At 39.0% G+C, this 224,353-nt stretch overlaps 31 protein-coding genes, 1 non-coding gene and 2 pseudogenes across 49 annotated transcripts; 21 read left to right on the forward strand and 13 right to left on the reverse strand.

The window, feature by feature from the left end:
• The first annotated feature begins 3,241 nt into the window (after positions 1-3,241).
• Positions 3,242-7,608, forward strand: LOC116215726 (probable LRR receptor-like serine/threonine-protein kinase At1g74360). Its single transcript, XM_031551562.1, has 2 exons — positions 3,242-3,560; positions 4,134-7,608. The coding sequence occupies exons 1-2, from the start codon at positions 3,497-3,499 to the stop codon at positions 7,379-7,381; spliced, it is 3,312 nt and encodes a 1,103-aa protein (XP_031407422.1). The 5' UTR covers positions 3,242-3,496; the 3' UTR covers positions 7,382-7,608.
• A 2,611-nt stretch (positions 7,609-10,219) lies between these two features.
• On the forward strand, positions 10,220-11,263 carry LOC116213260 (dCTP pyrophosphatase 1-like). Its single transcript, XM_031548133.1, has 2 exons — positions 10,220-10,516; positions 10,846-11,263. The coding sequence occupies exons 1-2, from the start codon at positions 10,370-10,372 to the stop codon at positions 11,089-11,091; spliced, it is 393 nt and encodes a 130-aa protein (XP_031403993.1). The 5' UTR covers positions 10,220-10,369; the 3' UTR covers positions 11,092-11,263.
• A 1,314-nt stretch (positions 11,264-12,577) lies between these two features.
• Positions 12,578-15,828, forward strand: LOC116215399 (pentatricopeptide repeat-containing protein At4g21065-like). Its single transcript, XM_031551099.1, has 2 exons — positions 12,578-14,624; positions 14,933-15,828. Exon 1 carries the CDS (start codon positions 12,639-12,641, stop codon positions 14,445-14,447), a length of 1,809 nt encoding a protein of 602 aa, XP_031406959.1. The 5' UTR covers positions 12,578-12,638; the 3' UTR covers positions 14,448-14,624; positions 14,933-15,828.
• Positions 14,731-19,136, reverse strand: LOC116215400 (annotated as a pseudogene).
• A 7,161-nt stretch (positions 19,137-26,297) lies between these two features.
• LOC116212709 (flavin-containing monooxygenase FMO GS-OX-like 9) lies at positions 26,298-30,972 on the reverse strand. The gene is given in 8 exon segments (XM_031547356.1): positions 26,298-26,793; positions 27,272-27,451; positions 27,599-27,734; positions 28,384-28,466; positions 28,949-29,110; positions 29,827-29,897; positions 30,276-30,593; positions 30,596-30,972. Coding segments are annotated over 8 exon segments (1,437 nt in total). The 5' UTR covers positions 30,861-30,972; the 3' UTR covers positions 26,298-26,571.
• A 13,822-nt stretch (positions 30,973-44,794) lies between these two features.
• On the forward strand, positions 44,795-47,411 carry LOC116212938 (uncharacterized protein YMR317W-like). The gene is made up of 2 exons (XM_031547700.1): positions 44,795-44,989; positions 45,398-47,411. The coding sequence occupies exon 2, from the start codon at positions 45,421-45,423 to the stop codon at positions 47,170-47,172; it is 1,752 nt and encodes a 583-aa protein (XP_031403560.1). The 5' UTR covers positions 44,795-44,989; positions 45,398-45,420; the 3' UTR covers positions 47,173-47,411.
• Positions 47,412-47,511: 100 nt separating this feature from the next.
• Positions 47,512-49,146, reverse strand: LOC116212939 (remorin). Its single transcript, XM_031547701.1, has 6 exons — positions 48,878-49,146; positions 48,662-48,720; positions 48,302-48,553; positions 48,069-48,222; positions 47,883-47,964; positions 47,512-47,803 (listed from the first exon to the last, which is right to left on the reverse strand). Exons 1-6 carry the CDS (start codon positions 49,105-49,107, stop codon positions 47,615-47,617), a joined length of 966 nt encoding a protein of 321 aa, XP_031403561.1. The 5' UTR covers positions 49,108-49,146; the 3' UTR covers positions 47,512-47,614.
• An 856-nt stretch (positions 49,147-50,002) lies between these two features.
• Positions 50,003-59,792, forward strand: LOC116214236 (DNA annealing helicase and endonuclease ZRANB3). Its single transcript, XM_031549605.1, has 23 exons — positions 50,003-50,428; positions 50,541-50,900; positions 51,027-51,156; positions 51,484-51,659; positions 51,780-51,853; positions 52,054-52,089; positions 52,174-52,264; positions 52,419-52,478; positions 52,591-52,774; positions 52,957-53,153; positions 53,389-53,490; positions 54,797-54,907; positions 55,111-55,176; positions 55,271-55,369; positions 55,905-56,135; positions 56,770-56,871; positions 56,975-57,289; positions 57,902-58,089; positions 58,152-58,254; positions 58,430-58,575; positions 58,742-58,821; positions 59,012-59,187; positions 59,349-59,792. Exons 1-23 carry the CDS (start codon positions 50,045-50,047, stop codon positions 59,466-59,468), a joined length of 3,531 nt encoding a protein of 1,176 aa, XP_031405465.1. The 5' UTR covers positions 50,003-50,044; the 3' UTR covers positions 59,469-59,792.
• Positions 59,793-60,372: 580 nt separating this feature from the next.
• LOC116214235 (plectin-like) lies at positions 60,373-68,422 on the reverse strand. Of its 2 annotated transcripts, XM_031549603.1 has the most exons (8): positions 67,858-68,417; positions 65,971-67,293; positions 64,078-65,835; positions 62,575-63,684; positions 61,870-61,974; positions 61,689-61,778; positions 61,467-61,577; positions 60,373-61,379 (listed from the first exon to the last, which is right to left on the reverse strand). In XM_031549603.1, the coding sequence occupies exons 1-8, from the start codon at positions 67,915-67,917 to the stop codon at positions 60,855-60,857; spliced, it is 5,082 nt and encodes a 1,693-aa protein (XP_031405463.1). In that variant the 5' UTR covers positions 67,918-68,417; the 3' UTR covers positions 60,373-60,854. The 2 variants fall into 2 exon arrangements, with proteins under 2 accessions (XP_031405463.1, XP_031405464.1); XM_031549604.1 differs by lacking the exons at positions 60,373-61,379; positions 61,467-61,577; positions 61,689-61,778 and adding an exon at positions 62,139-62,217 and having other exon boundaries at positions 67,858-68,422.
• A 2,695-nt stretch (positions 68,423-71,117) lies between these two features.
• On the forward strand, positions 71,118-74,703 carry LOC116214890 (heparanase-like protein 1). 2 transcript variants are annotated; one of them, XM_031550378.1, is made up of 10 exons: positions 71,118-71,302; positions 71,832-72,094; positions 72,182-72,218; positions 72,295-72,478; positions 72,628-72,776; positions 72,859-73,092; positions 73,194-73,383; positions 73,504-73,629; positions 73,741-73,840; positions 74,069-74,703. In XM_031550378.1, exons 2-10 carry the CDS (start codon positions 71,879-71,881, stop codon positions 74,465-74,467), a joined length of 1,635 nt encoding a protein of 544 aa, XP_031406238.1. In that variant the 5' UTR covers positions 71,118-71,302; positions 71,832-71,878; the 3' UTR covers positions 74,468-74,703. The 2 variants fall into 2 exon arrangements, with proteins under 2 accessions (XP_031406238.1, XP_031406240.1); XM_031550380.1 differs by lacking the exon at positions 71,118-71,302 and adding an exon at positions 71,425-71,449.
• A 3,430-nt stretch (positions 74,704-78,133) lies between these two features.
• Positions 78,134-88,603, forward strand: LOC116212751 (LYR motif-containing protein 4). Of its 2 annotated transcripts, none has more exons than XM_031547432.1 (2): positions 78,134-78,617; positions 88,171-88,603. In XM_031547432.1, the coding sequence occupies exons 1-2, from the start codon at positions 78,423-78,425 to the stop codon at positions 88,264-88,266; spliced, it is 291 nt and encodes a 96-aa protein (XP_031403292.1). In that variant the 5' UTR covers positions 78,134-78,422; the 3' UTR covers positions 88,267-88,603. The 2 variants fall into 2 exon arrangements, with proteins under 2 accessions (XP_031403292.1, XP_031403290.1); XM_031547430.1 differs by lacking the exon at positions 88,171-88,603 and adding an exon at positions 79,286-79,706 and having other exon boundaries at positions 78,135-78,709.
• On the reverse strand, positions 79,732-82,853 carry LOC116212749 (SNAP25 homologous protein SNAP33-like). The gene is made up of 6 exons (XM_031547428.1): positions 82,699-82,853; positions 81,698-82,226; positions 80,846-80,939; positions 80,599-80,726; positions 80,344-80,441; positions 79,732-80,068 (listed from the first exon to the last, which is right to left on the reverse strand). The coding sequence occupies exons 2-6, from the start codon at positions 82,160-82,162 to the stop codon at positions 79,969-79,971; spliced, it is 885 nt and encodes a 294-aa protein (XP_031403288.1). The 5' UTR covers positions 82,163-82,226; positions 82,699-82,853; the 3' UTR covers positions 79,732-79,968.
• LOC116212750 lies at positions 85,826-87,329 on the forward strand. Its single transcript, XM_031547429.1, has 2 exons — positions 85,826-86,212; positions 86,663-87,329. Exon 2 carries the CDS (start codon positions 86,683-86,685, stop codon positions 87,079-87,081), a length of 399 nt encoding a protein of 132 aa, XP_031403289.1. The 5' UTR covers positions 85,826-86,212; positions 86,663-86,682; the 3' UTR covers positions 87,082-87,329.
• Positions 88,604-88,842: 239 nt separating the features above from the next.
• Positions 88,843-92,073, reverse strand: LOC116212747 (trichohyalin-like). 7 transcript variants are annotated; one of them, XM_031547422.1, is made up of 9 exons: positions 91,848-92,073; positions 91,578-91,680; positions 91,186-91,288; positions 90,981-91,083; positions 90,200-90,797; positions 89,928-90,054; positions 89,589-89,756; positions 89,389-89,499; positions 88,843-89,219 (listed from the first exon to the last, which is right to left on the reverse strand). In XM_031547422.1, the coding sequence occupies exons 1-8, from the start codon at positions 92,056-92,058 to the stop codon at positions 89,443-89,445; spliced, it is 1,470 nt and encodes a 489-aa protein (XP_031403282.1). In that variant the 5' UTR covers positions 92,059-92,073; the 3' UTR covers positions 88,843-89,219; positions 89,389-89,442. The 7 variants fall into 7 exon arrangements, with proteins under 7 accessions (XP_031403282.1, XP_031403281.1, XP_031403286.1 ...); XM_031547421.1 differs by having other exon boundaries at positions 88,843-89,222; positions 91,836-92,073; XM_031547426.1 differs by having other exon boundaries at positions 91,186-91,245; positions 91,848-91,988.
• A 1,117-nt stretch (positions 92,074-93,190) lies between these two features.
• On the reverse strand, positions 93,191-100,201 carry LOC116213740 (diacylglycerol kinase 1). Of its 3 annotated transcripts, none has more exons than XM_031548784.1 (10): positions 100,048-100,201; positions 99,654-99,845; positions 98,408-99,569; positions 97,497-97,863; positions 96,669-96,745; positions 95,977-96,096; positions 95,325-95,489; positions 94,520-94,657; positions 93,872-94,404; positions 93,191-93,796 (listed from the first exon to the last, which is right to left on the reverse strand). In XM_031548784.1, the coding sequence occupies exons 3-9, from the start codon at positions 99,566-99,568 to the stop codon at positions 94,255-94,257; spliced, it is 2,178 nt and encodes a 725-aa protein (XP_031404644.1). In that variant the 5' UTR covers position 99,569; positions 99,654-99,845; positions 100,048-100,201; the 3' UTR covers positions 93,191-93,796; positions 93,872-94,254. The 3 variants fall into 3 exon arrangements, with proteins under 3 accessions (XP_031404644.1, XP_031404646.1, XP_031404645.1); XM_031548786.1 differs by having other exon boundaries at positions 94,520-94,668; XM_031548785.1 differs by having other exon boundaries at positions 98,408-99,845.
• A 7,083-nt stretch (positions 100,202-107,284) lies between these two features.
• On the forward strand, positions 107,285-109,489 carry LOC116213741 (biotin carboxyl carrier protein of acetyl-CoA carboxylase 1, chloroplastic-like). Its single transcript, XM_031548787.1, has 7 exons — positions 107,285-107,615; positions 107,728-107,781; positions 107,896-108,029; positions 108,244-108,577; positions 108,721-108,792; positions 109,048-109,113; positions 109,208-109,489. The coding sequence occupies exons 1-7, from the start codon at positions 107,355-107,357 to the stop codon at positions 109,229-109,231; spliced, it is 945 nt and encodes a 314-aa protein (XP_031404647.1). The 5' UTR covers positions 107,285-107,354; the 3' UTR covers positions 109,232-109,489.
• Positions 109,490-109,931: 442 nt separating this feature from the next.
• On the reverse strand, positions 109,932-112,074 carry LOC116213606 (annotated as a pseudogene).
• Positions 112,075-116,912: 4,838 nt separating this feature from the next.
• Positions 116,913-119,731, forward strand: LOC116215135 (flavonoid 3'-monooxygenase). Its single transcript, XM_031550730.1, has 3 exons — positions 116,913-117,356; positions 117,666-118,112; positions 118,883-119,731. Exons 1-3 carry the CDS (start codon positions 116,913-116,915, stop codon positions 119,516-119,518), a joined length of 1,527 nt encoding a protein of 508 aa, XP_031406590.1. The 3' UTR covers positions 119,519-119,731.
• Positions 119,732-122,479: 2,748 nt separating this feature from the next.
• On the reverse strand, positions 122,480-142,825 carry LOC116213470 (DExH-box ATP-dependent RNA helicase DExH14). Of its 2 annotated transcripts, XM_031548429.1 has the most exons (49): positions 142,591-142,825; positions 141,988-142,049; positions 141,731-141,902; positions 140,907-141,363; positions 140,727-140,792; positions 139,677-139,781; positions 139,299-139,595; positions 138,724-138,840; positions 138,578-138,637; positions 137,960-138,031; positions 137,674-137,790; positions 137,432-137,593; positions 136,543-136,608; positions 136,294-136,446; positions 136,133-136,216; positions 135,357-135,431; positions 135,147-135,278; positions 134,989-135,054; positions 134,186-134,251; positions 133,950-134,072; positions 133,668-133,817; positions 133,180-133,392; positions 132,747-132,902; positions 132,436-132,660; positions 132,259-132,360; positions 132,094-132,174; positions 131,890-131,970; positions 131,577-131,780; positions 131,345-131,461; positions 131,128-131,250; positions 130,306-130,395; positions 130,104-130,229; positions 129,968-130,030; positions 128,189-128,277; positions 127,571-127,661; positions 127,236-127,385; positions 126,969-127,160; positions 126,797-126,862; positions 126,482-126,637; positions 126,256-126,399; positions 125,725-125,792; positions 125,467-125,632; positions 125,328-125,390; positions 124,864-124,959; positions 124,384-124,551; positions 124,083-124,253; positions 123,503-123,652; positions 123,272-123,403; positions 122,480-122,880 (listed from the first exon to the last, which is right to left on the reverse strand). In XM_031548429.1, exons 1-49 carry the CDS (start codon positions 142,698-142,700, stop codon positions 122,809-122,811), a joined length of 6,267 nt encoding a protein of 2,088 aa, XP_031404289.1. In that variant the 5' UTR covers positions 142,701-142,825; the 3' UTR covers positions 122,480-122,808. The 2 variants fall into 2 exon arrangements, with proteins under 2 accessions (XP_031404289.1, XP_031404290.1); XM_031548430.1 differs by lacking the exons at positions 140,727-140,792; positions 140,907-141,363; positions 141,731-141,902; positions 141,988-142,049; positions 142,591-142,825 and having other exon boundaries at positions 139,299-139,426.
• Positions 142,826-146,312: 3,487 nt separating this feature from the next.
• LOC116213719 (PLASMODESMATA CALLOSE-BINDING PROTEIN 2-like) lies at positions 146,313-150,715 on the forward strand. Its single transcript, XM_031548757.1, has 4 exons — positions 146,313-146,523; positions 147,117-147,359; positions 147,819-147,858; positions 150,182-150,715. The coding sequence occupies exons 1-4, from the start codon at positions 146,472-146,474 to the stop codon at positions 150,540-150,542; spliced, it is 696 nt and encodes a 231-aa protein (XP_031404617.1). The 5' UTR covers positions 146,313-146,471; the 3' UTR covers positions 150,543-150,715.
• Positions 150,716-152,657: 1,942 nt separating this feature from the next.
• LOC116213607 lies at positions 152,658-155,737 on the forward strand. Its single transcript, XM_031548623.1, has 3 exons — positions 152,658-153,009; positions 155,201-155,276; positions 155,595-155,737. Exons 1-3 carry the CDS (start codon positions 152,812-152,814, stop codon positions 155,735-155,737), a joined length of 417 nt encoding a protein of 138 aa, XP_031404483.1. The 5' UTR covers positions 152,658-152,811.
• Positions 155,734-158,603, forward strand: LOC116213609. The gene is made up of 6 exons (XM_031548624.1): positions 155,734-156,106; positions 156,267-156,475; positions 156,656-156,720; positions 156,912-157,133; positions 157,214-157,341; positions 157,459-158,603. The coding sequence occupies exons 1-6, from the start codon at positions 155,734-155,736 to the stop codon at positions 158,187-158,189; spliced, it is 1,728 nt and encodes a 575-aa protein (XP_031404484.1). The 3' UTR covers positions 158,190-158,603.
• Positions 158,604-158,770: 167 nt separating this feature from the next.
• Positions 158,771-162,407, forward strand: LOC116213723 (mitochondrial substrate carrier family protein E). 2 transcript variants are annotated; one of them, XM_031548762.1, is made up of 9 exons: positions 158,771-159,042; positions 159,272-159,421; positions 159,553-159,610; positions 159,711-159,860; positions 160,459-160,669; positions 161,025-161,070; positions 161,336-161,456; positions 161,550-161,622; positions 161,902-162,407. In XM_031548762.1, the coding sequence occupies exons 1-9, from the start codon at positions 158,995-158,997 to the stop codon at positions 162,134-162,136; spliced, it is 1,092 nt and encodes a 363-aa protein (XP_031404622.1). In that variant the 5' UTR covers positions 158,771-158,994; the 3' UTR covers positions 162,137-162,407. The 2 variants fall into 2 exon arrangements, with proteins under 2 accessions (XP_031404622.1, XP_031404623.1); XM_031548763.1 differs by having other exon boundaries at positions 159,306-159,421.
• Positions 162,408-163,350: 943 nt separating this feature from the next.
• Positions 163,351-166,036, forward strand: LOC116213721 (DNAJ protein JJJ1 homolog). The gene is made up of 3 exons (XM_031548761.1): positions 163,351-165,090; positions 165,536-165,594; positions 165,686-166,036. The coding sequence occupies exons 1-3, from the start codon at positions 163,396-163,398 to the stop codon at positions 165,744-165,746; spliced, it is 1,815 nt and encodes a 604-aa protein (XP_031404621.1). The 5' UTR covers positions 163,351-163,395; the 3' UTR covers positions 165,747-166,036.
• Positions 166,037-166,429: 393 nt separating this feature from the next.
• LOC116213724 (ATP synthase subunit gamma, mitochondrial) lies at positions 166,430-169,722 on the forward strand. The gene is made up of 9 exons (XM_031548764.1): positions 166,430-166,658; positions 167,387-167,430; positions 167,532-167,684; positions 168,072-168,185; positions 168,287-168,414; positions 168,559-168,681; positions 168,751-168,870; positions 168,951-169,072; positions 169,392-169,722. Exons 1-9 carry the CDS (start codon positions 166,564-166,566, stop codon positions 169,459-169,461), a joined length of 969 nt encoding a protein of 322 aa, XP_031404624.1. The 5' UTR covers positions 166,430-166,563; the 3' UTR covers positions 169,462-169,722.
• Positions 169,723-170,013: 291 nt separating this feature from the next.
• On the reverse strand, positions 170,014-175,764 carry LOC116213720 (respiratory burst oxidase homolog protein A-like). Of its 3 annotated transcripts, XM_031548760.1 has the most exons (15): positions 175,089-175,512; positions 174,590-174,779; positions 174,042-174,198; positions 173,895-173,943; positions 173,657-173,770; positions 173,045-173,470; positions 172,462-172,848; positions 172,274-172,369; positions 172,032-172,147; positions 171,764-171,866; positions 171,507-171,677; positions 171,269-171,403; positions 171,046-171,174; positions 170,878-170,956; positions 170,014-170,386 (listed from the first exon to the last, which is right to left on the reverse strand). In XM_031548760.1, the coding sequence occupies exons 3-15, from the start codon at positions 174,194-174,196 to the stop codon at positions 170,277-170,279; spliced, it is 2,070 nt and encodes a 689-aa protein (XP_031404620.1). In that variant the 5' UTR covers positions 174,197-174,198; positions 174,590-174,779; positions 175,089-175,512; the 3' UTR covers positions 170,014-170,276. The 3 variants fall into 3 exon arrangements, with proteins under 3 accessions (XP_031404620.1, XP_031404619.1, XP_031404618.1); XM_031548759.1 differs by lacking the exon at positions 174,590-174,779 and having other exon boundaries at positions 171,507-171,608; positions 175,089-175,764; XM_031548758.1 differs by lacking the exon at positions 174,590-174,779 and having other exon boundaries at positions 175,089-175,763.
• A 6,142-nt stretch (positions 175,765-181,906) lies between these two features.
• On the forward strand, positions 181,907-186,023 carry LOC116213774. Its single transcript, XM_031548830.1, has 3 exons — positions 181,907-183,874; positions 184,517-184,944; positions 185,329-186,023. Exons 1-3 carry the CDS (start codon positions 182,986-182,988, stop codon positions 185,962-185,964), a joined length of 1,953 nt encoding a protein of 650 aa, XP_031404690.1. The 5' UTR covers positions 181,907-182,985; the 3' UTR covers positions 185,965-186,023.
• Positions 186,024-186,883: 860 nt separating this feature from the next.
• Positions 186,884-188,700, forward strand: LOC116213776 (presenilin-like protein At2g29900). The gene is made up of 2 exons (XM_031548833.1): positions 186,884-187,034; positions 187,151-188,700. The coding sequence occupies exon 2, from the start codon at positions 187,281-187,283 to the stop codon at positions 188,532-188,534; it is 1,254 nt and encodes a 417-aa protein (XP_031404693.1). The 5' UTR covers positions 186,884-187,034; positions 187,151-187,280; the 3' UTR covers positions 188,535-188,700.
• A 609-nt stretch (positions 188,701-189,309) lies between these two features.
• Positions 189,310-192,558, reverse strand: LOC116213775 (exocyst complex component EXO70E2-like). The gene has a single exon (XM_031548832.1). It carries the CDS (start codon positions 191,492-191,494, stop codon positions 189,560-189,562), a length of 1,935 nt encoding a protein of 644 aa, XP_031404692.1. The 5' UTR covers positions 191,495-192,558; the 3' UTR covers positions 189,310-189,559.
• Positions 192,559-198,791: 6,233 nt separating this feature from the next.
• Positions 198,792-198,894, forward strand: LOC116215750. The gene has a single exon (XR_004158550.1). It is a non-coding gene; the product is annotated as a U6 spliceosomal RNA (small nuclear RNA).
• Positions 198,895-200,236: 1,342 nt separating this feature from the next.
• LOC116213777 lies at positions 200,237-202,270 on the forward strand. The gene is made up of 3 exons (XM_031548834.1): positions 200,237-200,468; positions 200,843-201,830; positions 201,972-202,270. The coding sequence occupies exons 1-3, from the start codon at positions 200,408-200,410 to the stop codon at positions 202,180-202,182; spliced, it is 1,260 nt and encodes a 419-aa protein (XP_031404694.1). The 5' UTR covers positions 200,237-200,407; the 3' UTR covers positions 202,183-202,270.
• Positions 202,271-202,940: 670 nt separating this feature from the next.
• On the forward strand, positions 202,941-206,692 carry LOC116213778 (replication protein A 70 kDa DNA-binding subunit B). The gene is made up of 12 exons (XM_031548835.1): positions 202,941-203,186; positions 203,747-203,893; positions 204,009-204,284; positions 204,368-204,545; positions 204,649-204,919; positions 205,013-205,115; positions 205,205-205,329; positions 205,418-205,496; positions 205,584-205,728; positions 205,808-205,968; positions 206,073-206,193; positions 206,283-206,692. The coding sequence occupies exons 1-12, from the start codon at positions 203,053-203,055 to the stop codon at positions 206,481-206,483; spliced, it is 1,941 nt and encodes a 646-aa protein (XP_031404695.1). The 5' UTR covers positions 202,941-203,052; the 3' UTR covers positions 206,484-206,692.
• Positions 206,693-207,684: 992 nt separating this feature from the next.
• LOC116213779 (glycerophosphodiester phosphodiesterase GDPD6-like) lies at positions 207,685-211,910 on the reverse strand. The gene is made up of 8 exons (XM_031548836.1): positions 211,689-211,910; positions 210,424-210,602; positions 209,932-210,115; positions 209,760-209,834; positions 209,391-209,500; positions 208,795-209,013; positions 208,418-208,573; positions 207,685-208,146 (listed from the first exon to the last, which is right to left on the reverse strand). Exons 1-8 carry the CDS (start codon positions 211,714-211,716, stop codon positions 207,895-207,897), a joined length of 1,203 nt encoding a protein of 400 aa, XP_031404696.1. The 5' UTR covers positions 211,717-211,910; the 3' UTR covers positions 207,685-207,894.
• Positions 211,911-218,312: 6,402 nt separating this feature from the next.
• On the reverse strand, positions 218,313-221,458 carry LOC116213374. Of its 3 annotated transcripts, none has more exons than XM_031548259.1 (4): positions 221,355-221,458; positions 221,150-221,182; positions 220,207-221,034; positions 218,313-219,069 (listed from the first exon to the last, which is right to left on the reverse strand). In XM_031548259.1, exons 3-4 carry the CDS (start codon positions 221,021-221,023, stop codon positions 218,624-218,626), a joined length of 1,263 nt encoding a protein of 420 aa, XP_031404119.1. In that variant the 5' UTR covers positions 221,024-221,034; positions 221,150-221,182; positions 221,355-221,458; the 3' UTR covers positions 218,313-218,623. The 3 variants fall into 3 exon arrangements, with proteins under 3 accessions (XP_031404119.1, XP_031404120.1, XP_031404121.1); XM_031548260.1 differs by having other exon boundaries at positions 221,150-221,209; XM_031548261.1 differs by lacking the exon at positions 221,150-221,182 and having other exon boundaries at positions 221,355-221,456.
• Between the last annotated feature and the right edge of the window lie 2,895 nt (positions 221,459-224,353).

Genomic DNA, 224,353 nt, shown 5'->3' on the forward strand with positions numbered 1-224,353 from the left:
TTGACATCCGCGCGTTGTACGGTAAATTTTTATATTGAATATTTAACATATATAATGTACAAATGGATATGGATGTAAAAACTATATGATAAAAATCTTATATTTTATCAAGTAGACAAAACAAATACTACAAACAATGAAAAAACTAAATATTATGATGGCAAACGAATATGTAATCAAACCATTTGATTATATGTGAAGATTATATGTATAGAGAGCCAATAATCCTATAGTATTAACCCGATAGTTGACATACATGGCTGGATGACTTGTCTCATGGGTTTGCAAGGAATTCATTGTATGATTGCAACGATTAGTCATACGAAATCTAAATACTCCATGTTATAGAAAAATATATTATAAATTTATAATTTGCATTAGTGTAATAGAAAATGGGGGATTTAGAGCATGGGAAAAATTATCGTGTATAAAAATATGATGCAAAAAGAAGAATTTTCGTTTCGTATTTATAGAGCATTTAGTACATTGAATTTGAGAAAATATCACTTATATCGAGGAATTCGTTGAAGACATCGAGAATTCTTTTAATTTTTCAAAAAAAGAATTATATATATATTATTACATACAAATAATATAGACGAATAATCAAAATACGTCGAATATGATTAAAAAATATATAGTAAAATTTATTGAACTGAAATTGAAAGGTCAATTCAATGTGGAATTTAGGGTTATCGAAAGAATTGATTTGAGAAAATAACGATATTTTACCAGGAGTCAAAAGTTTTCAAATGGAGCTCTCATATTCCGTTCTTCGATTTCTATATATTATATATTGATCGATTGATATGTTAATAGTTGATAATTTGAATCTTCTCTTTTGACTTTTGACTTGTAACTAAATTATTATATGAACTATGTGTCTTTTATTTATTTATTCAAATTTATGAAATTCCATCTACTCGTGACCCTTAATAATCTTTTATCAATACACCGAAAATTCCTTTTAATCCATTAAATATTTTAAATAATTAGATATTAACAATCAAAGTTAAAGTTTCCTCTTTAAATTTTACATATAGTACGACATGAGAATATTGGTTTTAGAGGTTTGTCGTAAAGATTCTGTCTTGTCTTCTTAAACAAATCTTAGGGTTGTTTGTTAAAATTTGCATTTTAGTAATTTTCCTTCAAATGAGAGAGAGAGAGAGAGAGAGAGAGAGAGAGAGAAACTAGAACAATCGCCTTTGTATTTTTATTATATAAATAAGGAGCGATTCAGCAATTATATCAGAAAGAAAACCTCAATCTTACATTTTTGTATTAAAATGCTTTGTTACTCCTCATATTGTGATGATAAAATCTATATATATATATATATATATATATATTAATAAAGTTTCCAAAATCGACATAGTTTAGCTCAAAATTGAATTGAGGTTGAAAGTGAACAACTTCAAACTAGAAAGTGCTAAATGTCTACAGATTGAAAGCACAAAACTGTATTGCACATGCCTCGACATATTGCTTCTTTTCCGGCGGTCTAATTTCCATTAAGTAAAATTATATTTCAGAAATGATCAAGCGTGCTCCTAGTTAGGACGGTATGCATGTCGTGATTATTGATTGTCAAATATTTTCTTTTAGGTAATATTCAAGTTAGCCATCTTCTAAGTTGTCATATACTTTTGCATCCTTAGATTGATTAGGGTAATGTATCTATATATATGCCTTTATTCAATAGCTACTCGTCGGGAGCAAATGGGTGGATTTGGAAAAGAGGGTCCAAATGGGGAATAACGGGAGCAAAAGATGATAAATTAATTATATTTGGGGGAAGAAAATGATGATAAATTTAAAATAACGGTGCAATACAAATGTGAAATTCCACGTCAGCCATTGACCAAAAAGCAGTGGCTTCTAACCTCTTCTTTGATTTCTTAATCCGCATTTTGACTAAAACCGCCAAAACCACCTTCTCCAGTCTCTTTGTCCTCGACATAGGGATGGCAATTTTGCCCCGATCCGTCCCAATCCGTTCGAAGCGGATATTACCCGCCCCCGAGGCTAGGGCAGGATAGGGATGAAGCCAACATTGGATACCCGTGCACATGGCACGGTACTGGATATCTGATTCACATTGACTTTAGGATAATTTATCATCACCAGATTAAATCAATGCGGTTTTATTAGATTATTGTGGCCCGATATTACTATCATATCACGATAAATAACATCGAGTGGCTCCCCACAACATCATATCAAATAAAAATATTATTGTTCAAACCATTAGCTCAATCCACGATTAACTTGAGTTTAGGCAGGGCAGCTAATCACTATGCCTAATCTTTCAAACTCGGTGCTATAAACCCACGGCTAATTTTTATTATTCAACAAAACTTAATGGGGTTTAAAACTCTTAAAATGAAAATTGTCCTCTTCAAAAGAAATTATCCGCTTTTATAGTTGTTGTTGCTTATAAAATTCACCAACCAAAAAAAGTGCCATTTTCGTCCACTTCCTTTGATGGTATTTAAAGTTTAAAATGTTACGACTCAACGACAACAAATCACAAAAGAGAAACATTAAGAAACAAATGCAGTTTTCATTTGAAATTAAGAAATTTCGTACTCAATTTTCACTAATTATTTGTCATTTTATATTTATATATTGAAAGCATGAGCTTTTCTTATAATAAAAAAATTAAAGAGAAATTGAAAAAATATTTAAAAAGAGAGAGAGAGAAATTAGAGGACGCAAATGTGTCCTTCTAGAACTGACAAAATAGAACGACATATATAAATGGGAAAAGCTGAAAAATTGACTCTTTGCATCGAATACACGGGGCAAACCGGTCAATGGAGGCGGCTCAACTGCCTCTTTTAATTGGGAAACATGCTATATTGCAGTTTTTCATAGTTGGTCAAGATTCCAAATTCGCTACTCAGATTTTTTGTAATTCTTTATCCTATTTCCTAATTCTTATCAAATCCATAAAATCTCGTCATAATAGAAAAAATACTACAAAATTTTATTTAATTGGCAAAAAGAAAATCAAAATTTTAAAAGGAAACGAGAAAATTCAACTTCCAATAAGAAATCATATGATTAAGTCATATGAAAATTACGATCTTTAGATAATATGAAATAAACAAGAGCGTGCGTGCGGAAAGAACAGCGACACCCATACGAGAAAACAAACTGCTCAAAGATTATGACTCGCCGGACATTGGTCCACCGTGACATCAATATTTATTATAATGACAACAATCTCACAACTCAAATTAAGAAAAAGGCTTTAGAATAAAACAAGCAGAGGCTTGCTCCAGCTTCTAGTTTGCCTTCCTTGGTCGTTGTTATCTGCAGGTGCCCAACATCATATTTGTGCTTTCGCTCTTCAATTTCTTATCACGTTCTACAATAAGTTATCGGCGAACTTCTTGCTTCCGACTGGTCGGAGCCTGGCAAAGCGAAGAAGAGCAGAGTTAAAGAAGAAGAAGAAGGAGAAGATTGAGAGGTGGAGGAGAGAATTATCATGTCAGATGAAGAAACCGATTCCTGGAAAATTCTGCTGACTGTTTTCATGCTGTTCCTCGGGGGTAAGAAGCAGAAGCTGATTTTTCAGTCTGATTTTCTTTATTTTTATGCCAAGTTTTTGCATTTTTCGAGGAAGTCGATGTTTCAGATTAGAAAAATGAGGAGACCCTTTTCCCGAGGATGATTCCGGTTAACATATCACATGGTTTTCTGAGCTCAAATTCTATCCCGATTGATGGATTCTCGGAAAATGTTTTCTGGGTGTTTCCTGGGTACTGTATTGGTTTTGAGCTCGAAATCCATTCCCGGCGATGAATTTGGCAAACGCGTTTTTCTGGTATTACCCGATTCTTGTATTCATTTTCCAAGAACGCTGCTGTTTCTTTTTTTGTCCCTCTCCCTCTATTTTGAAAACGAAAACCCGACTCCGAGGAAGAGAAAACGAGGGAGATTCTACCAAACTTAAAAGTATGGTATCTGAGGCTTCCATCACTGTCAGATGGCAGAATCCCTGTTTAGCACAGGGACAACGGATTTTTAGTTTCCAGAAAGTGACCATTTTCCGTAGCGCCGAGGATGATCTCAACTGACAAGCATTGGTGTCGGTTTTTTTTTTTTGGTTGTTACGGTGACAGTTATAGCAGTTCTTGGGGATTCCATAGACAGAGACAGAGAAGTTCTGCTGAATCTGAAGCAATTCTTGGAAGAATCCAATCGGGTGAACCGAGGCCACTACTCGGAATGGAATTCAAGCTCCAGCCCCTGCGTTTGGAAGGGAATCCGTTGCAGCACGCCAAACGGCAGCACATCGGCAAGAGTCAGCGGCGTTGACCTCTCCGGGAACACCATCTCAAGTGCTATCTTCCATAACTTCTCTGCCCTGACAGAGCTCTCCTACCTCGACCTCTCCCAGAACACCATCGGCGGCTCGATCCCCCAGGACCTGAGCCAGTGCCCAAAGCTCTCATACCTCAACCTGTCGCACAACCTCCTAGAAGGGGAGTTAAACCTTACAGGATTACGCAACCTCCGCACTCTCGACTTATCGATGAACCGTTTCGGTGGAGAAATCCGGTCGAGCTTCTCCACTATATGTGACAGTTTGGTAGTCTTGAATATCTCATCCAATAATTTGACGGGCAGCATCGGGGACTCCTTTGATCAATGCTACAGGTTGGAGCACCTCGACTTGAGCACGAATAAGTTCATTGGGAACATATGGGGCGGGTTCGGGCGGCTCCAGAAGTTTTCGGTCTCAGAGAATTATCTCAGCGGACAGCTCTCAGCCTCGAGCTTCCCGCAGAACTGCAGCCTCCGGATAATGGACTTTTCCCAGAACAACTTCTCAGGTCTGGTCCCCGAAGAAGTGTCGAACTGCCGGAATCTGGTGATCTTGAACCTGTGGGGGAATAATTTCACGGGGCAGATGCCAGGTGGAATTGGCTCGATCTCGGGCCTCAAAGGTCTTTTTTTAGGAAACAACAGCTTCTTGAGGGACATCCCTGAGTCACTATTAAACCTCAGTAACTTGGCATTCCTGGACCTAAGCAGAAACAAGTTCGGGGGCGAGATACAGGGCATCTTCGGGAGGTTTACAAGTGTCAAGTATCTAGTCTTACACGGGAATTCATACACGAGCGGGATCAAGTCGTCGGGAATCCTAGAGCTGCATAACCTCGTCAGATTGGACCTGAGCTTCAACAACTTCTCTGGCCCTTTGCCGTCTAAGTTGTCTCAGATGCAGAGCTTAAAATTTCTGATTCTCGCGTCCAATCAATTCAATGGAACCATTCCAGTCGAGTTCGGGAGCTTTCCCAGACTTCAAGCTCTTGACCTTTCCTACAACGAGCTTACTGGCACGATCCCGCCATCGCTTGGGAACTTGACCTCTCTCTTGTGGCTAATGCTTGCGAACAATCAGCTGACGGGCCAAATCCCACCTGAGATCGGTAACTGCTCAAGCCTGCTGTGGTTAAATCTTGCTAACAACCAGCTCACCGGAAATTATCCGCCTGAATTAGTCAATATTGGGCAGAACCCAAGAGCGACTTTCGAGTCGAATCTGCTGGATAACGATCATGTCATCGCTGGCTCAGGGGAGTGCCTTGCCATGAGGAGATGGATTCCTGCTGATTATCCTCCCTTCAGCTTTGTATACACATTACTCACCCGGAAAACTTGCCGAGGCATATGGGATCGGCTTCTAAAAGGGATCGGGCTATTTCCGTTATGTGGTGCAGAATCCTCCACGCAAACATATCAAATCTCAGGTTACGTACAGCTCAGTGGGAATTCGCTATCTGGTTTGGTTCCTTCAGAGATTGGGAAGATGAAAAATTTTAGCATGATTAATCTGGGAATGAATAATTTTAGCGGTGAGTTTCCTAGAGAGGTTCGGCAATTGCCCCTCGTGGTGCTAAACTTATCGAGTAACGGATTTTCTGGTGCAATTCCTAGTGAGCTCGGGGACAACAAGTGCCTTCAAAACCTCGACTTGTCTAATAATAATTTTTCGGGTATGTTTCCAACAAGCCTCAACAACTTGACCAACTTGAGCAAGTTCAATGTTTCGTACAATCCATTCATCTCAGGGGCGATTCCAGCGACGGGGCAATTGGCTACGTTCGAGAAGGAATCCTTCCTCGGGGATCCGCTATTGCATTTACCTTATTCCTCCACAGGCCAAGGTCACTCCCCGAATAGCACAAGACATCGAGGGTCCGGTACCCCAAAGAAGCCCTCGAAGCTCGTTGAGTCCATGGTGTTCCTAGCTCTTATCTCGGTCTTCCTCCTATTCGGAATCTTCTCGTTCATAGTATGTACCCTCATTGAGAGCCCGCTCGACTTGGCAGACAGAGATCTCTTGGAAAATGCTAAGTACGAGCAAGAGTTTGGATCGAGTTCGGGCTGCTCTTCCCCATGGCTGTCGGAGATGGTCCCAGTGATCCAATTAGTAAAGCGGGCCTTCACTTACGCTGACATTCTGAAGGCGACTGGGAACTTCTCAAACGATAAGGTCATCGGGAAAGGAGGGTTCGGAACGGTTTACCGGGGAGTGCTCCCTGATGGAAGAGAAGTGGCTGTCAAGAAGCTCCAGAGGGAAGGAATCGAAGGCGAGAAAGAATTCCAAGCTGAGATGGAGGTCTTGTGCGGTGATAGCTTCGACTGGCCACACCCGAACCTCGTGCCCCTATACGGTTGGTGCTTATACAGGTCGGAGAAAATATTGGTGTACAAATACATGGAAGGTGGCAGCCTAGAGGATCTCATATTGGATCGGTTGAGGCTGACGTGGCAGAGGCGGGTCCATATCGCAGTGGACGTGGCCCGGGCCCTGGTGTTCCTCCACCACGAGTGCTTTCCCGCAATCGTCCATCGGGACGTGAAGGCAAGCAATGTGCTGCTGGACGGTAGTGGGCGGGCCTGCATGACAGACTTTGGGCTGGCCCGCACAGTGGATGCCGGGGACAGCCACGTGAGCACGGTGGTGGCAGGGACTATTGGGTACGTGGCCCCGGAGTACGGGCAGACGTGGCGGGCCACCACGAAGGGGGACGTGTACAGCTTTGGGGTGCTGGCAATGGAGCTGGCCACGGGGCGGCGGGCCTTGGACGGAGGAGAGGAGTGCTTAGTAGAATGGGCCAGGAGGGTTTTCGGGCCACCCGGCTCAGACCGGGCTGTGCTGCCTGTGGCCGTCCTGGGGTCGGGCCTGGCAGAGGGAGCCGAGGAGATGTGCGAGCTGCTGAAGATCGGGATCCGGTGCACGGCCGAGTCGCCCCACCTGAGGCCGAACATGAAGGAGGTGTTTGGGATGCTATTCAGGGTTTCTAGCAACTGGAGGGATCAAATTCACAGCAACGGATCTTCTCCAGCATCAAAGTGATTAATTAATCACACACTTCAATTGAAGAGCCAAATGTGAATAGTGTTTTTTGCTATTTACAACACACAAGCACATTGATTAGAATCTCAGACTTGTCTTCTTTTTTTTTTTCTTCTTTTTTTTTTCCCCTTTTTTCCCCCGCCCCCTTACTTCAGAGTTCAGAGGTTTTTATTCTTCTTGTACACAGAAATCATTGTCAATAGATTTACCACAATTTTGATCGGAAATGTTCCTGCTAGAGTAGACAATAACGTGTCGGGATCGAGCTCGGCTCGACTCGCCTAATAATAACATGGATAGTACTAGGATGTCCTCAAAATCTGACTTTACCCACAAAGACATCCGGAAAGTGTTCATACCAAATTTCCGCAGGACTCGAGATGGACTGCATGAGAAACGAAGAAATTCAACTGAGTGAGTGGGGAATTCGGCCCATTGATGTTTAATTATGGACTCGGGCTGAACTATGTGCTAAAGAATTAATGGCAAATCACAATTAGTGGAAGGACTAGGAGTGGGGCTAAACGAGATTGATTTAACTGTAATGGCTAAGATCGTTAGTGGACGAGAAGAATTGCGAGTTGATGATTATCAAACAAATTGGTTGCAAGCATGCGAAATTCGTGGGGGAATTCGGTCAATTGTTGAATAATAATTATCTCAAAATTAATAATGGGACTCAAGCGTTGTGCGAAATTATTTATTAACTATCTTTAGTATATTCTATTATTTAAAATTAAATAGTAAAACCTTAATGTTATATTTTTTTCCCCTTCAAGACACTCTCGCCCTAAAAATCCCTCTCAAGCATCATCATGAGCGACTTCATCGTCACGGTGCCGTGAACCACCCCAAACCACCATATAAGCCATCGCGACGAGTTTTTACCCTCACCACCACCGAATCCGAGCTCCAGTCAGTACTCAAAACCAGATTAAGTAGTAGTACCATTTCCTCTCAAGATCCGCTCAATTTTTGAGACGATTCTGGCGATATCTCTTTACGGGCGGACGAAATCGTAGGATCAATGAGCGTGATAAGATCGTAAACTTTAAAACATAAAACTGCTTTTGTTATACGAGTTGAAAGGAAATGCTTCGTGGGTCCGCCCCCGGATTGTGTCGATTGGGAATTGGATTGAACAATCAACATATTAAGGCCCGCAGCCCACGAGGAGGAGTGGACCACTCGCGGGGGCGGCACCGCTTTTCGATTTATTAAAGACATCATTTAAGCACTTGCTTTAAGCACAAATCATCTCATTCAATTGGTGCATTCGTACGAATCTGGCATAAAACAAAATTCTTAGGAAATCCATTCAGATTGCGATGTCGTGCCCTGACACGAGTGTATCTCACAAGATTCTGTCGACGACATAAGATAGAAAAATCATTTCTTGACCAAACTTACGATTGAACCGAACCCTCATATCCGAGTGGCATTCGCCGTGATTCAACCAGTCACAGCGAAGCGATGCAATTGCGCTTTCAACATGATACTACATATGTGAGATTGAATTCCATTTTCCTTTCACAGGTTCTGTTGTGGTGCATGCGTATAGAGGAAATAGGGAGAATGTCCATTAATATAGCTCCCGGAAATGACCGGGTGATCTGAGGTGTAATCAATTGTATGGTTCAATTTAGCTTTTTCATTGTTGAATAATCAATGAATTATTTATTTACTCATCAGTAATTGTAATCAAATGGTTTAAAAAATGATTGCACAATGATAGGGATTTGCACCATAGAATTCCCGGAAATCGAGAAACAAATTTACGGGAAGCTTCTGGACATTAATGATGTCTGGAGATTGCTCGTGGAGTTTTTTTTTTTTTTTCCTTTGCATCACGATGCATGGATTATGGATCGACTTCTCGTCAGACCTATTGGGAAGGATGCCAGAGTGGGTTCCATGGTCTCTAAGCAAGGATATTGCGAATGGCCAAGAACAGCAGATCCGCATGCGTGAGGAGTTGAGGGAGCTAGTTCATATGCTGCAACCTCAGCAACGAGATCGATCGGTCTGGACAGTTTCCGAATGTGGACAGTTTTCTGTTGCTGCAACATGGGAGTAATTTCTGCCAAGGGAGAGTAAAATCCAATGGGGTAGGGCAATATGGTTTCCATGGAACATTCGCGGTACTTTCATTCATTTGTTGGATGGCGCTCAAGAACAAATTATTAATGAAAGTTAGGTTCACTACGATGTGGCGTTTATGGAAGAGTTTGCTTGGAAGGTTTGGGGTGTATAGAGAAGTGAAGGATTTGAACTCCGACCTGGCTTGGGTTTGTCTATTAAATGTTAGAAGGTTTGGACTCTACTATTCTTCACTTGGTCTGCACGTGTTATATATATCGGTGTGGCAGAAGCGCAACCTTCGAATTTTTGAGAAGAAGACTAGCCCGATCCCACTCTTATACGACAGATATATGATAGGTCTTGTAAAGTTAAAAGTGTGTGCAATTCCTAATCTTGAGGCTGGGCTAGATACTTCATTAGCTGGTAATTTTGACGCAAATAGTCCTTAAATTTTTGTACATTCAGGTTTTTTTTAATCAATGATATACTCAAGACACTTTATTTTTTTCTTAAAAAAAAAAAAGAAGGAACCTACCTAGACTACATATGTGCTCGCGTGTGTGAGTGTTTGTGGGCGGGGGGACCTGTCACAATCCTCAGGCGGAATCAAATGGCCATAAATCCAACAATTTGCTGCCTTTGCAAGTTGAAGCGAATCGTTATGGAGAGTGGGACAGAGTCACTGATATCAAATCATGTTGTATGGGAAAGGCGAGACACGTTCACATTCTCCCCGATCTCGATATTACCAGGGTTCGAATTGCAATAGTTGATTGCGGCGCATCATCAGCCGCGGTGACTTGCCCGACCCGACTTTGCTGGCCCATGCCTGCTTTATTGGGTCTTTAAATTTGGGCATTTCATAATCAAATTTGATGCTTAGCCACAAGCTAGGAAGAGGAGAGTATGGAGAGCTCTCGATATGTCGTTGAGGAGCTGCCAACAATGGCAAAGGATGTTTCCTTGTTGGAGCTGAGACAGAGGCTTGCTGAGTTCGCCCATGTCAGAGGCTGGGATCAGTTTCACAGCCCCAGAAATCTCCTCCTAGCCTTGGTATATATATGTATAAAATATATATATATATATATATATCTTCCCTTTCCTATGCTTTTCTCACGATACTGTGGTTCCATGTTCGGGTGACGAACACCGACAGCCCGTAAAGCCAAACTGACTGACTCGGACTACTTAGACTTGTTATTTGATCCCATGTCATGATCCTATGGATGTGTCGTGGTTAACGGGAGCAGTCATCACCTTTAATGCGTACAGTTTAAGCAATGGTTGAATCTTTTTCACGACTCGGTTGAGGCAGTCATGAAATTCGATACGTCAGGTGATGAGATGTTATGTAAGTTAGATTGATCCATGAACTGGTGCAGGTGGGAGAAGTAGGCGAGCTGTCGGAGATATTCCAGTGGAAGGGGGAAGTGGCAAGAGGGCTGCCCAACTGGACCCCGCGCGACAAGGAACACCTCGCTGAGGAACTCTCCGACGTCCTCCTCTACCTCATCCAGCTGGCGGATGTCTGTGGCCTCGACCTCGGCGAGGCAGCCCTCTCGAAAATCATCAAGAACGCCCGGAAATACCCTGTCATCGACCGAAACTACTCCTCCCCGGACCATTAGCCTGGAAATATAATTTGAGCAGGCTTGCTCTGCCATACATCATATCGAGCCAGTGTCGACCGTCCAATAAGAGAGGCTCGTGAGATCGTTGTGGTCTTCCTAATCTAATATGGAAATTTTTGTTTCTTTGTTCTCTCTTAGTGAGGAATTGATAGTGCAAATCTTGTCAATCGTCTTTGAGTCGTCGTACTTTGCGGTCTTCAACCGTAACCCACGTAACATACAATCACAAGTCTATCTATTCTTCCAAGCAGTAGCTCGGCACTTAAAAGGACTTCTCAAGAACTATTCGAGAATTGTTGCAAAAAACTTGATAAAAGCGATATCTCACTTGACGCTCTTAAGAATGACAACGACGGAAACAGAAACGGGGAAGCAATCCGGCTCACCGGTCATGATAAGCAGCTCAATTGATAGTCTATCCCAAAATAAAATGCCGATATGTCGATAAGTTTTCGTCAATGCTATTTTAATTAAGAAAAACCGTCACTTTTGGTTCTCAACCTTCCGTTGCATTTTCACTTTTATAGTAAACGCATTCTTCTTTTTTTTTAAATTAAACTTTGTCCTTAGCATTGCATGTTTTGTTCACTTCCATCCCACTGTCCAATTTTCCATCCAAAATTTTTCTATAAATAAAAAAGCAAAAAATTGGAAAAGAAAGGGAATGGGCAGTGCGGTCCCTCGATTCCGAGGGAGGGAGGCTCGTTGGCAGCAGCCCCTCCCCCGACGAGGTCGCCGGCAGCCTCTGAGATCGCCTGCGACGTCGTAGGGGCAGCTCTGGCTGCTGTCGAGCCCCCCGCCTTAGAATCGAGAGATCTCTTTTTCGGCTAAGACCCCTCCACTGCGAGGGAAGGGGGCTTGTCGGCAGCAGCCCCTCCCCCGACAAGCCCCCTCCCTTGGAATCAGGGAATCATTCTGCCGCCCTCCCCATCTCCCTTTCTTTGCCAACTATACCGTTCATTTTTTTTTTCAATTTCTAAAAATATTTTGGATGGAAAATTGGACGGCAGGACTAAAGCGGATAAATTGGGCAACCTTTAGGAAAAGAATGATCGAAAAAAAGAAGGTCTAGACGAATAATGAAAAAGTTACGCAAGGTTGATGACTAAAAATGATTTTTTTCCCTTTAATTAATTCTTCGATGGATGGGGAATAGTATATTAATGGATGGATCATTGGAACTAGGAAAGGAATTTTCTTTCGTTTTCGATGAAATCACAATGTACCCTTAACCTATTAATTGCAACTAATCCTCGCTCACAATGTATATTAATGGATGGATCATTGGCTTGGCCTTGGCTATGAGGGAAAATTATTTGAAACATGATGGAAAATGAAAAATACGTGCTTGGATAATATATTAGGCTGACTATCGAGCCCAATTATATGGGCCTCAATGAAGACTAAACCCAAGTATGCGGCTCGGCCCATATTCGCCCATTCGTCTTCTTCTCCGCTTCATTAGCGACTGAAGCAGGTCAAAGTCAATCCAACGACCGCCATTGCTGGACCTTCCGCAGCAGAGAGCTGCTGAAGAGAAGAGCATGAAATGGTCACTAAAATCAGTCTCGCGGACTTCGAAAAGCCTTCTCAGACTGGCTAATCCTGCACCGTCTACATGCTCTCTGTCTTCCTCGTCAGCTCTGCCGGAGACCTCCTCGGAGACATGGAGCCGCTGCACAGGCTCCGCCGGACCAGGCAATTACGCCAATGGGGACCGCATAACCAAGGATTATGTTACGAAACTCGTGGGGCGTTCCATCCCCGCGGATTGGTCGCGACCTCGTGCTCCTGTTTTCGCTCATTGTGTGGAGTTCATCGACGTCGAGCTCTGTAATTCTGTGATACGACACTATGCGGATCAAAAGAGACACTGGCATTCTCTTTTTGTGTTCACGCAGATGCATATGGTCGGTATACGCCCCAACTCATCAACCTTTCCGGCCGTTCTCAAGTCGATCTCGAGGGTATGCCTCCGAGAAATCTGTAATTCGATTCACGCGTTCGTCACTAAGATGGGATTCGAGAGGGATGTTTATGTGAGCAGTTCTCTGCTGAACGCGTACAGTGTCTGTTCCTCGGCCAAAGATGCGCGTAAGGTGTTTGATGCAATGCCTGAGAGAAACTCTGTTTCGTGGAATGCATTGATCACTAGCTGCACGCACAACAGGAAGTTCATAGAAGCTATCGATGTGTTTCGAGAAATGCAGGCATGTGGGGTCCCGCCCACTGCGGTCACTATGGTTGGCATCTTATCGGCATGTGCCCACTTAGGAGCTCTACGGCAGGGCAGGTGGATTCACGAGTACATCAATTGTAGTAGCTTGAACTTGAACGTGTTCCTTGGTACCGCACTTATCGACATGTATGCAAAGTGTGGGGTTGTGAAGGAGATGGAGGAGGTTTTCGATGCGATGAAGGTAAGGAACGTGTACACGTGGAACGTCTTGATTTCGGGATTTGGGATGAATGGGTGTGGAAATGCTGCTTTGAATGCTTTTGATAGGATGGTGAAGGAGAAGTTTAGGCCCGATGGCCTTACTTTCTTGGGAGTACTATGTGCTTGTTGTCATGAAGGTCTTGTTGATTCGGGTCGAAGGTACTTCTCCAGCATGACGGAAAAGTTTCGGATTCACCCGTGGATCGAGCATTATGGGTGCATGGTTGATTTACTTAGTCGTGCTGGTTTGTTGGTTGAAGCTCTGGATTTGATTGAGAATATGAAGCTGAGGCCAGATCCTATTATTTGGCGAGCATTGCTAGGTGGTTGCAGGATCCATGGAAATACTGAAATGGGGGAATATGCTATCAGGAAGCTTCTTGCGATCGAACCAGGAAATGCTGAAAACTATGTTCTGCTATCTAAATTGTTTGCACAAGACCGAAGGTGGGCTGATATGGAAGATCTGAGGTCGATGATGAACCGAAAAGCAATACGGAAAGTTCCGGGATGCAGTTTGATTGAAGTCAAGGGTAAAGTTCATGAGTTTATGGCAGCAGATAGTGTAATAGCAAATTGTCATGAGTTGTACAGCTTTTTGGCCGACATTAATGAGGAGCTGAAACGAGCTGGTTACGTTGCAAAGATTGAGTTGGTTTCTTACGACCTCGAGGAAGAAGAAAAGGAACATGCTCTTACCTTTCACAGTGAGAAACTTGCCCTTGCCTTCGGGCTCTTAAAATCTCCTTTGGGATCGACCATAAGGATAGTGAAGAATCTTAGGGTCTGCCAAGACTGTCACGGATTTTTTAAACTTGTTTCTTTGGTTTATAAGAGGGAAATCAGTCTTAGAGATAGGAACAGGTTCCACCATTTTGTTGAAGGTGCATGTTCTTGTAAAGATTACTGGTGAATAGGAGTTGCAGAGGCAGGCAAGCTGTCCTCGAGCCATGGCACATCCTCATCATGAGGATCGGAGGGGAAGCATGTGGTCAAGTAAATTGGACTGCTCGGGTAATTAAGAGTTCATGCAAAAGAAGATCCTCTTTGGGACTTGATTCTGGTTGTCTATCAGATGAGCCCCTTCAAGGTAATCACTTTGTCAGCAGATTCGATGAGTCGATGACATTGATATCCATACTTTACTTGTGGTAGAAGTTTCTGACCCTAAAACAACTATGTACAGTTACGAGGAATGAAATGCGGAACAGTCCATTCTTTTTCTTTTTCACTGGTCAAAACGATAACAAAGCATTTTCAGATCAAGTAAAAAGAGATTCTAAACACCAACCTCCTGACAACTGCTGCTTTCTCTTACCCTGTTTTATCCTTATTTGTCTGCAATTTCTTCTGAGAATGTCTGCAAGTAAAGATTATGTATTCACGATTTGTTGACAGGTAAATCCGTAAGCTTCGAGGGTGAACTCCAGAGGCCTGAGCTGAGTGAAGTGAGGGCTTTGGAAGGCCTCCTGGAGCAACTCCTCGTCGCATTCCAGGGACTCCCTATAGTTCTCCAGGTCGGCTTCTGCCTTCAGTATGCTTGACACGCACAGCGACTTCTTCCACTCTTCCAGCTGAGAGAACCCGACATAATCTCCGTACTTGTCACAATACAGCAGCAGACAAAACACCTGACCTTCTTACATTGAATTGAGGATAGAAGACTTATCTAATGCTACGTTTGGTCATCTGCAATCAAACTGATTATGAACGGAGTTGGCTGAGGAGGGTCTGGGTTTTTAGGTGTTGATGGGACATATTGTAAGCCCACAACGCAAATATGTCGTAACATTTAACTGAGACATTACTCCGGCATAGGTCTAATATTTCATGAAGGACAATTCAGTGAGTGATTCAAATCCCAATTGAAGAATGGTCGCACGACCAAATGCTGGAACAGATATATGTACGTATGAAGGAGAAAGTACCTCAAAACTAGAAATCAGATATTGGGTCTTGTGCTTAGGAATCCCGGCAACATCAATGGAGTCATAGAACTCCTTGATCGACTGCATCATCTCATCCCATGTCGGCAGCGTTCTCTTCCCAGCTAGCAGCTGTGCTATTCACTTCCCTTGCGACTCAAAGAACGTGAACCCTATCAGCTGCATCATCGATCGAGACTCGGGATTAATTGAAATCACTTATATTAGCAGGTTCATTATATATGTCTCATTGAGAAAAGCTCTGTTCTTACAGCCAACCACGACTACTATTAACATGGCCCCATCGGAGTCATTGTTTGTCACATGGGATTCTTTCCAGTTGAAATGAGAATCTAATTCATTAAACTTTTTCCCGGTGGCTTAATTCATTAAACTTTTTAGTAGTTTATTTTAAGAAAGTGATTTAATTTGAGAAAGAAAAAAGAGATAAATTAAGGAATTTACTATTTACCCTTTGGGCGATGCCGACAAAGGAGAGGGAAGGGGCGAGGGAAGGTGTGCTCGAAGAGAGGACCTACTCTGTCATCATCGACGATCACTATTCCTTTGGTGTCAAGGAATGGGAAGGAATATGAATACGTACACAACACTAGTCTAATAAGCAGTCGTGTTCAAAATAAGAGATGTAGTATAACGACATATGCTCTTATTTAAGAAATAAAAAGTTTTAGGTTTAATTTCTGTCAGTGAAATTACTGTGATCGTTTATTTATTTGTTACAAACAACAATATGTGTTGATTTTGTTAGGCCGAGACAGTTTGTGTTCATCCATGAAGCACTAATTATTTGCTCTCTTTTTTCTTTTTTCTTTTAAGAATACTCTCACCTGAAATCAGAAATTTTACGTTTAATTCTCGCTAATAGAATTTCTCGTACTCTTTATTTTTCTTATTTTGATTTTTACTTAGTCACGAGCCTCCTATAATTGGCAAAAAAAGAAGAAGAGAGAATTATTTCCTTAATTTACTCACGGGATGAAAGAAGAAATTGCAAAAATAGAGATTAATTAAATGTAAAATAAATTAAGAAAGGGAATGTATTGTATTGGGACATGCCTTCATTTAATAATAAGGTTCTTTTTTAGTTTAGAGTTAGATTAATATTTTCTTATACTGATTTTGGTGAGCATCCCTTCTAATAATAATAAATATATATATAAAAATAGATGAGGGTAAAGTAAATGAAAATGAAATTACCCGGTGCAGTACAAAATAGTGTCGGCAATGACCCAAGAGCCGTCCACAAATAATACTCCTCCATCCTCTCTACGCGACTCTATCTGCCAAAATAAATTATCCAAGGCATCTAACTCATTCATCCATTGTCACTTATTTCCGAAAAAAGTAACTGAAAAAATTATTATTATTTTTAATTTAAAGAAGACCTTAATCAATTGAGTGAACTAATTAAAGTGATTGATGTTTGGTCCAATGAAAAGTCTTGTTTCAGGTTATCATTATTCATTCATGATCATTTATGGGGAGCGTCTGCAATGCCGGGGGGGTTTGGCGTCCCCCAGAACTATCGGATGTGGCTGTATCGTGTTTAGCAAGGGGTCTACTCCCCCATCCCACGGCTATGGTAGATTTCTTTATGGCACCATAAGATTTTGCTCGTTTCTCGTCCTAAACAGTTTAATTCCCATTATTTTCGAATGATATGAGAAAAATCATGATAATATTACGATGTCAGGGTATGAATAATAATGCGAAATTCCTAGAGGGAGAATATGTAATCATATGAATATATATAAAAGGAAGAAATACACATATATGGAGACAATATTATATATGATATATATGTAAAATTCCTATCGAGTGTATAAATGATTGAACTCATTTCCAACCTAAAAACTTGAGTCAGTAAGTTGTAATACCCAACTTTTATATCATTGGAGTCTTTTAGTTTTTTCATGTGGGATATAAACTCTCAACACCCGCCCTCACATAGAAATGTACGGTCTTTTCTCACTTTCCATCATATGCCACATGCTCTTAAATACCCACTCTCAATAACTGACCACGAGCCCGGCCCCTTTTCCGTGCTTAGACAATGGGGTATTGACACGAGGCGCACTTTTTTGTTGCTCTCAAACTTTAGGCCTGGCGTGGTGTGAATCCACACAGATGCGCGGAAACGTAACTCGCACTAATACGATGCGAGATTGTATTATATTATATATATATTGACTCTCAAGTCTCTAACAAATATAAGTGTAGGAAGAAATATATATACTCGGGGACAGTGATGCAAGTCGTGGTGTTTAGAGATGACTTTGGACAATCCTTGAGAAATGTTATCCGTCGATTTGGCGCTTAGATACACTTCTTTTGCTACATTCATCAGCCCCATTGATATTTCTCGGCCGCTAACTGAGTTCCCAACCACCACCACAACCTGTCCTTGAATTATCTTTCACAAAATTAATTAAAATTTCTCATACAAATTAAATAAATAATTAGACATGCATATACGTTCTCCGTTTGTATTATATATATGGCATCTAAGAATAATTCAGCGGTGCAGTAGCACGTCTTGCTAAAATAAAAGGGACTAGTCGATTCTTTTCCCCGCCGGGAGAGTAACTTTTAAATTAACTATATATTTACCTCGTCTTGGAACGGGTCGGGGACTCGGTAAACATGGCTATGCATTTGCTTCCGTTTCCATGCATCCATTCCTTAATGTACGCGCAAATAAAACAATCAACAGTTAGCAGAGACATGAGTTTTAATTAATGATCAAACCATGTCTATCGACGGGTACTTTGTAAACGTAGTTTCACTTTTTAATATGATTGCTACAAGCCAGGGTGAGTGGAAAGTTCACCAAAGAAATTTGGTCTTGTTTTGACCAACGGTGTTAGAAAGTGGATGATATTCTCATAATTCCATTTTGGTCTCTCTTTTTTTTTTTTTTTTTTTTTCCAGTTTTTGTTAGATGTTCAGTAAATAGAATATTCGAAATAAGATCTTACAATCTGTTGTATGGGTGTTACCTTTGATGGTAGGCATCCTAGGGTGAGAGTAATGGCCGGTAGCCACCACCACGGCGTCGAAGACCTCCTCCACCACCTTCTCATCTTTCTTCCCCCGCATCCTCACGACCCACCTCAGGTCTTTCCCGACCTCACCGTAGTCCAACATCCCCACGACTCGACCCGGGTGTTGAACTGTATCATCGGCCTGATCCCGAACGAGTCGCAGAAATCCTTGAGGTACAGGTAGAGCTCCTGGTGGCCCAGATACCTCCTCGTGTCCTGGCCTTTCTTCACCAGGAACGGGAAGTCGCTGTACCCTATGATCTCCCTCGGGTTCACGAGCCTTAAGGAGGCGTAGATGCTGCTGTGGACCTTAAGGAAATGCGAGCAAGGGTTTGGTGAGTTCCTGCTCCCTAATGGATCCTCCCCTTCCACATTTGGCTCATAGAGAAATTGCCCGCCGATATCATGGTTCTGCTCCAGGATAACCACATCGTGACCTTCCTTCCTCAACTCCCGAGCCACGACTAGCCCTGACCGCCCTGCCCCAATTACACATACCTATTTTTTTGCACTATTCTGCTCGGAGACCATAGTCGAGGCCTGATTTATTGATAATAACGACGATAAGGAGTTGGCAAGAGCTCCGCTGGGCAATTTTTGCAAGAAATACAGAAGAAGGGGTTGGGAAAATATGATGACTGATCATACTTTTTTAGGCATGAGAAAATTTAGGGGGCATTGGGAGGTTTATATAGTTGAGTCCCAAGCTGCCAGTGCCAACCACATAGTTTATTAAGAAATTCTGTGATGTAATCATTAAAAGTGGTCGTATAATACAGTCAGTAATTTTACTGAAAGTTTAAGTAAAATTTTCTAAAAATTCATGTAATTTACTTAATTAAAATTTATTATATTTATTTAAATAAAAAAGGAGGAAATTGACCCTCGGGACGTGTTAATTGATGACTTGAACATAACTTGTCTGATTTCTTGAAGGTGCCACACACAATGACATGATTTGAGAGCCTTGCATGAGCTTACGCAAAGTATTAGGGTTTCGAGAAAGAGGAAGTAGCACAATGATTTACGTCTTTACTTAGTAATTAAAAAATTTTTTAGATTCGATTCTCAGTACCCCTTTATTTTTTAGTTAAATTTTAGTATTTCTTTATTAGTTATTATGATTTTTATTTTATTATATTAAGCACATTGATTTTTTTTTGGTAAAAAAAAGTGTTTCCGAGTTCCTGTAAAGGACTCTTGAATTACTTTTCGCTAGTTAATAGGACCTACGTTGTATGTGCTTTTAGCTACACCTATAATTTGGAGGATGTATTTTATACTATTATTTAAGTAAGAATTTAATTTTATAATTACCTGAAATAAATTAAAGGATAATATAATATAGTTTATTTGACATTATTCTTCTATATCTGTTTCAGAAAGAAATTAAGCACATGATATTTACCATTCGGTTGATGCCGGGGAAATGAAGTAAAATTAAGTTATTCGACAAAATTGGAGAGTTAATTAAGTGAACAATCTCCAATTTTGGAGCCTATATAGATCATTTATAGATTATATATAGTGTGTTTGGTTTTAGAGTTGAGTTAAGTTGAATTTTAATTTTAATTGGTTTGTAATGATTGTGATGTTGAATTATGAGAAAAAGTGTGAAAAAGTAATGAATAGTTGAAAAAAAGTAATAATTGTATTGATGAATTATAGAAAAAGTAATGAATAGTCGAGAGAATTTATTATTAAAAATTAAATTAATGGTTAAAAAATTAATGAAAAATGAAAAAGTAATAATTATGTTATTGACTTTTGTTGTATAGTGAGTAAAGTTAAAGTTAGAGTTAAAATCTTAAAATCGAATTTAGAAATCAAACGGGCATTAGTCACTACTTTAGTGACCGACTAATGCAAGGTTTTGCTTCTTTAATGTTTTTTTTTCGGTTACAAGGAAGGCTCATGAGCCTAGTGCATTGAAATAGAAATCCTAAATATTTAATAAAAGGGCACGGGTAGTCCCACTGGATATCGAACCTGAGACCTCTTGGTCAGCAGGCGAGATGTGCACCACTGTGCTATTCCTTCTCTTGGTTGCTTCTTTAATGTTACTGGCTCGCTATGTGCACAACTTGAAAATGCTGCACGATCAGTTCGATCATCATAATATACAGCGTGATAAGTATTGGCAGAGCATCGATATCGGGAGTTTCATCTAATGAATCCCATATATTGCTGCGAATCATGTTGGTGCAACAAACGTCAGCATATATTACATAAACACACACGTTATTATATAATTAATTGCAAGTCGCGTGAGAAATATATTATGTTTAAAACGGCCTTGTATATGTGCTGGATTCTTTTGCAGTTTTTCTTACACTATTAATAAAAAATAGGTTTTCTCATCGAAGATTAGGCTTTGCTCAACTGAATAGACGTTATCATATAAAAACACGTGATTTTTTTTAAATTTCGAGATTCATATCAGCAATGCATAAGCTTGCAGTTGAATAGACGTTGTCATATTAAAACATGTGATTTTTGAAAAATTTCGAGATTTATATCAATAATGTATATATAATATTTATAAATCATACAACTTGTTTCTGCCACATTATGATTCTATTATACAATTATTTTCGGGAAAGGCGTGTGGGTATGTCCGGAGTTTATTGGTGCGTTTGGATTCAGAGTTAAAGTAATTTTGATTTTGATTTTGATTTTGATTTTGATCGTGAAAAATGATAAATGAGATGAGAGAATAAATTTGACTTGGAAAACGTGTATTTTTGTTGTGTAGAGTGTTGAGTTAAAGTTAAAGTTAAAATTTTTTACTTGAAAAATGTGTGTTTTTATTGTATAGTGTGTTGAATTAAAGTTAAAGTTAAAGTTTTTTAACATACAATCCAAACAATTCTTAAGAAACTGTCATTTTCCTTTTTCTTTTTTTGTATAAATAATAGGCAATCGCGTGAGACTAAAAAAAATTTATATGACGGAAAAAATAATAAGTTGCAAATGCTTACGAAAATTATAAGTAATGAAATGTGAAGTCAACATAAGGGACCAAGGGGAGGCACATTTTATCTCATGTTTCAACCCAGCATACTATTCATAACAGTGGCTGTGTCCATACAGCCTCTGCGAGTTGCATGTGAACAGTTCATCAAGCCATTTCTCGAACGATAGCTTCTCCTTGAATTAGGAACGATAGCTTGCAAGAGATTGGCATAAAACATGATAACAGATAATCTTAAAGGGTGTATATATATATATATATATAAGAGGTATAGGGTCTTTCGTGAGGGATCTGGTCATAGCATAGTGAAAAGAGCTACACACCTGGTGGAATGGGAAGGAATGAAGACTAACATGATATGAGTATAAGAACCCGTACGATAATCGGCTAGACCCCTTTAAATATAGGCTCAATAAGCTTCTTTTTCCTATTCGAAAAATTAGTCTTTTCGATCAGTCTCACCAGCATACATACAAAAGGGTCGCTCGAGAAAAATGGCGATATGTCGAATTGTTACTATATACCACACAGAAGTGAAAGAACAAGAACCCGCCAAATGTTTATAATTTCACAAACAAAATCACATATGCACTCATATTATCCCAAACTCCGTGGCGCAGGGGGTACCGGCAAGGCTCCCACCATCCCTTCTAATCACCACTAGTCCTAATTTTTACTTTTTTGATTTTCGGAACTATTTGTAAATTCTGCAAAGTGAAAATATGATGGAACTATAGTGTTGATACTACTTAAACACCATATTTATTGTTTCATAAAAAATCCACACGCCAAAACAGAGCAAATGGATATTCAAGACTATAGTTGCATGTCTGAGCTACATTGGGTGAGTGTATTATGCCAGCTTCTTGGGGCTTAATGAAGATTATCACTTATCATCAAAGACGCTGGAGGCAAATGAGCCACGACCGGAGAAGCTTATGCCAAGGGACCTGGCGGTGCCTTGGCCTGAGCTCCTGCCAAAGCCTAGATGTGCTTAATCTCCATTCACCAGCCTTCCAAAGAAAAGTGCATGTCAACATGTGCCATCTGAACTGGATTGGCCCTCTAAATAACTGAAGTTCCATGTTTTTAAAAAATTAAGCATATATTATTTTGAGAACCGCGACGATTATCATACTCATGACTAAATCAATTTTGGAACTTAGCAAGCTGGTCAATTAAAGGCTCTTATAAATTCTAATGTGTGTAGTGATCTAAGTCCAATTGAAGAGTTCGGAAATTATCAGCAAATTCATAATCCATATGTGGCCTCGTAAATTATTGAGCTCATAAGACTTCAGTGAATAATGTTAATGCTCACTTAGGTAGGTGACATGCTAGAGGAAGAACCTATTGAGACTTTACAATGGTCTGATTAGATCTAATTATGATTATTTCATTACATTACTTTGACACGGCTGGTATTAGGGTGTGGTGTTTCTTTCCCCACCTTAGTACTTCTTCTAGTTCTTTCTACATAGACAGGTAAAGCCTATTGGGTTAAAGTTCTCTGTAAAACCAATCAAAGGCACACAGTGAAATAAGTTTCTATATAGTCAATGTGCATACAGTGTTAATAGAATCTTGTTGCCTGTCTTAATACATTGGTTACTTAATTCTTTGCAGACATCAACTAATCCAAGTATTGATGCCTAAATTCCAAATTTCAATTGAATGGCATTAATGACAAGAAAGCTGAAATAGAAGAAGAGATCAATGAGAAGCCAAATAGAATAAGAAGATACCTAGAGCATGTACAGCCTCAGTCTCTTCTTGAACTGATTCTCATTCTTTCTTTCTTTTGCTCAGTGAACTAATTAAGCGGATATGACTTCTGCAATGTGACGACTCAGAGAAAAAGATGAACATTTCGGAAATAGATTAAAATACTATATATATATATATATATATATATTACGACCAATACTGTCATTACTATTCTTTGTAATAATTTGACGTGAGATTAAAAAGTAAAATGATATTGAATAGTATGTCAAGAAATGGGTCATAAACTGAAAAAACATAAGTAAAAGAATATTAAGTTAAGAAAATTACATGCAACTAAAATATCGTTTTATATTTTATGGTACTTTATACTAGCACCCACGCAGGCGCTACGCGCATGCGCGATTGCTTACTGGTCTTGGATCAAACTCGACTACTGGTTTAAAGTCCAAATTGTTACTCTCGGCCATTTGTGCAAATTCCACTATGGAATTTACGATCCAGTTCGCTGAATTATTGCTCTCCACATATTAGTACCTAAAGCTCCATGACTAAACATGCTTAGAAAATTGCTAGACAGCAAGGCGCAGCCTGCAGCACCGATTTTATATATCCAGATTTTGGTGCGGGCAGGCTGCGTTGCTGCCTAGCGATTTGTTTAGCCTGTTTAGTCCTAGAGCTACATTTAGGAAATAATATGTTGAAAGCAGTAATTCAGCGAGTTAGATCGTAAATCCAATAGTCTAATTTGCGCTAATGACTGAGAGTAACGATTTAAACCTTATAACAATAGTCAAGTTTGTTCCAAGGCCGAAATTGGTGCAGGCAGGCCATGTTGCCGCTAGCAATTTGTTTAGCATGTGTCAGTCATAGAGGTTTAAGTAATAATATGTAGAGAGCAACACTTCAGCGGATTGGATCGTAAATCCCATAGTCGGATTTGCGCTAATGGCCGAGGGTAGTGATTTGTACTTTAAACCAATAGTCGAGTTTGATCCAAGGCCAGATAATGTCGTCTATCCCTCTAAACTAAAATAGAATCATTCACCGAAAAATGAAAAATAATCATCATTCCAGTTAAATTTGTAGTAAAATTATACTCACTCATTGAAAAAATTAAATTATAATCATTATTCTTATTAAAATTTTAGTGTATTTATTTTATAAAAAATTGAGTATTGCACATAGGTTATAAGCGATCTCTTGAAATATCCATTCTCACGTCATAATACGTGATCTTTCATTCTTGTCATCACATACCACGTATCCAGAGGCAAATTTACAATAGCTATGATGCGGTCAAGTGACCCCTCAGGTTTCCAAAAAAAATTAAAAAAAAGGTTGAAATTGCAATTTTTTTTTAAATATGGCTAAACTAGGGCTCAATTTTCCAAAATTTTTAAGATAAATATAGTATAAAATAGTTTTTTTTTTGGGGTAAGGATATATGTTTTTTCGGTAAGAAAGTGTAAAATAAATTTTGATCTCAGTTTTTTTCTCACTCTCTCTCAAATGCGGAAAAGAAAAAGATTTGGAGTCAATACAAAAACAACACTCTTTTCAAACTTGGACCTATTATTTAATAGAAAATTAAAAAGAATCATAAGCACTCGAAATTCTTCATAAGCCTCAAATTTCACAATTTTATTTCTTATTTTTCTCTTAAATCAAGTCTTATTTCCTCATTTATCGAATAAGTTTCGTGCCCTCCATCAAATTTCTTCTTCTCTTATAGTTAAGCATTAAAAATATCCCATCTATAATAAACTAATTTTAAGTTTTTCTCCACTTATTTGACATTATACGCCATTGTGGAGGATCGATCTTTTTGTTAAAAGAATTTAAAGTTTAAGATTTCAAATACGAAGGAAGATTTTTTTTTCCTTGTTGGGTATTTTATTTTGGTTGAAACAAATATCGGAGATATAAGCAGGTGATTGAATCCGTATTCACCTAAAAAATTTAAACTAATAGCTAGGCAGTAATAATCAATCATCTCATAAATCATGCTTTTCATATGAATTCTCATACATGGAATTTTCTTGTTCTCAATTGATAAGTTGCTCTCTTGTCCAAGTGCTATATATCTCGTAACTACTCGTGGTGGGGCAAAGCCGATTCCTAGGGTCGATTAACAGCTAGCGAGAATAATGCATATACCAATTACAATTATTAACCTTTCACGGAAAAAAAAGGGGTACAATTATGATATTAACCTACTTTAGATGACTCTTGAGTCTTGACCATCCGTTTTTATTTTATTTTATTTTATTCATGATTTACTGCGAGTCTGCGACCATATGATATTCATTTTGCCACTTCCATGACAAAGTGGGCCCCTCATTTCCTCACTTTTTCCAACACCGAATTATGAAACCAAAAAGTAGAACAGAAATAAAAATAGGAAGAGCGTGGAGCGCAATTATGACACAAATATTATAAGTTCAATTCTCGTCATGAAATTATTTATGTCATTTTATTAATTATTAAAATTTATATTATTTATATAAGTTATACTAAATGTGTCTTCGTAACCAAAAATAAAAATAAAATAAGGAGAGTAAGGATTGATTCTTACAATTATTCATCCTCTCTGTAATGACGACAACCAAGAGTGCGCCTGATTTGAAAAGAAATATAAGTGCCCACATGTACGTATCGTCAATGATAGATATTTACTTTCAACTTATGCATGGATAGCTTGCAAGACAAAATTCATTCATGATGTTCTTGCATGGTCCCTGTGTACTCTCTCTAAACATTAATGCAATTTGATCATTAAGGAGCTATATACTATACAAATCATGAAAATGTTTATCAAAAGTTTCATGATGAAAAGAAGCTGGTTAGCTAATCTATATATATATATAGAAGATCGCCGAGATCTGATCGATGATGATGAAACGAAAAGCAATTACGAAAATTCCGAGATTCATTCGGTCGAAGTTTGGCGACAAATGTTCACAAGTTTGTGGCAGCTAGCGGGTAGCGTAATAGCAATTTTTTGTCACGAATTTAATAGCTTTTTGCTATCATGAATGAGGAACTGAAACTGAGCACCTGGTTAGTTGCAGTTTGCAGAAGCAAGGCAAGCAGCCATCAAGCCGCCGCGAGGCGGCGTGCATTCTCATTATGTGGACCGGAGAGGACGATCAAATATACATATACATATACATATACGAGTGGAATCATATATGGGAGTAGTGTTCCTCTTTCTTTTTTTACTGATCGAAATAATAACAAAAAATTTTCAACTTATGTCGGGAAGAGATTCTAAACACTAATTGATCTCCATACAACGACTGCTTTGTTTTCCGTGTCTTAAGGATACAGATTCGTGATTTGTTATCAATAGTTGAATCCGTAAGCTTCGAGGGTGGGGTCCAGAGGCCCGAGCTGGGTGAAGTGAGGGCTTTGGAAAGCCTGCCGGAGCAACTCCTCGTCGCCATCCCGTGATTCCCGATACATCTCCAGGTCGGTTTCCGCCTTCACCAGGGCTGACACACACAGCGACTTCCTCCACTCTTCCAGGTGAGGGAACTCAACATAATCCCCGTACTTGTCACAGTACTGCAACGAAACACAAGACATCACGACCTTGAGATTAATTAGGTTTCTTTTCCACAAGGGGCGTCCTATGTGGATCTAATTTTATTTCATGTTGGACTATTAATACCAAGTGGGCGATATACATCCCGAATTATCTATTATATCTATCTGTCTGGAGCTCTCATCCTGATTGGTTGCGCAGCCAAATTCAGGAACGAACTGTGAATGTGAATTGTATAATACTGTCTTTGGTTTCAAAATAGAATTTTAAAATTAAATTTTGATTTTGAAAAAGAGTGGTATAAATATGACTCACCATTTGACTTTGTATGAGTTATTTTATTTTGTTGTGAAAAAAGAATTGTATAAATGGGACCCATCCTTTAACTTTGTATAAGTTATTTTGTTTTGTTGTGAGTAAAATTAAGTTAAAGTAGAATTTTAAAATTCTACTATGAAACCAAACAAGTCAATATATATTTAGGATTGAATTACGTACCTCAAAAGCAGAAAAAGCAAGATCGTGAGTGTTGTGCTTAGGGACGCCAGCAGCATCCTTGGAGTTGTAGAACTCCTTGATCGACTGCATCATCTCATTCCATGTCGGCAGCGTTTTCTTCCCGGCTAGCAGCTGAGCTATCCACTTCCCTTGCGACTCGAAGAATGGGAACCCTATCAGCTGCATCGTCGTTCGAGACTCGGGATTAATTATTTCCCATGAAGAAAAATAGATAGTTTAATTTAATTATTTCTGAAAAGAAAAGAAAAAAAGAAAAGATATATAGATTGGAGCTACGTAACTTTACATTGTAAGTGTTCTTAGTACCTTTCTAGGGATGCCAACGAAGGAGAGGGAAGGGGCGAGAGAAGGGGGGAAGGTGTGCTCGAAGAGGGGACCCACTCTGTCATCATCGATAACTACTATTCCTTTGGTGTCAAGGAATGGGAAGGAATACGAATACCTACACAGCACACACATCTCTAATCAGCAGCCATGCTCGGAATAAAATACGTAATACAGTTGCATACGCTTTCATTAAAATCCAAAATATTTTAGGCTCGATTCTCGAGTAGAACTACATGCGTACTTTTATATATCTGATGCAAATAACATGTGTTGATTCTGTTAGAGATGAACATTAGTGTACCAAACATATGGACCCGACATTCGCCAAGACAGTTCATGTTCATCCATGAAGTACTAATTATTTGCTTTTCTCCTTTCTTTTCCCTTTTTTCAAGAATACTCTCACCCGAAATCAGAAATTTTATGCTATGATTTTCACTAATAGAATTTCTCGCGCTCTTTGTCTCATTTTTGTTAAGTCACAAGCCTCCTCTATAATTTTCAAAAAAAAAAGAGAAAATTATTTTCCTTATTAATTTACTCATGGGATGCATGAAGAAATTACAAAAATGAAGATGAAAAATAAATGGCGAAAGAGAGTGTACTATAGTGGTACATGTCGTTACCTGATGAGCCTTCCTTCTATTTAGATTTAAATATATATATTTTTTTTATACTTGACTGATGAGCTTCTCTTCTAATAATATGAAGAAAACACAAAAATAAATGAGTGTAAAGTGTAAGGTAAATAAAAATGAAATTACCCGGTGCAGTACAAGATAGTGTCGGCAATGACCCAAGAACCGTCCACAAATAATACTTTTCCATCCTCTCTAAGCGACTCTATCTGCCCAAAACAATTATCGATTATTGAAGCATTTAATTTCCCTAAAAGTAAACCAAATTATCATTATTTGCATAGCATAAAGAAATAGTCTATTCATAGTCATTTAGAGTTAGACACGGATCTAACGATCTTAATCAGTTGATGGGATTGTCAAAAATAATCAATGCGCGCCGATGAAAATCCTCTCGTCTCTATGATTTTAGAGAAGCCTTCCATCCCCGAACCATCATATTGGACCCCTACGGTAGATTAATTTTGCGGTGGCGCCATAAGATTTTCCTCAAATATAACCTAATTGCCCGCTTGACAAATCCCACGAGTGGAATACTTAATATATTGCATGATCAATCAGGACATTCCAACTAGTCATCTCCAACAATCTAGCTAGTTACAAATTTAAAAGAAATAAACATAGAGGCAAATATAATATAAGTATAATATATATGTGTATGTATAGATTTATAAGTGTGTGGTGGACATACTTGGGGACGAAGGTGCAAATTGTGGTGTTTACAGATGATTTTGGACAATCCTTGAGAAATGTTATCTGTTGATTTGGCGCTGAGGTAGACTTCCTTTGCTACATTCACCAGCTCCATTGATATGTCTTGGCCGCTAAGTGAATTCCCAACCACCACGACAACCTGTCCTTGAATTAAAATTCACAAAAATTGTCTCGTACAAATCATATCATATATTAATTGCAGGTCCACGCTACATTTATATGTCATCACATTTCTCTTTTTTTTTAATAAAAAGGGCCTAATTAATTTCACACATCCAATGTCTAATAATAATTCAACAACCAACGTAAAATTGCAATAAAAAGGATTAGGGCCTCTTTACTTATGTAGAATTCTTTAATTTTTTAGAAAAATTTATTAAAATTAGGAAAACTACAAAAAAATGTGTTTACTTATATTGAATTAAAATAAAATTTCAAAGAAAATTTTCTTCTTCATTATTCTAAATTATATATAGATTAGAGAAGCTCTTTTTTTAGTTCTCCAATTTTTCATTTGCCCATCATTTCTTTTTATATATTCTAATTAAGAGCTACCTTTTCTATTGACTTTTCTATTTATAAATTTATTTTATACCATCTTTTTATGGTGATTATTCCAATTATTATAATATTAGAAGATTTTCTAATTTAACATTAGTAAACATATTATTATATTTTTTTTTATGAAGAAATGAATTTAGAAGATGAGAAAAAAAATATAGATGAACAGTGAAAATCAATTTCCTAAAAGCAAACAAGCCCTTAGATTCTTCATCCCGAATCCGGGAGATTTCTATCTACTGTTTAACCGGCGTCAATCGGGATTTTACTAGTATATATAAATTTCTTGCTTACCTCATCGCGGAATGGGTCGGGGACTCGGTAAACGTGGCTATGCATTTGCTTCCCTTTCCATGCATCCATTCCTTAACGTGCAAATAAAGGTGACAAACACGAATCAACAGTGAGCAGGCAAGAAGGCCGCAAGAAAAAGCAAAAGGGAATGATTGAATATCATAGGAGCTGGTCGTGTAATTAATTTTAATGAAATCATATCTATTGACTTGACAATAAGCGTGACAGAAACGATCATCAATGAGTGAAAGTTGGTCTTGTTTTTACCAATGGAGAAGTTAGAAAGTGAAGTTACATTCATTCATTAATTCCCTTTTGCTTTTTGATAGTCCTTGTTAGCTTTTCGGGAAAGATACAAAACAATCAATTGCAACTATGAGAAATGATATCATCTAGTTTCCCATTCGATAAGTTAATAGAATGTTCGAAATAAGATCGTGATCTGTTACCTTTGATTGAAGGCTTCCTAGGGTGAGAATAATGGCCGGTTGCCACCACGACCGCGTCGAACACCTCCTCTATTACCTTCTCACTTTTCTTCTCGCAGCTCCTCACGACCCACCTCAGGTCTTTCCCGACCCCGCCATAGTTCAACATCCCCACGTACTCAACCCTAGTATTGAACCGTATCATCGGCCTGATCTCGAACCAGTCACAGAAATCCTTAAGGTACCGGTAGAGCTCATGGTGGCCCGGGAATCTCCTCGCGTCCCTGCCTCTCTTCACCACGAATGGGAAGTCGCTGTACCCCATGATCTCCCTCGGGACGTGAGCCGAAGGGAGGCATAGATGCTACTATGGACCTTAAGGAAATGGGAGTCAGGGTTTGGTGAGTTCCAGCTCCCTAAGGGATCCTCCCCTTCCACATTTGGTTCATAGAGCCATTGCCCGCCGACATCGTGGTTCTGCTCCAAGACAACCACGCTATGCCCTTCTTTCCTCAGCTCCCGAGCCGCGACTAGCCCTGACGGTCCTGCCCCGATAACACACACATTTTTCGACTGGCCGACACTATTATTCTGCTCGGAGACCATAGTCAAAACCCCAGCCAATTTTATGATAAGGATGTTACGGAGGGCGGGGTTGGGAGAATTGATGAATTGATGAACTTTTTAAGGTCGGAAGGGGAGAGGATGGAAACATGGGAGGCATTGGAAGGTACTTTTATAGTTGAGTCCTAAGCTACAACCAACCCATAATTCATTGCCTATTAATCGATTATAATTTATTTAAACTTTATTTTGATTTATTTAATAAAAAGAAATTGACAGACGAAATGTGAGGATTGATGAGTTGAGCAGAACTTGTTTGCTTGAAGGTGACACACGTGATGATTCTAGAACCCATGCCATGCATGAGCTTGGGTTGGTAAATTATGTTAAGGCTTCCAGTTCCCCGCGGAAGGAAGTCAAATTATTTTTTACTAGGCACGCACCTCCGCGCACGAAAACCCATTAACTACTATGTAATTTATGGTCACAAAAAAAAAACGATGTAATTTACATATTTATTACTCAATTAGCCTTTTTTAACCATGCATTGCACATATTATTTTTTTTATAAATTTCATTGAATATTTCGCACTCCAAAATAAGATTACAAACACACGTGATCTTCGAAAATTTCTATGTATTTGTGTATGATAGATCTGGAAAATTTTCACAATCATGCGTTTATGTTGATATATGAAAGCATGTACGTTAGTCCCAATTCTGAGAATTATTAGAAATCACCCTTCTTCTTTATATATTATAATTTATTTATGTGACAATTACCCTTCTGCTTGATGTTTGGGATATAAAAGGAGACAAAATTAAGTTGTTCCACCAAATGATTGGAGACTCGGGTAAATAGGATCAGACATTATCGATAAAAACGCGTTTGTTTGATTTATAATTATTAATTATACATAGTTGATGACTTGATGGATCTCGAAAATTTTAAAATCACGTATTTTTGTATGAAAATGTCCTATCAGATAAGGAAAGCCAACTCATCTTCGATTGAGAAAACCAACTGTATTTTTCAGCACCGGCCAGGCCCCTCATTTTCTCCAACCTACAAGGTCGTTTTAATCAATAGTCAATTTCTTAGACTTGTAGTTTCGTTTCGTTTCCTTTTCTTTTCTTTTTTTTAATTTTGATCATATATTTAAAATATGAGGCATATTTAATTAACCAGACAATACAAGGACTTTTGACCTTTCAATCATATCTATCACCCCAACTCAGCTCCAATATTGAAGATGAACAGGCCAGCGGCGACCGGCGATTGACCTTGACTTGATGCAGTTAATTGTACAAATCAAAAGATCCATTATGAATTTGCAGGTGGGAATTAGAAATTAAGTGAGCATTTTTTTTATTACAAAGAAGGTCAAAGGCCAATACAATTAAAGAGAAATTCTATTGGTGTGTTTGGTTTTAGAATTAAGTAGAGTTGAGTTTTGATTTTAATTGGGTTGTAATAATTGTGTTGTTAAATTATGAGAAAAAGTGTTAAAAAAATAATGAATAGTTGAGAAAAAATAATGATTGTATTGTTAAATTATGGAAAAAGTAATGAATAGTTGAGAGAATTTAACATTAAAAATTGAATTGAATGGTTAAAAAATTGAAGAAAAATGAAAAAGTAATAATTGTGTTGTTGATTTTTGTTGTGTAGTGAGTAGAGTTAAAGTTAAAGTTCAAATTTTAAAAATGTGATTGTAAAACCAAACGGAGCGTAATATAACTAATAAAGAGACAATGATAGTCTCACCAAATATCGAACATGCGACCTTTAGATCAATAAGTAAGAGTGTGCACCACTGCACTATACCCTCTTTTGATAATTGAGTGGGTGTTTAGTATAAGATAATCCATGTAAATTATTGGGAATTCCATTTTAAATTCCCTCAGCCCCACAAATTACCATGTTTGACTACAATACATTAATGGTAATCTAAATGTCCAAGGTAATCCATTCATCTGGTAATATACTATACTTTCCCACCCCTTGAGTGTCTATCTAGATTACCAGCAATATTACTAGTAATATAAACATTATCAGTCCATAAAAAACATGGTAATGAACATTACTAATAATTTTAAAAGTGAAAATCTATCTTATTAGAAATTTAAATTACCGGTAATCTTAAATGATAATGCAGCAAAGGCCACCTAAGAGAAATAGTTGAGTCCAATCCACTTCCAATCAGCTCAGCATGAAATTTAAAGTTTTAGTAAAATCCACTAAGGAATAGTAGATAATGTAAGGAAGGTCTAACGTGCAGTAGTTACACTACACATGCAAATAAATTACTTAAAATTGTATTAAAATAGCTTAATTTTTAAGTAAATCACTCGTTTTCCAAGTAAAGTATACGCTATTTGAGAAATTATTTAGAGTGCGACACTTACAAATTCTTAGTAAAATTAGGTTAGGTTTCGAGCAACTTGCACGTGCTTCAAAGAGTTCTTATCTTTCACATTAATAAATCACATACTTTTGAGTGAATTTTACATAAATGTTTAGTAAAATACTTGAATGCATCGTACTAATAGAATTTTTCTATAATATAATCTTTTATCTATTGATCGATTGCGAAAGTGGACTAGGCGTTAATTATTCGATCTCATAGTCTAAGTATTAAATGCACTTTGAGATGGTTGATGTGCATATATACTGCCCCAATTGATGATGTGGAAGATTATTGCGGAAACATAAACGGAGACCACAGACTATATAATTTTGATCAAAGGAGACCAGGACTAACATAGACTTGGAAGACTAGTAATAGGTTGTCGTTTGGTTCTGAAAGTCGAACCCGGACGATGCATACTTTGGATTGATTATCCGATATGCACGGATCATCCTTTTGCATTTACCTCGCTAATTTATTAACGAAGTTTTTCAATCGTGAGTCGTGACAACCAAATTAATTAATAATAGAAAAAGATATTATAAGTAAAAGGAAGTGTCTCTTACAAATAAAAATAGTACGCGTAAAGAGTAGCCTCAAGATGGAAAGAGAAAACTTTTATGAAAATATAAAAATGGAAAAACATGAGGCAAGGAATCGATTTTTGCGTTTGTTTATTTTGATGAGGAATGGGACGGGGTACGAGCATGATAAAAAAGATAATGAGAGAAGGAATTTTTTTTTTTAGTTTTTATGAATTAAATACTTTATTTATTTTTAATAAAATATAGTAAATATATAGACAAAACAAGTAAATATAACATCTAATATAATAAATTAAATTATTAAAATAACATAAAAAAAAATTTGTTCAAGTATGAAAAAGTTCCCTAGCCTACTGTCTCCCCGAAAACGTTCAAAAGCATACAAGTTGATATATTTTTAATGGATTTTACATATATATATATTTGTAAGTTGGAGATTTGTGCATCGCACCAACATAAATTTTATTATGGGATTGATCAAATGTAAAACTCCGCATATCGGTCTATGCTCGATTCATCAATGCCATAATACTATAGGTAGCTTCAGAATCTCTGATGAGTTGATCATATGCAACGGTCGTTTCCAAGGTTGTGCATAAGTATAATGTTGATCTATATTCTATAAATTAAATTACAATCATCATTCGATCTTAAAAAGTAAAAGGTCAAAAATATTTCATCATAGTAATTAATTCTGAAAAACATTAAGAACGAAACGTTATTCTCTATTACTTCAGAATGATGGGTTTTCTTTTTTATTTTTCTTTTGTATGGGATCATTACCAGATATTAATGTACTCTAATAATATAATAAAATAATTGGAATCCTAATTACATGAGTGTGTTTGTTTTTTAAGTTGGATAGTGATTCAATTCAATTCTATTTTGTGCAATGATTACAAGTGTTGTGAAAAAAAATAGATATGTAAAAATGTATATATGTATGTATATATAGATGTGAAAATAGATGGATAATTTATTATTAAAAAATTGATTATAAAAAATATTAGAAAAAATATGAGGGAAAATTATTATTAAATGAAATAAAATAATAATGATTATATTGTTGAATTTGGAAAATAATAAAGTTGAGTTGGGTAAAGTGGTGATCCGACTTGAAAAACAAACAACTATAATTGATGGTCACCTCAACTCCAAGAAACAAATTTGATAAACAACTAGGGAAATAGTTCACTTAGAGGATACTTCATTTTAATTGTACTCCTGATCATCGAGATCCGTAGTCATCGTATTTTATGATTTAAAATTATTGCATATTTCCAACGAGACTAATATATATTGAAAATGAAATTTACCTTTTTACCAACGTGAATTGATTCAAATAGTTTAATGTTTGTTTTGCTTAAGCACGGTCTCGAGTTGTAGTCTTGTGAATAGAAAAAATTCACGCTGGAAAAACTTTATCTTATAATGGGCTAACCCAGCTCGATTGAATTAATCGGAGATCTATTGAATTTCAGGATATTAGGGTACATTAAAATTCACCGTCTTTTATGCTATTTATTCGAACATGCAATTAATGAGCTGTCACTTTTTTTTTGGCTCAACAATCAATGATTGTCTATTGATAACTAAAATGAGTACAAATAAAACATTCAAGAGAAGATTATAAGAACAAAAAAATACATCAGATCATCGAAATCACTGCAAAAAAAAAAAGGCAAAGTGACTAAGCACAAATATTGAGTACAAATACAGTTGCAGAGATTATTGAAGTTGTTGTATATATATTTCCAACCTTTTAGAACTAGACTCTATATGGTCCTAGACAAAGTCGGGGAGCGGAGCCAAGTTGCAAACATATAAAACTGCTACTATGTAGAAACAAAGGAACCGAGGTAAGATGGGTCTTGAACTGATATTCAACAGGAACCCTTCACAGATTAGAACTCTGGATCTAATTAATCAAACCAAATTTATAGACAAACTCAATCCCTAGATAGTCAAACCAAGCAATCATATTTTTTTTATTAGTTCGAACTAGCGATTTATCAACTAAGACAATCAAAACAAATTAATCGATATGCCTGATCGGTTCAAACCAGCGACTATGAATGGAGAGGTGATACTTGCAAAAAATTGACAAAAAAGGCAAGTCCCAAAAAAGGCAAAAATTCGACCAATAAGACAAGTAAGTTGCTACTTGTCTACCCAATTTCGGGTTCAAAATCTCTTGAAGCCATCGGAACGATTTTGGCGTGATTATTTGGTCCATGTCCCACCGGAGGTTCACGGAACTTTAGGGATTAGTAGGACGAAGTTTGAACACCCCGGATTAGCCAAAAAAATACATATATATGCATGCATGTATATATATATATATATATATCTGTGTGTGTCTGTCTATATATCGCGAACCATTAGTCTATTCTCTCTATGACTTGACCTCTCATTTTAATTTTATTTATGATTTATGATTGATACGATACTCGTTATTCATTTTGGCTTTTCTTCCATGATCGAGTGAGCCCCTCATTTCCCCACTTTTTCTAACAGAAACCAAAAGGAGAGTAAGAATTGAAAATTACATATATATTATCAAAGTAGATGTAACATACGTTTTCGTCCGATAATCAAGACATTTCAAATTCGATATTCATTATGAAATTACATGTGCCATTTGTTCACTATTAATTTTTATTTTATTGTATTAAACTTATATACCTCTATTGTAACCGAATTTTTTTTTACATAAATATGTATTTGTATATGCACGAAATGATTTCGTTTGTAACTCAAGGAAAAAAGTACTCTTTGAAATACTAAAATAATGGCAATTCCCAGCAATTTCATACACATACATCTACATATATAAGTGTGTTTGTGAATCTATATATATATAAAACTGCCCCCTTAAAAAAGAAATAGCAGTGCCCACATGTACGTATCATCGATTCGCTCTCCACTCATGCATGGATAACTTGCAAGACAAAATTCATTTATGATGTTCTTGCATGGTCTCCATCTCCAGATCACATTATTGCAATTTTTAAGGAAGTATTTTATAGTTTCCTTCCTTCCAGAGAATCAAATGATATCGAGATCGAATAATTAAAATATAATATTCTGATCGATCAATATGTATTATAAGGAGTTGAATTATTTTGTATGGTTAATTTTTTGGTGATTCTCGAGCAAAGCTCTCTACACTCGAATATCGGCTCAAAACCCCTCCTATTTTGTTGTCATGTATGGATCAAATTCAAAGTTCCCTCACAAGATGACTGAAAATTGCATGAATCAGCAGCTTGATAACGATCCTTTTTCCCAGCTTTTTACCAGGGCTCATGTAGATCTACGTGGATTGCGATTAGGTTTCAATATGTGTTGGTAGGTCAACCACAATTTTATTGGGCCTTGAATGTGGTTTCTCACATACATCTTATTTTATAGTTAATTTAGAAGACTCCTTCGATATTCCCTCATCTTGTAATCTTTGTTTTAAGCATTTTACCTTGTATTCACTTTAGAAAGAAAATTTAATTTGGATGGTGCACAATAACGACAATGCAATTATTTACACACCAGATTTGTCTATCTCAATTTAGATTGCACTAACAATATGTTAGTACGAGATTTAAAGACCTCCTTATTCAAGAGAGTCTAGGGGAGTGACGCATGCCCTCACTTGATAACTTAGCAGTTCTAGATTCAATATTTAGGTGAAACTATTCATGCCCATTAGCCTGACTTATAACTAAAAAAAAGAAGAAGAGAGAAACAACCTCATATGTAAATATTATATATATATATATATAATTAATGACATGGAAAAGTTTCTTTGTTTTGATATATAAGTAACATGGAGAAGTTTTGTGCATGCTTAATTGGTTATCTTCGGTTTTACTTTCGCCATGTATCAAACCCTACATAGACGAGATGATGCATGATAACATCTTGTCTTTTTCTTCTTTTTTTACCCCAAACCTAGTTTGATCATTAGGTAGCCATACTATGCGAATCATGAAAAAGAAAATCTTTATCAAAAGTTTCATGCTTTGGGGAGCATTCCCAAGTAAGTAATTGTTTGACTAAGGCTAGCTAGCTCTAAGGTTCTTAGAGTGGGTTCATATACATAATTGCTTTCCATATGTGTACATATATATATATATATATATAAGCATCTATTAGCAGAATCATTGTTAATATAAACTATTATGTTAATTAGTTATGTTAATTGATGCTTCAATCTATTAAAAAATTATAGTAAACTATTCTTTTTTTTTTAACCCGTGCATTGCACGGATAATTTTTCTACAGAGATTTGTTAAACCTTTTGCCTTTAGATGTAAGATTATAATTCTTTTTTCCCATGAAGAATTTTTATGTTTTTCAAAGTTAGTTATAGTTTCATTTTGAATAAAGTAGTTTTCATAAACTATGCAGATCCAAAGTACATGCAATTATATCGTCATTTTATACGGATAAATATTAATTTGTCATATATAATATAAATTTTATTTGCTATAATAAATTTTTAATATAAATTTAAAATCATAGGAGATTTGTATTGCAATGTCTAATAATATATTAAACTTAAGTTGTAACTCGTTTATAGATTGTACAGTTAATCTATCAATTGGAAATTAATTTTTTACAAATAAAATTTTCTAGAATGAGGGTAAAAATATTTAGATAAATTAATTCAAGTAATTTTTTTCTAATTTTTTTATTTTTAAATTTTTAATCTAAATTAGATATAGAAGTAAATATCATCCATATATTTATCTTCCTAGCCCCTACATCAATAAATATTTCCCCTTCTAACCTTATTTATTGCATACATATTGACATTTTTAGCCCTATATCAATAAATATTTACCTTTCTAATCCTATTTATCACATGGGATATAACTTTACATATATATAAATTGAGGAAGGAGTTTTTGTGTAGCAGCACAGGGCATCGGTTTGAAACTAAAAGATGTTAAATTTCAATCCTCATCAAAGGAATTTACATGTCCCTTTATGTCTTTTCCATTCTTGTAGCAGGCCGATTGGTCTCCTTTAGGGCGAGAGAGTCAATATGATATTTGCGTTGGTTTTTGCAACAAAACTAAGAGGGCGTTTGGTTTCAGAGTTAAATTATAATTTCGTTTGATTTTAAATTTTTAAAAATTAAAATATAACCCATAAATTTTTAATTTTTTAAAAAATGCCCCAAGCTCTCTCTCTCTCCACACTCAACTCTCTCTCTCCTGCTCTTCCCATGCCCTTCCTCCCTTGAACGGTGAAGCTGGACAAGGACCAGATCGCGGAGCTCCGCGAGATCTTTCGCTCCTTCGACAAGAACGGAGACGGCAGCCTCACCGAGCTCGAGCTCGGCTCGCTCCTCCGGTCGGTCGGGCTCAAGTCCAGCCCCGAGCAGCTCGAGGCACTCACCCAGAAACCCTAAAACCAACAACGGCTCGTGGAGTTCTTCAAGTTTGTGGCCCTCGTGGCATCCTCAGTCCTCCCCAGCCCCTACAAGTCTCCCTACTCGGAGGAGCAGCTGAGGCAGATCTTCAAGCCGTTCGATCGGGATCGGGAAGGGACGATGAACAGTGTGGCTTGAGGAGGAAGACGATGAATAGTGTTCTGGAGGAGAGAGAAAGGGTGGGGCAAAATTGAGAAATTTTAAAAAGTGAGGGTTGTTTTGAAATTTTAAAAAATTTAGAGTTGAGTTAAAATCAAGATTTTAAAATCATATCAACAATCCAAATAGAGCCTAAGCACTTTTTGTCTTTTATCATTCGGAAGGCTCGGTCCCACACTCTAACTTCAAAAATGGGAACAACCTTTGTACTCTGGCACTCCAATGAACAACAGTATTAGAGATTTAATAAGTTTAGGAGCCTCACAAGAATAGACTCTTCATATTCTTGTATTTAATTTTTAGACCCAAAAGTAATTAATTTTTTTTGGGTGAATTGCGAGGCTGAAGCCCGATTGCGTTAAAATAATTTAAGAAATATAAAGTCGGGGCATGGTGACCCATATAACATCACCAAACAATAGGAAACCGAGCTTAGATGAGCAGTGACTGAGAGAGTGAACACCTAAAGGTTGCGAAAGTGCATAATTAGCAAGATAGTCTGCACATGCGTTGCCCTCCCGATATGTGCGTCCAATGAGTACTATCCAGGGTCGATTAATAAAAGCTCTGACGTCTCGCCAAAAACCTTCATTCCAACCGCGCATCACTTCAGATTAAGAGAGCCGGTTAACAATTACCTCGGAGTCTACTTCGAGGATAATCCTTCTAGCTCCTGACTCCCAAGCCAACGCTAATCCCATCCTTACTCCCCACATCTCTGTTGTGATCACAGAAGCAACTCCAATATTCTGAGCAAAGCCTCCAATCCACCTCCCCTGGTCGTCTCTTAGAAATCCACCTGCACCTGCCATACCCAGGGAACCCTTTGCGGCTCCATCGATGTTGAGTTTCAGCCACCCTGAATCCGGCAGGATCCAACCAATATTCCTCACAGTTCTATTGCTAGATGAATAAGAATTGAGTGTTGTTCGAACAAATGTGAGCAAATTCAGATGCCTTCCTTCATATCAAACCTGCTCCATCAACTGGACGAAAAAACTGGGGGTTGAAGACCGATTTGTTGCGCCAACTCCAGATGAGCCAGCAACCAACACCAAATATGCATGCCCACAACCATTTGATTCGAACTTGCTGCCAGAAAGGTTCTTGAGCAACCAGTCCACCCTGTTGTCGGAAGATAAGGTGATCATGCCTCTTCCAACTAATAGCTGCTGCCACATTTGCTGAATCGAGGGGCAATCTCTCGATGCGTGAAGAATGGATTCATCATCAACCTTACAAATCGAGCAAAGTTCCAAGTTAGCCATGCCCCTTTGTACCCTCAATTCATTAGTGAACGCGCCCATGACCCACCAACCACACGAAAATTCCTCACTCGTTGAGGGCCTTTCCATCTCCATATAGATTTCCATAGCAGGTTGTCGGCTGCAATAATGTCCTTTGTGAATTGCTTGTAAGCTGACCCCATTGTGAAAAGCCCTCGTACAGATAAATTCCAAAAAGGTCGGTCCTCACCTCTATCCATACTTGGAGGAACCATTGAGGCAATCTTCAAAACAGATTGATGAGGAAGGAATTCCGAGAAGAGGTCCCATCTCCAGTTTCCTTCATTATTAACATAAGCATTCACCGGATTCTCCCGTAGCTCCATAGGAACAACTGCGTTAGCTGCAGAAGAGAGGACAATGATTCGGGACCCAGACATCAGTCCAAAAATGAACCATATCTCCCGAACCAATAGACCAACCAACTGCTTCACTCATCGTAAGCCAAATAGAGCAAATTGAGTTCCAAAGCCTTGATGCTTTTTCATTCACTGCAAAGTCTCGAACTATTGACAAGGGGTCATCATACTTATGACGAAGAACTGGAAACCAGAGTTTACCCCAGTCATTCATTAGACCCCAACATATTTTAGCCAAGAACGCATCATTGAACTCCTTTAGTCGTCGAATTCCTAAGCCACCACAAGATAGCGGCTGAGCTACGGTGTCCCAATTCACTAAATGGATCCTCCGTCTCTCCGCTGTATGACCCCATATGAAATTCCTGCAGAGTCGTTCCACTTCATCAGTGATCGCCTGTGGGATCCTCGTGGATTGCATCGTAAACACCAGTATGGATATGATGACAGACTTAACAAGTGTTACCCTTCCTGCCATAGATAAGGTGTTTGCCGACCATCCTGACAGCCTCGATTTGACACGTTCGAACACTCTATAATAAAGTGTATCGATTAACTCAAGCATGTAGAAGTGAAAAGTGAGTATCAACTTGTTAGTGATGTAGTGGTAGAGATATGATTATTTGTGTCATATATCTCATCTTCGAAACTGAATATTATAACTAGATAATTTATTGAACCTTAGACAACTTTCATATTAGGAATATATTGTACAATAGTAAGTAAATATTTATTCTCTCATTAAATTTAACATATTTTATATTATTTTTAGTATAGTTTTTAATTTATGTATTAACATCACATTTTTCCTATATAAGGATTACTTGAATTTTGTATACCTAAATTGATAAATGACTCTATATATAATTTTCTTAATCATTTTTATGGTAAAATTCCAGTATAACAATGTGTTATTTTATGAAAAAATTGTGTGATACTATCATAACTTTTTTCTTTTTTATTTTATTGTATATAATTAAAGTAGGATTTTGCAAACAAGAGCCCCTTATTGGGTATATGAGAGCCTTTCACATAGGCTTTTCGAACATTCTCGTTGACTGACTCTTCAAGTCTCCATTATTTAATATGAACATGAATACAATTAGTAATTGATTTTTGCATTTTCTTATAAAAATTCAAAAAAAAATTATAAAAGTAAATTTACATTGTTTTTAGCTCATAATCAATTTTTAATTCATATTTTGTATGATCCAAACACGCTCTAATAAGTCTGTAAAGATATTTTTATCATAATTGTGTTTCATATTGTTAAAAGTTTGAGAAAAAAAATAATTATAAAAAGTAAATTTATGTTGTTTTTAGGTCATGATCACATAGATGGTAAATCACCCGAACCATTTCTTAGTTCATGTTTTGTATGATTTGAACATATTTTAATAAGTTTGTAGAGATATTCTTATCGGATTGTTAATAATTCGAATAATCATTACTGCACTCGTAACGCAAGAGTTTCAAGAGTAGTTAATTAATATAACATGCACGGGGAGAAATGGGGTGTAGTGCAGTGGTTAACACCCTCACCTAGTAATCTAGAGATTTCAGATTCGATTCTCATCAGTGGGACTACATGTGCTCCTTTATTTAAATTTCTTTTCAATTTCCTTATACTAGGATATCAACCTCCTATTGTAACCACAAAAAAAAATGCACGGGCTTATGCATGCGTTATAAGATAGACATGTTGCTATGCACATATTGCATCGTGGATCATTAGTATTATATTTGAGTTTGGACGCACCATGCATCTAATTATAATGTATATGGATTATAGCTAGGTTTTCTTTCATAATTAATTCTAGAATTTCTTTTAAGATTACTTACGGCTTAAATTAGTCGGTCTTTTTTACGTGTTAAGGGACCCAAAAAGAGAGACAATGTCTTCAAGTGCGTCTTCTCGACCTCACACAGTCTCGAAAGTATTATTATTGGTAAATATTTTTAACTAAATTCCCATACTATATAAATTAATAAATATTTTTTCAACAAAATTTCCTAAAACTAAGAATAGATTAACTTGTTTATTATTACCGAGTTGAAGCAATCAACTCACAAGACAACATATAACAGATAAATTAACCAGACCCCCAAAATCTCATTCGGTAGATCTAGGCCATAAAAATATTATCAGTATCTTTTCGCGCTTGTGAATTAACTTTAACTTTTGAATTATTATTAATTTGCATATATCATGTCTGTATGTATAGTTAGACGTCAATGAGAAATCGTCCCTTATGTTTAACGATGTGGATCCATAGCCTTGTTAGGTGGATGTCGGAGCTTGTTATTGCTCTGTGCATCGTCACACCATCCCACAAGTACTATATGTTTGACATGAATTTATGTCATCGTACCATTATCAATTACAATCTTCTAGCAAAACCTCATATATTACGTACACCATATATATATATATATATATATATATTTGTGACACATTTATAGGGAACGCGTATATACTATATTTGCAAAGATTTGAAACTTTAGAATTAATGATACGTTTAATTGAATTGAAATCAAACAAAATCTTGTACTCATCTTGGTCATTGATTTCAATTCCAAAACAAACAAATATTGTATGTTTTTTATGAGTCAATCCTCGTATCTTTTGCCCTCCAAAATTCTCATGTCTTTTAGATTCCAAACAATATATATATAATTAAATCTGCTTCTTATTAAATGAATTGAATTCTTTTACATAACAGAATTTCAAACGTAGTGTAAAACCTGTCCAATGTTTTAATTCAAATTTTATCTTGATTAGCATTATCACTCGTTTGATCATTTCTTAAAAAAAAGAGAGAAAAATTGGCCTGTTTGGTTTCGCAATTCTATTTTAGAATCACAATTCTAATTTAATTCTACCCACTACAAAACAAAATAACTCATACAAAGTCAAAGAGTGGGTCCCATTTTTATCATTTTTTTCCCACAACAAAACAACATAACTCATACAAATTCAAAAGGTGGGCCCCATTTATACCACTCAAAATCAAAATCAAAATTTGATTTTAAAATCCTACTATGAAACCAAACACCACCTTAGGGTTTTAAATGTGGTGGACGCTTAGAGCTACCATCACTCTTAAACTATACTAAATTATCACCGAATTAACTTACTTATCCTTCTATTTTCACCCTATACGTCTCACCACGGTTCTCTTATAACCGAAAAGAAAAAAAAAAAAACTTAGGGAGGTTAGAAGGTCAAAGCAGCAAGGGTTGAGGTGACTGATTGAGATTCTCTCTTTGCTGGGGCGGCAAAGGCGTCTTCTCTAGAAACATTCCTATTGAGTAAAAGAGTTGTAAAAGAGGGAGTGCAACGTCCTTACCTGTTAACCCAAAACTTTGATTTCCTTTGTAACCAAGAAAAAAAAAATTCAATTTATTTAGTCAAAGGATCCCATGAAAGCTTATATACGCCCAGGCGCACAAGCTTCCGTAATTTCATGACTATATCCATCCTTTATTTGGGTTTGTAGACCCTGTATTACTTAATTTCCAAAATCTCAATCAGGTCTAATTAATTCATACTCAATAAATAGCGGAAAAAAAATCAAGTTCGATCCGAGTCAATCCATTAAGAGATAAATTTCTCATAATCGAGGGTTTTTTCTATTCACACCTATGTCATTCTTGGGAGGCGCATGCACCGGGTGCGTGCATGAACCCAAACACGGGGAGTCTCATGAAAGGAAGGAAATAAGATTTTCCCGGGTTGGTCATCTGTTTTCTTTTTCTGGGTTAATTAACAAACGCGGCTTCCCTCCGGTAGAAAATATTTCACGTCCGCCATAACTGAAATCCAACGGCATCCTCCAACCTCTGTTATCTCCCCTGCCATTGCCATGCATTCAACCCCATCATCGTATTCATCGTCGCCATTGTCATCTCTCTGTTTGTCCCGTCACCCATTTTCTGCACCCTGTTGAGGACATACTGCGGCCAGGGTAAAGGTACAGTCTTGATCAAGAACTCACTGATCTCTTTCCAGCTTGTTATGATTTCCATATCTTGGGTCGTTTCTTGATTCATGGATTATCGAAAGATCGATTATGTCGACAATACGGAGAAAAGGTTATACCATTCCATGGACATGAAATTCTCTGCCGGTGCTAGCAGTCCTGGCAAATTATGTCCCCTGCTTGTTTTTTCAGGATTCATGGGTCATAGAAAACACAAGCTAGTCGGGTTCCATCGATAATACCTACCATAGTCATAACCGTCCCTAGTTTAGGTTGCCACCATGCGTTGTTTGTTTGTATTTCTTGTTAGGCATTAAGAAAGACAGATCTCCCGTGTCGTTTAGTATTTATTCGCCCAATCCCAGCTCCGCAAGCTAAGACTGTTATATCCTGTTGCAGGTTCCCGAGCGATCCTCGCAGGAATGGTGGTGGACTCGACTGATGAGCAGCTGATCGATAAGGAGATCAACTCCAAATTTGGACATTCAGGAAGCACTTCAATGGGGAGAACACACAAATTAAAGAATAGAAAAATACAATCGGTTCCTTCCCGATACCTTGCAACCAAAGTTGGCTCATGCCACGATTTCTGCAAACATGGAAAGAAGCATCCTCCGGACGAAAATGTTGGGTGTCTGACCTCTAAAAGAATTTCATGTGTCCCTCATGGCTGCACTGATCTTGAAAAGGCTATTGACATGGAAGCGAGAGATAAGAAATCGACCCTTGATGTCTCGGAGAACCCGATCAATGGACGCAAGTCATGTCTGCCGCGGGAAAAGATTGTCTCGTTTCATGATCACTCTGCGGAAATGGAGGTTTCTTTAGACTCTGCCAGAGATCACAAGGCAAATCCTGTCGATGATGGAATGACCAACTTCTTTCAGCATCTTAAAGAAACAGAACTTTCCTCGGACCTTGCTAGTGATCACGACGAGGCAAAGGCTGCACTTGTGAACTCATTATCTATTCCAGCGCCAGGATCTCCAAGTGATGGGAGAGATTCTGAAACCAATGCACCAGTTCCAATCATGAGGATCGGAAGTTCACGCAGCAAAATAGGCCTGAGGACACCAAGAATGAAATCAACAAGAATCTCCATAGCTGATAAGCACAAAGTGCAGCTTCCCCCTAGTGCTTTGGTTCCTCCAAAAGCCCCGAGAACGAAAGCAACAAGAATCTCCATGGCTGATAAGGCCAAGAATCCACCGTCCAAGGCTCGTGCGGTTGCTCTGACTCATTCTGTTAATGGAGTTTCAAGCAAAGCCAAGATGAGCTTCAAACATGTTAAATCAGCGCCGAATGAGGACAAACATGATCTCGTTAAAGGAAAGCCAGGCCGCCGGAGCCCCGAAAGCACACCTGAAAATGCAGAAGACAATATCGTGCTGCCCGTTAAAGAAACCGTTTCCAGTTCGAGTACCTCTTCTTCGTCTGAGGTCAAAGGAGGGGGCAGTCCGAGAGGAAGCATCAGCTCTCCGCTGCCACCATTGCCAAGGCAGAAGAAGTCGAGAAGCTGTCAAAGTTTAATGTCCATGACCAAGAGTCCTCCTCCCTCTTCTGGGAATGGAAACAGGAAAACCAGAACTAGTAGTAAATCACCTTCAAACTCATCTTCTGCAGCATCTTCATCGAGGCCTTCAACAACTTCCTCGACTGGGGGCACAAAGGAGATAGCCTCTCAACGCGGGATCACTACAAAAGATAATCGAGGGGATAGTTCAAGAATGGTATCTAAGAGCAGGCCGAGACGGGGTGAAGTACTTCATTCTGAGGATAGAAACTGTTCATCTCGGAAGCTACAATTCAGAAGGGGAAGGATGGTTGACCCAAAACTTGAGACAATAACAGCTCCGAGGAGGCTCAAGTTTCGGCGTGCAAGAATAATTGGTGAGACCCAACATGGTACTAGTGACACTGCAAGAAAAGGTTCCAACAGAACGGAAGCTGATGCTTTCGAGGTGAAGAACAGTAAGTCTGAGAAAGTCCTGCTGAGGCACCAGAAATCTGAAAAGGCGAAGAATGTGCAGAGTTTATTCAATAATGTCATCAAAGAGACCGCTAGTAAACTCGTTCAGTCGAGGAAGAGTAAGGTCAAGGCTTTGGTTGGAGCTTTCGAAACGGTCATATCGCTGCAGGACTCTAAACCAAGAGCAACAATCACGACCTGCTGAAGGTCTGTTTTCGATTTCTTCCAAATATGTACATAATGATCTGAAAGTAGCTATCAGACACCTCAGTTCTTGCATGTCTAATCTTTCGTAAATTTTGACGTTGCTTGGACAATTTTCTACTATCAGTTATGTTTCTTCCGGGTCTCTTGAATGATTTGTTTCCTGTGCACTGGAAGATTTCCGGTTCCGTTTTGTTTTGAATAAGATAAGCGCACGTACTTCGTTCTGTTTCCATGAGTTCTCTCACAGTTACCAGACCTTCCCAAGTAAATAAATTAGCATGTCAACAAGTAACGGCTGGAGAAACCACAAGTTTGTGATAAATTTAACTCGGAATAATTCCTTAATGTTGAGATAAATGATATATACAATGACATTATGATACAATACTTTGATGTAATGTTAATTTCAGAGGCTGTCGAATGTACTCCTAATGAAACTTTTAGAAGCAGAAACATCCCACAGAGGCCTCTCCTGATCGGATCTTCTTTGCCTTCTCCCTCGCCTTGGACTCTTCGTTTCTTCTTCTCTCTTCTGCTTGAGCTCTGGCCTCACCTGCAATTCGCTCGATTCTCGCTATTTTGATCCGGTAATGCTCATTGTTTTTTGCCTTTCTCTGCTCCATCTCCGCCTGCAAGTTTTAATCACGCAATGAGTTATCGGCTTAGACAAAGTCGGGAAAGTAGAGGAACGTAAGGTTATCACAAGACCTTCTTCCTTTCCATGAAGAGTTTGGCTCTCGACTTCTTCTGATTCTCCCACTCGAGTATCGAAGACTTAGTCCTATCATGCCTGAAAGTTGAACACAGACTTATAAGAATGGAAAATGTATGATTTGATCCTTCCTCGTACAAGTTTAAAGCCTTTCGTAGGGTACTGATTATCGAACAGCAGACCTCTTTCTGATCTTTTCCATCTGAGCTCTCTCCCATGCATCTCCTTTATCTTCAGCTCTGTTAGCGTATCCCGTTCGCTTCTGAGTAGCAGCAGCGCGAGATCCAGTCCGGGGAGGGCGATGATATGCACTTTCCTGAGGCCTCCTCGCAGAAGCTTCACCAAACAGGTATAACAAACCCTCTCAGTTCTTCTGCAGAAGATTATGACATGGGATTTGAAAATTAGAGTTTACCTTCTGCTTCTTTATTAGAGGACCGCCTGCTCACTCCTGGTTTTACGTCAATAGTCTTGCTCTTTGTCTTGTCCCTCGATGCTTCAAAGTCCACCCTAACCTTCCTCTGATTCTCAGCCTCGACTTTGAGGGAATGGACTGCGAATGCAGAGGCTGCAACTGCCGCTGCATACTCGCTAGGGACAGAATAATCATAATCCCAACTCATTTGGCCCGAAAACTGCCTCTGGAACCAGTTCTTTGCTGTCTGACCTGCAAAAACCCGTAAAAACCAAATCTTCACCACCTTCTCCTCCCTCAGTCGATACATCGTTATTTACCAATGTCCATAAAAAAAAAAAAAAAAATTAAAAAGTGCACCTCCTGCGAAGGAATCCGGTTGATGCCGATCTTCGTGTCTTGAATCAGAAAATCTCACCCTAAAAATCAGTCAAATGATAATTCGCTCGAGAACGATAAGAAATACATAGACATAGGCCTGTTCAAGATTATGAGTGAACATATTTGTGAAACAGCATGAATCAAATCTTCACCGCTATTTTTCAAACTTTATACGGGGATTGTTTATAGAGGTACCTTCTCTGCTTGTTTATCAGATCCTCCATCTTCAAAAAGCTGCAGGAGCCCAATGATTCTCTATGTTCTGCTACAAATACGAGACCGCGACGGGCATCTCCTAACTTGTAAGGAAAAACTCCACTGGAAAGCCTCTGCACAGGAGATGTGAAAGGAAGCAAAGTCTCATGTGCTTTGTTAGCACAAAACAGAGGCAAAGAATCTTCCCATCTCAAAGGTTTCAACTGCATGTGTTGGTTTGTGCTTTAAAGACGAAACCTTTTGGTCCAAATTTTAAGGATTGCATGAGTATGCAAATTATTCCTTATTCCATTCTGAAGTATTGGAATTGGATTCTCACAGGCCGGCCTGCGGGTCCAGGTTACGGTACATTCTGCCGATACCGAGCTTCTATTTCAAGGTTCGATTGGACATTTCCGACTAATGTCCTTAAACACTCTGTCATTGAATAAACGTGTGGTCTTTGAGTAAAGCAACCCGACTCTGAATAAGAAATATCATTAATAAGAAGAGGTAGTGTCTACATAAGCATCGGGATTTAGATTCGGATATCCCTCGTAAATACAAAGAGAAGGAAAATTTGACATTGAACCAACATGACCCAAGTCATGAGCGAGGGCATTTTCAAATCTAGGAATCCAAGAGCATATCCAATCCGAAAAAATATTAATAGTAGATAAAATGTCTTTAACAATACTTCGAATTTCCCAATGGGTGGATTGGGGATGCAAAATGGCTTCTACTAAAAGCAAGACATCACTTCGTAGCCAAATCTTGGTCAATCCTCTTTCCGCAGTAATAGATAGGGCGAGAAAGCAACCCGACTCAGATTGTTCAAAAAACGAAAAAAAGAAAGGTCAATCCACAGTAGACCATACTGCCAGAGGACTCCTCGACTATTACACGAGTTTATGAATAAAGTGGCTCGTGATGCGGCGTCGTGGCAGCAAGGATGAGAATGAGACATAAATAGTTGATTGGGGTGCAAACTGATTAAAATAAAAAGGTTTAGGATGGAAACAGAAATTAGATTTCCCGCCCGGGAAACTCCCGCACGCGCGTAAGCCGGGGGATGGAAACAACCCCGCACGTGCGAAACCACTGAGGTCGCCTCGTCCCTCCTTAGTTCGAACACACTCTCTCACTCTCCCTTTCTCTCTCTCTGTCATGGAGGAAGAAGAAGCTTCGGACATCACAGAAAAGCAGAGGATCCGAGCGGAGACGAACCGCTTAGCCGCCCTAGCGAAGCGCAGAGCCGCCGCCGGGTCCACGGCGGATTCTCCTTTCCCGACGGACCCTTGGAAGCTCTTCAAATGCCGGAAACTCTCAGCCGGCGGCGCTGGTAAAGCTCCGCCGGCGGATGGTTTCCTGAATCGACCTGGATGTCTACCGGAGAGCTCGAAGCCGGAGTGTCAGTTGACAGATAGGTTCCGGATCAGGCTCGAGATATGCTCTCCCGATTCCTTCTCTGCAGCTCCGGAGCCAGTGAAGGGTTTTGCGTTCCCTGGAGAGGAGGAGTGCTTGTGGAGATTGGGCGATTACTTGGCCAATGTGAGTGATTCTGAGAGTCTGTGTTTAGCTTCCGAGGAAATGGAGATGAAATTTGGGAGAACTTAGGTCCAAATTTGCTGTAACGGAATGTGTGTTCTTTGCTTTTGGTTAGGTCATGCCGACACACTACACACAAAGCCTAGTCGGTGGAAAGGCTGGTGTGTACAAACTGAGGGACTACGATGCAGTCCTCAGATGCCTCAGGACTGTCAAGACCGTCGATTACGAGGAGATTCCTTGGGGGACGTATAATGTCATCGAGAAGCTATCGCATTCTTTTGTTGAGGGGCGGTGGATCCCGTGTAGGCCCGAGCATTTGCCCAGCGAGATGGTCAATGAGTTGATCGGAACGCTTCCGAAGAAGATTGTGGATGCTCTCATGCCCTTTCAGCTTGATGGTGTAAGGTTTGGTCTACAAAGAGGCGGTCGCTGTCTTATTGCCGATGAAATGGGTCTTGGGAAGACACTTCAGGTCCTTTAATTTTGCATTCAATCGAATCGCTAAGCTTCAAATGTTGCTGCCTTTGGTATGGTTCACTATGTCGAGGCTGAGTCTTTTTAGTTAATCGGTTGTGCTTCTGAATGTAACTTTCTGCAGGCTATTGCAATTGCGAGCTGTTTCATGAACGAGGGTTCTCTACTGGTAGTTTGCCCAGCTATCTTGCGATTTTCATGGGCAGAAGAATTGGAGCGTTGGTTTCCTTGTTTGCCTACAGATATCCATCTAGGTAACTATCTCAATTTGTTCAATTGACCGGTCTCAGGATTTTTCTGGGTTGGAGTCGTGTCGTATCTGGGTATGGATCAATTTTTGTGGCCTGAACTGGGATTAAGAATGGTTTGCTTTTTCTTACTTTGTAATGATAATTAATTAGTGGATCGAACAAATGCAACTTGTGGCCTAGTTTTTCTAATGGTATCAACAAATTTACGGTATCTCAGATTATAATACCCCCAATCCTATAGTGCACCATGCAGTATATAGCAGGGCCTCTCAGTAGAGTGGCATGTTGACTTCCTCTACCGTAAACTCTTATACATCTTTTCTCTTTCAGTTTTTTGTCATCGGGATAACCCTTTACACCTTAAGAAATGGCCCAAGATTGTGGTCATCTCTTATACAATGCTCCATCGCCTGCGAAATAGCATGCTTGAACATGATTGGGGTTGTCTCATTGTTGATGAATCTCATCATCTGCGATGTTCCAAGAAAGCATCTGAACCGGAAGAGGTACGGGATCTTGTTCAGAAAGATCATAATTAATGAAGAATTCCTTATGCTCTTTCTGTTTTTTTATTTTATTCTCTTCTGTTCTTGAAGTCTTTAACAGTCTTTAATGATCTCATACAGATAAGAGCGGTGCTTGATGTGGTGATGAAGGTCAAACGCATAGTTCTTCTATCAGGGACACCTTCTTTGTCAAGGTTGTAGCATGGGACATGGAAGGAATTCTTTCGTCTATTCCCCAGGGCAATGTAGTTTGACTATTTATATGTATATTACTTAATTGTTTGACTAAACTTGTGATTGTTTCCTACTCATAGTTATCATATTCCTTACACCCGGTCAGTTACTCTCTTTTTGCAGTCTGATACCTTATTTTTGTCTATTTAGGTGATTTTAGGCCGTTTGACATTTTTCATCAGATAAATATACTTTGGTAATTTTCGCATCCCATCCTCATTTCCATGTGCAATATTCTTTTTGCTTGGTTTAAAATTTGTAGTTCTTCAATTGTATGTAGGCCTGGTTTGCTGGGGAAGAACAAGTTTGATTTTGCAAAAACTTACTGCGACCTCCAATTCGGCCATGATAGTCAAGGAAAAGTTTTTAAGGTAATCGTATAACTAATGCTAAGAAGTGACACTGTTACAGGATGGATCTCAATTGTATTTAGTGGACATGCTAATCTGTCCATTACAAAAATGTTATTATTTTATAATGCTTGACCTTTGAAATAAATTCTTGGGTCATTTTTATTGTGTGCAGGACTTCTCAAAGGGTGTTCGTTTGGAAGAATTGAATGTTCTACTTAGGCAGACTGTCATGGTAACAATCCAGCAATTGATATCATTAGCATTATGTCAGCTTTTTCCTACATTATGGGCACTTTTTGTTCATATAAAAGGAGTTAAGATATTGAGAGTTTATTATCTTGCAGATAAGACGCCTGAAACAGCATGTGCTGTCAAATTTACCACCTAAACGCCGGCAAATAATTAGACTCTTGTTGAAGAAGTCAGATGTTGCCTCAGCTAAGGCTGCTCTTAGAGTATGCAGTGCCAATGAATCCATTGATGAAACAGCTACTGATATGTCCTTGGAGAAATTGGATCAATCTAATGGTAATTAATATTAGTATCATAGGACAGTTCTTTCATTCGACGGGGCAAATAGCTTCTCTTACTTCAGCTTTAGTGCACTGTCCCTGTATGTAACATTGTTATGCTTAGTTCAATTTATATATTAAATTCAAAATTATAAGTGACTACTACTTAGTTTCTCTCTTGTCTTGTTTGTCTTCCAGGTAATGATGGCCATGACAAATTACGAGATCTTTCTTATCAAGAAATTGGTATTGCAAAGCTATCGGGTTTCTATGAATGGCTATCCCTTCACCCTCTTGTAGCAATGTCAGATGACACTTTAGACTCGGATATGAACCTGAATTCTCACAAGATGATAATTTTTGCCCACCACCATAAAGTTCTTGACAGAATACAGGTAGGATCCATTCTTAACGTTTCTGTTTTTCATCAAATAGATTATCTATGTTGAAGCAATCTGTACAATGAGCATGATTCTCCAACTATTTAAGTTTTCCCTTTCTTTCCTAATGCATTGATGATATTCATTTTAACAGCATACAAAGTTACCTTTTGATTTATGTATAAACACTGGGTTCCTTCTTCTTTTTAAATATGTAAACTGATTGTAGATACCATTCTTTATGACACAGGAGTTCATATGTGAGAAAGGGATTCCTTTTGTCCGTATTGATGGAAATACTCTCCCCAAAGATAGGCAGTCTGCAGTTCTCTCCTTCCAATCATCGTCAGAGGTGATTATTTTCTGTCAATTTTTTTATTCTTTTAGTCTGTATGATGGTGCATTTTGTTCTTTTGAGACTCTTCAACTTAGTCTTGTTTTATTGTAAGTTTGTAGAACATCGGAGATAACCCATCTATTGCCCAATGTTTTTAAACCAGGCCCAGCCCGGCCGGTCGGACCGGTTGGCCCGCGACCCATTGCTTTGACCGGGCCGGGTTTAACAAGAGCCACTTTATCTCGAAACCCGGCCAAAATCGGTTGACCCATCAACCCAATTGACCCACCCGTTACAATCAAACTAATTATTTCGTGAAAAAATCTTGCCTTTCCCCAATTAAAATCTTAATGGTGTGTTTGGTTTTAGAGTTAAGTAGAGTTGAGTTTTAATTTTAATTGGGTTGTAATGATTGTGTTGTTGAATTATGAGAAAAAGTGTGAAAAAGTAATGAATAGTTGAGAGAGAGTAATGATTGTGTTGTTAAATTGTGGAAAAAGTAATGGATAGTTGAGAGAATTTAGTATTAAAAATTGAATTGAATGGTTAAAAAAATTGAAGAAAAAAGGAAAAAGTAATAATTGTATTGTTGATTTTTGTTGTGTAGTGAGTAGAGTTAAAGTTAGAGTTAAAATTTTAAAAACTTGATTGCAAAACCAAATAGGGTGTAAATATCTTCGGATGTCGGTTTTCAAATCTCAATTTTATTGTTATTGGAATCAAATCTTTACAGTTTTCAATTTACATCTATAACTAATAACATATAAATGGTAAAATTGTTCTTATTTGTATTTATAGGACACGAAGTAACGGAGCCCGGGATTGATGATGATTTTGTAATTGATTTGTCTTCCTTTGGCAGTGCGGAGATAAAGATTATGAGGCTCGAGACTGAAGATGCATTGATTACCAATGTTGTTAGTTTTGCTAAGAACATTGTTGACATTTTTCTTTTTTAAATCGTTGGCACTAATTTTAATAAATTGGTTGATACCTTTCAATTTTTTAATGGGTTGATAACTTATAATAACCAAATACTTTATATAGTTATATAGTCAGACATATTTATACTTTTATAGAATAATGTTAACACATTTCATTTGTTATATAATTTCTTATAATTTATTGAAATTTTAAAATACAAAAATAATTAAACGGGTGGTTGAACCAGTTGACCCATGACCCGGCAAAGAGGCCGGTTTGATGCCAGGGCCGGGTTCGAAAACATTGCTATTGCCTTGACTCATTCAATGATCTTACCCTTTACAATTGAATATTCAGTTGACTAGTATGCTAATGTATAGATGCTTGCTGAAATTAGGTTAAGATAGCAGTAATTGGAATAACTGCTGGAGGTGTTGGTCTTAACCTTTCATCAGCAAAAACAGTTGTGTTCTTGGAGCTTCCTCCTTCTTCATCTTGGATGCTTCAGGTGCTACTCCGAAACTCTTCTTTGAAAAGCAATGCCTTGAATTCTCTTTAAGTGTTTCTGGACACCAAATAAAATATTCCGATAGTTTTTTCCTGATCTTCGGGAGTGAGATGCTTTAAATTTTAGCGTAGTTGAAACTATTACCAGCCTCTCTTCTTAGCTCTTATTTCTGATGTATGAGACTGCATCCGTTGTGCTTCAAGGCTGAAGATAGAGCTCACAGGCAAGGACAAACTAATGCAGTCAACATATACTATTTTTGTGCAAAGGTACTCAGTTTTTGATTCTGCAAAGTTGTAGCATATATGGAAGTTACCTGGCCAAATTCTACTGATTAACCATTTCTTATTATTCTCCTTGTAGGATACTACGGATGATTTACATTGGCAACATTTAAATAGGAGTCTGTACCGGGTTTCATCTACTACCAATGGAAAACGTGACGCAATCCGAGAGATAGTGGTACATATATGCGTCTTCCTTTTTGTGCCATTTGTTCTTGAACTTTAGTCTGTTTGGGTTTTTCTCCTGATAAGTTGGTGTCACAGTGACCGAGGGAAGAGCCCACCAGGCTCTCCAGACCATCTTGTCAATGAGTTGATATATGGGATGTTCTTTGCGGCTCTTTTGACCACTTGCAAACACTAGTCAATTTAATTTAGAGAGACTATATGTGGTTCATCTAAGTGTCGAGGCATTGGAAGAGTAATACATTGGAAGCAGAAAAAGGGTGCTTCTCGAAAAAAATGAAGCGGAATATATTTCAAGTAGTTATATTTGTAGTTAATAAATATCCGATCTCAATATTGATAACTGTCTGGCCAAAAGAAAAAAATTATTAGCAACTCTTTGGGAAATATGGTGCGCTTGTCTAGGTTGGATTATGGGGTATTTATAATTAGATACCAGTTTAGTTTATATTTCTGCCATTTTAGTGATCAGATGTTATATTTTTTCTATGTAGTAAAAGTCTGAACATATTTATTTCTCATGGCAGGTCGAAGATGTTTCCTTTTTAGAAAGTTCTGACAAAATTGATGGAAATTACATTCAAATGTTGGAGAAAATAGCAATTCTTGAACCATCAGTTGAGCCAACAAAGTGTAGTGACACCAACTTAGGGGATAGTATTCAGCATTCTGAACTTCATAAAAGATCAACTCCACAAGGAAATGATTGCAATGAAGCAAGCTGCCATACAGAGCAAACAGAAAATTGTGAAATAAAGGTAACATTTAGCAGAAATATTCAATTCCTTCTAGAATGAAGCCAACTAATATTACTCTATGACGTGGTGTGAGTTATGTGCTTAGGTATTCATCAAATTTTTATTTGTAGAAGAATGTATTGTCGGGTAAAGGATCTAGGATTAAAAACAGGCTGTTTCTTAGAACATTCCCATATATGTGTGTGTGTGTGTGTGTATACGTTTACTCTCAGAAAATATAAATTCGAATTTAGCTGATATCAGATTACCAATGACACAATTTAGCATATTTATGTTTCTGGCAAATAGGATGGGGCAGCAGAGTTGGTTTTAGCTTTGACCTTTTTCCTGTTTCTTATATATATTTGTATAATAGTAGGAGTCAAATAAATTAACAGGAAGCGCTTAAACAAGCTATATGTGAGATGGTAGGCCTGCTGATCTAGTTAAAACTTAGGAGTGTTCCAACCTGATGGACTCCCAAAAAATTGGAGTACAAGTAGCTGTTGATGGTCTTGTCCCATAAGTTCCAGGATCAACTGGGTCTTACATGAGTGCCTTCCATTTTCATTGCACTGAGCTATGCAAACCTGATCAATTGCAAAAGTTTCCTATGGCTTTTGGAATATGACTTTTACATTTAAAAATTGTGCAGAGCAATAAAGCGTTAACAACCGACGTCAGTGATGGTGATCCTTGTGATCCAGTGAAAGCTAATGAAGATTATTTCAACTTAGTCAACTCACTGCGGTTTGAGGTAAATCTCTTCATCAGTACTCACTTTTTGGTTCTCCTTTGGAGTTGAAATGCCCTTACATGTGGTTTTGTACCTTGGAATTGGCTTGTATTTGCTTTTTTAGGTGAGTCAATATACGGGAAGGATCCATTTGTACTCTTGCATACAGGGAACTGATTCTAGACCAAGGCCCCTCTTTCAGAGTTTCCGACCCGAGGAACTCAATTTGCAAGAGTCTCCCCTTCCAACTGACCATGAAGACTCGGAAGACTTGATTACAAGGAAAAATGCAGCTTTCAGGCAGGTCCTTGTCTCGTTCCTCAGCCAGTGGCATAATCTAAGACCCATTCACCGTAAGAAGTTGTTGGGTAAACCCCTGCAACTTCCTCTAGCTATTGAGCTCTGCTACTTGAATGAAGGAGCCAACCACGATACAGAGGTATGCACTCTCCTAGTTTCTTAAGGTTTCACTGACTTATAGCAGTTATCAAACCTATACTACTATTTCAGGAGTAGACTCTGTGTGGTTCAATCGGTTGGACAGCAGACTTATAATAACCTCACGAAATGAGTTTTTTTCTCTCTCTCTCTCTTTGATGACAACTCTTGTGCTGGAGTCTACCTGAATTCCATTTTTAGATCAATGCCTTTTTTTTTTTTCAAATTTTAAATTGCAAGCAAAACTAGTCCAACTGTTAACCTTGAGGTTGGGCCTACTCTGGGGTTCATCAACCCTAAAGAGGTTGAGTGAGCCTACTGGTTGTACAGGTCTTAAAAACTACTTTTAATAGAGAGATGGATTGAAATATAAATTTGAAACAATTCACACTGTCCAAATGTAATCTAGTCATAGCCTCTCTATCATGTTTTCTGGATTGTTTATCCATGCCTTTTGTTTGTCATCTGTCTTCCTTTATGAAATCATTATCTATATTCGCAAAGAACAACCTGCTTATTTGCTTTATTAAATCCTTTTTCACCTTTTAATAGCATTAGCAAATCGGTAGTGCATGAAAGTTGCGTTAATAATAATTTCATAATATACTGACAGGGAGTTCTAAAAGGCAAAAGCAAGAGAAGAACTACACCTTTATTTGAAATTAGCCACCCATTGCCAGAAAATGCTGAATGGAAGAAGATTCACCTATTGAGCTCTAATGACAAGAAAGCAAAAGAATACATGCAGGGTTGGACCCTGACAGATGACCCGCTTTGTAAACTGTGTCAACAACCTTGCAGGTAAGCCCTTTCTGTGTTCTCTTTGCTGTATCAGCTCCACTCTAATTATTGTTTTTATTCAGGGGAAGAAATGCTAGGGCACCTGAATTTTTCGAGGATCTTTTTTGCAACCTTGCTTGCTATGAAGAATACCGGTTAAGAACTAATAGGAGATTCATCCGTCAGGTTTGAATTTTTTTCTTCAATTGAAGGAACCATTTTTTTCTTAGCTCATCTCTTTGGATTGTTCAATCTCTTGGCTGAAAATTGTGAAGCTGTCAAATACAATTGTCTCTCATTTTTTTAGTTTACCTTTTAGATTTTTGCAATTTCCTTTTTGCGTAACTCTGTCGAATTTCAGGAACTCTTTCAAATAGAACATGGGGTTTGCACCAATTGCCAGCTGGACTGCCATAAACTTGTGAAGTGCTTGAAACCTTTATCAATGGAGAGACGGCGCGAATATATTAAGATGGAAGCACCACAGCTGGCGCATAGGAAGAAATTGTGAATCTTTTCCTTTTCTGGTTGCTCTAATTGCATATATCTGCTCGGAGTCAGATCCATATTCTACATACCTTCTAAATTCTCTCATACCAGTTATGCAAACGTTACTAATTATGAGCAGCTTAAAGTACCAGAGAGTAATCGTACATTTCTTGTCACACCGCAGGCTCGAGAAGCTGGTCAATAACCCCAATGAGGGCAACGCATGGCATGCAGATCATATTCTTCCTGTTTATCGAGGTGGAGGTATGTGTCCCTCTTGAATTGGCTTATGCTGATCAATATTGTAAGTTTTTTTGAGTCCAGCACTTTTTCTGCTTCTCATTTGGATCCTATCGCTTGTGAAATCTGTTGAATGATATAAACTATAAAACAAAGAAATGGAGTATAGCCTGCATTGTGAATATTTCCACCTTTTATATACCTTATGCCACAGGTGAATGCTTGCTAGAGAACATGAGGACGCTCTGCGTTGCCTGCCATTACGATGTTACAGCAGCTCAATGTGCTGAAAGGCGCACAGAGAGGGTTAAAGCTCAGAGGCAACTCAAAGCGATCTTGAAAGGTCTCAAAAATGATAAACATACAGGAGTGCCCAAAGCCAAACCTGAGGTATATATATGATCTGTTCCAAGGCAGTTATTGGTGCATATATGTTTTTTCTAATTTAATATAGCTTCGAGTTGTATGTATATGTATCTTTACGACGCACGATGCATGCCCATTTTCCGGTTGTGCGTATATGTTTTCACTTAATCTTCATTGTCTCTCAGGATCCCATGGATGCAGAAGCTGCACCTAAGGCAGTGGATGATGAGCTAATGGTCCAGGTTCCGGGAAGTGCTTACTCCATGGCAAATAAGCCAGCCCTGAGAAGTGAGGATGCCCCGTAACCATTTGGTATCTCACCTTGAAGTCAGAGTGGCTCTTGGCCTGCTCGTCACGGTATTCGGTAGTAACAGCAGCGGAAAATCTGGGGCCAGTTATTGTTAGCAGAATTGCCTTTTTATGCCGACGTTTAATGCTGCTGGATGTGCCAAACAAGAGAGAGAGAGTAATATGTTTGCACCGCAACCTATCCAAATTTACATCTTGTGCCTCTCTCATTCGGCACAAAATTCGGCACATTTGGTTGGCAGAAACTGCAAGGCTCTTTTGTTAAATCATGCTTGATTAAAGATGCTTATTACTCTTGTAATTGGCCTCTGCTTCTCTCCTGTTTTTGGGGCATTTTTGTTAGTTTTGGATAAAATACAGAGGCACTAAAGATGGGCCTCAACTTTGGGCCCATCAATCTGTTACCCTGAACGCTTGGGCCCAGCAATCTCCATTTTGGGCTTGAGCTAATCAGGCCCAAGGCTTAAACATGGCTTTATCACTGGATCCAACGAAGTGGCGCAAATTTGTCCAATCGAAGCGGCCAACTGAACAGAATATAGGTTAGATCATATAATCTGGACTATGGCCATAACAGTTGGGTCAACCTTCTTCAATGTTGGGCCTAATTTTGGTGGCCCGTAACTTCAACTGGGCTTCCTGATCCGCAGCTTACTGTGGCCGAGACCTGTCTGGGGAAGAGACCAATTGCGCGAATGGTGGGCCTCACTTGGGTCCAACAATCTGGGCCTACCTAGTTCACCAGGGCCCAGTATCTACATTATTGGGCCTGTGGGAGCTAATCAAGCCATACTCCGACCAGGGACTGGGAGTCCATCTGGGCCCACAACAGCCTATTTTGCAGTTATTTAGGCCCATTGTCTAAATGTTTCGCAGGCCTATTATTGCAATGCCATAACATTTAAGAGAGAGTGATATTGCACATTTATATTTATTGGTAAAAAAACGACCTTTCCGAGTTTAACATACAGGAGAAGTGGGAACTAAGGTAAACGAATGAAGAGAGAATTAGACGTATTCATAGTCGATATATATACATATATATAGGTAGATATATATTACCATGAATAAATATTATGAACTTGAGCACGATCATCTGATCTGATTGCTGAAAGTGTGGAAATCCAAACCGTATAACCTTCTTTAGTCTTTTCCCAACTTACGGCACCCATTGTGTCCTCCAGCTGGGTAGAGCTTTCTTCCCTTTCAGAGAGAGTCTCCCCAAACCTACAGTATGAATATTAGCCATCGGAGCAACTCCGACCAACAAAAACTTCCGGATGTATACCTCCATATGGAGCCCAAGCAGTCAAGCTGCTATTGGAAGGAAGAAAGCTGTGATGAGAGCACATGATAAGGAGCATGGTTGGGTTTTAACTCATTCATATGTCGCTGATGCTGTTAACTTCATCCGAAAAGAACTTCTCGGCCATATTCATAAAGCCGCTAGGGAACCTACAGTGTAGCATCAGCGAAGAAGTTCCCGAAGTTGCTGTGTTCTCACTTGATGCACCTTCTTCACCACTTTTCGCTGCTCTGTCTCCTTTCTTCTTCCCCATTCTAACAACATTCCCACCTGAGGTTCCTTTAACTAGAGAGGTTCTCAAGTTCCTTGCACTGCCTCGTGTAGATCTCATGGATTTGTCAACTTGAGATCTTCTTGGTTCAAAAATGATCTGATTATGATCATTCAAATCATTCTGGAGATTTTCTATTAGGGAATCTGACCGAGTTGAGGCCGAGACACTTCTACAAGATTTAAGCAGAGAAAGCAACATGTCTACACTGAGTTCCTGCTGAACTACACCTCTGTTCTGCTCACACCCATAACAAGCTGCGACTAAGGTGCCTGCCAAAACCGGCATCAACTCCGGGTCACTGAAGAATACAAACGGAAGATCACATACCTGTTCCAATTTCACAAGAGTCAGCTTTTTTGATGTTATTAGACCAAAAAATGAATTGAATATCTCTCTTAATATATAGCCACTGACCTTGTGAAGAATTGTAGGGCTATTTCCCCACCGGAGGACAGCCTGGTTCTGACGGTGGAACAAGGCAAAGTGCCCAAGAAGCAACAGTGACTCAAGCAGAAGCAAACCCACCTAGCATCACGGATATGTACCCATAACTCATTCAGCACGTCATCAAAAGCCTATCCCAAGCATACATATTATATGCAGCGAAATCAATCTTCCCTGTGATTGGGGATTTACCTGATCATTAGGAGACTTCCACTTGCTATTGCAGTGAGAGAGCAGAAAACTCATTAAATGGAAGAATTCCATTTTCAGGTCAGGCCTGGCCTGTGAGATAAAAGATAAGAAGAAGTCGTAAGAGTCACCAGAAAACGAACCGAAGTGATTAAAATGGCAGAGAATGATTTCTTCAACTTACAAGCAGTTTCTGCAGAAATGTGATATCTAGATAGGCCAAATTATTGAGAAACTTCAGCACTCCAGTCACCACTTCTTCAAAATTTGATGGAAGAATGTTTGCTGCCTGAAACAGAACAATGTAATACTTCCCAAGTTATAGTTCAATTTTCTATACTCTGGATAATTTAATACCGGTTAGTTCATTCTGTAAGACTCAAATACTCTTGTAAGCGCACTTCACTTGCTAGTCACCATTCAAGGAAGAAATTGTAGGTTTGAAAGAATGACCTGGAACATTATGGTATGTCCACTAAAAGAATAAGGGAGGTCTTTCATGAGCTTCATCGTAAGCTAATAAAGCCGGAGACTACAAGAATTATGAAAGCAGTGAGAAGAAACATAACATCAGATTGGAAACAAATTAGACAAAAGATCAGCATACAATGAAACAGGAAAACACCAATTCATATTGCATATATTTAGCAAGTCTTCCATCCAAAGGTGCAAGCCATAACGCCTCTATGCCTAATCTACATGCTCACATGAGGCTGATAGGAACAAAATATTGCTGATCAAACAGCAAGCCACAAAAATGAGACCACTAGATTTGGGTCAGAGAATCACATATGAGAAGGTTAAGTTGGTCGAAATCATGACCAGTAAATTAGTTTATGTGATGATTTTTTTGTTACAACTTAAATAATTTGAAAAACCTAAGCTTTACCTGGTCAGATGATAGTCTATTATTTGCTTGCAATAGAACGGAAGTCAATAAAGAAGGAAGACAGACGAGCCCCGTTTCTGATATGGCAGAAAGTAGTAGTGTAACTGAGCGCTTCAAAGATGACGAGTTTCCATCCTTCTTTTCAATGATATTCTCGTCTAAGCATTTGCAATCCTTCTCATTTACACGAGGCTTGACGGTCGCTTCACCTTTTGCATCAGCTACTTCGGGAGCACTTGTCAAGGCAACAGTATCATAATCCACCTTGACCATAACATCTCCATTTGTAGCCTTGTCCCTGTCCCCTTCAGGGGATACAGATCCATTATTTGCATTTCCATGACTAAATTCTTCTTTTCGTGGATCCTGTGGTGCCCTTATAATAGAGACAACCATCTTACCCTCCTGATCAGAGATTCCCTGATCCCCCAGTGGATTATCGCCAGAAGAAAGCACAGAATCAGCGGAATCTTCAAGTTTCGGTGCTCGACTTTCCAGCATCAGTTCCTTCTCTACTGCAAACATTTCCCAGTCAATAGAGATACTTGTCCCAGGACTGGATGTCAAAACTACCAAAAGCTGTATACTGAAAACAATAGAGGAAGGAAATGGGGAGCCTTCCACTTGAGGCCTGTCATATAGGGCAAACAGATCTCGCAGTCGATGAATCACTTGATATGCAATCAATAGTTCCAGCAACCCTTCCCTCATTTGAAGCTGGCGGTCATCAGAACTTACATGACTTATAATTGCTGTGACGGTCCACAGGAAACCATCCAACACTTCAGAGACAGATTCAAAATTTTCAATTGATGCTCTAGTTGATACAGAGTTGGTGCTGACAGGTATGTTCAAAGATGCTGCAATCTTAATGTATTTTTCAAGAGCCGCCGACATCATTGGTATAATGGGGGGCAAGAGATTTTGAGAAAGGAAGTAGCTCCTATTAGCAGGCACGGAAAGCACCACCTTCAGAAGCTTCAAAAGATGTATAGTCACCTGGCAGGCCTCCGGCTTTGATATGTGAGATGCAGGTAAAGCAGAAGAAATAAAGTCGAGCAAGCCAGCTTGGCGTGAAGCCTGCAGTTCAGGCTCCTTCCCCTCCAGAAACTATTCAAAGAAAGTAAATTCGTTAGCAAATTTTTCAAAAGAAAATGTACTTACACAGTAAGAGATGGTCTTTTCTTGCAGTAAGTAATGACAAAACAAAGGTCTATTCAGTAAAAGGCCTTTTCCCTAGCTGGTCAAATGATCTGATGGTTTTTGGTTTATCAATGTGTATAATAGGTACGAAAAGAGATTGATGAATTATTATCCTTTGTCATCTCATATCTACTTAAAGAACTATTAGAATGAACAAATAAGGACCTAAAGCAAAACAAGCTTCTATTCTGTAATCATTACCACTGTAAGATCATTATAAACACCTAAAGATTAAGCATATAGCCGGCATGTAAAACAAGACTTCTTCGAGTTGTTCATGCAGAATTTCAAAACTTGTACCTTAATCATTTCAGCAGTTATTAAACCTATACTTGCAGCCCCTTCTTTTCTTGCTTGCCGAAGCCTTTGAAGTTCTTGAAGCCACCGCCCAATTTTGGCCCTTGCAGATCCTACTGCTGCTCTATATCCAATTCCAGTATTTTCAGCACTCGTTGTAATTTCCACAAATTCATGTTTCAAAGCCATGAGCCTTTGCCGAATTTTTTTGATCCTTCGCTTCAGGGAATGCTGCACTCCTTCATTTACTTCAGTGATACTAGATTCTCGCATTCCTAAAACACCATTTGCTTGATGATCTTCAGAGATATTTGTGGGAGTAGATCGGCCCTGATTCTCCTTGTTCACGGATCTCCGTAGTAAAGGTGAAGATTGATCTCTGAAATCCATCGAAGCCCTTTCCCTTATTTGTTCGAGATAAAATTTACGTCGCTGTTCACTCTCACTAAGTCTCTCAGCCAACTTTTGAGCAAGAAGTTCAGCTTCCTCCTGCTGGGCCTTTGCTCTGACCTCCTTCCTGCGGAGCTGCTCCATAGTCCTAGCCTCGCGTGCTGCACTTGATGCTCTACGTTCCTCTTCCCTCCTAACCTGAGCCTCTTCCTTTTTCCTCTGTGTCTCAGCAAGACGTTGTAACTTCTCAGCTTCAATGAGCTTCCTGCGTTCCAGAACAGCTTCCTCCCTTGCCAAGTCCTCTCTCTGCTTGATTTTCATCACTTGAAGTTTTTCAGCTCTTCTCATCTCTGAATCCTGGAGTTTCTGGCGCAAGATAAGCTTCTTGTTCTCTTCATTCAAAGAAGTGATGAAACGAACCTCATTAACTTTACTGCTTTCATCCCCAGCTCTCCTCACGACTTGAGCCAGAAATGCTTCATGTCGAGATTCATTCCGTTGATGTCGAGCATACATTCCTTCCCGCAGCTTCATGTTGCGCACAGCTTGCCATTCATTTACCCGATTCAACTTTTCCGATGTGCGCTGAAGCTTTTGCATTCTCTCATTCTCCAACTCACTCCTAATCCTCATAGCCCGGGCATGTTTTTCTTCAGCTTCCTTCTTCAGATCCATAGCAGTCTTCTTCTTTTTCTCAGGAGACATCAGTTTGTCATGCAGAATACGTGCACGCTCAGCACTCTTCCTGCTCAAGCCAGGGGAATATGAAATGCGGGAAGAGACACGTAATGGAGAGGAAAGTATATCCTCCCAGTTCCTCTTCTCCTTCCAAGCATCCATGGTTTTCCATGAATTTACATTCTTCTTCTCTTTATCTTTATCAGACAGTGGAGGGTGCCTCTTTGACTGATCTGCATATTTGGGCGGCTTCTCAGCAAAATTATTGGTTAAAGATTTGTCTCTCCTAGGTGGCCTCTCCTTTCCTGATGCCTGTTCTCTTATGCTCTTTCTAGCAACAGCAGATGCAATTGAATCCTTAGATTCCGGTGCCAGTGGACAAACATCAGGAGCATGCGATTTCTCCGAAAGAGCAACGCGGCCACTTGAACGCCCCTGGACAAGTTCTGGGCTTCTACTGTGTTTTGTTAGTTTTATGGATGACTTATTTGCAGTCATGACCATTGCATCACTTTTTCCCTCAGATAGGACATTATGAGAAGGTAGACGTTGGCATTTCAAACACCCAGGCCCTAGGCAAGTTGTATCATCAGCTCTACAAATACTAGCTCTTTCTTCTTGTATTTTCCTAAAAGCCTCAATTGATGAAGATAATATCTCCGCCTTGTGGGGTGAAGTTGTCATTCTTCTTACCTGCAGTTTACCAAATTAAATTTCATAGTTTCCATGACTGAGCTTATCTTTGCACAATTGGCGTTTAACAAAACCACTAACCCAACTAAAGTAGATCAAAAACTGATCAGAGGGAAAATTAGGAGAAGTGCTTACCTCCCACGAGAGAGCATGTGGCCTGCGATGATCAATCTTCAGAGTAACTGGCAGCCCATCTGTCAGCAGTGAACTGGACCTTTTAGCATTGTCAAATTTCTCCACCCTAGCAATTAGCTCCTTAAAATCAGATGCAGCTTCCTCCAGAACGAGAATAGCTTCTTTCATCTGCTCCAAATCACACTCTAGCTCACAGAGAAGATACAGTTCATCGACAGCCCTATTAAGGTTCTCAAACAGGAAACACCAAAGCCGCTGCCTGAATCTCTCCTTACTTTCACTTGAATCATCTTCTCCGAGAGCAATTATACATTTCTCGCCCTTTTGGGCCAGATCAAATGCAGAAGTGTCTATTATGTGCTGGTCATCCACACTGTCCTTGCCCAAAGATGTGTTGGTAGGTTCCCCAGAGATTTGATGTTTGTCATTTTCCACTGAAGCATCCTGCAGCAATACGTCTGGGCCAAAGGTTACCTGTCTATTTGGCTCATCTGAAGTATTTTCATCATTTACTTCAGATAAGACAGCTAATTTCACCACCATCCTATCCTCCTCACCAGATGGAGAGATAGAACTTGAATTATCATCACTGACTGATTTAACATGCTCCCCCTGTTCCACCATGCAATTTGAATTATCATCATATGGGCAAACAATTTTCTCTTCCATACTCTGCACTTCTGCTGTTTCAGAAGACATGAGATCAACCTCTTTACAGTGCTCTTCATCATTAAATTTGGATGGAACCATCTGGGAAGAAACATCTGCAACTGCAGGTTCCCCTGCCAAATCATTGCCGTCCGAACTTGTGCAGTTGGGAACAGGTGTAGCTACATCACTCTGTTCTTTGAGCTCTCTACAAGCCAAGATGCTCTCACCATCGATGTTGCCAAATCTGATTTCAAGTCCAACATTCTTCTCATGATAAGGTACAACAGTATCATTCTCCAGATCACCCCACTTGATCTTCTGAGTCACATCAGATTTCTCCTTTTGCAATTCCTTTTGGGTGTTCCCATCTTGGTTATCAGACGCCGGAGTACGTAATTGGTGACATTTACTATCTCGTTCAACAGTACATTTATCAGAATAGGACCCGACCTTTTTATCTTGAGAGGTCACTGGAGTACGATTGGAAACACTGCAGTGCCCTTGAACAATTGAATTTCCACCTGTCTTGGCAAGCTGGGGCTTGCGCTTGACTTGCAGATTTCCAACTTTGTCACTGAATGAAGGCTGACTAGGCTGGGAGTTGGAAGCAGTTTTCCCCGAAAATCCTCCAACCCAGCTTTGCACTGAGAACTTTGAGCTAGTTCTGTGTTTCTGCAACAATGAAAACCTCACAACCCTTTAACTGAGAGCTTTGGTTCTGATGAATATCAATCATAGAGTGCTTCTCTCAGACAAAATACTGTAGTTTATGATCACCAGAATACAGAGCAATAATTGCAGAGCCTGAAAAATCAATTTACTGGGCAAACACTGAATCATAAACAAGAGATAGAAAGAAAGGTTTAATAATCCCTACAGCTAAGAAATTCTGAAAGGGCACAAGCCGACATCCCCACAAGCATCTAACCCTGGCCCAGAATGTGCAGCATCAATCAAGCTGGTCAACAAACTAAAATCCAGAATTGATTCATGATATCTATGACTATATATAAACTAAAACACTCATCATGGGCTCCATGCAGGTCCATGGATCCACCTATCAATTACTTGTCAAATCGAGCCAAAACTCGAATTAGGGAAAACACGTGCCCTGGTAAAAGAAGCGCAGACAGACACAATGTCATTTCCATTTCTAGCTTGATCCACGAACCAAAACGACCTCCAAGCAGATTATCACTATGGACTAAATACACTCCTGATCAAAAACCGATTTACCTTTTTAACTTGGAACCATCCCGAGCTTTGATCGTCGGCTGCTTCCCCCGCACTCTCCATCAACGAGCGATCAGAACCTTAAGCTTCACCTTGCAGGCTGAACAGCAATGCTCGAAGAATGCCCCGGGGGGGGGGGGGGGGGGGGGGGGGGGGGGGGGGGGGGGGGGGGGGGGGGATTATCATCAAAAACCCAAAAAAGTGGAAGTATCAGCGATTGCGATCACGACAACAGCAAAAATCTCCATTCAATGCGAAGCAGTGACAATGTATGTACGATCGGATATCCGGAAGCGGATAAAACGGAGCTTCCGGGAGCTGCGACTGCTGCAATTGCTGGAAGGTTAAACTCCCGCGGGAAATTGAGAAAACAACCGGGGGAGGATGTGGAATGAGGAAGAAAGGATGCTGCGGTGAAGAGCGTCCGAGCTGCTCTTCTCTTCCTCTTCTTCTTCGTCTTCGTGGGGGTTAGGTTAGGGCTTTGGGAGGTGAGAGGGAGAGAACCGAGGCAGGCGGAGGAGGGAAAAGTCATTTTAATGGGTTCTATTCTATTCTAGGTAACGCTCTCTCTCTCTCCAGACCTTACCGACCCGGCGGGGAGGCGAGGCGCCTCAGTAGTCGTGTGCATGATGCTTGAAACGTTACAAAATCATATTTTATTTTATTTTATTTTATTATTTTTCTCAATTCAACGAACGATTATTATTTTTTATCCTTTTTTTAATTTTCTCTCATATTTTTATATATATTATTATAATTACTTTTTAATACTATTTCTATCAATTATTTAATATTTTGTTTTATATTTTAATATTTTTTTCAATTCAACACAATTATCACTTTTTATTTTATTCTTTAAATTCTTTCATATATTTTTTCTCAACTAATTTTGTCTTCATATATTTAAATTAAACTAAATCAAATTAAATCAAACTTAATTTCGTTACCAAATGTAATAGAAATGACTATTTTCCCCTAATCTCGAAATGATAGTTTTGGCCCTCTAACTAGTGTCATAGTCATTCATATACTCATAAACGGGTTGTGAATTTTCCTCCCATTTATTTTATGTATTTATTCATTTATTATTGAATTTCTCTCTCTTTCTTTCATTTCAAACCATAAATCTTTTTTTTTCCAGTGGACATACTTATGATCCGACTAATTCAGTTCGAATCGATTCATCCAACTAAATAGTGAAACTTCACAAATTGAAAAATTTTCTCCATCCATAATACTCGAATTGAGATCATATTTGAGAAAAACAAGTGTCGTGCCACTTGAACGAATATTCGTTTCGGAGGGAGACTAATCGTTATCAACGTTTGAGTGATTGAACTCAAGATTAAAGCGGAATCACTCACGCAACATACAATTACTAATTTAAGGAAACAACTATCGTACCACTTGAATGAAGGTTAGCAAAATGACTTCGTAAGGAGACTAATCGTGATCAATGCTTGAGCGGTCAAGGTCAATATTAAAGCGTAATCGCTCCCGCGGCATACCATTATTGTATTTAGAAATGTGGTCTGGAAGACGTGACTTGCACATCAGGTCATGTTTTTGTCTGAATTTCGCGCCTCCTTATCCCTACAAATTTTCTTATATTTGTTGTCTTGACAAAATCATAAGCAATAATTATATGTAACAAAGTGAGAAAATTCGCATTGTTTCATGGCTCATATTCAAGAAATGGGAAATAATTTTATAGTATGTTTGGTTTTAGAATTAAGTGGAGTTGAATTTTGATTTTAATTGGGTTGCAATGATTGTGTTGTTGAATTATGAGAAAAGGTATGAAAAAGTAATAAATAGTTGAGAGAATTTAGTATTAAAAATTGAATTAAATGATTAAGAAAATTGAAGAAAATGAAAAAAGTAATAATTGTGTTGTTGACTTTTATTGTATAGTGAATAAACTTAAAGTTAGAGTTAAAATTTTAAAAATCGACCCTAAAACTAAAAGGGCTAAAATTAATCATGTCATAAGATTGGACCGTATCTAGTCAATTTTTTTCGAGAAAAATATAATTCATTAGAAAAAATTGGGAGAAATAATAATTCGTTGGGAAGTAAAAAATAATTATTTTTCAATTGTGTCGGCAAGGGATAATGCCAAATTTGTCACGAGTTAACGAAATGCGGGAAAGCCTTAAAATGGGGAAAATGATTGGACGACCTAACCGTACTAAAGTGACAAATCACCTGACAACCTTAAAACTTTCACAGCGACATGCTTCGGGGAAGGCTTAGGCGTCGGTTATTCTCATGCGAGAAACATTTTAGGACCGTTTGTTTTTAAAGAATTTGATTTTAATTTTAACTTTAACTCAACACATTATACAATAAAAATATACGTTTTTCAAGTCAAATTTATAACTACATCTCATTTGTCCTTTTCCATAATCAAAATCAAAATTAAAATTAAAGTAACTTTAACTTTGAAGCCAAACGGCCTTTGATGGTCCGGCACCGACCCGTCCGGACTTGGCGCCCGTCGCTCCAGGGGCTGATTAGACGGTCTGGTTTCAAAACTGTAGGGGCTCTCATGTGAATATCCTAAAACCAAATAACATGATTTCGACTGAAACTAATGATATACTTGCATTAATATGTAATGAGATTTCAATTTTTGAATTTATATAAGAGTTTTCCCTGACAGTTATCGCGACTTCTCAACTGATATAGCGTAAGCCGGACTTTCGGTCCAAGGCTAACATGAAGTAAGTCGCGTTCTTGCAGAAAAAAAAGGTGAGGGGATGAAATGATTGAGGTGTGAAAATAATGTATTTAATGACTTTTAAAGGGCAAGGCTTTCCAACTTTATTCGGATCTCATCTCGGACCGTAAACTCTTCGACCCGGAGAAATCCGGTCATGAAAATTCCTTCTTTTGGAAAGAAAGATCGATAATAAGAGTACCTTAACATAAAGTAATCTAAAGTATAGCGATGGATCCACTTTGGAATTTTGAATTCGCGATCACACGTCCATTAAAAAATCGACCTCGACCTCGATCCAACTCGACACTAAAATTTTTTAATCTCCCGAATAATGAAAGGCATCGAGAGAGAATGTTGTGTTCCAAATTAAAATAATGCCAAGAGGAGACTGATGTTGGACGCGTGCGTGCTAGTCTCCTCCCGTGGGCAATGAAAGGTCTGCCCCGTCTCTAACCCGACCGTTCCTTGCTCTACTTACTAATCGAAAATGGACACTGTAATAAAAGACTGTCATCGTCACTCCACTCAACTTAATCTCCTGTCAAAGAACTCACTCTTAGCTGCGGACCCCTTTTGTCCCAACCCGACAAATCTGACACAGACCCTTTTACGGTAGATAAGGGTGCTGAGCTCGCTTGTGGTCGGCTATGGCGGATTCTTGATCTTAGTTCAGCTCTTGCTCGTGACTTGGGAGAAGGCTCTGGCTTCTCTGCTTCAGATTTGGTCAGTGGAGTCTTCTGTCTTCTGGGTTTTTCTTTTTTCCTGTGAATCTCATGCTTTAGATATATTCAGCAAAAAAAAGATACATTCTTGATATTTGAGGTTAAGCCATGGTGAGCTTCACTGTTGGTCTTCCATGGCGGATTTGAGGTAGGTTCATGGTCGTCTCAGGTGGCACCCCTTTGCTTGAGTTTGCTCTGCTCTGTTCTTAGGTTCAGTGGCTGCAGTGGAATATGTTGCTGAAATCTTGTCCTTTTTGATGGATGGATCCTGTGCATTGTTATCGGCATTTCGATACGACGATGAATCTTGAATCTGATGTATCTGGTGATTTTGCTGAGAAAACATGGTTTTACTCTGCCACCGAGAAAGGCGAAAAATCTAAACTCGGTCCGGGTGGTACTTCTGAGTTTCAGCTTCTTGCTCATGTAAATTGATCGAAACCGGACTTAAAACCCCAGGAACTCCATGTTCGCTGCATCTGTAGCATTCTCTGGGTTTCCATTGAGGAAGTTTGTTTTCCCTCTCGCAGGCGGCCCGTATAAGTTCAACTGCTGTTCTGACAATTTATTCCCTGATATGGGATTCTTCCACCTCTCCCTGTTCGTCATTCTTGGGACATTCCCGGCAGCATTACTGGCTCAAGGAGTCATGTATTCTTCAATTGCAGTCAACGTCACGGAAACAATCGCTGAAACTGATGAAAACTTCGTGTGCGCAACTATCGATTGGTGGCCTCATGATAAGTGTAACTACAACCGCTGCCCATGGGGATACTCATCTGCAATAAATTTGGTAAAGGAATTCAGATTCAATCTCTCCCATCAAAGATTGTATATAATATATCCATAGATCGTTAATTAGTCTGCTTGATATTTCCAGAACCTGTCCAACCCTTTCCTTGGAAGAGCAATACAAGGTTTGTATGTCTAATGAATTATAGTATCTGCACTAAGTTCGCGTTCAATATGTAGTTAATTATATTATGTTGTCAGCTTTTAAGAATTTGAGGATAAGAATTGGAGGATCTCTGCAAGACCAAGTCGTGTACGATGTGGGGAAGTTGAAGGTCCCCTGCCACCCTTTCCAAAAGATCAATAATGGATTGTTCGGGTACTCGAAGGGATGTTTGCACATGAAGCGGTGGGACGAGCTTAACTGCTTGTTCAGAAACAATAGGTAATTATACCTTTCTGTCGTCACGATTTTCTCTGATGGATTTCTACTTTCCAGCGAAACAATCTTTTTAAAAAGCCATCATCATCAGACTTGCCTCATTTTATCGAGTTTAAGTAATGGATAGTGACATTTTGATTGATTCATCGCAGGGTAGTCGTGACTTTTGGCTTGAATGCGCTCTTCGGGAGGCATCGGATCAGGCAGGATGCATGGGGAGGAGATTGGGACTCTAGTAACGCTCGCGACTTCATAAGATACACGATTTCGAAGGGCTACCCTGTAGATTCATGGGAATTCGGTATGAACTCAGACTAGAGATGCAGTTACTGTCTTTCAGATCATCATTTACATGCCTTGTTGATTGCTGGATCTGCTTGAAGGTAATGAGCTCAGTGGAAGTGGGATCGGGGCAAGTGTTGCAGCTGAGCAATACGGAAAGGACTTGATCGCCCTTAGAAAAGTTATCGACGAGCTCTATGAGAACTCTCATGTGAAACCTTTGCTCATAGCCCCAGGAGGATTCTTTGACGAGGGATGGTACACAAAGCTTTTACAGGTTTCCGGACCAGGTGTGATCAATGTCATGACCCATCACATATACAACCTCGGTGCAGGTCAGTTAAAGGCTTCCCAAATCAAGCAGAGTCTATCTGTCTGAATTGACGAGCATACGTCCAATATCAGTGCTGAGCTTTCTTGGACTTCGATATTTCAGGTATTGATCCCAATCTTGTGAGTAAGATACTGAGTCCGCTCTACTTGAGTGAGATATCGAAAACCTTCAGCGACCTCCAAGAAACTATACGAAAGCATGGTCCATGGTCTTCTGCCTGGGTCGGAGAGTCTGGTGGGGCCTATAATAGCGGCGGTCGTCATGTGTCCAACACATTCGTCAACAGTTTCTGGTAATCTTATTTACAGAAATCTGACTTGAAGTTAGTATGATGTTTGATCTATTCGAGTACTTAAATTCACTGTCTAGGTCATTCATAACGAAGTTTTCCTCGTCTATATGCCGAAAAAAGGTACTTAGATCAGCTCGGTATGGCATCGAAGCACAACACGAAAGTGTATTGTCGGCAGAGCCTGATCGGTGGGAACTACGGCCTTTTGAACTGGTCCACTTCCCTACCAAACCCAGATTACTACAGGCAAGTTCTCCCCATTGTATCAATAATCCACTGTTATGTCTTAAAGATAAATCAAATGAAACGACAGAGCAATCTTTGAGCTAAAACTCACCATAAGATGATTCTTGACAGCGCTCTTCTATGGCATCGGCTGATGGGGAAAGGCGTGCTTACTGTTGAGAGTAACGCTCCATCACATTTACGGTCTTACGCCCATTGTTCCAAAGGAAGAGTAAGTCGACTCGATTTTCTTCTTTGTTAGTATAACAAGGGATTGAAGAAAAGAGAATTTTTCATCAAATAATGGGAAAGTACACGGCTGATCAGCAGAGTTCTGTAGGAAATCTGCAGCCTAGTTATATTAATGGGATTGCCGGGCCAACCAACTCCTCTAGGAGCATTATATATTGATTAATATTACCACATGACACTATAACGACTATTGTGTTATATGTTACAGGCAGGCGTAACCCTGCTGCTAATCAACTTGAACAATGAGACTAACTTCATAACCCGGGTCCACAACAATAACGTGAAGAGCTTGGTTGTAGAGAAACAGCCAAGTACCGAAGAAGGAACCATTCTCATCCGGGGACTGAAGAAGACGGTCTCGTTCGTCGGGACCAGATCATCAAAGGCAGCTCCGCTGTTCAGAGAAGAGTACCACCTGACCCCAAAGGACGGGTACCTTCGGAGCCAAGTAATGCTTCTGAATGGGACTCCATTGGAAGTAACAGAAGATGGAGAGATCCCAACCTTAAAGCCTGCCTTTGCTCATGTGAACTCTCTTGTCTCTGTTGCCCCTCTGTCCATGGCATTTATTGTTCTCCCCAGTATGTATGCTCCTGCTTGTGCATGATCGACTTTTATTGCAACTGTAATTGTAATTGTGATTGTAATATAATTTATTGAATATTAAATAAAGAGGTATCGGTAGTCTCAATGTTGATCCGAAACCTCTTGATTTCATAAGATGATGTGTATAACTATGCCATACCATTTCTCTTATTTATTATATGTTTTAGACATTTTGTAATGTTGTACTGAACCTCAGACATATTTACAAATATATATGAAGAAGCGCAGATATACGCAGACTTGCTTGTCCAATCTAAAATATCTATCTGATTTTGAGCCATCGTGAATGGATTGTTTCTTCTTGGGCACGCTAGCCAGCCTGATTTTCCGAATATATGCGACAATTATAGTCCTATAATACAACAATAAAAAGATGAATGATTACCAACGTGGGTTGATTAAAGCGATTTAACGCTTATTTCACTTAAATAAAGTATCCGATTCGAGACTTTGTGAATGCAGAAAATTCATACCGAAAAAGATTTACCTCTTAATGGGCCGACTCAGCTCCACTGGATTAACCGATACCCTATTGGGCTTTCAAATATCAAAGTTCACATCGAAAAAGATGAATGATTGATGAGCTGGTTTATTTTATTTTTTGGATATTTTCTCTTCTTATTTAGTTCAATTACTAGTGTTCTAACATGTGCAATTTGTATTATTACCATTTTCTTGGATTAGTCAGGGCCCTATTGAGCTTCCAAATACAACGGTTCACACCAAAGAAGATGAATGATTGAGGAGTCAGTTTATTTTATTTTTTGGATATTTTCTCTTCTAATTTAGTTCTATTACTAGTGTTTTAATATGTGCACTGCACAGGTTTGCATTATTACCATTTTCTTGAATTTTCAAGGATGACCAAAAAAAAAACTAATACATTAGTTTAGTATTAATAGTTTAGTGACAATTTTGCAACTAATTTATTTAATATTATTTTAATCATTAGTATTATGCAAATTTATTAAATGCAGGTATACAAACTTGATCTTGTAAATTTCTTTATTTGAAATAATATTTTTTATATCCTTACTTTCAATTATTATTTTTTAAAAAATTATGTGGCCCTGATTTCGTAAATTTAGTATCTCTGTTAATTTTTTTTGTATAACTAATTAATTATTTTTATTTAATATGCCTTGTTTATATATTTAGCTAATCAATTTAATTCTAATATATATTAAAAATATATCATTTCAATATACGTTATAGATATTGTTTGAGATAGTTCTATCAAAATCTTTATTTTCACACATTAATTTTTTAATATTCTTGTAATTTTATATAATTAGTGTGTTGCGATAATTCACAGACATGCTTAATTATTTTCGAGTATAAATCATTATAATATTTATTTTCTTATTTGTCTATTACATTATTTATAGTTGTCATGTACATTACACGGGTTCATTTTTCATAAATCTAAATATCATTTTTATTGTACAATTTGAAGCACTAATTGTGTTATAAAAATAATAACATTTCCATTTGTTAATTTTAAAATTTTCAAATAAAAATCTTCAATAATCACTTTACATATAGGAGTAAGTTAATTATTATAATAAAAATTTGAAACTAATCGTTTCCATAAGCATGCATCGTATATTTGAGATCATTTTTAATTAGATATGTTAAATATACCAAGTTCAGTAATTAGACTAAAAATTATTTTTTCCTCTTTCAATTAACATATGCATAATATATTTAAGTTTCATGTTTTATTTTATTTATGAGTTTAACTTCATAGTGTGTTATCATTTTTTTTTCTTTTATAGGAGTATAACTTTTTTATAAGCTATCTATATGATCAATTAGATTTTTTGTAGTTTATGTCCTCTGCATTGTATATGTTCATTTAACACGTTTATATATAATTTCTTATAGAAATTGATCTAATTTTTTAGCACATATTTCTTGTTCTAATAATTAGATTAACTATAATATTCATTCTAATATTTATTGTGTTAGCTAAAATATTTATTTCAATAAATTATTTTAACATTGCTGCAATATTTATTTTAATAAATTATTTTAACTCTTTTTTTGCTCTATTAATAATCCATCATTTATTGTGAAGTATTTATTATTTTCAAGTTAGTTTTACATAATAATAAATATAGATATAGATTGCTTCTTAGCACAATAAAAATTTTACAATTTTGGCTTCGAAGTTTTATACATTATTAATTAATAAAATTAGATTATTCTGCTTGATTCAATAAATATATTGCAATGACCTCAATTAGTATGCATATTATTATTATTATTATTATTATTATATTATTTATTTTATCGCTTCTATTGATTATTTTATCATTTGCATATTTATTTTATTAATTTTACTAATTATTTTATATTATCGTTTATATATCATTTCTTATAACAATTGTTCTAATTTTTCTAGCACATATTTGTCTCTTATGACAACAAAATATTTCCAATGTTTAATTTGATGTTTTATACAATATCAACTTTAAATATTTTCAATGTTCTAATTTGAAAATTAATCTGCTTCTTGTAACAATTATTCTAATAATCATTTTGATATTTATTTATTGTGTCAATATGAATCTATCATTTATAATATAACTTCTTTTGTGAATTTTATAATATAATTTTTATTACAATATAAATAATATTTATTATTGAGTGCAGTTAATATTATTATCTAAATATGAATTGACTATCTTAATTCTATATGATATGACCCTATTTACCATAAAAGTGTAAGTCATTTTTCTATATGTATCTTTAAATTTTTTTTCACCAATTTCGCTTGGCAAATATTATTGTTTCTATCATCAAAATTTTGAAATTAATTATAATTAGGGTCTGTTATGTTTTTTCGTTGGGCATCGACTATAATTAGATAAACTATAATATTCATTCTAATATTTATTATGTTAGTTAAAATATTTATATCAATAAATTATTTTATTACTTTTTTTTCCATTAATAATCCATCATTATAGTGAAACATTTATTACTTTCAAGTTATTTTTACATAATATATAGATAGATATAGACAGTGAAACAAAAAGAAAATGAATTATAAAAAGTTGTGCAGTTGGAAACTTGTGTTCAAAGTGGATGAATTTTTCCTAAACACATGGTTTTAAAATCCTTTAAACGAACCTTGTAAGTAAGGCCAAGCTGATGACCGAACTACGACTATGATCTCAGCGAAAAATAGAAACGAAATGCTTATAAGGAAATGATGAAGAAAAGGAAAATAATTGATAATCTCTTTTCGATCCCATGAGGAGCTCCGAACCTGGTTAGAATAAAAAAACGATCGCTCCGAACCGGATCGTTTGTACGATGGCTGGTGGTCCGCATGAAGTGTACATCGAGCTATTGACACTAGGGGTGTAAGCAAGTTGTGTCGGTTTGCAAACAGTTCGAGCTCGACTCGGTGAAAGTTCGAGTTAGACTCGGCCTTATCGAACTTGAGCGTAGCTCAAGCCGAGCTCAAGCCTGGGTGTGCTTAGCTCAAGCGACTCACAAGTCTTATCGAGTGTAAGCCCATGTTTTATATAATATTAGCCCAGGCCAGCAGCCAGCCGATATGATAAACCCACAATATTATTATTATTATTAGAATTAAATATTATTTTTTAATTAAAATTTTTAATTTTTCATTCTATTAAGTCGGACTCTTCTTAGTCATCTCTCTCGTTATCAGTTCCTCTCTCATTTGTGCCCTAGCCTGTCCCCGACTCCCCGTGAGGAGAAGAGCTTTCCCGTCGACGTCACCTGACCTCCCCTGCTCATCCCCGTGAAGCCCGTCGCCGGGACTCGTGACCGCCCTAGCTTGTTCCCTTGAAGCTTGTCCCCGTGAGGCCGTTCATCTCTGCTCGAGCTCGAGCCGCTCGACTATCCCACTATCCAAGCTCGAGCTCGCCTCTCTAGCTTGACACCGAGCGTTTCCAAGACTGTGGTCTCGGTCTGCAATGGCGTCCGCGGCGGCGAAGGCTCCGTCGAGGTCGGAGGTGTTCTCCCTCTTCCGCTCTCTCCTGCGCACCGCCCGTGATTTCTCTGACTACAACATGAGGGAGTACATGAAGCGGCGGACCATCGACGCATTCCGCAGCAACGGGGGCCTCTCCGACCCGCAGTCGGTCTCGGCGGCCTACGCCGATGGGAAGTTGCAGCTGGAGGTGGCAAAGAGGCAGGCCATCGTCTACTCCCTCTACGCCCCGAAGGTCAAGAGCGTGATGGAGCTGAAGCGGCTGAAATCGTGAGTTTGATAGTCAAGGGTTTTAGCATGTATCTGAACTAACTGCTGAGGTTTGAAAATCTGCGGTCTGATGAATTTGAGCTTGAATTCGGAAATACAACATTGAATAAGTTGCTATTTCAATAAAGTTATGATCTTTGTTGTTTAGTGATCAAAGATTATTGTAATTTGAAACTACAGTATTCGAAAATTCTGCTTCGAGGCAATGTTGAGTTTTGATTGGGAATTGCATAATAGTCTTTCTTCGATGAGCTGATTAGAAAATCACCACTTTTAGGGTAAATTCGGTTCGGTATGAAAGGTATGGAATCCAATCGCTATATGAAACAATCCCGTCTTCGGACAAGTTCACCATTCTGAAATGGTTATGATTCCTCTTCATCGAACTAGGCCTTTCTTTTAGGATGTGATTTGCTTGTGCTGTCGAGATCGTTTGGCAATAACTGTTTATGCAGAAGGAGCAGGAGCCTCAGCGGCTGGAGGTGTTCACCACATTGTTTGTCGACAATGATTGTTTGCTACGGACGACGATAGTGTCGCTGTTTTCTCATAAGTTTCGACTGCATCGAACTGCAGGTCATTCTTATTCATGGAGTAGGAGATGACATCCATGATGAAGTAACTCAATTTCCCATTCTCTTGGGACCGTCGAGACATCGTAGTTGTAGGGTATGAGTTTGGAAGAGTCGAGGCCATTAGAGCCTGTTATGGTAAGAGAATGTAAATCTTATAACTTGTTGCTGGAGACATTTCCTTCTCAGTCTATTGTGTCGAATGGAACCTTAACATCAGTGGAAGGGCTCTGTTCAATGAAGTCCGTTGGTCGATATTGATGCATAGAAAACTGTAGTTATGCATTAGATGAGATTCTGCTTCAGTCTTAGTTAAGAGGTAGTTGGTCCATGGAGTTCTGAGTGGATATTGATGCATGGCAAACTCGAGTGTTACGATTATAAGATGTTTCAGTACCGTGTTGTGCTGCTGTTTTTGTACGTAATACTAAGGTCATGAGTTCTCTGATGAGCTCACAAATCCTTAATCAAGATTCAGGATTCGAACAGAGCTGATTTATTGTTTACAAAATCTCCAAGATTTATCCGAAGTGATATGTCATAGAATATAAGAGCAGCTACGTAAATTGAAAATCAGAGGTGCCAAGATGTCTACGACAGCGGACGTAAATAATCACAAGAAGTCTGTCTCCTGAGTCCTGAGCAGAAGGCTACCCACAGTGGTCTGTGCAAAGAATCGCGAGTAGTCTACTTCCCAAGCAGGCGACGACCTCTCTGGGCAGCTTGTTTGACACGGAAATCAAGCTCGTCCGCATCGTCATAGAAATGGTCCAGTGACTTGTTTTGCCTACATCATATAGCAAAAGCAAATTAGAACAAGATTCAACAATAGAAAGGGAACTTCATGCCGCACTTCTACATTCTTGCAAGGACCTGGGCAAAGATGGAATCGAGTTTTGGAACAACGGGACCGATTTAGTTCTGCCACTGACCCTGTTGCTTAGTAGAACTGACTCCATGACCTATCTTTTTTTTCTTTTTTGGTGACTATCTATAACACGAGTCATTTCACTTTCATTTCGGGAAAAATCGGACTGAAAATCTGAATGCCACCATACTCACCTCTCAATTTCAGTACCCATGTCAACTGCCATATCCTTCATCTCACCGAGAAGGTTGCTCAGATCATTTAATCCATCGTCTTGCTTCGCCTTTTCCACCTGTTAGCAAACCAAATTCAGGGACTCATTAGATTGCAGAAAGGGGTTAATTGGATGGGATCCTCATGACATAAACTAAACAATAAGACAGCGCGAAGGAGGCCACCAGGATTATTATCTATGAGTGGAGTGAGTGAAAGGCAAAAGGGAAACAAACCTCGATTTTCTGCAGAGCATCTGTGGGTTCAGCAGGGGGCATCCGCGAGTGGGACTTAGGCCTGCTCGATGAAGTCAATCCCAATTTATCTCTCTGCTCTAAGTGGTGACCCTTCCTCTGGATCTCATCTGCAAAATCAATCAAATGTGCAAATGAGAAATGGCTCTTTAACAAAATGCCGAGAAGAATAGATGAGCCATCTCATCTTATTTACAGGAAGTTGTGGAGACTGTATTCGAAGACAGACCTCTGGTGATTACTGGGCCGGAAATTGATCGGGTTTTCTTTGGCTTCCATGTCTTTGAGAACATTCCTCCAAGACTACCCAGAAGCTTCTCCCCCTACAATAACCATTTCCCAAAACAAATAACCTATAAGATTTTGTACTAGTATACAATTACAGAATGGGAAGTTCTCATAACAAGTCCAAAAATGTGCTTCTATTTGAGGAAAAGATTCCAGCAATCTGCATTCGTCATGCATAATATATCTGTCCTTCATTCTTTAACACAAGATGGAAAACTTTTCCAATACAAGAAGCTTTAATCCTAATACCATGAGTCGGAGACTTATGAACGATTTAGAAAAAAAGTAGGCTCTTGCAAAGTTGCTAAGCCAGTTACGATCAAGTGATTGAATTCATGTTCATGAGAATATGATCCTTGCCTCATGAACAAGAATGATCATGTGAGCTTATTAAAATCAAAGATCAAAGCTTATCTTGACATTACGAATGACCAAGGAACATAAACAACAAAAATGGCATATAAAGAACAAGATGGTATCGATCTCATTGCGAATCGATCACTCAACCAAACATTCAAATTGTAGACAAGGCGTCTTCATATTCAAGGACAAAAATGAAGCATCCGCATGGTCATACTCGGATATTTCATCATCATGAGCATCATATTAGACATTTTTCAATATCAGCAATCAACTCCAATCATGATGAACACACCAAGGGACGAACCATCAACGAACAATTAATAGACAACAAAGGCCCAGCCAATCACATTCCACCAATTATCCTCCTAATCATTCACGCATACAAGCTGGTATAAATAAAAGCAATATGTATCCAAAATGTAAGGCTTACCCGACTAAGATCGTGATCAATATTAGCAGCAAGATCATGGGTCCTGGTGATCTGCTCACCCTGCTGATGCAGGGTCACCAGAGTCTGAGTTGCATCCTCCCTAATGTCCTCTGCTATCTTCAGGCAGCCATTGACGGTCTTCGTGGTCTCCTCAGCTTTGTAGACAGCGTAATTCTCCAATTCCTGCACAGATTGGTTCTCCAATCCCCCCGAGTCGTGGAAGTCATTCTTATACTTATTCTTCGATGCCGAGGTCACGGAGTTCGGGTAGGAAGAGGGTGTTTCTTTCCCATCGTAGTCATCAAAAGGGTTGCTGCCAAAGTCCGGTGGGTTCAGCGTAGGCTCGGAAGAAGTCTTTCTCGGCAAGGTGTTACGTGCCGGCTTTCTATCAAATTCGTCATCAGAGTCAAAAGGGTTGGAGCTAGCCTTAGACGACTTCAAGGGAGACTTCTTTGAACCGAACATTTTCCTCGGGAAGTAAAAATTTAGGATTCGATTACTCTGTGATATTGATAATATAATCCAAGACCTGAATGAAATCATCAAACGCGTAAACAAAATGACTACTTATAGCGAATCGGGCAACAAGTTCCTAAAGTTGACAAGCATAAATTTGACATATCGATACGAAACCGAGCTAAGAAGCTGATAGACTACGGTCCACAACCTAAGAAAGCTCTAATCCTAAGAATTTGCCAAAACAAAAACACGGCGAACAACTTAAGGAAACAGTTCTCAAATCTGATGCTTCCGATAGATTGAGACCGCATGTGTGGACCATTGATTAGGTCCACGATGTGTTTTCTTTGTCAAATCTCGACATCAGAGGCTCGAAAACTAACATTGTCCCTTCAAATGGTCTAACACATCAAGATAAAAGAACTGGAATTGATAAGGGAAACCCAGTTGACTAAGCAATTTCAGGGTAAAACTAGAGCTCCGATGAATGAAAGTCAAGCGACAACTTGATTGAACTCGAGAGACCCAAAATCGGAACGCACCTGAGGAAGTGAATTGATGTAGCGAGAGCTCAGAAGCGACGATGATACGGCAGTGATGTTCTTCGCGGGTACTATGAACAGGACGTCGACATGAACGAGGGGAGAGAGAGAGAGAGAGAGAGGAAGAATAGAGGGAGAGGACGCGGACACGGAAGGATTGCTTCCACGAAAGAGTTGAATAATGTAAATTCAACTCAATTCAATTCAAACTCTGGAGAGAGAGAGAGAGAGAGGAGTGTTACGTCGGACAACAAACAGAGGCGACTGTTCTTTTTCGGATTTTCCCTTGGGCGGTCCTTCACTTCATGCGGCTTGATTTCAACTTGGCCCCCTGTAGTTTACGGTTATTTTCAAATAGCCCTTATAGTTTGCAAGATTGCCCCAATTTACTCCAAATCAGTAACATCTACCTTTCAACGGGTCTTGTAAGCCGCGTGTGATCGAACCAATATTTGCAAGGAGCTAACAAAAGGGAACCGTTTACTTCGAAAGATACTGGCTAGTACTTGTCTACTTTCGTTAGTAAAATTAAGAAGACTTTTTTTTTTAATTATTGGATAAGCGAATTAAGAAGACTAATCCTTATGATATAAATATAAATGCTGCTAGAGACGGACGCAAGGGCTGTATATTTGGTCGCCAGGACGACATTGGATATTCCATCGCGATCGGATCGGATAGAAATCTTAGGGGATTTTTATATTTTAAACTTGGGTTTGCAACGTGCCAAAATATGTAAGTTGGATATGGAGTTAAAATGATAAATTTGCCTCTATTTTTATGATATTTTAATTTTCTAAAATAATTTTTTCTACTAGCAAATAAAATAAATAATTTTTTTTAAAAAAAAAACCCCATGAAGCATTGGAGGAGGACTGTCGCGGCCTGTCGCCAGCCACCAACCCTCCTCCGATAACTCACATGGCAGTTTGGTATATTTGGGAAATTAAACCCTGGAACAGGAGCCGTTATTCGGTAATTCTATCTCGTCACGTGGCGCGAAAAAACACTAATTAAATTACAATAAATTAAATAATAAGTGTTAATCACTTGAATAATATGGTAAGTTTTATCATTTGAAGTAATGTTATTGGTTATTTCTCACCATATTATTATGAGTTGTGATCATTTAAAAATTTCTCCTTGAATAGGAGATTTTCTCCCTTTTGGTCTAAATAATATCCTAATCCGAGCCCAATCACCTCCTGAGCCGGATTTGGGCCTTAAAGGACAATCGAGTCCAATTCTTGCAAATATCCAGTCCTTGTAGTCACCGAATTGGATTAGGATTTAAGAAGTCTCACCGGTCTACCAAACCTGGCCAAGGTTCGAATACATAGAATCAAACGAATAGGAAGGAAGGCAAATTTCTTAATTTTGGGATAACCAAAATTCAATAATTTTATAAAACCAAAAAAAAAATGAAACATATATAAATTTGGTAAAAATGAAATATTATATGTAAATTTCCTTATATTTTGGAAATAAAAAATAAAATTGACCATCACTCGCTCTAAATCTTAGGTCTCGAAAAGAAAAAAAATAATAAGATGGTGATAGAAACTATGTTTGCGTCTAGTCGGTCGGAAAATTTGTATCTTTCCATCATAAAAATGTATGCTCAGGATCGTGGGAAGAGAGAGAGAGAGAGAGAGAGAGAGAGAGAAGAGGGGGTGGAGATCTTCTCATCGCCTACTATCAGTATCAGACTCGGTTTGATCCGTGATATGACTCTTAATTTCTCGATTATTTTTTATACTAAGAAATATATGGATGGACTTTGATCTTGAATGAGAGATTAGAGTTTTCAGGGAAACAGATGCTTAGCCAACGGGTCGGTATGTCTCGGAACAGGGAACCCGAGTATTAAATTTTCAGTTCTTTCAATTCTTCTAGGGTTCTTGAAGAAATCTCTCAATTAGTGTTATTTGAAAAAGGAAAAATGAGGTTCTGATTACCGAGATTAAGGAGGAGAGGAAGAGATGCACCAATAATGGTGAGAAATTTGGGGCAAATTGGATTTTTATGAGAAAATCAGAGGCCTTAAGTTAGGGGTTTTCAGCTTTAGAGGAAAATTGGGGGAAAACTATAGATCTTTGAAATCTATACATCGCAATCGCGAAATGCCGGATCCCACCCTTCCCTTTTCCTATTGGAAAAAGTCCTGTAATGGATATAATAGTATATATTGCAAATCAATTGATATTAAATATATTAACACAAGTGATTACAAATTTATGTTATTGTATTGTTTAAAAATAAATAAATTTATACACAGAAACAAAGAAAAATGTTTGAGTCTAGTAATATAGTTCCTTTCTTCTCCTTTCCATCCTGTCATATGACTTGTCCCTTTCTCTCTCTTTTCGTTATGCATCATGATATCCGAAAATTCAGTCAAGTTGGATCGATCTATTAATAGGTAAAATTCTCTCAACGTAGATTTTCTTTATTCATAATGCTCGAATTCAAAATCTTGCCGAAGTGTAATAAGCGTTGAACCGCTTGAATTAACCCTTGGCTCTCTCTCGCTCTGAAGGATTTTCATCCCATAAATAAACAAACAAAGATGACGACCGCCCCTCCTCCTTCCTTCTCTTGTCATCATTTATTTATCGTCTCTCTCAACTTCCCCTCTCCTATATATCCTATTGTCCTTCCCATGCATTCCCATTAACGTTCAACGCAATCAATGTTCTCCCGTGCTAGTACCTTACCTGCTCGAATGCGAAAAAGTAAAGACAAATATCCGTCATAAGGTCCTTCACGATATTTCTAAAAGTCGTATATATTTCCATACCGACCTGTATTTTTCAATTCGACAAAGATGGACAGCACGAGATTGATGGAGTTTGGGCAAATGAGGATCTTCGTGTTGTTGGTCGTGGCTATCTCAAAGCTTGGGGTGGATCCCGTAATGTAGGTGGACGGGATCATGTGAATAATCGCAATCTGTTTTGGGCAGTTGACTGGGCCGGCTCTTTGTCGGCCCAAGATTCCTGAACTTGAGTATGCATTGGGCCGATGATGGAGAATCCTATGACACAGAGGCCCAAAGTGAGCCCAATTCATAGCTAAACCGACCCGATTCATTTTTTGTTTAGTTTTTTTTTCTTTTTTCTGCAAACAGAAACAAAACCAAAACCTCGAAGTGGAAACTCTCTCTCAGCCTGTTCCGACCAGTCGCCCCGACGACGGCCGGCGTCCTCACTTCTCAGCCTCTGTCATCCTTGATAATCTCGCCGTTATACTCACCGTTCTCCGCCCTGCCGGCGAACGGATTCTTCTCCACCCGCGGCGGTGGTGGCATCCTCCTCTATTCTCCTGTACACAGATGGACGGCGGAATCTTCAGTTCACCGTCTGAGTGACCTCCATCTCCCCGAGCTCCCTTATCCTTCATTCCCAGGAGCTTCGACGGTCCTCGCCGTAGGTGAAGGCAGAATCGGAGGCTCACGGAAGCTAAAATTGGAAACGGTCGATCTCAATCTCACCGGAATCCTTGATTTATAGAGGTCGACTTCCTTCCCTAGTCTGTAATTGAAATGCCTTATTGCCTTCGTCAGATGTTGATTTCATGATCTGCTGTATAGCTTGAAAATTTTCAGCGTTATTTGATTATTATTGCTGGCTGATTATTATCGTGAGATTTCTAGAACGTGCTGAAAATTATCTAGTGACAAGTTTCCAAGGATTCACGATTATACGATTCCATTATTTGTTTCCTTTATATGATTCGATTATTCGTTTCGATTCCGTAAGAACCTCCGTTCTATCTAGAAATTGAATTTTGACAACCATGGCTCTAGATTTGGTTTGCTCATTGTATTCCCTGAGATGATCTGGGCTCCTGCTGGGTGGCTCTTCCCGCATTGATCATGATCAATTTTGTCGAATAAATGAGCAGAGATAATAGCATTGGTGTGTCTCATTTTATCAGTTTTCTTTCTCGCGAATCGTTGCAGAAACTAGATGATAACGAAGCATGACGGTGTTGAAGAGATACGTCCTCAGGCTCTTCATATCACTCAAGTACATCACGGCTAACGTGGTGGACAGGAACAACGGGCGGATTGTGGCCACGGCCTCAACGGTCGAGCATTCCATCAAGAACTCGCTTGAGTGCGGGAGGTCATGCAATGCCAAGGCCGCTGGGGTCGTTGGGGAGGTCCTGGCCATGCGGCTCAAGGTGGAAGGCCTTGAGCTCGGGCAGGCGCGGGGGATCCACTTAGACGTGACCAAGGAGATCGAGAAGAAAGGGCTTGGGAGTAAGACAAAGGTTTGGGCGGTCGTGAACGCCCTCCGGAGCAACGGGGTCAAGCTGATACTAGATGATGAGGCTCGCGAGGATTCCTCTCGACCGGGTTTTTTCAACCGGTTCTAGTCCTGAGCCGTTTCTTCTTTACAACTGCAACACTAGAAACTGATGTGTATTCGGGATGAAAATGTCATGTTTTTCTGCTCTTGATTAGATCGTATTCGATCCAATCCGATCCCTGCAGCGCCCATATGATATTATTCACAGTTCGTCTCTTCTTGTGAACTGTCTTTTTGGCCATATAGGGTTGAATTTTTGGGCTCGTGTGAGGACTTGTCTGTGAATGGCAAATGATGTTTGATGACTTATTTGTAGATTCTTCAACTATGACTGAAAATCTCACTTTAACTTTTCAATTTAGCCAACATTGGCCCTGAAAGGGCTATTGGTTGCTTTCTATTGATACCCTTTGCATAGAATCCTAATTATGGCTAACGACATTTTGAGACCTAATGGATACTAACTTTGTGCTTCCAAAAAGCATGAAGCATTGACTCTTTATATGTTCAATGGAGCCACAAAATTCTTCGTAATCTTCATGATAACGTATTCCGTTTGAAATTGGGAAGCTCGTAATTATAAATTTATAAGTTCGGCAATGTTATCAGAGGCGTAACATTATCAGAGTCGAGAGGTCTTATTTGGATAAGACTTGTGTTTGTTTTCGGAATAATGTTTAACTCAACTCAACTTCACTTATCTTCAATTCAACATCACAATCATTACTTTTTTTATTTTTTAAATATTTTTAACCATTCAATTCAATTTTTTATATTAAATTCTTTTAACTATTTATTACTTTTTCACAATTCAACAACACAATCATTACTTAATCATTATTTTCTCTCAATTATTTATTACTTTTTCACACTTTTTCTCGTAATTCAAAAATACAATCATTACAAACCAATTAAAATCAAAATTCAACTCAACTCAACACTCAATCCAAACACACTCTTAGTGTGCATTTGTTTGGATTTAAAATTAACTGGTGAAATTTTTAGTATTTTACGAACTAAGTGCTTAATAGAATATGTCAGTTCTCGTTCGATTACAAGTGAATTTCTGAGCATTTCCAGTACTCTGGTCTCGGTCTGCAACTGAAGCTTCTATAGCAATGGCGTCCGCGGTGGCTAAGGCTACGCTGATGGGAAGTTGCAGCTGGAGGTGGCAAAGAGGCAGGCCATCGTCTACTCCCTCTACGCCCCGAAGGTCAAGAGCGTGATGGAGCTGAAGCAGCTGAAATCGTGAGTTCGATAGTCAAGGGTTGCCGAGGTTTGAAAATCTGCGGTCTGATGAATTTGAGCCTGAATTCGGAAATACAACATTGAATAAGTTGCTATTTCAGTAAAGTTATGATCTTTGTTGTTTAGAGATCAAAGATTACTGCAGTTCGAAACTACGGTATTCGAAAATTCTGCTTCGAGGCAATGTTGAATTTTGATTGGGAATTGCATAATAGTCTTTATTCGATGAGCTGATTAGAAAATCAACACTTAATAGGGTAAATTCGGTTCGGTATGAAAGGTATGGAATCAAATCGCGATATAAAACAATCCCGTCTTCGGACGAGTTCGCCATTCTGAAATGGTTATGATTCCTCTTCATCGAACTAGGCCTTTTTTTTTTTTAGGATGTGATTTGCTTGTGGCGTTGTGAAGATTGTTTGGCATTTATTGTATATTTTCGTTTCCTTTTTCCCCAACTGGGGACAAAGTCGTTTTCGGTGAAGTAATCAAATCTGGACTCTGCTCCAATGGGAACAGACTCTACTCTCCCCTTTAATCTCAAACGAGAACACACCAATTCATCAATTTAACATCATCATTATGGGATCAAAAATTGAAAGGAAAATTTTATAAATATCAAGAACTGTATGTATCGCTGCATGTTTAAGTGCAGAATAGCATCTCTTGAGGAGAAGAGAAGGTGGAGAAAGAGGATGTTCGTTATTTCACGACATATTTACATCTCAGACTCCGGGGATTCCGAAGATATAGCATACTTTGGAACCACTTCAAAAGAATAACTGAAGCTAGTGAATCGGCTTGTAGCATCTTCTGATCCCAGGTTGAGGGGTTCCGTGCTAATAGAATTTTTGCACGAGTTCCAGAGAGCAAGCAATGCTCCATTGCAGGGAAACGCGATTCTCATGCTCCAAAAGTTTGAGTGTATCATATGCAAAGAATGATCAATCCACAGATCTGCTGGTTCAGAAGATAAGATTTGATTATTAACAATAAATGCAAGAAAATTTCAAGAAGATCCGAGCACAGAATATCGTATGCAACGGCAATCCGAAAGATCGCGACATTGAAGTGATCATATGATAAGTTGCAAGCAGCATAAAGCAAGAACTTGAGTAGTGCAAACCTATTGCGTATTTTCCTGCCATAGACTTTTATCATTTGAGGCACCAGAGGATTTTTATGCTAATTGTAGCTGTTGGACAATTGTGGTTGATTTTCTCTGATCTTTCCGGACCTAAGCAGCGAAAGGAATTTGCATTCTAAGAATCTGAGATAAATAACTTCACAAAATGATGGAAAAAATGGGTCGACAAGATATTATACCTGTGCCTCTAGCTCGGTGATTCTTTGCAAAGATGCTTGTTCAATGGAAGCACGGCGCTTGCGCTCTTCTTCAAGCAAACAAGTCATTTCGTACCTCAATTCTGCCATCTCTTGAGCGAGATCCTCCGCCTCTTCCTTTGCTTTGAATTTTTCATCCCTCAGTTCTCCCTGCAAAATATGTAGTCACTCGAATTCTATGGCAAAATACAATCTTCCAGTAAAGGAGCTACACCACTGTATAAAAAGCAACAAGAACCTGAAGCCTGATTGCTCTTTTGCTCGATACTAAGGTGATACAAAAAGAGTTACCAGCGATAAGTATTCGCGATCAATTTATACCTTAAGTTGCTTCACAAGTTCTTCATATTCTTGCATCTCAAGAGACATCTTCTCCATCTTTTCTTTTAAAACTGGATCTGGTGCATGTAGGGTTGACAGCTTTGCAATCAAATGACCAAAGATCTCCCTGCAATCAAGTTCGAACTAAATTTAACAAATTGTCTTTGACTTTTAACAGCAACTCCAAGGAACGAACTTTTGCACAGAAGTCCCATATATGCTGTAGATTTACGTTGCCAAAGAAATAAAAACAATTCCGTTTTGCAACATACCCCATTTCTTTTGAAAGGCCCACTTTGCTCATCAAAAGTTGAATATCAATTTTGGACTCTCTGTCATCATTTTGCAGTTCTTCAATGCACTCTCCAATTCTTTGACACAGGACTCTAGCATTTGGTTCAAACAAATCAATCGTCTCTCTCGGTTCTTTGTTCTCCTTTTCCAAATTATCAATGATTCCCTGAGCATCCTCAATCCGAACTTCAAGTCCATCAATCAAACTATTCAGTCTCTCATTTTCTTGTAGAGTCTCCTCCTGAACTTTTTTAGCTTCAAAGTAGTTCTGCTCCAAGGCCATCAAGTCAAGCTTCATGCTCTCTATTTCACAGTGCGATTCCAATGCAACAGAAGAAATTGACTCCTCTAGTTTCTCTACTGATAGAGATGAGCTTTGTAACTCTGCCTCTGTTGTCTCTAGTTCTTGGACCAACAGCTCACGCTCCATATCGGACCTCCTCAGTTCCTCTCTCAGTATGTCGACCTTCTCCTCTAGATTATCCATGTCTATCAACTTCAACTCAAGAATTCGGACACGCTCCTCCAGGCTGTGAACCTCCTCATTCCTCGAATTAAGTTGATCCTGCAGGTAATCTGTGATAAGAGATGCAACTGTATCATGCCATACAGTCTGGAAAACTCAAGTTGCTTGAGGAACGCAGGGAGAGGTGCCCATCATTAATTATTAATCAGGTTCTAGCTGTTACTAAGCTAATACCCGTCAAGCATTCCTCTTAGCAACAAGAATCATTTAAAGTTCAGGAATGCGATGAATACCTATCTCCTGGCTGCAATTGCTCAGCTCTCTCTCCAACTTCTGGATATACTTTTTATCTTCTGCATGAGCTTCAGATAACGACCTTACATGATCTTCTAGTTTCTGAAAACCGACACATACTCAAATTAATTCGTATCAATCTTTTGGGCCAGGAAGCAAAATGATAGTAAAGATACCGATCAATGCTGCATTTTAACTGTTTACCCTTATCAGTCCAAAGCTTTGTGATTGTGATTCTCGCAACATGTCCTTCTCTTTCCTCAGCTGCAGCCAGACAACAAATCGATCAAGAGAGGCTTCACTGATCCTAAAAAATCAAACAAAGTTCACCCGACGATGGTGTCACCATGACAAACTAAAATAGCTCATTTGGGGCCACCTATTTTCCGCTCTGTGAGAGCTCATACTCAACATAAATGGGTAAAGTTTCGAGATGCACGGGTCTAAGAAAAAGGGCATTCACCATATACATAGAAAGGCAATTACTGAAGAAACAAAAGATAGAAATAATCTGAACAATGCTTCATCCGGTGATCTTCCATTTCTTTTTCCTTGCAGAAGGATATACACGAAGATTAAGGGAAAGGGATTAGAACCTCTCTGCATCTTGTCCCAATTTGGAGGAGTTCTTCAACATCCAAGGGATCATCTTTGTCGATCGCGGCTTCACGAGACATTTGGGTACGACGGCTCCGCAATCTGCACCAAGTACATCAACAGAGGTCGTTCTAACCAAAAAACCTAAACTTCGAATGCACAACCGCGACACTGGCAATGGCGGGACAAGAGAAAGGTTTCCGAACATATAAGGAAAATTCAAATTTCTCAATAGCATTAGAGGAAAAGACGAACACCGGAACACCGACAAATTAGAGACGGACGGCCAAATCGAAGAGCGTCTACGCCTCTGATAATCGACTCCTCGAGCTCGGAGGCTGAACGGAGGCGGATGGTGGCCGACGGGCGGCGGATTGATTGTCCGGTCACTTCCTCTCTGTAATTATTTGTTTGGAAATGCCACCTCAGAGCTTCCTCCAGTTTGAAAATGACGAATATAAATATTCCGGTTCGGGTCATCAATGTTGGTTGGAAGGAAAGAAGACGGGGAGGCGGGCGGCCTGTCTTCAGATCCGGTTCACAGTTCGGTCTGGTGCCGAGCCAAGCCGGATTTACATACTTATAGATAGAATGATTCGTAACTCGATTTCATTCATATGAATCTGGTCTGGGTATCTGTTTTCGTCACCGGACCAGACCAAGCTGAATTTACAAATACGCAATACGCAATGCTATCTCAATTCATATATGAACCAAACGTAACGGCATTTCATCGAAACAGGACTGGATCAATCGGTAAAATCGAACCATGTGAATTCGATCTTCGAGCGCATCAGGATTTCTTTTCTGCTGCAAGGTTAAAAAGATTAGAGGAGTATAAGATGATTTTAGGATGGAACGGTCGACTCCGGTTTTCCAGTTTTTTAACTTTGAGAATCGATGTCAGCGATTTGTCAATGGAAACCAAGTGAACTGTTTCTTCAGGAAACCATATATCTGTTCAAGGTTTTAGGGCTATCGTTCAGCAGCCTGAGTGTTCATCTGTTCGCGCCTTTCGCCCAATAAGAACCGATATTTCGTAGAAGAGATACTAAATAAGAACAATCGTGCGGAAAATAATTTCGTGCTTTAATTCAAAACTTCCGTGCAATGACAATTTCTCTGTATTGCACGTAAAATAACTTACCACAAGAAAAATATTATTTCGCATGAGACATTCTCTCGTACAAAAAGGTTTTTTCTTTTCTCAGGAACCTTTCGCACTTAATGCGAAACTTATGCGAAAACATTTTTGCACTTGTACGCAACATTATTCTTTTAATTGTAAAACTTTTCACACTTGGGCAGCTGAAGGTTCAGCCGGTAAAATTTCCATTTGTTCATGATTTGGGTTTATCAGACAGTTCTTGGGCGCATCACATCGACATGACATAGCGTTTGGACGCTCACGTATGATACTATTAAGATCTATGAAATACCTGATTAATGATGCGATGAAAGTCGATATCAGAGGATGACATTCGGGTATTCAGTCGATATCATCGTAAGTTAGGAGAATAGGGGAAGGGGATGTGCTGTGTAAAACGGGGAAAACCATGAGGTTTTCTTGTTCAGCATCTCCTCACCGATGCTCCCGAAGACCCACTCCTCAGAACAAATCAAAACCAAAGCATTAACTTTTCTCTATAATAATAACAGCTCACGACATCATATCACCAAAACCAAAGCTCATTTATATGTCAATGGAAGTGTCAGAAGTGAAACAGCAGCAACCGAGCTCACCAGCCCAAACTCGATTCGTCACCATAAGCCCACCATGGAAGCTCAGTCCGAAGCACAGCCGGAGCACACTGTACTATGACTCTTTCGAGCTCCGAGCTGTCGCCCGCCAGCTGAACAAGGCGATCCAAGCCTCAAATGCAACGTCCCCACCTTTCCACCGCAAGCAATTGGCTCGGATTCATAAAGAGAATGGGAATGTGCCGAGAAAAATCTCAATTTACTGGTCTGGCAGGTCGACTCTCGATAAGAAGCCAAGTACAAGGAGCACAAACACACTAGCTAAGGGATTTGTCGCAAGGCTGTGGAAGAAGGTTAGGCAAGGCTGGTTGAGGAATGACCAGAAACCTCTTTGACATACCGTGGCTGATCTTTGATTGGATGCTGGACCAGGGACTTAGCCGTACGTACTAGGTAATCTTTCCGCCAAACGATTTCGACCGAAATCTGGTAATAATGAGAGCCTTCTCCTTTGATTCTGCAAAACCAAACTCGTTAGCAATGACAACGCATGCAAAACCTTAGATCAGGATGGTTAACTGTAGTCCTTTACCTTGGAATAAGATGAGAAGCTGCGAGCAGAGAACAGTAAAGGGACATCGAGAAATGGCAAAACACACAGCAACGCCAACAATTCATAAAGATTACACAACTCGAACCAAATATCCCAAGTCAAGCAGCCTAAAGGAAGGAAGGAAGACCAAATATTCCCTCTACCTTGTGAAACGTGTCTAATAGTACATGATTCAATTGATTCTACTATAATCTCTCTCTCTCTCTCTCTCTCTCTCTCTTTCTCACCCTTTTCCCTGTTTTTACTTTTCGGTTTTTCTGGGTCATGTATGAAGATGGACGTTTCTCTTAGGAAATCATACAAATTTTATGACCTGTAAAATTTACAGAGCTTCAAGGCAGTAACATTGGTACAGAAATATCTTAGTTCAGCCTCAGGGCCATTTCCTGGAGGAGGGCCCTCTTCTGGGAAGCATTGATGATGTGGTTTGACTCAGCGTTCTCGAGTACATCAGTGATTATCGCAGCAGCATGACCGAGAGGCTCCTCGGATGCTCTCTTCAACATGAAGGCCTGCACAATTCTGAAAAGTTAGCAACCTATAAAGGAATAAAATTTCGTACATGAACAGATGCGAATATATATTTATACTTATGGTTGGTTTATCCTGAGAGAGAGAGAGAGAGACCTGGCCATGATGCGATATGGAAAATGTACATGGCTCTTGAAACCAAGGCTCTCCATCAATATGAACAGGTAGTGCAGCACACAGTTGAATCTTTATCGACTGCCCTTGAGCAATCCTTCGAGCACGGGAAAGCCCCACCTGTCAGGAATCTTCAGTTTTAGACAATTATTCACACGACTACACCAATTCAAGCTGAACTGAAAGCCTAACCAATATCTTGTTAGTTAGAAAGGTCAAGCCCATGGAAAAAGGTCATAGTTCATTAAGATGGTTTTGGGGGTGCATCTCAAGGAAAATCTTTCAAAGGTGAGCTATTCTGATGTATAGATGTATGTATATATTTGTTAAACACTTACAGAGCCATTAACCTGCTTATATAAGTGTTTCCATGTAAAATCACCAGCCAAACAGCTTAAAAATCATAGCGGAACAAGAAACTTTTGAGAATCGTAATTACAAAAAAAGCAGCTGAACGTATCACGAAAATGTAATAAGATGATCATAATAGCATTGAGACATCACAGCCAGCATGCACTGAGACATCACAGCCAGCATGAAGCTCAGATATCTGCTTTATTTTGCATTTTCATGCAAATAAACGAGTTCGTTTTGTTGTATGTTTCAACTTTTTGGGTACTTTGATGAAAGGAGATTCTATGAACTTTTCCAGCCTGTAAGTTGGACTCTTGTACTAATATTATTTGGGGTTTTTCTAAGCCATAGCGAAACTGAAGATCACTCACTCTCTCAGTTATTCAAAAAAATAAATAGAAAGAAAAGAAAAGGCACCATGACCAAGAATTACCTGAAGCTTCCCGAGATGCCACGTTCCAGATATGCTAACAACCTCAAGTATCTTATCATGCATTGATTGTGGATCAAAGTTATCATAGTTATCGTCTTCGCTTTGCCACAAATCCACTCCGCCCATGTAGCTTCCAATATTGGCAACAAGGACACCTTCTGCATCCTATAAATATCATTCAGGAAGAGAATAGTTTACTACAAAGACAAAATAACTCCATGCAATTGCTAAAGCAAAGATCCCAACTGATGGAAGCCTTTTTACATGTAAACAGCTGCTCAGACTCTACAATGATTTCCTCAAGGTATAAAGAAAGGCAAAAGAAATTAATAGCAGACACCTACAATAGCCCAGGGAAACTAAGAAGTATCAGACAAGTTCCCTTTCACCTTGTTCAATTCAAGTTTGACTCAATATGCAGGACGGGCAACTCTGAGTAAGCCTAGTTCCACAAATAAACGTACTAATCTAAATGGAAGAGATGTAACACGACTAATATAATATACTCTTATAAAGTATGTTATTGACTTGGGAAGAAGGATAAGAGAATATATTTCCAAAATGAAGAAAATAGGATGCATACATCAATTTCAGAATGTCATGGAAGAGTCAGTACTGTAAGGTTTACATAGAAGTTAGTCAAAGTCCCTACCTCAGGGACTTCTATCTCAACACCATCAACTTCAACACGAACTTCCCAAGGAAAGTCTGCTAATGTTCGATCCATTATACTCTTGGCGCCTTCTCTTGCATACAGTACTTTATTCATAAACTGCAATTCAAAAAGATTTCAGCAGGGGAAAAGGGGAACTATATTTATCATTCAACAAAATCCAAAAAGAAGTCCTACAAGTATCGATTTATGACAACATAAATTTTCTAATCTCTCCTTGATGCTTTTGACGGTTCATGCAATATGCGTCCAATCCAATTGAGAAGAAATAATTTTACTGAGTGCTTGAAATTGAAAATTTGATTTACAATGGTTTTATGGATGTTTGATGCTGGAATAATTCGAAATGTTGAATCGGTTTTGTACTTTGTAATATTGACATCACATGCTATGGCCGATCATGCCTTGAGTTTGGGTCCTGACAATTAGGCATGTATTAATGCATACAGAGTCCGATTTCAACAACTATTTCATGAAAGATTATGAAACACCTAGTTTCAGGAACTTTTATGCTAAACAGCACAGTCTATGATATGGTAAAAGGAAGCCAGATCTGGTATTGTTCATGTAGACTGCAACTATGATGGGCATACTACCACAAAATGGTAACACCAAAGCTTTCCAATGCTCATAATAAATTCATCAAAACCATCAACAAAGTTGAGTCTAACCTGATTGTAGAATAAGTCTGGATTCTCTTCCCGTAGATTATGGATGTCCAGAGCAACCTTTGCATCACACCCAATTCCTGTTTGCAGAACAGAACGTTGGTTTTGTTTATAACATAATTCCCAAACCGTAAAGATTAATGCTGGCATCATCTGCGGTTGATCCTACATAAGCAGATATCTTAAAGCATCCTAACTTACTAAGCATTATAAACAGTGAAATCTCCTTTGAGGAAATTTTTCTCTTATCCAGGTACAGCAAAATAGTTTTCTTGATAATGTGTTTTGGTGAGAGTTATGCCCTTCATCAGTAGTGTCGTAGGAGATATGGAGGACCATTGTGAATTCAAACTTCGGGTTTAGCTGAATAATTTAAGAAACAATTGCTACAAGCCAACAAGGGTGTGGTCCCAATCTCAGAAAAGACTAACATCTCTTTCCTAACCGCTAGTGGTTTGGCCATTTAGACTGCAGCACATAACTGATTCAGGCGGTGAAGAAAAAGAAATAACAAGTGGCAACCTGCTAGGGGTTCCAAACGTACATTAGAAGATATTCAACCCAAAGTAAAGCTCAACAGATAACAGATGAGCAGGCAAAAATATATGCTACCAACTACAAAATGACAGTCATTATTTCTGACAGCCATTTAAAATAAAAAAGAAAAATGACCCAACATAGCCAATCTCACATTTTATATATACACGCACACACATATATATATATTTTCATACAGGCATGCTTGTAAAAATCTAGTCAGAATATCTTATGAAAAGTCAAGGACAAGCACAAGGAGACTCTTGTTTGAATAGGTAGATGCTATTTACATACCAAGATAGTTGTTCATAAATTTTGGTGCTTGGAGCTGCTTCCCTTGATTATTTACAATGGTAACCTTCCATCTATCCAGTATAGTCACTGCTGCATGCTCTATTTGGTGCAAAAATGTGAAAAGACCCCCTTGCTTCTCGACCGCCCCCAACCCGCCACCCCAGGATAGAACTCTGGCAAGATCATTCCCAGTTCCAGCTGGAAGAATAGCAACAGGGGGAGGAGAAACAAAATTCTGTTTGTCTATTGCATTTAGAACCCATCCAACGGTACCATCTCCTCCACAAACCAGAACCCTAAAGTGAGGCACCTTTCGAAATAAATAAAGGCCCACCTCAGGTCCTTGCGATGAGCTCAATTCAAAAACCTGATGAAGCAACAAAATTGAGTCTTTAAAACTCCAAGCATGACCTTTTTTTCTTTTAAAGGAACTCCGAGCATGAAAAGGAAAGGTTGAATTGAATCATAGGATAGCACCAACAAAATATTACATACCAATTTTACTTGCTAAAGTGATCAGAAAAAATAACTAGTGCAACTTATCCCAAAAAAAAAAAAACAGAGAGAGAGAAAGATAATCCACAGGAATCATTTCAAATTTCAAATATACCATGAAATGAAGCACATTATCTGAAAAATGGTACTATAACATAACTTGCATTTAAGAAAAAAAAGATACAACCTTATGCTTCTAGTTGTATAAGATAAAAATATAAACAAAAACAGCAACTAGACATCTTCACTCATGCTAATACACGGAGACTGCTGGTACTTTTCAATAAATCGAATGTGATATAAAATCACAGAGTGAAAAAGCTGGACATCACAATTGAAATTTTTAATGTAAACGAAAATCAGCACTCTTTCACCCAAAAATTTTAGCGAACTGAGAGAAGTAGGCTCAGACATACCTGTACAGGATTCAGAAGAATGTTCAGGCGCTGTTTAAGCGAATCTCCACGTCGGGCTCCACTCTTTTTATTAATAAAAACTAACAACGGTCTAGCATCTAGAGGCAAATCAATCAACTCATATCTCTGTTTCATCCTTAACACCTGAGATTCCTCCTTCTGATTAAGGGATCCGCTTCTTTTCAAGCTAGAGGGTGAACCCACCTTATTATCCACATCAGCCTCAGCATGTGAAAGTGCCATAGTTGCGTCCCCATTGCAGTTCTCCTCCCCTGCATGCCCTCCATTCACAGCTGGCCATGTCTCACCAGTGCTATCTGTAGATGCCTCGCTTGTAATCCCACCATTCCCAGTATCAACAGAGTTTTCAGTTCCCTGTTTGTATTTCTTACTCTGGCTCCTAATGCTCGCACGGACTGACAACGCAATCTCGTTTGCTCCCTGAGTGATAGAGCTCAAAATTCCACTTGCCACTCCATGGTGCAACTCCCTGACATAGAGCGGCGATAAAATCAATCTCCTAAAAGGGCCCAAATCACAGATATCGCCAGTTTCATTATGCATGTTATTGTGGCAATCGACGTGTACCAGCCGCTGGCACCACAAGCAACACCAAATCGGAGAACCACCGAGAAAAGAACCATTACACGGCTCTTCACAGTAACTACAGAAAGAAGTTTCATCTGGCTGATCAGCGATCTCTGTCCACCGAACAGCCCATTGATGCGTCACATGTTCGTGGCCAACCATGGAGACACATTTGCAATCCTTGTGAGCACTGAGAGCACAATCCACATGAGCTGCTGCGCCACAAACACTACAACGATAAGTCTCTGCAGCCACTGATGCCCCCAGACTTTGAGTAGGGGAGAAAGACTTCAAGCATACGCAACAGTTTAGACTCTTCACTCGAGATGCAGGTTCTTTCTCCCAAGTGTGAGGAGCCACAACAACTTTGCTCCTTGCCTTTGGATTTTTCTTCGACCGAGCTATCGCTTTCATCCAACTCAAATTGATGTTCCGCCTCCATTGAAAGGCAGTGTACAATATCGTGCAGACCCCGATTAAGCCAGCAACGAAGCAGGAGATAACAAAGAACCTAGACTCCGCCAATTCAGTCCTACCCGCCAGCAATACCTCAATATCTCTACTGTCATCCATCCTTCAAAAAAAAAAAAAAAAAAGGCACTTCACGTCCCAAATGCAATAACATAAATTACACCAACTTGCACCATTCTTCCATTACCGCAATGCATAATTACAACATATATCACTCGGACAAAGCGCCTCAGCCTCAAAACCAGCTCGCTCTATCTTCTCCACTGGCTCGATCGACTCCCAATTCCAGTTCCTCGTTCAAACACAAAGTTCAAGGAGCTAAACGAGAGCAATGCCGCCCAACGCACAAAACCAGACAAGCTAGGTCTCAGATCAACACCTAAACACACAAAAACAAACCAACAAATCATCAGACGACCTTCGTCACCATAGCTTCACCGAGAGTTTCCGAGCTCAAAACCGCGAAGACAGCATCCAAAGCAGAACGATCACATCAGGCAGATCAAAAGCGCATTGATCCACCGTCAATCTACGCACGAACACGCAGAATAAACACAGCAGAAGAAGGAGCGGAGACTCACGGTGATGCTGCTGCTGATAAAAAAAACCCTACAGAGAGGGAGAGTGGAGCTTGAAGGAGACGGACAGTGTGTACGGGAACCTTCGATCCGAAGCAAAGGCCATAGCTTTTACGATTTTCGGAATCTGCAGAAAATAAATTGGGAAAAAAAATGGGTATAAATAATTAATAATTTCTGATTTTTCTTATCTTTTTTTTTTCTTTTTCAATTTTCAGGAGATTCTTTTGCCGAAGCGGGCTTCGAACGGTGGGGTTCACTCGCGCGGATACGAATCTAGTTCCCGCCCTTGAACACGTGGTGGGCGCAGAGAACTCGGTGTGAATATGCGGGGGCCACTTCAGCGATGACGTGCGCAGTTGCCACTCGCACCCCGAACACGTCAGCTTTTGTGGGACGCGTCGGCTTTGCCGACATGAAGATGATTAATTATTCTGAAATCCGACTAATTAAAAAGGTAAAGGTAAAATCCGCGATTTAGTTCGAATTGGTTTATGCTCGCACTTTGTGCAATAAATTTTTTTTGCAATTTCTATATGGTTGGAAGTATTAATTATAACATATGACATAAAAATAAATAAAATAGGAAGAAAAAGTACGTCAGAAATTACATATTTTACTAAGTAGACTTAATAAATAATAGAAATCTCGCAAACAAATATACAGTCTAGACTGGTAGAAATACAAATAACAATAATATTGTAATATAAATTGAACAAGATTGTTCTGATGGTTAAAAGAAACAATTTCACCGATAAAAATTTTAGTTTCGGTATATAGTATTTATATTTTATACACATATGGGACATTCATCTTGAAAAGGTTCGCATATATAGTGGATCTCTTTCCAATTATTGAATTTTTTTCATTTTTAAAGAAATTTAATTATAATCATGCATTATTACATATCAATGATAGATGCATATAACTAAAATATATCAGAACATGGCACACAAAATACAATGAAGTTAATTGGACTGGAACTGAAAGGTCACGTGGCAAGGGCTTTCTAATCTACGTCTCGGCTTTTTATATAATTGATGCATATTTTTAGTTTAATGCTTGATTTTTCGTATATTTATTTTACCACCAGCAATGAAAATATGATGGAATAAAAATACATGTTTTTTTTTAAATCTTTGAAAAAGTATTTTTTTTCTATTATAAAATAAGTTGATATGTTCTACTACAATAAAATGAAATCATAATAACTAATAAATGTCAAATAAATACATGTAGTCCCACCATGAATATTGAATTTAAAATATATCGGTTACCAAGAGAGACCTGTCTACGTACTAATCGCATGATCAATAGATTTTGTTAAACTATCATCACCACTAATCACACTATCAATCAGACCTAGCACTATCATCACCACCAATGCCTAGTCGAGTCCCATCGATCAATTTTGTTAGAGTGACTAGCTCAAGCCCCGATAGGTAGGCTTTCCCAGATCCATGCAGCTCGATCTTTTTTTGATGAACGAGGTAATTAGTCGATAGTTAAGAATGAGTCCCAACAATCACCAATAACTATCATTCAGTATTTGAAATTTATGCATAATCAAAAAAGGGTATAGCGCAACGGTACATACTGTCGTCTGGTAATAAAAAAGTTTCAAATTTTATACTGAGTGGGACTATCCGTCCCCTTTATTTGCTATTATGATTTTTATTTTATTGTATTAGGCTCATAGGTCTTATTTATAAATGAAAAAAAAAATTGCATGCATATTCACACTATCGTTCCATTACGACCTACGCATATCATCTCGCAATCCTTAGTATTGCAAATTTATTCACCATTGTTGTCGATTCAATAAGAAAATAAGATATTTTTTCGCATTAAATTAACTTATAATATAAACGGATTAAACCGTGTCTAAACTAGTTATAAGGGTTGAACCCCATTTAAACACGAGTATTTATCTTGTCTAAACGGATTTGACATGTTTAGACACGAAACATATTTAACCTTAATTCAAACCCGCTTAACTCTGTGTCACATCCATATCGTGTTATCGTCAAATATTGGCGGCCTTACATTTCACCCGCATATTATGCGCGATTTGTTTTTCGTAGTAGAAATTTATATATTTTTATTATAAAGTGTCTACAATAATATTTATTAGTTTATATTTATATTAACTATAAATTTTAAATTTATCTTATATACATAAGAAACTATATCATTTATTTAAAAAACATTGCTTTATATGCTTTATAAATAAGATTAGTAAAAGCATGAATAACATTATTTTGAAGAAAATTAAGGTAATAGTTTTTTAAGAAGAATTTGAATTTTCAATATCGATATAGTAGAAGATGGATATATATCTTTTGTACAAAAAATAAATCCATCGTAGCACACCAAAATGTAAATCACTCGTAGAATTTAAAATTTTCAACTCTGAGTAGATTTAATAAAAATAGAAATAGAATTTGTTTCATTCGTTTTATGAACTTCTAAAGAGATAAATTCTTTTAGTATCATTTTTTTATTTATAAGTATAATTAATATTAACACAAAACTGGTAATGGTTATTGAATATTCCAACATTCCTTGCAGTTTAAATCTTACAAGAATTTACTTGTGTGGAAAATTTTCAAAAAGTATTTCAACATCCTTTTTAGACCGAATAATCCAATTATGATTTCAAGAACATAATTAAACATTTGCAGAATTGGAAAATTAGAAAAGAAAATAATTGTAATTAATTGAATTTGAAAAGATATATTTCTTTCTAAATTTTATGCATTATTATATTTATTTCAAGAATATAATTAAACATTTGCATAATTGGAAAATTAGAAAATAAAATCATTGTAATTAATTGAATTTGAAAAGATATATTTCTTTCTAAATTGTATGCATTATTAGATTAACTTGCTTGTATTTATTTTTTCTAAGGTTCTTACGATTTTAATAATATAAGTAAAATTACTTTTGTAGAAATTTTCGAGAAATATTTCAATATTTTTTAAACTGAAAAATTGAACTTGATTTCAAGAATATATTTAAGCTTGTGGAATTGAAAATTATTAGATTAATTCACTTCTATTATTATTTTTTCTATTTTAAGCGCATTTAATATGATGCACTAAAGATGGTAGGGAAGATTTTTAATTTTCAAAATCAAAATTATAGAAGATATTTTGATTTATATCTTCCTTTTTTATAATTAGTTAATTTCATTGATCACCAGAAAGATACTTACAATGGAAATCACCAACCCAAGAGCTATCTGTTTAGTTTTAGAGTTGAGTTTTGATTTTAATTGAGTTGTAATGATTGCGTTGTTGAATTATGAGAAAAAAATATGAAAAAGTAATGAATAGTTGAAAGAATTTAGTATTAAAAATTGAATTGAGTATAATGGAGTTGTATGTGAGTTTATATATGGGGCCAACCTTTTTGAATTTGAAGAGTTGATTTTTGTTGTGTAGTGAGTAGAGTTAAAGTTAGAGTTAAAATTTTAAAATTAGATTGTAAAACCAAATGGGGTAACCTATCTCATAAGCTTAAAGCTCAAGCAAAACAAGAATTTATAGCCTTAAGACAAAAATTTGGCATCGTTGTAGCTTTCAACTCTTACAAAAGAAACCACTTCCTGCATAGTATTTTTCGCCGAGTTGCTTTCCTTTTGAAAAATCTTGTCATCTCCTTCCAAATTTTGGAAATATATATTGTCCACATCAAGGAGATATTGCGCACAAGGCTTTGAAACCAGAATGAAACAGAGCTACCAACATCCATGCCTCAAAACAGAGGTGTATCCTTTTTCTTTCAAACCAGAATGAAACAGAGCTACCATCCTCAATTTTGTTAGAAATTAACGGTCTGGCTAGCTCTCTTAAACCCAAAAAGCTTTCTCCAGCTCCAAGAGTAGCTAGCTGGAACCTTGAGAGACCAAAAATACAGCATTTTATGAAAATAAATCACTTGTCAAATTTATATTTTGATTTATATCTTTTATGCAAAAATAAATCACTTATTGAATTTAAATATTTCAACTCTAAATAAATTTAAATATAATAGAACCTAAATTTGTTCCGTTCATTCTATCAACTTTTAAATAAATAAATAAATTATTTAGCATCACTTTTAATTTATAAGTGGATTTAGTATTAACGTAATACTTTTAATAGCCGTTAAATATTACAATTACGATTTCAAGAATATAATGAAGCATTTGTAGCTTTGAAAATTGGAAAATGAAAAATAATTTAATTAATTGAATGTGGACATATTATATTTATTTAAATTATAGGGATTCTTCAATCAATTTCCTAAATAATCCAATTATGGTTTCAAGAATATCAATAAGCATTTGTAGAATTGCAAAATGAGAAAAAAATAATTTTAATTAATTGAATTTGAAAAGATATATTTCTTTCTAAAATCCTTACAATTTCAATAATGCAAGTAAAATTAGTTGTGTGGAAATTTTTGAATATTTTTTAAACTGAAAAATAGAATTTGATTTCATGAATATATTTTACCTTGTGAAGTTGAAAATACTTAGATTAAAATTTACTTCTATCATTTTTTTCTATTTTAAGTGCATTTAATAAGATGCATTAAACAAGGTAGAGAATATTCTTGATTTTCGATATCAAAATTATAGAACATATTTTGATTTATATTTTTTATGCAAAAAAAAATCACTTATAGAATTCAAATATTTCAACTTTAAGTAAATTTAATAGAATAGAACTTAAATTTATTCCATTCATTGTATGAACTTTTAAATAAATAATTCTTTAGCATCACTTTTAATTCCTAAGTGGATTTAATATTAAGATAATACTCGTAATAGCCTTTAAATATTACAATTATGGTATAATGAAGCATTTTGTAGCATTGAAAATTGGAAAATAAATAATTTAATAAATTGAACGTGAAAAAAATATATTTATTCATAAATTATACGAATTCTTCAATCAATTTATTTGTATTATATTATTTTATCTTTGAATTTATTTGATGTTGGTGATTTTTTTAAAATATTATAGTCAATATCAATTTACTTGTTAAATCAAATATTGAAAAATGAAAATAATTTGAATAAATTGAATTGATAAAATTATATTTATTCATGTATTGCACAAATTTGAAATCCATCAATTTCTTGCATTAAATAGGGTAAAGAAGATGCCACATGGAGATTATTTGTTTGCATTATAAAAAGGTTGAGAAGATGTCATGTAGCGGGATTTAGAAAAGATAAAAGTGACACATGGCATATTATGGTGAAGCCAAGAGTAATACTTGGCAGAACCACGTTTATTCTCACTCTATCGTATTGGCATTATACATTATATACAGATTACTAGTAATTAATTGAGATATTGGTAATATAAGTAAATCTAATGAAATAACTAGACTTAAACAAGAAGTGAATGCAGTTCCCATTTTGGGACCTACTAGCGATTGGGAAACTTTTCCCCACCCGCGACAGTTTTCTTTTTTATTTTTAAAATTTATTTTTTACTTTTACCTCTTTGTTAACATTATTAAATTCAATCCAAATAGATAGTAGATAATTTGGTTCCATCAGGATCCAGTTGCATCTTTTAACCTCTTTGTTAGTATTTTAAATCTAACCGGAATTATATAACAAGACATCCAATCGATCCATCGAGAGAAATTAACGATTTGGTCCTATTTTTTAACCCATTTGTTAATATTTTAAATTTGACCCGAATAATATAGTAGATTATCGGATCAACTCGTCGAAATAAACGATTCGGTCATTGTGCTCGAATCAATTATTTCTAAAAAAAAAAATTCACCCAACTTTTGTCTGGAAAAGTCATAAGAAATTTCGTACAAAGAATACATCAAGTACCCTCACGACTGTTTTATTTTTTAAAATTTCACATTTTTTAACTGCGTTATTAGTAATCTGACCCAAACAAGGTAGCGGGTTATCTCGTCAACCCGATGGGATAAACGATCCAATCATTATGGTGAGATTATTTATTTTAAGAAAAAAGAAGAAATGTGTTTCACGCAACTTTTGTATGGATTAATCAGAAGAAATTTATATTGAAAATACTAGATATACAAATTTAGATATATGTTTTTTTTAAAAAAATTTAGATTGCCACTAGGAAACCCTTTTCCACTCTTTAGAGTTTATCTTTCACAAGCTCATGAACACTCAAGATGATTTTAAGATCTTATCATCATTAATAAATAAATGGATATAAACAATAATAGTTCTTGATATTAGTATATATCCAACAAATTATTTGAGACCTTTTTGAACTAGCGGCGAAGCGCAGGCTAATGCCTACTAACAAGTAAATTGTTTACCGAAACAAGTAAATTATTAAAATTATAAGTAATTTAAATCGATGTATGTAATTTACTTAATAGTAATCCAAGTACATTACCGAAAGTGCATGAATTTACTCAAGATACTAGTAATTTTACACAAGCACCAAAGTAATTTACCCAATCGTTTGGTTTTCAAATCTAAATTTTACTCAACTTAACTTTATTTTTTCCTTAATTCAACAAAACAATCATTACATTTTTATCTTTTTCTCTAATTTAATAATAAATTATCTCACATACTTTTTTCTAATCATTTTTATAATAATAAATTTTCTATATATTTTCACATATATATATATATCAATTTTTTAATAACAAATTTCACATTTACTTTCACGTCTATATATACATACATATATATATATATTCTTACACATTAATATATTTATCAACATTTGCAATTATTGCAAAAAATTAAGTTGAGCTGGATTATTATCCAATTCGAAAACCAAATGCAAGCTTAGTAATTTACTTAAAACTTAGGTAATTTACGCAATGTCTAAGTAATTTACTCGAATTAACATAGTAAAACGAATTCAAGTAGATTACTAAAAGTGTATGTAATTTTTAATGTGTGAACCATATTATTTAGAAGTCTTTAATCCAGTTGAGCCGGATTGTCTTGCTAAGGTGTAAAGTTCTCCCAACGTGAATATTTTTTCATCTTACTCAAACCGGAGACTTTATGTAACGGAAATAAACGCCGAATCGCTTGAACAATTCCATGTTGATAAAGTAATTTACTAAATAGGTAGGTAATTTACCTACCTCATAAATAAATCATATCAAATGGAATAAAATATTCAAAAAAAGCTATTTTGTTTTCTTATGACCAGTTGATGACACAATCCCAATGCATTGGTCACACGAGGCAGTTGGCGCCAACCGAACTTCCGTTGCAACGGCTACCGTCTTCTTCCTCCTCTTCGTCTTCCTCGCAGTTATCGCCAGAGAGGGGGCAAATGGCCATTGGAACCTCAGCCCACCTTCTTTGGTTTCTTCTCCTTCTTCCTACCCTACAAATCTCTCTCCTCTCCTTCAAACAATCCTTACCATTGACGAAGCTCAAGCATTGCTCAGCTTCTCGTCAGTTCCATCCAATGGCTTCTCTATCACTCCACTGCCCGAAGACGACTCTGCAGGCTCAGTCCCACAGCAATACGGGGCAGCCCCACTGCCCGCTTCAGCTCCCGTGTTCGAATTTAAGGCCGAAAGTTTTCCAGGTCAGAAGCAGGGATTTGAGCATTCTCCAGATTTTGCGAAGAAGGGCTGTGCTGATTAGTATCGTATTTGAAATAGCAATTCACTGAGATGTGAGATTGTAATTTCTTGCAGCATCCAAGTCGGGGTCCAGCTCATGTTTTCCGATTGAGTGCGTCTTTCAATGAGGTAATAAGAGTAAAAGGCCGATTGAATCGGGTAGGTTTTCACCGTATAGGCCTGTGATCAGAGGATTTTTCGCTTACCAGTTGCTGCTTTTGGGTTTCATTGATCTCCCTGCAGGTGGCAGTCGCAAAGTTACTGAAACTTGGAGTTGAAGCCAAGGAAGATGCATCGCCTAAGGAGAAGAATGCGATGGCCATTCCTGATGCATCGGCAATTTCAGCATTCATGACCCAAGTGGCCGATCTCATCGAGTAAGAAAAAGACCTCGTTTTTCGGTTATTCAGGATACATGTCCCTATTGAACATACCAAGATTGCTGCATCCCATAGCAATAATAGATATGCAACCTGTCACAATCAACTGTCGCGATCGCTCAGGCCTGGTCAGATGAAACCGAAAGTCCCGTAGTTCAGAAACAAACACTTGAGATGGTTTCTTAAGCCTGTATTTCGTGATTCTTAACAGGCTAGTTGATTCGAGGGACATAGTTGAGCTGCAACTGAAGCAGTCTGAGTGTGCAATCACCATTAGGAAGAAGGAAGCACTGCAGAAACCCCAACCGGCTGCTCCTGTGACCATGATGCAGCCTCCGCTGCCACCTCCACCGCAGCCTGTACTTCCTTCTTCACAACCACCTCCACCACCGGCCGCTTCCTCTGCTCTCGCTCCTTCAACTCCAAGCGCGGGCCCACCGGTTTCTCCACCCAAACCCAGCACATCATCCCACGCACCCTTTAAGTGCCCCATGGCTGGGACCTTTTACCGCTCCCCTTCACCTGGGGCGCCTCCTTTCGTAAAGGTAACTGCACAGAATGCATTCGTTTGCTGCCGCGTTGATCTCGACTTTATTCCTATGGGCCTGCTTTTCAAGTCCAGGAAGTTATGAGTTTTTCCGAAACTTGCCAGCATTCTTCGCTCTCACATCTGCATTTTGTTCTTCAGGTCGGAGACAAGGTTCAAAAAGGCCAAGTCCTATGCATCATTGAAGCCATGAAACTGATGAATGACATCGAAGTGAGTCCTCCAGTCAACTAATACGCATGTCTCTCATTCATTTTTTAAATGCAGATGAAGTACAATGCAAATAAAAAAAAAATTAAATACCCTATTAAAATCGTGCTCGGTACAATTGATGAAATGAGAATGGAATCAAACCGCTTCAGAGAACGGTCCCGCTTTAATGCTGCGGTTCTGACTTCCTTCTCTACCATATGTTTTGCATAAGTGAAAATGCAACAGCAAAGTTGATCTATTTGTTTGATATGTCAGGCTGACCAGTCCGGAACTGTGGCTGAGATACTCGTCGAAGATGGGAAACCTGTTAGCGTGGACGCGGTAAATTCTGTTGCCTCGCCTCTGCTTGGATCTTTCTCCATACCATTTTATCGGAGTTCTCTCTCTCTAATGTCCATTTGGCGTTCTTTTGCAGCCTTTGTTCATCATTGTGCCATGACAATCTCTTCCCCAATTCATTTTCGAAACATTGGAAGTTCTTTTGGCACGAACGAAATCTTCATCAGTTTAGGCCAGAAAGTTTGCTGCAGACATCCTAAATTCTTCTTTTTCATGGCATGAGAAGGAAAGAAATGTCTCAAACTGAAGAATTAAATGTTTTCTGTTTCATGTTTGTATCATAATACTGCATCAAACATATGTCTACGTAAGTCAGGGTATGAAACTATAACATCTCAGCAGATATCATAAGTCGAAAGGATTTCGTTTTACTAGAATGAGGAAACTGAAACGGATATAATATCAGCAAAGGCATATCATCGAGTTTGTCCTTCAGGATATCATGAAAGCGATCCACTATGTTGCGTGGACGGTCTGCCTGTCTCTTCAAGCCGGTTGTTATCACAGGCACCTAATTACCCTAATCACACCAAGTCGTAAGACTGATAGCAGCAGCAAGTGTTCTGATAAGCCAAAAGCTACGGAGTAATTAATAATTAAAGACAAAATGACGAGAGGGTAGGAACCTTTCGACATCGTATTCCTGCCCTCATCATGTCAATTCTGTGTTGGAGCGTAATAATCCTCAGCTTCATTTTGACAAATTATATTGACATCCGGTCAAGAACAACTTATGATGTTTAGCGATGAACTAGACCACATACTAGTCTTTTAAGTCGAATGCATCGGGATGTGTCGCTGCCCAACATATGATCACCAGCATGTTCTTACAACACATCACCGGAACTTTTCTGTCAAAAAGACTTTTACAACATTAAGATTCAGGCCAGATCGCATCTCGTATCTGAACAACCATATAAGATGAGACTCCGTTCATACAAATAGATAGGGATGAGTCTTTCAACAGTTTTTCAGCTGTTTTACAAAGTAACGCAAGTTCCAATAAGAAGTACCGCCTTGAGAAACGCTCTTTTGTGCCATCGCTTTGATCTTCTCCGCGTTTTCCTTCAGGCGGGTATTGGAAATCAACTTCTTTAGTGGCTGAACAATTTCGTGCCTCGACAAGACACCAGAGGAATCCTCAATCTGCAAGCTTAAACCGACCTCAAGAACATCACAGATATAATTCTGAATATAAAACTGGTCAGCCAAATAAGGCCAACATAGAAATCGGACACCATAGCTGAGACCTTCCAGGGTCGAATTCCATCCGCAATGGGTCAAGAAACATGCAGCAGAAGGGTGTGACAGAACTTTCTCTTGAGGTACGTACGAGACCATTTTGCCTCTACTGGCTACTCTATCCAGAAACCCGTCCAGGTACCTGACACTTTCCATTTGGCCATCAAGGATGTCCGATCTCACAACCCATAAGAATGGCCTTCCACTGAGTTCAAGCCCCATGGCAAGTTCTTCGAACTGGTATTGACTGAAGATTGCAATGCTTCCAAATGCAACCCATAAACGACTGAACCGACGGGTTGCTTATCGAGCCAGTTTATGCAAGTGTGATCCTCACTCCAAAAGTTTCCTGGATTTTGTCCATTCTTACCACTGTAGCTATATAGCATTGGACCAACAGGGAGGACGTTTGGGATTATGTCACAGGCCGAGCGATCGAGCTCATAGAAAGCAGCCAGTTGGAAATTTTGATGGTGGAGCTGACACTTAAAAAATGTTGGGATGGTTTCTCTCCTATATAGAGAATGGTGAGGACGGGTGTTGAATGTAATCCCATATGAAAAAGTTGAGAGGAAGTCCATGGGCTTACTTCAGACTATGACCCATCCGCAATCCAAAAGTTTAAGCTAATGAGTTGTCAGACCATTGTCTCTTATGAACCTATGGATTTCCTCTCAACTCTTTCATGTGAGATTACATTCAACACCTGCCCTCACCATTCTCCATATAGGAGAGAAACCAACCCAATAATTCTCCCCCTTCTCGACTATGTGGAGGACTTCGAGCCGGGCTTCCACTTCTGGACTCGGATACCAATTGTTAGGCCCTTTACTAGCCACGAGTTCCACATTCGGGCCTTGGTGTGGTGTGGGTTTCCACGCATAGCGTGTGCACTTCCCAGGATCGTTACCTTGGGCTCTGATACCACTTGTTAGGAAAAATCCATGAGCCCGAGTCTGAAGTAAGTCAATGGATTTTTCCTAACAAAAAAAACATATCTGAATATGGTCTCCTGCCTGATCGGGTCACCAGGGCAGGTCCAAATTAAGTCGCTCGTCCTGACGATGAGAAATTCCTGCTGGAACTGTATCGTCCCATCTCGGCATGGAACTCCTGCAGAAAATCGAGTTTTTATTAATCGGTTCATTCCCTGGCCAAGAAATAAACAGAAGTCAGAAACTGTATAGCTCGGTGATCAATGACTCCGGCCTCCATGATTGAGGTGTAGACAGAGGGCCAAGACAAAGCCTCTCACCACAGTAGGCCAAAACATGGCCCTCTTTATTCCCAACTTCTCAGCCACTTCCAGACCCCACCCGAAGGTTCCATCAGCGACTACGCACGTAACCTTCTCAGCTTCACATGAATTTTTCCGCCTTATCAGATCCTCGTAATTACGGTAGCAGGACCCTCGACATAGTATCAGCAACACTCCTCCACCCGGTTTTGTCCCCTAGCTGTCAGATCCCATCGGGAGTTGAAGCAGTCTCTACCTGTTCCGGTAGATTAGCTCGCTGCTTCCCTAACACCTCAAGAACCCGAGCATGGATCGATTCAGCGTACCCTGATTCCGCAATTAGCAATCTGGCAAGACAACTTCATTAAAGGCCCAACATGGCCTTGTGCAGGGTATGCGATCACAACAACACGGGGCTGCCTTGCCAATACTGCACAATAGTATTTTTGCCACCTCCAGAACATCTCGGGACTCATAAATAATGCGCGTCCTCGAGCGGGCGGTCGATGTGTGCATGGTATCAGCATCACAGGATTTGTGGCTGTTTCTCCGGTCTGCTCATTTTTTTTTTTTTTTAAGTTTTTGGGGAATAAAATTGCGAGAGACAATTGCTCTCGTAATTCCTGGAGATAAAAGTATTAAATGTTATTTCCCCTCTCAACAAGTGCATCTACTTACCACTTCAACCCACAGCTTGTTGATCGGTCTGCTCATTTTAATTAGTATGTAATGGCAGCATATTCTGCTCTGCACATTGGCGCCAAAACACGTTGACTACCTACATTATTGTCTCATTGGTCCTTTGTGGCTACGAGGAATCGTTTCTTCCTTTTCCTCATAAGTTGTACTAGGAATCTTAACCCGGTAGCTGTGCAGGACTTCGACAGATTCTTTACGATGCTAATCGCCGGTCGCCCACATACCAACAGCTATTGAGAGCAATAGTAAGCATCATTCATAGATAACGATACACAGGCTGATGATTTGGTTGCTGACCGAAGGCGTCTCATCCATCACAAGGCAGCGATTGCGCGAGTCCCATAAGCAGCAGGAAGGAATCCTTCATCTTAGGCAACGAGCAGCTGCATTGCTTTAGTAGAGGAGTCTCAGTTAATATTGAGTCGGTTAGATGCGTTGCTGCCGTGTTTGATTCGAGCGAGCAAGACGGGAATGAAAATTAAGATGGTCACATGGCTGTCCCACCCGTTTGTGTTTCCATTTCTTTTGAAACGACCCTGAAGCTTCTCAGCTCTTGGACGCCCTTCCATTCGCCAAGACCGAACTTAAACAGCAACGGCTTGGCATTAGAACGGGCATTCCCTAGGCCCATTATTTCTACGGCCGACTAAGTATATTCAGTCTAAGGTAAAGCCCACTATTAGGCCCAAAGTTTAAGCCCAAAGCCTCGAAAGGACGTCTTCTACCCGCACTTCAAGAAAAATAATTAAAAAATATACAGGAAATTTATATCCAAGAAGCACAAGTTAAAAATATTTCTTTGATCTTGCGATGTCGTAAGATTAAACCAAACCAAGAAATTTTGAATTCAATTCTCGTAAGTAGATTTTTTCACTATCCCTTTTTTAACTTGAAAAGATTATTATCTCAATTGTTGGCGGGGTGTGAAGCGGGAATTTCATCGGTTAATTTAATATTAAAGATAGAGGAAATTTTGTAAGGTAAATTCTTAATTATCCGTGCACAGCGTAATTATATTACATAGTCTTTTCCTTTAAGGTATATTATAGGAATGTGATATCATGTGCTTATTATAGCAGGTAGCATTCCGGACTGCCTAACAAACTAATTCGGTCAACGTGGCTCATAAGTCGAATCTTAATTAGAGCCATAGACATGGGTATGCAGTCGGACTTGAACGTTGGCAGTGTTAGGTTGTCCACGTGAGACCTACCAGTCATTCAAAAAGGTAACCAACCATACCCAAAATAAAAAAAGAAAGAAGGAAAAAAAAAAAAAGGATATGAAACAACTAATTACCTTCGCGTAAACTCCCTCTGTTTTTTTTTTTTGGGTAGCACAGCCGGTATCCATAAGTTTAATCCATCTCGATTAATTCAAACTCGAGCCGAGTCAATCCATTAGGGGATGAAATTCTCTGAGTGTGGATTTTCTTCATTCGTAAAACTCAAACACGAGACCTCAATTAAAGGGAGTAAGCGACAAACTACTTGAACCGACTCACGTTGAAAGCAAGGGTTACCGAATTGATGAAATGAGCCAATTGTCGATGGACATGTGACACGGAGAGATCTAATTTTAGTTGGTTAAGCTTTTAAATTTATTAACGTTGGTGGGACTTACAGCGATGTCACGGCACCGCATTTAGTGAAGAATTGGTTAATATATCTTTTCCAGTTGCTTCTCAAAACTTGGATTCCAGTCGGGATAACGAGCTCGCCGATCGGCATGCACCTAAAAAGAACTTGTATGTCATGAATACATATATTATTTATACCTACCAAATGTAATTGCGATTTCTGAGTCTCAATCATGATATATATTACTGACCCAATCGAGCACGGTTGGAGCGATCGGGGTCACTTTCATCCATGGTCAAAATGATATATCTGGCAGGGGATCCCATCAGCATGTGTATGTTACGATATATCTCTCCCTCTCGATGATCGATCCGGTTCATGAACAGGAGAACTTTCGCTCGTGGATATCCCCGATCGATAATACCATACCCTTGCTTACTATAATACAAAAATAGGGAAAATTACTTGTGCGATACAAAACTTTTTAAGTTGTAATGTGTGCGGTACAAAATCTTTTTTTTTTTTTTTTAATAATTTGGTACAAAACGTATCAAATTATTTTAATCAAGTACAATCCGTCAATTTTCGCCGATGCCGCGAAGACTTTCTGACGTGGTACGTGACGTGGCAAGTCGTATCCACGTAAGATCAAATCTTTTAGCATAATGTAACAAATTGGTACAATTTTTTTTTTAAAATGTAACCAAATGGTATAAAACTTTATTAAATAATAACAAATTGATACAAAAATTTTATTAAGATATAATACAATGGTACAAATAGTGTAACAAAAGAGACAATGTTAAAGCAAGTTAATCTATTTTAAAGCAACTTCGACAGCAAAATATAGATTGATTTCCCTTTCAGAGCGGAGCAAATATTTTCTATAGATGTTGAATGCATAACTTTTTCTCTACAATGGAAAACAATTTATCAAGGGATTGAACTAACCCCTTGATAATAGAACATTTTCCATAGATATCGAGTGCAGAATATTTTTTCTGCAAGAGAAAACAATTTATCAGGGGATTGAACTAACCCCTTGATAATAGAATACAAGAAAGGGAAAATAATCTATATTGTACTGCTGAAGTTGCTTTAAAACATGTTAACTTGCTTTAACATTGTCTTGTTTGTTTCGCTATTTGTATTATTTCGTTACATCTTAATAAAATTTTGTACTTATTTGTTACATCTTAATAAAATTTTGTACGCATTTGTTACATCTTAAAAAATTTTTGTACCTATTTGTTACATCATGCTAAAAGATTTGAGTTTATGTAGATACGACTTACCATGTCACGTACTACATTAGAAAGTCTTCACGGCGTCGGCAGAAATTGATAGATTGGACTTAATTGAAACAATTTAATACACTTTGTACTAAATTATTATAAAAAAAATTTATACCGTCCACATTACAACTTAAAAACTTTTGTATCATCAAAGTATTTTTTCTACAAAAGTGAAAAACCGTCGTCATATATGAAGGGCAGAGGGCTGGGTGGGTAGCATGCAGGTAGTATTAGGGGGTCACGTGCGTGTGCGCCTAACATATCATTTCTATATCTGACTAAATCATATAAAGAAATATAATTATTATATTTAACTTATTTATCAAAATATCATTTTATATATTTCTCAGATATACGAACTTAAAAAAATAGATGGAAAAAAGAAGAAGAAATGGTCATTACTCATACTTTTCGAAGAAAAGATGGTTATGATGAGAGATTGACTTTTTTTAAACTCATTTAAGTGACATCAATGAGGAAATGGAATGGAAAGATAAAATGTTCATTTCATTTTCACGCATCACATGAGATTAAAAAGAAAAATATAAAGTGTATATATATATATATATATTATTATCCAACAAATAAAAGACCGGTCACGCCCACAGAAAGGACCTACATACATTCAAAGTTAAGTGCCAACAAATAGAAAAAAAAATCTCTAGATTTGAATTTCATTTTCCCAATAATCTCTAAATTTAATTATAAATCTTCTCCGTGCATCAATTATATCACGTCTAAATTTGATTATTAAAACAATTATATAAGTCACCCAATTATCTATAATTCAAGTCATTATTCTCAAGAAAGAAAAATAGCGCGCCAAATTATACAATCTTGGATTTAGACATGGACGCAAAAACAATCGCGTATGCACAAAAAGTGTGTGATATAACCATGGAATACTATGCTCTATCTAACTTACCAACACCATTGGCACCTTCCAAACCAACCCAGATCACTCCAAATTACTCACCATATATACACGCAGTCCTCCTCCTTGACCATTATATATACTAGACGAATGCACTCGGCGCTACGCGCGGGGCAACATGCATAAAAAAGAAAAAAAGAAAAAAAAGAGAAGATAGAAAAATTGAATAATATAGATAGTGATCTGCATCGAACACGAAATTTATTACTCTCACATTAAGTACTTTAAAGCAAGTAAAGAGATAATAAAATTGTGAAATAATCCTAAAATCGTAATAAGAAATTTATAAATTTTTATAAATTAGCTATGAAAGTTGGCGTTACCAATGAAAGTGGTTTAAAAAAATCCTCGTGCTAAACATGGATTTTATCATACCCCGTTCACGGAGTTATGGTGTTCCTTTTATTTAGAAAATAGTAATGATAAATAATAAATTACCGGCACAAATAAAAATAATATTATAAAGAAGGACTGACGGTGGAGTTTGGGGCTGAGACTCGAGAGAGGGAGAGAGGGCGTGGCAGGTATTGAAGCACAATTTACCATGATGTCATAAATTTAGAGGTGGTTAATTGATAAATTTCTAATGATATGGGTAAAGATGGAAAACGAAAGTGAGACGGGTAGAGAAATCTCTTACTTGACTTTATATATAATAATAAGTATATTACGCCTAAAACATTCTACTATAACATCAATTATATGATATGATGGATATGTTATACAGACATACACGTCCATATAAGTATTATATATAGATTGTGCTCTCCAGTTGCAACGCAAATCAGGAAAAAATGGACTCTCTCCCCTTCTTCCTGGCGGCTGTCGCCACCATCTTTTTTGTTTACTATCTCCTCCAGTTCCTTCTCCGCCCAGCCAAGCCACTGCCTCCGGGGCCTCGGCCGTGGCCACTGGTGGGCAACCTGCCCCACCTGGGGCCGGTCCCGCACCACAGAATCGCAGCGATGGCCAGGACGTACGGGCCGCTCATGCACCTGAAGCTCGGGTTCGTGGACGTGGTGGTGGCGGCCTCGGCATCGGTGGCGGCGCAATTCCTCAAGACTCACGACACCAACTTTCTAAGCCGCCCACCCAACTCGGGAGCGAAGCACATAGCTTATAACTATCAGGACCTCGTGTTCGCTCCCTACGGGCCGAGGTGGCGGATGTTGAGGAAGATAAGCTCGGTCCACCTCTTCTCGAGCAAGGCCTTGGACGATTTCCGGCATATCCGCCAGGTAACTCATCTTTAATTTATGTTAATTAGTTTATCATTTCTCATTAAATAACATGTATAACAACAGTAATAATAATAATAATAATAATATTTACCGTTACTTTCTTGTAATAAAATAAACACGCTACTTTCCTTTCTTTTTGACGATGAAGTGCTCCTTTGCTATTTTTAATTACTAATTTAATGAAAATCAAATAGAATCTAACTAAGATATTGTAATTGGTAGTTATATTATATTATTAGCATGAAGAAAAAAGATATAAAAGTCAGAAAATAATTTCGTCTCGACTTTTTCGGGTATCGACTTCAGGAGGAGGTGACGACAATGATACGTGCACTAGCGAGGGTGGGGCCGGACCCGGTAAAGCTCGGCCAGTTGCTGAACCTGTGTGCGACGAACGCCCTGGGGCGGGTGATGATGGGGCGGAGAGTGTTCGGTGATGGGAGCGGCCAGAGCGACGCAAAGGCGGACGAGTTCAAGTCGATGGTGGTGGAGGTGATGGTGCTGGCTGGGGTGTTCAACATCGGGGACTTTGTGCCGTCCTTGGAGTGGCTGGACGTGCAGGGAGTAGCGGCAAGGATGAAGAAACTGCACAAGCGGTTCGACGCCTTCCTGACGGCAATCTTGGAGGAGCACAAGGCAGCTGGCGGGGCAGAGCGGCATGCCGACATGCTAAGCACTTTGATATCGCTCAAGCATAGCGCTGACGAGGAGGGATCGAACCTCACCGATACCGAAATTAAAGCGCTACTTTTGGTAATAAATTTCTCTTGCTCTTACACCTTATTTAATTCAGAATTTAGATCCCTTATTATTATCCTATAATAAGCTCATGGTTTACTTAATAATTTTATAAAGGATAAATTATTAATGGTTCAGCCATTAATTTACCGGGGGCTTCTTGTGAAATATAGAAAATTATCATTGTGAAAAAAAGATGATTGCTTTTTTAATCAATGAAAAAGATTATTTGCTAAATGGAGAAAATTAATGCCGAAAGCAAAAAAAATCACGTATGTTCACAATAAATTTGGAATTGAAACACTTGTCCGGATTAGTTGTGGCTGGAGCCGGGCCACCACTTATCCAAATGGCTGTAAATTTAGGGTTTACGGTGGCTACGAACCGCCCTATGGGGATATTCAAAAGAATCGGTAAACTTGAAAACCCGAGCTGATCTACCCGAACCGATCCGAATTTTCGGGTTTGTTAGAACCAAGTTCGATTCTATGGTCCTTTTTTTTTTCTTTTACTTTTTGTAGCTCGGTTTCGAATTTTAGAGTCGAAAACTCGTTTGCCCCAAACCAACCCGAAATGTTGTTCGTATGATTCTGTGTTTGATAAAGCTTTGACCCCTACAAACCTTTTAGTTTTATCTAGTGACAGGGATGCTATTATGGTCAATCTCAGTGAAGTTGTTGTTTTAAAGTTTTGTGTGATTAAAAAATGATATGGATTATGTTTTGATCATCGATATGCTCTTCGTTACCTGACCGATTTAGTTTATACTTGGTTCGTTGTGACAGAATATGTTCACAGCAGGGACGGATACCACATCGAGCACTGTCGAATGGGCGATAGCGGAAATGTTACGCCATCCCGACATCTTGGCCCGTGTTAGAGACGAGCTCGACTCGGTAGTGGGCAAGGACCGTCTAGTGACCGAGCTCGACCTACCCCAGCTAACCTACCTCCAGGCGGTGATAAGGGAGAACTTCAGGCTCCACCCGCCCACCCCGCTCTCCCTACCCAGGATAGCCGCCGAGAGTTGCGAGATCAACGGGTACAACATCCCGAAGGGCTCCACTCTCCTCGTGAACGTCTGGGCCATAGCTCGTGACCCAGATGAGTGGTCCGACCCACTCGTCTTCCGCCCAGAGAGGTTCCTGCCAGGCGGCGAGAAGGCCGGCGTGGATGTCAGGGGAAATGACTTCGAGTTGATACCGTTTGGGGCCGGGCGAAGGATTTGCGCTGGGATGAGCCTGGGCATCCGCATGGTCCAACTGCTGACAGCAACCCTGGTCCATGCTTTCGACTGGGAGCTGGCCAACGGGCTGATGCCCGAGAAGCTGAACATGGATGAGGCTTACGGGCTGACCCTGCAACGGGCTGAACCGCTGTTGGTGCACCCGAAGCCGAGGCTGCCGCGACATGTTTATTGATGCTCGATCAGCTTAAGAATGATATCCCCTAGGGAGGGATCTGTGGCATCTATCATGTACCCATTGAGATGGACTTGTAGATGTAAAGAGTAATTTAATTAGTACTTACTATGTCTCTCATTTCATCTCAAGAATGATACCGATCGAAGAAATTCGTAATGAACGGCATCGACCTCTATGTACAAAAGGGAGTGAAATGCAGCATTCAAGCAATCACAGGCCAACCTGTTTTCCTCCCCCCTCGTATATCATTGTAACTAGGGGTGACAATTTATGTCGTGTCGTGTTTATACGTATCGTGTCTATACGGATTCGTGTCATCAAAGTTATAATCCGTATACGACACGATTATTAAACGGGTTAGGTTTTGGAAACCCATACACGACACGTTTATATCCGTGTCAGCCTGTTTAGATACGTTTAAATCCGTTTATCGAAACGTGTCATAATAGGTATACGTATGCACGACACGATTATAAACGTTATCCGGACACGTTAACACAACTTGTTTATCCGATCAACTCAGTTACCCGGATACATTAACACGACATGTTTATCTGATTAACTCGTTTACCTGAACACGTTAACACGACGTGTGTTGGATTGGATGAAAGAAAGGAAAAGAAATTATGTTAGGCACTTAGAAAGTGGGGATTACATAAGGATATTTTGATAAATTCAAATACATAAACGGATTAACGGGTTACATGATTATAGTAACACGATTAAATATGTCTAAATAAACAGGTTTAATCGTGTATAATTGGATTACACGGGTTCAACCCGATAAGATACGCTTATTAACCGTGTTTAAACGGGTTAGACCCGTTTAGACCGATTATCAAAAATATCCAACCCAAACCCGTTTAACTCCGTATCGTATCCGTGCCGTGCCGTGTGAAATATTGTCAGCCTTAATTGTAACGACAGTACTCTCCTTTTTTAATTTATATATATATATATATATTACTGTTTTTAATCACAGTATATTACTTAACTTTTAATAAAAAAATCGATAAGATTGAAAATCTCCGAAATATAGAAATATTGGACTAGACCTTTAGAAGTAAATTTTATTTTCCTTAGCATATGTTTTATGTCATTATAATTATATCGTAACTTCTACGTGCGTACCACGGACATGCCTTTAATATATCTAACTTCAATTTATTCCCCAATTTTTAAAAAGCTAAATTAAAAAGCGAGAAAGAAAAAATGGGTCAACATCACGTGTATATCATGATTTATTATAGCATTATATTGTTTATATTTCATTAAATCATATGTGAAGAAGTCAAGCCCACAAGGAGGGGGAGGGGGGTAGCTGAATCCTGCGGTGGTAAGACAGCCAAGCCACCTACCTGCCCTGAACCCTCGTCAGACATTTGCACCTTCAGCCCCACTGAACACTAATTATTTCCGCGCGAAAAGAGCTGTGAAAATTAATTGGGTTGTTTATCAAAAAAAAAAAAAAAAAAACCATCGGATGAGCTAAAAGCCTAAAACATGACTTTACATACTATGAAGTACCCCGTCAACATTACTTTTGATAGGGCAATTCATGGAATCTAACTCGATGATGATGAGAGAGGATCCAAAGAAAAGGTGGAGTTCAAGCAGCGATTTGCGATACTGGTCAATGCCGGTGCACTTTTGTGTTCGCGAAAGTAAAAAAGCGTGTCGTCATAGATTTTTTTTTTAAAAGTATTCTGTGAACGATCAAATATCATATAGCCTGATAACCCTTCATTTTATTACACATCAACTGCCTAGTGGTCCTGAGTCTAGTATGGAACGTATCTCATTCCACAGCTTGAGACGTTCGAGCCATAACTGAGAAGTTATATATGCTCGATCGCTGATACCAATGTACTTATTGTGAATATATGTTTTCGAGCAAGAGCAACGACGGGGCAATATCTGCTAGCTAGACGAATCGTAAAAGTGTATATATATATATATATATATAATCCTTAATTTCTTTCCTATGAAAGCGAATTCATATCGACAAAGAGCCGCGGAAGAAGGATCCAAGGATTACATCGACAGTACCATTTTGGGACCATAACATGATTCATGACATGACATCTCTCCCTCTTCATCAATTCACGATCCAGTTCTCGGGATGGGCTGGCCGACAAATCTTTCCACCAGACCGCAGGAGATTTTATTCTAAATCTAATATTTTCTCCTCAATTTCTTTTTTAAAAGTTTTGGTATCACATTATCAGTCTGTTAGGAATAAAATTTAGGGTGAACTTACAAAGAATAAATCGTAGGTAAGATTTTGTCTGTCCATTCTTCCCATTTTTTTTTTTGTAATACCGTACTTTAATGATTAAAAAGAAAATGAACATATGATCCGTAGAATTGTGAACCTATTTATGTCGAAAATAGTTTCACGTGAAAGAAATTAGTCAGCCTCATATAAAACGATTTAAATTAAAAGCCTTAAATAAATTTTAAATTTTAAAATAAACTTTAAAGAACATTTTTTCCGATAAATCATCAGGATTCTATTCTTTCGATAAATCATCATATGTATTAATACGAATTCCGACATGTTTATCTGGTACTGGTTTTCCACATTGCTCTCCTTTATTTGTTTATTTATTTATTTAAATATCCATTTCTATCTAATTTCTTTTCCTTGTCTTTGATTGAAAATTTTGAACTCTTTATTAACATAATATTGTACAAATATGAGATAATTGAAGATAAAAAAAAATACCGAAGAGGGCTATATTACGAATATAATAAGACAGTAAAAAATTCTCTCTTTTTTTTTTCCTCCGGTAGAAGAGAGTGAAAAATTTAAACATCATAATTAGATAGAAAGGGAAAGTGTTTAGCACTAAAAAGAAAAGATAGAAATGGATATTTTACGAATATATTCATATTACTTACTAATCAATAATCATATTCTCTTCTTTTTTTTTTTTTTTCAAAAACAACATTAGATAGAAATGGATATTGAAATTTTTGGATAGTTGTTCACTAAACAGCATAATTATTTGTTTAGTGTAACATGAGATTAGCAAAGAACATAGTTGATGCAATGTCGAGAAGATCACAAGACCTTTAAATGCTACTTGATTTACATCCATATCTTATAAATACTACAATATTTGATGAAATGAAATATGCATATACCGTATGCATAACGTGGACCTTCTGAATGCCAGCCTTTCCCGAGCTAGATGGAGCTTCAGAATCCTTAGATCTGTGGTGGCAAATCTTTCTGATTCAAAGATTCTTGCTTGCCCTCTTAGTTCTTCCAGTAGCTGGAATTAAATATTTTCTACGGAAACCTCTTGCTCAAACCCGAGATAGCAATCGGAGACTAATATCAGCTTCACTCCCTGCAGAGAATTACATATAATTGGCAAAGATGAACAAGTAATCCGAGAGATCCTGACTCTCTCGATCAAGATTAAACTTTAAATGCTGGGTAGTCACTCAGTACAAATGGGGGATTCATGCAAAAGAGAGACTAATGATCATCATAATTAGATTTTTCCTCTCTATCAGAATGGCGTGCTCTCGATGCTTCCATTCCTTTTATTTCACTAGTTTCTGCTTCTGATAGGATTGCTTTCACGTTTGACAGTTTTGTTTTACTGGTTTTTATTTATCAGAATACCAACATTGGACCGAAAGATGAATATTCAAATGGAATATTGTTATTGTCAATGCAAAATGACAACAGGCTTTCGGTAAACACCAAATGGTCGGTGTAGAATTAACTCTAACCTGGAGATTCGTCAGGGTTTCTGGCAATTTCATGTGGGTAACCACATGATTGGTAAAAGAAATTCTTTTGAGTGCATACAGTTCGGAGGTAGACGTATTCCCGAGCACCAACCACCATGCTTCATCTTTTACCTGTTATGAAAGAGGAAAAAGATCACATCAGTCTGTGATTTTGAATGTCGAGCAGCTTTCTCTAACAGTCGAAATGGCAGAGACAGAAAATTTGCGGACCTTGGGATATCTCGGAACAAAAGCTCTAGATGTGCTCCTCCTGTAATTAGTCTTCTCCAGTTTAATGCTCAAACTACGAGAATTTTCATCATCACCTTCCCTCCTCTGGAACTTCAATTTGATTTGCACATGAGGAAAATGCTGTAGATCCTGAAAACAAAACTCAGGATTAGTCGAGATTTCCAGAAGTGATCATGTTGGTCCAGATCCAGCTATCTTTGTTGAAGAGGCAACTCTTTTGCAGCTCTTTGACACAGTCTCTCACATCACGATGAGGCATTTGATTAGGAAGCATCAATTTGGAACCGACATGATTTCATTAAGATACAGTAATGTAGCACAGACATTGTAAAAGAATGTTCCCTGCACTTGTCCATACTGCTAGTAAGTAGTGAAAATTCCAACGCTGCCAATTACAGTGACCTAGACACTGAAAACTCACCATTGTGTGGGTCTCAAAGTTTGAAACTATGTGCCTCAGTGTGTTGCCACATATAAGATCTATATAGCATGTGAGTATTTCCATGGACGTAAGTTGAGCGTGGTAATATAATTATTAGCAGAATGAGCCATTATATACCTGAAACAGTCTTTGTGCAGTGGAATTCCCAATTATACTCTGCAAAGTATCCTTTGGAACCCTCAGTAGCTGCTGCAGAGTAGTGAGTCCTCTTCTTCTAAGTGCATCCTCAATTTCGACATTCATACTCGGCAACATCCACAGGGAGGAGCCTTTATCACACCACAGACCCTGCAAAATATTACATACGAGCAACAGAGGAAGCCAAATAATTTAATATGATTAAATAGAAAGTTCGAAATAGATGCAATTGTGGATTGTTATTTAGAAGCAACGAGAGCCACTATTGTGGTGGATATACCTGCATGATCATTTGTAGAAGCTGCATGCAAGTAATCGAGCTTGCTAGCCACCCGCTATTAGCACATATATCTATCATGGCCTGGATGATTCGAATACTCTGGTCCAACACTGACTTCAGGTCTGTCACGTAGTCACTTATTGGAAGCTCCAACTGAGAAAAATGTGCCTGAAACCCCAAGAAACGGAAACAGTTGATTTGTAACTTAGTACTCGATTCAAGGTTAAAATCCTTCCCTCTGGTTCTTTGACCAGGCCTGCTTTTTTTAACATTGCATGTATGTACATGTGGAACGATGTGGAAACTTCACTAGTGTCTTGCACCAATTCTTACATGGAAGTTCAAATAATTTCCTTGCTTGTGAGCAAGATGAAGAGATACTGCAGTCTTAAGAATGTGCTTTTTTCAACAGGACCGTGCCACTGAGTTCTTATTTCGAGGTAGCAATTCAAAGTTCTCGTATTAAGTTCAGAAAATAACCTGGAATAACAGATTGGCTTTGACATGAGGATCATCGAGACGATTCTTGTCAACATTATATCTGACTTTCTCAGCCAATGCAGCATTCTTGAGATCCTGTAAGGAATGTGAAGCATTTGGCGTAATTCTAATAACATATTTGATCAAACATAGAAGTTGAAAACAGAACATGCAACAACTAATAGCATGTTACTCAGAATTCCAGAGGTCAATGGAGGCTATTAAATGTAAACTTCAATTGGAGAACTGACCAGAAAATAAAAAGTAAATGCTCATGTTTACAGGTAAACGCATGGGAGAGAAGGATTCCACAATTGATCATCATATAGGAAACCAGTTGGAAAACTTCTCATCCAAAGGATCCCCCCCGCCCCCCCAACCCAAAAAAAAAAAAAGGGTAAACAGGAAAAGGAAAGAGGCACGCAAAAAACCCAAAAACATAGGAAATCGGAACTAAGAATAACCTCATTATGGCGAACAGGAAGTTCATCATATTCTGAAGCACCGGATAAGATAAGCAAAAACACCTGCATCATCCGCCACAACTTAGCATCCAAAATGATTTGGAAATCGACATAGAACAAATTAATAATGAATTCTCACTTCAATCGATGTATCAGGGCTTATATTTGAACCAAACATCGACACGGTCTTGTAGCTAAGATAATACTGAGAAGCTATGGAACCCAACATCATTGACTCCACTCTGTCCTCATCCATTTTGATGCAACCGCTGTCTTCCAGATCTTCAAATGTGTTTTGTATCAACCTAAAAGTAACAGAAAGCATAATTTCCAATAGGAGATTCAGAGGAGTGACGATCCTGAGAAAATAAAGACATTTGAGATAATGAGTCATTACCTTGACAAATAAGAGCTCAGAGTTTCGGGCTCTGTATCCTCCAAGCCATAATATGCTGGATTAACCATCTAAAGCATAAAGTTTCATTAGTATTTAATGCCTAAAGCCTAGGCATTGAAATCTCCATCATGACTACTCCAAAATCATGGACATGTGCACCATATTTTTATTTAGAAAAAAAATAAAAGGTTACAGCCGGACCAAATCCCGGGTGAACAGAATGAGAAAAGGGAGTTTGGATTTTATATGCACCAACCATTTTGATTAATATTGAGTATTTCACTACTGAGTACGCTGATTCATTGAGTATTTTACTTCTAAGTGCGTTGATTAGATACCCTGGTAGTCCATGCCGTAAACGATGTGCATTTAGATGAAATAGTTTCCCAGGTCAAATCATAGAAGATGTGAAAGTCAAGCAAGATTTTCTTCATAGAAATAATTGGCAACAGAAAGAATGTTATAACAAGATGAAGAAATAGTGTGATGCAATAGCTATTTATACTTCCAGAGCTGGCGCGGGCACTATACCAGTCTACGAAACAAGTATGTCCAAGTGAGATAATGCACTGCATCCTCCTTGTGGCAAATTGTGCCAGAAACAATCTCCGCATTAATATGATCATGCAACTGCTCCTTTAGACTACTTTCTACTGGGAAAGGCTCGTACAAAAACTGCAAAGAAGGCATTGCGTCATACTCACCTCCGAGGATACAACATATAGAACTATCTGCAATCATACCATTACTATTTTACCTTTTTGTAGAAGCTCTTTTTGGGCTCATGGACTAGGATAACTGCTTTCCCATGTTGATCATATTGCGGTCGCCCAGCACGACCCATCATTTGCAAGATATCTGTAATTGGAAAATCAACATATCTCTTTGATTTTCCATCATAATATTCTGTTCCCTGTAATAGAAAAAAAAATCCGTCATATGAGAGGATCACGAAGCAGTGGAAGGAGTTCAAACGCTATACAGGAAAACTGCATGTCCATAGCAAATGTCAAACATCACAAACATTGTAATATGTTGGAATAATAATATCTCAGCGTAACATTCTCTGCACCTTTATTATAACTAGATGAGCTGGAAGATTTACACCCCAAGCCAATGTGCTGGTGCAAACCAGTACCTGTTGTTACCACAAGAATTGCAGGTGAATTTATGGCGAAAATAGACACCAACTTTAATCGGGATTAGTGAAACTAAATATATGTGTCTGGTCAATGAGAAACTACCTGGATCTTACTGTTTGCAAAAAGTTCCTCAACCAATGACCGATCCCGATCATTTAATCCAGCATGATGTAGCCCAATACCAAACTGTAATGTGTGCCTGAGGTTCTGATCGGTGATTTGAGAAAGAACCATCTGCAACTCTACTTCTGCCAAACTTAGAAACTGCCTGGGGTGTTCATCAGAAGCTGCAAACTGAAGAAAAAAGTGTGGGTGAGCGTAAGCCTGCACCCAAAGCAGATGCTGTTCCCATGAAAGACTTAAGTTTACCTGAATAAGGTCCAATGCGGTGAGCCTAGTCTGGCGACGTGATGAAACAAATATAAGCACTGGCTTCGTAGGCGAATGGGTGCAGATTGCAGCATATGCAGGTTTGTTCATGCTATTCATTCGGGGACAGTAGAATTTTCCGGGATATCCCTGTTAAATACATCATGAAGAGAAGTCAGATTGCATCTTTATCTGATTCCGAACAATCAGGAGAAGAACAAAAGCAACAGTCAAACCCTTTCATCAAGTGGTGACTATATTTCTCTGAAGATATGGCAAAAATTAAATCAATCATGATGGACCACTACTTTATGGGAGATACTGTATTTTGTTACCTGGATATGGACTTCGAGTGGCACAGGCCTTACACTTGGCTTAAAATTAAAGAGTCCAGTCTCCCCAACACCCAGCCAATCAGCTAAATCTCTACACAAACACAATTTCCAAGAGAAGGATCATAGTAAGAGAGGCGGGGGAGAAAAAAAAAATACCTCATGAGTGTAACATTTCACCCATGAAAGATATAAACAATTAACTTCTATAACAATTCCTTGAAAATTACTCTCTGAGTTACTTATACTAGGTTATTGTGGTAACAGTATGCTTTTAATACAGTTTCAATGAAGGATTTCTGCCATCTAACAAAAATAGAAAATTATCCTTCTGGTGGCAGAAACAAGAAATATCGTGATCATCTGATGAACTAACACCCTAGTATGACAGACAATGAAAAGGAAATAACCCAGAAAGCGTAGCTTGTTAGACCTGGGGAGTGATCTGGCATCAATTATAACCTACTATGTAAAATTCAAAATCAACCTACAACTTTTATTAGCAAGGGCATGCAATGCAGCAAGGATGATTCAAACAATCACAGTGGTGTATACTAAAAAATGAACAAGCAGTCCGCAAGGATTCCAAGAAACCACAAAGTATTCCTAGATTCAACATACCCGGCATTTGCTAAAGCGGTAGAAAGGCCGACAAAGCGTACAGCACGATCTGTCTGAGATGATATGTATCTCATTCTTGAGACAATTACCTGAAATTAGAATTTTACATTTTTAAATTCAAAATACACGAAGCAATTCGCTTGAGGCTCGCATTGGATTTCTAATCTATCTATATCTATATCTATCTATCTATCTATGTGTGTGTGTGTGTGAAAACAAAATCCCGAGCTCTTTCTAGAGGTTTTTTTCTCTCCCTTCAAAATCTATTATTGTCTTCTAATTCTATGCAAGCTTATGCTTATATGCAATTTATCATTTTATTTTGATGAGTAATTGCACGTTTACATAAAAAAGTAGTTGAATAGATTTAATATTTTCATCTAAATTCATGCAGTTAGATTTATACTATTTGAGGAACAATTCAATGTTGGATTTTATGAGCCAACTAGATTTTTTTGCAAATATATTTTTATTTATATAATTCAAACTTAATTGTCTTAGTTAAATTTCAAAAATTTCATGAAAAGATATTCCTTTTTTTCTATAGTATATAGTACTAATTATATCCAAATATCTTTAGGAATTTTGATCAATTCATATATTACAAATATGTTGGAGAAGCAGAAGAAAGATAATGGTGTAACGTTTTCAAAATTATCATTTTTCTAATCCAATAAAAAATTAGTAACTATAACTTTTTTTTCATTGCATTTGCTTTCTTGTTATCTTTTATTGTCGTGGGTAATCTCTTTAGATCTTGATCTCTTTGTTGTACTCTACAATAATCTCTTAATAAAGATTGATAATGAGTTATCAAAAGAAAAAGTTTTGAGCATAATTTTTATTTTTTCAAAAAAATCAAATTTCACTATATGTTATGCTTTCTTAGTCAAATCTCATACATCAAATTTTGTGAATTTGAATAATTTTAGCTAAAATGAATTAATTATTTCCATTTGAGATTTACTTAATTGAACTTTTATAAGATCTGCAATAGTTTTATAGCATTATGCAATAAAATTTAAATTCATATAATTATAAATTTTCTTTATTTTCCTAAGATTATGAATGTTTATTTACTATTGAAATAACAGTAATGATTCGAATTAATGTATTCTTCATTTTCTGTATTTTGGGTATATATGTGTATTAATTGTATATATATTTACAATTACGTCACTCTTTATTTGCATTTATTTCATGTAAATTTATTATTAATATAGTATTTATTTTCTTTGAGATAGTATTTTTTAATCATGAATATTATTTACACATTTATCTTTATGACCTTATAATGTTTATAAAATTACCCTTCTAACCCTATTTAATTGTAATTAGAGATAAGCTAATTACAATTATTTAAGTTAAATGACTCTTCTATTAGTATAGATTCTTTTTTTTATTATTATTTATAACATTTCTGTCGACAGTACTCTTTTTTAGATGATTAATGCATATAACGTTTTTGAATTTCAAATATAAGGATGATCTATTCGATATTAATTATTGTTGTTATTCTTATTTTTGTTTAAGAATTATTTTCTCTTGCTAAATTAGAAAGACAATTTTTTTTGGGTGAACGAAAGATACTTTTTTAAAATTTATACTAAAACGTTAATAAAATATTTAGTTTTTCTTTCCAATCCCACGCATCAGCCAGGTCATCATCTAGTTGCACGAAAGTTTAAGGTATAAATCCAGCCATGATTCTCAAATGGAGGACTTTCTAGAAAAGGGACATACACAACCAACATTCCATTAGACAGATAATTGACATACCTCAAGAATGGGCCCACGATCAGCTCCCAGCAAGTGTATCTCATCCAAAATCGTAAGGCCAACCTACAAATCATTGAAACACATCAAATCTAGCTTTATAGATAGCAGATCTAACAACCAAAGCTTGAGTCCCCACCTTCTTAACATAGCTTCTACTATGCCAGTTACGGCTAATACCATCCCATTTCTCAGGAGTAGATATGATAATGTCTGCAGACAATAGGGCCATCAGATCAGGAGTATAGTCTCCTGTCATTTCAACCTGAAAAAACATTATTTTACAACCTGAGCTCCGTCGAAAGTTGTTCTATAATTAAAGACCATGAATAAATTGTCACCATTTGCTTCCCAAGACGAGGAACAAGGTTCTTTTTCCAATCGCTCATTCTTTCCCGAACAATAGCCTTCAGAGGTGCTATATAGACAACCTACCAAAACCAACAAGGTTCAGTCAGAGAGCATATTTTATTGACTAGCTACATCTCTGAAACATAGGAATATCAATCATTAGAGGCAACGCAAGGTTTTCATCAGGAATCTCCACAGAGCATAAGGACCACATAATAGCTAGCTTTTGTTTCTAACTTAACTAGACGAATGGGCCTGCGCAGCTTTTGATTCCTACATATTTTAATTTTTTATATTGTGCAAATCTACAATTGTAAAACATAACAATTTAATAATATCATTGAAAAAAAAAAGATTCAAAAGCTCTTTTCTACTAAATTGTGTAAACCTTCTGACTTCTATCATAATACATATTTTATTATATTTAATGAATTGCAACGTGTCACAACCATATTAAGCCAAATGTCCTTCATTAATTCGTTGAATATGAAAATTCACTCAATGTAAGGACTCCTTTGTCATATGTGGCGCAATATGGAGAATGGTTCCGGCTTTTATAATTTATTTAGAATAGATCAGTTCAACATTGAGCTTCACAAAGTGACATACAATTTTGACCCACTAGCAAAGCAGAAACAGAAAGTATAGCAAGCATGTCAATGGAGTAAACATGGTTGACAGTTTCCTTTTGTTTCTCCATACTGAGAAACTAGAATAAAGCTTTAACTAGATGTATGAAACCCAGTCTTTCTCAATGTTAAAATAAAATGCATACAATTGTGTTTCATTGAAACTTCAATAAAATCATATACCTTCATGTCTGGTTGAGTGTCGAAGAGGCGAAGCATAGCAAGCTCAGCAGATATGGTTTTCCCACTTCCAGTGGGAGCTCCCAACAGAACATTATTATCCGTGTGATAGAGAATGTGAAAAGCCTACCAAAAAAGATAGCCAACCTTACAGAATGTGATCATATATACTGAATATAGAAACCTAACTAGAGGCACTGATTGAAAGAGTTGCACAAACCTGGGTTTGAATAGGATTAAAATGAGAAAACTTGTATAAGGATTCGTAAGTAGGGTTACGAAGCGAAGTCACAGGTAGAGGCTTCAGATCTAAGAGCTCAGTGTGCATTGTGCGAGCCTGAAAAAGAGCATAAGATTCATCAAGATAAAATCTCACAGCAAACAAGCAGTTGCTCTCAAGTATATATAAAATGGTTATAGTCTGAGAAATAACACAATTGGCATGCAGTTACCTCTGGAAGAGCTAAATTGTGGAAAGATATGACATAGAACGCCTCTGCATGCAGCCAAGAATCAGATACAGCACGAATGTAGTACTGTGGTGGGTGTGGTTCAAATATCGGAACAGTAAAGGAGAGCTTCTGTGGTTCACCCCTAGCCATTTTCTTTGTTAGTGTAAAAAGCTCTGAATGATAAATGTGATCATTCTCAGAATCCTGTGGAAAATAAAACCATCATCCCATTCAAATACATTAGAAAACCCAGAATACAATTTCCTGCGCAAAAGTGATGGAATCAACGCAGACAGAGAGATCGGGTCATGACCTCGACAAGGATCCACCAACGTTGTGCTTGACCATGAAAACGTTCTTTCCATGTGAAATTAGGCGTAATGAGCAAAGCCACCTGATTCATTGCAATAAATAAGATATATATCAAAGAAAAGGGAAGGGAAGAAAAGAGAAGGAAAATAAAAAAGGGAGAAAAAAGCTCCTAAACACAACAAATGGAAGTTGCAAAGCTGAATACCTTCAAGACAGTTCTGGTTATCGGACTGACAGTAGCTGATAACTGTAGTGATGGAAAGTAACCTAGATACTGTTTGACCAACTGCCAGAGACCAGAGAAAAAGGATCAGACTATGTATAAAAGTATGTAAATTAAGCATAAGAACTGCACATTCATCAGATTTACCCTTCCTCCAGGCCCATAACGAATCAGTGCTCCAATGTCTTTTTCTTCCATGTCCACTAAACGATCCAAGTCAGCATTTTTCTCTTCAAGCTTCCACAGAATCTACCAAACAAGGACAACTGATTACCTTCCAACAAATCAGAGTCAAACAGAAAAATTTGAATGCGGAATGCCAACCTCAGATGAAAGGTCTTTGTCAAATTGTCTTAGGGGATGTTGATGGGGCCAAACTTGACGATCCACTGCCTTGCAATATTCCAACATGAACAAAGACATCTCACTCCATCCTCTACGTAAACAAATTTCAAAAAGAGCCCGCATTATACGAGCCAAACTTGCACTTATGTATGCAGCATCAGAAACTAATGAGAATGTGTCGATTGAGCCTCGAGATATGTATATCTGCATGGAGACCAAAATATGAGTTGTTATCAGCTTATGTAATTGTCATAAGAAATACAAAGAATGACCAATACAATCTAAACGACCTGTATAAGAATAGATATTTTCCCATGTTTATTTGAAGGACCGCCTTTGACTTCTAATGGGCAGCATGTCCGTGCCAACTCTTCAAGCTCATTCTGCTCTTCTTCTCGAACAACAATATTCTCGAATTCAGAAGAACGGGCTACCATGTCGATGATCTACAGTTAATAAAGGCCACTATGAGTTTTTTTCCTTTTTCCTCATAAATATTATCAATGCAATATGAGTTTTTCGTGTCTTGAATCTAAAAGTATACACAAATGCGGCTTAATATACATAAATGGTGGGGAAGTGAAGAAGAGAATAGGTGTAGAGTGGATTTTAATGGGTTGCACCTATATAAGCATAAAAAAGGGGAGAAGAAAGGCACTCCTATACTTCCCAAGTTACTCATCAAGATAAACATTACCCCTATATACTGAAGTAATCACTAACCTCAGCTTCATTCATGTGGCGACGTAACATTTCATTGTAAGTTTCCACACTTGAATACTGAATATAAAAGTGGCTTGAAATACGACCAAGCTCTGTGCAGTAAAAATTGCCACTTTTCTCGTCAAAGCGCATCATTTTCGCTTTGTCAAGCGCCCGAGCAGCCTCAGTCACAAGAGCTCTTTGTTTTAAAGTTAAAGAAGGATCTGCAACAACCTGCCAGAAAACAGCAACAAACTTTGAAGCATCCCAGCACCTCCAGTATTTAGGAAAAATTAGATTAGATAAAGGTCCTTAAGAAAGGCAGTATACAAGACAACAATAAACACCACGAAACAAGTCACTGAACCTAATGTTCTAGATTCTCGAGCAAAGCATGTCTACTATTTCTAGTAAGACACAACAGAAATGAGTTAGCAATTAGGTTTACAGTAGCTATACAGGAACTGAATACTTGCTTTATCACAAATTGTAAAGTGATAAAAGAGTACCTCATCCCATCCAATGCCATATGCCAAAGGATTCAATCTCATCCTTACTGCAAGATATGTATAACGAAGCCATGCACAAGCTTCTTTCACATTGGTAACAGTACCTAATACCACCTCCGCATTTAGATTATCCTTCAATGAGCTAATGAACTGCAGCATGAGATATATATACATATCATAAGAACAGCTTTTTATATCATCACAAATCATATGCTATTATCATATCAACCACTTGCAAGTCCAAGAAGCTCTTAGCAATATTAAGTTCTCTCTAGCAAGTACCTGACTTTCAATGGGAAGTTGACTTGTCAATAGTCTCAGGTAATATGACAGTTTGTCATGAGATGTAATTATAATCCCTTCCCCACTCTTATCAAACTGAGGCCTCCCAGCACGTCCAAATATCTAAAGAGATGATGGATCAGAAGAATCAAAATAAGGGCAAAATCACCTTATTGAATCTAGTAGTCAAGAGTTTTTTAACTTCCACAATATTGCCAGCGGTTTGAAGAATTTACTTGCATTACGTCCAGCATGCCCAAGTCCTTCCATCCCCCAGCCTTAGGGTCATACAACTGGGTACCCTGGAGACAAACACAAGTCATGGAATTTCAAAATAGAAAGTAGAGCCCAGAGGCCATGACTCATATTTGGTAATCTAAATTTAGGGAACTAAGAAATCGGGTACATAGCTTAAACCGTGAACAAAAGGGAATTGCCAACTGCTTCACAAGCATCATACTGAGATAATTACAGAACAATAATCTAACCTAGACATGGAAGAGCTTCCATTCTTTCCTAAGGCTCATATGGACTTGCAGAAGAACTGCAATTTATATTTTTCAAGAAAGGGAAAAGAAAAGCAGAATCAAGAATATCAACTATCAAAGGAGTAGAAGTTGTCAGGAAAAGATACTTTCTATCATTCCACGTTAGAATTGATGCTAATGTTCAAACTTTAACTTCTTTTGGCACAGAGAGAGAGATTTTGAGCCATTTTAATCATAACAGCAACTTGAAGGTCTAGATGACCTTTTGAACTATTTGAAAGTCAAACACAAGTCTGCAATCACACATAGATGAGATTGGTAAATGTTTCAGTTTGCAGGAAAAGCAGCAATCTAGAATTTAATCGTATTATGCCTAAAACCAATTGCTAAGGAGAAAGATCAGCCACAAAAATAAACAAAATTTTGTGTTAGATTTAATTTGCATAATCATTGATAGAAGCATTAGGAGCATTGAATTGGGAAAAAGGAAAGATAAGAAACATCTTGGATGACTTCAGGATAACTGAATCTACGAAAGTGATCTGACAGACCTTTATTACAACAGTATGAGCAGGAAGATTCACACCCCATGCCAAGGTGGCTGTACATACAAGCACCTGAAACAGAATGCAGTTACATTTTAATATACTAATGCGAATTGATTATAATGTGAAAACACTAGGATGACATCAAAGCAGGATAACTCCACCTTCAATAGTCCATCTGAGAAAAGACGCTCAGTTAGACCTCTATCAGCTCGTAGCATCCCAGCATGATGGATGCCAACCCCAAATTCAAAAAGTTTAACAAGATCTTTGTTTCTAGACTTGTGAACTTCTTTCTGAACAGCATAAAAATGGAAACTGTTCAAAAATCTGAGCAACATAAAGAGAAGTAATTATTAATTGGCAATAGTTACCTTGATTAAGGAAAACTGGGGATGTGCATCATTCTTAAAGAGATCTAGCTCGTCATTTATTCTGGCAACTTCAACCTGGTCAACAAGATAATAGATACGGCAAAGATAAGAGTGGTTGTATCCTCTCAGTGAGCATCAAATTTTACGCACTGCTAAGGGCTTCAGGTAATGAAGATAACCAATTGCAGATAAATAAATCTAGGAAACGCCTTTATTTCCCCTTCAAGAGATCAAGAATATCTATGCACTTGGACTATATATGGCACGTGGACAAGGATAAATAGGCAAAAGATAAGACGCAATGCCCATTAATACTTGTTCATCCTTTCGTTTTCAGCTCTAGGGTAAGTTTCTTTGTTGTTTTTTTAGTCAGACCGAGGACTACTCATCTTCCATTCAATTAATTATATTATAAACTAATTTTCTAATAATCTGGTTTCTTAGTGATTTAAATTTGTTATTAATCTACACTGTATCAGGCTTCCATTAATTCCTTATGCTGCTAGCTTCATATAGGCACAAAACTTGGCACTAGATAATGGGTTAAAATTCAAGAAAATCTCATTTACTTAATTTAAAGATTTTACATGCTGAGCTATAATCACTCTTTTAACCTGCTTCAGCAGAGTGTCTAATCACTAACTATAAAATTAGACTTTGATCTACCAACACAGACTTTCAAATGGGTTGGCATTGCTCTTAATAAGTAAACGTTAATGCACAACTTCCATTTGAATAAAAACTCCAGGTCAATTGAGCAAGCATAAAGGGCATACCAACTTCTCAGCCGTTTTTGCAGTGTCCTTCCGTGAATGAACAAAGATCATAGCCTGATGGCCTTGCTTTATTGCATCAGCCACCTAGTCCAGATTAAATAAGTTCATTCACATTCCATAGTCATACATTTCTATTAAACAAACATAATTGCAACAAGAACCTTTTTGTAGCATATTTCATTCAACAATTCCATTCGAGCTAAGAAGTTGTGCTCACTGATCCCAATGTACTGTTGAGCTAGAGGCACGGGACGGTAGCTAGAATCAAAAAAGAATAATCCTTTCTGTGGATTGACTTTCAAAAATTCCGCAACCTTAATAATCAAAAGGAGATAATTAATGTCATAAGGATTCAGTTATTACAATATCAATATAAAAGGACTTCAAGATGTAATTGTGGGTTACAAAACCTCCAGATAATTAGGTAAAGTTGCTGAAAGGCCCACAATACGTATCATCGACTGTGTCGACTCCACCTGACAAAACAACCAAATTAATAAATCACGTTCGAAACATATCACATGGTTAAGCCATCACGGTTCCCAAACCTTTCTCTATTGGAGAATACCACCACCAGACAAACTAAAAATACTCATTTAATGGAAAATGCAAATCACGCAGATAATTTCTAAAACATTACATTCTTAGAGCATTATCCAACTTATGAGCTTCTCGCTTGAAATCAATTTACACATCTTTTGTCTTGGTAACTAGATTAACCTATATTAATACAAACATCATGCAGCATGCTTATTACAATCTAAACAATATCTGCATAAGGATGAGGAGGGGGTGCATGTGAGGAAGAAAACATTTGAGTTTAGCTTCCTCCTTGACCTGCCAAAGCTAATGGGCACTAGTAGCTGCTTTGTATAGGTACATAAGGCCCCATACACTCCCATGCAATGCATAAGATAGATTGATGCTACTCATGAATTTCCGCTAAAAGAGAATATATAGAAACCAATCTTCCTCAAAAATGTAAATGGCATGGTCACTGAGTGGTGACTAATTTTACTTCAATGTCATTGAAAGTTGATGGTAGAAAAGAACAATAGAAAGAATGATTTCAAACTAATCAGAGTACAGTTTTCTAGAAAAATCTGGGTCTTAGTAGTAACAGGAAAGATCCCTGATGAGCGTCATCAAGACTATGCAACATAATTGGCAAATTAACGAAACAAATCCAGGCTGACTCCTGCCACCTTAATCTTGGTAAGGAAATCACACAGTTCCTATGTAAGAAGCAATTACTAATCAACTGACAAATCAATCACTATGTAATAATATGAATCTTGCCTGACGGAGGGTCCGAGCAACCAGCGCCTCAATCACAGCACCTCTATCATCATTTAAGAGATGCACTTCATCAATAATCAAGAGCTTCACCAACATTGAGAGTGACATATCACTGCTCTTGCGGGTGATAACATCCCATTTCTCTGGGGTTGTCACGATCATCTAATAGAGACATATAACTCAAGTCAAAAGATAAGGCTGCTCATACATATCTTAAGAGTCACAACCGGAGAGAATAAAACCTGAGTTTCATCGAGTTCATATTTTGTTAGCTGCATGTCCCCAGTGAGTTCCCTAACTGCCACATTCAGCGGTGATAAACGGTGGCTAAACGTAGATGTCACCTCAGCAGCCAAAGCCTGTATATGACATAGTAATCAACTACTTATTAAAAAAATGCAGTAATCAACTAGTAATTATTTGAACTACAAGACATCATTCTTTTCTTCTTTTTGGTCCAAAAGCATGAAGTTGCTGGTATAATTGTAGAAATGACTATAAGAGTTGTAATGCAAAGACAGGTCATACCTTCATTGGAGCAACATAAACAATCTTGAACTTGTCTTTGTGCAAGTAACCCTCCTTAAAGTGCTGCCCAAGCTGCAAGAAATCATCACATCGACCACTTTACATTTAAAAGTACAGCCTAGTATATCATACATTTTGCCCAAATGAAGACCAGCTAAAACGAAAGATAACTTTTTGATGGAAACATTATAAGGAAACATTTAATGTAAAGAATGATGAACCTGGGACATGCCACAGCAACCTAAGCTAGACATGATTCAGAAAGAACCGCAATAACACTAGCTGGGAACACTAATTTTAACATCACCACAAAAAGGTAATAATAACAAGGCATGGCAGTTCAAACCATATAAAAGTAGCATTACACAGCTTCTATCATTGTGCAAGAGTTCCACATTCATCGAAATTGATAATGTTAGCTGAAAATTCACTGAGATTGTACAAAGTACCCTCATATATATGCACACAAAAAAAAAAGAAGGAAATGACCGATACAGGAAAAATCTTGTTAAATAGTCTTAGCGTATTCAATTCAGTACCATATGTACCCTTTACTGTGTCAAAAGTTTTCCAGTCATTAACCAATTTCTCAATAAAAATATACTTTCAGTGATATACCTCATGCAAAATAGAGATCATGGCTATATTTGTTTTGCCAGCTCCAGTTGGAGCACAGACCTGCAAGAATCACAAATAAGAAATGTTTCCCCAGTATAATGACAGATTACTTGTTACTCAGGTATACCATTAACTAAATATCTTACCAAAATGTTTTCATTTGTGTAATAAACAGTCTGAAATATCCTGCTCTGTATACGATTCAGGGTCTTGTAGCCACGAAAAGCAGCTTGAGCAAAATCATCAAGCTCCTTAATTTCAATCTGATGATAAAAAAAGGGAAGAATTGCAATATAAGAATCAAGATAAATGGGGATGGAGGGAGGAGGGTAGGGGGGAGTTTTGGGTTAGAGAGCGCAATTCATGGCTGCTCAAATTTCATACTGAAAATCTAATATGACACCGTAATAGACATCACTTGCTTCAATTAATAGGAAAACTACTCCACGAACATGCCTATTCTCCTTTGTGATTGGCAAAAAGAAGCCAAAAATTTGCCCTGAACTCAAACCTACATATCTGAACGATAAATTAACTCTGTGATGAATCTCGCATATCACATCCTTAGCACACAATTACCCAGGGATTGCAAAGTCTTCTAATTCATAAGTTCTTGCACTTTATAGTGAAGTAGGCTCAAGCACCAACATTGACACTGTCTGTGACACGAAATAAGATCAGCCTTGAAAAAAAATGTTTTGTAATCAGTAAAACAGCATACCAGTTTCTCGCCAGGTTTCATTTCTGCTGTTGGCGTAGGCGGAATAATGACTTCGTCATATCCCTTGTAATGCTTCCTCATAGTTCCTTGAGGAAGGTCCCGAACAGGCAACAAGTGTTCGCCAGTCCCTACCAAGACATCAAAAGGACGCTTCTTCTCACTCGCCTCAAGTAAGGAAGAAAAACTTGCAGCAGAAAAATTGCTCTCAGCAGCATATTCTGCTCCATGTCTATGGCGTTTTTCCTCCTTCCGCCGCAATTTGTCAATTTGTTTCTCAGATTCTGTTTGAACCGTAACCTTCACACAAAAGGCTGCACTAACTGATACACCTTACAAAAGGCAGCTTACAGAATTGTACAAGAATCAAGTGATCGGTACCTGAGTTCCATAACTAGGCATGCGCGATTGAGCACTTGAAGTTGTTTTATCAGATTTTAAAGCCAGCATGCCACGATGTACTGCATCAACTAGCTCCTCGCGATGCTAAAAGAATAAGTGTTGCTTTAGTCTTCTGAGAAACAGTTAGACTAGGTCCATGAGCAAAATTTCAAGGCTAAGTCTGCGTGACCATTCGAGATACTGCTAAGCCATGCCTAGTTCATTCAAGTGCTACGCATAGGAGAGCATCATTATACAATTTTATCAAAAGAGTTTGTTTATTAGATAGAACTACTGATACCTTCTTATCTTTTCGATGTAACAAGAATACATATGCCATGAGTAATTAAGAGAGTCCTTACAAGAAATAGCTAATGAGCAAAAGTTCAAGGCAAAGTTTGCACGACCTATCAAGAAACTACTACGGTAAGCATTGCTTTAGGCATCATCTCATATAAATGTTTGGGACCTGATCCTTTGCAAGATTCTTTGTTATCTAGTGATACCATTTCAAGCAATAAGACAACATTCACTTTGCCATTATTATGTTGCATACGGACCCTTCTCTATTTCTGATAAAAACAAAAGGCCTTTATTTGTTAATGTTAGAATCTGAGATACTTTGCCAATTTGATAAATTGGACTGATGTCTCCATAACATGTTTATGGAAGGCATTATTAACAGAGTTCTCCCAATTTATCCAGAAGTTTGGAACTATAACGAACTCATATCAGGTAATTCCTTTGATTTACTTATGACTATTTTCTAAGATTTTATCTGATAAACAAATGCCTTGACTGCATAGTGTTGTGAGATTAAATTAACCCATGTTATCAACATGAGAAGAAACCACCATGAGCATCATCTCACTGCATCTTCTCACACTAACATAAAAGGAGCTGCATTGCAGGGATTGAGCTGACAAGACTATAAATTTGTACTATCATCAGCAAATTGCATTTACAAGCAGAAGTATCCACCATATTGCCAATTGGATTGAAGTTCCAAAGAGCATGCAAAGAAATTTGAGAAATTGCCAAAATATTTACCATTATGATATCTTGCACTGTTTCAAACGCTGAATCCCCAACAAGGTCCAGTAAATCAGCAGCTATCTTCAGAGAACAAAAGAACAAAAGTGAAAAGAAGTGACTAAGAACCTGGATGGGTTGTACAATCTCGAAAGCTACTCCAATAAAATCAAAAAACAAATTATAAAAATGCAGCACCTCCTCTCCAGGTTTGTCTGAATCAAGCACTCGGCATATAGTCATCGCCAATTCATCTCCAGAGAGGGCTGAAGAACTATCCCTCGCTAACACATCACATAAATCTCTCAACCAACTTAGATCGTAGCTTCTGCCATCAGCCAATTGATTATATTTAGAGTCCCCATCTTCATACCATCCGTGATGAAACGAAGCCAAAGACTGGGAGGCAGAGGCTTCTATGCCAAGCAGATCGACATCCTCCAAAGCCACATCAATCAGAAAGCGAGATGGAGCATGAAAAGCGAGATCGGCACCAAATTCCACATCACTACTATATCCATTCACTTGCTCCTTAGAGTTTATTGCAATCCCATGGTCTCCAGGCTGCAATACAGAGAGCCTCTGAGCATGAGAAGCGACTTTCTGCACATGTGCCACTGAAACTGCATGGCCGACAATTTTCTCAAGCTCCACCCTGCAACAGTATTACACGATCAGAGCAGTGCACATGCAAATCAACATAAGCATCTAAAATGGTTTAGAAGCTCTGAGATAAACTGACTACAGGATCATCTAACCAATTAACTACAAAATCCTAAAAGGCATTATCACAGAAAGCACTTCAAGTTTCTACCCTGCCAAAATTTGATATGTAATCCTGCTACGACTACACAAAACAACTGAGCTTCCACATGCCAAAAGCTAATATAGCGAGAAAGGATAGACACATCAAAATGAAGGACCAACTCAATTCAGGCTGCACATTCTCTCAAAATTAACAAAGGGTGAGTTGCGCATTAAAGAAGGAGATGACAACATGAAAAGAGAAGAAATGGCCATACTTCTTTAACGCAATATATTTATTCTCATCCTCTTCTTCTTCTGCTGGCTTAGCAAAAAGCCAGTACACTGCCAAGCCCACCTCATGGAACTCTTCTGAAGCTACTTCTCTGTCAATTAGCTCCACTACAATGCCAATAAACTGCTTGTATGCCTGCCTTACTTCCAGGGAAGCTGCAATCAATAGCACATCCAAAATGATGACAAAAGAACTCATGTAATATTTTTGTAAATACATGATAATAAGTCATTCGTATACCTTCTTCCCATCGATGAACAATCTTACAGGCAAGCTCCGACTCATCAAGAGAATTCGCGGAACTGAAAACAGATGTTCTAAATCGTAAGATTCACAAAATGAAGAGATACTGCAGAGTCACGTGAGGGTGACGAGTCCTTCTGACAAGAATATAACAAGAAGATGACCATACACTGTGAAGCAATCTAGCTTCCTACTTATACATCCATAGCTAGGAAACCACTGTCCGGAAAACTAATGCTTCGAATCAACAAGTACTATCTCGAGAAGAAAACTGTCTATATATCACCACCAATCCAACTACTTAGCGAAGAAGAATCTATCTCGACTAGAGGTTAAATGACTTCATTCACCTATGAGGCTTCAACACAGTTAAGCACCGCTGAACAGAAAACGATCGTTTCGCTATCGCAAAGAGAGAATTCTCTAGAGACAACGAGTATTCAATTCAACTCCGATGCTCCAGCTATATATGATCATCCATGACGCAAACAAAACACAGAGAATCATCACAGTTCATGAAGAACCCAGATTCAGACGTCGTCACCGCCTTCTATGGAGCAGAGAGAGTAGGAGGAGTGGGGGAGGAGGAGGATGACTTACTTGCGAGGCTTACTCCGGCTCTGCAGGACAGCTTTACGATGGAGATAGGCCTGATCGACATCAAAGGGGTCTCTGAGAGCACTCGTCAGCCGAGGGAGCTGAAACAACATCCTCGTTCGTCCTTCAGATATTTCCGGCGGGGGAACTTTGTCGAATCGCCGTCGCCGGAGAGGGGAAGAGGGACGGACGTGGACTCGGAACTACTGCAGAGGGCTGTACAAGAAACGCCAACTCGCTAGAAATGAAGCAGGGGTAGCGAGCTGGCCGGCTACTGGTAAGCGGGCCGGGCTTCATGTATTACGTTGAAAGAGTGGGCTAATCATGGGTCGCTTGGGCGGCAAGTTACCCTGACGGCTCATTCCGGGTTGCTTGCGGAGCAAGTAACTTCCTTGAATCAAACTCATTCGCCCAATTATTATTAGTGTGTTTGGTTTTAGAATTTAATTTTGATTTTAATTGAGTTATAATAGTTATATTGTTGAATTATGATAAAAGGTGTGAAAAAGTAATGAATAATTCGGAAAATTTAATATTAAAAATTGAATTGAGTGATTGGAAAAATTAAAGAAAATAGAAAAAGTAATAATTATGTCGTTGATTTTTGTTGTGTAGTGAGTAGAGTTAAAGTTATAGTTAAAATTTTATGTTGCGTTTGGTTTCAAACTATGATTTTAAAAAAAAAATTAATTTTGAAAAATAGTGGTATAAATGGGGCTCACCATTTAACTTTGTATGAGTTATTTTCTTTTGTTGTGGAAAAATAGTGGTATAAATGGGGCCCATCCATTTGACTTTGTATAAGTTATTTTGTTTTGTCGTTGGTAGAATTAAGTTAAAGTATGATTTTAAAATCCAACTATGAAACCAAACAAACCATTAAAAACTGATCCTAAAGCCAAACGGGCTATACATTTTTAATAACATCATTTTCGAAACAAATATAATTATTTTTCAAAACTATTATATGACAGAAATGTTGATGCACTATAATAGAAAATCAAGGTGGACATTCAAATCCAATTCATCGTTTCAAGTAGAGGATGGGCAGGACGGGTAATCTATGAAAATTCCACGATGATTACAGATAACCGATTTATCTAGGAAAAATGCATTACAATAATATATATATATATATATATATATATGGGGAATGATTTATTTTCTAGTCCTTTGGCATGCCGTGATTAAAATGATTTACTGAAGTTTTCGGTAGATTTTGGAAGAGAATTTACTTGAGATCGTACTCACTTTCGTCGCCACCCATTTTATGGCCACCACCATGATTGACAACTATTGCTAAATGACCAATTCATCGTCAGTGTCACCAGAGGCCTAAAAGAAGTGAACTTCGGGAGGAAAGGCTGTGCCCCATGCCCGACCACCATCACCCTAGTCTAGGTTGCTAAGGATCCTCGCAGTTCGTAGCACCTTTTGCCAAGCATTTTCACATTTCTAATATGTCCGCGATGTCATGGCAGTGTCTTTCCTCTTGGATGCAAATCTATATCAGTTTGGGAACATATTTACAACTATTTTTCGCGGTTGATCGGAAATGAATTTCTTTGAATTTACATGTAAGAACCAATGACAAGTAAAGAGGAATGAGGTCTTAGCATAATGGTTTAAATTACTGATTTGAGATCAAGAGATCCTAAATTGAATCCTCAGTGGTGAGGCTTACGTCTCTATTTATTTTACTTTATTTTTTATTCTTTTATTACGCTTATAGACCTCCCTCGTGACAAAAAAAAAAACCAACGAAAAGTAAAAATAATGAATCTGTGTGCTGTTTTAATTTCTTTTGAATCAGAAAGCCCAAAATAAACGGTATAGTAAGAAAACAGTCTCGCAGCCCATTAGAAAACCTATTAGATCATGGAAGCCCATCAAGCCTTAATAGTTAACAGGCCAGCCCATTGAGAAAAACCTGGACTCGCAGCACGACATGCACTATCAATGAATTTGAAATGCCACAATTAGAATAGTTTTATCCCTTAATGAACCTACTAGATTTGAACTTAAATTAATCGGAGTTCGTTAGATTTATGAATTGGGAAAATGATGCTATCATTAAAATAACTAAATAATAATCAAATGTCACTCAAGCTTCCTAATAAAATGTTAAAAGTCATTAGGGTTAATAACAAAAAAAACAAACATTTCACATTTTAACAATTATAGTACAAATTTTTTTTCTTAACCTAAAAATGAACAAACTTTCGATTTAATAACAATTATAGCATGACGTCAATTTTTTCGTTAATTTTGACGGAACCGAGACCACAGAAGGCGTCAGACCCCAACCTGGGAGGGGGGAGGAGACTGTGGCCTAAATCAAGGCCCCCACCTCCCGTAATTGGGAGAACACTCAAATTGGAGATTATCCCGATTCCGCCGAGTGGAGCCGCGACCCTGGCTATCACCCTCTCAATTCGATTCGATCCAAATTAATTAAAAATTTGACGTCATGTTAGAATTGTTATCAAATCGAAAGTTTGTGCGGTTAAGGAAAAAAGTTGGTGTTATAATTGTTAAAAGATAAAAAAAAAATTTGTTTTTTTTGTTATTAACTCAAGTCATTATAAACTTTCTTGTAATTTAATTTTTTCTTAATTATCAGATTAAATTTTACATAGCTCCCTTAATTTAATACCTCTTCCAACTAGTCCACCTACTAAAAATCCATTTAATCCTTCAAACAAAAAATTTAAAAAAAATCAATGCGTTTAATCCGATACAGCGCAGCACGTCATGTACTCCAGCATTTGTCATTTCGAATCGCAGGACATGAATTGGCTCTGGTAGGCCCCCTTTTTTCTTGTCACTTTCCTCGAAGAAATTGAAAAAAGCGTGAAAGGGAGAAAGAAAGTGGTAAGATAGTACGGTCACAGCATCGCAATAGGAAGAATGAAACGAACGGATTAAAAAAAAAAAAATTAAGAACGGTATTAGATCGATTAATACTTCCCCGAAATGGCGATAAATTAATACGTTACAAGGTAAATTATATACCATTCACTTCTGAAGTACTCATGAAGCTCACCTGTATTCGAGCAATGAAGTGGAAAGCACAATGTTTACTTGAGAAAAATCAGAGATTGATTACTATTATTTATCAGTTCAAACATTTGAATGAACGTGAAGTCAACCGCTTTGAATGTATTCGGTTTTGTATGCCACATCTCACCAAGGTGAGGGAACAGAACCAGCAAGATCTTTCCAACAATGATTTCTCCTTGCATATGATAGCGTTACAATTTGAAGACGATTCTTTATCTGGGGAGGAAATCGACTACAACGGATCGGATATAGTGCATTCCACGTGTATTTTGTTTCCGGAATGGAGTTATACCAGGTAGTACGAGAATCGGGAGCATCGAGTACAATTTCTCTCCTCACCGGGGACTCCTCCTTCTTCTCTAAGGGGGTGTGGTATTATAAAGTTAGTAGTATTACTACTAGCATAGTGGCAAGCCAGCCGCTCCAAACCTCCAACAAAGCAACGCCCTTTTTCTTTTTTTTTTGCATGCGATATTAATTTATAAGTTTAATAGACTTTAATTAATTTAGTCCGAATTGAATCAATTCGCTAACTGTGAATTTTCTAATTAATAATATTCGAACATGAAATTTTATTTAAAGGATTAAACAGTAATACCTTTACCACTTCTGTGTTTTCATTTTCACTTCCACCTTTTGTCCATTTATTATCATCTCTCTCTGCGTATTTGCTCAGAGCAGAAACGTTATCGCCTCTCTCTCTCTCTCTCTCTCTCTCTCTCAGCTCAACACACAAACACAAACGCCGTTGCCATTTCCTTGGACTCAGTCGCTCTTTGTGTCTCTGTTTCTGCCTGCCCTCTGTTGTTGGGTCTTCAGCAATGGCTTTCTTGGCGGTTGCGGTGCTCATCTTGGCCATCTCCGGCCACTCCAGTGAGTCTCTCTCAAGCTGACAAAGCTCAGATTTCAACCGTCCCTTCCTTTTCCTCTTCTTCCTTCTTCAGCTTAGAAAAAAAAAAAAAGATCCTTCCTTTCATCTCCTTCACCGTGCTCTTTGTTTCAAAAGATCTCCGGAACCTGTGATTTTTCAAACCCCTACACGGTTCTCTCTCTCTCTCTTTTTTTTCCGGGTGAGATCTCAAAGCGTCCATCCTTGCGTGTACTTCTAATGGGTTTTCCGACACTTGCAGTGGCTGCAAGTTTTTGCCTTTTCGATTCAAGACATGTTGGTTGGTTTCAATCACAACCGTCCATTCTGAACCACACCGATATTGTAGCCGTTGATTTTTTTTTAAAATTATTATTATTTTCTTTTCTTTGGGTGCTTATTCTACTTTCTATTTTTCTAGTTAATTTTTCGTCCTTCCAAAAGACATTAGGAGTATCTCACCAACTCGAAATCGAACCGATGAGTGGTTGGTCCCTCAGAAAAAAATTTTAAATAGACAAAAAAAGGAAAAAGAAAAAAAAAATGTGATTTCTTGGTTTCTTCCTGTCACGGCAAATCTAACGATGCGTTTTTGCAGGTGCGGCATCATGGTGTGTGTGCAAGTTCGGGCTGAGCGACACGGTCCTGCAGAAGGCGCTGGACTGGGCGTGCGGGAACGGCGCCGACTGCAACCCGATCAGGCAGAACGGTGTTTGCTACCAGCCCGACTCCGTGAGGACCCACTGCTCCTACGCCGTCAACAGCTACTTCCAGAAAAAGGGCCAAACCACCGGCGCCTGCGACTTCGGCGGAGCTGCTGCGGTATCTACGACCGATCCCAGTAAGTTCTCCTGCTTTCGAGAAGTTCGAGAAAATGTAACGTGTGTAAGCCGAATCACACTTGTTATTCAATAAGAAATCACCAAAGATTAAATCATATGTAGAGGTACGTATAGCGCATTTGTCTAGACAATGGATATTAACGTCGTCTACGATATTTTTACGTCGGATTCTATAAATGCTGCTTATATACTAAATTATGGCCCTAATATTGAAGTGCTTTCCGATCGTCAAACTTCACTCTGGATGGATGAACTTAACACGCTATTTTCACTCGATAACATTAGATGATAAGAAAGTAAAAACTCGAACTGCTCTTCACGATGACCGCAGATTGAATCGTAGACGTCGTCTAGACAAGACAACAGAAAATGTTGTCCACAATAAATTTCTTTAGTCTACCACAATGTATGAAGGATGACGGATCGATGTTATGTTATCTTCTTGGTTATTTGCGCAGGTGCTAATGGCTGTTCCTACCCTTCTTCTGCTACTTCCAGGTATTGTCCCTCTCCTCCTCCACCTTTATTTTCTTAGGAAAAGACCCCATAATTTTTTATTCTTCCACTTTTAGTCCTCCACTCAGTGGGAGCGTCAGGTCTGACACCTTTTCAGGTTACTGATTGGTACCCATTAACTTTTATCTTTACCAGATGAATCCAAACATGATCGTACTGTAGCATACAGACGTCCTTCATCTGTCAACTATTAATTTCAACTTATTGCTTTTGAGTCCTTATCTAATTTCCAAATTTGATATCACATTAAGTGCTTAGTGAATGATTAATCGATCAAAAGCTATCAGTACTTTAACGCTCCTATTATTTTTTGTTTTCCAGTGAATCATACTCCTATTATTTTAATATATGGGTATTTTTTCCCTTTTTTATACTGACCTTTTTCAACGGCTAAAAATAAATTATAACTATATTAAAATCATTCATTCTTGTTCAGTAACTATATTTTAAGGGCTTCACTTTTCTACTAGAGCTCCTAAAAGTGCCTCCTTTTTTGCATTCCAATCCAAGTAGAACAAATGTCGGGATTCTGATGGTCGACGGCAGGTCAGTAGTTAAATAAATAACTGAGTGGCACGTTATTTATGAAAAATGCAATGATTCAAGAGCGACTTATTATTTGATACATAAATTTACTATATCTTAAAACAATTGATAATTTCGGGCTCTGCCCCTAATCTACCTAAAAAAAAACAATTGATAATCTTCCTACTAAATAATGTGCATTGCATTACACCCACTTTTTCTGTGGAGTAGTTTGTAGACATTTTTACTTTTGATTTTAGGAATCACTCTTCTTCCTTTATAGGATACTTAGTGAGGGTATCTCTCTTTCGACCTTTAATTCAAATGGGTATCTTTAATTTTATCTTTCTCGAAAGAATTCCATAGTCCGCATCGATTGTTTCCCTTTGAGATGGCCCAAATCATGGTGATGTGAGGACTTTAACTTTCTTTCTTACCTTTTTCCCTTTTCATTTCATACCCTTTTTCTTTTGATGCCGATCTGAATCAGCCCTTCTTGTCATTTGATGCATCATGATTTTTTGACTCATAGCTCACGCTTTGCCCCTACTCAATTAACTTTTTCCTATTTCACGATCTTTTTATTACGGGGATTTTTAGGTAAAATAGTAAAATTAAGTTAAAGATATTATTGTTACAAATAAGTGCATATATTATTTATCTTCCTTGATCCAGATTATCAAATTTGAGTATTTAAATGGTCAAGGTGTTCTCTTCTTTTGGCAACATTAGAGGTTGATCACATCTGATAACGATTGAACTCTGTCGGGCCCTAATGTTACGATCACAGCTATATAATCAAATATTATTGCCGCATATAGCGATTTACACAGTTTTAATTTTTTTTTTCCTCGAATGTACGGAGTTTTGATTTGGTAAATACGAATCATGATTTTTCGTAATTTCTAAATTTGTATGGTTATGTATTGCAAAATTATTATATCAGAAAAAAAGTGGAAAAAATCGACTCAGTCTCTCTCTCTGTCTTTTTTCCCCTTAATTTCAATTATTGGTGTTCCTTTAGGGTGGGGCTTTCGGCGAGCCAATTTGTTTGGAGAATCGGGGGGCAGTGGGCCGGACTTTTTGACCATTTGCGTGCCTTTCGTTCATAGAAAGCCGTGCCCGCATACTATCTCATGCCCCGATTTTTTAACCCCCCATTTTTATTTTTATTTTTATTTTTACTTTTTAACTCCTTACTGCTTTTCTGATTGATTGCTTCTCTTTTGGGAGGGCTCTACTTTGCGGGCTCCATGCACGAGATGGTGTATTTTGTGGGCCCCGCCCTCTCGATTTTTGACATTTTTCACGAAAATTTTCCTGAAAATTACGAGAAAATAACAATTATCCTGAGAGAATAATATTACAGAGTTATCTCTTATATCATGTGCACCTGAGCTTCGATTATCCTAATTTTTCGATCTCGAGCATCGGCTCGCGACATACCTCTATAGGAGCATGGTTCGTCATCTATGATATATTAGCTCGGTTTGGCAACATAATTAGAACAATTGGAAGAGCGATGAGTCTTGAGATTAGGCATGTGACAGTTGGAGACGTGATAGTTTAAGGTTGTTAAAGAGTCGTTACAATGTCATGCAATGGACTGATGCATAACACGGGCTAAAGTATGTGACGTTAATTATTATATCGTACACTGTACGATTCTTTCCTATTATAATTTGGATTCCACATGTTGACAATTAATCTGTCGTTAGCATTTTGTGTATGGTCACTAACGAGTTACGAGTCGATCTCTCTGATTTTATGTTCTGTGCAGCACCGGCACCGGTACCCCGACGACTCCTGCCACCGGTACCACAACTCCCCCGGGCACCACTACCATGGCTCCCCCGGGCACCACCACCACGGCTCCCCCGGGCACCACCACACCGATCACGACGACTCCAACCACCTCGGGCACTCCCTCCACCACCACCACTACCACAGGCACTACTCCCTACGGCGCAACCCCCACAGGAATCCTAGGAGCTGGTGGTACTGGGGTCAGCCCCACCGGCATGAACACCGACATGAGCCATGGGGGACTCCGCCTGCTCGGGGACAACTGCTTCCTCGCCGTCTCCTTCCTTGTTTTCTCGTCGGTCGTAGCCCTAATGCAGCAGCACCTGTTGTACTGAGAATCTTAGCATATGCATATGACTAAATTAAACTAGTAGCTTCTGATGAACCCTTTAGCGAGAGAGGGAGAGAGAGAGAGGTTACTATATTAGAGATGGGCTGTGCTGAGACTACAAATTTTTGTGCATATGTGTTTGGGTAATGCTATGCATGTGAGTTTTCTTTGCCGTTCTCTTCTGTTCAGTTATGGTTTCCACTCTTCTGAAATTTATTATTATTTCGATTAGATCACTATCTTCAATCTATTAGTCGAGATTTAATCCCGTTCTGTTTTAGATTTATTATCTTTTTAACTTTACTTTTTGTAAAAGTTATTTTCTTAAAAAAAACAAAGGAAATGAAGTTATATTATTAAGAGGGTCTTCGGATTCCTTTCTAGGGGATATTCACTTCTTGGTGGGCATGTTGCTCTCGGGTAATTGTTTTTTTTCCATGGAAAAACAATATATCTTTCCACTTTTCTGAAAACATCGAAACTGCGAAAACTTCCTAAAATTATTATTTGCATCGGCTTCTGTTTTACAATCGATCGAGAAGATGGGCGTTTGAAGTTGTCATCTTGAACCAAATGGACTAAACATACATGGATCTCATGTTTTTTCCCCTTTCGGTTTTTCTTCTTTGTTATAGGCTAGAGGCATTTCAGAGGCCCGAGTTTCACGGTTGCGCTTCCACATTCTCGGGAAGGAAAAAAAAAAATTGCTCTTTTACGGTCGGGAATCTGGTGCCGTCGGTGCAGTTATGAATACGGTTTAAACCTTCGACAGTTTTTACTTTTTAACCGTAGTGTTAACGTTATGGGATCTTTCGAATTAAGCAAATCTGACATGTGAATGAATCTTGTCTGTTCTTTCGTCTTCGTCTTCCCGCATCTATAATTCCATTCCTCGGTCCTATGTATCAAATGTCCCAACAATGACAGTAATGTCTTCACAAGTATCCAACTCCCACGACAGCCAGCCCATTTTCGTTTAAGAATGATCAATTCCCGACGAAGAGAAACCGATGGATCTAGAGAAACATTAATCTTTCGAATATAATACCCGATAGCATGTGACGTTTTCTCGGATCGCAGGTAGATGTTCGATCGGGAGAATGAGAGGTGAGGAAAGGGTTAGGATAGGCCCACATGAAATCTGATCGGGGTGCATGTTCCAATCCCAATCATATGCCAACGGGACAAAAGACACTGTGAAGGATTCTCTATATGACTAGGCTTTTGGTACCACACTTCACGTGTCAATAGGACGATGGACGAGTTCTTTCTAGAAAAATAATATCGTACCGAATTCAATATATTATATACGCCATGGTTATATTTTGATATTTCTTCCGAGTTATTACCAATGTCGAGAATGTGCACGTCCTTAACACGGGCGGCATAGTCCATGTTATCCAGATGTATCTCCCTCGGCCTTCCTTTCTAAATGCAGTTCTAAAGTGGGAAGGATCTTCTGGGCAATCGGTTTTAGGCACACTCCTTGCGTATTTGGAGTTTGTTGATAGCAATAAAGATTTGTCGCAGGCGATGAACTTGGTCGTCGACTGTGCCCCGATAGTCATCTGCATATGAGCTAAATCCTTCTTCTAACGCGAAGTAGCGTTAACTTGCTCTGAGTTTAAAATGGCTGCAGATTAAATTTGTGCAGGCCCATTCGAGGCCATCTTCCTTCTCCTCCTTTGCCCTCGCAGTCAGTTGGTTAGTCTGCGCCATGAAAGTAAAGCTGCTGACATCGATCAACGACTCCAGCCACCGGGCAAGTTTCTTCATTCGCGAGCCAACCTTCAGCGAATTACTTCGATGGCTCGATACATGAATATGCATCATCACATTTTTCTTCACTCTCCTTTTTGGTTATTAACTCTTTCGTCATGCTTCTCCAGTTAGTCTCATTAATCTTAGCATTAAGAAATGTTGCCCTACTGACCTAACATTTTTTTTTTTGCAGTCCTAACACGTCTTTTTAAGTGAAATGGACTATCTTGGATGGTGCAGTCCTCGGCCGAACGGTCCTCCCAAGCTTCCATGAATAATGAGCGAGGCATTTTCAGTTTACCGACATAAGATATATCGCGGGGAGACACGATGATTCGGTATCGCGTGCACGGTGCAAATCTATCTCCCTCTTATCAGTGTCGAAATACGTATTCGTTTTTTTGGGTACTAACCCAATTCGAAAAATTCAGACAAAAATAAAAAAGAATCCCTCCCATACACGTAAAAAAAAAACGAAAAAAAAGTTATTTCTACTTTTTCTTTTCCCGCTAATGAAATTCCTCCGTGTCGTCCCTTTGTCTTCATCTGACCGATTTTCTTTTCTTCCGCCTTCATTTTTCGTCTCTTCCCCTTCGCCGATTGCTCCGATGAGTCGGGTCAGTGAATACGTTCAGTCACTCTCTCCTCCTCGTCCACCACCGACGATTTTCACAGCTCTCGAAAACCCTAAAAAGATGAAGAGGAGCCGGGTAATTTTTCTCTTTCCTCTTTGGTCCTTTCCTTTCTCACCTTCTCGTCAATGGTTTTTGTCTGCTTCCTGCCCCAACCGTTGCTTTCATTATTTTATTTTACCACCTCTTCACTGTGTCGTCCCGGTGGCCCCCAAAATGTCGGCTTCCTTGTACTGTTTGAATATTTTATGCTGGAACGGGAGACCGACAGACCGTGTCCTCTGCTTTAACGCATTCTTCAATGTCACTGTATGGGTCTAGCAATGCCATGCCATGAAACGGCTGAATAAATGGTGCGCACTTTGTCCTTTTTTTTTTTTGCAGCTCAACATGTGCCCTTTTCGGTTTATTGCTGATCTTTGAAGCTTCTTAAGTGCTCGGCAATTAGCAGCTTAAGTTAAGTTTTGTTGGGTCATTATGGTCTTTGTTGATGCTTTGAACATCCTTTTAGATGTTGTTGATCTTGTCCTTTTCAACATTCTTGTAAGCAAAGGGAATTCTCATTTAGGATTATCCATCATTTAGGATTTTTGATGGTCTTGAACACATAGCTCTAATTGAAACTTCCAAAACAGACCCATTTCCCCTATGGGAATTTCAGTTGGGGTTCATCAGCATCAGAAGATAATTGAAGAATCCTTAAGTTGGACTTAAATTGGATTTTTATTTAAATAAATTATTTTCCTACCATTTTGGGCGGAGTCCGATGGCAACACGCTTGGTTTCGCGAACTTCATTAAATTTTTCGACTGAAAATTAGCTATATGTATGATTTATTTGGTTGCAGTTGGAAGTTCTCTTCACGTTATGTAAGCCCAGAATTTTCTTTAGTTGGAAAAGTTTTCACTTCATGGACAATAAATCCGTAGTGATGATTACTGGTCCCTCACTCTTAAGGAAAAGCTCCAAAGTTCTGTTAATTAGCTGATATTTATCTTCTCGATACATAAATAAAACAAGAGATGTTTCTGTGTAAGCCATGAAATATGATATACGTAGGTTTAGTTCTACATTGAAACTGAGACATAGTTTCTTCTACTGGTTTTTGTGTAGTTTCTGATCTAATGCCTGCACCAATATCTTTGTACTTTTGGCTAAATTTGATGATCCGGTAGGTGAGGGAGCTTGCACTCCTTGAGAGATCATCATTATTTTGATAAATAAGTCGTTTGATGAGGTTCGTCTGTCCTGCTTGGTCTCATTCCTTGGTCATTGTTAAGGGGAAGAGCTTGTACAATAATACACTCTGCTTAAATTTGTAAACTTATTGGACCGAGATGACTTTTGGAATTCACCCTCTGAAGAGTGTTTTTTGAGTTTGAATGAAATTCATTGTGTTGCCTGAATCTAATGATTAAATCCGACTTTCCATAGTTGCCTGTTCATTGATGTTGTTTCTTGTATTAGGCCTAGACTTAACTGCTTACCATTTGTATGGGAAAGCAGCAAAGTTACAAATTGAGACATTTACCTAGCGAAGTTTGCTGCTCACTCACAAGAATTCTGTGCGATATATCTTCCAGTTATGAGAACTCAAAGTGGTTTTCTTTGTTTGAATGTTATAAGACTGTGAAGGGCATGACATATCCAGGACATGCTAATTCGCATCTGTTTGGCAATCATTTTGGGCATTGATATCTCTAGAATGTGTTGAATCTGGATAGAGAAGATCTCAGGAGCAGTTTGTATAGTATATAGCAAGGATTTCCTCGATGGATTTACAGCTTTAGAAGTTTGGGAGTTTAGGTTTCACAGAATCAAACAACCAAAGTCATCAGTTCTTTTTCGTCGTGTGACTGCCACTGAGGTGGACATGCTTTGCCCATTGCTGCAATGTTTGAGTTGAAGTAATTCTGTCTTAGTAGCAGTTAAGCTGTTCAATTTAAGATGGGAAGCTTACTTTTACAGTTGATATCCAATCTCTTCTAGCTCGGTGAGTTTAGAGTTTAAAAAAATGCAATTAGCTTCTTTTTCCATGGATATCTTTATATATATAAAAGAAAGAACCTTTTAATGTTGTTCGAGTTGTGGATGGACTTGACTCCATTTGGTTGTGTGTGTAATCTGTGTGTTACTTTTTAGTTTCTTTGGAGTGAAGTATCTCAACAGTTGGACACAAGCCTTTGAGTAAAGCCAATATCCTCCCTGGCTTATCGATAGAATCTATTTGTTTTGTTTAACTCTAATCCATTTGTTTTATTTTTGACAGGAACAAGAGGAAGGAAAGCCTTGTGAAATCTGTGGTGATATAGGTCTTCGAGAATGGATTGTAACATGCTCTCAATGTAGAGCTCAGGAGCACCAGTAATTTCTGATATTTTTCTTCCATCTTGCATGTTGGTTTTGCTTTGATAGTGAGTAAATCTGCTGAGGCATTAAGTTAATTAAAAGCTTAATCTTCCCTTTCTTGTACATGCGCCATTGTTGTACAACTTCTGCAGATTTTTTTTTTTGTTCATTTAATTTGAATTCTAACTTTAGACATGTCCGATTCACGGACTGTGCAAAAATATGAATATGTTAAGCTTCACATCTCATTTTCAGTATGATACATGCTATGCATCCTTCCAGCCTCATAGTTCGTTTCTTTTTCAAATATCCAGATATTGCATGCATGTTCCATTTTCGAAGGATTGGAAAGTTTGGCTTTGTGAACCATGCCAAGCCAAAAATAAAGTTGATCTACCAAGACATGATTCAAAAGGAAAGACCAAGTCAAGTGGCCCATCAGACATCTCTACAATGAACCAGCACTACGGGACGCGAGTGGTGGGTTCCAGCAAGGCTCGAGATGCTCTTCCAAGGCAAGCTAATCGAAAGACCGTGCATACTGGGAAAGTCAAGTTTCTTCCGCTGACGGAAGTGATGAGGGTGGAGAGAGAGAGAGAAGGGCCTTCCAACCCGAGCACCTTTAGCTCTAGACCTCGTCAGGATAAACCACCTCCATCATTTCTGTCACCGAGAAGAACTTCCAGAAAGTCTGAATATTTCAGGCACAGGTCTCCTGTGAAAGTGATCAGAGAACGAATACCGGCGGTCGGAAAAGCTTCAAGAGATGGAAGTGGATTAAAGAGCCATCAACAGGGACCCAAAGTGCTCAAAGATAGAATAGGTGGTGCATATTCTCAAGGGTCACTTGTTCTACTTTGCTTAGAAAAAATTGTTTGTGTCAACGTCTATCTTTTAAATTATTCTTCTTTCTTTTTTTGGGCCTTTGTCAGTTCAGGAATTTTTACTGCATATACTTAGTTTCTCCGAACTTTTATCTGTTTCAGATGAGACAGTTCCGGCCCAGCAGGCTACGAGGGAGGTGAACAAGGAAGTGCTAACGGAAGCCGATCCACCCTCTGTGGAAACCAGACCTTCTAGCTCATTGATAAAAGAGAAGTCTATAGGAGGGTATCGACTAGACCTATTCCATCAGGGCTTCTGCATAAATCGGCATTTTCTTCCTCAAGACATTGCTTGTCATTTTCCAAGCCAGGTGAGGAAATGAATTTATTGAGAACTGTAGTTGAAATTTCAAGATGATGCTACAGGGAGATTTTGATCCGGTGGATTTCTAAGAATAGAGAAACATTACTTGATTGGCTCAAATTTCTCGCTCTAGCTTGGTTGGCAACTTATTAATGTATTGCATCTATCATGATATATTTTTGTTCAGCTAGCGCTGATGCTGCTCCTGAGCCTGATGACGCGATATTGGAATGTCTCAGAAACCAATCTGAGGTTGTCCCTTGGACGTGAGTAAACTGATCCTCTCGAAGTGCCATTGCTGTGGTTTGTGTAATATGTCATTTGGGTGATTGCTAATGCTGCAATTTTTTTCGTGTTTATTCCTTTCGGTGACTCTGTAGGCATACAAAATATACGTGTACACGCTTATCTGAACTGCTAATGTAGCAAATGTTTTTCTTCAGGGGACAGTTTGAATTCTCGGCCAGTGTTATCCCTGCCAAGCGTTCTGGAACATTTAAAGCTTATTTCCCAGTTCGAGTACATCGTACGGCTTATGAGTACTCGGGGTTTATTCCTGAAGTTTTTCCCGTTGAGCTGATTCCTAAGTGCGAGCTACGAGACTCAAAGATCTTTAGAAGAATTCCTGATTTCCATAATGCTGCTTTGCTCTTTTACCCGGATGGGTTCGTCTCGTCTTTAACCCAACATACTTAGTGGTTTCTTTTCCTCGAACAGCTTTTGACCGAGTTTTCTTCATTTACAGCTCTTCTGAGGATTATGGTTACCTCTGCGACTTGATGAATAATCAGGATTATGTGATTAGAGGCTCTGTTTGGGATGATGTCGAGTTGCTGATATTCACATCAAAGCATCTTCCCGTGGACACTCAGTGTATGCTCTCTTTGAACTATGCATCTAAGTATTGGACTCGTTTGAAATCGATCTATAACTATCCTCACCGAAATCAGAAGCTTTGGCATTGTACTTATTATAGAGCCCTGACTGCAGGGTCGAAAACTGGTCTCTTCCTGTGGGGAGTATATCGCAGCTTTAAAAATCGTCCAGCTCCTCGGATTCGGGATTCATCTGAAGAAATCTGCCCAAGTGGTCCTGGTGTTGAAAATCCAAACAATGGTCTTATTGCTAAAAAGGGTGGTAATGAAGCTGCTGGTCGCAGAGGTGATGAACCAAACTCTCTCGAAGAGTCACAGAAGAATCCCGTGATCGAGGCTGTGCTCACACGGTGGGTTCCTCCCTGCGATGGTTGGGTCAAACTGAACACTGGTGCAGTCTTTAGGGGAGATCCGGGCCCTGCCGGAGGAGGTGGATCGGTCCATGGGCGATCAGGAAAATGGATCATCGGCTATGTTTCCAACCTGGGCGAGTGCAAGCAGCTGACCGCGAACCTGTGGGCACTGCTCTGGGGGCTGAACCTTGTGTCTGAGCGAGGCTATAGGAAAGTCCAGGTGGAGACTGACTCTGAGCTGGCCCTGAAATGCCTCAATAGAGTTAATACTGAAGGAGATGTTGTCGGCCCTGATGATTTGGATCTCATCAGTTCCTGCAGAAAGCTCCTCTTGGGTGACTGGGAGATCTCGCAGAGCCATGTAAGTCGAGAGATGAACCACCCTGCTGTTGTGGTGGCGAACCATTTTGAGGATCACGACGTAGGAATCATAGCCCTTCTCGATAGCCCACCTCCTGACTTAGCTAAGAGTATGATGAACGGTCAGAGCTAGCGGCACCCTTAGGCCCCCTAGTGCAGAAGAAAGCCGATGATTGTACAGTTGGTTTAAGACGTAAAGAGTCGGTCACACGAGGATGAGGTGTACAGATACAACAATTTGGTCATCATTCCTGAAAACAGTTAGGCGAAAGATAGGAACAGATATGCTGGATATGTTGGAGCGGTACAGAATTTTCAGAAAGGATCGATGTCGTGTTCTATTGGAGTGTCTGTGAACTGCGATCCGAAACTAGAAGCTGCTGCAGCTGTTGCTTGTTTTTGTCATTAGAACACTCGATCAATTACTCGGCAGGTCATGCGATGTACGGAAGCAGTCGCGGTGCAGGAACAATTGCCCAAATTATGCTTGTTTGGTATGCTAGAGTACGGTTTTGGACTGTGATATAAATTGCAAGTCTTTGACTAATACGATGGATCGAGCGACTTCTTGATTAACACACGAGTAGAACTGTTCAATTATCGATTACAGAAGAGGACTACAATGTCTTGATCTAGTCGATACTGTCAACCTTAGAGTGAAATGATAGATTCATGTGTTTAAAGCTAACGATTGCTCAGTCGACATTATAATGGACGCTGGGACTCCGATTTCATTAGGTTAGCTGAAAGCCTAATACGATTGGTTGACATGTCGTTTCATGGTCCGCCGTTCCCTCCCCCCACGCCCCTCCTCTTTCTGAACTAAGAAATTAAAAAATCGCGCCTCTTTAAACCTAACTAAACCCTAACCGAAGCTCCAAGCTCAGTGGGCTGCGGATCTTCAATGGCGGTCCAGAGCTCGACCTCCCCCGAAATGCATGCTGCAGCTTCCAATGGCGTTGGTTCCGCTCAATTTCAGTTCTTCGGTGAGCAATTTCTCGAAAGCACGAACAAAGATGGATCCATAATTACACGAGCTTCCATTCTCAGTCACCTCATAGAATCTGATAGCTCCCGAGCTAGCTAGCCATGGAAAATGAACTCTTGGAGCTAAATACGTAGCTTACAGTTACCACAGATGCGTGAAATTGGAACTTGGGAAGACAATGGAATCACCGTTGATGACGTTAATTGTTGTATTGTCATATGAATCAGATGAATGAACTGTGGCCTCCTGGTCTTGGTGCAGTGTGGAGGGAGTTCTTGTGGGGCGCCATGGCTGGGGCCTTTGGAGAAGGAATGATGCACCCGATCGACACTATAAAGACGAGAATTCAAAGTCAAGCGATTCTTACTGGAAGTCAGGTATTATGAGCTATTATTGTTTGGATAATAACATCATACATTCTATGCCTCGATGTATGAACAACAATTTTCACTTGATAATGTTAATTAACTTGATGCTTACATTTCCTTATCTGTGATTATTATTTCAGAAGGAGAAGACGATTTTTCAGATGGTCCGCACTGTCTGGAGCGCAGATGGATTAAGAGGTATAAAACTTTCCTTCTTTTGACATTACGTTCCGTTCATGTTTTACGTGTTGATAAGTTCGCCACGATGCAGTTTTCTCTAATATTATTGCTTTGGTAGGGTTTTATAGAGGCGTGACTCCTGGGATCACTGGATCTCTGGCAACTGGAGCGACGTATTTTGGCTTCATAGAATCAACCAAGAACTGGATTGATGAATCGCATCCTGATCTTGGAGGGCATTGGTCTCATTTTATTGCTGGAGCAATGGGTGAGTAATTTTTGAAGTCAGAATTTTGTTACTATGATTATTATATGGTGGCACGATTTTAGGAACTCTTTTAAGAGCATAAGTGTTCACCAAAATGTTCTGGGAACACCTGCATCATGAGCGTTTGGAAGCTAAAGTTACTCTCATGTTTATCTTTTTGGGAGGTCTTCTGATTATGTGTTTATATATATATATATATATATATATATATTTGGGGGCTATTTCATTCTTGAAAAGCTTTTGCACCTTGGACGACACCAATGATAATGATTTGGTTAATGTTCCTTTTCAGCATAATTTCATCATACACTTGTACTGGATGTAAATTTGCTGAATAGACTTAATCTGGTTTAGTTGTGGAATAAACTCTAATGTCCTGTCCACATATAACTAATCTGCAAAACCAGAAATTTTCTATTCTGTGCGATATGCTTCTCTGAGTTGATTACACTCTTATTCTGCTAAAGAATATAAGCTGACTATACACTTTCAACCTGTTGACTGTTGATAAAAATCTGAGTACTTGTTCTCTTACTCCCACCGGAATCCATTTTAGGACTCAGAATATCTTTTTCTACTTGTTTTCTATCCATTCCAGGAGATACCCTTGGTTCTTTTGTATATGTTCCATGTGAAGTGATGAAGCAGCGAATGCAGGTTCAAGGTACGGCAGCTTCTTGGAGTCCTCTTGCCTTAAAAGATAATGCACCAGTAAAACCTGGTGGGCAAATGTATGGGTATTATACTGGAATGTTTCATGCTGGGCGTTCAATCTGGATGGAACAGGGATTACGAGGATTATTTGCTGGGTATGTGCTGCAATTCGCTATGTTCAGTTTTTCTGGGGGTTAGGTTGCAACCATTGTCGGAGTTATCTCGAGAAAAAATAAATAAATTAGAGAGAAGTTATATGTAGAGGGAATGTTAACAGACTCATATTTTCCCATTCTCACGATTCATGTTTCGTGTGACTATTTTACTGTTCTGGAAAGATGACCATAACAACAATTCATCCTTGATGTTAGAAGGAAATGACGGTCACTCTTATCTTGATAAATCTGCTTATGTTGCTCTCTCGCTGTCCTAAGTTGAACTGATTATTGTGTTATCATTTCTCCTTGATCTTCAAAATGACTGATAATTTCCCTTTGATTGCTTTGGTAGATACCTGTCCACACTTGCTAGGGATGTGCCTTTTGCTGGTTTGATGGTACTACAACACACCTTCCATTTCTCATACTTGACTTTGTGCAGTTGCTTTTTCCATAGTATAAGTGTGATTATTGCCTTCTAACTCAAAGAGTAAGGATACATTCAGTTTTAGTGACTGAGAGGTTGATTTATTTTATAATCTTGAGCGAAGAATAATCTTCTTCCATTAAGGTATCGATAAGATTATACACCTAGCTGGTCCTCCATTGGCTCATGAGCCCTCATGCATTTACTTAAATTGTTGCCTTTGGTGGCCTTTGCAGGTCATGTTTTATGAAGCTCTTAAGGACATAACCAGTTATGGAAAGCAGAAGTGGGCACCCAATTCTAATTACAGCATCAGTAGTTTGTTTGAGGGACTCTTATTAGGTGGATTAGCTGGTGGTAAGTTCTGTAAACTTGACTCTGTGACATTATTCTGCGTGGTTTTGTCTTGTTTCATCGATGCAACTTGCAAGTAACTTTTTCCTGAATCAGGTTGCAGCGCATATCTAACCACCCCACTCGATGTGGTCAAAACAAGATTGCAGGTACAAGGACCCACAGTAAGGTAACTACGACAATTATTATCTAGAGATTCGTGCCTTGATACCCACCTACACATTTAATGGTGTACTCCTATCCCGTGCTTATCACTCGTGATTAATATTGATGGAGGTGTGGTCAATATGGCCAATTCAAGGTATATTGTCCATTTAAAATTTGAAAATTCTGCCTTCATGTTGTAAAGCTTCTGAAAATAGATTTAGCGCGAGTTTTGGTTACTTAAGACTGTTACGTTGATATTCTCTTATTGCACTTAAATATGTGTGTAAAATTGTGTTGTTAGGTACAATGGTTGGTTGGATGCCATACATAGGATATGGCTTATAGAAGGTCCCAAGGGACTATTTAGGGGAAGCATTCCAAGGATCACGTGGTACATACCAGCCTCTGCTCTCACTTTCATGGCGGTCGAATTTCTCCGAGACCACTTCAATGAAGGATCATTGGATAGGAAAGACGCAGAAAAAGTTCCAAATTTACCGATTGACAGGAAAGGGTCAATTAGGGAGGTGGCATAGAGATGAAGCTCGAAAAACTGCTTCAATTTTTTCTCTTCTTTATCACGAGGCGGTGTATCATATCTGAGCTCAATTTACAGCGAACGAATTAATGAAGAATGAGCAGGAGCATAGGTTAGAGTCGTCGATGATTCTTCTCAACTGAGAAATCGATTGTTTTCTCGATTCAGAGGATTAATGTCAGTAGCTGCAATAAACGAATGTCTCGGTTTCTGCCAAATATAGTGACGGGTCTATGCTGTACGCGGTTGAGACTTGTAATAGGGAACAAGCTTCTTGTGCATGTTGCTGTTGCATTTCAGCCTCAGGAGCGCCTTTTATGCCATTCGAACATGTTATCGGAAAATTGAAGTCACGCACTCTATGGGAAATCGTTGGACAGCTGACAAAAAGAAAATTGAAATTCTATTGTCTCGGCCCGGGATGGTTCGGGGGACCAACTCCATTCGACGGGGTCCCGTCTGTAGTAGAGGGCGATCCGATGGTGGTGGCTTGACGCCTGAACTCTCTTAGCCGGGACGGGGACAAATTTGCAAAATGCGGAGGAATGGCTTATCAGCTGTCCAATGGTTTGGGATGAAATCACAGCCGTTAACCATATCTAGTTTGTGCTAGCGGGTCCTCAAGTGAAGTCCCGTTTGGACACGGTAATGAATTGTGCGTTTAATTTTAGAGTTGAGTTGAGTTGAGTTTTGATTTTAATTTGTTTGTAATAATTGTGAAGTCGAATTATGAAAAAAAATGTAAAAAAGTAAAAAAAAGATAATGATTGTATTGTTGAATTATGAAAAAAGTAATGAATAGTTGAAATAATTTATTATTAAAAATTAAATTAAATGATTAAAAAAATTATAAAAAAGAGTGAGTTTAGAGTTAAAATCAGATTGTAAAATTGGATGTGTTTATTTTTTGAAAATTTTTAACTCAATTCAACTCAATTTATCTTCAATTCAATATCACAATCATTACTTTTTTATTTTTAAAATTTTATAACCATTCAATTCAATTTTTAATATTAAATTCTCTCAACTATTTATTATTTTTTCACAATTCAACGATATAATCATTACTTAATCATTATTTTCTCTTAATTACTCATTATTTTTTCATATTTTTTATCATAATTGAACGATTCAATCATTACAAATTATTTAAAATTAAAACTAAACACAACTCTAAATCTAAAGGGCAGGAACCTTGAACGGGTCTACGTTAATATAAGAGAGGAAGAGAACGGCAGGCGCAGCCTAACCGGACAGATGTCGATGGCGGTGCCGGAGAAGCGGGACTTCTACGAGGTGCTGGGCGTCCACCGCGAATGCACGGCGGACGAGATCCGGTCCGCCTACAAGAAGCTCGCCCTCCAGCGCCACCCGGACAAGCTCGTCCAGTCCGGGATTTCCCAGGAGGATGCCACCGCCCAGTTCCAGGAGCTCGTCCACGCCTACGAGGTCCTCTCCGACCCCAAGGAGCGCGCCTGGTACGACTCCCACCGCTCCCAGATCCTCTTCGCCGACGCCAAGAGCTCTGTTTCCGGCTCTCCTATCATCGACCTCTCTTCCTACTTCTCCAACACCACCTTCTCCGGCTACTGCGACACCGGCAAGGGCTTCTATAAGGTCTACTCTGACCTCTTCGGCAAGGTATACGCCGCCGAGCTCAATTACGCCAGGAAGATGGGGGTGGGGATCAACTCGGTCCGGGAAGCGCCGATGATGGGCAATCTCGACAGTCCGTATGCTCAGGTGACGGCGTTCTATAATTACTGGCTAGGGTTTTGTACGGTGATGGACTTTGGGTGGGTGGACATGTATGACTCCGCAGCGGGTGAGAGCAGGAGGTTGAGGCGGTTGATGGAGGAGGAGAACAAGAAGCTGAGGAAGAAGGCCAGGAGAGAGTACAATGAGATGGTGAGGGGGTTGGCGGAGTTCGTGAAGAAGCGAGACAAAAGGGTCATCGACATGGCGGTGAAGCGGAATATGGAGAACGAGAAGAAGAAGGAAGAGAGGAAGAAGAAGATGGAGCAGGAGAAGCTCGAGCGGGCGAGAGCTGCAGCTCACAAGGAGCCCGAATGGGCGACAGTTGAGGAGGAGGAGGAGGAGGAGGAGGAGGAGGAATTGGAATACGAGGACGAGGTTTTCGGGGATGGAGACAATGAGGCTAAGAAAGAGGAGCTTTACTGTGTGGCGTGTGGGAAGAAGTTTAAGAGCAAGAAGCAGTGGGAGAATCATGAGAAGTCGAAGAAGCATAAGGAGAAGGTTGCAGCATTGAGGGAGAGCTTCATTGAGGAGGATGAGGCACTTGATGAAGAGATAGATGAGAGCGTAAGAGTGGAGGATGGGGAGATCGGCAATGGAGTGGAGTCTCTTGAGGAAGATGAGGTCGAAGAGATAATGAGGAGGGTGAGGGACGAACTGGATATTGAGAGTGAGAGTGGATCGGGTGAGGAAGAGAAGTTTAAAGAGGATGTCGGTGGTCATGGAGAGGATCATGGTGCAGATGAAGTTAGTGCAAAAGAAAAGGGTAAGGAAGATGTTGGGCCTTCTGGTGGTGACGGGGAGAAGGATGATGGTGATGAAATTAGCATTCTCGAGGCGATGCTGTCTGGACGTAAGAATAGAAGGAAAGCGGCAGCTTCGATGCAGGATGAGCTTAAGAGTGGTGGGGGAGATTCGGAGTTTATGGAGTATGATAATCGGAAAAGCACCAGAAGAAACCGCGGGGGCAAGAAGGAGAGGGGCAAGAAGAACAATGGAGAGGCTGTGGGTGGCAATAGAGATGAAGATGGAAGGAATGGATTTGTCAACTCGAACAAGGAGGCTTCTGTTGCGAAGACTGAAGTGAGAAGTGCGGACGATGATGAATTTGTTGAAAAGCATAAGAAAGAAAAAGGGAATGCGAAGAAAGATACAAATATGAGGTCGAAGAACTTACCAAAAGGGAAGAAAGGCAAGGTAAGTGAATGAGTTCGTACATTTGTTTAAAGTTTTACATACTTAGTCGGTTACTCCGCATTGTGCCTTAGACCCTTGATCTTGTCTTTGCTTGTTTGCTGGAATTCTAGTTGGGACTTGATATGCTGCTGCTTCCATTCTGGTGATAAAATAAGCATATTTACTGTCAAGATGTTCTTTACTATGAGCTGATGAAAGCTTCATTTTTCCCCCCCGAAAAATGAGACCTTTTAGAATCAATTCCACTTGCTGAGTTTGTAAATATTTGAACCGCGGCTTCCAAACCCGGGAATATACATGTTCTTGTGCCTTAATTGTGATTTTTGCTCGCTGTAGTTAGAGCGATCAAGAATCAAAGTACCACCAGTTTTCTTGTAGCTTCAATTTCCCACGCTCTTCTGAATTAATTTGCTGTCAACTAATCCGGTACGTGAATTCGATGCAGTCATCAGCTAAGAATTCGGAAAACCTATGCGAGACCTGTGGAGAGGAATTCGAGTCAAGGTAATGCAATGCACTGCTCAAAATCTGTTAGGCTCTTTTCTGTGCTTCTATACTTGATTACGCTAATTCCATGTCGCTCTATGCTAACCAGGAACAAGCTACACAAGCATTTAGGCGAGACAGGTCATTCAACACTAAAGTTCCGGAGATGACTGCGGCCGGGGAGCTAACCCATTGGGGGTTAACACTCCAAAAGCTAGATTCTTTTCTTTCTCATTCCATTCCTTCAGAACTTTCAGTTTACACAGTCTAATAATTAAAATATCATAGAGGAATCGAGCTTTAGTAATTTTCGCGACCAAAGAAGGTCGAGAGCGGCATTGATGCCATGTAAGATATCAGTGTTTGCACCTGTTGAAGGAGCAGAGCAAATCCATTTTGGCTTTGAAACATTGTTAGTTACATTGAAATAGAAAGAGATCTATTGTAATCATTCACTCAAGAAACGTTCTGATATGGGTCTGTGACTCGAGTTCCTCGTAGCTCAACCAAAAATTGAACTGAACGTTATTGTGAAACATTCAAGATGTACGAGATCATTACAATCGATATAGGGGAAATCGATTTCTTAGCCAGACGATTTTTTAACCCGTTACATACAAGACTCTCCGCATATTGAACTAATCCTTCCGAGTTGAGAGACAATTCAGCCTATGCATCCCAGCATTTTGAAAATCGAACAATCGCCGTGATTAATAAGCCCGAGGCCTTCACGAGAGAGTGAAATGGGCTTCAAATGGACCGCACCGCCGTATAATGGAAAATGACCGATCCGCAACGGAAGATCCGACCCTAACCCGATCCGATTTCTAATGCTGAACCACTGTTAGTGCTGGGAGAGAGGAGTGAGGTTAGAGAGAGGAAGCTCAACACGCCGAAGAGAGAGAGAGAGAGAGTAAGCACCGGATCTAAGTCGACGGTCTCATTAGGGTTTTGCACAATCGAATCGGACACAGTCGACGATCATCAATGGCGATGGCTGCTCTCAGACGCGAGGGGAGGCGATTCGCCCCTCTCCTCTCCCCCCGCCCAATCGCCGCCGTCCGATCCTCCCTCGTTTCTGAGTAACTCCCCCCCTCTTCCCTCCTCTCCCTCTACTTACGTGCTCGGGGGAGTCGATGAATGATAATTTGATAGTTAGGAGGGGCATGGTTGTATTACGCGCTCGATCCTGCCATCAATTTGGTCGCTTTCTCTGTTGAAGCTGAGGACGCTATGTAGATCATTATAGGATGGGCTGCTTGCTTCATTTCTCTGCCATGTTTGCAATGGAGGACGGACTGTTGGGAGATTAGCTGACATTTCACTTGGAAACCTTTTTTTTTTTTTTTGGGTTGTAAAATCTTATTTTGAGTACCCAACTGGAGCCTTACCTTGTGGAAATGTCCCTTCTTTTGGTTGGTTTATAATGAACTTGATCAATGAAAGCTTTGCTTCTTCTCGGTTTTACAGATGAAGACTCCATTTGCTCGTGTAAAATTGTTGCAAGCACTATTTTTGACTTGCCTTCCCATTTGACATTTCATTATTTTATGGGCGGTCAATTCGGTCAAACTGCCTGGACGATAGGATCTCTTTAGTCAGTTAATGAAATGCTCTCTCTTATGGGTTGTACGTACGGTTGCATTGTAGTTTGCATTATGTGCCATTCACAGCTTTAACCTTTGTTGGAAACGAGTTGGTAACTTGGTGGTCTTTGTCTCATTGTGGGCTGGAGTAGAATTGTTCTTCGTTGTTAACTTCAGCAGCCTTTTGTTCATTACAAAGACTTATCAAATTCTTCGGATTACAGGGAGGATATCCCTTTTGGCGCGCGCTCTATTTCAACTCAAGTGGGTGAGTGCAATTAGAGTTTTGCCTTCTGTCCTTGAGGCTTAACTTTGCAACTAACCCTGCATCCAAGGCAAACCTTAATGTTGTCCTCTTTCTGAATGCAGTCAGAAACCGCATGAAGAGTGTGAAGAACATCCAGAAGATCACAAAAGCTATGAAGATGGTTGCAGCCTCAAAGCTACGAGCAATCCAAATCAGAGCTGAAAATTCCCGTGGCCTGTGGCAGCCATTCACTGCCCTTCTTGGTGACACACCTAGTATGTCTACGGCAAACCATCAGCACTTGTACTAGATGTCCATTTTGACTATTTAGGACCAACAGCGAATAAATGCTAGGAATTCTCTGTCCTTTTATTCTCACTTAACCCAGCATTAGGGAGATGTCCACCATTGATGTATGCAAATATATACATGCATTAGATTGGTAGGCTACATCTGGAATACTTGTCTCTTGCTTGATGTTATTTATGCTTCATATATTCTTGATATGATTTTCTTCTTGCTGTTTTTTGTTTCTTAATTTCTTCATCCTAATTGTTATTCTCAGTGATGCTGCATTATATATTCCTGGAGGCTCTTTATTCGACTCATTTATTTTGGAATAATTCTTTGACCTAATCCCTGTGCTTGTAATGTTATGCCAGGTGTTGACGTCAAGAAGAATGTTATTGTCACTGTCTCTTCAGACAAGGGTCTCTGTGGCGGTATTAACTCCACATCAGTTAAGATAAGCAAGGCTCTGTACAAGTTGAATTCCGGTATGCTCTTGCATAGCTGTGTAACTTGCCAACTACTTCATCTTTTTCATGAATATATGTTCAGATGCACATCGCTTGTTTTATATTTTTATATCACACAGGTCCTGACAAGGAGACGAAGTATGTTGTTTTGGGAGAAAAAGCGAAGGCTCAGTTGGTTCGTGACTCAAAGAAGAATATTGAGCTAACAATATCAGAGCTGCAGAAGAATCCTCTGAACTACACCCAGGTTAGTTGACTGCAATTCCTCCAAGCAATTGGAGTAGTGTCATGAAGTAGTTGCAGGGTTTCTCATGGGCTTATGAATAAATTAAAAATATTAGGGACACAAATTATCTAAAACCCGTCCGTCTTTGTGGTGTTTCTCTTTCAGGTTTCTGTGCTGGCTGATGACATCTTGAAGAACGTGGAATTTGATGCATTGAGGATTATCTTTAACAAGTTTCATTCAGTTGTCTCATTTTTGCCAACAATGTCCACTGTGTTATCGCCAGAAGTAAGTATAGTTCATCTTTGCCCTTTACTTTGGTGTAGTTCCGGAGTAATATCTACTGCTTTTGAGTAGATTGTTGAGAGGGAGGCTGAGGCAGGAGGAAAGCTCGGAGAATTAGACTCCTATGAGATTGAAGGAGGTGAAACCAAGGCAGAGATCCTTCAGAATTTGGCAGAGTTTCAGTTCTCTTGTGTAAGTAATAATCCTAGGTGAAAGAGTTCTCTTGCCTTAGCTTGTGGGGTGAATCTGAAAATTTTGTTTGTCTGAGATAGGTTTTATTCAACGCGGTGTTGGAGAATGCTTGCAGTGAGCAAGGAGCAAGGATGTCTGCTATGGACAGTTCCAGCAGGAATGCTGGTGACATGCTTGACCGCCTTACTCTAACTTATAACAGGTCCCCCTCTCCTCCCCTTCTCCCCTTCTCTCAAAAACATTTCCTGGAAAATTGGAAAGAAGGTTGAAGAGACTTTTCAGTTATATTGTTACGGTTCTCCTTATCTTGATTGGAAATATTAATAAACGGAAATAGAAAACAATCGGAACTGATCAGTAGACTACCTCGGTACCTCCAAAAGAGGGAGCAGAAACAAACATAATTCGTAGATCAACTAATCCATTTCAAGCTCTTGCTTGAGAATAAAAAAGCCATAATTCATAGAATTCTATTCTTGTCTCGTGAAACTTATATCTGTTATTGCTGTTTGATTGACCAGAACCCGTCAAGCATCTATTACCACCGAGCTCATTGAAATTATTTCTGGAGCATCGGCACTGGAGGGCTAATTTCCAAAGAAATGGTACTTCTCTTTTGTTTCTTTGAGAGCTGAGTTGCTGAAAAGTATTCCGCCTGCTTGTTTGATGGCGACGAAATAAGATGTTTAGTGGAGGCTTCATGTAAACAGCGAACGCTTTGTACCCCCCTTTTGGTAATTGTTGCTGAGAATCGAGATCTCCTAATAACATCCCGTGTCTGCGGAGTCATTTTTCTTTTTCTGGAAGTAAAACGTAAAGTCAATATTGAAGTACCTTTCCTGCTTATGCAAACTGTTGCTGGAATTTTTTAGTGAGTTTTCTACAGAATCACTCTTATGCTGATATCTCGGCAGCTCGGTGAACAAAGGATCGCTGAACGTGCTGAATTAGTTGCACCTATAATTGCTGCAACAAGAACCGATGGCTGGTGATTTAAAGTTGTTATTTCACGAATGATTTGGGTTTGTGTTCGAAGGATAGATTGAATAACGAGTGTAATGTTCTTAGATCTTGCTGAGATACGTGATAATCAGTGGCTGTCACTGTGCTTAAAGGAATTTGTATTAAGAAACGGCTCCTATCGATCAATAACTATGTAGGGTATTATAATGTTCCAACCAATGGCTATGTACGGAATTACGATCATTGGAGAAGTTCGATGAGTACAAGGTAGCTGTACACTTTGTGTAGCAGTATACAATTGGAATTATCGAGACAAACAAAGCCGTCTTGTCCTCCAACTCCTCCTTTGTAGCCTAAAAGCTTAGAGTTGTTGCATTTTCCCTCCCCTATGGAACTAGTCCAACCAAAATTCCTAAAGGAAGCCATCGAATCCCAACTCTTAATCAATAATGCTCTTTATGGAATACAAATCTTGTAGCAGTTTTGGTAGAGAATTTGGTGCACAGGCTCTCCAGCTCCCTTGCCAAACCCGACGCGCCGCAGTAGAAAACACCTGCAAAGTCAAAGTTCGATTGGTTATCACACTCTCTCGTGAATGCAATCCAGAGATGGCTTTTTCCAACTTATGCGAATCATGCTTATTGGATATATGGAGACCCATATAGGATCCCGAATCGAACAACATCAGCGATTAATACGATCTGAAAAGACCATGTCTGTGAGGTTCTTCTAGAGTTTTGATTTACGGTAAAAACTTGATCACATACACAAAAAAAGATCATGACCGGAGAAACCGAGCTGTTTCTACCCCCAAAGGCGAGAAGATTTACCGACACTATACCCAAACTTGTTGGTTGTCTCAAATCTCAACCAATACCTTGAGAAGGGCTCAATTTGGGGGAAAAAAACAAGAATAGGTATTAGGTAAGTAAGGCAGTTGTACCAAACCAACCTTTCCTTAATTAGCAACCTTGTATTACGTGATTATTGTAGAACAAATATTAGTAATATTTATGTTGTTTGGATTTTTTATCCTTGACTCACCGATCCTCGCTCCTCTGTGCCTTCTCGACAGCTTCAAGAAGATGCGGAACCAGTTTGGTCGGGCGAAATGAGTCCTAACCTGCAAAATTTTGTTCATGCTGTTTCACCTCAGCAGAAGCACCAGCTATCTGTCGAAAAGTATTAACGTGTTACTCAGGAGGTACTGACTGGAGTCTTTGAGATTATGTCGGTGCCCCTCTTGGCGTGATAGAGGACTTGAATGGCGCTCAGCAATGCTGCTCGAGCATCATCTTCCTTGTACATGCATGTCAGGAAGTTGTGCATCTCCACAGCCCACTGAAATCGGGCAAGTAGAGAAATTCGGGAACTTACTATTAAAAGATTGATAAATATATCCTGTGGTTCGAAAAGTAGAGCAGGCACACAAAACCTGATTTTGGCTGGTCTTTTTGGATACATCTCGGATGAAATCTTGGAACCAGGCAAAGGAGCTATGCTCTCTTGTAACCCAGAATAAGTAGGCCTTTGATGGACCCTTTGTGTGCCTATATTCGCCAGTATCGATCTGTTCGCAATGAACATACACCTTTACAGACGAAGATAGACAGTACCAAGGAAAACCAAGTATAACGAATGATCATATTGAAATGTAACTTAACATTATTGACCTCGGAGTCCATCTTGTGCATGACATCCTTGAGAATGCTGAGGAAAGGGGTGGCTCCGATCCCGAGACCAATGAGCACTACGATGTCATACTTGACATAGTCCTGTGAGGCAGCTCCATAGGGCCCGTCAATGTATAGTTTTGGGTACTTGTTAGCCCTAGAAAGTAAAGCCTGTAAATCGGAAAAATAGAGAGAAAAGAATCATAATATTCTCAATAAGCTTGTAAGCTAAGTACTCTGAAATTATGCGACTTTACCTCTTGGAAGATGCTGTACAAATCATAACTCCAATCTCCTAGACTTCTTATATGTACACTCAGGTGATCCTCATTCGGACCCGAAGTTAAGGAAAAAGGGTGCCTGAGAGTCAAGAGCAGGAGAAAGTAATCGAACCGATGTATGATATTTGAGAGTGCAAACATAAGAGAATCAGACAAAATTTGGCACCAAATTTTCTTCTTGAAACTTCAAGATGGAGGACAATGAGAGTTACATACGAGCTACGTAACAGTTTGAAAGCGTTACCATTCAAATGGAGAAATTTGAGGACATTGAACATATATACTCATTCCACTCCTGTACACAAAGCCGTCGGGTTTGCTGAATGATAGGAACAAAACCTTTCCAGGGTAAGTACTAGCCTGCATTTTTTTGAGAAATATTAATCCACATTTGATCGCACTTGCTAATGTATAATAATTTGGCCAAAATGAAAATGGAGAAAAGCTCAACAATATAATCAAGATTGAGAAGAATGTCTGAGGTACCCTTAGGATCTTGACGTTATAAAATCCTGACCTTACTGCTCGGAAGATCCTCTCCCCTGTATATAGCAGCACTGGAAAGGCTATATACATCCATGTCTATGTCATACGGAAAGCAGCATAAAGTAAGGGACGTTCTCGGTATCAAACCTGATGAAATTTTAAACTGTTGGCAGGTACTTACTACTTACCGTCTTCTCATATACATTGTTGGTGAGGAAGAGGAACATGGAGTGCACGATCAGGAGGGCGTACACAAACACAAAGAGATGGTGGGAGTACCAGAAAGTGTTGTAGCCTGTGACCCGACGGACCGACCTTGGGAGCGGTGAGGATTGGCGGCGTGGCCACTTAGTGGCCAGGGAGAAGGCGACTGCCATCAAGATTACCATGGTGATGCCCGAGGCGACCTCAATGGTGGCCAAGATATCGATGTAGGAGGGTTGGTGGTACTGAAACCTGGCACCAATCGTCTGCCTGAAGATAGACCAATCGGACCCGCTTATTCTTGGGAAGTCGCACACGAGGTGGATCCCACCGTGTAGTATCACTCCAATCACTATCCCACTGGCTACTAGCTACATGAAAAGAGAAAAGAATCAGTAAACTCCACGGACCACCGACACATGTCATGCATAAGGAAGTACACATAAGAACCGCTCCCGCACGACCGAGGGTGTGAATGAATACTTTTCAAATCTTAAGGGTTCTATTACAAAAATTCAATAACATGAGGGTCTCTATGCAATATTGACAGCCAAACTTAATTGTCACCTTGTGGAAGTTGATGTTGTCATTGAAAGGTATCACAGAGTTGATCGGATGGCTGGTGCGGAGCCATGTAACAGTGTTCCGGCATACCGGGAGGAGAATAACGGCCATGTTGAACTTCAGCGTCTCGGCGGCCCCCTTGGCGGTGCAGACGCAGTAGCCCATGACCTCGAATGCCGCTCTTTGACGGTACTGGATGAACTTCCACGTGAAGAGCACGAGGCACACGATGAGCCAGAGCAGGACAAACCACACGCGCCTCCAGTTGGCCCGGAGCAGGGCTTCGCCCCGCAACATGGGATTCCGGTTCGGGCCAGATGGGCCAAACCCCAAACGATCGTGTCGGTGGGAGGTCATCGAGTGAGGAGCTGTGGCCAGGGACTGGTCCTTTGATAGGCCTATTTTGAGGAGTGTTTCCACTTGCGGCAGCTGCAGGCAAAATCAACGAAGAGTGCAAAAATACTAATTTTGATGAATTTTCCACGTAAACCGATTTTATGGGGTCAAATATTTGCGAATAAAAGCTCCTCAAAATATGAAAATTAAACTCCTCAAAATTTTGTTAATTAAAAAAAATGGAGAATTATAAAATGAATTATTAGTAAGTAATCCTACGTCTATATAACCGAGTTCGTCGGTATCAAGAACATCCATGATCAGCGCTGCATACTCCTCCACTTCCTCGTGCGTTAGTGACAATTTGTTCGTAGATGCACTTAATAATATCATCTGCATAATTTTTCGAAATTATCATAAAATTTAGTCATATCAAATATATGTATACTGAAAATATTGGAAAATATGATGCAATAATATGTGGTTTTACATAAAAAGTTAAATTAAATTAATTAACCTGCTTAATATCCAACTCATCGATACTTCCATCCATATCTCTATCGCACCTGCCAAAGAAATATTAAAACAAATGAATATTTTCAATTTATGAAATGTAAAATATGAGGGAATTCGAATTTTTTAAATAATTAATTAATTTACTCACATGTCGAAGAAAATCTGAATTCTGGAATAATAGCAAGAATCGGTCATACGACACCAGAAATCATGAAGCTCTGTTTTGGTGATGTCAGATTTCAGCTCGCTTCTCCCCCTCAGTGCCCTCAGCAGCTCTTTAGCAAATTCTGGTGATTTCTGCATCCCTACAACAAAAATCAACAAATCAATAATTATCCGAGATCACAATTCGATAATAATATAACGACTCTCAAGAGCCATTCTTGGAGTCGGAACTCGAAAAATTTCATTCAATTATGCCCGAAGAAAAACAGAAAACGAACTAATTATTGGACAAAGATATCATGGCATTAATCCCTGATTATCGATTTTTATAGGATCATTAATTCAAGATGGAGAAAATGACAGAGTTTGGGGTGACAACGTTGGACCGACAATGACTTGCGTCAGTGGAGAAATCTTTTCATGCAATAATAATAATATATATTATTAAAATTATTATTGGTAATTACTTACTATTATTATGAAAATTATTATTATTTTTGCATTAACGTTTTACACGCATGCAAGAATTACCATGCGCCGCCCATCCTTGGACGTGTCACAAGGCGGTCCCGGCTCATGTTAGCCTCTGAACCGGGCAGTGGACGCGTAGACCGGCACCTGTTCATCAGCGACCGGCCGGTTCGCCTATTACAAGCCCAACGCAAATCCTTTCCCTTCCATCAACCAGAACAATGAGCCTGTCCTCTCCTTCCTCTTTCCTCTGACAAAAATATCTCCGATAACTCATTATTATTATTATTATTATTTTTCTAGCTCTTTAGGACTATCAAGACTTCGTCTGATTAATACCCACGATTCACCATAGACCACCAACACAGGCCGTACACGTAATCTATTATGGAAAGTATTCTCATGCATGACTTCTCGTGATGACTTCTAATTCGTAATCTTAATGAACAACCACCGAGTACATAAATAATGCTTCGAGCAAAAAAAAAGAGTACATGAATAATGCAGGTAAATATATATGGGTCTACATGTGTGTTGTGTCGTTTGTGAAGTGACTGACCTACGCAGTAGCTAAATTCCGACCACTTCACTGCGGGTTCACCCCGGTTCCTATTGAGGATGATCCGGTCGAACCGGTCCTCGACCTGCTTCCACTCCCTCCCGCAGCTGGAGTCGAGGAACCGCAGCTTCTCGATAATGAAGCTCCCTGAGCCTCCGTCGAGGAGGAACTCACGAACTGGACAGGTCTCGCCGACCTTCAGCCCCGCCTCATTCGTCGAGCACGAAACAGGAACGACAGTCACTCCGCAAGACGAAGAAGAATCCGAGCTGGAGGAGAAGGACGACGGCGATGATGACGGCCAGGGTGACAGGGCCGAGGCAGAGGATCGTCCGGCCCCCGGCGACTCCCCGGGCGTCTCCATTTGCTGGGTGCTCCTCCAAATCTGTTATAATCCCCTCTTAACTCTCTCCGTCAAGGAAAACGGAGTAAAACAGGAGAAAACAGAGTGCTCAGTTTTGCATTAAGAGAGAAAACAGATTTCTCTTTTCCAGAGGCCTATCTTAATACTCGGAGAGAGAGAAAGAGTGAGAGAGAGATTCGTTAATGGAAATGTGAGGGGTTAATTGAGTTGGTGGGAAGAATAATATATATGAGAGAGTGGAACAGAACAGAGGGATGTGTTGGTTAGAGAGGTGGAGGAGATTAGGGAGGGAGAAAGGGGTGAAGTGAGATGAAAGAGACAGAGAGGAAGAGGGAGAGCAGGTGGAGAGTAGAGAGGAAATCAATTTGCATGGAAAAGATTATAAATGTAAGGGTTAATAACAAAATAAAAATCATAAACTGTTCACATTAATTTTAAGACGAATTTTTTTTCTTAACTAATTAAATCACAAACTATCGATTTAATAATAATGTTATTACACCGTTAATTTCTCCGTTAATTTTAATTGGAATTGCTAACGTGTACGTGGCGATGCTATGTGGCAAACTGTGATTAGCCAAATGGCTCCCACATCTCTTTAAAAAATAAAAATATTCTAAAACTAAAAATATAAAAAATGAAAAAGCTCGCAAGGAGGAGGAGGGGAGATGTCCGGCATTAGGAGCCGACGTCGAGGTCCCCACTGCACGAAATCGAAAAACCCCCAAACCCCCTAGTGGGGATCGCCGACGACCTCTGCTGTCTCCGGCGACCCCAACTGGGGGGTGGAGGCCAGCGTCGAGGTCCCCACCGCCGGCCATCTCCCCTCCTTTTCCTTGCTAGGCTTTTTTTTTCAGAATATTTTTTTTTAAATGTGGGACCCACTCAGCCAATTATAGTGTGCCACGTGACATCGTCACATACACGTCAACAATTCCGATTAAATTTAATGGAGAAATTGACGATGAGTTAATATTGTTATCAAATCGGTAGTTTGTGATTTAATTAACTAAAGAAAGAGATTCGTGCTAAAATCGTTAAAATGTAAAAATTTTGATATCTTTTGTTATTAACCCTAAATGCAAAGGTTATGATTGTGTCACACTTAAAAGCCTAAGAGAGGGGATCCTTGATTAACAAGTTATCCACATTTTTATTGTTTTGGTTTGATTACGAGAAATCATCTGAAACTAATTTTCATTCGAATGTAAGTTTGATTTTAACTATAGGGTGCTCCCAGTTAACAACTCCTGGAGCTCCGTCGAAGTAATCATTTTAATGTGTTTTGGTTGTTAGTTTAATTTTTTTCATTTGATTGCAAAAGAGATGCATTAGTCTAGTATCCACATGCAGACACATAGAGAGTATCGAACCTAAAATCTTTAACTAGCAAGCAAAAGCAAATGTACCTGCGCTACATATTTTGATTACTTTATTAGTTTAGTTAAAATTAAGGTCGGTTTGGTACATAATGTGGCGTAGCTCCAAAAATGTGCCCCTTACTCCTTAGTATGTTCCGGCAAATGGTTTCATTGCACGCAGATAACTATATATGATAACTATATAAACATATATATATATATATATATATATATATCCAAGTTCAATACTCGTGGGACCATTTATGTTATTTCATTAGTTATTACGGTTTTATTTCATATTATTATAGGTTCGTGTGTTTTTCTTGTAATAAAAAAAATAAAGGCAAAAAAAAAAGTGAAATTGTGAAATGAATTTTTGCTTTCATTAATCCACCCAAAACAAAGAGGATGTTGCTGGATTGAAATGAATCTTTCTGCATCACGAGGAACGATTTTGATTATTGAAATGACCGAAAGTGATCAAGTAACCAAACCTTAGAGACCTAAAGAAATTATAAATTTCCCGTAATAGAAGGATAATTTTTTCCTTGAGCTGAACAATAACCAGCTCATACGCACACAACTTTAAGAAATTAGAGCCAATTTAAGTCTACCCTCCTGCAAGAGGGAACGTCAGATCCAGAATCAATTGTTGATATTTGGAAATGATCCGAAATTCGGAATAGTTAACAGCGATGGCTAACCCGATTTAAGAATTCTTGCTTTGTATATTACGTGCATTCTCATGTCCAAAAGGTTGGTTTACATTTGCAACACTCCATAATGCATTAAAGAGACGGCGCCTTGTCCTGTAAGCTATCAGATCGACTTAAAATTAACTAACTTTGAAAACTACCATTGACGACTTACGCTCCTATCTGCATTATTTGCACTTCACAGCTTGATGATTGTTCGAGTGGATTATTAGACCTGACAACGCTTTGTACGACGGATGACTGTCTATTTTTCGCACCAAAATTGACCAAGAACAAGATTACACGAGGCAAACAGACATCTATTATATTCAACCACCGTGTCTTCCCACAAAAAGAATGTCCCGTTTTTCCCTTAGAATTATATGCTAAATAAGCTTTCTCATGTTAAACGAGAAAACCATAACAAACCGTCAACAATGTTTATCGACCCCCCTTTTTTTTTCCTACCAACCACATTCTATATAAAATTCATGATCATCATAAAACACGCGGAATTTACAGCAAATTCTAATCTGTCGTGTGGTTTTGTTTCATCGGTATCATTCCGATCCTGCGATTGCATAATCGTTTTGTCTGCCGACATACGCTTTTGCCCGTGCTTAGACCACTGCAATGAGTCTATGACAACGATTCGGGTTCCAAGTGGAGTGATGCCATGAGATCGCAGCAGAATTCCTATATGTCCGTGGGCTTCTTTCCGGCCATTTTCTAACATAAGATGCAGCATTCATCGGCTGCAGGGAATCAAGAGGTATGGTATATGAATAAAACACTGATGTATCCTAATGGAAAACCAGTCATATTCAACCGTAAGTTGGGGAGAAAACTCTCAATTTTCCATTAGTAATGTGGAAACTGCAGTAGAGAATCCTTTCCACTTTCTAGAGCTTGCGGAAAAGAAGTTTGCATTTTGATGTCCTAATCGGAAAACACAACGAGAAAAGGAAAACGGAAAATGGGACAGATTTCTCCGACGGACGACTCGTCTCGAATGGGCCGAAACGAGTACTACTTCCCTAAGCCGGCTCAGAGAGACGACTCATTTGGGCTTTGAGTCGTGTGGGCTTTGCCCAAAGCTCAAATGTAAAACATTTCCCCCCAAGCTTTCGCCTGAATCGCTTACTCAATTCGCGCGGAAGCAACAGAAAGAAGGAGAAGAAGATGCAATCACCAATCAGTCGTCTTCTCTATGAATTTGGAGGAAAATCTCGGCAGATACTATTTCGGAAATATTCTCATCCCAGGTTCATAGTGATCACCCGAGCTCCTTTTGCAATTTCGATCGGGTCTAATTGTTATGATTAAGCTCCATTAGTATGGCACTAGAGAGGATTCCGATTAGTCGACCATGTTTTGGATAATAGAGTGGTGCTGATTATTATCGTTACGGCAACCAGGACTAAAGGATGCATTATCTGCTAATTAAAAGTGAAAAGTCCATTCTCATTGTATTCGATTTGGTGGCTGTAGCATGTGTGCAGTTGCTTTGTGTTCCAAGCTCGGTGATTTGCCATAAACTCGTACAGTTGGTATTTTGAAGGAAGGTTCTATTGAGGTTCGTATCGACCAGATCTTTATGCATATTAGCTCGCCTGAATTGACACGTTACTGATGTCTGTGAACTAAGATTTAGCTTCTAGCATCAGAGGATATTTTGTTTCGATCGGTTAGACTATAACTGATAGTCTTGTGCAGATATTGCCAGTTAATTAAGTTGTCTTACACGGTTGACGACCTTGGAACGTGTTCGAGAGCTAAAGCATAGGAGTTTGCTAAGGGAATACTTTTGATTTCAGAGACTCAAAGCATCTTATGAGCATACATAAGCTCCTGCTCCCTCGAACTTTATTTGCTTCTCTTCAAATGGAAATCGACTATGACAATGGATGAACTTATGCCTTTGGCTATACAAGTGTACACAGGATCCATCCAATGTGAGACAGGTACCGTGGGAATCGAATTTACATTGTGTTCTTGTTTGTCTCATGAGTTGCCTTACTAAACCAAAGAATCAGGAACCATAATTTTTCGAATTTTGGCAAAGCAACTATGCTGTTGTCGTTCTTGCTGCATCAGTGTAGTTGTTGCATGTGCTGAACCACGACCATTGTATCGGCTTAATAGAGTGGTTGATGGGATATCAGAAAATAGGAAAAGCAGGAAGAAACAATGGACTAAGATTGCAGGTTCAGTACTTGGATGTGGTACAGATCTTGTTGGGGGTCCATTCAATCTCTTTTCAGCGCGCGCCATCCATTCTAGTCCCATAGTATCGGCAATTTATCTGCAGATAGTCTCTCGCAGCGCTCACATTTATTCAGACGATCGCGACGCGCATTTATTCATGTTGCTATTTGTTTCTTCGCAGGCCAAACAGTGATGCTGAAGTTGGTAAGTCCCTTTTGCGTGTCTCTGCCCCAAGGGTCTCATTAAATTTAACTTCTCATTGCTCCAAGTCCTTTTCATAATAATTGAATTTATAGTTGTTTTCCAATGATGTCTGTCATTAAATCTATCTATGTCAGCTCAACTAAAATCTAAGAGGTTCACCAATAAATTTTTTATAAAATTTTTGTATCTGTATCAGAGATGAAAGAAAAATCATGAGATGCGATGCAGTTAAGTAAATTGTGCTTCATGTTGGCGAATCTTAAAACTTCAAAATTCACTTAAAATACCTTGCGATTAAAATCAAGCTGATGTTGAGCTAGAAAAATAAATCAAAAAAAAAATGTATATCGAAAAGAATTAAATAGCAGGGAATGCCATTTAAAAATTTGAAAGAACGTTTTTCTTTTTCTTTTTCTTTTTTAAATAATTTTCCTTATAAAACCAATGAGCCATTTCCCATTGGAGTGATTTGAAATTGAAGTCCCAAGTCTCATCCTGGTTTTTCTGATCCAATTGTCCAGCTGGTGACATACTAACTAAATTGAAAGACTTATGATGAGAACTATTTGCTTTAAGAAACAAAATAAAATAAAATATCACCCAAAAGCCAATGTAATAATAGTCAACACCAGAAAAGGTTAACTTGGCCCAACCTTATAAGGAAAAGTCTTAACAGGTTCAGCTGGTTAGGCAGTAACAATTGCTCTTAATTGAATTTCCGCCATGCTCGTAAATGTGAGTTCTCATATTCATCTAACGAGTACTGCTTACATTATATATCTAATGAGTTTAACATTTTCACATATCGAAAACATAGAATTTGTGCCATTGCGATTGTCATGTTGGTGAAATATCGATTATTCATGTCTCTTTGGCCCCATAAGACCACCCGAAACATCGTAATATGTAAGTTTGTTCTTGTCAAGGGGCGGTTATATCCAAGGCTTCATGAAAAGCATGCCTTACTTTTCCTTTGCCCCCCATTTTTCTCCCCCTCCTAATAAGTTTTGTGCAGATATTTTTTTTTAATTATATAACGCATTCACGGATCCAGTACAAGAATAACGAAAGTAAAATAAATGAGCACGAAAAATTTCATCAGCAAAAAATCAATGAATTTCAAATCCGTGGCTTACGTCGGTATTTAGGTCTCATTCCTAGCTTATAAGAGCGTAGGAAGGAGCAAGAAGAGAAAGGGCCAAAACTCCATAAAAATCTTCTGTCGTTCATTTGGAAAAATATCTCTAGGCAAAAATGTATCCCATGTTGACATAGAGAAAGAATGATCCAATTATTATTGCTTTAAATTTATTCCCAAAGAAACATTTTGGTATTTGTTCAATGATCTTACATTGATTTCTATGTTCTGTCATAAAAATTCTTAAATGATCATATATTTGTCATGTAACACGAAAAAACATCAATATTGCATAGAATAGGGGAATGAGTGTTAATTAATTAACTAATTGTCAGGATTATTCTTAATTCGAAAAATCTTATGAGTTCTTCTTCACCACATTAATCTGAGTTATGATTATTTAGAATTTTCTCATTTACTCATTGCCGATGTAAGCCAACATCCAACTGGATATTTGCTTATGAAATGTAATATGTATATGGAATCTAATATGTAAATGATACCGAAAATTGTCCATGACATTAGAATAATATGGGTTCAATGACTGATAATTTATGTTGCGTTTGGTTTCATAGTAGAATTTTAAAATTAGATTTTAATTTTGAAAAAGAGTGGTATAAATGAGATTCACCCTTTGACTTTGTATGAATTATGTTATTTTATTGTGGAAAAAAATGATATAAATAGAATTCACTCTTTGATTTTATATGATTTATTTTATTTTATTATAAAATAAAATAAAATTAAAATTGTGATTCTAAAATAATACTATAAAATCACGCGAGGCTTTAGTTTTCCTCGTATTAATTAATTTTGCATTTTTAAGAAAATTCTTCATTTCTTTGTCTTCCATTACCGTACGGAAACACAGAGATCCTGTCTTGTTTTCCAACCGTTCAGCCGCAGAGGATAAGTGGCAACCACCATGAACATGAACCCTTGAGAGCTTCACCCACCCAATTTTTTTCCATCAACCGCCTGCAGAATCACCCAAGCGTGTCGCCATTTTCAAACCCCCATCATCAATTACTCATTAATTATTCCATATTTATTAATTTATTATTTTCAGTATTCGCTTTTATGCTCTTCCCTTTCAAGAGATCGTCCTTCGACTTCGGGCGGGCAGTACAACCTCTGCGATTGTGCGTATCCCCTTCGAAAGCTGCGTCTCCACTCACTCGACAGACCAAACATTCCCATAAAAGTTGGCTCCTTTTTCTGTCATTCCCGCCATTGATAAGGGGGTAAGCGATTGGTTCTTGAGCTCCTGTTCGTCCTGTCGGCTTCGTCAATGGTGGTTCCGGATGGGTTCGTATGATTTATGGCTTCGACATCATCTGGGTCTGTTCTAAGATGGGTGTTGGTCGGATTTCGTATAAATGCTGAGGGAATGGCTCTGTTTCGGTGATGGATTAGGAGGTTCGTGTGGGTCTCTTGACTGTGTGGAGGGCTTGATAAGTTCCTTAAGTTATTGCTGGACATAGATTTGTTCTTTCGGGTATCATTTTGGGGAGCTTTGCCTGAAATTTGGATTTTTATGTCTCTGCTGCAACGGAATGAAGCCTCTGGATGTTTACGTTGTTGTCAACTCATTTCTGTGATTTGGGGAGTTTGGTTCGTATGTGGAACTGAGTTTGTGTTGGTTTCTCATTTGCTGCCCTGGTAATGTCCTTCTGTCGTATTACTGAAAACCAATAAAATCACGGGAGTTTGGAGCTGGGGTGGCATCTCGGGGGTTCTAGGGTACTCCCTTGATTCATTTCAGAAAGGGATAGGATTCGGTCCCATTGGGTTTGCAGGGTTTCTAGCAGTTTATGTTTACAGAATGTATTGGCCTTGGTTGCTTCATGTTGAGAAGTAGCGCCAATCGGAAACCAGTCTGGTGGAAATTCCGCTAGCTTTCGTCATTGTTGAAGGGATATCAGAAATGGATTTCTGGGTGTTTGTAGCAGCTGCTGGTGCTGGATGCTTAGCAAAGCGCTTACAAAGCACCTCGATGTATAAGGATGGTTTGTCAAAGCTATCTTATGAAGCTTCCTCTTCTGGAGATCATGAATTACATAACTATCCGGCCCGCAGGTTGGCGCATAGAAATAAACTAGAAAAAGATGCTTCTAAGAATGTCTTGAACGAGCAAATCTTTGATATTTCTCACTCCAATTGTAGTCCAGCTGCAGATTGGGGTTCTCCCTCCGGAATAGATGATCAAACAAGCGCGAGGGACTTGCGAGAATGCAACGAATCTTCTGGAGCAAGTTTACCTGCAGATTTTCCGATGGAACAAACTGAAACAGGGGATGAGAATAGGATCAATAACGATAGCAATAACTGTGACAGCTCAGAAGTTTTTTCAGCTGAACCGGCAGGTGGGGGAATGGCCACTTTTCATGGCTATGCCAAACATGGACGTTGCCTTAGGAGTAGATATCTCCAGGAAATATATCTTAAACCTCAAAGTTCGCTTGAAAGTTGCCTCATGGCTCAGTTATACAATCATCATGCTGAAATGGTGGATTTTTCTCACCATCCCCTTACACCAGCAACCTCTCTGAATATAAGACCCTTGCTTGTCCCTGATGAGAGCAGCAGAATCAGTAGACTCGCCGATCCTTCTTCACGGCAAGCAGGAGCTGAGGTAAAGAAATCACATAAAAAGGTCTACCCTGATAGAAGGAGAGCTGTGCTCGGTGTTCCTCCACTACCAACAGTTGGCTGTTCTAAAATGCCAAAGCAAGTCCACAATAGGAGTGGAAAGGGAAAGGATTTGGTTGGCTCGAGCAGAATGACCAATGGGAAGAAGATTCATTCTCGAAATGGTATTATTCTAATCTTACAATTACTTTTACTTTAGGCTCTATCAATCTCTTTTGTTATCATATATCGGTGAATTAACTCTTACCCAAAAAAATTAGCGAATTATCTCTTTTGATTTGTGCCATTTTTGTTATTGGCCTAGGACTTATTTGCTCTCGGATCTCAGAGGATCATAGGATTGCCTTCTTTCCTTTTATATAGGGTAAACTAATTGACATGCTCTTTGGATTCTAAATTCATGCCGTTTTCCCCAAGAAGCTGGGGAAAGGAAAGCTTTAGTGTCAATTTCCTGAAGGGTAGCTAAATTATATCAGTTGAGTTTAGTTTCACTGGGGAAGGAGTCCAGGGTAATACATGATAGATATTCATATCCCCCATCTGGGAAAATTTAAACTGCAAATTCTCTCTCTCTCTCTCTCTCTCTCTCATAATCATGATTGCATTTCAGATTGGAATAGTTTGTTTTGTACCTGTTACGGACTCGCAAAGTATTAAGTTCCCTGTCACATGTTTCATGGCTTGATCATTATTCCGATTTCCATTGCTGTAGAATACATATGGCTGATCCTCTTGATTCAAACCTACATGAGTTTATATTTTCTTGGTATAGCAAATTCTGTGCCTTAACTTCTTAAACTGATCAGGGACACCAGCTGGGACCACGTTGCTCTGCTTTGGGATTTCTCTCGGCATCATATTTTCTGTTGTAGCAAATAAGAAAGAAGTAGACAAGCTGAAGGAGTTGTTGAAGCAGACAGAAAACTTGGTTCAGGACCTACAGGAGGAGCTTGAGATGAGGGATTCGATGACAGTGAAGGAGCTAGCAAGTGAGAATTATGAATCTCTAGATACTCGTAACAATTCTATTCATGGTACTGCCCCAAGCATTTTTTCCCCTGAGCATTGTATCGAAAATCCAAACATGTACAACGGTAAAGCATCTTATATTGAGACGGCAGGCAAGAGTCCCGATTCTATGACTAGGATTGAAGCCGAGCTGGAAGCAGAACTCGAAAGGCTGGGGCTTAACCTTAAGGCTGCTAACTTGGGAAGGAAATTGTCTGATGCTGAGGTAATTAATTGCAGTTTATGGAAGCTCATGTATTTTATAGCAGAAAATTTTATGTAACGCCTTCGGTCTAGGACATGAGAACTCCTTTCTATCACTTGTGTCTTGGTTATATTTTCTAATATGTTTCACCATGGCTAGCATGAGAGAGCCCGTCGTTTATTTTTATATTTTATTTATGCTTTTTCATGTTTAATATTGCCGAATATCAGCTACTTGATTCTTTTCTTCTTTTTCTTACTTCTCATTTTCCTCCCCCACAATCATTTCTTAAAGCAAGAAACGGGCTCTGCTTTTCTGAGACTTTGTATTTTTCTTGCCAATTGTTAGTTTGGAGCTACCATTATTCGCTCCATCGTGTTTATGCCATTTTTCATTCCTTTGCAGCTCGACCCCGACTTTGCTGCAGGTTTTGCTGGGGGTGAGTTCAGAGCTGAGGGAGATTTTTCCCTAAAAGATGCAAACTGTCAAGATTCGAGCAACACCTCCACCACTCACTCTGTAAACTATGCAGTTTCCCCCCGTGAGCTTAGCCTGCGGTTGCATGAGGTCATTCAGTCCAGGCTTGAAGGACGAATCGAAGAGCTTGAGTTAGCCCTCCAGAATAGCCAGAGGAAGGTTCAGCTTCTGGAATCATCGGCCTCCAAGAGTCGAAGGAGGAGTCCCCTGATCAAGGATCTTCAACTTCCGGATCCCCACCAATCGTTTCCCAAGCCTTTCGTGATGAGCTTGTCAGGGGAAGCTCTGACCGCTTACCGTGAAGCCTATGAGGAGCTGGTGAAGTTCGAGTCGGAGGAGGATGATTCTCCATCTGGTCTTTCCGAGGGACAACACCGAGAATTCTCAGAAACGGAGCAAAGCACGGCCCAGGAGATTGACCACGTGTATGCAGTTGGTTATGAGAGCAGCGATGCTGATGATGAGAAGGAGAAGTTATTGATTAAGCAAATTATTGAGAGGACCAAGAAAGGGTCTCCAGTTGTTGTGAATGCTTTGTTATCTATTGATGAAGTCGGCGAGTGAGAATTTTGTTAGTTCGATCTTATAATTTCAATAGAAGAATTTTAACCCTCTTCACCTTCTGGATAGTCCAAAGTCTACGCATTGCAATTAAGAGAAGCTCGAGGAAGGATTTACACAGCTCTTTGTCGAAATGGACTTCCTCGATGATCCTCCCTTCCAACTTCAGACATTCCTGCGGTATCCCGGCATGAAAGGATTAAAGATGTGACAGAATTGAGAATTTGGAGCTAAATTAGATCACTGCAGCAAAAAAATTTCGGTTTTCTTGCATTGGGAGCAATTAATCGGCCTCTTTTCATGTAGCCTTCATCGGCATTGTTCTTGCAATTTCCTTTGAATGGGCTATCCAAACCTTCACTTCCAGCTCCATGTTCATCGCCAGCAGCACCTCTTCTGTAATCACTCCACCTGGGTCCTGGAGAAGCTGTTCTACTACCCCAATAGACATCACTGTCGGCACGCAGCTGCTGCTCACCATCGATGTCGACATAGTTTTTGCCATCTCAGTCTCCAACACGATCACGCTAATTCTCTCTGCCTGAATAGCTATCACCTCCAAGGCCTCCGTTTGCTCCACTGCAGTAAGAAATAAGAATCACTGCCACCATAAACCGCTTTACTGCACCACGGCTACAACCACCACCTGGACCTGGAGGAAAACCAGGGCTGCCTATCAGTAACGTAATTGACCCTTCTGTCATCCCAAGTTTATTAATGGAAACATGATACCGAGGGCATCGGAACGCTTCATGTAAGAGAATTCCAATTCACCTTCCAGTCATTAATATAAGATGTAATGTTATTCATTATATTAAGCTTTTCTCACATTTGATCTTCCAGAACTCTTGAACCAGTTTTCCATGATACAACAATCAGTAGCGTGCAGTCTCTAATTTCTGTTTCTGCCGGTTTCATGGATAGGATGAGCATTCAAATTAATCACGCAGTTGTTCGATGAAGTCGGCCAAGTGTTCAAGAATTGGTGTAACATGGGAGGAAAATCTAAAGTTTAGGGTGCAAATTTGAATTGTGAGTTACAAATTGGTCACATCAAATGCAACTTTTTCAGGGTTAGTTTTACAAAATGCAACTTTCAGCGTGCAAAACATAATTTTCCATTTTTTCATTTTGGTCCTTCTTCTTCTTACCACAAGTTCGGCTGAAACGGGCAATGTTGCATTTGCAGCTATGGAGCAGTCGACGGTCAAAGGAGCTATCAGAAAGTAGCTACCTTTCCAATCGAGTGACCGGAGTCTCTATCAAATCTCACGGTCCGGCAACCAAGAACACGGATTGATCCGATTTTCCGGCACCCAATGGCCCAAAATCCAAGACCCAGAAGCAGCCTGCTCGATTCACTGGGCGAGGAAATCGTCAGGATCGTGACCCCCGTCTCAATCTGCATGTTCTTGGTCGTAATCCTCGTCTCGGTGTTGAATTCCTCGTCTTCCTCGTCCGGCTCGGTGACCTCAATCGCCACGATTGCGTACTCTGAGACCGACTCGGACTCCTCGTGGGACAAGTTCGTTGGCGCCCTCCTCAACTCCCTCGCCTTCGTGGCGGTCGTCACGGTGGTCACCTTCGTCCTCGTGCTGCTCTTCTACCTCAGGTGCACCAAGTTCCTTAAACTCTACATGGGATTCTCCGCCTTCATCGTACTCGGTTTCATGGGAGGTGAGGTGTCGCTGTTCTTGATTCAGGACTTCAGCATCCCAATTGACTGCATCGCATTCTTCCTGCTGCTGTTCAACTTTGCTGTCGTCGGGGTTTTGGCTGTTTTTATGTCGAAAATGGCGATCTTTGTCACGCAGGGTTACTTGGTTATCATTGGGATGTTGGTTGCTTATTGGTTCACTATGTTGCCGGAGTGGACCACTTGGGTTCTGCTTGTTGCCATGGCTTTGTATGATCTTGCCGCTGTTCTGCTGCCCGTCGGGCCGTTGAGGCTTTTGGTCGAGCTTGCAATATCGAGGGATGAAGATATCCCGGCTTTAGTTTATGAGGCTAGGCCGGTGACTCACCACGACTCAGGTAATAATGGCGGGAATCAGAGAAGGGTGTGGAGAGAGAGGAGTGAACCGGCAACTACTGAATCCGAGAATTCAGTCGATCGGCCAGCTACTGTCCCAAATTCTAATTCCATGCCGGACTCGCATCCTCATTCTGCTTCGGTTTCTGATAGAGAAACCTCGCTCTCTGCGCCCTTGCTTGAACGCAGGGCGAGCATCGAGTCTGAGAGGCGCAGGGAAGATGCTGCGTTGGGCGATAACTTGGCCCTTGAGGGAATGGGATTGGGATCCTCAGGCGCAATCAAACTGGGGCTCGGAGACTTTATCTTCTACAGCGTGTTAGTGGGCAGGGCGGCAATGTACGACTTCATGACAGTGTATGCTTGCTACCTTGCCATTATGGCGGGGCTCGGTGTCACGCTGATGCTGTTGGCCTTCTATCAGAAGGCTCTCCCTGCTCTTCCAGTATCGGTCTTGCTAGGTGTGTTGTTCTATATTCTGACTCGGTTCGTTCTAGAGATTTTCATTGTACAATTATCTTCAAACCTGTTGATGTTCTGAGACACGAATTCGTCTCGAAGTTGTACCATTAGCTTCCTGAATTGGTTTACTTGTATAATTTGTGGCGATGGTGAAGCACGCGTCAGATCATTGTGCTTCTTCACCAGATTCTTTTCCACTTTCAGTCTTCAGAATATATCTGATTCCTTCAGATTCATTAGAATAACATGACATCTTAGTTAAAGTTATATTATGAGAGATACCGGAGGTACACGGCCCGAATGGGGGACCTTGTTTTGAAGCAGATACCTGTGTATCCATCAAGACAGTGAATTGTGCAATTAATGCAATTGCAACTTGAAAGTCCTGAAGAAACTAGGAGCCATTGATGAGCCGGTGAGAAGATTACTTTTTTAAAAAAGAGAGGAAAAAAAAATAATAACTCATCTAGAAGATCGATTGGGGTCCATCTTCATATGTAACATGTGATTTATTAACCTGTGGATAAAGGAGTTGCCCGATAAAGTCATTTGGAATGTTCAGTGCACCGATCTTCCCATCTGCAAGTTTTGGAGGGTTCATTTTCGATCAGGATACGATTAAAGACGGAGGTAAAAGCGAGTCGTACCACAGCGACTGCTGCTCATCGGATAACCATGCGTTCTGTTGGAACACCTTTGGACTGAAGACGAAGTCTTGATCTTCTGGGTCTGTGTGCTTGGTCGGTCAGAGAATTCAAAAGTCTAGATTTACTTTGCTTCGAGGGCAAGAATTCAAGAACCTTATCAAATTCATTTACATAATGAAGGATCCAGTTTTGATCAAGAAGAGAATATGATGATAATGTCAAAGGATTACCATTTCATACTCATGAACAAGTGCAGACACAATTCTCGAAATTGCACTACTAACTCAGAGGACGGCCGATCATCTGAGGCAAAATCCTTAAGAGGGTAATTCACTCGAGATCGGTTAAACATTACAAGCCATTTACAATATCTATGACAATTATGAAAAATACAAAAATGGATACAAGAAAAAGAAAAAAAGACTACTGCAGCAAAGGGGTTGGAACTTTGACACCCTCATCTCCTCCGGGAAGAACGCAATGACCTCGATGATCCTGAGAAGAAATCCAGCACGAGTTTCTCCATGTCGTCGGCATTGTACTTGATGTACTTGTCCCCGATTTGTGCGGAGTTCTTCCCGAGGAAGCTGCGGTAGGCTTGAATGACTTTCTGGGAAGTCGAGATCTGGAGATCTTCCCGGAGCTCAGGGTCGGGAACGAGACATCCCGTTTGGCTCTTGTAGACCTCCTCGAAAGCCGCAACGAAGTTTTTGCATTTATCCCTTGGAGTAGACCTGTTGAATGGGTTCAGGTCGAGCCTCCTAGAGTCGTTGAGAAGAGAAAGAGCGGAACTCCAAGTGGCTCTTATGTAATCCGTCGCATGGTGCTGGAAAGTCCCGATCTGCTTCCGGATCCACTCGTCACCAAAGTATTGCCTGAGATCGGAATCCTTGATCTTCTTAACCATGTAATGGATGTTATTCATCAAAAATATGTGCTGCAAGGACTCGTCCTTCAAGAGCTTGGATCTGTTCTCGAGGTTGGCCTCTAAAATGGACGCAAGTAATCGGGCATGCCGAGCCAATGGACAAGAACTATACGAGGAATCTTCTGCCCCTTTCTCTGTTTCAGGGGAAGGATCCATTCCATCTTCTTCTGGATTGCGGAGAAGCAGATCGAGCGTCTCCCTGTACGCAGTGAAGGTCTTGATGTAGTTCATCGCATAGTTCGTGAAAGGGTGAACACCACTAGAAAAGGCTTTCCTTGGCTGGTCGGAGGCAATGCAGTTCCTGAACTCGGAAAATGCTCCTTTCACATAATTTCCCAATCGTGCGAGGAGCTCATGAAACTCAGTTCTAATGAAAGACCCGGCATCCTCTATGAAAAGAGTATCAATATCAAAAAGAAGATCAGCAAGAACCTCATACATGTCAAGGACTCTGAACAGCCTCTCGGGCTGTCGAGGTCCCATGGCAACAGCTTCACCAAAGTTCAAGAACAGCAACATTGCAGCCCCCGCGATCTCGATGAAAGTACAACTCAAACTGACTGGCCCGAGCTCTCCTAAGATCTGATTACAGAGCCACTTCTCACTTCTCAGATAGACCCGAATAATGATCCTCAGTGCCCAGACCCATTTCTTGATCTCACAGCTCAAGGCCTTCCAATCCATTTTCATGGCATCTTCAAAGGTCAACTGCTCCATCCCGAGGATGACCAAGTACTCGTCTAACGCATCCTTCCGGGCACCAACAAAAGCCCGACAAAATTCCTTATCGTGCTTCGACGCAGACATCACATCAGCAATCGACTTAATAGCAGATATCACTTCAGGCCGAACCAAATCGACCAGGCACTGCTCAGAAGAACTGCCAGAATTATCTCCACGAGAGACAGACTCCATCGCTTCGTCCTCAGCAGACACAAATGACTCGTCATACACGACATCTTCCACACAAGAACGGAAGGACATGTACTCGGGTTCATAGCATTGCTTGTGTTGAATGAGAATGTGAATCAGCTCTTCCTCGAGCTTGGACATAGCTATCTGCAAGATACAATGAGCTCGAAGACAGAGTTCCCTCGGCTTCCCACCACTTGGGACAGGAAGGCCTCCAATAGCTACAACTATCTTCTGAATCTCCCTAACAGAATTGAGATACTCGGATGCTTGCGCAAGCCCAGAATCCCATATCATCCCCTCATGTGATTCCCACCTCATAATTATCCCCTCAGAATGCCTGATTTGCTCTTCCATATCCATTAGCATTCCTCCACCGCTTTCACCAAGTATCATCTCGTTAGGCAGGTAAGAATTGAGATCGGAGAGAACCTTTCTGTTATCATCAGTCAGATTCCTGCACGCCTTCAGCGCCATCAGAATGTGCTGAGCTGCAGCTGCTATGTGATGCTGCACTTCATGGTTCGTGATGGTAAATCCACAGTCCCCCATTTCGATGAGTTGTGATTGAGACACGAAATTAAGAAGAGAAAGATATCAACCGTCAACCCTCAAGCCAAAACCTTCTCCCTGTGGTATCTACTCCAAAGAACTTCTCTCACTCCATCGCCAAACCCGAGAACACTTAATAAGTGCAGTTTGATCAAGCATGAATTGGCCTCATATGGCGAGGCAAAACCCGAATATAGTAGTTAAAACATGGAAACCACCACGCAGAGGGGCTCCAGTCCACAGCAGGAGGAATCTAGTGTGAAAGAATGAAGACGGTGGATGCTGGACTATCAGAAACAACTTTGAAGGTCGAGGGACAGGAAGCTCTGACTCAGGGAGGGATATGAAAGAAAAATCTTCCGACAATTCGATAACACAGGCTGCTCAATATGAACAATCAAAAGAACGCTCAAACAAACAACATGGTTGGGACCTTCGACCCGAGAACCCGAAGCTTCAAGAAGAAGCAGATGAGATCAACAAAGGCCATCTAGGACAGAAACTGGACATGTTGTTGAACTGACCCGACATGATTATAAGATAAACTCAGTGGCTGAATCCTCACAATGATCTCATCGCTGCATCAAACTTCCACGCACAATTAGCCCTCTAACGACAACAAAGCTCAGGAAAAACAACCTCGGAAACCACAAACTACAACGATCACAGACCAGAGCCGAACAAAGCAAATAATCAGTTTTGAGCCGAAGTGGAGCATAGAAATTCAAGACAAGCATAGGTGGTCAAAACAAGGAGATTGAGTGAGTGATTTTTCCAAGAGGGTAGGACAACAACGCGTTAATGGCTTCGACAGCGACGTCCTTCACATGGAAAAAAAAAAAAAAAAAAAAGAGAAGTCGGGGGAAATTCAAGCAGGGGCTGAGCACCGAAATTGATTTACAGAAAGGTGAAGTGAACCTCAAGCTTCCCGTGAGTGAAAGATTTTGTTCTCTGTCTCTGAAAATCCTCTGGGTCGATCGATTGATCACAGCTAGAGAGTCAGAGACGCATAGAGAGAGAACAGAGGAAGAGATACAGAGAGAGAGAGAGAGAGGATTTTAACTTTTGACTCTGTATATAGCCAAGTTTGGTCTTTTTCTTCCCTCCACTGCCGTTTGACCATATGGCCAATCAGACACACCCGCGTGGACCTTTATGGCTTGCTTTCGAAGCTAGAAAAAAAGTGAAAAACATAAAACTGGTTATGATTAGACCAACCTGAATTAATTTAAGCGATTCGATATTCATTTTTCTAAAATAAGGTCTTTTATCGAGTATTATGAATATAAAAATTCATACCGGAGGCTCCAACAATATCATCAAGAAAAGCCCTTCGAGTCCCGTCGGGAATGTAGCACATGATTCCCAAGTTGCAGTTTAATAACGTTTATAAGTAACCAGTCTACACAAGAGTTCTTATCTTATAAGTGGGATGATATGAACGATTAAGTTGAGAGAGCTCGTCTCACGTGAAAAAATTAAAGAGAAATTTATTGATTTATAAGATATTGGATACCATAATTTATTGACTCGAGTTTTTTGGTTTGCGATGATCCAATATCTTATAAGTACAGTGAAAATTTTACATAATATCGTAGTGGGTTAGGTTTTCGCACGCTCATGTGAGGACTTATACAACGTCAAATTCGAGTGTGGAACTCGTGATTAGTGATCCTATTTTGTCCATTTCAAAATGACACGATCGAGACACATGACCTTCCTCTGTCAATATCAACAACACCATTAACAATAGTGGGCAAAACGATTGTTTTTAAAATTTTTAGTTTCAAAGTGATACAACCACTTATCACAAAAATAATAATGATAATAATAACACATTCGAGACACATGACCTTCCTTAGTCAATATCAACAACGCCATTAACAATAGTAGGCAAAATGATTATTTTTAAAATTTTTAACTTCAAAGTATACAACTACATATCACCAAAAAAAAATAGTGATAACTAAAACCTTGAGCAAAGTGACATTAAAATAAGGTGCAGCGCAATAGCATACTCTCTCGCTTACTGATCTGGAGATCGTAGATTCGATACCTAGTGGGATTATCCGTGCTCCTTTTTAAATTATTTAGAATTTTTTTTCATTGTACTATATATTAGATCTCCCTTATAACCGAAAAAAAAAAGTGACATCATGTGAAAATTTGAAGAAGTAAAGTGTTTTTTTTCCCCGAACTCGAGATGTTTCGAATTTGATTCTTTATAGGAACATAATATTTTCTCGAAAATAAGGATGAAATTATATTAGGTCTTTTATTGTATAAAAATACCAAAAGATCACTTCGAATTGTATAGAGCGTGAAGAGTTATCCCTTGAAACTTTGGTATTTGATCTCGTGTAATACCTATACTATCACAGATGGAAAAATGTTTTTTTTTTTTAATAAGTAATGTGACTTTCTCATTTATCAAAAACCCGGAAATACATTTACACTTATCCAAGGATAACCATTAATGACTCTATACAACAGAGCTCAAAAGACTATACAGCGAAGAGCTCGAAAGCATGGGCAAAAAAGGAAAATTTTAACTTTGCCTCTAGACTAAGAATGGAAGTAACTCTGATCCCCACCATGGCCAAAATTTGTCGAAGCAACGAAGGGGCTGAAATAGGCTTCTCTTGAAATATCTAGAGATTCCTCTTGCGTCAAATATGATATATATAACAAGTCCAGAGCAATCGGAGAATAATGGAATCGAGCTTTCTACCTTTAAGCAAACAACTAGTGATTTCGAGATTTTATTTCAGTTTCACAAAATTCACACTTCGGAACATTGATGAAGGCACCCCAGCTAAGCATCCTGCTCTTAGTGTTTAGCTTGCCATTGAGAGCCAACCAACGGATAAACGAAACACGAGGGATATGCCAACTAAACCATATTGCTTTCCACCACAACACTATAACCTCTTTTGAGTTTGAAAAATCCCAAGCATTTGAAGTAGAGAATTTACCATTTTCTGTCGCTGACCAGATAACAACGTCTTAATGATGCAACTGTAGATCAACTGCAAGTTTCTTGATTTCATCGGCTTGGACGTCAACAGGTCGAGGCCACGTCCAATTGCTCTCCTCCAATACTAATCTCAACTTGGCATTTCTACTAATAGCACGGAAGCACAACAAACCTCGTGTACAGAATTCAGGCAATGGCTATAAGCCAGGAGTCAAACCAGAAATAGACACTTTCACCCCGAGCCAATGGAATGCCTGATAAGGGGCCTAACCGAGTGCCTGATGTGCAGTATCTTCCTTCGTCCCTAAGAGCATCCATTAGGAATCTTCAGAGTCCATAAAACCCTAAATGTTTATTGGTCTAATTTTTCATTTTGTAAAATGTCCATTTAAAAATAACATGGTTAATTGAAATTCATTAAATGAGGGAAAATTTTAAGAATATGTACGTAATCGATCAATCAATTATAATATATAAAATCGAGGCATGGAATGTGGCTGCACTACCTAACAAAATTTTGAAACTCAGCTCCATGTAAAATGGACCTTTCGATTCTAATTCTATGTATATTTACTATATTTTATTTAGGATTCTATTCGATGAATTTTGATCAAATGTCCAAATTATTTGTATGCAATATTATTAAAACCGGACCGGACGCTAAACCGGTCGATGTATGGGTTCACGGGTTTATGGGTTCAATCGGGAGTTCGATGGGTCGGACCGCGCGTCTAATTAAATAATAAATGATACATATAAAATTAAGAAAGACTATGATATATTAAATATATGCACAATAATTCAAATAATTGAAATAATGAATGAAAGAAAGTTTTTTTATTGAAGTTGTTTATTCCTTTATTATGCTTAAAGAGATAAAGAATGATCAAAAGTAAACAAATATGGCTATTGCCTAAATGGCTAAGAGGCTAGGCATGTGGCTGTTAGGGAGGTTGAGGTCCTTGGTTTCAATCTCTGACTCTCTATGCATGCAATATTAATTTTTCAATAAAAGCAAACCCATAGAACCGGTCGGTTCGTATGGGTTTAATAAAAAAACCGTCCGGTCTAAAGGTGCCATTCGTCTAAAGGTGCAATTTTGATTTTTCAGAGAACCGGACTGGACAAGGTGCTGGTTCCCGATCAAACCGGTCGAACCTATCGGTCCGATCCGATTCTGATAACAATGTTTGTATGTGATAATATATAATAAAGGAATTTTTTGGAAATCTAAATGCTTTCTCGATAATTGAAAATAACTCCTCGATACATGTGATTTTTTTTTCTAATTCAATGTACCATGTATCCTATAAATCGAAGACACACAAATTTATTTTGCACATCACATATCCACCCATTATAGTTTTTCTTACACCCTAGCCCCTACACAATATTTATTCTGTATATACATGTATATGATCTGCACTTTCATAATATTAGAGTAAGTATTTATTTGTTATTATATTTTCTTTTTTAAATTTCACTCGCAATAGATAGTGTTTATTCAGTTTATTTGCTAGGAATATATAGTTTTTAATATACTTTCTTTTTCAATCATAATTGATCCATATATTATATGTGTTGCTTACCTATTTTTGTTGCAAAAGAATTGATAAAACATTATCATGCAACACGCAGGTATTAACTAGTTTCATTTTATTTTTTAACCACCAACTCATAATTCATTGGAGATTTATTCGGTCCAGTCTATCGTCCCGAAATAAACATCGTACGTCGACCGCAAAATACAATATAGTCGATTGGAGCTAAGAGTTTTAAAGTGCAGTCGACTATGTGCACTTTAGCAGTCGATTATGTTTATTTTGGCCCTCGGACGGGTAAAGGCTGGGAGCCGATAAGCTCCCTAATTCATCATATAATTCTCTCTTTTCCTTCTCTCTTCTCTTTTTATACGTTCCGTCTTACCCACAATCAATCTACTCTATCCTCACTACACAAATATATACCATCTTTTTTCCTAAATATATTTTTACTATAAACCTTCGAAATTTATGATGTAGACAAAGTTGATATAATTTTCATTTTGCATTTAGTGCAGATCACACTTTAATGAGATTATAAGTCTCAATTCTAAGCTCAATAATCATATTAATTGATCATATCTTCGGGAGGTAAGGCACGCTATCAGTGAATATAACACGGCATATTAATTACAAGGCATGCAAGCTCGTATAATTCGACACCTTTCTTTCCTCTTTTCCTTTTTTGTGCTATAGAACGGATGCATGTCAACTTAATTTTGGCAGCTCATGAGCAATAATTTGGTGCTTTTAACATCTTGGTGTAGAATGGATTGCAACCATCTTCCATAGTTTATTCGATAGGGATATTGCAGTAAGAGCACACACGACATTATAGTAGATGGTATTACCGATATTGCATTGTGATGGTACCATGGGCGCTCCGGCACGAGCAGCAATATTATTTGGAGAAACATGGACGATAATGTAGCTAGGCATGATTTGGCAAAGCAATCAAACCAATATTCAACAATAGTTAATGCACTCAAGCTTCCATCGATATACTTCTAGCAAATTTCAGCTGTGTTCCACGATCGACCCGCAAAACATAGCCAGAGGAGACTAGAGACTAGAAATTGACTAACTTTTGCAGGTTAAAAGAACATTGACTCGGGGAGTTGTCCTATAATAACTTCGGTGGGTAAAATAACTAATGAAAAATGAACTTATTTAGTGCAGTAACATATTCATTAAGAAGAAGTTTGTATTCGTAACATTGGGAGGATATCTCAATTCACCTTTTTCCCCCCTTTTGTTTTCTATTACAAAAACGAGATCCATAGCCTGAAGCAAAATAGATGGGGAGAAGAAATAAAAAAAAAAAAAAAGAAGACCAACTGATGAAAATCAATTTTAAAACATTTTAATCCCCTATCGAGGATAATGTTAATATACTAAACTATCTTTCTCCAATTTCATTTCCCTTTATTGTTTTTGTCATTAAATTTATTAACCTTCCATTTATTAAAAAGAAAAATGATGAGACCGACTTTGCTACTGTACTCCTTTTACTAATTGTGGCTTCATTCGTTGTTTTTCTTTGTTCTTCTTCTTTCTATAATGATGGGGTGTCTAGACTTGTCGGATTAATCTAAAGTCCACGTAAATACCTTGTAATCCTACAAAATAAGACAATTCGGACACACATGTCTACAGATGGCATGATAAAGAGTATTCCTTCCCTTACACTCTCTCCCTTGCATGATTTCTACGATAACGATAATTTGAATTCGAAATTCCACTAAAGAAATTCCGCTAGTTTACCATCAGGCTAATCCGATCCATTTTAATATGGCTTTATTTCCATTTTCCTCCACACATAAAGCGTGATTATGACGAGTCTCACAACCAATAACATAATGCGTAATTGATTCTCATGTTGTTTACATATCGTTTTCTATCCCTTTCATGGGGGGACAGTTTTGTTTAATAGATTAGTCGAAGATGTACTTGGACTAGCTAGGAGAAATTGTGTGGGGGACAAGGTTGCTTGGGACCAAAAATGACGATGCTAAAAAACGCGTTGGAAAAAAAAAATAGAATTAATTGACTGAGAAAAACGAGGAAATTAATCGCGAAAGATTAAATGAATGTAACATTCTTTAATTATATATCAATATATTAATAACTCGTTTAATTAATTAATTATTTATTTATTTGTGTGGCATTTGGCGCTTGTTAGGGTTTGGGTGAATGCTTGTTTGACCAGAAGAGAATACGCCTAAAGTTAAACTGCTAGGAAAGTGAGTGAGCATATCCAACTTAGGCGTGAGTATATCTTTACGAATCTCCCGACTCGATAGCGCGTGCATACCTAAAACAAATATAACTAATCGACGAAGGATGGTCTAATACGACTAATAATCGACGAAACCAATGACTAGACATAATGTTTTCTCTGTCTTGAGCCTTCAGGTAGGAGATCATTAGAGTAGTTTAAACTTAATTATAATTAACTACTTCTGAAGTGAGGTTTCTAAAAGAATTGTCGATAATTCCTGATGGTAACATTCTTACTGTGTTATTAAGTATGAATGTCAATGCCCATCAGAACAAGGCGAATATTGTGCTAAGTAACCTTACTCGTAGAGAAGTTACATTCGCTTACAAAAGGCAATGTGAAGTGGTCCCTTCCTACTTTGGAATCTATCAAGGTTTGGTTTAGGATGGGCCAAAGTCGACAAGTGGGCCTTATTATATTACATTGTCATAAATCCCATATCGGAAAAATATGGTCGTAAGGACTAGTTTATAAAGCGCAAGAGGAAGGACTACTACTGTCTCTTCGGAGACATCTGATAAAATTGGAACGATACAGAGAAGATTAGCATGGCCCCTGCGCAAGGATGACACGCACAAATCGAGAAATGGTCCAAATTTTTTTTATCATTTCATTTCTTTTTTTTTTATAATAACTAAAGCAAAATTTTAAGAAAGTGTTTCTATAACAAAGTTTTGTCATATCATTTTTTATTTTATAATAACAAATACAATATTTTAAAAAGGTGTTTCTTAACAAAGTTTTGTCATTTCATTTTTTTTTTTACAATAACTAATACAAAATTTTAAGAAAGTGTTTCTTTAACAAATATTATCAAGACATCACACGCATTGAAATTTGCATAAGGCTAATTGATATACCAAAGGCAAGATGCAATGTTATCTCGATATAGAATCTTTACATTTAAAACCCAAGTAGTTTTCAATTATCCGAAACTTGCTTTTAAAATGCGCGATGAGTTAAAATTCAAATTCTAAAAGATTATCACTACTCTTGACTAAATATATATGCAACTCAGTCATAGTTTTCGTATTATCTTTTTTTTTTTCCCCAATCAACTTGTTTGTGAATAGCAGCCTAGTCATCATTGTTTATCCATGTTTGTAATATAACTAAGGGCATACTCTTTAGTCACATGTTCATAAATTTACCCTGGATCATTCCGATAATACTTTCGACTGAGGGACAAATGCTCTTGCGCTGCAGCTCAACAGGGCAGGTCAGGGACTCGAGATGGGTCTATTGGACTGGGCCTAACATCCCATCTGACTTGCAGTCGGACATGTAAGGGAAATAAATCACGAAGATACACCGAGTCAAGAAGGCATATCATCTTCGGATTCCTCTCCACCAAATCCCGACTAATTAGGAAATATTATTATGTAGATATGGCTGTTATAACAGCTTGATACCTTCCCATTGTATAGCACTGCATACTCAATATATGTATCCGTGAATATACAGTAATGAAGTAGGTGAAGGGATCCTCCAAAATCTTTGTCTTCTATCGTCCTCTTGGACATGAAAGAGCCGATGCTTGATATTTTTTAACAAACTCATTAGGATGTTTCGTTATCTCTAAAAAACACGAGCATCACAATACCTGTGTAAACAGAAAATAATACCAAATTAGGTTAAAAGAAAGTAAAGGAGAAAAAAAAAAAACCTGAACCGACAGAAAATCCGAAAATTTATTGTAGTAATGTGCCGGAAAAACCGAAAACAAAACAGAAAAGAAGGCCGCAGGTGAACCAATGGGGTCTCTCCACGTCATCACCCGGTTAGATTTCCCGAGCAAAGTTAGTTAAGTTAGTTAGTATATGGCGCGCACGGAGATGCAGATGAGCATAGCTCTCTCCCTCTCTCTCTCTCCTTCTTCCTTTAAGAAGCCTTACCCGAAACATTCGCCTCATCAATCAAATCACTCTCTCTCTCTCCCCCTCTCTGCCATTCTCTAATCTCTCTCTCTCTCTCCGTCTCGTCCCAAATCCTTATCGCTTTTGTTGCCTCGAGACCGTATGCATTTCTTCCCACCGCCCTTCTGCTGCTGCTAGTCCGATCCATTGCCGCCTTCTGGCGGAACTGACCCATTTCGGTACCTCCTCTGCCTGGCAATGATTCCGTCAGGCACTGGAATCCGTCCGGATGGTTCTCTCACTGCAAGCACTGATCCTCGTAAGTTTCCTCCGTTTCGAGACTCGGTTCTTTTAATTGTGCCCATAGTAGAAATTGAAAATTGCTCAAATCGTACGAGCGAGAACAATGCTTGCCGGTTGTTTGACTTTCATGATAGTTTCGTGATCGCAAGCTTGCTTCATGGATGATGATGTCTGCAGATAATGCACTGTGATTTTATTGTGTGATTTCTGATAATTAAGTTGCGAGCGGCGATTGATGTTATCGGGTGTACAAGCAAGTTGGAAAATGTGCTGATGTTTCCTTGAATTCATCGCGAGAGATTTCATTGTATTCGGGAATTTTAGGAAAGTCGGGATGATGTTAATTGTTGTCGAGTTGTTCGGCGTCAGTAATCCTTATAATTATTGTAGATATGGAAGCCGGAACTGGCGGGAGCACTAGCGATGCGTTGAAGGAAGCTCCGCCTTTGGCTTCCGACAAAGATGAGAATGATCACTTTGTGAGGTTAAGCTCTTCCTCGGAATCCTCCTGTTCGTCGTTCGACCCCTACCGTTTGGATGAACATGAGATCATGAATAGCTCGTCGGCCGTTAATGGTCACCCGAAACCCGAGAAGGCCTCCCACTCATCTTTTAGATATGATCATGAGGACGGTACTCCCAATTCCTCTTTGCTCGTGCCTGAGCATTCGGGCAACCAACTGGCGGAACCCTCAGTGGGGCGAACTTCAGATGGTTCACTGCACTCGAGCTCGAGCAGCGGGTCGATAATGCAGTGTCCTCAGGTTCAGGTGATGCAAAGGACCAGCGACTTGGATAGCGGTAGCCCTTCCCCGTATAGGATTCCCTCTTCGGTGTTTGCTAGGACCACGACTACCGCGCAGGAATGGAGCGTGACGTCGAACGAATCACTGTTCAGTATCCATACCGGAAACATGAGCTTCACAAAGGATATGTATTGGATGTACAAGTCTGGCGAGCTCGGCAGACCTGGAGACCCGATCATGTCCCCCTCAATGAAGGACTACTCGAGCAATCAGCCGCCGCCTCCATTAGTGGACTACACGAGCAATCAGCCATCACCTCCATTGGTTGACTACTCGAGCAATCAGCCCCTGCCTCCGTTAGTCGATAATCCCAGCAGCAGCCTACCGTCGTCAAAGCTGCCTAGCAACTCCATCGACATCTTCAAGACCAATGCGAACTTGTATGAGGGTCTGCGTGCAACCCCAGAGGCCGTCGAGACAATGAAGTCGGTACTAAGGGAAAACGCAGAAGCCGATCGCGAGAAAGAGCGATTGTCTCACGCAGAAGGGGCTTCTTGTCATTCTGCTACAGCTAGTCCCTCCCACCACTCCAGCGCAAGCGGGGCCAGCACAAAATCGTTTGCGTTTCCCATGTAAGCTCAATTTACTACATTTGATTAAGATTCCTCCAGCGAGTAACAAATTGCCGTGCCGTGCCGTGGCGGCATTATCTTCATGAAATTTTATATGGAGAGGCTGCCCGAGTCCTGACTGACCGTTTTGTTTGTGTGAAGACTGGGAGGCGACGGAGCGAAGAGCGGCTCTAGCAAGGTGGCTCCGGGTAGCATAAGGCAACACTCACAATCAGTGCGGCCGAATCTCGAGCCTCAGAGTCCCCAACCACAGACCCGTCAGGAGCGACAAACTGCCAAGGCGACGGCCCCCGTAGACACGGGCCAGACCCGATGGTTCTCTTGCTTCTCTTGTTGCTCCTTCTGTTCTTGAGCGTCGACCAAGACATCTCGTTTATATTATACACTGATGTGCAGGCTAGTCCTCGTCGTGCCATCATATATTACAACAGCTTCCTTTTTCTTCCGTGTTAAACGCAGGAGTTCTCATATCTTCTGCAGATCTCATCTCTTCTCTGTCAATCCTTTCAACTCGATAAGCAGAGCTTCGTATCTGCAGTTTCTCGATGAAGTTTGAGAAATGGCTCTAATGGACTGTTCCGTCAAATGGTCCCGGACTGTCGATTAATCTCCATCGGAGTCTTAAAGTACTACCACAGCATACCATATACATCGTAATAAGGCAAGCTTATCCAGGTCCGGCATGAAATTTTACCGCAATAGACATTATCGGGTGGATCGGTCGGAAGATCCTTCCGGACGTGCGAAATGGGGCCACAGTCACCGAGAGGGGCCTTGCGAAAGGCCCGTACACAAATATATGGGCCAAAATGTGACCACAAACGGCCCACAAGGGAAAATTCCTGGGAGTCCGGCCCATAAAAGCCCAATTGCGGGAGAGTTTGTGGGTCCCACGTGCCTGGGCTGACATCGAACCGCCTGAGGGAGGGAAAAACGGAAACGTTTCGAACGGTCGTCTTCTTCCCGCGCGGAAAGTCAAAAAAACTTTGAGCAAATTCGCCATTGTCGTCGAAATTAAGAATTTTTCAGAAATTTAAAAATTTGGCGCTGAAAATCGAATTGCCGCCCAAACACAGACCGTATACAAAGAGGCAACAGCCCGCTGAGCTCTGCATTGTGCAGTCTCCCGCTCTTCCGTTTCTCTCCAAAGGGCTCAGCTCAGGTTCCGTGTTCTCACTCAAAGCGAAGAAGAAGAAGGAAGTGGAGGTCGGGCAGAGAGAAAATGGCGAAGACGGTGACCCCAGATGCGATATCCATCATAAGGTCGAACCCGACACCGGATTCTTCAGGCGACGTCCCGGAGCTCGTCGTTCAAGTTCTTGACCTCAAGGCCACCGGGAATCGCAATCGCTTCATGTGAGCTCTCCTCCTCTGTTTCTCTCTCAAAGTGTTTTGTCTCCGATACGTCTATGCAAAGGTCTATGCTTGTCTATTCTGGGTGTTTGATTCTGTGGAACTTAGTTCAAGAGATTAGATGCCGTCGATTAATTGGTGAAGGGTTCTTCCGACAATATGAATCCAACTGGGTTTTGGGCCTTTTTTTCTAAGTCAAAGATCTGCGTGAGCAGGCATGTGATAGATCCATACTGTTTCGATTTTTCAGTAGGGTTTAGTGTTTATGCTTAGCAGCTTAAGTGAGCCATGATAGATTGCCTGGGTCGCCATTGGGATCCGTATGATGGATTATTGGTAGACATGAGGAGGCAAGTTTGTGGCTTTCTGAAGGATCTGTCGGGTGAGCTGAGTTTGGCAAACATGGGCGTACTTAAGTTGTTCTATTGCATTTGTGTGATATGGTTTTATCTTCCCCTTGATCGTTTCTTGTTTGATGGTTATCTATTTGGTTGATCTGTGCTTGAACTAATTGATTTTTTTTATTTTATTTTTTATTTTTTATTATTTGGACTTGGTTATAGGTTCACAGCAAATGATGGGAAGATGAAGCTGAAAGGGATTCTTCCAGCAAACATTGAATCTGAGGTCCTTTCAGGAAAAATTCAGAACTTGGGTCTCATTCGTATCCTTGACTATACCCTGAATGATATCCCGAACAAGCAAGACAAGTAAGCATGGCTGGTGATATTGCACCCGGTTTCCTTGCTTTTAAAACATTAGCAGCTGAGCTGATGATATTTTTGTGAGCAAAATCTGACGTGGTTTTGATGTTCTCACTTACAGGTACCTGGTTGTTCTCAAATGCGAAGCTGTTTCTCCTGCACTGGAGACGGAAGTGACGAGTGAGGAAGGTCAAGAGGGGACTAACATTGCAAAAAGGCCAAAGCTAGAGACTGATGCCGATGTGAAAAGCGAGGCAAGTGGCTTAATTTTGAAGCCAAAGCAAGATTGTGAAGCAGAAAGTCAAGTCAAAAGAGAAGGTGCTGGCATCATTCTGAAGCCCAAGCAAGAGATAGTTTCAAAGTCAGCTGCCCAGATTGTACATGAGCAACATAGGAAGTGAGTAGTTTTCCATCAAGCATAGTTGTTTCACATGTGAAGTAAATGAACCTAATGTGCATTGTCTTTTGTTCATGATTCAGTATGGCACCGGCTGCACGACTGGCCATGACAAGAAGAGTTCATCCCCTTGTCTCATTGAATCCTTACCAAGGGAATTGGACAATAAAGGTCAGGGTCACTAACAAGGGAAGCATGCGTACCTACAGAAATGCTAGAGGAGAAGGCTGTGTCTTCAATGTGGAGTTAACAGATGAAGACGTAAGTAGAGCCCCAGTCTTGTATTTAGTTATGTGGATCTATTCTCTTTTGATGTTATCAGTAATGTATTGGGAACTAATGATATGGCTGCTTTGTTCTGTAGGGAACACAAATTCAAGCTACAATGTTCAAGGAAGCTGCTAAGAAGTTCTATGACAAGCTTGAAATGGGAAAGGTCTATTACATATCGAAAGGGACTCTCAAAGTGGCGAACAAGCAGTTCAAGACAGTCCAGAATGATTATGAGATGACCCTGAATGAGTATTCTGAGGTGGAAGAGGCTAGGAATGAAGAAACTTTTATTCCTGAGACAAAGTTCAATGTCGTTCCAATTGATATGTTGGGTTCCTATGTCGATGGGAAAGATCTTGTTGGTAAGCATATTCTTTACATATATCAGTATGTCAGAATATGCTGATATAAGTATATCAGTTTTTCTGTTTCTCATATGTCATTTGTTGTCTCAGATATCGTTGGAGTTGTTCAGAGTGTCTCCCCAACAATGAGCATCCGAAGGAAGACCAACAATGAGACTATCCCAAAGCGGGATATAGTAGTTGCAGATGAGACGTAAGCATTTCCCTTTCTTCTTATCATAAAGCCAGGAAGCCTCTCCAAGTTATTCATCAGTATTGAAATTATGGTTGTCTGAATTGCAGGAAGAAGATGGTTGTTGTTTCTTTGTGGAATGACCTAGCAACTGGTGTAGGCCAAGAATTACTCGATATTGTTGATCAATCGCCTATTGTTGCTATAAAGTCTCTCAAAGTAGGAGATTTTCAGGGTAAGCTATATTGTTTGTTTGATTGGTTTTGTCTGAGGAAAGTGGTTATATGTGCGCGTCATTGTGACTGTTCTTCAATCTCTTTCAGGTGTATCTCTGTCTACACTCAGCCGAAGTGTAGTGATGGTGAATCCAGATATAGCTGAGGCAAAGAAGCTCAGAAGCTGGTGAGCTTACATTGAATGTTCTTGATGCCAACACTTTTCTTGTTTGCAAATCCAATGGTCTCTTATTGCTGCTGATGGCTTGTGCAGGTTTGACTCTGAAGGTAAAGGCACTTCAATGGCTCCGGTTGGTTCTGGTGTGATTGCCCCTGGAAGGGGTGGAGCAAGGTCAATGTATTCTGATAGGGTCTTCATTTCTCATATAACTGGCAACCAATCAGTGGGAGAGGACAAGGTAAGAGTAAAGCCTTTTGTTGCAAGATAATGAGCACAGAGTTGAAAGCATCAATTCTAACTTGTTTTCTATATGGCAGCCTGCTTATTTCAACATTCGGGCGTTCATCACTTTCATCAAGCCTGATCAACCAATGTGGTATAGAGCATGCAAGACCTGCAACAAGAAAGTTACTGAAGCTATTGGTTCGGGATTTTGGTGCGAAGGGTGCCAGAAAAATGACGAATCTTGCAGTCTCAGGTGCGTGTTGCAATGGATAATGTGATCTTTATCTGAGATTAGAGAACTATTTTCTCAATCTTTTTGTTTGTTTCCTTTTTAAACTTATTTTGATCTGTGGACAGGTATATAATGGCACTGAAGGTAACAGATGCAAGTGGCGATGCGTGGCTCTCAACCTTCAATGAAGAAGCTGAGAATATAATTGGGTGCTCTGCTGACGAGCTCGATCAACTGAAATCACAGGTTGAGAAAGTTCCCTTGTAGCTGAAGTTATCTGCAGATATCTTATGTTATCTTGGAACTAAGTATAATTGTCTGAATTTGTTTTGCAGGATTCTGAGGATAACCAGTACCTGATGACACTAAAGCAGGCTACTTGGGTACCTCGTCTGTTCCGAGTTAGTGTTGCGCTGCATGAGTACAATAATGAGAGACGGCAGAGGATTACGGTGAGGGCTGTTACTCCTGTCGACTTTGTTGCTGAGTCGAGGTACTTGCTCGAGGAGATATCCAAGATGAAGGTCTCAGAGTAGGGCTTTGCTGCTGATATTTCTGTACCTACATCTACATGTTCGCTTAGAAAGGGCAATTTAAACTTTTATCTGACTTCATCGTTTAGGAAAGCATGCCGTCTTTTGAATATAGGGACAAGACAACATTAGTAGGAACCTTTATCCCACCTCGGCTTGTAAATTTATCCCTTCAGGCTTTTGATTTAATACAAGGTTGGTTCATTTATTTCTCTTAGGTTAGTTCAATGCAATTAATGAGTCATCAGGTTGTTCCATTTACATTTTTTTGGTGAGATGACGAGATTTTTTGAGTTTGTTTGGTTAAGAACTTGAAGAGTAATCCTTGCTCGGGTCGGCTTGGCTTTGGTCACGAGGTTTTCATATTTGAACTCTTAGCACACACTTTCTAACATGGGCTTAGCTAAAATGGAAATGGCTTCCTCCCACTGATGGATGAACAGGTTACTGGGCCCGTTATGGGCCATTATGGGCTTGGTCATAGGGTTAGGCTTATTGGGCAGGTCACAAAAGGGCAGGTTGGCCTATATACTCGAGCTCGGCTTGAGCAGTAAAGTTGCCCCATGGCCTTATTCAGCCTGAAGAAATAATTACAGAAATAAATAAATGTAGATTGATTCAGGCGGTTCGTTGTTTGTTTTTCTTAAGTAAGGTCTTGAGTTCGAGTTTTATAAATGGATAAAATCCTCTCTGAGCAAGTTTTATTTTATAGTGGGTAGACTTGGCTGGAATTGGATTAGTTGGAACTGGTTGGACTTTCGAATAGCAGAATGCACTTAAAAAAAAAAAAAAGAAACTACAGAAATAGGTTTATATCTGGTGGGCTTAGGTGGGGGCTCTTGGATTATTCAGCAAAGGAGATTTAACCCAGCAGTACTTCTGGGCTGGGCTTGGGCTGACCCATGAATATTTAGGCCTAGCTTGGCCCACAGTAGAGACTGAACAGCTTCGTCATTACTACAACTTCATTTCAATTTTCCCGATCAGTGCAATGGGATGTATCTATTTATCTATCTCTTACTTGAAATCGGAGCAGGTTTGAAAAGGATCCTAGAGTGCCTAGGGTTGGGCCAGGAGGGTCTCTTAATGCCTCTTTTTTCTTCTCATCGGAGTTATTTCGCAGACTTGCCTTGCATCATAAGATCAAGTGTCCACAATAGCTCATCTGATAACAAATCGAACGAGATAGGAAAGTGTTGTGGTATGAATGAATGGATTGATCATGGGTTTTTATTCATGAATCTCATGTAATAATGCACGCAGGAAGTGATGACTGCTCGCGGTTCCTTTGGTATACATTTATTTTTATTAAGGAAATCACCGCTAAGTCTAGCTAGTTATGAACAAATATCACATATTATCTATCATCTCGAGGTTAATAACAAAGGTTTTAGAAACTGGTACAGCTGCCCCTTCACACTTTCTCATAGGGAGAGACCAATAGAGCGATCTTATGCAACAGACTCATCACGTGATCATCGTTTCCGCCGTCTTTTGGGTGGGGAGGAGTGGTCATCTCTTGATATATGTGGAGACTGCCCGTGAAGTCTGTGAAGATCCCGTCGACGCCTATCTTTTGAATCCAGTACTCGTACTCCTGATATGGGTCCTGATGGAAGTCGAAGTGCAGGCATTGGTTCTCGTTCCGGAAAGTATATGGATGCACCTGCAATCACAAAAGATTGAGCTGCTGTAACCCAAGAATTCGGTTAAACTATTTCACTCGGGGTCGGTAGAACTATTCCCAGTTTTCCTGTGCCTATTCTGCTCATCTTGAAGACAGGCAAGAGATGCGCTAAAATGCACTTAACAGAATGTTCAATATTTCGGTTCACAAATAACATAACACGAAAATCTGGTACACCTTTCTCAGCATGTTTATAATTCTTTAGACTAATTCGGAATGCAGACTGTGTAAATAGGATTAGAAACTTCACCTGTAAATTGTGGGCATGAGCGTGGGCAACGAGGTCAGTCGGTTCTTGCAGATAGTTGTGCACAGCAGGCACCACTGTGTCCTTCCATGGTCCGATCCCCACAACGTATTGCTTAATGAAGTCAAAGTATTTGTCCGAAGTAATTTCCCAGTATGACTGCACATTTTTCAAATTTCTAATCATAACAGTGATAGAATACTGTTCGACGATTCTCCATCTCAAATCATAAAGTGACTAAATCAACAACAATCAGCCTGAGAAATAAAGCTCGGGGTTATCCATACCTAAACATACACAACAAAGTACGCGACTAATTATCAAAAGTTCATAAGGTTCTTCAAATGTATGCGTGGAAAGTAGAGAAGGTGGACGCAAACCTGATTTGTGTCCTGAGTTGGAATTGTAACATCATCGATCAAAAAAATTTTGGGCGAGTCCGTGAGATTAGAAGCATATATAAGAGAAGTTGGAGCAAAGGACTGGATGAAAACAGGCTGCTTTAACCAATCCTTTGACATGTAGGAACCTTTGTATCCATACTTCTTGAGGGTCCCCACAAACTTATCTTCGAATCTCTTCCCTTTAGGCCACTTCACCTGTCATTAACATCAGATGGAATGAGAACGGTTATTTAATGAATAAAATCAAAGTTTCACCAGAATAACCAACAGACATAAAAGTGAAAATATTCGATGTAAAACAGCATTCTTTGTGATTCCCGACACGCTAGGTCCGTTTGGTACTGGAGATTGAGGAAAGACACATTCCTTGGCATTTTCTTCATTTTTTCATTCTAGATTAGCAAATAGATATAAAGCTTCAGAATGATCGTATGAATCATAAGTGAACCTACATGTCTCCAAGATGACGTTGCTTTTACTGAAATCTTCTTAGAAGTTCTTTAGAAAGAACTGATTGTTACCATAACTGTCAAGGAAAAGCAAACATAAACTTACATGGAAAAGACACTCACATGCTCATTGATGAAGACAGGGTTCTTAATCTCGGGATAAATTCCAACAACTCTGGGTGCATCCAATGCAATTGCAATGAACTCCTCAAAGGTAATGATCTTGAACTTTCCTGAGAAATTTATAGCACAAGGAAAAGAAAGTCAATCACCACATTTTCCATCAGATCAGAAGTCTCTAAGAATAGGTTTACAATTTCAAGAAAAGAGTAACGAGAATGACTATTATATCCTTTTGCTCCTTCAGTTTGATTACGTCCTCTATAGACCTTCATTAACCCAATTTCCTCTCCATAACAGGAAATATTCTCCATGTCTAATCATTTACTACTCTATACAAAAGGGTAAAAAATGCAAAAAGAAGGGACTGACCATTATATTGTTGATCCCGAAATGGATACCTCTGCTTTACACGTAGGGACTTCAGCTCCTTCAATGTGAAATCAACTTCACGAAATAAAGCATCATAAAGTATAATATGTTAAACTTCGATCATCAAGATTAAAAGTAACTGAAGTAAAGAAAACATAATTTGACCTCTTACCAGTGAAGAATCCAGTGGTATTAACCCCTTGAACCTCGTAAGTTCTTTTACGATCAGCAAACTCCTTGCGATGAGCAATATCAGTCGTGTTATCAAGGGTAACATCATGGAAGCATATGAGAACTCCATCTTTGGAAGATAAGATATCAGTCTCAATAAAGTCAGCACCCTCTTCGATTGCTCTCTATAATCATCGAGAGACATGAAATCAGTACCAATCGTTGCGACTAGGAGAAAAACTCTAGTATGCAGGCCTTCAAAATTTTCACTTAGAAAAGAATATCTAGGAAGATAGACGCCGAGACATGCTATTAGACCAAGTCTGTGTTCTAGCTACTATATTTTCCCAGGATGCCGAAGCGTGGGTATACTACAATAGAGCACACAGGCACAGAGAATATTGACTTCAAGCAACTATACCAGTTAACTACGATTATTTAACTAAAACATATGAAAATAAAGCCAGGGACGCCAAACAATAGGAATATTCACCAGGTAAGCAAAAGCTGTTTCTTCGGGAATCTCTCCGTTCGAACCTCGATGTGCAATATTATACGGGCGAGAAGTCTGAAGAGGCTGTCTTTCACCATTATCCACCTTGCTTGGCAGCGGATAAAGAGGCCTAGCAGCAGCCCGAGCAACAAGGAGTAGAAGGAGAAAAAGTATAGAGCCTGCAAATATATACAACAATTGCTCTGGTCACCCGTTAAGCCTAGCTTTGCTGTAAAGATCAGTCAAAGTAATTAAATGTCAAAAATTGATAGAGGCAACTGCTCTGCAGCCTTCTAAATTAAAGGCTCATCACTCTCTTCGTATCGTCAAGTATCCTTTTAACGCTTGGAATGGAGAACAGCTTGAATCTTCCAAGGGAATTGCTTTGATTGTTCTATTAGGGGGACTAGAATCGGTTAACCATCCAATAAGGGAGGGAAGGGAACTGTGACAGTCATGTCAAACGGGGGCAAACTTGGGACTGGGAATTAAGAATGTTTACCACAAATTAAGAATGCAAAACGGTCCTAATGGAAATACACTGCTCTTGAATGCTTAAACAGGTTGACATCACCAACGTACATGTATTAGAGGGAGCAGAAGAACACAAATCAATTCTGTATGGGAAATACATGAGAAACTCATGCTGCTTATGCAAAGTTTTACGAGAGGTCATCCATAATAACTAACTCTCTTTTATAAATTATCGAACTCACAATCACACGGCAATAACCAAGGAAGTTGAAGACATCAAAATTGGCTTTCGAAGGGTCAGTCTACAATAAGTACTGTATTGATCCTTGTGGACTACTCATCCTCATAATGGATTCGGAAAAGGAATAGTTTAGAAGACACCTAATTTTACAAACTTACCAAAATTGGTCTTATTTTATATGAACTATAGATTGTTCCCACGCAGGGACCGCATACAAAAGTTCCGCAAAAATGATATCAGATGGATGGATAGAGCTCAGAGAGCCAATCCACATATGGACAGCTACAGCAATTCATCACACATTCAAATGCTGGCACTCAAAGCAAATCAAGAAAGCAACGGAGAATCTGAACCACCACCAGGCACCGGCAGACACAATTCAAGAAAATAGGAAAACGGGTCAGAGCGACAGATAGATATCGCCCCATAAGACCAAAGCTGAGCGCACCAACGACCGAAACCGCCGCGATTCGCAATGCCCAGAAGACCAAAACATGAGCAGGACAGGAAAAAATCAAAGATTTCGAATGAATTTAAATTTCCCACTTACAGGGAGGACCCATGATGCTTGAGCTCATTAACCTCCTCCCCTGCTTCTTCTTCCTCCCGAAAGCTTTCTTCCCACACTCTCCCCACTGACCTTTGATTGATTGGTGAGTCCTGGGGACTGCTGTGTTATTGGAGCCGAATCATTGTCTACGTCCGATGAATGAATTCTTCGTACATAGCAATTTTGCCTCCATGCCAGGAATATTCTTCGTCTGAAGATTCTATAGTTCTGGTCGTCCCCGCCCATGATTTCTGATAAGGTGACAGTTTTCATGACGAATCACGTCTTTCCACGTGTTATGCCAGACTGTGATTGTAGTACTTTTTTTTTTTTTTCAAAAGGTGAATGACGGGGCCTATCGCAGTACTTTTCTATTCTATCTTCTTCTGCGAGAACCATTCCACATTCAACGAAAATTAATTTTTTGAGCATTATCCTTAAAAAAAAACGAAAATTAATTTTCAATATTTCCTTCTGTCTTTGGATAATCAATAATGAGAACGAAAAAGATGTTTCATAAAAGAAAAGAGCAAGAAAGGTGAAATTCTACGGTGCGATTGCTGTATGATACAATTGTTTTTTGAATCGGTTATTAATTATTCAATGATTAAAAAAATGATTGCATCAAAAAATAATTTTTCTTTTATGTGCTTAATTATCTCTTTTTTATTTTTCTAATTATTTTAATGCTAACGAAGTTATCATACCAACTTGTTGTATGAAAGATCAAGAACAAAAAGTTAAAGTGCTCTTAAAAAATTAGAGATTTTATCGATAAATTAAATAATTTCTTGATAAATATCAACACTTAATAAGGGTTTTTTTAATTACAAGGAAGACTCACGGGCCTAGTACAAAGAAATGAAGATCCCAATAACTAATAAATTGACACACATAAGTGGCAGTTTTTTTTTTTGTATTGCAAAATATACTCAAATTCAGAGTAAAGGAAGAACATAAGGAGGTGCTGACTAATCTGATTACTGAAAATGAGATTAAGGATGCCCTTTGGAGAATGGATAGAGATAAAGCTCCAGGCCCTAATGATAATAGTGTACATTTTTTCTAGGCTTCCTGGAGGATTGTAAGTGCAGATTTCATTAAAGTTGTGTTTAATTTCTCTTGTTCCGCAAGAATGATGAGCGATGTCAATAGCAAATGCATAGCACTCAGTCCCAAAAGTCCCTAACCCATCAAGAATGACTGAGTTCTGGCCTATTTCATGTTGTAATGCAGTGTACAAGTGTATAACTAAGATCTTAGTTAACAGACTCAAGTGTTTTCTCCCTGAGTTTGTTTCCCTTAATCAAAGAGCATTTGTCCAACGAAGAAGCATGGGAGATAACATTTTAATGGCACACGAGCTTGTGAAAGGCTATAAGCAGGAAGGAATTAGCCCAAGGTGTGCTATTAAGGCAGATATAATGAAAGCATTTGATTCGGTCTGTTGGAAGTTTATGCTAAATGTTCTTGCAGCTGTTGGTGTTCCTGAGCTGTACATATGGTGGGTGAAAACTTGCATCACAGGACCTTGCTTTTCTGTTTGTATCAATGGAGGACTAGAGGGATTTTTTAAAGGTTCTGAAGAGCTCAGGGAAAGGGATCTTTCTTCTTCTTTTTTTTTTTTACAAGGGAGGTTTATGGGCCTATTATATTGAAATAAAAATCCTAAATATCTAATAAAGGAGCACGGGTAGTCCCACTGAATATCGAACCCGAGACCTTTTGGTCACCAGGCAAGAGGTGCACCACTTTACTATTTCCTCTCTTGATTCTTTCTTTATACCTTTTTGTTATGGCAATAGAAGAGTTATCTAGATTGCTTGATGAAGCTGCTGCACAGGGATGAATAAAGTACCACCCAGCCTGTAGTAAACTCAAACTTACTTATCTGGGGTTTGTTGATGACCTTATGATCTTTCTTAACGGAGATCCCAACTCCTTGAAAGCAATTTTGGAAGCTTTTCATATCTCCAATAAAATGTCTGGATGTTGTGGAAGATGCTGAATTCGAGGAATTTAGAGCGAGGAGAAAGAAAAATGAATACCAGGATATACGTGGTAAAAACCCCAGAATGAGGGAAATGTTCACGGACAAAGCATGAGATACTACTAGTTTGATAAAATTAGAGATTACAACCTTGAGATCACACTTGTGTTTCTCAGTACCCGTTCCAAACTTGAGAATCACCACTCTCTCACTCAATGAAACCCTAGAGACTCCAAGAGAATTACCCGAGAGCTTTCCTAGAGGATTATGCGTGATTTCCCTATCTCACACCTGACATCAACTTATAAGGCTCATAATGTATTTATAGATTCAAGACCCAAAATATCCCTAATTCACATAGGAAGATTCATCATTATAATATATTCTGAGTTGTAACGAATCGCAACAAACGGGAACTAAATCTCGAGATAGTCTCTGTCAGCCAAACTAGCCATGGCACACTTTGCCGATCGCCTTTGTACTTCGTGCCGTGGCACATTGGCATTTTCGCCATGGCATGATTTGCTGATTGTTTCATTTCCTTCAGCTGAACTTCATTCTCATTTTCGGGTCTTCGGATCTTTGAATTTCCGTTGAATACGAGACATACCTCAGCACTAGCCTTAAGCTTAGTCCAGGGAAAACTGAAATGTACTGTGCTGGCTTGACAAGAGATGCTGTTCAGGAAATGGTTCAAATAAGTGGATTCAAAGTGGATCACTACCTGTTAGGTATCTTGGGGTGCCTTTGGTACCTGGAAGACTGACAGATGGGGAGTGTAGACCACTTACTGAGAAGATAACTAGCAGAATCGAATGGTGGGCTGCTAAAAAGCTTTCTTATGCAGACTGACTCCAGCTAGTACAATCTGTAATCCACTCTCTTGTTAATTTTTGGTGTATTGCCCAAGAAAGTTATTAGGGCAGTGGAGCAAAAGTGCAAAAGCTTTCTGTGGAAAGGGGGCAAAAACGATTCTAGGGGAGCTAAAGTACAGTGGAATATGGTCTGCAAGCTAAAAGCAGAAGGCGAGCCAGGGGTCAAGGATATTGAGACCTGGAATATTGCTTGCAACCTGAAATTTATTTGGCTTTTGCTCAGAATGGCAGGATCCTTATGGATAGCTTGGGTAAATGCATATCTCACCCAGGGTAGAAGCTTTTGGGCACTCAAGACACCCAATTTTTGCTCGTGCATGGAGGAAATTATTGAAGCTTAGAGGAACTGCTTACCCCCTCATCAAGCATAGATTGAGGGATGGAAAAGATACTTTATTTTGGTATGACAATTGGAAGGAAGGTTGTCCCCTAAGCAAGGAAAGCTATAGACAGAGACATGAGATTCCCCTATATGCAACAGTAGCAGCAGCGAAAGGTGATACAAGGTGGATCCATAGACAGATCAGAGATACTGGAAGACAACAAATTCAAAAATTTCTTCAGGAAGTTCAGCTCTGCATTGAGAAGGAAGACATTCCGATTTGGGTAGCAGAGATGAATGGCAGATTTACCATTAGAAGTGCATGGAATGAATTGAGGGAAAAAGGAAATACAACCAATTGGCACAAACTTGTCTAGTTTCAGCAATCAATACCCATGCACAGCTTTGTCAGTTGGCTCTCTATCAATAATAAGCTGTCCACTCCTGAAGGGTGGTTGTTTGGAACATTGGGGTGGATACAAGCTGTCCTCTGTGTAAAGAAGAAGAAGAAAGTAGAGATCATCTATTCTTTACTTGTAGATGCACCAAGATGGTGTGGAAACATGTGTTGGTGCAGAGTGGAATCCATAGACCTGTTGGAGATTGGAATACTGGGCCTATGTGTCTTTCACTTGGAAGTCCAGAAATGACTTGGTGTTTGGAAATGAAGGGTTCTTTGAGGAGAAAGTGTGGAACTTGATTCGCAGATCTGTGCAAGGTAGAATGATGGGCATACGTAATCTCAGAAGAAGGGTCGCGACAAGTTTTCAAAGAAAGCTGCTATGTGACTGGGGGATAACTGTCAGCTGAGGGTCTGGTCTTAAAAGGAAAGTTCTGCTGCAGCTGTCTTCTTGTAATCTTGTCATGGGTCTTTTTGACCTTGTTTTGTAAGATGGGCTATGTAAGACCCAGTCCGTATCTGTAAGCCCAAACTCTGGGTTTTTCGTATTTCAATGATGGCTTATATTAATGAGATGAGCACCACTGTTTCATCAAAATAAATAAATGGACACATGTAATATTACTTAGAGTCGAATATGCAATCTTTTAATTAACAGGTGAGGGCGTGCATCATTAACTATACAGTCTTTCTCACATAATTAGTGTCTTAAATACCCATGCAAAACATGAGCCTATAGCCAAACGATATATAGATTTTGTTGGAATTTCTTTTTTATATGTAGAAAATGTGAACTACAAAAGCAATGCTCAATAAAAATTCCTTGGCTCAGTTTAGTAAAAGAAATGTTGGTACCCGCGCATTACATGGTAACTTTTTGTTAACGTTTACATAATTGAAAATAGATAATCAACGCATAAAGCATATGAATAAATATAAATACAAAACAACATGTGAAAAACTATATATTATATCGAGTAGACGTAAATCAGGATGACAAACAAACACAATAATTCTGATCTTATATGACAGTGCAAATATCATATTGGATTTAGAAAACTGTAAGCCTTTAAACAACTAAGGGCGAGAACGTAATCTTCGAGTCTCTCAAAAGAAGATAAACTCGACTGCCTCTATTTTGCAGCAGATATTAGACCTCGTGAAGATGAAAGTGAGATCTGTTCCTAATGTTGAGGGCGAGCTTGACTCTTTGCTAGCTGCTAGAGTTTTTGAATTTTGATGTAAATATAATTCTTAATGGTTACTTAGGTAAGTGTAATCATGTTCGCGGTTGAATATAGAGCCCGAACATTGTATCACTGCTATCCACTATTTTATTCATTAAAAAAGAAGAAGAGTAAAAGATAATATATAAGGTTAGAGTCTAAGAAAAACTGTAGTACATAAATAATATTACGCAAAATAAATTTTTTATGTCTTCTATTGAAAAAACATTTAGCGCATTAAAATTTAAGAGTATATATCACATATCGTGAGATTTTTTTTTCTTGATTCTAAAAAAAATTAAAATTTTCAAAAAATTCTTTAATTACATAATATCACCTATTAATATGGATAAATAACCAAAATTTGTCAAATATGACACAGACCTAATATAGTAAAATTCATTAATAAACTGGAATTAGAAGGTCCTACGGTGGAGTTAAGGGTTACATAATTTGATTTATATATGTGGCGCTTTTCTTCTTCTCATTGTCGACTTTTATATATTATAACAGATTTTTTTTTCTACTCCATGATAATTAGTTTAGTGTATTTTTAACAGTTTTTTATTAAGACAAGAGTAGTTTACCTTTTCTTTTGAATTCCTCATTCCATTTCTTTTCAAAGTCTTACTAAAAATTGAGACGATGCTCTAGCTTGAGCAATTGTTGATCATGGTGGCTGCCTTGACCACTTAAAAAAAAGCATAAGGATATAAAACCCTATAAAGAATGCAACTATATATGTTGTATATAGATAGTTATTTGCATGGTCATATCTAGTCAACTTGTCAAATCTTTTGAAAATATTTTCAATGGTGGATCAAATTAGCTATATGTCGATGTAAACTTATGGTTTACATTTTAGGCATATATGTTACCATTCTGGTAAGAATGGGAAATTATTACCACTACTTATTCAACACGCCTCGTATGTTTCCATTGCAATATCAGGCTCCAACTTTATCCCACAAATACGCACACTTATATACATTTAAGGATTATATACAATCTTCACCAAAGAAAAGAACCTGCACTACCATATAATTAATTATTCAATAAGAATGCATATAATTAGAAATGAAACTATATATCATATAAATATATATAGAAACTCGATTAACTAAATTAATATATATTATATTATATGTCGACTGGATGATCCATTATTCTTACTCGCCTTACATGAATTGAGCCTTTAATTTGTCGTATGTTTTCCGCTGAAAATTGGAAAGGAAATGAATGTGCGCACAGTTTATATATTGTTACTAATTTATGTGACCATCAATGTAGTTCTTGTGTGCAACGGTGGTACCACATAGAATTATGTCACAAGACACATAAAAATATTATTTTTGTCAACAATAAATTTTTTATTATTTTTATTTACATACTAAAAATCAAAATAACAAACCTTTATTGGCTTGTGACATTGTCACATGGTACCATCATTGTATGTAAGATTTTTTCATCAGTGTAGAGATGTTTGTCAGAATACCATGGTAAGATTTCGAACTTCGCCAAAAAAATAAATATTGCATTGAGTATTAATAAAAACGATCATACACATGTATACATACATTTGCGACTTTTCACAGCAAACATTAAAACCCTAATCTCCACATGTTCATTGTATTATCAATGCGATGTAGCATTATTATCACTATCATCAGCTCATTCTCATTTACCCAAAAAAGCATCTTATCGATAAAATAAGAAACTATCCACACTGAAAGATCAGTACAGAAAATAAATAATTCGAATTTCCTACCGAGAAAAGAAAATAAATCATTCGAAGAGAAGAAGACCCAAAACTAGGGGGGAATATTCATATAGATATATTGATATTACATAATAGAGCGCCGCAAATATACATATACACATACAAATACACATATATGTTTATGTGTGTGTATATATATAGAGCGCCGCAAATACACCATATATGATCCAAACTAGAGTCTTGCAATGCATCAAAATGACACAAACCTTAACATAAGGAGAGACACGGCTCTCTCAGACCTAATATATATATATATATATATATGAGAAAACCTTAATTATATATATAGAGAGTTCTGATAATGATAATTCCCCAACTATGTTTATGAATCAACCCTCTTCCTTAGAAATGAACCGGGTTTGAGCAGACGATGATGTGCTTCATCGGGTTGTCCACATCAGCCCCACCAGCATGCTCCACAAATTCCGTGGGGGTCAGGAATGTCCCATGGCAGCTGCATACAATGTTCACCTCACCCTTGCGGTACTGGTAAAGAAATCCTTCAGTCCTCTTCTCATTCCCGGCCCTGAATGCCACGGGGGGCATCTGCCTCATGAGGTCGACCCCATCTGCCAGTGCCTTGTCTATCATAAGCCTCATCCTCTTTGCCACAGATTCAGAATCAAGATCTTCCACAGCTGGAGCCATCCCGTCGCTCAACGACCCAGATCCAGAGGAGGATATGTATAGGGGAGCATATTCTGACCTCGTGATCATTGGCTGCTTGCCTCTATTGGCAGCCAAAGCGAGGGCCAAATCCATTTGTGCTGATGCAGAGTTGCTTGAACCTTATCATCATACATATGAAAAGCAAACACGTAAGAAGGCAAGAAACATATATGGATTAAAAGATCATTAAGGAAAACAGATGTAATTGACACTGAGACCAAACTCGAGGCTAATCAAACAGGAAGTATCTCATTCAACCAATCTTCTACTGACCGATCCGATTGGGGGGAAAAAAATTACTTGTCTGGCTGTGAAATGGCATATTTATGCATATACACATAGAAACATATATAAAGGCACATATGAGAACATCAACTTGAGGGCCAAAACAAGAAAAGCCTTAAGGAATGAAATGTGAGCATTAAAGTGAGTATGAGAACATGAAAGGAGAAAATCAAACATCTTAACTTTATGTATCTTTGACCCAATTGTAGAATTAAGAAATTGTGGATTTCAGGATTTAAAAAGTAAAGACGAATTTTTGGGATTTATGTATCCTCATCAACCTTTCAATTTGTTTATCTTCATATCATAGATATGCAAAATATGATCAAACATTGAACTCATGAATACATCAAGTAGATCATTCTTTTCATATCAATTATGTTTTTCAGGTGTTTTCTTGGTCGGTACGCTAACTTATGGTGACTAGTTAAGGGGGATTGTGTTTTTTTGTCGTTACTCGGTTGGGTTTTGGTTTCTAATTTAGGAATATATCGGTCCACTCTCTACATTGACACGTGGTTGGTTCAAATTCTAATGCAATGATTGATAAAGATCTAATATTTTGTCGGCAAGCGGTCGGACCCAAATCTAGCTAGGGTTTTTCTCTCATAGCACATTCATGTTTGTCGTTACGCTATCTGTTAATGATTGAGTTAATTATTTGTAGATCGATTCATGCAGAACTTCTTAGGTACGTAAAATTACTACAACCAAGGCATGCATCAAACAATTGACTTGACATATCAAAATTCTTCAAATCTTTTAAATCGATTGGCACTAGAAAATGATTTCTTAGTATCCAAAACCCATTAAAAGAAATTCTCGAAAAGCTGATGTTTCACGAATGAGAGTTCTCATCCCATCAATCAAAAGATCTAAGCCCTAGCCATGCAAAGGGACGAAGTCTAATGCAGTTCCTTAATTTTCATGCAAAATCAAGGGCAAAGAGAGAGATATTATTAAATCGGTACCCTCAGCTGGCATGTTGAGTGCCTGATACAGCGCCAGGTTTGTGGTGACGGATGCGGCTGCAGCAGCCGCTACATTGTTCAGTGAGCTTAGTGGTACCGGTACCCCCTGCGATCCCGGCAACACAAACACCTGGTGCTGTTGCTGCTCTTGCAGTGGGACGGGTTGTGCCAGCAGTTGCTGCTGGTGGTTGTGCAATGGCGGTGGCTGCACCGCCATCACCTGTTGCTGGGGCAGCATCAGAGGTGATACCATTACCTGCTGGTTCCGGTTATGCGGTGCAGGAGTCATCACCTGTTGGTGTAGCTGCAGGGCCGGTGCCATCTGAAGGTGTTGTAGGGTGGATGGCAGTATGGGTCGCTCCCGAGCCATCCTCTGCTCCAGTAACAGCCTCCATTGAGACTCAGCGATGTGTCTCCTCCTTTGGTACTCGAGGTATGCCGCAATCTGTAGCTCCTGCTGATCCTGGAGGTGCTGCTGCTGCTGCTGGTGGAGCCCAGCCCCAGCGGGGAGGGAGCAGGACCTCGAGAGGGATAGGAAGTCCCTCGGTGGTGGTGGGGCCCGCTCATTCGTCACCAGGCTGCTCATCAGCGAGATCGAACGAGTCAGGCCGTTGCTCCGCCCACCGATAGACAGGCTTAGATTGAGGTCGGGCTGCTCACGGAGAGCAGCATTGCAAATCTGGCTGCCCGAACCTGACAAGCCTCCCTGCACAAAGGGCCCTTGTGGAGGAACGATCTGCTGCTGCATCTGCGGGTTCTGCTCGACTGTGTTGTTCAGGTCGAATTGAGACATCCCGTACTGATCCGCTTCACTCATTTTCTCTTCTCCTGGAGTAAGGATATCACAAAAAGAAGGCGGAGAGTTTAATTTTCTAAACTTCCAAAATGACACTAGACCACGAACTTAATCATCATTTTTACTGAATATATCTAAACGGGTCACCTGGTAATTTCCGATCAATTGTCAATGTGAAACCTGCAACAATTGCAGTGATACCCTAATCTTAAAAAGGAATATGAAAGATGAATCAATAAAATATATATGGTATGACAAAGAAAGATATATATATGGTAGGGGGAAATGATCTATGCATGTAAGCCTTTCATGCTTGTGGCAGCAAGTTGAAAAAGACGGGCCAGGGCCTCACCTGAATGTGCACCGCTTCGACCAGTCCTCGACGGAAAACTCGATCAGACCCTACTAAACACACACTGGCTAGCTCAGTATTGCAGTGATGAGTGAGGCCTCCCCTTCCACTCCCACCCCCTTTTTATACACAAAAATGGGTCTCAAGAGAAAGGTTTTGACAGTGACACCCCACGCTTCCGGGGCGACACGTGGCAGCCATTGAGGGGGGTCTGACCTTAAACCACGGTTACACCCTTTTGCCCTATCTCTCTCTCTCTCTCTCTCTCTCCCGTTCTCGTTCCCTCGTAATCCCATTGACTCTCCTCAGATTTCCCTCTAATGGAGAGGGAAAAGAAGTGAGGTAATGATGAGAAGGATATATTAAATGTATTTCGGTCTCTAATGCAATACATATTATTTAAATATGTAGATATTTTCAAGTTACCATGATTCGTCACATGATATGAGAAAGTACCAATTAAATTGTAACAAGTAGGTGTTTATTTATCCATAAATACAAAACGAGCCTAGTGAGACGCAATATCAGTCTTGCATATAAGGATCCAACCGGCTCCAAATCCGGAGGAGACGGAAGAGATGAGGGACAGCTTCCAACTAGGATTCCTCTTTCATTTGTGGCTGAAGTGGGTGTCTGTAAGTCACTCAAGCAATTGTCATAAAATATTACATTTGGCATTGCCATGCGAAGGCAATACAGCGAGAGGAGGAGAAATTAATGGTAATTGTCCTGGTAATATTGAAACAGTGGGTTTGATAGTTATACCTACCATATTTGCTCTTACACGGTTTATATAAAAAAACAAAAGAGGAAAAGAAGGAAAGTTTTTGGTAATTAGTTAATGGATAAGCCGAATTCAGTTGCTATCTTAGTTGTCCACTTAATTACTATAGTTTCCTCGACAGGGTCCACCTCTCTCAGTCGAGTCCACTCAATTCATACTCGTTCATGTATTGGCTCCTATAATTGGATCTCATAATACCGATAGGCTCGATTTGGAACCGAAAATGAGTTGTCTTTGAGGGGCACATGTACCGATTACGAGCTGAACATTATTCCTAAATATAATGAGATGCGCACACACGTAAGTGTATGATGAGTTGAGCAGTTGCCGAAGAGATATAATGAGTAAAAATACCTATCCGAACGGTTTCAAACAGATCGTCATAACATTATGGTAAACATGATAAAGTCATTTACTGAGAAAGCCTAACTATAATGTAATTAACCCGATTTATTAGATAATGACAAGTAACATAAGACGCTTATTCTACTTGCTTTCAAAATCAAATCTGAAATATATATATATAGATATAGAGGTTCTAAATTCAATTATTATTCGTAATTTTCTAGTCCTGCTTTTTCTTTTTTCCTTGACAAGTGTAAGAAAATAAATAAATAAATTATACGGATTAATCTTTTAAATTAGACGGTTATAATAATTTAAAATCTCATATAGTATCAGAGTGCTTTTTTGATATACCGTGTCCGTATATATCTCCCATTTAATTATTTTTTAGGAAGACTAAGGTGAATATTTTAATTCAAAAATCTCATATTAGAGGAAGAAGATATTTGAGGAGGAAGGGGAGCTGACAACGTACAAGTTTGCATGGGGGAGGACAACTGGGGCTGTTTCACTTTCCTTCTCCCCCCCCATATTTCTTGTTTTTTCCGGGTCATCATTTTACTTTTCATATATTTATTTATTTATTTCCGTAGATTATATTTGTTCATATATATATTTATTGAATTACCTTTAAAGAAAAAAAAATATTTATTATATTTATTAATTTCCCAGTCAACCACTAGATGTTCTCTGACGCAAAGGAGTCCCAGGTGGGGACCCGACCCAATACGGTTTTGCCACGTCAGCACGGGAAGCAGTGTCCGTGGACTTTCTGACCCGACCGTGGTCTCTACAACACGTGTCACGTGTCGAGGCGCTCTTCAGGAACTATAATTTTCATCTATTTTTTTTTATTTTATTGTCAACTGCGGCTTTCCGGTCTGAGTCTGACTGAAGCGCGCGCTTCACCCTGCTTTTTGAGATTTCAGTGACAACACTATATATTGATTGCTTTTTGTCTCATTTTACTTTCGTTAATATTTGAATAAATGCTTCAATTTATCTTTTCCTTTTGCAGATTTCAATCAAATTAATTGTATCCTATATCTATTCAATTTCAAAGAAATCTAAATTAATGATAATTTATTATAAAAATATCACATAAAAAATAGGCTAAGAAAATCTCATATTTTCATCGTAATATATAGCATCAAAAACCAATTAATTAAATTCTTTTATTTGCTACCATTATGATTTTCTTGGCTTCCACGGAGAAAAAATTTCTTAAGAATATTCTTGGTTTCACCCAATATAAATTTTTTTCGGAAAAAGAAAATATCCTTGCAGATGTGGTCTTATATGTTTATAATCATAATGTGAATTTACTAACTTAAGAGTTGGATGGTCCATCATTGTAGCAAGACACACTCTTTAATTACATGATTCGGGGAGATGTTTTTAAGTTTGCATGGCGGTTCATGGTAAGCGTAGATAATACCTAATGTTATGGATTGTGGATGTTATGCTTCTATCTTTACATATAAATTAGAAAGTTCTCTCGAGCGATCTAGCCATTAATCCGATAACTAACTGGAACTGCTACTTCATAATTGATACATGTACTTTATCAACTGATGCTCGAGCCATTACTGGGATATGGCAGGTAGATACCCGAGCCATTACAAAAAATACCATTATGATTATTACTTTATAAGATGCCATAGCCGATGAGTTGATTGAGTGAAAATATTATGAAAGTTCGGACAGTACAAACCAAAAAACAACAACAAACTGCTTTACGCATATTACTATTGAATAATGATTCACATGCATACCCCTCTTTGTCGATACGCAATGCATATATTTGCCAAAGCAAGATAGCTATATTGAATCGATTTTTTTTTTAGGAACTTTAAATTCACTTACCTAG

The sequence above is a fragment of the Punica granatum genome, chromosome 7, assembly GCF_007655135.1.
Source record: "Punica granatum isolate Tunisia-2019 chromosome 7, ASM765513v2, whole genome shotgun sequence".
NCBI lineage: Eukaryota > Viridiplantae > Streptophyta > Magnoliopsida > Myrtales > Lythraceae > Punica > Punica granatum.

Coding starts and splice junctions, on each gene's coding strand:
- LOC116213740 (XM_031548784.1), bottom strand. CDS start 99,568: ATGGATGACAGTAGAGATATTGAGGTATTGCTGGCGGGTAGGACTGAA. Junction 97,864..98,407: donor TTCTTCTGAATCCTGTACAG/GTATGTCTGAGC, acceptor TTGCTTCATCAG/GTTTTTGAATTGAGCTCATC. Junction 94,658..95,324: donor GGCATCTCGGGAAGCTTCAG/GTAATTCTTGGT, acceptor GATTCCTGACAG/GTGGGGCTTTCCCGTGCTCG.
- LOC116213723 (XM_031548762.1), top strand. CDS start 158,995: ATGCTGCAGCTTCCAATGGCGTTGGTTCCGCTCAATTTCAGTTCTTCG. Junction 159,422..159,552: donor CGATTCTTACTGGAAGTCAG/GTATTATGAGCT, acceptor TTATTATTTCAG/AAGGAGAAGACGATTTTTCA. Junction 161,457..161,549: donor ATTAGGTGGATTAGCTGGTG/GTAAGTTCTGTA, acceptor TTCCTGAATCAG/GTTGCAGCGCATATCTAACC.
- LOC116214235 (XM_031549603.1), bottom strand. CDS start 67,917: ATGGAGAGTGCGGGGGAAGCAGCCGACGATCAAAGCTCGGGATGGTTC. Junction 67,294..67,857: donor GATGGTTCCAAGTTAAAAAG/GTAAATCGGTTT, acceptor TCATTGTTGCAG/AAACACAGAACTAGCTCAAA. Junction 65,836..65,970: donor CACATGCTCTCTCGTGGGAG/GTAAGCACTTCT, acceptor GGTAAACTGCAG/GTAAGAAGAATGACAACTTC.
- LOC116213719 (XM_031548757.1), top strand. CDS start 146,472: ATGGCTTTCTTGGCGGTTGCGGTGCTCATCTTGGCCATCTCCGGCCAC. Junction 146,524..147,116: donor GGCCATCTCCGGCCACTCCA/GTGAGTCTCTCT, acceptor GCGTTTTTGCAG/GTGCGGCATCATGGTGTGTG. Junction 147,859..150,181: donor CCTTCTTCTGCTACTTCCAG/GTATTGTCCCTC, acceptor TGTTCTGTGCAG/CACCGGCACCGGTACCCCGA.
- LOC116213777 (XM_031548834.1), top strand. CDS start 200,408: ATGATTCCGTCAGGCACTGGAATCCGTCCGGATGGTTCTCTCACTGCA. Junction 200,469..200,842: donor CACTGCAAGCACTGATCCTC/GTAAGTTTCCTC, acceptor TAATTATTGTAG/ATATGGAAGCCGGAACTGGC. Junction 201,831..201,971: donor AAATCGTTTGCGTTTCCCAT/GTAAGCTCAATT, acceptor GTTTGTGTGAAG/ACTGGGAGGCGACGGAGCGA.
- LOC116213607 (XM_031548623.1), top strand. CDS start 152,812: ATGAAATTCCTCCGTGTCGTCCCTTTGTCTTCATCTGACCGATTTTCT. Junction 153,010..155,200: donor AAAAGATGAAGAGGAGCCGG/GTAATTTTTCTC, acceptor TATTTTTGACAG/GAACAAGAGGAAGGAAAGCC. Junction 155,277..155,594: donor GATTGTAACATGCTCTCAAT/GTAGAGCTCAGG, acceptor TCAAATATCCAG/ATATTGCATGCATGTTCCAT.
- LOC116213778 (XM_031548835.1), top strand. CDS start 203,053: ATGGCGAAGACGGTGACCCCAGATGCGATATCCATCATAAGGTCGAAC. Junction 205,330..205,417: donor CAAAGTAGGAGATTTTCAGG/GTAAGCTATATT, acceptor AATCTCTTTCAG/GTGTATCTCTGTCTACACTC. Junction 206,194..206,282: donor TCGATCAACTGAAATCACAG/GTTGAGAAAGTT, acceptor TTTGTTTTGCAG/GATTCTGAGGATAACCAGTA.
- LOC116215399 (XM_031551099.1), top strand. CDS start 12,639: ATGAAATGGTCACTAAAATCAGTCTCGCGGACTTCGAAAAGCCTTCTC.
- LOC116213776 (XM_031548833.1), top strand. CDS start 187,281: ATGGCCCAAAATCCAAGACCCAGAAGCAGCCTGCTCGATTCACTGGGC.
- LOC116215135 (XM_031550730.1), top strand. CDS start 116,913: ATGGACTCTCTCCCCTTCTTCCTGGCGGCTGTCGCCACCATCTTTTTT. Junction 117,357..117,665: donor ATTTCCGGCATATCCGCCAG/GTAACTCATCTT, acceptor TATCGACTTCAG/GAGGAGGTGACGACAATGAT. Junction 118,113..118,882: donor AAATTAAAGCGCTACTTTTG/GTAATAAATTTC, acceptor TCGTTGTGACAG/AATATGTTCACAGCAGGGAC.
- LOC116212939 (XM_031547701.1), bottom strand. CDS start 49,107: ATGCAGTTGAAACCTTTGAGATGGGAAGATTCTTTGCCTCTGTTTTGT. Junction 48,554..48,661: donor ACCGGATTCCTTCGCAGGAG/GTGCACTTTTTA, acceptor GGGTTTTTGCAG/GTCAGACAGCAAAGAACTGG. Junction 47,965..48,068: donor ATGGAAAAGATCAGAAAGAG/GTCTGCTGTTCG, acceptor TTCAACTTTCAG/GCATGATAGGACTAAGTCTT.
- LOC116215726 (XM_031551562.1), top strand. CDS start 3,497: ATGTCAGATGAAGAAACCGATTCCTGGAAAATTCTGCTGACTGTTTTC. Junction 3,561..4,133: donor TTTCATGCTGTTCCTCGGGG/GTAAGAAGCAGA, acceptor TTACGGTGACAG/TTATAGCAGTTCTTGGGGAT.
- LOC116212747 (XM_031547421.1), bottom strand. CDS start 92,058: ATGACCCGAACCGGAATATTTATATTCGTCATTTTCAAACTGGAGGAA. Junction 91,289..91,577: donor TTGGGACAAGATGCAGAGAG/GTTCTAATCCCT, acceptor TTGATTTTTTAG/GATCAGTGAAGCCTCTCTTG. Junction 89,757..89,927: donor AACTTGTGAAGCAACTTAAG/GTATAAATTGAT, acceptor CATATTTTGCAG/GGAGAACTGAGGGATGAAAA.
- LOC116212938 (XM_031547700.1), top strand. CDS start 45,421: ATGGTGGTGGACTCGACTGATGAGCAGCTGATCGATAAGGAGATCAAC.
- LOC116212749 (XM_031547428.1), bottom strand. CDS start 82,162: ATGTTCGGTTCAAAGAAGTCTCCCTTGAAGTCGTCTAAGGCTAGCTCC. Junction 80,940..81,697: donor TTGATCACGATCTTAGTCGG/GTAAGCCTTACA, acceptor TGGTTATTGTAG/GGGGAGAAGCTTCTGGGTAG. Junction 80,069..80,343: donor ATGGGTACTGAAATTGAGAG/GTGAGTATGGTG, acceptor TATATGATGTAG/GCAAAACAAGTCACTGGACC.
- LOC116212751 (XM_031547430.1), top strand. CDS start 78,423: ATGGCGTCCGCGGCGGCGAAGGCTCCGTCGAGGTCGGAGGTGTTCTCC. Junction 78,710..79,285: donor GAGCTGAAGCGGCTGAAATC/GTGAGTTTGATA, acceptor ATCGAACTGCAG/GTCATTCTTATTCATGGAGT.
- LOC116213779 (XM_031548836.1), bottom strand. CDS start 211,716: ATGAGCTCAAGCATCATGGGTCCTCCCT. Junction 209,835..209,931: donor TACCACTGGATTCTTCACTG/GTAAGAGGTCAA, acceptor TATTTCGTGAAG/TTGATTTCACATTGAAGGAG. Junction 208,574..208,794: donor CAACTCAGGACACAAATCAG/GTTTGCGTCCAC, acceptor AAAAATGTGCAG/TCATACTGGGAAATTACTTC.
- LOC116213774 (XM_031548830.1), top strand. CDS start 182,986: ATGGATTTCTGGGTGTTTGTAGCAGCTGCTGGTGCTGGATGCTTAGCA. Junction 183,875..184,516: donor GAAGATTCATTCTCGAAATG/GTATTATTCTAA, acceptor TAAACTGATCAG/GGACACCAGCTGGGACCACG. Junction 184,945..185,328: donor GGAAATTGTCTGATGCTGAG/GTAATTAATTGC, acceptor ATTCCTTTGCAG/CTCGACCCCGACTTTGCTGC.
- LOC116213374 (XM_031548259.1), bottom strand. CDS start 221,023: ATGAGTGAAGCGGATCAGTACGGGATGTCTCAATTCGACCTGAACAAC. Junction 219,070..220,206: donor ACTCAACATGCCAGCTGAGG/GTACCGATTTAA, acceptor TATGATGATAAG/GTTCAAGCAACTCTGCATCA.
- LOC116213260 (XM_031548133.1), top strand. CDS start 10,370: ATGGAGAGCTCTCGATATGTCGTTGAGGAGCTGCCAACAATGGCAAAG. Junction 10,517..10,845: donor GAAATCTCCTCCTAGCCTTG/GTATATATATGT, acceptor GAACTGGTGCAG/GTGGGAGAAGTAGGCGAGCT.
- LOC116214890 (XM_031550378.1), top strand. CDS start 71,879: ATGGGATTCTTCCACCTCTCCCTGTTCGTCATTCTTGGGACATTCCCG. Junction 72,479..72,627: donor TGCTTGTTCAGAAACAATAG/GTAATTATACCT, acceptor GATTCATCGCAG/GGTAGTCGTGACTTTTGGCT. Junction 73,093..73,193: donor CATATACAACCTCGGTGCAG/GTCAGTTAAAGG, acceptor TCGATATTTCAG/GTATTGATCCCAATCTTGTG.
- LOC116213724 (XM_031548764.1), top strand. CDS start 166,564: ATGGCGATGGCTGCTCTCAGACGCGAGGGGAGGCGATTCGCCCCTCTC. Junction 168,186..168,286: donor TCTGTACAAGTTGAATTCCG/GTATGCTCTTGC, acceptor TATATCACACAG/GTCCTGACAAGGAGACGAAG. Junction 168,871..168,950: donor CAGAGTTTCAGTTCTCTTGT/GTAAGTAATAAT, acceptor TGTCTGAGATAG/GTTTTATTCAACGCGGTGTT.
- LOC116212750 (XM_031547429.1), top strand. CDS start 86,683: ATGACGGTGTTGAAGAGATACGTCCTCAGGCTCTTCATATCACTCAAG.
- LOC116213720 (XM_031548758.1), bottom strand. CDS start 175,452: ATGGAGACGCCCGGGGAGTCGCCGGGGGCCGGACGATCCTCTGCCTCG. Junction 174,199..175,088: donor GGAATTTAGCTACTGCGTAG/GTCAGTCACTTC, acceptor TTTTTGTTGTAG/GGATGCAGAAATCACCAGAA. Junction 171,404..171,506: donor TGCACAAGATGGACTCCGAG/GTCAATAATGTT, acceptor CATTGCGAACAG/ATCGATACTGGCGAATATAG.
- LOC116213609 (XM_031548624.1), top strand. CDS start 155,734: ATGAACCAGCACTACGGGACGCGAGTGGTGGGTTCCAGCAAGGCTCGA. Junction 156,107..156,266: donor GCTCAAAGATAGAATAGGTG/GTGCATATTCTC, acceptor TATCTGTTTCAG/ATGAGACAGTTCCGGCCCAG. Junction 157,342..157,458: donor TCTTCCCGTGGACACTCAGT/GTATGCTCTCTT, acceptor CCCTGACTGCAG/GGTCGAAAACTGGTCTCTTC.
- LOC116213470 (XM_031548429.1), bottom strand. CDS start 142,700: ATGTTGTTTCAGCTCCCTCGGCTGACGAGTGCTCTCAGAGACCCCTTT. Junction 132,361..132,435: donor ACAAAGACCTTTCATCTGAG/GTTGGCATTCCG, acceptor CTTGTTTGGTAG/ATTCTGTGGAAGCTTGAAGA. Junction 123,404..123,502: donor TTGTTCCGAGATATCCCAAG/GTCCGCAAATTT, acceptor CTTTCATAACAG/GTAAAAGATGAAGCATGGTG.
- LOC116214236 (XM_031549605.1), top strand. CDS start 50,045: ATGGAGGAAGAAGAAGCTTCGGACATCACAGAAAAGCAGAGGATCCGA. Junction 53,154..53,388: donor AAGTTCTTGACAGAATACAG/GTAGGATCCATT, acceptor TTTATGACACAG/GAGTTCATATGTGAGAAAGG. Junction 55,370..55,904: donor ACGCAATCCGAGAGATAGTG/GTACATATATGC, acceptor TTCTCATGGCAG/GTCGAAGATGTTTCCTTTTT.
- LOC116213741 (XM_031548787.1), top strand. CDS start 107,355: ATGGCCATTGGAACCTCAGCCCACCTTCTTTGGTTTCTTCTCCTTCTT. Junction 108,578..108,720: donor GGGCGCCTCCTTTCGTAAAG/GTAACTGCACAG, acceptor TTTGTTCTTCAG/GTCGGAGACAAGGTTCAAAA. Junction 108,793..109,047: donor AACTGATGAATGACATCGAA/GTGAGTCCTCCA, acceptor TTGATATGTCAG/GCTGACCAGTCCGGAACTGT.
- LOC116213775 (XM_031548832.1), bottom strand. CDS start 191,494: ATGGGGGACTGTGGATTTACCATCACGAACCATGAAGTGCAGCATCAC.
- LOC116213721 (XM_031548761.1), top strand. CDS start 163,396: ATGTCGATGGCGGTGCCGGAGAAGCGGGACTTCTACGAGGTGCTGGGC. Junction 165,091..165,535: donor CAAAAGGGAAGAAAGGCAAG/GTAAGTGAATGA, acceptor AATTCGATGCAG/TCATCAGCTAAGAATTCGGA. Junction 165,595..165,685: donor GGAGAGGAATTCGAGTCAAG/GTAATGCAATGC, acceptor TATGCTAACCAG/GAACAAGCTACACAAGCATT.